Source organism: Apus apus, chromosome 4 (assembly GCF_020740795.1).
Source record: "Apus apus isolate bApuApu2 chromosome 4, bApuApu2.pri.cur, whole genome shotgun sequence".
Taxonomy (NCBI): domain Eukaryota; kingdom Metazoa; phylum Chordata; class Aves; order Apodiformes; family Apodidae; genus Apus; species Apus apus.
In genome coordinates, this window is record NC_067285.1 from 98,591,764 (window position 1) to 98,835,556 (window position 243,793).

Sequence of the window (243,793 nt, forward strand, 5' to 3'; positions counted from 1 at the left end):
CTATGGCTATAAAGTCTAAAGGCACCAAAGATGCAGATTAGTTTCAGCTTTGGGGGAAGGCAGCAGAGGAGGGAACATACACATTTCAGAGGAAAATGTGGCCACTTCAAAGCCTAGAGTCAGGAAAAATGAAGATCCACACCTTTTTTTTCATACAGCACTTGAAAAAAGAAAAAGACCAACAAAACCTGGAGGTATTTTTAGATGCTACAAGTGAGCTTTGAAGACCCTGAAAATACCCAGGTTATCTATTTAACCCTTGGTTTGCATCCCTATGGTAGTACCACAATCAATGAGGAGCAGTTTCACTTGATGTGATCATGAAAGACTTAGAGGACACCTCATCTAAACATCATGAGAGAATAACTGGTTAAGGTCATGCGGGTGCTGGGATGCCTCATGCAGTAGTGCCCCCCCATGTTCTTCAGAGCACCTGGCCTCAAGGGAGACCAGAAAGTGATCAGAGAGGCCCTGCAGCCACATCAGATCTACTTAGGACCTACCGCCTCTCACAGGGGCTCCTAATTTGAGCATACTATCAACATGGTTAAACAGCTTCCAAGACCAAAATGGGCTGTGTTGAAGGCCAAGTAAATACATTACTACTATCTGCACCATCAAGACCTATATAGATTTTATTATGTAAAGATTAATGCATAGATGTTTTAGCCTTTCCCAGTACGTGAACAATCCTCTAATAACGTTTACTGAAATGTGGGTCTCTATTTTGCTGAAAATCTTCCTTTCTCTTCCTAATTAACAGCACAGTGAAATACACATTTATAGAAGAGATTGCCAGCAATCTAGACTGAGGAGTCCACTCTAGGTTCTGTGTGGGTATATGCATATAAACAGACACAGCTCAGATGGCACCTAGGTAACAGATCAAGATGACCTTCTTTTTACAGCTTGAATTGTTCCAGGCACCAATTTAATTTAACCTTTATACATTCTTCCCACAAGCATCCTTACTTTGAACTCTCTATTCCCTTTTTCAGTTTTTCTTTAACAAGTAAATAAAAATCACCAAAAAAATTATAAAGAAATAGAGTATTTTTTGTCCAAAAGATTTTTTTTCATACAAAGAGAATTTAATTAAATCAGTTTCTAATCCAGTTAATTAGCATTGCAACTGTGCTCAGACAGCCCTAAAAAGTATTTTTTCCATAGTCTGGATATCCTTTTAACAGCATATTATAAATCATTTCATTTTGCTTGTCTTCTAACAGTAATAATTACAAAACCAGAGCACATTTTTCTAGTAGCTATTAATACTGTTCAGGATAAGTAAGAATTATTATCCCCATTTTACAGGTGGGGAAATCTATTTCCCATTTCGTTAATGATCCCCTCTTTCTTTGCACTTCATTAAGTCACTCACAGGATTATAAAGGGAATCTAAAATAGTGCCATAGTAGTATCTGTAGCATGTGCTGTTTTTAACCATTTTGCCCTGGAATTACTAGCTTCAGTGCAGTGTTGGATCAGCTGTGACAACTGAAATACTGAGGTTTATTAACGATATTAACATCTACATGTGACTAAAAACTACACAAGCAGAAACCCTCCACTGAGTAAAGCTATAGGGAGAAGTCCTTACTAACTGAAGTTTCATGAATGGCAAGGAATGGAATGCTAGCTATTTAATTCATGAAACACCAAAAAGTGAATGAATGAGAAAAGCAACATATCTTTTTCCTCAGAATACTTCATACTTTAAAATCTACTACTTGAAAAATTCCAAACTCCTAAATTAGAGTCTAAGATAACAGATGAGGTAGAGGAAGTACAGTGCTTAGCTGATTGCTCTCTTAGAAAAAGTGATGAAAGGTCTCTCCTGGATTCAGCACATACGCAGACATGCGTCAATTCCAGGAAACATTATCTTCAAATTATGTCTGAATCACAAGAGAAATAGGCTGTTCACCAATTGAACTTTCTGGTTATTTTAGCTCTTTTAAACAACTGAAATTGCTACCATGCCTATTGTAACTGCAGCTAGTTTCTGCGTTATTTCTTTGAGTGACAGCTGTAAAAATGTCATAGTGACCTTGAAAACAAAAGTAGTGTGGGAGCACTGTGGAAAAGACACTGAAACAGGGACTGGTTTGGGTGGCTCCATGGCAGATGCATTCTTGTTTCCATGCTGCCATTTACAGCTGGGGGGGGCGGGATACTAGATTTTCCTTCAAGCTTCTCTCACTCAGCTGACAAGATGTAGCAGAAGAGTCAAGTGTTGTGCAGAAAATGAGTGACCTCAGTTTCAGGGCAGTGTGTTAAGGAATACACTCCAGCCTGAAGATAAAGATGGCAGCACAAACATCTCTGGAGTACCTGGACATAAATACTCCTGACAAACTTCTTTAGTAGCTTTGTCCACCGTCCAGTCTGCTTCCACATCTGACATTCTCAAAATCTGCTTCTCATACCTCTTCAGCAAGTATCTCATGTATACCAAAAGTTTTTAAGAAACAAGATGAGAAAAAAAGAAAAAAACTTACAGTTTTCTGCTTTAGAATTACATTCTGTATCATCTTTCCCTCTTTTAGGTATCCTGTGTCGTGTTTAGAAGGTAAACCCTTTGGGGCAGAGACTGTGTTTATGTTCTTTTTCATACAGTATTTTGTACACCAAGAGCACTTTATAGAAAACTCACAAAAGGTTTGCTGTTAACATAGACCACTGATGTGATATGCAGGAAGGATAGCTGCTTATGAAATAAACATCTACTTGGTAGGGGGTTTTACTTAATAAAGCTCTAGTTTTGAGATGTCACAATTCATTTTTTCAGCATGAAGGTGGTGTGCTTATTCTCAAAAGGGAGCAATTTGGCAATAGAAGTATACATTTAATTTTATAAGTTTTAATGCCATGATATGGAAACCCATATTTAATTATATATTTTTTTAAATAATATTTTTTGCAGTTATTTCCCATTCTAAACATTCTGAAATTGTGTACATGTAGACATTTCTGGTTTTGGCAACACTTTTTGTTCTTAGACGCTTCTCAGTTCTTACCAGAAAGGATTACCCCATAGTCAACGTAACAAAGCCTTTGTAGTGGGAAAAGAATAATTACCTTGAACTCAGATCATACAGTGACAACAAACTCCTCGTGGAAAAAGAAATGTCTTCTATTAAGTCAATGTAAGGCAAAGAGTGCATTGGCAGAAGGAGTGAAAACATCTACTTGTGTGTATAGTTTCTTGCTGCTGTTTCTATGATTATGTGGTACAAGTACAGCTGCAAATGCATAGATTGATGAGCATCATTAGTAAAAATCAGCATAGATAGTAAAAATCTCAGGCAAAAACTGACAATTTAAATCCAGTTGATATAGTACAAATTACCTTTCTAGAGCACTTGTCTGGCTACATTTAAAATCTATTATAATTGTAATTATAATATTAGCATTTATTATATACTTAGTTCTAGTTCTGAACTGTAATTTTTGTCATTTCTTAGGAATTAGCATGATTAACTGATTAACGTCTTACAGAAGATAAAGAATACATATATTGGACAGCATTTTATTACTCTGCCACATCACTGGTGAAGATTTTAATGCTTCTCTAAGCAGCACAAGAAAAATTTCCACGGATTCCACACAAGGCCTCATGAATGGAAGTGAGAGAGCTCACTCATATGTGCCATCTGTTCTGCAAGTAGAAATCCTCTTAGAGGGCTGAGATGCCACCTTCTCTCTTAGTATGTAAGTATCTCACAGTGTAAAATTAGTCTGTCTGGAATTGCCCAGAAGAAATGTCAGTTGCTAAGGTCAGTCCTGGTTCAGATACTCACCATTACCTCTCCACATAAGAATATTTTGGAGTCACAGCAAAACTTTTTTTCTGCATGAGTAAAGTGGGAAGGCATAGGAAGGAAAAATAAAAAAGAGAAAGAAAGGTAACTTCAGACTGGGAGTGAGATGAGTAAGGGTTGTGTGAGCACCAGCAAGCAAAAGAATGGGTTGCGACAGAAAAAGAGGAGGGCATACATTGAAAAAGAGGAAAAAGAAGAAAGGAGGGGAAGATGGCATTTTGAAAAGGAAGAAAATGCAGACAGTTGGAAAATTACATTTTTAAAAAAGTTGATAGGAAAGAGGGGAAAACATGCTTTTTTTTTTTTTGTCATTTTCCATCTGTCTCGTATCCTCTCTTCTATTCTACTAGTCAAGCATTTAGCCAAAGTTCTCATTGCTGCAAGTAATTGCTTTCCAGTCTCAGTTAATTCAGTTTTAATTCTTTTTTATATTTGGTGAAATTGTCATCTTCAAATTGGAAGCTGACGAAAAGAAAAGTGCATCAGCAATCATCCAAAAAACACTATTACTGTTCTGCTTTGAAAAAATTTCCTTCAGATGCTGAGCATTTTTCTGCAAAATACTTCAAAAATATTCAGCAAAATATTATTCAGTTTTCTAGCTAGTAAGGAAATGCAAGGGGCTTTATAGTTAAATTAGTTCTTAATATTAGTATAAAGTACTTAGCATTAGTATTCAATACGTGATCCGAGCATTCAGTACTTCAGTAAATTCTTGTCAAAGGAACTAAAGTCTCTGAGGATTTGCATTTGGACTTCACCTTTTTACCATTCCATGCTGCTTCAACTCCTACCCACTCTTTCTGCAACTCAAAAGTAAACAGAATTAAACATTTCCTTGCTTTCCATAGTTTTTCACCAGTCATTTTAGCTTTTTGTTACTGTTAAGAATGAAGATTAAAAGATCTAAAAGTACATTTTGGATATATTTTTTTTCAAATTTGGGAATGTCTCTTTCTAAGGTACTTAGTGCTCATACGAGTTGCAATCATTCAGTAGTACAAGATATCATGACAATTTATACACTTCCTTTTGAATTACACTGTGGTTTGAAGCCCCATTTTAACCAAGGTCACCTAGTTCCAGTTAGTTATTTATTCATATAAATCATAATCATGTTCAAATTGTACTAAGCAAAATGTCTTAATTAAACTTAAGACAATGAGTTCCATGGGCTAATTTTATACCATACAAATCACTATTTTCTGTCAGGCTTCTTTTTATAGTTTTTTTTTATTGTCACTGAATATATTTTTTTTTGCTCTATAGCAATGCTAAGCTCTGCATAGGAATGCTAATCTATACTGTTACATAAATCCAATAATTTGTGGGTTCTAAATGGGATATTTATATAACTATGGACAGCTTTATATATAAGTGCTTCATCATCTGTAATGTATTTTCTCTTAAGCTCCTGAAAGTGTAATATGTGGAAGTACTTTTATCTTTGTATACAGAACAAGAACCAAGACACAAAGTTTATGTCTACACCATATACTCCATGTTAGGAAACTGAATCCATTTGCAGCCATTCTCTGGCACTGCAGTCACGTAGACCAGTACAGTTTGTGCTCATATTTTTAAAGAGGGGTCCCACAACAGCTAATTTTTAGAAATTGTCATCTGCCTGCACTCGCTCTCAAACCAACTCCCAGAGCTGTTTAGGAAAATGCTGGTTAGCACAGACTAAAAGCATGACAGGGAACAAATTTTGAAAAGCAGCTTGTTGCTGTTGTTCAGAAAAATCCTGGTTTTCCCTTGAGAAGAGGGGCATGATCACTGAAAGAAACACTGAAGGGCAGCTGGATTCAATTGCTGAAATGGGTGCGAGCAAGAAAATTGGCTGTGAAACAAGGAAAAGGCAGGGTGTTACTCCCTTCTCCCTGGTTTAAAAGCCTTCCAGTACAGGAAGGGTGAGTTGTTGAAGTGAGCAGGCAGCTACTTCCTTTAGAAGCTTAAGTGCTTTGGCTGCAGGCACATCAATTCCTTGCTTTTGCTGAGGTTGACACAGAAATACTGAGTTTCTGCATTCCTCTTTTTTTGCTGGAATAAGACGTTTTTGGATTGTAAACATCAAAAGCTGTAGTATTTGGTGAGCTAGCTAGCAGGAAGCAAGAGCAGCCTATACCACAAAGTTTTAACTGCTATAAGAACTACAAACTCTCTTGGTTTTATTCAAAACTTGACCAAAAGCAAATTCAATTTAAAGGTAGAGTTATCCTGTTTTCTTAAAAGCAAAGACTTTAGCTGTCAACAAGCCGCCATGTCGTGACCACAGGACTACTCTAGGTAGAAAGGTAACCTCAAAGTTATTTGGTCAATGGAAAGGCACCTACTAAATTCAGTCATTTTTTGGATCACAACTTTAAGTAATTGACCCTTTGTATCTCATTTTAAAATGTCCTCATTCCCATTAAATTTGATACATTGAAAACTTGGAATCTAGACAAAGATCATCTACACAGAGTCAGATTAACCACAACTCCAGTGAAAAATAAAATAGATATTTCTGTTTTATAGAGAAGCAAGGACCAGAAGGATAGCTATGGATTTCATCTAAAAACCGTATCTTATAAAAAGTTTTGATACAGATATAGGCCATATTCATTCCCGTTCTGCTATTGAGGTTTACTCTGAAACAAGTAATAAAAAGAAATAAACTGAAGTAACTTGTCTAGAACATATAGATAATTTCAATAAACTAATCAACCATTCAAAAAGGACACTTCTACTCTGGGGGTAAACAGGCAATACACAGTCATGCAAAGTCACAAAGAATGTAATTACATTCAAAATCCTTTTTCTTAAGGTCTATTAGTTTGAGATACATTTTATTTGGGCTTTCAAAACTAGTAAGGCTGTATACTCTGTGCAACACAAGTGGGACTTGGCAATATGCTATATTGCCATCTGGTTTTGTTTATTGTGGATTTTAACTATTAAACATTTATTGAAGACCTTCTTGGTTAAGCCATTCCTCAATAATTGCAGTTATTATTTATTAATCATAATACATCTGCATAATTAGTTAGGGCCTCCTTCTGGTATCCTTACTCACACTGAGTAATAATTTACTCCATGATCTCCAGGAAAAAAAAAAATTAAAAAAAATCTGGCTAATGCTCATCCCAAATTTGGGAAGAGAACTTGGTTTCCTGTGGCATTTGCACAGTGTGTATTAAGTCAAATGTTCACAGGCATACACATGTGTCTGTGTGTGTTCCAGTTATCTGTAGAGTTGTGTGAGATTCTGCTTAAGAAGTTCGGTTAAGAGGTGTGTGTACTGCTCATTTTTCTGAGATAGTAAATTGGCAGGAAGGGCAGGTCAAGATTTATCCCAGATCTTATCTGTGTTAGTAACTCAAATTCTAAAACAGAGGTGATATTCTCTTTATTAAGGTGCTTTATCTGGTATCTTGTTAAAAACTTACTGCTGCCTTTCTTTATTCTGTCAAGCAGACTAAGATTCACAGCATTTTTTTCAGACAGAAAGGTACAAATTTGTATAATTTGGAGATCTGAACATTGGATGGTCCCCTTGATTTAATCATTCCAAGCTGAAGAGCACAACCTGACATCGAGATACCTCTTAACTACTTTTAAGAAAATTGTTATTGGGTCCCTCAATAAGGAAATAGGTATGTCACCCAAAAACTGTACCAAACAGTTTGACTCAATATAATCAGAAGCTGAGTAGCCTTCAAAGATGCTATTTCACAGTACACATGAGGAAGTAAAAGTAAAGATAACAATATATATTAGGAGGCAGGGAGCCTGTCATTGCACAGATAATCAAGGAAGAGATTATTTTGAGAAAACAGCATGTAACACAATTAAGAGCCCTTGAGAAACCAGACATCAGATCTCTGCTTGCTATTTGTGAATGAGGAAGACATGCCACAGTCCAAATGAGTCTGATCCAGACAACAGATTAAATAACTCACTTTTTTACCTCAGGCTGTAAAGGCCAGAACATTTCAACATGTTTATGGCATATTGGGTTTGTGTTGTCAAATATAGATGAGAACTTGGGACATTAGAAAAAAAGGCAAAAGTAAGTTTGTTTTCCTACTTTCTTTCCATTCTCAGTGATGAAAATTATGCCAAAGGTCTTTTTTTACTATTAACAGATTTTGTTAACTTCAGCATGGGCTCAGCAATTTCTATCTCAACAGAGCTTATAAAATCCACCAACAAAATATTTTAAAGGGATAAATATATAATTGAGCTAGATTAATTCAATTTGTATATATTATTAATAAGTATGTAGCCAGAGACTTAAGAAGAGGTGAACACAACATCAAGCTTGGAGTGGATTTTCAGTACTCTAGGAAGTGCAGTACGTAGAACTTTGTCTATATGTAGAACTATGACCCTTGATCCGAGGGTTTCTTAGGTGGAAATGAATTTAGCAGAAGCATTCTGGAATTAGAACAAGTAGATGCTGAGAAGAACAGCTTGCGCTTTAAAATGTCCTTTTGTTTCTAGAGGTAAAATTCGTTTTCCTTTTTTGTCATATTTCACCTGGTCATTATTCAAAGACATTCTATGTGCTGTATTAAGATTAGAAGCTAGGCTTTCCTGTTGCAAAAGCAAAAATAAACAGAACACTCAAGGGCTGGAAGCACACTTTTGGTATATCTTAATTCATTTTTACCAGACAAAGAATTCTTAATCACAAGCACAAGCATTTTTTGCCTCAACAGAGCAGAATTCCCCATGACACAAATTACATCCATTTATGGCTGCAGATTAAATAATATAAAAATATTGCAGTACAACAGAATGAAAACAATCTCTCTTCACTCTCCATCAATTCTGATGCTTTTCTATGGTATGCATGTCTCTAACAAGATTGTTCTTTTTATTAAGCCATCTAACTCTGTAAATACCATCGGTCCTTAAAGAAAAGGAGGATTTTTTGGTAGGAAAAATTCTGCAGGAACAATGTACACAGCTTCATACTGTTTTTTCAAGCTTTACCTAAGCATTCTTTTGTTAGTCTTTTAGTTTCTACTGGGCATAACAAAGAACCATTCATTTACAGGACAGCTAATAAGGAATCCAAATTCGAAATTCCAGTGTAGCCTCTAAAATAGTATCTCATACTTTAATGACTTCCTGCAAGTTTAGTAGCTGCTCAGCATCTCTATGGGCAAAATTTATGCAGTCCTATTGTCTCAATAATCTCTCAGGCTTGGACAATGCACTGTAACTTGCAGTCAAGCATGCTGGCTAGCATTATTGGTAATACAGTTGCATTTCATTAAATTGCATTTTATTTAGTTGAAATGGGCATAAGAATTTAACTGATTGCAGTTCATGGGGTTTTTAGCAAGCCACAGGGGATTAGGCTGTTTCTTTAACTTTTAATGCCCAGTGTTTCAGTTTTACAGCACATGCAAGAAGAGTGTCCCATTGCTCAGGGTAACCCTCTGAATTAGACTGTACTGGTCTTGCATCCTGATCATCCATAGGCTCACAACTTAACTTTGGACAAAACTTTTTGAACCAGGCTGATCTCGTTTGACTTCAGATGATGCAAAGTATTCAATCTACATCAGATGTCAGAGTTTCTTCCCAGCAGTGGAAAGAAAAAGATGTGCATCTCCAGAGAGATTTATTTCATCCTAAAAGAGATTCTAGGAGAGATGGTAGTTGTACTACATGACCTTGTACTCCTGATGCCTGTAGTGGTACTGACTGCAGACGGAGCTTAGCATTTAGGATTTTGCTGAGCTTTGGATAGATAGCATAAGGCAAAATGGATTTATCTGTATTAAGCAGTCATGCCAGTAGACAAGATGAATACTGATAGTGGAGAAAGCAGCCTGGGCTGTGCAAGTTACCAGAGAAGAAAGTGTGGACCACTTAGCATGGACCCAGCGCCACGGACTTCAGTATGGCCTAGCACCTGAGAGAGGATTCCTCTCTGATAATCTGCAGAGGCCAGGCTGCTTTCTCCACTTGCAGTGTCCAACTTGTCTAGTTTCTAAAGGCAACCTGTATATGTTGTCTTGAGCTCCAACAACGCCAGTGACAGCAGTTCAGAAGGCAGTGCGATTGCTAAAATCATTTAGGGACCTATCTCTGTACACTTTAACTCTCCACCTCAGAAATGCAGAGTAACACTCCTTTTTTAATGCTTGTTCTGAATAGTAAAATGTAAATAATTTAGATATTAGGAGATGCATTAATTACAGTGATAACATAGCAGTAATAATGTTCAAAAAATCCAATTTCTGTAGCAAAATTTTGATAGATAGACATTTCCAGAAAACAAGATTTTGTCCCAAAGTATGTTTGTCAAAAATGTAATGAAACTGCCCAAGATAGAAATTTTAAAAGGAGTATTTACTCTGACAAGATGTTTTTTTCACATATGTAGGTGTTACTTGCTACAAGTATTTATTTCAATCATACTTTTTCTTTTCCACTGAAGCTTTTTTGACACCTTATTTTAAGCAGACTCTGAAATGTCATGACCATTTAATTTGTAGCAGAACAGAAGTGCAGAAAAGGAGTACTACAGTAAGCTTTTGTTTATAGTGAAAATTTGAAACAATGGGATGTTTTTGCACTCTGTTACATGAGAAATTGTTGAAATAATGCAATTAAAGGCAGTATTGTAATAAATATACTCCAGGGGACAAAGTAAAGGCCACTTTTAACTTCAGTATTTCCTGGCTTTGAATGCACAACGCAACAACGGAACAGTTAAACAGTGAACATAAGGTTTTTGCATTTAATAGAGTATTTATAATTCAAGTCAGCAGTAGCATCTTCCTAATTGCCTTATTGCCAGTTGTCATCAGATGTTAAGCTAAAGACAGAATGATGTGTAACAGGAATGTGCTGCTGCAGTAAGAAGGAACAGAAATTGCCCCTACCATAAATCGGTAAGTCAGCAGCCAATCAGAAAGTACTTGGTTGTGCAATGCTCTATCCAGGCCTGTCTCACCAGAGTAAGAACATGTAAGGATTGCAAGAGTCTTCCCAAAAACATACTTTTGTTTTTTGGGTTTTTTTTGTTTGTTTCTTAGTTTTGTTTGTTGTTGTTGTTTTGGGTTTGGTTTGATTTGGTTTTGGTGGGTTTTTTTCTTTTGTGGTTTGTTTGTGGTTTTTTTAAGGAGAAGGATACAGAGAAAATCCAGGCTATCCTAGCTTGCTTCCAGCTCGGAGCAGTTCTTAAAACTTGGAGTTCCAGCCAAAGCACCTCAGCTGATAGAGGATCAATAAGGTAAAATGACTGCAGATATCAAGACAAATAATCTAAAAATCCGCATTTCATAACAGTCCTGGAACAGCCTCGTGTTCAAATCAATTCACCTTTTGGCATTTATTTTTAAAATTATGACCTTCCTTAGAGAAAAATGTAAGTCAATTTATCTTTCCTCTGCTGAACATTTTATTTCTGGAAAATTAATTAGTTATTTAGGAAAAGAAATAGGAATCTGACTCAAAAGGACTAGCAGAAAACAAAGAAACAATTCCTTATGCTATTATTTAAAATTTACATTAAGTGTCTGCCTACAACTTTAAAAATAATATTTAGAAATTAGTAATTCTGCTAATAAAAATCTCTCTTTCAAAAATGGCTGCCTTAAGTACTGTGGAACTGCTTTTCAGAAGAGAAGCTGAGCTATGATCTGAAAGTCCCAGTTATATCCTGTCTGCATAGTTGACTAAAGCAAAATCTTACATCTGAATGCACTTTATTTTACAACTAGCTTTTTAGTACTCATAGCTCTTTAGAAATATTAGTACATGCTCTTTCATTCTTCTCCTGGATAATGTAAAACTGAATATGAACAATTAAAGGTGTTTGTTTTAATATCATCACTTTTTTTTTTTTTCTGTTACCTTGGATGTTTCTAAGCCTTTGCTAACACAAACTGAATGTTCTTGACATGACATTTTCCGTGGTGTATACCTGTTTGTTAGAGGCACCTGGTCAATTATTTAATTGACATAAGTGGTATTTTACTTAATATGGAAGAACACCTCTGCTGTCTCCTGTCATGATACATCAGGTATCGTGTGAGAACTACAAGCGATTCTCTCAGTTCTGCAAATAATTTGCCATGTTTCATTCAGCTTTCAAAAAGCATTATAAATTCTATAGGAAACACTAAAAAGGGAAGAAAATCTTTGCAATGTTTTGTGCATGTGTGCATACATACATGCATATACAGAAACTTAGTCCGAATTTGAAATACTAAGTCTGGGGTGAAACCCAGTAAAATTAATGGTAGGGTATGCATTTTTTTGTAATTTCCTTGTAACCGGTCGTATGTAAATTATTCTGCTACAAAATTGTTAGGTTCACAGAAAGAACAATCTTTTGTTTCTGTGATGACAATTTGTTTAAGACTGGCAATTTCTATCACAAGTTTTAAAAGAATTGCATCAGAACCTCCCAAACAGTGTAAACTACTATCCTGCTGTTCAGACTTCATAATAAATACTGCTGGCTCTCCACTGACAGTGTAAGCTAAGCTGAATAGGGTCCCTGTGGGGCACAATTTAGAACAGTAGGGATGTCTGACTCAATAAATGGCTGGTTGATTTTACAAAAGGGTGCATGAGATCAGAATGACAAATTAATTTTGGCTCGGTGAAAAGCTATGCTTTTCTTTTTTTCAGTCCCTTTACTTAAAATGTAGAGCACTCTTACATGGATTTTGCCTTTTGAAACTTTAAAAACTTTCATAGGTTTCAGATAAAAGGTCACGATTTCATTATAGACAAGTCTGCACCACCAGTGACTACAGAACTATGAAAATTTAAACTGTCTGCATGTCAGAATTTTTCTTTCAATGCAATTTCATAGAAAACAAATACAGCATCAGGAGGCAGAAGGAAAACTCTGTCCTAAAATTCGTTGGTTTGTTCTGGCAACTTTTGCCTGACAGTTTTGTATAGAAATATGAAAGATGTTGAGCTTCCATATGCTTAAATCAAAAAATGGATCTTCAAGCAAAAAAAAATGCATGTGGGAGAGCTCTCTCCATCTGTAACCAATTCTCTAGTCCATTTAAGGAACAGAATTAAAACAGAGTTTGGGGATGAGGGGAAGAAGAATCTATTTCCAGCTCTCATGTATACTTTTGAATGCACCTTAGGCCTACTGAGCACAATCCTTTCTCCTTCTGCAGCCCTGCTGCCCAGTTCTGTTTTGCAGGGAAGGAATATCAAAAGGAGAAAAGACTCAAATAGCAGCTTCTATAGCTATCTCTCCCCGATGTCCCACCAACAAAAAGAAAAAGCCTGTGGATGGCTACATGGTTCTGCTCCAATCTACAATACACTCTGAAACGGCAATTCACAGCCAGCCAGTATGGTAGGAGGCCCTGAGTTAGCAACAGAGGCAAAGGGCCACCCAAATTAATGTTTAATTCTTCCTCTAGCTTTTCTGATATCCAAATGAGCCACAAAGAATCTGCAATCACAGTTGTGTTCAACTTCGAGACAAATTAAATAATTTTCCCACTGAAAAAATAATCAAAATTGTAAACACTCATGAAGCAAAGAATCACTGATGTTTTTTCAGAAAGACTTATGGAATAACATCAATATCTTTCTCAGCCTTAAGGACCCCCTGCATTCCTCCCTCAGAAACATTAGCAAGATTAGAAAAAACAATGATTTTTAGAGACAAGAGCCAGAATATTCTTGGCAATTACAGTAAAAGTGGGCAAATTTATTTCAAGTGCACAGTGTAATTGTATTATTTCATTGATGATAAATGTACATGCATTATTTTGTCTTTAATGTATAATCAGTTTGTATTTAGGCTGTTGGTAGGGAGAAAATGCAACATTTTTTTAACATTGTTAATTGAAAACATGCATTGAAAAACAAATTCTGGCAGTGCCCAGCTCAGATTCTGGCAACCCTCTTAAAGGTCAGCACAATTTTTTTAAATCAGTCACAATATTTATTATTAACACCACCAAACCAAGAATCAGACTGACTGTTTCAGTATCTCAGACCACGTGTCCTCAAAGGAAAAAAAGAGACAAGTTTTGCACATGCCTGAAAGATCAACGAGTGAGGGAGTCAAGTCTGAAACCTTGTCCTATAGTCCAAGAGGTTTCAGGATTAAGGCTGCCTTCCCTCTGCCAAATAAGAATGGCAGCCCATTTGAATGTAGTCATAGCCTGAAGGCTATTGCCATGAGCAGCATATATCAAATACAGATTTCAAAGTTCTTTACAAAGGACTACCATTATCTGCATTTTACATACAGGAAACAAAAATATTTGGGAGGGAGATATTCCCTAAGGATTAAAACAGAAGAAACATCACCTCCTTAGTTATCATCTAATATATTTTCTGCTAGGCTAGCAACTTGAAAGCCACTGGAAGCCCAGAAAAAATCAAAAAAACAAACAATTTTATTTTTTTTAAATAACACCAAACAATGATTGCATGTTTTTTGTTTTGTTTGCTTGTTTTGTTTTGTTTTATTTTTTAGCAAACAGGCAGTTCCCAGCATACTCTTTATATATAGTTTCTCTATGAAAGAGAAAAATTCTGCCCAAAAATCTACCATTTCTACAGATGGACTTTTGTTCAGGTTTAGTTGCTGAAAGTAGTAAATCATCTTTATAGTAAGTATCTAGGATAAATCTTAGCTTTGGAGAGATAATGTCCCCTGTAGCAACTTCCAAAAAATTAACACCTTTCCAGAGATTAACTATAGGTCTAACCTGAGGAAGAAAGCTAGTCATGAACATGACTTCCCCTTGAAAAAAATCTTGACACCGAACTTTTTTGTCTTGGCAAGGTAATGCTACAAGAGAGTTTGTAAGTCTTTTCCACCTCTGTCATCTGTGCTTTTTGAAAGTCTTTTCCACCTCTATTATCTGTGCTTTTTGAAAGTCTTTTCCACCTCTATCTTCTGTGCTTTTTGAGAGCTTCCAGCATTACCAATACACCAAATAGTCCACAGGAGCCAAGAAGAAGCTGAGCATTTTCTTAGTTTCTTTCTTTTTTTTGGGTGGAGTGAGCAAGATATCTAGTTCCTCACTAATGTTTCAATTTTTCCACCTATTGAAATGTTTTTGTATGTATAGAGTGGCTTTAGAGTCTCATGACAAAGTTAAGCCAAAATTAAGGTGTGATGCGTATTTTCTGCACACCCATTTAGCACCAAAGCATATGAACAGTAATGCTTTTTCTTCCACTCTCTTTCCTCTTTCTGTTTTGCTCTCAACATACAAGTATTTGTGTGACATTATAGCTACCATAATGGAATATGACAGCACAGAGTCAGGAATGTCATTGTATTGCCATAGCAACAGACAAACAGTTTATTACTGGTAGTTTTAGGCTTTCACTCAAGCATTGAAAGCACTTTTTTTAGTTCTTTCATCTTATGCAAACATATTTTCATGATTTTGGCTGCCCTCATCCTTGCTTGCTCAATGAGGTGCAAATTGAATGGCAGTTCTGTGGGCCAGGAAGGTCTCCTGCTCCACTGAGAAATAAATCACCTGGTGATGACATTGCTTTTCCACTGCCACTCTTCCCCTAAATAATGGCAGGGGATGGTACCTTTGTATTTAATCCAGGAAGTGTACAATCATACACACTTATGGTTCCCCCACTCCGGAGTCATTCAGGTTTAGGAAAGGTGAAAGCAGAGTAGAACTTAGTCCCTGTACTTAGCCTGTCTGACTGCAGCATTGAAACCAGTGCTGTAACTTCAGCTAAGTATCACTGGCTAAGGCTTAATTGAACTGTTGTCCAAATCAAAACAGATGCTTATTTAACATAGTCACATCTTAAGTCATCATTTGAACTTCTGAATTGCTTATTCTTATATTAATCTCACTTAAATTATTTTCCTAAGAGAAATATATGATATTATTTATAATATTATGTATTAATATATATATTTTATATAATAATATATACTATTTCTATATTGTATATAAATTATATATATATAACTCCAAGTGTCAGAATTTATCATAAGAATCAGCATAGATGGAAGAGTCTTGGAAAAAAAGAATTACTGTTTTAAGGTCTGTGCAAACTTTCAAGAATGCATTTGAAGGATACACTCAAAAGTAATAGCAGCTGTACCTTGTTGAGAGTTTGGTCTTTTTCACAGGTCCTTTGTTCTTGATTATTCCTGTCTTTCACTCCCACACTTTGGGAAACCTTGTGGCCATGCAGCCTTTGCCTACTAGTGGAAAAGACTTACCCTCTTTTAGCTTCAAGTATCATAGAATCATAGAATCATAGAATCATAAAGGTTGGAAGGGACCTCAAAAGATCATCTAGTCCAACCCCCCTGCCAGAGCAGGGTCATCTAGAGCACATCACACAGGAATGCGTCCAGGCGGGTTTTGAATGTCTCCAGTGAAGGAGACTCCACAACCTCTCTGGGCAGCCTGTTCCAGTGCTCTGTCACTCTCACATTAAAAAAAAATTTTCTGATATTCACCTTAAACCTCCTATGCTCCAATTTGTATCCATTACTCCTTGTCCTATCACTGGTCATCACTGAGAAAAGCTTAACTCCATCTTCTTGACACCCTTCTACGTATTTGTAAACATTGATGAGGTCACCCCTCAGTCTCCTTTTCTCCAAACTAAAGAGACCCAGCTCCCTCAGCCTTTCCTCATAAGGGAGATGTTCCACTCCCTTAATCATCTTTGTGGCTCTGCACTGGACTCTTTCAAGCACTTCCCTGTCCTTCTTGAACTGAGGGGCCCAGAACTGGACACAATACTCCAGATGCGGCCTCACCAATGCAGAATAGAGGGGGAGGAGAACCTCTCTTGACCTACTAATGACACCCTTTCTAATACACCCCAGGATGCCATTGGCCTTCTTAGCCACAAGGGCACACTGCTGTCTCATGGTCATCCTCCTGTCTACCAGGACCCCTAGGTCCCTTTCTCCTACACTGCTCTCCAGCAGGTCAGCCCCCAACCTGTACTGGTACATGGGGTTGTTCTTCCCCAAATGCAGAACTCTACACTTGCCCTTGTTGAACTTCATCAGGTTTTTCCCCATTTTTACCAGATGCATGTTCCCTCTGTAAATGTTCCCCTCTGGGAATATTTTAAGGCAACTGCTGTAATAAGTTCTGTCCTTCATCAGCTGCTAGAAGTTTTCCACTCTGCCCTCTTCAGCATACTTAACTCTACAGAAAGGGCTCACTAGAGTTAGTGTTAAGTGCAGGTTTGTCTCTAGACTTCCAAACTGGGAGAGTTGTACATGGGACCGTGAGGACCTTTGGGAATCCTGCTTCCAAAGCTTGGTGATAACATGGGTGACTGCCTGCCCTACATGGGGGACTTCAGACAAATTTATTAGTTTGGTCAGGATGGAAGTGAGTATTCAGATGTCAAATGAGTGCTGAAGATAACCTGGTCTGCCCTGAGCACTCCTCAACTTATCCACTCAGCAGCACAAGTATTATAGGGAAACAGATGAGGCATCCACTGCAGGGTGAGGCAGTGCATTATATTGACATCTCAGATCTTGATCATGACCCCTAGTAACTAGTGGTCATGCTCAGCTGCAGCTCCTAGCCCTCTGATAAGAGTTAGAGATTAATCGCTGAATAAATTAGAACTCAGTAATTTGACACAATGCCAGGAATGATGGATCCTATCTCTGGCTTTGATGCAGTGCTTTTGCCCTGCCCAGTTGCTGCTTCAGGCACTGAAGCTGCTTTCATTGGCTAATAATTTGCCAAGAGCAAGACACTCTAAGGTGTAAAAGGGCTTAAAATTATACTTATCTGACCCTTGAAGGACTACAAGGCAGAAATAGCAAACCCTTCTCCCTCTCTCTCCCTTGGAACTTGCACTCCCCATTTTGATTATTAAGACCAAAGTTTTTGTTTGGTTGTTTTTTTGTGATTTGGTTTGGTTTGGTTTTTTGTTGTTGTTGTTGGTTTTTTTTAGCCAGAGAGAGCTCACTGACTTCATAGACACCTAACACTGTTGGCATTTTGGAGGTTGTCACTGGTGGAGGTATCAGAAAAAGGTTGGAGAGAACTGACGACTGGAAGGATATCACAAAGCTTAGAAACAATATTTATTTGCTCTCAGCAGCATATTTTATTCAGGGCTAGGAGAGTGAAAAGCCTCTCTAATTACTACCTAAAAATGTTTACATTATCCAGGGACTTGCAAATTCCCTTTAATTGCTGATAGCAGCTCAGATACTTGAGGTACAACAGTATACTGCATTTTACACACAGCAAAACAATACTGAAGCGCCTCTGAGCTGAGTCTTGTGCGAAAGTAGGATTTAACATCAGTCACCAAAAGCAGGCTATAAATGTAGTTATGCTTATTAGTAGTACTGGGAATTTTATTATAATATTCATTAATCATTGTGTTTATCAAAGAATATATCTTTACTTAACTCGTGGCACCCTGGAAAAGATTTCCTGAAGATAATTAAAACCTGAAATCCCAGGGAGGGGATTAACATCAGCAAATCCCAGCCCTCTGGGTCTAAGTGATTGGTCTGAGGGTTCATAGATGCCCTTTACATACTCTTTAGTGTTCCAGGCTGCCAGTTCCATGTACTAACTAAAATGGCCAGTACAGCCTTTTGTCAAAGGGAACAAAAGCAAAGTTCATTAGGAGGGTGGTCAGGCCAGGTAGTGAAGCTTTTGACCTTACACCTTAATTTTGCGTCTGAAATGGCTTTGTTTTCCTCAGCATCCAGTCATTGCCTAGGCCATCAGGGCAAGTTTTAGAGTATTTAATTTCTGTAGGCTCTTTCACTCACACACACCTATATTATCTATAGAGATATAAAGAAAGGGAGGGTTTGAGAAAATTCCAGATAGTAGAAAACATGCATGACAAATATTTTGAGAGGAAGCAGGAATAAATTTTGGCAATGGCATACGAGGGATGTGCTAAAAGCCAGGGGATTAACAGGCGTTTTGGTCTAAGAAAACAGGGAAGCACATCTAGGATATATATGCATTTTTCATTTAAAAGAATCATGTGCCAATCATCTTTTTCCACTAACAGCAACTACAGGTATGGGGTAGGGTGGGCAACATAAGGGGACTGAGGGGGAGCATTACTGCTCTCTACTTCATGGGTGATCATTGGGAAGATAGAGCCAAATTCTCCTTGGAGAGGCAGGGTGCAAAGCAATGGACACAAGTCACAGGAAGGACAATTCTAGGAGGAAAAAAGTGTCTCCCAGTGAACAAAGTTGAAGCCTGGAGCAGATTGTCCAAGGAGGTGGTCTCTGTCCTTGGAGACATCTAAAATTCTCCTGGATATGGCTCCAGGAAATCTGCTTAACTGTAAACCTTCTTTGAGCATGGGATTGGACCAGATGACCTCAGAGGTAATTTTCTGCAATGCTTTGACAACTATGCAGCCTAGAAAGGTACAGAGTCATTTGTATAAAAACAGCAGTTTTATAGGAGGCCACTGAAGTGGGAATATATAAGAGTAAATGATTGAGTTTAAAAGACACTAAAAATATCCTTTTTCATCTCTCTTAAAGTATTTAAAAACAAAATAGATACTGAAATTATGATTTACAAATTAATTGCATTTCTGAAGAAGAATATATAAAGTAAGAAAATAGTTCAAATACTGGTAACCCCTGATTTATCTGGAACATCAAGTACAAGCAGAATTCCCAGCTGGTTAAGGTAGAAAAAATGGGGGTGGAGAGAAACACTAATTATACATTAGCTTACTTAAACTAATTCATGTGAGACTGTAGCACGTGAATCAATGAAATAAGAGTTAGTGTATGAAATAATGGAAGAACTAATAAACATGTAATCATTGTAAACCCATCTCTGTGATTGTTAGCCTGGATTTGTATATGTTACAATAAAAATTAGACTTCCAAAAGAGATTAGACCTGTCCTACCTGCATATGTCTTACAATTTGTTTTCAACAGCAATTAAACTGACAGTAATACCAGCTGGAAAAGAGTGTAAACATCAACTGCAAAAAGAAAGCAAATCCTAGGAGCTTCCTTAAAAAGTTAAGTAATGATAACTCTGGGGGACAAAACATTGTTTAATTATATAGAAAGACAAATTAAGTCAACAGAATCAAGGTGTTTGATTACACCAAAAGGAAAATAGCTTGGATGTTAAAACAAAAGATAAAGATATTCTGCTCCAAATCTTTATTTGGTGTAAATCCTGCAGCTCTGATGAAGTCAAGAGTAGATCATGGCTATGTAGACTATGACTAAGAATACAAACTTCAAGATGTTTATTTTGGAAGAAAGTAAGGTATAGTTCATAACCCTCTTTTCACATTGGGCAGTGTTTTGTTCTTCACGGTCCTCATAATTCAAAAAAATTGCTTGCAAAATAAAATAATATTCAAAGAGCTGAAACTTCAAGGTTTAGAAGGAATTAGCAAAAGTGAGAAAGTCTTGATAGCAAAACATCAGTTTTTATGCCCATAAACAAAGCTGCTACTCCTCTGTATCCCTGAAGTCTGAAGAATGTGCTATATACACCGCATATAACTCAAAACCTGTTAGCACATCTCTTTGACCTGAAAGACACACATTTCTGCAACTCTGATAAATGCCCTTTTTTAGTCAATTAAATCAGAGCATATTGTAATGAACAGGTACTTTTATGACATTTTCATAAACAGGATAAGCAAGATGCATTACTATGAATAAGTACTTGTGTACATTACCTATGGTAATACACTTAACTTACAGAGCTCACCCTTTGAGGGTGGTTTTAGTTATTTATTTCAGAGTGTACTTACATAAAACACAAGTGATCCATCAGGATCTGCAGGCTAGCACCTAGGTTATCATCAAGCCTTGCAATTCAATCTGAAGGTTATTCTCCCCTCCACAAGTTCACTTTTGTGACGCTGAATAAATAATAGACCTCTCATTTTTGAGGGCCCAACACAGAGGTTTTGTGATAAACTTCTGAATCCAGTAGTGGATTCTATGTTTGGTTGTGCAATCTAGCTAGAACATCTTTTAGAAAGATGCCACATACTGATTTTGACATTTCAGATAATGGAGAATACATTACTGTTTTATTAGGTCCAACAGTCACTTAGCTTCAGCTTAAGAAAAGTAAATCTACATTTGAACAGGAACTGTATTTCAGCTTTTGAAGTAAAGTTACTCCATTGCTCTGGTCTTCCTTTGCCACCTGCTGCATTTTGTTCAGTTAGCCCAGATCAAACCAACATGTTGCCTGCAAGCAAAATTCTTCCATCTCACCCACGATGACTTTTCCCAAGAAAATACCTCTTGTACAGGTCCTTCTGTGGGTCCTTGTGCAGTCCAAAGCAAAGGCAAGGCAGGGAGCAGATATTTGCCCACATAAGATTCAGAGTATCTGTTGTGTCTCAGGAGTGGGGAAAAGCATCTCAAGCCACCTGCCTCCACCTTCCTGAGTGAAAGCACAGAGGCATGTGGCATTCAGAGCAGTGATATGCCATTGCCTGTCAAGCACCTGCAGGGATGTGAAGAGGTGCATTCCAGCATGAAGGGTTATCACCATGTCCAAGCATATTTTAGAGGCAGGGGAAAGAGTATCTCCTGCACAGGCAGTATGCATGTGAGACCTAGAGGAGGAGGCAGGTGTGCTTCCTCCACAACATCATCCTTGACTGTGCCACATGGCTGATGCTGCTGCTGCCACTACAGTGATCAGCAGAGAAGGTCCCAGACTCACACTGGGACTGTCATGTTTATATCACAGCCCTTCTGGGAAGGAAGCCTTCCTTTACCACTGCTGCACAGTGTCTGTTACAGTGTCTATTACTGATAACATAGCACAGAGTCACCCAAAGAGGATAAAAAGCACTGGTGCTGACTTGCAAGTGGAATAAATTGTTACATTTCTTCTCATAGCCTGCTGCAAATGAAATTCCTACTCAATGTTTGTTATGCTAATTTGTAATTTGTGTTAATTTAGGGGAAAACTTTTAGATGGCTTAGATAGGTAGGTTTCCTCCCACTCTTTGGACAATACTTTTAAATTATTTACTTTCCTAGATAGATCTTTTTCCCTCTGTTACTCAGGTAAATGTCAAACAGCATTCCTGGCCTGCACACAGCAGATAATGCATGTTGACTCCACTTCTGACGAATTCATGATATATCTTTGTCAAGATAACACTTGCTGAATATTGGTTTTCTCAGAGGGATTGGATTCTTTCTGCTGATTTCATCAGCCTTCATTCTTAACCACCAACCACCACTATTTTAATGTAGTAAATATAACATCCTGAAGCAAGGGTTCAACCACTTCTAACAGAGTTCTGGCAACACTCAATAGACTAAAAGAAGGTCAGGGAGATACTTGGGATGACAAAACATTTTAAATCTTAGTAAACTAGGACCTTAGCACAGCCACTGATGATGGAAAAAAGCAGCATGTCTAAATAGTTGTAGAAAAAATTACAGGAGGGAGGACAAATAGCTTTACAACTCATAATTAACTTAGTGGACTATATCACAAACAGTATTGTAATAGATCTGAAGTGGAGAAAAAGATAACATGAAAAATCTTCTCATTGAGCATTTAAACCCAAAATACTGAAAGCAAGGACTGAATCAACAGGGGCAAGTCTCCCTGAGCCAAATCTTACTGACACCTTGCTACCCCCTAAACTGAGGTGACAAGCTGTCTGCCCCAGGGAGCAGGGCAAGCCATGAGCTGATGAAATGGGGGAGATGTATTTAGATATGAGTATAGCCATCAAATTCTAACCGCTTCCATCAAGTATCTCAGCTGTGTAACCCTTGGACTTGCACAGGATGCCCTAATTCACAGATTCTTCAAATGCTGCACTTAATTATTCTTTTGCTTTTTTAGATAAATGCTTTAAATAGTCTTCCAAAACACTAGCTCAGGTAACTGCCTTATCTAACAAAAAGCATGGAGCTTTTCAGTATCTTGAGACCAATTTCTTTTAAAATCTGGACTATATACTTGATGAGGTCATTTAACACCACTCATGGTGAGCTGTGTTTGAGGAATTAAGCCTCATATGGGCTGTATTTTTTTTGGAGCTGCAACAATACTAGGGATCTGGGCGTAATATTGAAAGAGAGATGCTAATGAACCTCCTGGTGATAAATCTTTTAGGCCAGCTGATCACTCATTTTGAATTGCTCTGCATATTCAGTACCCTCTCCAAAATAATACAGAGAGGACATGTTTTAAAAATAAAGACATATACTACCATAAGAAAACTTTATCACACCCTACTATAACACTGGGCCCCAGAGCAATTGTAAACAGAAACCTCACCTGGGCATAAGTAAACCTGAATCCTCTTCAGAGAATAAGTCTAAAACTCAGTTCATGCCTATTCCCCAGGGATTGATGCTGCAAATAACTGTCTCCTACTATAAGGAAAAGTCTAGTAAACCTAAATGATAGTGAAATAGTTCTGGGAATTGGCCCCATTAGTTACTAGATCACTGACTCAAACTCCTCTGAAGATTCAGAAGAATGAAACAACTAATAACTTTGTCTCAAAAGTTGTTTTTGACCACAGCTGTTCACAAAAGCAAACCTTCAAAGGTAAATATCTGAGTATTTTATGTTTTTTAAATTCCTTATAGGCACAATTTGTAATTTTTATTTCTATTTCAAATGCTTAAGAGCACTCATTACGAAAAGAAATACAGCTCTGCAGGATCCTCACACAACATGTTGATTACAATTCTATGATATTTATTGAAGACTGAGAAAAATGTCCATGGCATAATGCCAGTATCTTTTACTACTGTCTACAGTCTGCACAGAGTCTGTGTAACTCCAGAGGTTAAAAAGGTTAAACTTTGGGTACATTTTCTTGCTTCTTTAATTAAGAGAAGAACACGCTAGAGGCTGATAACATTCCTACTGTTAAAGGCATTTTTATCTCCAAGTGTAATGAGAGATTTTATTTTTTATATAAATAATTACCTATAATTCTAGGGGGTTTACATATGTCAGATTTTGTATTAATTTTAATTTTACAAAGTAATTATAACACCAATATATGGTGAACATACAAAGATGATAAATTACAAATTATTGGTAATTAAATGTTACATATGAAAATACTTAGAAATATTCATATTTATAATGAACAATAATCCAAAATAAAAATAAGCATATAAAAACCATGACATATTACTGTATTGTCTTCCCATATGATTCTGGTTTCTCTTATGAAATTATTCATATAAAAGCTTATAATTAAATATTACAATTACATTTTTTAGCATATGATCAGTAAACTACGGGCTTTATTTTTGGTACTTTCTTACACTCCTGTCCTGACTGATAAAATACATATCATGTGGCAAGTAACTGAAGTTTTTCAACATTGGGATTCGCAGGCCTCTGTTCTTTTGGTAATCTGGTAATCGAATAGTTTGTGCATGGCTAAGCTGCTGTGGCAGTTCATAACCTCTGTAATTTATTTATTTTTTTAAATTGATCTCAGATGTGGAGAAATCTGTTGAGTTCTATGGGGAAAATTAATTAAATATTTGCAAATCTGTTTTTGTATGGAAAGTATCTTTTGACAATATTTTACTTTTAATATTCTTAAAATAGTGTCTGAGTTTACTTGAGTTAGATCTAAGAGATATTCCTGGTTTCAGATGTCATGCTCTAAGTTAAAGTGTAATGAATTATGGTAGATTGATGTGAATCTGATTTTCAGAAATGTTGAGTCCCCAGTCATACCAGTTCAAGCTAATAAGAGCAAACAAGCCTTTGCTTCTCTAAAAAAATCAGTCTGTTATGCAGACGTGCATTTTTAAATGAACATCCCTAACTACCTCATAAAAGCTCAAGAAAAAAAAAAAGAACATTAAAAACCGGGACTAATTCTGATAGTTAGTGTGCAGCAGGGATTTGCATTGATACTAAAGCAGAAAAAAAAAAAAAAAATAAAAAGCATCAAACAGCACCAAGGGTTTTTTAATGTATTTTAAATAACAACATTGTTAATAACTATCATGTCGCAAGTGAAATGAGTGTGTGTGCATGCATCTCTGCAAAAATGCAATAATAAAGATGTAATAACTCTGTATGTGCTCACATACACAAGGCAAATCTCACTAACTTTGTTTGAAAAGCAGCTTAGCTCAAAACATTTTTGCTTTTGAACCCTTATATATTCGTTCCCTTTCTTCATTCCTCACTCTCTCCCTCTAGGGTGAAGGACATGAGGGCATGTATATTGCTGACAGGAAATCTTTGCTTACTGAAAATAAGCTGAGCTAAAGATTGTAGAAGAAGGATTCCTCAACATTGAAATTATATGTGTTTGCTTTCTGTGCATTTTAGCACCAAATGGATGAAACACTGGTGCCAGCAACTGGAGTGTAGATAAGGAACAGATCAAGAGCTTTTCGTGTGGAAAGATTGCATTAGCCTAGGGAACAATAGTCTCCACATACTGCTGAGCCACAGTTTAAAGAGGAAATATAATTTAAACAAGTGAGAGCAGGTATATATTACCCACTGACCTATTGCCATGGTTCTAATTTCTTAACCTTTACAGAGAAACATCTATTTGTTGGAGGACAAAAGAATGGTCCTGGTGTAGAAGAGAATGTGACAGATCTCAACCCACAGAAAAAATGGCTTACATTTATAGAGCATTCTTCACATGAATTAATACATGGACATACAAAGTCTGCCATTATTGATTTTGTTTTCTTCCCTGTAAATAATAAAAAGCAAAGCAAAGCCCAAATGTTTCTATGCAAAGGCATTAAACTAATGTTTCACACAAGAGAAGCAATCTTTCCAATTTTGTAAGTCAGATTACATGACTGCATAAAAGATGAATGCAGACACCTTTTTTTCAGCATTACATTTTATCATCATTATTGGAGCTTTGCCTTTCACTGCAATGGTTAGGGTTCATTCCACTTCTAAGCAGACTAGAAGGGCACAATCATCTCCACAGCCCAGTCCCACATTGCTGCAGAGGTCCCTCCATCACAGGCTAATGACGTGCAGGGACAGAAACTGTGAAATGGGTAAGCTCAGCTCAGCAGCATTCAGTTAGGGGAATCCCTAAAAATTTTCCATAGCAGTTCAGATAACTCCAACATTTTTGCATGCTGAGATTATTTTTTTATATATATATAAATATATATATATATTCAGGAGTTATGGGAGTCCTTTTACAGGAAAACCCCATGGGCAGACATAGCTGAAGGAGGGGCTGCTCCCCCAAAAAAAGCAGCCAGGGCCTCCAAAATTACCACAGTCTGAGCAGAAATGCAGAAGTCAGATGGATCTGCTAAGCTTGGTGTCAGAACAGATGAAAGCCTTGAAAAGAATCCCAGACAAAGTTTATGACACTATTTTATTGGGGTTTTAGAGATAAGCTCTTATGGATATCTCTGCAGAAAATGGGTGATTGTGCCTCAGTTTTCTCTTTTCATTAGGTTCAGTTTTAAAAGCACTATCACTAGCTCATCTTATAAGGAATTTTAAGGAAATGGCTGTTATAAAAATAACATACAAACAAAGGGCATTAACCTGGAAACTTCTTACTTGCATGCGTAAGTACTGGATACTGCAGAAAATTTTCAGTTCATTTTTAAGCTATCAGCAATGTATCACTTTAAAATAAAAGTATTGTTACTGATTATTAATTAAGACATAAATGTGTTTGTTTGATGTCCATATTATCCTGTAATGACCTGTTGGAGACAATCTTCTTTCAGCACCACCTGCTACCAGAAAAGGCTAGTACATACATGTATACTTTTTCACATTTTCATATGCAGTTAATACTTTTCCTTGGTACAGTACCATCGTCCACAGATAGGACTGTTCATGTTTGGAAAGGAGAAAATGCATAGCCTGATGAATTTAATAGTACATAATATACAACCACTAACTGAGTTTTATACAATATTTAAAGTAAAAAATTTAACCATATACTATTCTAGAATACTATCCAATAAACTATATCCATCCTCCTAAGAATATAAGCAGTCCTAATCCTCATAAGACTAAAAATATCATATAAATAACATTTGCCTGTATAGTAACCTATCAGTTTGTTCACCTCTATAATTAATGATTTCACAACCTGGAAATTATTGACTTCCTAGTGAGAGGTATTATTCAATACAAGCAAAGACAGGAGAGCATGACCTGAGCAACATGCTTACCTAAAAGTTCATCTTGCTCCCAATGAATGGCTTCACAAACTTCCAGGGAAGCAGGACTACCTCTGGCTTCATGTGCACCTTTCAAAGATGCAGGCAGAAACTAGTAATTCCTTTCAGATATATCTGCCTTTCGTAAGCCAGCTTTTTGTTTCACTGTGTATCACTGCTACCTCATACACCATGGAAATTACAGAGCCTTTATATGTGATAGGGAATCAAATATTATTAAGAACAAAAGCTGTTTTCAAATTGACATGTTTAAAAACTAATACTTTCAGTGTAATTAATGGAACCGTGAATTAACATCAAGTTATTTTCCTCCTCTGATGAAATTATAGCCTGAGATAAATATACACCATTTCTAGCAAATTCCATTAGTACATTTACGAATGTGCATGCCCTATTTAGAGTTTTAGTAGAACAGCAGTTCACTATGTCAGAGCCTAATCTTGCACCTGAATTCCAAGAGACAGAGTTTCTGACAGATTATTCTATCTTTTCAAGACATTTAGGAGAAGACTAATAGTAAAATCAACAACTCAGCTTTTCTCTTTGTTCTGTTAATCCAGGTATTCCAATATCAACATGAAGGGGGGAAAACTAAAAAAAAAAAAAAAAAAAAAACTCGAAGCAGTGGAAAACAGCCAGCTAAAGCAGACAAGGGGAAATTGTGGATGAAAGGAAAAAGGTTTAAAACCACCATGTCTTATTTTATTCCTTTCTTTCTTACTTTAATATTCATCCTCAGGTGTATGTGTGGTCTCTGTAGACCACAGAACAGTTTCTTTCATGCACCCATGTTTATGCATTTTAAATGTGGAAAATACAAGTTGTTTTGTTTCTTTTTTTTACAACTCTTTGCTGTTTTAATGAAACTTTAGAATCTCATTACTGTGAGGCACATTGCATCTACAAATACCAAAGCACTATGTGCAGGAAAGAAAAGAGTACCACTATCTCCACAAGGAAATCTGAAGGGACAACTTTGTGTTACATCTCTATGGAGCCCATCTGATCTGGTACTCCTGGAGTGGGCAGCCCCACAAACAAAACACCAGCCCTACCTGCAGGGGTACATTCCTAAAATTGTCTTGAATCTGTCCCAGATTCTGTGCAGTTGCAGGTGATGGAGCCAAGAAAATAAAGTATGATTTTTCAGGGTGGTTTTCAGCTGTATGAGCCAGTTGAACCAGGTTGACCCTGCAGCTGAAAAACTTCAATTTCCAATCAAGAGGAATGGACCAAAATGGACAGGGGCAGAGGGATGGCTGTTTTCAAAGCTACATGTGAAACCCCTGCTGAGATGTAAGGGCTACCAGGGTATGACAGTACCCAAAGCTGGTGCAGGTCTAGTTCTCCAGCCTTATGACCAAAGTGCTGGGAGATGAAACTACAACAAATACAGTTGTGAGACATTGAGAAGACTAGATCAAGTCAGCTGTACTTTAGACAGCTGGGTCATTTGCTGCGTGGAGATGTGCTTAATGTTTAAATGCTTCCCTGAGCTGCAAACTTAATGAACTAGAATGCTGTAAGGTTATGATGGGAAGTTGAGGGGGGAAGATGCAGAAAGAAATTAACATTGGGAGAACATTGTTGGGAGAAACAAAAAAAGCGTTTCTACCCATGATCTTCCTCCACAGTGGAAGGGAGGGGATAAACAATCCACATTTCCCTATCTATTGTCAGTCATTGATTTGGCTATCGTGTTTATCACTCTTTTAATCTGCCACAAATTCTTCTTTTGGCCCCACAGCATAAGTATATAATCAGCCAGCAAAAGTTTCTTCTTCCTCCCTTTAGGGACCAGAGCACACAAAGGAACAGTCACACCATGCCACGCCTCTGACCCTCTGTAAATGCCCCATGAGGTGGTGTGGCACAAGCTTGTGACCTTCCTTTCTGCCGTTCACTTTCAAGCCATTTGCAACTACGTGCTGGGATGGCTGTTGTGTCTTGGACCTTTTGGAACTAAAAATGGAGGGTTTGGACCAACAGAAGTATAGTTTTATCTATTATTTTCCTCTATCCCCTAACAGTAGAACACACACCAAAGACAATTGAACCTGTGTTGTTCATAGAATTAGCATATTCACTAAATTATGCTGCTCTAATTATCTTTGTTTTCCTCTGCCTCTGATTCCCCTTCTCACCAGATCAAGCATATTGTCATGTACCATTTGAAATTGGTAGAATACAAAACACTAGCACACATTTCACAAAATTATACATTTACAGTATATGTTCCAGCTTTTTAGCATGGCTGACAATTATGTACTTCAGTTGCAATCGAGAACATCAACAGATTGTATTACAATCTGTCACACATTCTCAGGAGGGAGAAACTGGCAACTCGATACACCGCAAAGCAGTAATCAAGCATCTGGAATATTACAGTACAAGTAGATTTTATATGATCTGACTAGTTGAAACAATTTATAATAATGACTTTTTTTTAAATGAGCTTGCCAACAAGACGTCTCTGTAGCCAGCTTGTGTTCATATTGACACAAGAATACTTGATGTCTGTGTGTCTCTGATCAATAGTATCTCTCATCTTTTTTACAAGTGACATTATTCTAAATTATTTGAACCTAAAATAGATGCATCTCAGAGGCAAAAAAAAAAAATATCTCTTGGTGCTAATCAATAGTAATACACTATTTTTACAGATGCTTAATTCTCAGGAAGAACTTTAAGAATGCTCAGTAAGCAGAACATTTGTGTCATTTTCTGCACCGTTGGCAAGTAAAACATAGTAACTGCTTTCTCTCATGTTATGAAAATGAAATATTGAACAATCTGACAAAAATAGGAAGCCTGTCAAAAAACAGTCCAAAGAGGAAAAAAATCCTGTCCTCTGGTCTCTATCACTGTGAGCTTGGATCGCTACAATAGTTCCTTTTGTTCAAAGAAAAACAGTAAGAAAAGAATCTAAGAAACAGTCAATATGATGTTTAATTCCTGGAAGCACAAGTTATAAGTGTTCTGACAGAGGTGCAAAGCTCAATATAGCAGCCTACAGTGACCGGGATCACAGGCCAAAAAAAAGCTAATCTGCTCCTAAGGTTACATCTGTCAATCACCATCACAAAACACAGAATGGAGAAAGCTTAAGAGAATGTTCTTTCAAGACACTCCCTCAAAAAGGAGGCTAAACAAACTACAAAAGCACCCTATACAATTATTTTTAAATATAGTTATGCAGCATTATATTTATTCAAACAAACTTCAATTATTCCTGTCTTCCAATTCTGAAAATATGTATCTGAAATGAAGACTTGAAACAGAAATTTTAGGGCAGTCTTTAAGAAGGACACAGTTTATGATTAAGGTATATGGTTAAGAATTAAGGTTTAAGACACTTCAAACCTGGGTTTCTTATTAAATCTGTTAAGATTATTTAAATAGCTTTGATTTATTTCTAGACTTAAAACTAGAATAGCTAAAAAGCATAGAATCATGGAATGGTTTATGTTGGAAGGGACCTGAAAGACCATCTAGTTCCAAACCCCCTGCATAGGCAGGGGCATCTTCCACTAGACCAGGTTGCTCAAAGCCCCGCTATGAAGTCCCCCCAGAGCCTCTCTTCTCCAGGCTGAGTAGCCCAAACTCTTTCAGCCTGTCTGCATAGCAGAGGTGCTCCGGGATTTGGATCATCTTCATGGCCCTCTTTTGGACTTGCTCCAAGAGCTCTGTGTCCTTCCTGTGTTGAGGGCTCCAGTACTGGACACAGTACTCCAGGTGGGGTCTCACAAGTGCAGAGCAGAGGGGCAGAATCACCTCCCTAGACATGCTAGCCTGCCACTGCTCTGGCTTAAAGCCATGTCTAACCCAGTTCTCACAACCAATGACACCTGTGCAGCCAAAGGACTGGGAACAACAAAGGATATGAGATAAATAAAGGAATCACACTAGTTGTACATTGTTCTTGCTCCTGGTCCTCCTGCTTCATCTTCTTGACCCCAAAACAACTTCTCCCAGCAGTCAAGCTAGTCCTGATCATGAAGACCCATGCTGGGCCACATTAGGCACAGGAGAGACCTACTATACCTCTTATTCCTCTCTGGTCCCACGAGGTAAGTGAAGTTTCCCATCACTTCTGTTAGTCATACAAGGCTGAAGAAGAAAAATTACTCAGGGATACCAATTTTCTTGTGCACACACTTGGGAGTGGCAAGCTTGGAAACAGGCATACACATATATACACACTACCGGATTACAGACCCTTGGGTGTCACAAGGTCAAGGAAAACACCATCTACAAGGAAATCTTCATGTGACTGACAGCTCCAACCCATTCACAAATCAGTATTGTGGGAGACATAGGACAGCAGTTCCTCTAATCGAAGGCCCACATTACAACCAGTGCTTCCTGTCTACTGTTATGTCCTGAATCCTGTAGACCCTTTCACACTCATGCCACAGCATGTATCTGTTGATCCCTCTTATAAAATCACTGGAGCAGTATCATCAAGAGTTAGAGCAATAGGAACACTTCTGCATTGTTCTGGCCTCTCTTGGAGTTCTTAGTCCTGATAAGGGGCTGTTGGAGCTAGATGAAGCTTAAGAAGCCACCACTGTCTCCCTTGAGTTTGGCCTAGCTCAACCTTCTTACTTAACTTAGCTTTATTAGATCCTCTCTTATTGGCAGATGAGCCGAAAGAGGCAATGGAAATCCTAAGTGCTTTATGAGTTAAGAGGCTGAAACTGGGAAAACTTCAGTCAAAACAGAGTGTAAAGGAAGAACAGCAGAGCCTGAAAGGTCCTACCATGATTCTGAGGAATGAAGACATACAAGCTCCTTTGCGTTCACACACAGCCTGAAGAGCAGAGAAGGAGGTTTCCAGAGTACTTGGATTTATCCAGAGTAGGTTCCTGTAAAAAAAGGGTTAAAATCAGCTCTTAGGACTTGTTTTGAACAAGAATAGTGTCCTTGAGCTAGACACTTGTACCTTTCAGTTTATAACTAGTTTTCATATGTTACAGTTAGCAGACAGCCTGACTAAGCTGCATGTGCCTTTCTTCTGAACTTTCCTCCTAGTGGTTGCTAGTTTACCTGCTATTCTGCTTAAAAATACTGCACAGTTCAAACTCAGAGCACTGACCACCAATCCTGACTCACTGCCTGCAGAACACCTTCGGGGTTCTTTGTAGAAGATGAGGGAAGGAGAAAAAAGTAAGCAGCAGCACATGGATTAAGTCTGGGGAGACACAGAAGCGCTATGCTGAATCACAGAATCTTACAGCTTGGAAGGAATCTCAAAAGATCATCTAGTCCAACCCCCCTGACAGAGCAGGATCACCTTAGAGTACATCACACAGGAATTTGTCCAGGTGGGTTTTGAATGTCTCCAGTGAAGGAGACTCCACAACCTCTCTGGGCAGCCTGTTCCAGTGCTCTGTCACCCTCACAGTAAAGAAGTTTTTACTGGTGTTTACATGGAACCTCCTATGTTCCAGTTTGCACCCATTGCCCCTTGTTCTATCACTAGACATCACTGAAAAAAGCCTGGCTCTGTCCTCCAGACACTCCCCCTTTACATATTTGTAAACATGGATGAGGTCACCCTTCAGTCTCCTCTTCTCCAAGCTAAAGAGACCCAGCTCCCTCAGCATTTCCTCATAAGGGAGATGTTCCACTCCCTTAATCACCTCTGTGGCTCTGCGCTGGACTCTCTCAAGCAGTTCCCTGTCCTTCTTGAACTGAGGGGCCCAGAACTGGACACAATGCTCCAGATGCGGCCTCACCAAGGCAGAATAGAGGGGGAGGAGAACCTCCCTTGACCGACTAACCACACCCTTTCTAATGCACCCCAGGATGCCATTGGCCTTCTTGGCCACAAGGGCACACTGCTGGCTCCTGGTCATCCTCCTGTCCACCAGGACCCCCAGGTCCCTTTCTCCTACACTGTTCTTCAGCAGGTCAGCCCCCAACCTGTACTGGTTCATAGGGTTGTTCTTCCCCAGATGCAAGACTCTACGCTTGCCCCTATTGAATTTCATCAAATTTCTCCCCACCCAACTCTCCAGCCTGTCCAGGTCTTGCTAAATGGCAGCACAGCTTTCAGGTGTGTCAGCCACTCCTCCCAATTTTGTGTCATCAGCAAACTTGCTGAGGGCACACTCTGTTCCCTCATCCAGGTCATTGATGAAAACATTGAATAATACCAGTCCCAGTACTGACCCCTGAGGGTAGTCACAATGAGAATGAGAGATGTGTCCTCACAGCTCATTTGGGGAGAGCAAGCTGTGCCTAAGGGCTTAAAAATGGCAGAGTATGACTCCTCATATGAACACGGACAGTGCGGGTGATTCAGCAAATGCCAAGGAGAGAAGTGAGGGGGATCAGGCAGTGCCTGATCAGGGCATCAGCATCTGATACCAGTGCTACAGAGGAGATTAGCCCCAGGAAGAGGAAGAAGGTGTTGAAGTCCTGGCAGGGAAAGGTTGTTTTAACATCAAAAGATTGAGTGCTACAGTAGCTCATTTGTTTGTTTTTACAGTCTGGAAGGATCCATAGTGGTGATTCCTGCTCTACTGGCTTGCCAAGCTTAGCACATATGACCTCTGATAGATGTTTCTCCCCCACTGCTAGGAAACTGTAGAAGGACCCATGTCAGATGGAGACATCTGCAGTCATACACGTGTAAAGGAGCCTGGTAGCTCCCTAAAATAAATAATTTTGATTATGGAGGAAGCCTGAACAGCTGCTCAAAGAGCAGGAAGTCATAGAATACATTAAGATGCCACCTCTCTAGGGAACAGCTTAAGCATGACCAATAGGGCTGTGTCAATAAGGATGTATACAGGCAAAGCTGCTGTTTATCTGCTGCTGTTCTGCTTTTGAAGGATGAGGAACCAAAACCAGCTATTTGTATTTATTCAAAGGGGACTAAGATCAAGGACCACAGCTAAAGAACTGAAAGATCAAACAGGCATCAAAAAATGAGTGGAAATTTTATGCTAAGAGGCAGAAAGACAATATGCAGAGGTCTGCCAGTACTGAGAGCAGTGTTAGAAGAGTTGTATCAGTCCTCTTGTTTTGAGACTGATTGCAGAAAGAAGACAGAAAGACAGAAAGGCTGCTGAAATGTGATGGAGCAGTATGAGGGTCTTGGCATTTAAGAAGGGACAAGCAGATAGGGTACTCCTCTTTGGGAGTAATTGTAAAATCCAAACCATCTGAAAATAAAAGCTAGCATTGTTTAATTTGAAGATCTCACTGCTATTAATTTAAATCTGTTGCTCATTTTACTGGAACGAAATTAAAACATGATATTATACCTCAAAATTTACACAAATATTTCTCAAAATATTTCATTAGAGTTTAGACAAAAAACCACAATACTTAAAAGTAAATTCATTTTATTTCATGGTTAGTTTCTTAATACTCTTTCTGTAAATGTCCTCTAAAGTATTTTCTTTATATAATGAATTCTTCACAAAATAAGATTTGTCTGCAGCACAGTGTTTGTTAGTACATACTCACAAAGAAGGGGGAAGCTACTTTTTTAGCTTATATGTATAGGTTGGTCAAGTGTGAATATTAAAGACTCAGCTCTGAATACGCTTATTGTATGAGCATTATAGGAGGAACAGGAAAACCTTCTGACAGAATATTGCTTAAGAAATTGACCAAGGCATTCTATCTTTTGGTCATTTTATGATATATTACTTCATAGAGCAGCAAAGCTAAAAGCAGATTTGTTAACATCTGTCACATAATTTTTCAAAGTTTAGAAATGTGAGCTCAGTGTTGGATATTGTAACAGTTTTTTTCCATCATGTGTGAGAGTATAATAAAATAGTAATAAAAGCTCTTTATTTACACAGTAGCTCAACAGTCCTGCTTACACAGGACATTTTCATCCTATTCCATTTTTAACAGTTGCAAACATAATGCTGATTTTGCAGGTGATATAGCAAAGGACGAATCATGTTCAGCAACATGTCAGCTAACTGTACTTAAACTCATTGAGAGTACAGCTTCAGTTTGAGTGTATGAAATTATTACTACCAGAACTTGTCCTTTTCTACACCACTTGCAAAATCTGTCAGCTAACTTGTGTATTAACAATTACATGTAAGGAGGATAATATTTGCACTCTCTCAATCTACATTTCTTTTACTCAAACAGAACTTCCCCCCTAAGAATGACTCACTGGGTTTCAAAAATTATGCATTTTCTCATCTTTTATGAAGGACTTTCAAGTACAGCAAGGTACCATCACAGCTCTGTGAGATGTGAACTTGTGTTTTCTTCATTTAAAATCAGTTCTTTAATTTCGCTACATTAATTCTCTGCATTAATTGAGAATCTAAAAAATAGAGCTACCTCATTGTTTCTGTTGTATTTCATTGCCAGTTCTTCCCTCTCCTCTAAACACATATTCCCACTGACATAGCTGAATGTGCAGTGAGGCTCCTGGGTCTAAAGCTTAGTGCTCTGCAAGTCTTCATGGTCTTTTGCATTTGCTCTGTCTTCATCTGTTGTCCTAATACATCATTCTGGAGAGTTTGAGCCAAAATCTATTCTGAGGGATAGGTGGGTAAACTTGAAGCCACCGTGCTGTGTGTGCTGGCTCACACTCTTGTTGTCCCCAGCTGCCCTGTCTCAGCTGAGCATCGCCCTCACAGCAGACAGGGGCTGGGGGCCTGTGGGGCAGGAACCGGCAATGACTTGCAGGGACAGTTGCTCATCAGCTGTGCTCCCAGATAACTTCATTAGTACCTCTGTGAGTCACAGCAGAACTGCTTCAGGATGCCAGAACAGCCGTAGGATCCATTTAGCTGCTGTAATGCCTACAACACTTATACAATTGAACAATTTACCCTTGATCTTTCGGAAACTAAGCTGTGGCTCCTCCCTAAGGATAAAAGCATACAGCAAGTGTTTGGAGCAGTGGCTCCCGAACACTTAAACAACAGATCACTGCCTAAATATTTTTAAGGACTTTTACATACACTTGTCAATATAGACAGTAAGGTCGTCATGGTCAGTGTTTGCATTAGGGGTCTGCAGAGGACACTGATAACCTATACTAAATCCTACTGGAAACATGACAATTAAATGAAGCTTTCCAAGAAACAAAAGATATTCTTTTGGACATCCCAAAATTTAGCTGATAATGAAAACATTCTGCACTCATTACAAATACTAGAATACATGGAATATAGGTATCAAATACTAATAGCTTTGTCCTTGTTGTAAAAAGAGCCTGTAAAAACAGCAATGGAATCCTTGCTTTATATATATTTAACCAGAAAATGAGTATTCATTTGAATACTCATACTGACCTTGGCAAATCTGAAAAATCACATTAAAAAGTTCAGAAAACATCAAAACATCTCATCCTGGTGCTTTAAAATTTTGAAATTCCTATTCCTGAACTAAATATAAGTTTAGAATATAATTATAATAAAATAAAATTCTCAAAAACCCACAGTCAAATAGAGGAGAAATAGTCAAAGCTATTAAATAAAGCATTTCAATTAATTTGAGCTGACTATTTTTCTCATTTTTAGTTGTGAAGACTTTTTAAGATTTTTGTATTGCATTTCGTGAATAGAACACACTTCAGGCTCCAAAAATTGCACAGGAAATAAGCAATAAGAAAAAAAACCTTCCTTTCCTAAACAAAAATCCATAGTTTAAGGAAAAATGTTATAGCTGTGTCTCCTTGACCTGATGAAGGACTACCAAAACGTTCTGTGAAGCTCCATTGTACTGCAGTGTTCAGAACAGTCCAGCTTTCCCTGACACTCATTGTTCTACTTTCAGAGGATAAAGCTCTCCATTTTCTTTGTTTAAGACTGCCTTACAAAAGCTATTATAAAGAATAACATCTTTGTGCTTCGAGTATTGTTCAGTCAATGAAGGTTACCATAACATTTTATTTTTAACATGGATGCTCAGCAAAAGGCCTAATCTTGCTGCTTCACAGCTCTGGAAACAATTGATTTGCTACTTCTTTCTGAAAGGATGAAGCCAGCTGAAGTGAACAGAGCATCACGTGGCTTACAGGTACAATCGACCCATACATACAGTATCTATGCAAGTACTTCAGTGGTCTCCAGCCTTGTGATGTTAATGTATTTATCTTGTGAACGTTCTCGTGAAGGTGGCTAAATAAGGATGACAAAAAAAATTTCAAGATGCTGAAGAATAGATCAAAAGAGTTCAAAATGCAGATGGACATTCAAGGCCTCTAGGAAGGGGAGGTTCCTAGTCTGGTTGATTTGAATGGGAATTAGGTGCCTGAAATTTAGTATCTATCAGCAGCTAGATCCACAAAAGTTTACTTTTAATTTAGATACTTAGTTCTCACATATTTCAAAGGGAGTTAAAGATTGTGTAAACTATGCTGAGCTGCAGGTTTTAAGTAAACACTAAAACAGGTCCAAGAAATTTGCCCAAGATCCACACCTAAATGCTACATTGATCCCATAAATCCCACATGGGAGTTCCCAGCATTGGCTCGCTCCTCAAGTTTCTTTCTAACAGTTCTATGGCACGTTGAGTTAAGCTAAATTATTTGAAAGGGTTCACAAGAACATAGTCTTAGAATATCACTGTATTTGGTATGTGATTGCCTGCCTGCTTTACATGAAAGGAACACTAAGAGCTGCAGGCCAGGGCAGCATTTGCAACAAGAAAAATCAGTCTAAATTGACAGTAAGACTTGAATGATACACCTACAATATTCACCTGTGTGCTTGTTGCATTTAGTATAAGATAGTATGGCTGATACTAGGCAGATAATTTACCTTTTTCATTTATTTTTATTTTCATTGATTCAGATGAGATCAGTCTATTTTATTACAGAAAAAGAAGGGAGGTGGATGTTATGTTTGGCCAGCATATAACTTCTATATTTAACAAACTAAAGCAAAATCTCATTTACATGTAGACACTGTAAGAGTTCTGTATTCAAGGATTTTCTACATCCACCAAACCATATGTAAAGCTGGAAGTTGTCATGAATTCACTTTGTGAAGTTAATCCTAAATAATTAAAAACTTTTACAGTAATTATTACTCTTAAAAAGACGACTAGAACTGGGACTGAGAAGGGGTTTTCTTGTCTAAGAGTCAAGAGCCACTAGAATTTTTGTTCAAATAGAGTGTTTTTTTTCTGGGATCATCTAGAAAGCATCTCTCTGGAAGTGCCAGGTCGGATGGGGCTTTAAGCAACCTGGTCTAGTGGAAGTTGGAACTAGATGATCTTTAAAGTCCCTTCCAACCCAAACCATTCTATGATTCTATAATACAGAGAATTCGACCTGATTATGCTAGTGACCATTTCCAGCACTATGTATCTGTGTATTTCTCTTTTTTCATGTCTGATCTGTATCTTCTTCTATCTCTTACTTTTTTGGAAAATATGGCTCCTCATACAGCATTTTGCTCAATTTCAGGGCTAAAGAACTTACTAATGGAAAAGGTCTTCATTACAACTCCTAGAGCTGCTTTTTTTCCTTTCTTTTTCCATCCTTTTTCTCCCCACAGTCCACAGGGACAGATTAAATCAGTCACAGTTGATTCAGGACATTTGAATTTGATTCTCCAACGTGCTAAACAGACTAGCCCTTATCCAGCAATTTATAAAAACACCTGCTTAACCTCAAACATATTAATAATCACAGACTTCAAAGAAAGCTTTACATATGAATATAAACTATGATTTTAATTTACTTTAGTGAGGGCTGCATGGTCAAGGGAGAGTACTCTTGTAGCATGATAAAAGCCTATAAGAAATCCTTTAAGAACAGATTTATAAATCTTTTGGTGATCATGCCAAGCCAATCCCTAATCTAGTGGTTTAATGGAAAAAAAATAATTAAAAAAAAAATCACTTACCTAAACCAGTGAATTTCAGCCTTGTAGTTCAAGTTGGTTTCCTGTATCCTGAACTCTGTTAAATTATGTACTCTGCATTTTTCAGATTTTCTTCCTTCTGTGAATGAAAAAAAAATAAATCAATTTAAAATGGCGATAAAAAATAAATGTAAAATGTCATTGTGTGAGCCATATTTACCTCCCACGTCTGCAGGTGTTCCACTTATTTCCTGGCAAACAGACAACTACTGGTCAAAATGTATTTCAACAATTCAGTTATTAATTTTACCCTGAGAAGCACTTTGTAACGTGTTTTCCCTAAATACAGATGGGAACTAATAGTGTGCTGTCCAGTACAGTATAACTTGGTAAGGTTTTTCTCTAGCATATATAAGGAAAAATATGCTGACATTCTAGGAAAGCCTTTGGTGATGTAGCACTTCTCCCAGGGCACACATAATCTCTTCCATCCATCAGATTGAAAAAAATGTGCTAGCTATACACAAAGAAAGCTTCCTCTGCATCCTAGAGAAAGCTCTGCCAGAGAAGCTTTATCTTTTTTGACCCTTTAACCCAGATCTGTGTGAACTTCATGCTACACAATCTGTTTGAAAGTGTAGGAAATGTGTCTGGTGTCTGGTGTGTTCCCAAAGATTTGTTTCACTCTATTAAGTCTAAACTGTATTATTACCAATGAAATATCTTTGCAAGTAATTCATGTTATCCTCAAGAGAACTACTTTTGACAGAAATATGTGGAATTTGTAACTGCAAGTTTCACATACAGCTCAATTATAACATAAAACATCTAAGGAAGAAATAAGTGTAAGCATATGTCATAAAAATGAAAATGCATTTAAAGGGGAAAGTCCTCTGCATACATTTATGTAACCCTTGAGAATAAAGCAATCCACCTTTTCTAAGTGAAATGGCAGCAATAACTGTATAGCTCCAAAAGTCTCTAATTGTAAATTATTTTTGGTGAAGATGTCTCATAATATGGACATTCAATAACTTGGTATTACATGTTCCATAAAATGCAGCTGTAAAAATACCTAATGTAATACACTTACTTACTCCTTTTTAAATCATAAGCTAAATCCTTCAAAAGCACTGAAGTCAGTATCTTAAGAGTCCTTCACACAAAGCCTTAAAACGTTTAGAGAACCAATTTCCAAAGAATCCTGAAACAGTCCTATTATTAGTCAATTGTGCAAAAAGACCAATATTTTTGCAGATATGACTAAATAATAATAAATTAAAAAAAACAACTAATTGTCCTGTGTCAGGTGAAAAATTTCTTCCTGTGATTTTTTTAACAAGTATAAAAGCTTTGAATAAACTTACTAGCCTCAAAAACCACTGCAGTCTTTAGTGATTTTCTCTTAGCTTCTCTGTTAAGCTTTATATAATTTTTTTCTTTGTTCTCCTCCCACTTGGTTTTTACAGAAATTACATATCTCTTCACACCTTTGCCTACCCATTTTTCCCACAAGCAGTTTTTAGAAAAATTTGCCATTAAGTTTTACATTACTGACCCAAAGTAGTTATTAGCTTTACCATTCATCAAGAGCCACTCATATGCTGGTCTTTGGTAGTTGTACCCACTTTCACCTGATTCTTTTTAAATTTTTCCATTGTATTTATAAACTCTGTAAGTAAACTTATGTTCATCAGATGTAAGACTCCTGTTAACACAAATATATACAAAAAATTGTTTAGCTTCACAGGAGCCCAAGGCACAAGAAAGATGCAATTTTAAATAAATATTTGAGCAATGATTCATCATTGTCTGTGATCCATGTTGGCTTGCAATTGTATCACAAACCAGGTCTTTGTATTTGGAGCTGAAAAACTTTATCTCCTTCTTATGAATCTGAAATTGTCAGAAACCATTTATTTTATAAATCTCAGAGAATAAATTACTGCTTTTTAACTTGTCACAAGCCGATGCTGACACAGAGGCCAGACGCTACCGGCTGTCAGGATGTTTCCGTGACTTCCCCCCAAAGTGAGGAGGGCTTTCTGGATAAGACCAAGGGCTCACACGTGGCAATGGCCTCTCACAGAGGAACAGCCACTGCGGAACCATATTTTAGGGTGGACTTTAGAATACTGCCCTCACCACCCTCACAAATTGATACTGAGACCAATGTTTATTTTACGAATTAACCAGTTTTGTAAGGGTTAAGACAAACTGAGGGTTGAAGTTTAGGGAAAATGTAAAAATGGCAGATGGCTACCAGGGATATATCAGGGAAGTAATGTGTCCTTTAGGGAGGTGATGCAAAAGTACTGTGCCCTTAAGATGTTCTCAACGAGAGAGGGTTGTGGATCAAAGGCGAGGGAGGAGGGAGCAAGCCTGGCACAATCCTCCTTAAAGAGGTGGCGCTAGGTGTGCAAGACTGGGGAGAGGAAGAAGAGGTTGTATGGAGCTGTCACCCTCCCGCGGCGAGGCGGCTTCTTCTCCAGCGGCAGAGGCGGCGGCGATAGCGGGAGCCCCCTCCCAACGGGCAGCAGCGGCTCCTCTCCTTGGCTGGCAGCTACGGCAGGGTCCCCCGGCCCGCGGTTTCGGGGGGCAGCCCCTCGCAGCCTGGCAGTGGCGGCTGCAGCGACTCGGTTTCCCCGGCAACCGGCAGCAAAACGGGGTGGGGGCTCCGGCCCGACCCTGACAGCTGCGGGAAGGACCCGGTGCTCCAGGGGTCAGAACCCCGGCACACTCAGCATTAAGGCTCGGGCTCGGTCCCCGGGGCAGGCAGGCAGGCAGGTTCGCGGGCAGGCAGAGTCCCGTACCAGGGAAGTCCGAGGAACAGCAAGGGGGTGTCCCACACAAGAAGGGTCCAAGCAGGTCGCCCCTTTTCTCCTGCTGAACTCACTGCCTTTTAAACCCGTTACCCCCCTGTCCAGTCAGTGCCACTGTCCAGAGCCAATTAGCACCCATGAGCCCCAAGTTAGGGCGGGAACTAGCAGGAGCAATGCATAACTTGTTACCCATCCTTCCTACCTTGCATCACACCTGTTGTTTTGCTTTGGTTCGTCCTTGAGCAGCAGGCCTGGTTTTGGTCCGTTAGCTGGGTATAATCAGCAGAAGGCCTTTGCTGGCTTAAAAGGCATTTTGTTTAGACTGATGTGGAGAAGAAGAACCGTTTCTCACATCACTCTTCCATCCCCTGATCATACAGAAACATGACGTAACATCCTCCTTCACTCAGAGTTCTCCAGCAACTATTTCTTAAAATCTATTGGTCAATGTCCTCAATATTAAGTCTTTGAATTTTTTTCACAGCTTCTATGCTAGGCTGCAGGACCTGCATCAGGTTTTTCAGGTCAGGTCTTTTTACAGATATTAATTGATTCTTTCCATTTTTTACCTCCATCTCTTCATGTATGGAACATCATCTCCATAAGCGCTCACTGAAGCAATAAGGCCACTAATTAAAGAGTCTGACATACAGTTTGCATTCCCATTTGAGCCTTAGGCAACATCCCAATTACTGTGAACTCAGAGCCAAACCTGGCAGTATTTTGAGGTGGAACCCACAAGATTGTCTGTACTGGATCTCCAGAGACTGAAAGACTAGTAAGAGTGGCTTTATATAAACTGCAGCAGAATAATGTCTTATTTTTCAGTCATATTAAAAATCATAGAAGCTAAAAGTCACCCTACTGGTTCTCTTTTTTTTCATGGTTGCTATCCCTTGCTGGAAATTATCAGGGCCTTAGGGCCATGTGGGGAATATCTCAGGGCCTCATGCTCACACCATCCACCCCTCCTTGTAGCAAGAAGGGGAGCCATCAAGAGTCCAGCACCCTACCTTACCCTACCCTGTAACATCCATTTATCTCTCAGGACCTGCACAATGTTTCACTGCCACCACCTGCCAAAATAACTTCAAACTTGCAAATGTTATAAAAAGCCAGTATGGAGGATGCAGTCACTTAAAATGAGGAAAGGATGTATCTGCTATTATATCTATTGATATAGTTGGAAAAAAAAACAAAACACAAACAAGAAGCTTTCAGGCACACAGACTGTTTTTCAATTCAAACTGAGATTGTGTTTAATATAAATCCATGCAAACCTTGTTTGCTGCAACCTGACAAAGAGCTTGTGTTTATGAGGAAGGATACCATATGAATTTACTCCTAACTTTCAATATTTTGAAAGATTGATTCATTCACATTTCAACGCTTTAACTGTCCTCTATTTTTTTTATTTGCCTACACTTGCACATTCATGATTCTTACAAATGTAAAAGCTACAGTTAGCTTGGCATAGCTCATATTTTCTCCCACAGAATTGCAAGCAAATAATCTCAATTACATTCTGATTATATCTTAAACTAACATTGTCTTTTCCTAAAACTTCCTGTAATATTAGATAGTCATCAGCTAAAAGGAATAATCTGGAGCAACTGTAATTTGATAAGCAATTATTTTAATCTACTTGTTGTTAATAGATTTCAGTTAATTTAGCAATGAAATTGTTATTTTGAAATGTGAAAAGTTTTGCATTGTGACATTAAAAATAAAACACAATCTATATGTTCTATCTAACAGTTCAAAGAAGGATGGCACTACTTTCAATTATACGAAAAGCTAATATTGCAAGTGTGAGAGGAGTAAAAATACTGTCCAGTTTAACAAACAATGTGAATTTAATCTGAAAATAAATAAACTGGAAAAGGTGGAATTTGCAGTACTACTTCAGGGGAAGGTATCTATCAGCATATTTTTAACTGAATGGGTATATCTGCTGAAGGACATAGGGGCTAAAACAACTGAGGGAGAGCTTAAGGCAACTTTGTGTGTGGATATTTTTCTCATCAGAGTATAGAATATAGGCAATGGAGTCCCAACTTTCACTTTTTCCCAATGGAAATTATGCATATCAGAAGAGGTTTATCACTCTGGGAATCAAAGAGCTCATGAAAGAGTAAGTAAAGCTGTTGCACATACTGACCACTGCTAGAGAAAAAAAGAAAAAAAACAAACCAAAACAAAACACACACACAAAAAAATCACCACAACAAAAATAAACCCACAAATAAACAAAAAAACAAACAACACCACAAGACAATGCATTATTTGAGTTAAATAGTAGAACACAGAGATACTTTCCAGTACTTCAGAAATATTTTATGAGAGAATCACAGAATGTCTTGGGTTGGAAGAGACCTCTAAAAGTCATCTAGTCCAACTGCCCTATAATATGCAGGGATATCTCAAACTAGAACAGATTACTCATTAAGCCTGACCATGAATGTCTCCAGGGATGGGCCTCCCTGCACCTCTCTAGGCAATCTGTTCCAGTGATCCACCACCCTCATAACGAAGAACTTTTTCCTAATGTCTACCTGTCCTAATCTACCCTTCTCTAGCTTGAAACCATTACCCCTTATCCTATTGTTACATGCCCCAGTGAACAGGTCTTCCCCAGCCTTCTTATAGGCTCCTTTCAGGTATTGGAAAGTCTCTATAAGGTCCCCCTGGAGTCTTCTTCAGGCTGAACAACCCCAACTCCCTCAGCCTGTCTTCATAAGAGAGATGCTCCAGTCCTCTGATCATTTTCATTGCCCTCCTCTGGACATGCTCCAGCAGGTCCACATCCTTCTTGTGCTGGGGCCTCCAGAGCTGGATGCAGTATTCCGGGTGAGATCTCACCAGGGCAGAGTAGAGGGGCAGAATCATCTCTCTTGATCTGCTGGCCACACTTCTCTTGATGCAGCCCAGGATGGAGTTGGCCCTCTGGGCTGCAATTGCACATTCATGGCTCATGTCCAGCTTTTGATCCACTAGTACCCCCAGGTCTTTTTCCAAAGGGCTGCTCTCTAGCATGTCTTCCCCCAGCATGTATTGACATCTCTGGTTGCAGGTCAGCAAACCAGATTCCTCTGAATGATTGCCAAATCTTCAGCATTATTTACATCTCCATCTGCACATTTTATCATCACTGATTTCATATTTAATTCCTCATATCATTTTTTAAATGTTGAAAGAACATTGAGCCAATTACCAATGTCAGTAGTACCTGGCTATGAAATCCACCATTTGATGAAGATTCACCATTGGCAAGCACTTGAAATCTGTCATATACCTAATCCTTAGTCCATTTATCAAGTGTTTATTTGCTGTGTTATAAATTTAATTTTTCACCAGAATATTATAACTATATTTATTACAAAAAAACTTTAGATACTTTCTATATATGGGAATTTTTATGTACCAAGCTTCATGTCCAATGCAATAAAAGAAAATGAAGCCTGTTTGAAATGATCTGTTTCCTTAAAGGCACATTAACTACTGTAAATTGCATTCTTATTCTTTAATATTTTATCAGATAACACTTTTCACATTATTTCACTTGGTTTGGATTTCAGGATAAACAGAATATATTTACATAGATATCTCTTTTACCCTTTTGAATTACTGGCACAAATGGGGTTATTTTTCAACTGTATGGAACTTCCTTGGTATTCAAATTTTTATTAAAATTACCACTAGCAGACTAGATATTTTAGCCAAGTCTTTTCAAACTCTAGACTCCAGTTACTGACGTCAGCAGCTGTATCAACTCTACTTCTGTGAGCTGGCTAGAAGGTTCTTCCTTGTTCTTATGTAACTCCTGTACATCAGCCTTTCCAAATAGGGAGTAGGAACAGTTGTTGAACATTTCCGGAGTAATTACCTTCACTTTAGCCATGTCCAATTTCATAATGGCCTATTCCATTAGTAGGATCTCCATTGTTCCCAATATAATTGAAAAAAAAAAAAAATCTATTATCCTTTTTACTGGCAGCCATGACTTTTTTGCAATTCCTATTTTATTACCAATTTTCTATGCTCTAGATTGAAGCTCGTTTATCTCTCTTTTGCTTTTCTTCAATTTCATAGACTGTTTTTCTGTTTCTGTTATCTTCATTGCATCACCGAATTAGGGGGAGCTTTAAAGAAAATTCTTTTTCCTGATACGGAATCATAATTTTCTGATAATACTCCAGATTTAAACAGAATGCCTTTCTAGATACTTTCTAACAACCCTTTCTAAAGGAACCAAATTTAATAAACTTCCAGTTCAGAGAAAATTATCCATTATAAGGACGTTCAAAATATTCTTGCGTCATGGTGAATTCATGTATTATAAAATTCCTGCATTTGATTCTAAGATCTCTAACAGTGATTAGAGATTCTTGCTCCATAAATTCTCCTACACTTGCTTTTAAAAGTAATTATACTTTTTCCTCTGCACACTTTATTGTCCTATGTTTTCTATTTTTATTAAATGATCTGTAGTAGATTCCCTCTTGTACCTGTCAGTATCTGCTAGCCCTTACATCGAGTTCTCAATACCATGCTACAGATACATCAAAATGTGCTTATTTGAATTCAAATAGCAGTTGAAGTGGAAAGAAGATAAAAGGGGTTGTGTGTAGAACTTAGTAGACACTTTCAAAAGTGTTTATTACTGAAAGCTGTGTTACCACATCACAATTTTCAGACACAGATGCCTGAAGTTAGGCACAAGAATAAAGGATGTAAAATGAGCTAAGCATAAGTGATATGATTTTCTTTGAGGCAGTGATCATAACAGGTATTTTATTTTTTCATGTGCCTAAATATAGTTTTCAATGCTTGTTTTTTAAAGTATTAGATTCAAAATTGTAAGCAATCACTCTTAAACTGTTCAGTAGTAAAATTCAACAAGTGCTTGTAAACATTGCATGTTGTTTTCTGAGGGAAAATGAAATCTTATGTCAATGGACTGGAAATCCCACATCATACCATGTGTTGTCCCATATCCTTCTCAAAAGCATTGCATTTGTCAGGTTTTGACCTCAACTCTAACTATTCTGGTTTCTCAGTGAAGGGGGAACTTAGTTCTATGGAGTGTACAGAAGGGAATTTTAAGGGAAAAAATATCTGTATTCAGAAAGGGATAAATATTGTTTGAATTGGGCAATGCCCATTCTGCTCATCTTGGGAATGGGGACGATGGTTCCCTACTTTTAAATACATCTTTAGTACTGTTGAGGAAGCTTTGTCATAGTTTGTGTCTATCTAATGGCTATTTGTCATTAATTTTAAATACAACTTAAATTATAAATCTTGTACAAAATAGCAACTCACAAGAACTCTGTTCTTTCTTAGACAGAGAAAAGCAAGCAAAAAAATGAGAATAACTTCACTGACTGTAAAACTGATGTAAAACAGGTATAAGGAGAATCGAATACCCCATTACCTGATCTTGTACAAAAATAGAATATACTGATATCCATTACACTTTGATTTCTGGTTTGCATTATTGAGAAATCTTTCTCAGAGCTCACACTGAGTTAACAGTTTGTTCATAATTTGCAGGAGAGTACAGAGTTTTTATTATTTCTTCACCTTTCGGCCTTTTCAAAAAAATTATGATCTTACAGAAGACCAGGACTTCCATTTGTTTTTAATAAAAGCAGATATTCTGCAGTTTTCTTTTTACTTCTTTATTAAAAACCGAACACTGATAAAAGGCATGATGAAGGCCCCACACGTTCTTGTTTACACCTACCTGATTTCAATTATTAATTTGATCTCAATGAAATAGCATATCTTTGGCAAACAACACACGATTAAACTCTGTGATCTGGTTCTAATGCTTCTCTGCTCTTGCATGCTCACATTTTAGATATTCAGGTTTATAAATAAATGGCATGTCCTCTCATCTCCCCCCAGGCAATCGGGTAAACAAAATCTAAGCTTAATTATGCTGCACTTTCCTCCCTCTGCAAACTCTCTTAATCATTCCCATTCCAAGCTCTGGTGTTATGAGAACCTTGGTAATAAGAAAATTTGGTCTGTTGTAATATTCTCTGGACATTTCATCAGCTTTTGATTACAGATTATTGTAAGAATATTACAGGTTGCAGCTAATTGGAAAAAAAAAATATAAAAGCTAACTTTGTACTGAAAGGTATCAAAAAACATAAACTTCCATTCTTCACTTTTTAAACATGATTATACAAATTCTACATATAGTATTTGATGTAAAAGAAGGGCAGTATTATGCGGTGGCTTAGTATAATAGAGTATAAAAGTCAACTATTATTGCAAACCAGACTTCATTAATTCCACAGTTCATGGAACTACTTATTTAAACACACAGTCAATGACATTTACCAATATGGTGGATTATTGCTAAGGATGCAGAAGATGCTGGATCTGACACAGCTTGCTGCCTTAACCTCAAAAGTGACAAAACAGGGGTACATTAATCACAGGCCAACTCTTGCCCAGAAATAGTTCAGCTTCTTTCATGTGATGCAAAGGCTGAGGTTGTAAACTCTGCAGCCCTTATTTTGCTAATGGAGAATCATCTCAATGCCTCAGGTTTGCACTTCTCAGCATCCTAATTCCAAGAGACCTTCCTAGATGGGAACACAGCAGCATGTGAACAGCAGAATGTGAGCAGGCTTAAGCCCAGCACCCAAGTTACCCAGGGATATAATCAAAAGACACCCAGTGAACAAAGTCAACATGTACCCAGAAAAGCCAGGGTTGAGCTTTGGAACTAAACACATTTTATTGAGTCCATAGTAAGTTCCAAATAGCTGCAAAAACATTTTGCTTTTCATCATAATATTCATAACATCCAGATTTTTCCACTAGCCTAAAGCTTCCGAGTCCCTTTTTTCCTGCATAAACCAGAGTTGACTATGGCTAAAGCACCACATACAAAAAAAAACACCTAAGACCATTACTAAGTTTGTTGCTAGATGTAGATATTAGTCAAAGCAGCAATGTATATTTGACAGAGCTATCCCCTATTTAATTGTCCTCTGCATTTGTAATGAAGCAAGAGATGCTATATCCCATAAAATAGTAAAGACACAATAAAAGTTTACCATCTGTTGACACAGAAGATGTGAAGGAGCATTTGCTAAAATTAATTATTTCACTGAAAGCTGAGTATCTTATATCCAAGATCTCTACAGTAACTAGACACAGAGCTCACTGGAACAGCCTAAGGCTATTCAGAAAGACTGGAGGACTCCTGGTGTACTTCCAATGACAGACAGGGGCAAGCTGGAGGGTCAATCAGGAACTCCAGGCCAGCAGTCACCCTCTGCAGCACAGAAGGACTCCCATGCCCAGCAGCACAATGGCTCACATTGCCAGTGATGTGTCAACAGGGTTTGCAAGTACAGACTGCCCATTTCCTCTGTGAGTGGTACCGATGCCTCTGCTGGGATGCTGTAGTCACTTCTCACACACTTCAGCAGCTCTTACCAGCAAGAGAGCAACAGCAGGCACATTCCTCCACAAAGTCCTAGGAGATGGAAAAAAGCCAAAACAGCATGCATGGATTGGTGATGGGAACAACCAGGAGGGAGAGTGATCTTAATGATGGCTTGGGGTCACTTCAGCCTCTGGTAAATCCTCATTTCCAATTTTAAAAAGAACTGGAGAACACCAATGCTGGTATGGCATTCATGTAGTATTTTATTTATCAAAACTCATGCTTCAAGGGATTCAGTCAGTCCTTTAATTAAATTAGGAAGATTTTCTTTCCTACTTAGAGACACATTCAGAGGGAGACAAAGCTTTTTGTTTGTTTGTGTTTTGTTCTACTTTAAGACTTGGTCAACAATGGAAGGTCAATCTGCTTTCTTTCCTTTCTTTGCTGCAGTTTACTTTCTTAGCATGTCTGGCTGAAGTATTCAGCTCACATGATCATATCTCCATCACTAGATTTGAAAAGTGTGAACTGCTGCTGCTTGTAACAGATCATCCAGGACAACAACTGTTTAACGTCCTGACAGAAATCTTTGGGGGAAATCAGTATGTAATGTCACAGCCTTTGACACATAGGAGGTCACACTTGGTCACTGAATGGTACACTTGGCAAGCTGATCTGGTGAAAAATCTGATTTGCATATTCCCTGCTTAAAGAAACAGCCAAGAACTTTAACACACAATAAAAAATAAATATAGACCCAGCTGTGATGGATTGATGGGTTCAGAGGTAGAATGAGTGTTCCATAGAATGAATTTCATGGACCACTGGATCAGTAACAGTAGATATTCAATAGAAAAACTAACTCAACAGGCAAGCTTTATTATGTACAGTAGGTAGACTGGGAAGGATTCAGTTGTCTAAACATACAAGAAAATTTTAGATGCTCCAGAAACTGGAGTTGTCCACACTAGACTGGCTGTTAGACTAGACACCTTTTGTAGTTGTAGTCAGAAACAATAGTGAATATAAAATGAAAAACTTCAACTATTTCCCTTCAAGCCTCTATTCTTCACATGTCTCGTTCCACAGATTTCCTGAGCAGCAAAGTAGGTTTCCTTCCTCTTTGGAACTCTCAAGAGATTTCCCTTATTCTTTGGTACATCTGGATTCTGGACAAGAGAAACGTTACAGCTTTTAATTTGCTTTCTCTACTTTCTGCTCCCTGTCTTTAACGTTTCTCCCATCAAGACCCATGGGGTCCCTGGGGAAGATGATTTTGTCAGGTTTTTGTAGTGTTTCCAGCACAAAAACTGAGCAACACATCCTTTGTAATCTGTGCTCTACAGGTGCATAAGCAAGAGTTTTGACCTTCAAATGCAAACAGGGAGTGACACTGTTGATTCAAATGGTCCATATTAGCAAATCACATGTAGTACAAATGGACCTAGCACAAAATTATTTGTTCTAGCCAAATATGCATTAGCTTTCTTTTTTTTCCTCCAGTCAAAGTATTTGTCAAAGAAAGAATAACATTCATCTAAATTGTGATTATGGAAAATAGTTATCTATATGATATGGTCAACCCTTCCATTGAAATATTAATTAGCAAATGATAGCAGTAAAAACTCAGATATGTTTTTAATACACATTTCATGTCCTCTGAACTGTAGTTTACTTTGTAAATATTTGCTAATCTAACAAAATATGTACTGCCAACTTTGGGTTATGATTCGTGCAGATAGTAAAGAAGAATTCATGTCATTTTATAGTGTGACTCTCTCATTTAATTAACTCATTTAATCTGTTGGTGTTAGACTTCTCTTTTTTCCTAGGTCTGTGATTTTGCTTTTGTGACTAAAAAGCTGTGCACCATTCAGCATAGGTCAGCTTCCTTCCTCTCTCATAGCAACAAAATCCTGGCTACCTCTGAAGTGGATATGCTAAATGGGAAGGATTTCACATTATCTCTTGTCCCTCTAGCTTAAATGCATAAAATGCCACAGTTCTGCTCGGAGTGTTTCTTTTCAGTAAAAACCATTTTGTGTGTGATGATAATCAGTTTGCTACTGATGACCATATCTACACAGTAACAAAAACACATAACTAGGCTGTTTCATGTTCTTTTCTAATTCAGAAATGTATGGTAAATACAGACATTTTTTTATCATTTTTTTTACTTTCACAGAATCACAGAATTGTCATGGTTAGAAAAGATCGCTAAGATCATCTAGTCCAACCGTCCACCCAAAGGTGGGTGGGGAAGGGAGCACAACCCACCCGAACAACAACAACAACAACAAAGAAAAGCCCCACAACTGCACACCCCACAAAACCAACAACAACCTACAAAAACCCCACTATGCCCACAAGAGCAAGCCCTGAAGTGCCACATCTACACATTTCTTGAATACCTTCAGGATGGTGACTCCACTCCCCCAGGCAGCCTGTTCCAGTGCCCAGTAAAGAAATTCTTCTTAATATCTAATCTAGACTCACCCTGGAGCAACTTCAGGACATTTCCTCTGGTCCTATTGTTACTCACTTGGGAGAAAAGGCCAATGCCCACCTCATTACAACCTCCATTCAAGGTAGCTGTAGAGGGCAAAATTTCCAGAAATTTTTCCAGAAGCAATGCTTAAAGAGCTTATCTACGTGATATTCTTGCTTAAGTAAAAAAGCCACATTCTTCTGTGGAGGCTTCACTTAGAAAAAAACTTGATGCTAGCAATTTCTTGCACCAATACATAGTAGCCAATTTTTTTTCTGACAGAACTTAACACTTTTTGTTAACACAGGGTCCTGTCCTGTAAGCTTCATTCAAATGACCTCATGGGTGCTGTTTAACATTCCCCTGCAACTTGCTGAATCAGACCATTAGCAAAGATATACAAATGTATTCAGCCATAGGCAACTTGTTATTTCCTTGTTTCTAAATGAATGACCTTATTTTGAAGCATAAAAAGCTCTTCTCTTCCAGAAAGCTTTAAAGGAATGAACATGATCAACATTAAACTCTTCCTATATTATGGCATCTGTTATTTTTTCATTATCCATTACTAAATTTTGTTGAGTGGCCTGCAAGCAGAGAATGTTTTGTTGCTGAGTTCTGTGGTAAGAGGATTGTTTCTACAAGGCACAACTGAAATACCACCTGACCAGTCTGATGAGCTTCTGAGCTCCTTTCACTCCTAATGAAGCACCATTACTTAGTAATGATAGGACATTTATTAGCTCTCAACAGCTTTCATTCAGTGAGACTATTTATGACAGCAGAACTAAATGTGAGCATAAACATACGCAGGCTGACAGCTTTGACAAGAGGTTCTGCAAAGAGTATTGCTAACACAATACCTTACTCCTCAGAGCAAAGGCAGGCAATGCGATGTGTTGCTGACCAAGCTGCTATGGTATTGCTAGAAGAATAATTGAAGGTAGAGGGATTTTTGACCTATGGTAAAAGGAAAAATTCAATACATTTACTAGTTTGATCTAGTAATACTGTCCAAATCCATTTACACCCATCTACATTACTGCAGTGATGCTTCTCTCCTTTTATTTGTGTCAAAACACCAGTTTGATAGCTTTGGAAGGGAAATATGAGAAACAGAATGTCTGGTGCAGCTGAAGGGAAAAGGAAAGATCAGGACCTTCAGTGTGACTGCAATGTGCATTGCCTGAATTTTCCTTTCCATCTCCTTGGACAAATAAGAGTGCTTCTAGTCTAGGTTACCATAGTTTCTGGTTTCCTTAGTAACCCCTTTGAGAGCATTTGTGTGTTTGTGTCAATACGAAAGGGTGTGAGGGGGTCTAAAATGGAATACAAACCTCTCAAACTTGGAGCAAAAAATCCCAAATTTCCCACTCAGCAACAAAACAAATCTAAACTTAAAACAAGCAGTCTCAGTGGAAATCAAGTGAAGTAATTATGACTGGGTATTATTTAAATCATGATGTGGCAAAAGAACAAGTTTGTTCTCAAGTCAGAACTATGTAGGGTCTCAAGGGTAATTCTCAAAGTCAAACAGAAGAAAAGCATGCTTATTATCCTCTGGATGGGAATTTGGAGTTATGAACTCTGACTTGCAAGGATGCTTTCTTTCTGGAGTTTTGTTGCATGGTAGTTGGAAAGAAAGTAGTTACCCACTTGAAGTGTAATAGTAGCAAATGAAAACAAGGTCAGTAAGAATGATGTGTTTTCTAGTAGCTTTATGTAAGTATAGTGGAAATGCTGCCATAATAAGACACCTGGTACTACATACCAAAATAATGTGTTTTATGAGTTAATGGCTTGATCTTGCTTTTTAATATTTCTTTTTTAATCTGAAATAATGGATATGTTCCTTAACTACTTGAGAATTTAAATGTATATTTAAATTTAGAAATTTCTTTCTGCTTTATGCAGACTGTTTTTTTCTAGTAGCCCTCCCTGACCCTTATTATTGTGCATCTGCCTTGCCTTAGAAAGAAACTTGTCTCTAGATTTGCTCTTCCACTCTTCTTGAAGAACCCTTCTGTTTTTGGAAGCTACACAGATGCTTAACTGAAGCACATCTTAGCTAAATAGCATAAAAAATGAATATGAGAAAATTTTGTAAGTGTGGTTGAACACCAAACAGGTTGCACAGAGATGTTGCAGTTTCCATCTTTGGAGATATTCAAAGCAAAACTGGACACAGGGCTGGGCAATCTGCTCTGAGCAAAGGGGCTGCCCTAGATCTCCACAGGCCCCTTCTGGGATTCTCTGAAGTATGGACTAGCTGGTAAACTGGCTACATGAGAGAACTAGAAAAAGTCTACGATTCATCTAAGGAGGCATCAGCACGTGTAAAAATACTGTTTCACAAATGTAACATTTTTTGCGATTTATAGTATTTGGGACTTCAAGTGCTTTTGAGGCTATTTCCGTATTAAAAAAAAACAGTAAGAAGAATAGTCACTAAGGCATTGGTATTAAAAGGGTTCAATATCCTAACAACAATTTTGATAAATAGACAATTTGAAAATATAGGCATTTAGATAATTCAAGATAGTTAGAAATTACAGTTGGAAGAGTTTCACTTTTATATGGGAAAAGTTACAGCCCTTGTCACACACAAATGGAAGAAAGATGGAATATAGGTGAACAGACAACGAGAGTAATATGACAGGTGAAATGCTGTTAAAAAGACAACAACATACACATTAACCTTTTCTGTTGTTGTTCATGTTTCCCATTCTTGTACTGAAGCTGTCAGTCTCCTGTACTGTGTATGGCTAGCTGTGTTTTTGAAGGCAGTAATAGCAAGCCTGCTGATACCAGTTTTCTAGTTTTTGGGTCCTGCACCAATGTTTTTAACTCATAGTAACTGACTGCAAAATATATTTGTTGATCTTTGTGTAACTTATTTTCTAAATTCAAAATAAATATGAATTACAGAGGTCAGAAATTAATGGTTTAGTTTGTTTCTATGAGTTTCTCCTCAGAAGTGGTTTAAAAAGAAATTGAAGGTTTAATTTACTGTACATGAATAGAGCATTAGTAATGGCCTCATTCTACATACAACACATTATACGTACATCTTTAAGCAGGAAAGCAGCTTCAGTAGGTGGCTTCTAATGAGCTATTTTGTACATTTCAGAGTTGATTTATTGATTGGGTTTCCATTAATTATCAGTAGGAGTTCTGACCTTCAGTAGATATGTCTCCATTGGACAGTTTATTGTCCTTAAACTAATCTTCAATCCTACCTTTGTTTGACATTAAGTTACCTTGAATTTTGTAAAACATTTACTTCAGTACAAAGAAGAGAATCAGAACAGTAACATTTTGCTTCTGTTTTGCTGAGATGAAAGTATTACCTATTGTCCACATTAAAAAAAAAAACAAAACAGTCAGAACCTTTTGCGTCAGACAAATGCCAGTAAAAACATACAGGATCACAGTGCACCACTTAAAAGTCTGACTCAAACCTCAGTAAAATCAGTGGGAATCTTTCTATTTGATTGCGTAAACTTCAGATTGGATCCTAAATAACCCTGGCTTGTATTATAGTCAAAGAAATCTCTTTCCTCTGTGAGGCAGAAGTGACTCCCTTATGACTTCTTATGCTGTTTTTTAAAAGTAAAAAACATGAGACTGCAGAATAACAAAGAAATAATTGAAAATACTATTACCACAGTTTACTTCTTAGTTGCTGACCACAAAATTCTAGATGCAGCTCAGCTAAAAAAAAGAAACAAACAAGAACACTACACTACAATGAGGACTGTAGTTTGTGTCTGTCCACTCTTGGGAGAATTTTCCTCCTCACACTTAAAAGTCTGGACTGTAGGGGCTACTTATAATTTGGGCACCATTCTGGGTTTGCAAATTGAAAATACTCATATATTAAGTAGAATGCTTTTAACATAAAATGCATACTAGTAAAACATGCTAATGCTCTAGCTAAGACTAGTATTTTTATAAAGATATATTATTGCATATTAATAAATTTTCTTCTTAGTAAAGTGGATTCTTCCAAGATCTTGATGTTTACTATTGAATAAGATGAAATAAATAAGTGTTGCTATTTTCTTTTCTTTCCTCATTCCTTCTTTCACTACTGACTTTCAGGTTTCATGCAAATAAAATAAGGAGCATTCTTATATGAAGTATCCAGTACAGTATGTTACCAAAATGCTTTTCGTATACAGATAAGGCTATACTTTAAACATCTTTCTTAAAATACATTTCCATAGAAATTGCTACCAGATGGATCATAGGATTAGCAAACTGATGCCTACACTTTCAGTTTCAGGTACATGATTCAAGTGTCAAAACGTTGTGGTTATCAGAACTTGTTACCATAGTATTTAGTATTTAGATAGTATTTAATAGATCATGTAATCCAGACTGCACACTACTTTCTTGCAGCAAGTAACGTTTCCCTCACAACAAGAAGACATACAAGCTGACACACTGGGTGACAACTTCAAGGTATGGATAACAGAGGCTTAAATGATCTCTCAATATTAGAGGTGGTACCCCAAACCAGGGTTGAGGTAAATGATAACGGGAATTGTTGATTACCACTGTCTGGTATTGAAAACTGATCACAAAACCACTACACTGCCACAAAAAAGTGCACAGAGCATAGTCTTTTTTCATAAATTATGGATATTTATTCTTATTCTTGAGCAGTAGGTACCAGTACAGGGATAAGCTTCAGTGAAATCAAAACAGCAATGCAGTATGATACTGATTTCAGCAGAAGTTATTTTGTAAAGTTGTTGGGAGAACCAGTCAGAAAAGTGTCTCATTCTGATAAGACTACTTGTTTCTAGTAACTTTGTAATTTGTTCAGGTTCAGAGGTTAAGAAAGAAATTGATGTTCGTTATTTTCACCCCCCATTTCACCCTCTGGCTTTGTGTCCTTTTCTTTTAGAATAGGAAGCACTGAATTTCCAAGGTAGTATTAAATACAAGCATTGTCAGTAATGCTAAGAAAATCCCTACTCTTATACAGTTAATTAGTCTTGCTACATTAATTGAAGACTATTCAGAACTCAGATCTGAATGGAGAGCGATCTGGGAAAGCAGCCAAGCAGGGCTTCAGAGCATGATGCACAATGTGCCTCACCACAGCCTGCTGGAGGCAATGGACACAGCCTTCACAGGGCCATGGATCAGGCTACACTCCAATTCAAAATTGTTGCTGAGGAGCCATGTATTTGTTTTAGATAATCCCATTTAGCAGCGGTGGAAAGGGAAAGCCTTTTAAAGGGCTTTCAGCAATTAAGAAGCAAGGAAGGTATCTTATTCCAATGACCGCAAGGGTGCATAGAGGGCAGGTTGAAAATGGCTAAATGCGCTTCAGGAAATGGCTGTGCCCTCTTGCAGGTGTTTGTAATGCTCAGAATACATTCTTGGCTCTTTTGGGTTTTGTTCCCAGTTAGGTTCTTTGAATTTTAAAATGTTAATAGAATAATGATAGATCCTCAATTAAAAAGTACATAAAATGCTTTGTTGCCACACAGAAAATTACCTCTGTAGTGAAGCAATTAGGAAAAATGGGACTAGGATGAAAATATTTTTAAGAACTGGATCACTGATTGTGGAGACATGTTTTTTTAGTTCTTTCTGAGCTTCTACTCTAGAAGAAAAGATAAAATACAGTAACGAAGCACTATATGATGGCTTTCTCTTAGCAGAAAGTAAAAAATATAAAAATACGGACTCTGAAATTATATGTACATTTTAATTCCAGTTTATGGAAAATTGAAGTACAACGTACTTGTCTTAGAGAAAATAAATGTGTTTGTAGTGAGTTAACCTTGACTAAGGACCAAACTCCCACGCAGGCATTCTCTCACTCCCCTTCTTCAACAGAACAGGGGCAGAAAAAAAAGCATGGAAATACTTACGGGTTGGGATAAAGATAAGAAAATTGCTTACCAGTTACTCTCACGGGCAAAACAGACTCAGGAAAAATTAATTTCACTGAGTACCAATTAAAATATATTTGGGTAATGAAAAACAAAGACAAAAACTGAAACAATACTTTCCCTCTCTTTTTCCCAGGCTCAACTTCAGTCCTTCACTCCTGCCTGTTTTTATCTTCCCCCAGCCACAAGTGCTGCGGAAAAGGGAGGGAAAGGAGCAGTTTTGATCCATCCATAATGGTTCTTCTCTGCTATTCCTTCCTCCTCACACCTTTCCCCTGCTCCAGCATGGCTCCTCCACAGGCCACACAGTTCCTTCAAGAAATAGTCACCTGCTTCAGCACGGCACCGTCCATGGACTGCATGGAAATACTCGCTTCAGTCCTTGCAGCACCTCTCCCCTCCTTCTCAGGTCTTGGTGTCAGCAGGGCTGTTCTTCTACTTCTACTACTAGTTTGTCTACTACCCTCAATTTGCCCAGTGTTTTCTTATCTTTCTTAACCAAGTTTATCTAGAGGCTCCCCACACATGGCTGAGGGGCTATGCGCTGTGGTGGGTTGGCTGGAACCGGCTGGAGGTGGCTGTGCTCAGCACCAGGCAGCCCCGGCCTCTCCTCACAGGGGCCCCTTCAGCCCCCTCACTGCCAACATCCCGCTGAGTAAAGCAAATATGGCGTTTGATTCAGAAATTTGATTCAGTTTAAATATGAGTGAACACTAAATATATTATCCAAAGCTCTTGGTAAGGAAAGCCTCCTTTGTTACCTTTGGAGGTAATAATAAAATACGCCTGAAGAGTTGTAGCATATGTTTAATATTCTTGTGATACAAGCTGATCCAAATTAAATCCAGTTGTACATTGAAAGTCAGAAGTAGCACCTGATTTTCTGGTAAATATATCATTCTTCAAAGAGACAGATCATTTGTTTTCCAGAATGTGTTGACAAACAGCTGGAAAATATTGACCTCTTTGGGGAAATAACACACTGAAACAGAGGATAGTGTTGAAAGTCTGTGTGGAAAATAAAGATATGTAGCTGAAGGTTCTTCCTCTTTTTCTCATACTGTGACTGGACTACTAAAGTATCTTTCCTTTAATACATTGTCTTTTTAGGCTACTGAGTTCATTCTGATGTTTGGAATACCATTAGATTTGTCAGATGCTTTAGTGATCAAGACTGTCATTAAACACTGTAATTAAATGTTATGGTGTATTTGCTCTGTTTTCTCCTCCTTTTTCCTCCCATATGTACATATTAAGTTATTCTAATCCAGTTATCTTATTATAACCATCCTTATTCATTCATGTGCATTGTCTCTGACTTTTTGCTACTGTGACTTTTTTTCATTTTTAACTACAGATAATTTTGTGACCCCAGCTCTTTTTGTAATAACGGAAAAAACTTGAGATCAGAGCATGCATTTTGCAAAGACTGATGTTTGAATTATTGAATACACCTCTGTTCCCATGTGCAGTGAGAGACAAGTAGAAAATGGAAACTGTCTATAATTTAATTATAGTGCATACAATAATAATCAGTTGTCATTAGGACCCTGTTTTCCACTATGATGTGCAAATAGAGAAATGCCCAGTTCACACTGGTGAGGTGTTGCATGGCTTGGACTTGTGGGTTCTTTTTTGTGCAAAACTGGACTCTTTATTAATTTATTAATTTATTTCTGGTGACAGTACATCACTCTAAACTTTTAATTCCACACAGTGAATATGTGACACTAACAGGTATTATAACTTAAAGAATCCCTAGCTTAGAAATCTTTTTTTTAAGGCAAATCACAATAGATGGGCATAGCAAAAAAAAAAAATTAACACCCCTCCCCCAAACTAGAAACATTATTCCAAATTCTGTTTAAATTGTGAGCTCGCGTTATTTTGAAATTAAATGCCAGAGTGTCAACTTGCTAATGATAGAAATTTGTTGATTATTACAGATCTTTAAACAGCACTCAGACACATAGCGAAACTGACTGACGATGTCAACTCGATACAAACTGGAAGTGTTAGATTCTGCTGCCAGTTTCAGATGCTTTAAAACACTTCAAGAGCAGACTTCTGGTGTCTTCATCTTGAGAACTGTGCTGAGCACTGTACACATTTGTAACAAAGGTCCCTATCTCTGACAGCTTACATCCCAAGTGTAAAAATATCCTGTTGACCAGATGAATGCCCTAGTGACACTGGGGAAAGGTCACTAACAAAATTATATGAAGATATGAAAAATTCAAATTCTAATTATCATAGCAGTGCAATTGCAATGGAAGGAAAGATGTCCATAATCCATTGGAGGACAAGTAAAAGTCTACTTTTGTCACTGTGTGGGGACAGACATGCAGCCTGGAAAATACCAGAAATAGCTTTCAAATGTATACAGCTTGTACTGAATAAGTGGTGTTACTAATGACTGGTTCTTCTGTACATGTTTTGCATATTAATAAATTAATTAACCAATTAAAAAGGCACATGATGGAAATTATAGTCTATAGGATTTTCTCTAAGGAACCGATTAGACATCTATGAAGGAGATGTTTAAGTTTCGTTCAAGTTGCTAGACAGCTGACACTATGGTGCTGGTGATGATTAAGCAGCAAAACATTCTCTTTCAATGTTTTTCAGTTGCTGTACAGCCTTAACAAAGAAACCCAAGAGGTGAACCAAGCCAGTCTTGAGACACTTTGGTCAATCTTTCTGGCTGGGCAAGAGTGAGCAAATCTGATCCCTAGGAGAGTTGGGATCAGAAGTGGACCCTGGAGCAGCAAGCAGTAGTCTCTGGCAGACCTTGTAAGCCTCTGGCAGGTTAACCACTTGTAGAGACTTTTCTAATGGCAGCTGTGGACATACTCAGCCTATCTTTTCTACCCTCCATCAAATACAATTAATTTCTAAAAGAAACATCTTAATGTTCTGCATTACATGGTTTTGGTTCAGGTTTTTTGCTGTTGTTTTTTTTTTTTTGTCTAGTTTTGGTGGGGTTTTTTTACATGATTTTTACACTCAACAGTGCCCAAACCTGTGCACTGAAAACGGCTGCTAGCTTCTGCTGAAATTAAGAAATGCTACTTTTCAGACCAGCTGAGTTGTGTCATTCAGTTAAGAACCCTATTCAAGACTATCTGAAAAACATACATAAAACAAATGCCATCATCTTTAGTAAGTTGTGAGGAACGGTAGAAGTGCCTGAGGACTGGGGGAAAGTAAATGTCATTCCAGTCTTCAGAAAGGGTAAGGAGGACCTGGGTAACTATAGACCAGTCAGCCTCACCTCCATTCCTGGAAAGGTAATGGAACAACTTCTCCTCGGCATTGCCTCTAGGCATATTAAGGATAAGAGGGTATTTAGGAGCAGTCAACATGAATTTATCGAAGGGAAGTCATGTTTAACCAACCTGACAGGCTTTTATGAGTACATAACCAGGTGCAGAGATAATGGTAGAGCAGTAGATATGGTTTATCTTGATTTCAGATCAGGTAGTGGGGTGGACTGTGAACTGGTTGCAGGAAAGAGGTCAGAGAGTTGTGGTCAGTGGGCTAGAGTCTAGTTGAAGGCCTGTATCTAGTGGAGTCCTTCAGGGGTTGGTACTAGGACCAGTACTATTAAATATATTAATCAATTACCTAGATGAAGGAACAGAGTGCACTGTCAGCAAGTTTGCTGATCACACAAAATTGGGAGGAGTGGCTGACACACCTGAAGGCTGTGCTGCCATTCAGCGAGACCTAGACAGGCTGGGGAGTTGGGCCAGGAGAACTTTAACGAAATACAAGGGCAAGTGTAGAGTCTTGCATCTGGGGAAGAACAACCCTATGAACCAGTACAGGTTGGGGGCTGTCCTGTTGGAGAGCAGTGTAGGGGAAAGGGACCTGGGGGTCCTGGTGGACAGGAGGATGACCATGAGCCAGCAATGTGCCCTTGTAGCCAAGAAGGCTAATGGCATCCTGGGGTGTATTAGAAAGGGTGTGGTTAGTAGGTCAAGAGAGGTTCTCCTCCCCCTCTATTCTGTCTTGGTGAGGCTGCATCTGGAATACTATGTCCAGTTCTGGGCCTCTCAGTTCAAGAAGGACAGGGAAGTGCTTGAAAGAGTCCAGCGCAGAGCCACAAAGATGATTAAGGGAGTGGAACATCTCCCTTATGAGGAAAGGCTGAGGGAGCTGGGTCTCTTTCGCTTGGAGAAGAAGAGATTGAGGGGCAATCTCATCAATGTTTACAAATATGTAAAGGGCGAGTGTCTGGAGAACAGAGCCAGGCTCTTCTCAGTGATTCCAATGATAGGACATGGGGCAACAGGTGCAAGCTGGAGCACAGGAGGTTCCATGTAAACATGAGGAAAAACTTTTTCACTGTGAGGGTGACAGAGCACTCAAACAGGCTGCCCAGAGAGGTTGTGGAGTCTCCCTTGGAGACATTCAAAACCTGCCTGGATGCATTCCTTTCTAACTTTCTCTAGGGGATCCTGCTCTGGCAGGTGGGTTGGACTAGATGATCTTTTGAGGTCCCTTTCAAACCCTAACATTCTGAGTTTATGTGATTCAATACTGCACCCCACTACTTACATACAATGAAAATCCAAATACACTGCTTGCACAAGAGCTTGATTGCTGACAATTTCACAGCCACTTTTACCATAAGTCATAGAACTTTCAGTTAAAAAAGGGTTTTTTTAAGGCCTTAGCTCTCAAATTGATACCATGAAATGAGACTTGCAGCTTTCATGTAATAGAAATAATTATTTCAGGCAGGCATAGTTGTGGGCACATTCTTGAACGCATGACTCAGGTACACTGTGGGCTTTGAAACCAAAATGTAGACCAGTTCTGTGCAGATCTGCTCTGCAGCTGCATAATGCTTGGAACTGACTACCCCAATGGCAATGTCATATACTCAGATGCCTTTTGCTCTCCCTTACTAGATAAAACTGCAGTCTGAATTCTTTAGAGTGCCTTAATCCAGGACTAACAAAAGCAATTGAATACTGGTCAGATTAAACCCACTGAGCCCAGTGTATATCAGCACACTCCACTGAAGTCTGCTATGAGGAAGGGTTTCACCCTAAGTAACCAAAGAAATTATTCCATGCCTACTCACTCATTTTTTATGTAACAGGTGTTCCACAGTATTTGCAGACAGATTTAAACATTTAAGCCATGCTACCACAAATTTTTTAGAAGTTACAATTTTTTTTCTATTTGCCTACTTCTTTCCATTATAACTATAAGGGCCATTTAACGTGTTTGGTAATGTGGAAGTTTTGCACTTCAAACTCTACATCACCACAAAATTTCTCCACTTATAAAGAAGAAAATATTCACTAGCCAAAAGACAAATCTGCAAGCATTTCAGTTCTGGAAAAATACATGTTTTAAGATGTGTATACACAAAAAAGCTCATCCTCTTTTATCAAAACATTTGTTTTCACACTTGTCATACCTGACTAAATATAGCCTTGATTCTGTGCTCTGCCACCATATGTTGCCTGTTTCTGAGTGCAGCAAAAGTGGGTTTAGTTTTAAAAGGATCTATGTAAATTCCAGCTACTAATGGCACTCATTTTTATGTTCAAAAGGGGTTTAACTGCTTTGTGTAGATGTTTAATTTCCACTTGCAGTTACTTAGAGTACATTCAGACATCAGATGGCACTTGTCTAAAATGTGTATGGTATCTTCATCCTGTACACCTGTAAAATATTCTTAAAAATAAGATACAGCCAACTACTTACAGAAAATGTTAGTTCACGTTAATCAGCACATTATGAAAACATGTAAGTCACTGCTTAAACTCATAGCCTCCATATAGTCAGTCCTTACGATTACATCTTCTCGAATCGCACTAGAATTATGGTCTTGTTATTTCCGCAAGCAAAACAGGCTGTTCTGGAAGCAGATTAAGGGAAGAATGCCTCCCAGTGTTTGGGACAAGACTCTTGCTCATAATCATTACATGCAAACACCTTCAGATCAGACACAAAGTAAATCCATAAGCAAACAACACTCCACACATAATGATAAATTTTACAGTGTAACTAGCAACTGAACTTGCTGTAATAAGTTCATCAGATCAAGCTTCAAATGAGTCGCACAGAGTGGCAGCAACAGAAGAGAGGATCTGTGGAAAATCAGATATTCCAAACTCCAGCAAAAGAGCACTAATACAATGTTTAAGTCACCTAACCTCACTGTTGCCTGCAGGCGAAGAATCAGCTCTCTCATACACTTAAGTTCTACTCCAGGAACATGACAAACTCATGAAAAGGTTGAATCCTTAGTTCAACTGTTCAGATGACTTATTTTCGTCCAGATGTTGTCCTATCACAGCTTTTCAGATCTGGCCTGCATCACTTCACAGACGTTCCTCAGCATCAGTTCCATATTTTTTTCCTAGAAATTTTAGGCCAGGCAAAAAAGTCTGGCTGTTGTATTGTTCATAGAAAAAGAGGGTAGAAAAAAGTTGGCACTACTGCTTCCTATAATACTATATTTTTCTGCTTCCAGTTGTCTCTAGTAAGTCTTTACAACACTTTTAACACTTCAAGACCTCTCCAAGAATTATCATTTGGTACTCTGTGGTCTCTGAACCAGAAACATTTTTATATGCAGTCCAAGTTCAATTTTACTTTAAAGACCTTTCTCACACCCTTCTGAAGCACAGTGCTTTCTCCAAAACTGTTCAGACTAGAGAAGAAGATTTGGAAAACCAGTTTGACTGTAGCTTATAATTTATGTTCTCTATACACTGATGAGCAACACCTGAAATATATGGTAATTCAAAGTAAAAATATTACTCAATATTTTAAAATACTGATTAATAATTTTCTTCAGCAATGTGGAAGTCTCTAGGTGCAAAACTGCAGCTATGACACCTTTTACTTTATCTTCAGGTGCCATACCTGAAATGTATCAAGTCCTTTTGATTTTCAGAAAGCCCCAAAATGCACTGCCTGAAGACCAGATCCTGTAGAACAAGGCACACTGGAAATTCCTTGTCCATTCAAAGCCTTCTCAAAAGTATCAGTCAAAGCTGGCTTGAGTTTTCTTGGCTTTTCAACTAAGTTGACAAGTTGTCAGAGGTACATTGCAGGATGATTTAAGAGTCACTTTTCTTGAATCTCAAATCAGGCTCCAGCAAAGAATTATATAAAACTTTTAATCCAGAGGTTGTATAACTAGTGTGTAACTATTAACGTGTGTAACTTGTGTAACAGTTACATCATCCTATTTTGCACCCACGTTTTTCTATTTTATGTAATCAAGACAGTGCCATGAAAAGACCATCAAATAGGTACAGGACAAATGATAAAAGCTTTTATAGCCATAATTCTGGGAAGAGTACATTCCTCACACAGAAGTTACACAACTCTTTCTTAGAAGTGCCAATAAAATCTGTATTCCTCCTCTTCCCCACCCTTTCACAATGACACACATGCTAGCACAAAATTTTATGCCAAATTTTGGAAAAAAAAAATATATTATTACATTTTCAGAGTTTGAGCCTGTTTGACATTCACCTAGTTTATTCGCTATTCTGTATGTGTGTAATATATGAAGCTTTCAACAGCTTCATATACATACCATATATACACAAACGTGTCAATTCCTTCTTTATCCTTTCCTGTCATTAGGTATCAAAAAAAGATTTTTAAATATTTTAGGTCTGCAAATATTTCCTGCTAGGTCATGCTTTTCTGAACACACTGTCCTGTAAAAGATCTTAACTGGAAACTTGCAGATTATAGCTTTGCACTACTGGGATTCCAGTCTCTCCAGAAACTTTTAAAACATTTGCAATAAACCTCCTAGTTAGAGTCATCAGTCATACAGTCAAAACATGTATTTTTAGAGACAGTTTTTTAATCCATTTTTGAGTTTTGCATTTCACAACAGATTGCACAGGAAGACCTCTTCAGGCAGAGCACAAGTAGCCAAACTGTACTGCAGATTTTGCTAGGGATTTCTTGGGTCAGAGCAGGCAATCAGATTCCTAACTGTCACACAGTGTGTCTTCCTCTGAAGTAATGAATTGTGGTTCCTTTCTTTCCCAAAGGACTTCAGACTTACAGGCTAAGTGATTTTTTTCTTTCTCCCTGTCTCCCAAAGAGGAAATAGAAGTCACAAAATAAAAGGGACTTTCTTGATCAGATCAGTGACAAAACCAAAACTAGTAAAATAAAGTCAGACATTTCTGTGGAGCTTTTTAGGAACAGCAGGTACAACTTAACAAAGCCAAGAAATTATTAGATATTTGGTAGTAGAGTTTCTAATACATATTAATTAAAGATATTCTAAAAGTTTTAACTGAAAGACCTAGGAAAAAAAATACTCATGCTTTAAACCAATTACTGTGTATTAGAAGTCAGGATGGGATTTAACATACGGGAAGGTTTTTTCTGTAGCTGCTTCTTGGAGTTTTTGGTGTTGTCCTCTTCAATCTATACCCCTGGTCACCGACTATTGGAAAAGTCAGACTATGGGTTTGATCTGCTGTGTCAATTCCAGGATTTGTATTCTGTTGCTCATTACATTGATAAAGTACCACATCTTCCCAGACTGAAAAGACAAAAGTGCTACCTAAACAAACTAGCAAAGCCGGAAAAATCTTAAACAGTATTTCTTAGTTACACCATCAGATTATGTGCAGCACAGGTGAATTCCTCTGAGGTGGCTCATAAATCTGAGACAAAGACTTTGCCTTCTATAAAGCAGGTGTAGGTGCCGCCTTCTGTAAATATTAATAATGGCACCAGAGCCAGTGCCACAAGCAAAGGGCACTGGGCCACTCAGAGCCTTCCCAAAAAAACCCTCACTACCACACAGACTCCATATCACTTGTTCTTGAAGCTTCCTGTAAAATTGCAAATGTAAAGGAATTTTTCTATATGTACCACAACAACACATGGATTAAAGACTGCAGTTATTCCTTCATTGCCACTTGTATTCTGGACATAGTGTTTAAATATTCAATATAGTCAGGAAACCTTTGGTGTGTTTTCAAGCACTTGCAGTGACTGACCCAACCCAAACCACATCCGTCGTCCAGCCAGTCTTCTCTAACTGCACTCCAAAATGTACTCTTCAACTGCAAACTACTTTAACACAACACGTTTAATCTTGCTTCCAGATTAAAACAAAAATAATTATGGAACTTTTCAGCCATCATAAAAGACACCAGCCTAAATTGTGTCAACAACATGACAGCCCGAGTGGGTGTCCAGCAGAGATGCCTTGTGCCTTGGTTCCCTAGGTAACAAGGACACAGGCTCAGGAATAGAACACAAACCTGCTAGGAACAACACAGGAGCCATTCAAATTTTTTGCTCGTCTGTCATTTTAAAATACCTCACAAACATTCACTGTGTCAAAAGCTGGCTTGAAAGAGGCAGAAATTGCCTTGTGTGCATTTTCCTTTTGAATACAGGACAAGTCAATGATTGTTTATTTATCCTGACTGAAGCAAGTGATGTTTTTTCTCCAAATTCTAGCAGACAATGCACCCATCACTGAACCTGGCATGACACGTGTCACACAGAGCTGGGAAGGGGCACAGGACAAGAACGGCTTAGAACTGGCTGCCTTGGTCACACAGGGAGCACAATTACTTAATGACAGTAATTTACCAGTTTTACAGTTTGCAGTGCCAAGGAAATACCGCTTGTGACAGTGAAAACAAATCAAGCCTGAAGTGGTTATTTACCACAGAAAATCAGAGCTAGTTATAACACCCAAAATCATGGATTTTATTTCAGTGCTTAAATTAATGCTTTGGATACCCAGGTCTAAGTATATTTGCTGAAAAGCTTGGGACACAGGTCTTTTCTAATAACTCGAAGTTGTGGATTTAACTGTCTTTGCTTCTTCCAGCTATTAACTTGACACTAATTTTTTTCTAATGATTGTTCACTGTATGACATTAGTCCTCCAACTGTGAGAGTTATTTATTTGTGCTGTTTTCCTAAGCAACCCTGCTAATTCCCTACTGAAAGATCATGTATACAAATAGGGCTACTGAAGCTGGCTGAAGTCTTTAATTTCACAAGGAGAGGACATTAAGGAAGAAAACGCTTGTTGAAACCTCTCAAGGCTAGATTAATATCTTCACCTTTCCACATTAAATGAGTGCTTTTCAAATTTGTATTATTATCAGTTGTAACAGGAGTTCACAGACGGAAAATGTATTACTTTAGATATTTAAAATCACTTAAAGAGAAAAGACAGAAAGGGATTTGGTTTAACAAATAATGAACTCACAACAGTCTCTCAGGAATAACGTCATCAGTGCACAGAAGGGGAAATCCCAACTATATGTATTTTTCCCTGTTATTTATATACAGCTGCACTGATGATTTCTTAGATTTACAGGAAATGAATCAGAGTAAAAATGTGAAAGAACTGGCAATTAAAATAAGGGGTCGATTTTTTACTAAAAATTAATTAGCAAAAAACCTAGTATGCAAAGGTTTTACAGTCAAATACCTTCCAGACTGTAAAACACTAGAAATCTACCACTGCTTTCTGACCTACTTTCCATGGTCATAGCTAATTCGATCTTCTTGCCTTTCATATCTCTCTGTCTCTGCCAACAGACAGATGAACAGTGGAAGGACAGAAGAGGCAGGTTGGGTTAAGAGGCCAGATCAAGACAAATCATAGCAAACAAGAAACTGGAAGATTTCAGAGACTTACTCCCTAAATGAGCAGACAATTACTCTTATTAGAATGAAGTCAAAGGACATTATTATCACAAATACAGTACGTCTCATAAATCACCAAGAAGTGTCCAAGTGAATGATCTATGCATGGATAACGTAATGTCTGAAACAATTATTATACCCCTTACAGTAGCAAATCTAAATGTTACAAAAATTTAATCAAGGAAATTGAATAAATTGTAGATCTATTGAAATGTGAAACAAGGAAACTGGGAGGGGAATTGAGTACGTCAGGCATTTCTAAAAGAATTGTTACTATTTTTGTTTTAAGAACTATGTATTTGTTCTGAAACAGAAGCCATTTATAAGATGTGAAACAACCCAGAAATCATTTCAGCTATTTTACCTGAACAACATAAAATAATGTTTTTCAGCCTAATATATTTTTTCTTTTTTTTCCCCCTAAGAAACTTTTCATGTGTCCCAATTTTTATCCTGAGCCCTCCCACATCAATTTTATTCCAGTTTCCTAGGTAAATGAGGTTTATGCAACAGCCTTGTCAATTGCCATCTCTACTATAAAATATAGCTCATATGAAGATACAAATTTATAAATACAAAGATATAAATGTGCCTGAGAATTGTCAGCTGTTTGAAGACGATAGATCCAAACTGATGCCCCTGTTTGAAGCACGACAATGCTACTCCTCCAGTTTCCTGTTAACCAGGCAGAATATACATGGACCATGCCAGCCTCTGCATGAGCTATTACATGGCCAGCCAAACAGGGAAGTGATTTAGGAGCTAGAAAAAAAGGGGAAGTGAGAACATTAGAACACCAGGATATTCTGTGAGATGAGTCAGAGATTTAAGACAGAGATCAACTGAAAGCTAGTCTCTACTAGTTTTGCTGTTCACATGACTTCTTTTCCCCCCCTTGGATTTTTCAATTTAGCCCCCAAACTTAAGTAATCACTATTTGCACACTTTTAACTAAATATCAAGAAACTCTCAGGTACAAGCTTCATGAAAGAGATCCAGAATCTAAACTTCAAATTATTAGGAGGGTTTGAAAAGAGATACCTGACATCTGATTACACTGCCTTGGTTCTGAGGATCTGCATCCTCTGAACTCAGCCCAAGCGTAAAACAAACCCCACTGATCCTGCACTGTCTACGGTTCCTAAAGACACCTATCAAGTCTTTCCATGTTTGCTTGTAGTAAACACAAAACACATAGGGACTATGCTTATAGGGATTAATTGTCTTTCTGACATGAACAGTTTATTCCTCATTGAAAATTTTACTGGGAGTGAGACTGATGTAAAATGGTAGGAGTGTCAAGTGTGTCAGAGCACATGCAGATGTCTTCCCAAGCCCATGTTGTTTATGCACCTTTGTAATCCAGTTTTAAGGAATGTGTTGATTTTCTTCAGCCTTTAAAAGAGATAAATGGATTTTATGTGTTTCAGTTATGAACATAGGAAACTATCTGACATGTTTCAACCAATTGTTCTAAGCTCTACCCTCTTATGTTGAGATTTCTAGGGGAGTTATATGCTACCCAGCACTTTGAAATAATAGCATCTGCACTATTGCCCTCAGCACCTGCACTATTGTTCTTTATAGTTTTACATAAATTAATTTTTGTTTGTTCTTGTGTGCAAATTTCCCTTTCAGAAAGCTGTTGATATTGGAAATAACAGATATTCCCAAAATGCTGTTCTCTCATTTGCTATATTCCTTTTGCAATCCCTTGGCAAAACAAAAACAAACAAAAAAATTCCCAATCATTTGGAAAACCTGGTAAGTTCTTTTTTTTCATTTTTATTCTTTTAATAAAGCTGAGGAATAAAAGTTTTAATTTCAAGGAAATATTTTTAATTGGAACATACTATGATCACAAATTTTCAGCCAGGTTAGTGAAAAAAAAAATATTAGAAATACAAAGGTATTATTCATCTCCATGGTTAATGTTATATGAACTGTTAGTCCTTGACCTAGATTAAACATGCTTGTTTCCACAATTTAATTATCACAAATTTGAAAAAAAAAAAACTTGTTTAGAAGATGACAGAATTAGATATTAATCTTTTTATTTCATCTATAATTTTAAAATACAGATGCTGCATTCTGGACTGTTCTGGCCACAAAGGAAAAAAAAAACAAAACCCAAACCAAACAAAACAAAACAAACAAACAAAAAAAAAACACACGAAAAGGAGGATTTCACTGAAACTTTCAGTTTCAAGATTGCTAATAAAATTTAGTTCTCTGAATTCAAGAACTGGAGCCACCATTTTTATTTTCTAATACTGCTATAATTTTTCTTTTTAATAAATATTTTGGCTGAAAGTGAAGTAAAAATACCTGAAAATAAGTTTAGGAATTTATACTAAATAATTAACTAGAAGTGAATATTTTACTAGAAAACCTTTTAGCTTGTTGGAGGTTTTTTAATATTATGTCTTTATACTACAGAAGATTAATACACCTAAAAAGACAGTAAAGTACCAATCATTTGGGTAGTAAAACTCCCTAGGGCTTGTACTAAATCTAATTTAATGTTTGTGGCCACTTTTTACTTTATAGCCACCTCAACTGAGAGGTAAAAATATGTGGGATATTGATAAAATACTATTTTATCCTAATGGCTATCATTTTATCTAAACTGAGTAACCCACGTGATACTGAGAGGGGTTTAGTTCCTGTGAGTAAAGTCATTCATACACATTTGCAGAACACCAGCTTGCAGCATGGTGTTCTACTTCAAATGTGGGTTTAGAAAAGCAGGTCCAACTAGGGAAAAATGCAGAACAAATTTAAAGGAAAGTTCATTTTTTAAAAACCAAAGCTCTTCATAACATTTCTTATACCAAAAAAGCTAAAATTCTTTACCGTTACTCAGAAACAATAATTATTTTATAGTTTTCTGCTTTCATACTTAAAAAAACACAACCAAAACAAACAAACAAAAAAACACACAAAAAAAGAAACCAAAAAAATCCCATACCCAACTTTAAAGCCATGTTTTTGTAAAGAAAAGACAACACTTTTCTTCCCTCAGGACAACAGGAAGAATTTAACACAGCAACATGGTAAATATTTATTTATATTTTACCTTCTACCTTATATGAACTGAAAACATCCTCAGAGTTCTTTCAACAATAGAAACTGTTCACGTATTATGATATTGCTTCAATAGTCTTCTAAAAATTGTTTTAGAACTTCTTGTCTAACAAGTAGTGTCATTTTTAACTATAAGAATGTAATAAAACATTTAGTACAAAATTCTATAGTTCTCCACTGAAAGGAATTATGAATTTTCAAAGGTCAGCTATAAATACCTTTTCTAATGCCTTTGGGACTGAAAAGAGCTTTATAATAATGAGTATAATTTTTGTCTGTCCTGATTTTCTTTTTCAAGGAAATCACAAATTGGTAATTTCTACCTGTTAAATTGGTTTCTTTAACTCTCTTCTTTCAGGTGTTCTGCAAGATTCAACCTTTCATAGCAAAGGAGAAAGAAGTCTGTTCAAAAGGAGTAGCTGCACCATTGCAAAGTAGACTGAAAGACTATCTGCAGCAGGAAAACAAAGACAACTTCAGAAGGACAGACTTCAGGAGGGAAAAAAATCAGTTCTTCTTCAGTGTGTGAAACAAATTGAAACACCTCTTGTTTGATACAGAGAAACAAGGGCAAACCAGATTAACAGGCAAGATTGCTGTTTTCATTGCTTCCTTAGGTGGGCCTCATCCATAGTTGTTCCCAAGACTGGAAAAGATCCAAAATAAGTCCTGAAGGGCAAAAGAAGCTACTGATGTACATTTCAAAATTACAACCTTCAGCAGTTTTTAGATTAAATCTATCATAATGTGAACAGTTAGTAAAATCAAAGACATTGCGAAATTCTCATGCAAGTTCATTTTCTCTGCCATTTAAAGAAATCTCATGGAGCATGCCTTCCCTGTTTAGTTAGTGCTCTCCTTAATGCAAAAACCAAACAAGACATTGAAATATGTAGCTTAGAACACCAGAGTAAAGTCCATGCTAAATGCAAGAATTCCCAACATCTAGGGTTTGGAGTCGTTTAGGGTATTTTTAATTATAATCCCTTTCTTAATCTGGAGTATAAAAATATTATTTATTTGATGGCAACCAGTGGAGAAAGAACTATATTGACTTTTCTAGAATAAGGTGAACTGGGATGGAACTAGCCAGTAGTCTCACTGGCTATGTCACTCTACTAACCTGGCTTTCCTGTGAAGCAAAAATTCCTTCACATATATATATAAAAACATGTCTAAGTATGTTATCTATGTATATCTCCCATGTCCTTACTTAAGATAACTATCACCAAAAGCCAAACTACTCCTAGACCTTTCTTGATGACTCAACAAGAACAGTCTGGAAGATGTTTATATCCAAAAAAAAAAAAAAAAAAAAAGGGAATACAGATAAAAGTGACAGAATTAGCAGCCACAGCTTTATTTGAGCTGACACACTGAAAACAGGTCATTTACTCTGTATGCGAAGACATGGAAGAACATAATTTGTTATGCCTCAACTACTTAGTCTTTAGACCCCCAGGGGAGTGGAGTCTCTTTCAGGGCACTGGGTCAGACTTCAGTGAGAATGGGAATCACCCTTCAGGTAGGTGTGGTATGTACACTTATCTAACTGCAACCAAATGAGGAAAGACTAAATTTCAATCTATTCTGACTCAAAACTAGACAGAAGCAGGGGGGAAGGAGGGATGGAGGTCGAGAAGTAGTATCACGTGTGATCAGTTGGCCTAAAAACCTTGCTTTTGAAGGCCTGCTAGGAACAAGTAGTGCTCAAAGGCTGCGTAAGGACCTGAATACCAGCTCTCAACAACCTGCCCAAAGAATGACATGAATATAGACACAGAAGCAAAACAACACACCTCAAAATAACACACAACGCTAGGGATCTAACAGCCCAGTTATTGCTGACCACCACATGATGCCAGACACAAAAAGGAAACTCAGCTGCAAATGGATCATTCCCAACTACAGCTAAAAGTCTGGATATGTAAAAAACAATCAAAGAGGTGAAAAATACTAGTTACATTTTTAAGTACAAGCAACGGGGGCTATAAAAAACAGATTACCTTACGCTTCCTCCTGAGATGGATTTAAGGCATTCCGTGCATGCAGCTCTGCTAAAGAAATCTGAGGATTATTTCACATCAAGGAAATGCAAAAGTGTATGAATTTTTGAAGAGAGCTAAATACTGACCTTTCATGTGTTCAGGTCAGTCCATCAACAATCCATTCTGTCTGAACTGTTGCAGTCAGGTATGCAACATGATTCTTTATGTCATGATTCCCCTGTAAATTAAATTCAGTGTAGATCCACACTACTGCTGAAGGTGTTAAGATTGTCTCCTTCCACCCATCCCAATTACTTTCCCCTCTCATGTGCTAGCACTAGCACTCAGAAAGACATGGGTTGCACCAGAAATCTCATCCCCATGAAAATTGCATTTGAGGGGTTAGTTTCTAAACAGATCAAAGCCAGATCCAGTTCCCCTTGCAGCTGCATGAATGTTCCTGCGTGCTTAAGGGAAGGGTCAAGAAAAAAAAAAAGACTGTACTCTTCAGTAGAAATTATGATTTATGCCAGTTAAATTGCTGCTGGATCCCTGGGTAATGGCTGCCACAGAAAACCTTAATGTGGAACAGACTGTTGCCTGCTATAGCTTTGCATAGGATAGGTAACAGTGACTCCTCAGCCACCTCTTGCAGTTTCTTTTTCTGCCTGACACATCATAATTTTTTCTGCTATTTAAGCTAGTCAGTTGTGGTAATAATAGTTATTTCAGCTTCATTAATGAATTAGGATAATCATCTGTTTTAATCTTTCTTAAATCCCTCCATTTTTTATATATATATTTTTTATTTTTTTTTAATAGTCATGTTTCTTACAGTATTTCTTTCCCCCAAATTGAATAGGATGAGTTGATTTCCATAGCATCAGCTAGAATAGGATGTTGGCCTAATAATTATGGATTAAATCCCTGTACAAATTAAATCAAACGCATCTCTCTCTTACTGCATTGCTGGTTCAATTAACTCACTGCCATTCAGAAGCAAAAATTCTGCTAGAAGAACCCCAAGCCTCTATTGTTTTCTGTCTAGGAATCTTGTGCTGTAACTTCCCTGAGTCACTACAGATTTTACGGTGCCTCTGACTACTGTAGAGAGTTGAATTTTCCACCTTGCAAGAGCACAGATCTTCCCTGGCGACCCTTAGACTAATTTAAGGACACGTGGAGAATTTGGCAGAGACTATTACAGGGCAATGAATGGAACTACTGTAGTTAGTAAGGTCTTCATGAGCAAGCCCATATTACAATGCCATAATACAAACATATAACTAATGAACAAAATAATGAAGAGGAAACATAAAACTGTTTCTTATGCCTGGGGAATTACAGAGCCCAAGGCTAATATGGCAGTTTTAAATAAGTAATTTATTTGCTTTTGTTAAGGCAGGTTGATTTATTTCAATGTACATTTTATATTTTTATTAAAACTATTATATATATTGGATTCTCTGGTTCTAATTTGTATTTTCTGCTTTATATGTCACTGTCTCATTAGTTTCCTAAATAACAGAGAACACACTTAGCCAGTTGGCATTTTCCAGTGTTTTAATTGCCTGCTGTGATATAATTATTGTGACATTTTGGGATGTTTTTAACATCCTGAATTAAATATTCTGACATCCCACAGAGCACTTCATGAAAACAGCCAAACTGTATTCAAGTCATTAGGAGTCTACAGTTGTCCTTTAACATTAAAAATATTTTTACACCAAAAATGCAGATAAAATTTAAGCATTTAACAAATTACATCTTATGTCAGTTTTCCTCTTTAAATTTGTAAAAAGTTATTAGAATATAATGAGTAACTATGCATTTCAAAATACTGCATAGGTTTGTGGGGGGGTTATTTTCTTTCTTTTTTTTTTCCTTTTTTAAGTAGCCAGCAAAAATGGTACTATGAAATCCCATCTTCAAAGCTTAGGTTTTGGTGAATTGTCACAGTAAAATAGGCTAAATTTATTTCTAAAAATAAAATTAATAATTTGTTATTTCACAACTATAGTTGTGAAACAATAGTTGTGAAATACAGTACATCTTTAAAAACTGTTTTAGTTGCCACAAAAATAGTTCATGGCACAATATAAAATGCTTTGACTCCCAGTTTAGACTTTTTTCTGCAATCATTAATTGTTTAATAGATTAAACAATGAGAATTACATATGTCAAATACAATGTTGTGAGTTAGCTCCTTACAAGGTACAAGAAACCAAAGAATGAGACCATAAACAGCCATGACAGTGTCATGGTCTTTCCAGCTCTGTTTGCAGATGGATTAAAAGTTTCCTGCTAAATGCTAGGAGAGCATGGAAGAGTTTTGGAAACCACAGAGCAAACAAGGTCAGCTCCTTTCAGACAGACCTCCAGTCCAGCCCCTTCTGTCTCTGCCACCACTGATGCAGAAATGTGTAGGTCTTGTCAGGGATAGAAAGTCAAGTCAGGAAACTGCTGGAAAGTGGTATTGTACAGGGACAATCTCCAATTAATACCTGGTCCCTAAAGACTCACATGCTGGCTTGTGCACAGCACTGTATTAAATTGCTCTATAGTCAAGCCAAAAGACAAGACAGACATATCCTGACACTTAACTTCCCCATGTGAGAGTGTGGCTCTAAGGCACAAATGGTGCCTGTTTATTAAATATACTGTTAAAGAGCGAGTCAATGGTTTAATATACACCTAATGTTTCATTTATACCTAGCACTGATGCCCATGAGACTCAAACAAAATCCTCAATTCATATTCTTATATTTCAAGGTATAAATAATTATTTCTTAACTGCAAATTTAGTCCACAATATCAATCAAAAAAATTTTTAAAGATTGCCTGAATTTTTCTATAATAAAAATTAGAAACAAATGCAACACAAATTTTAAATGTAATAATGTATGCCTATGAAAAAAAATAAATATATATTCAACTATGGAGTGTCCAAGACAAGTGATAGAATCAAGACTTTACAGCCTGTATGGAAAGACAGTTGTTGCTAGTTATTAGAACAGAAACTATAAGCTGGGAAACAACAGTAAACAGTCCTATACTATGTTGGCATCAGTCTGACAGCAAGAATATAGAAAGTGAAGTTCTTCCCATTTCTTAGGGAAAATATAGCAAAAATCTTTAAAATCAAATCATTTATCTGATACAAGTGAAGACAATGACAGCATTACTGAGCATAGTGTGTGCAAATTTAATGTCCATCATAACATCAGTGAGGACCTGGAGAGAGAAATAATGGAGTTACAGCTAGGGGACAAATGCAGCAAGGATGTTGTTACTTTCCTGTATGCAGTCACCTGTCTCTTATATGAGTTACAGCTTTACTTACACAAGTACTTACTTACTTTATATCTTTCTGATAGTACACTGATGATTCATATTGACTTGAGCATGCCCTTGTGTGTTTCCTACAATAAAAAGTACTGAAACAATCCCAATTATATGATCAAAATCTTCAGTAATCCAGCTGACATTTAATGCTGACACTCCATCTTCACGACAAATTTCTATACAGACTTGAGAGTCTGCTTTTGTTGAAATCATATCTCCACTGTTTTGTGTCTGTAAAACACTTCAAATTAGTTAATTGCCATTCCAAAAAGCAGGTCTGAATTTTAACAGCCACAGGGTTTGCACTAACAGGATATTTGCTCAAATACCCTGTGACCTTAACTGAAACTAGCTCTCGTACCTACTCGAAAAAAAAGTATTTTTGTGTTTGTGTGTTGAAATATGCTAAAATACTATCTCTTGATTTTGGTAGAAAATAAGCACTCATCTAACAAAAAATTGAAATGTTCTAGTTGTTTTGTTGATTACTTGCTCTGAGATAGTATGGATTTACCATCATATATTTACTTACATAGCTCTTCCAGATATAACAAAGGGACACCAGAGGTCATGAGTAAAATTGCACTCATATTTCAACATGGTCAGACAAGGTATTTCACTATTAATAAACTGGAAATGGATAGTTATCTCTCCTGAAGAAAAAGGATATTAGGACCACCTACATTAGCATTTTAGTTCAATCAAAAGTTACTGTTTCCAAGCATGTCTCCCACTCATTGCTATGTACTATGCTCCACACTACAGAGCTGTTTTAGAGTGCAAAAGCTGTATTTTTCCAGATGAAACTAAGCTAGAAAGTATGTTCCAGAAGCACATCTAATAGTGTCCACTCCTGGCCAGAGAACTAGTCCATTAGGCCAGATTATAGCAGGTCCAGAGTAAACATCCAAAAATATAAAAAATGGGGATGTAAGACCTGCTCACCTGCATAATTCACCTGCTTCACCTGATCACCTGCATAATTCTGCAGGTTCAATGGGCAAAGCCAATTGCTGATATGACATAGCCGTTCTGTCCAGGAAAGTGCCATGGCAAGTTTGATGTTTATACATACAAACTACTGAAAACCAAGATTTTTAAGAGAAATCATAAATGTTATGGTGACTGAAATGGATGGCAGCAAAATTTTTTCCTCTTATGAAGTATATAATAATTCAGTGCAGTATCATGTAGCATGGGATTTCCCAAAATATCCAGTGCTAAGCCATCCCTGAGACTTAAGCTTCCAGGTTATCTCTGATAAATCCTTTTTGTGAATGCATCTTCATGTCTTAAATAACAAACCAAACAAGGTGATCCAAACTCTGTTCCTGCCTCTATATGCAGGGATTTAAACCTGTCCCTTTCAATAAACAGGTATAACCACAAACCTGTGCGTAATTCAGGGGAGAAGTTGCTCTCTATCCAACCTACTGACACTGTGACATCATGCAGAAAGGAATTTGGAATAAATTAGATAGGAGAGAGTTCAACTCTAACTTATTGAACAGGAACGTTCTGTTAAAGAGGGGATTACTTTTTGATTTGGATTTGGTAGATAAAAAGTTCCCAGATCTCTTCCAAACTGAGATAGAACACAGGCAAGACCCCAGCACCCCTGGACATGCACAAAAATAAAAGTTTCAGCACATTTGCACCTTTAAAGGTAAATAAAAAAGACATTCAAGTGCATCTATAATGAAATCGCTAGTGAACAAGGTCTTTCTAGGTCATATTTTAGGGTTCACAATCATGAGCCCTTTATTTGAGCTACTGTGACTCCTCCAATTTTGAGGCCTATTACTACTATCCCTGCAAAAGGAATAGCAGGACCTTGGGAAAAGAACACGAGGCAACTGCTCAGCAGAAACTAGAGCAGACTAACAGAAGGAGGTGCATGCAGCAAGCTGCATAGCTTAACAGGCTTTGCCAGCACTGGAAGCAAGTCAGTGAAATCACCCTGAGTGCCAGGCAGCTGTGGTTATAGACTGTTCCCAGCCCCTGAGCAAGCTGCTTTCACACCAGTTCAGATAGTCTGTCCTCTGCTGAAGTCAACAGGCAGAACATACAACCAACCCAGGAAAGAACTTTTGGTATGTGCTTCAGTTCATTTCTAATTATGAAAGGGGGTAAGTGGATGCTTGAAGTTAATCACCTACTTAAGTGCTTTCCTGAATCACAGCCATACACTGGTATAACTGATAACTGTATCTTTATGTAGACTCCATTTTATGAGAGAAGGAAAGTATTCAGATTAAAGGAAGGGAATGAAGCTGAGTAAATTCTATGCATGCTAGTTTTGTTGGCTTTCTTAATGCTGTCACACCAGTTTGACCTTTATTTAGAAATCTGATTTTTGTAATTTGAGATTAATGTTTCTAAGCAATAGACTATTTCTGGAAGAAAAAACATTTCTTCCTTTCCCCTTTGCTTTTTATTTTTCCTCATACATAAAAATTTATACAATTTCTTTCTTCTATTGCTAAACAGATACAGTTGTTAGGTTTGCAGTAATTCCAGCCGTAACTGCTCAGTGTATATGGTATAAAGCTGTTTCCTGTCCCTCACCCTGGTGAAGCAGCTTTCTGAGTAAACATCTACAAAGAATTAATTTCAGTACAGTTTAATTAAAATGTTATTTTTTAAAGAATGAGTAATACATAAAGATGACATTATTAAATCATAGAATCATAGAATGCCAGGATGAATGGGACCTCAAGGATCATCTGGTCCAACCTTTCTAGGTACTACTATAGTTTATATGAGATGGCTCAGCACCCTGTCAAGCTGAGACTTAAAACTGCCCAATGCAAGGGAATCTACCACTTCCCTTGGGAGACTATTCCAATGTTTGACTGTCCTCATGGTGAAAAATTTATCTCATGTCCAATTGGAATTTCTCCAGAAGCAACTTTTGCCCATTACCCCTTGTCTTTTCCATGTGACTCCTTGCAAATAGGGAATGTCCATCTTCTTGGTAGCCACCCTTTAAGTACTGGAACATTAGAATAAGGTCTCCCCAAAGCCTTCTTTTCTCAAGGTTGAACAAACCCAGTTTTTTCAGCCTCTCTTCATATGGCAGGTCCTCCAGTCCTCTGATCATCCTTGTGGCCCTTCTCTAAAACCTCTCCAGCCTTTCCCACCTGTTATTTTAGAAATTACTTCATGCTCTACTTAATCATCATTTTCTCTAAATTAAACTACATATAAAGTTATTTACTGTTGAAATAATGAGGGAACAATTTATAGATTGTGAGATTGTATATTTTGACATGGTTCTATTATATGTATAGCCCAATGTTTTTAATCCTCATGTGAAAATGTATAAACTATAGAATAGGGCTTGCTTTATGACTGCAGTGCAGAAATAATTCTGTGCTTCCTCTTTCAATTATTAGAGGCTTAGTATATACTCAAAATATTTCTGAGGCATCATATCAAACCTGTTTTTTTTCATCATCCACTTAATAAACATGACTACAAAATATAATTCAATATATTTCATGGTGAAGCATACTTCTTAACAGAAAGTTGTCATTGTTTGCTTGCTAAAAAAATACAATTTTGAGGACTATCTGAAAAATCTCACAAATATTGATCATACCCATCGAGGATTTTAGGCCTGAGAGTGACGATTTCCTGAAATTATGCCTTTGAGTACTTATAACTAAGGCTGGTGCAGGAGGGTAGCAGGGGAAAGCGCAGCTCTGTCATTTTGTCATGTTTTCCTTCCCAAATAGTTTATGATGTTCCCCCAGATCATGGGAGACACAAAGGACATTATCCTCTGCCCCTAAGAAGTACTGAGAAGAGCCTGATAGCTAACATACCACTGAGGGCTTACAGCAAGGGCTGCTTGTCTGCTGGCTCACATGCTCCTTTTTACAGCTGCCCACTCTGTATGGATTAGGTAAGTCATATTGCCTATCTGGTAACTAGCTGCATATCCATGTGGGGTCCTATCATGAGGGCTCATCTTTGTTCAAGCATCTGCTTCATTCATTTCTCCAGCTTGGTTTTGTTTCATACCTTCCCCTCACCTTTTTGTCTTCTGCTGTGTATATGCTTATCACCATATCCCAGACATGGTTTTTGTATCATTTATGACATCACTAGTAGCAGCATTGTTTTATTAGCAAACTCCAAGGTTTCACTTCTGTGAAACAAATAAAATGCATACCGAGTCATATTCACAGAAGTTGAATAATAATATTTAAAACCTAATGTTGGACTCTTTTTCATAACAAGACATCCATGAGCAACACTGATTTGCCACTGGGTCATATGCTATATAAGATTTGAGTACTTCTGAACAAAAACATCATAAACAAATTTAACAATCAGGCCACAGATGGCAGTTAATCTAGTCTTTGGCTAAATTAATTGCTTTCATAATTGGGTACACATTGAGCTGTTTAAACAAGAAGCTCTTAGTGCTCTTAGGTATCTTCAACAAGAGAAGGTACAGCTGTTTTAAGTAAATGCTTTGAGCAGCTGAGAACAGGTAAGTATGTGTCACAGAATTCTGTTACCACATTCAGCTTTGCAGAGACAAGAAAGAGCAAGATTAGATTTGGCATGTTTGGCTAAATTTGAGAACTGTTTTGTAATTGCATATAAGTAGGAAACTGATTACTGTTATCCCTCACTGAGCACAGAATTAGTTTAAATGTATAGGAGAAAACGTATTTTATCAGTTCCCCTACATTTAACCAACTGATTACCCACATATGAAAATAAGGGGAGAGGAGTTTCGTTACTACTTGCACAACCTTTCCAGTGCTGGAGTGTGAAAACCTTGTTGAAGTTCTGACATATCTAGCCAGGGACCCTTTGTCGGTGATGGTGAATAACCAGGGTGAAAACATGATAGCTGTGGGAAGGGAAACCTGATAAGCACTACAATACCAGGGAGCAGGGATTTTGAGCTGGCAAATTTGTACACTTAAATAGTAATCTACATGTGAAGTTGCTTATGTGTCATGGCAAGATGTGCTGACCTTGACTGGTTTCTACCTGAAAGGCCAAGTTCTGTCTTAGCTCATCAAGCTCCTGTCTAGCAACTGACTGATCTATACAGAGCTACACACAAAGCAGTGTGTAGCAGCAGATCAAGTTTGTCTTGCAGGCCACACCCAGTAAGGCTACACCAAAGGGAAAAGCAGCTCTGCTAAAAGTCCTAATATCCCTGAAAACACAGTGAAAGTTCTGTCACTTACACTGTCTATATTCCAGTTAGTTGTTCTTCCTATCCTTTTCTATTCTACAAAGGAAATACAAGATGTTTTAAAATATAGTATTTTAACTGATAAGAAATATTGATCCTAGCTGTGAAAAGATGTTACTTCCAATAATGTGTTGCCAATAATCATGCAAAACAGTTGTCCGAGGTCAATATAGAAATGGAGCTGAGATTTATTTCAGAAGTACCACTCCATGTATAAAAGGATGACTCACAGGGGACAAGGCCACTGCTGAGGAGCTTAATGAGTTCTTTGCGTCAGTGTTGGAGGTGGGAGAAGCTAGGGCACATCCAGATGCTGAACTCTTTATTTCTAGAAGGAGGGAACTTAGCACTGAAGTTGCCTCAAATCCAAGTGGCTATGCAAGAGCTATGGAACAAGTTGCTAAAATAAACACAAAAAATAAATCACCAAGACCTGAGTAATCATTTCAGTTCTAAAAGAATTCCAGATTGAAACAGCTGAATTACTACTGAAAGAGTACAACTACAGCTTTTTTGAATCTGAGGACTGAAGACAGCAATGCTAGAAATTTGCTATCTTCAAAACAAATAAAATTTTTAAAAGACCAAAATTAAGATAAAAATTGCTTTGAATTTTAAAAGCTTAAGTGCTTTCTACAATGAATTTGTAACTAAATCTATTCCAGTTTCATAGTCCTGTAGGTGTAACAATAAAAGATTAGAGACTACTTTAATCACCCGCAGCCATTATTATTGGTTTTCACTCTCCTTTCTGAATGACTAGTTGAATTACACTGGAATCTATTTTATGGCAGCAACACCTGGTTGATAAATGTTGAGAAAAGCTGATTGTGAGAATGCCTAAAAGCCCAAGAATATGAAAAATAATCTAAATGAGGAAAGCTTTTTACAAGGGTATGAAAAGTATTCAGTATTAAATCTTGACAACCAAATCTGATGAAGTAGTAGCCTTGGTTTGTAACAGTATTTGTGTAATTTTTAAGTCTATGGTTATTTTTTTTTTATTTTTAATAGTAAAACACTACATTTAAGTCAGAGTACCTACCTTAAAGAATAAAATATTTCCAGTTCTTACACTCACATTTTAAATTCTGTTATTTTTTTTTAAAACCAAGACTATAGAATTAGTGAAGACAGGGGAGCCACTTGTCTTTCCTTTGAACGAATTTACATATATAATAGTGCAGAAAAGGTTGAAAATCTCAATTATTATGTTGATTCAACCCCAAGCAGAAAGGAAAAAAACATTGCACAAGGGAAAGTAATACAACAGAGAGACTGGATAGAGAAGGAATGTATCTGAATCATTGTAGCTCTGTGCCCAAACTTGATGCAGCAGGATGCAGGCTTTGCTCTGAAGGGGTCATAACACTTTCAGATCCACACCAGTTTCTCAGTCATCTTGCTCTGCCCTGCGGGGAAACATTGCCAGGGAATAAGAAGGAATACAGAGCCCTGGGAGTGGCAGCAAAGGACTCTGGAGCACAGTCTTTTCATCGATCCTCCCAGTCAAAGAGAATGGGCTTGAAAGGGCAAATCGCATTGGGACCATCAATAAATAGTTACAGGAGAGGTGCCACAGCCAGGGCTTTGGCTTCCTAGACCATGGGAAACCTTGGGGAGACCTGGTCTCCTAAAGGCTGACGGGGTTCATCTTTCAGGGAAAGGGGTGAGCATCTTTGGCAATAGGAGGGCTTTAAACTAGAGTTGCCGAGGGGGGATCTGCAATCCATCCCACTTCTACCCCTTTGAAGCCAATTCAAGTAAGAGTTACCCTGGGCCTGAAGAGGGACCACAGTCCAGCAGGAGAATACCTGAAATGAAAGATAATGGAATCCCAGGCAATGAGGCAGCATCAATGGGGGCCCAGCTTAAATGCTTTCATGCAAATGCCTACAGCATGGGAAATAAACAGGAGGAGCTGCAAATGTGTGCAAGCCTGCAGGGCTGTGATGTTATTGGTGTCACTGAGACATGGTGGGAGGATTCCTATGACTGGAGCATGGGAATGGATGGGTATAAACTCTGTAGGAGGGACAGGCAGGGGAGAAGAGGAGGGGGTGTCACCCTCTACATCAACAATCAGCTGGAGTCCATGGAGCCTCACCTGGACATGGATGAGGAACTGACAGAGAGCTTCTGGGTCAGGGTTAAAGGGAAGACAGAGGCTGATGATCTCGCAATGGGAGACCACCTGACCAGGATGACCGAGCGGGTGAGGCCCTCTACAGGCTGATAGGTGCAGCTTCCTATTCACAGGCCATGATGCTCATGGGGGATTTCAATCACCTTGACATCTGCTGGAAGGACAACAGAGCAAGGCACCAGCAATCCAGGAAGTTCCTGGAATGCATTGATGGCAACTTCCTTTTCCAAGCAGTAGAGGAGCCAAGGAGAAAAGGTGCGAGGCTGGACCTTGTTTTCACCAACAAGGATGAGCTGGTGGACAACGTGAAGCTTAAGGGCAGCCTTGGCAGACCGTGAAATGGTGGCATTCAGGATCTGTAGGGCTACAAGGAGGGTGCACAGCAAGCTCGCTAGCCTGCACTTCTAGAGAGCAGATTTCAGCCTCTGTGTCTGGCAATGTGGAAGTTGTTGGTGGCAACCAACATGGCTTCAGCAAGGGCAAATGGTGCTGACAAATTTCGTGGCCTTTTATGATGGGGTCACAGCACATTGGTAGGGAAGAGCAACTGATGTCATCAGCCTGGACTTGTGCAAAGCATTTGACACTGTCCTGCATGACATCCTGGTCTCAAAATTGAAAGGATATGGATTTGACGGATGGACCACCCAGTCTATAACGAATTGGCTGGATGGTCACACTCAGACAGTAGTGATCAATGGCTCTATGTCCAGATGGAGATGAGGGGCAAGTGGTGTTCCTCAGGGTTCAACTGGGACCAGTGCTGTTTAACATCTTTGTCAACAATAGTTTTTAGAGGAAGTGAATTTGCTTAAGATAGAAAAGATTTATTCTGTTTGTATTGGAACTCATGAATACTCGCAATAAAAAAGACCTTTCTGGGGATTATCAAGTTATGGGAAACGACAACCCAAGATTACTCTTTTTCTTATGATGATCTGCAGTTGATCTGCTCTGCCATCTGCTTTTCTCAGCAGGAATCCAACAAGGAACTATTCAGTCAGAAATACTCAGACTACTGTGACTTCATTTCTCTATTAGCTGAGGGGATTACTTCATATAGTCCCAAAAAGGAACACTGAAGGTGGATCTATAATTGTTCTTTTAATTTTTTTTTAATTAACCTAATAAAATAATAGTTTTTTAAAATTAATGTGAAAATGGTCAGACAATGTAAGAAAATCATAAGGTCAAGTGTAAAAAACTACTTGAGAAAAAACACAAACAAAAAAATAATTCCATGTGTTTGATTTTAAAATCATACCATCGCAGAATCATTAAGGCTGGAAAAAAAACTTCAAGATCATCAAGTCCAACCATCAGACCTACACCCCTGTGACCACTAAACCATCTCCCAAAGCACAACGTCTACCTGTTTTTTGAACACTTCCAGGGACAGTGCCTCCACCACCTCCTTGGGTAGCATGTTCCAATGCCTCACCATTCCTTCTGTGAATAAATTCTTCCTAATATCCAATCTGAACCTCCCCTAGCACAGCTTGACCCCATGTCCTCTTGTCCTATCACTAGTCACTAGGGAGAAGAGGCCAACACCCACCTCACCACAACCTCCTGTCAGGTACTTGTTGAAAGCAATGAGGTCTCCTTTCAGCCTCCTCTTCTCCAGACTGAACAGCCCCAGCTCCCTCAGCCTCTCCTTGTAAGACCTGTCCTCCAGAGCCCTAATCAGGCTAGTTGCCCTCCTCTGCACCCTGTCCAGCATCTCAATGTCCCTCCTATACTGCAGTGCCCAAAACTGCACACAGTACTCGAGGTGCAGCTTCACCAAGGCCAAGTAGAGGGGCAGGATCACCCCCCTGGTCCTGCTGGTCACACGATTCCTGATGCACACCAGGATGCTGTTGGCCTTCCTGGCCACTTGGGCACACTGCTGGCTCATGTTCAGCCGGCTGTCAATCAACACCCCCAGGTCCCTCTCTGCTGGGCAGCTCTCCAGCCATCCCTCCCCAAGCCTGTAGCACTGCTGGGGGTTTTGTGGCCAAAGTGCAGGACCTGAAACTTGGCCTTATTGAAACTCATGCCATTGACCTTGGCCCATCAGTCAAGCCTGTCCAGATCCCTTTGCAGAGCCTCCCTGCCCTAAGCTGATTGACACTGCCACCCAGCTTACTGTCATCTCCAAACTTTCTGATGATGCACTTTATCCCCTCATCCAGATCATCAATAAAGGCGTTAAACAGGAGCAGCCCCACCTCTGAGCCTTGGGGAACACCACTCATGATTGTTTACCAACTGGATTTAACTCCATTCAACACAAATCTTAGGACCCAGCCATCCAATCAGTTTTTTATCCAGCAGAGTAAGCGCATGCAAGCCAAATCTAAGTATGAAGAGAGGTACAAGAAAATATCTTGGTTATGTTGAATAAACTGCCTTTGCAGAATAGAAATGTTATTTTCAGTCTTTTTGCAGCACTACTGAGACTGATTATAACCACATGAAAAAGTACCTATTGAGAACCAGCAGAAAAACACCCAAACATGTCAAGAATGCGGTTATGTGGAGTAATATAAGCCCACAGCAAACTAAATCCCACAGCACTGATTTAAATAGTGAAATAGTTGCATTTCAATAACCAGGTCCTTATTTTCAAATTATTTTGGGTCTGAAAAATCATGTTGCTTTCCATTTGTTTTGCTAGATACATGATGAATTTCATGCACAATACTCCTCCTTCCTTTTTCTTCTACTTTTTTCAATTCATGATGTTTAGCTTGAAAATGGAAACGATTGAATTGGTGGGAAAGGAGGGAGAAGGAAGTTGAATGGGGGATTCAGAAGATAACATTACCTAAACCACAGACAATTAAGCTAAAAGAAAGATTAAACGTAAAATTTATAAGATGAAGCTTATAGATGTAATAAAAATAGTTGTTCTAAATCAAACCATGAAGGGCTCTACTTCAAGACGTGATAACTCTGCAAGTGATGGTACAGGAAATAAACTGCTTTACTCAAGTGACCAATGAGCCATTCAGTTTCATTTTCTACCACCTCTTATGGGGGATGCTAGTTAGGCTGACTATAAAATTCCAACTTAAGCTGGAAACCAGAGCTGGAAACAGTTGCAAAGGACTCCAAAAGATTAATTTCTGCCATAAAAACAAAAGCCAAAAACCTGTTACAGGCATAGACTTCCCTCCTCTCAGGCTCACATACACATCTACTCCTGGGGAGATGCTGGAAACCTAGGATCTGGTACCCTACACTATGCTTCCTGGGCAATGACTCTATTGGAGCAGCCAGCTTGTGAACCAGGTGTTCCTTATGTGATCCTCTCCCACTCTTTAGATTGCAGTATTTCTGGGAGAAGGAACCACATCCTCTGATGCTCCACATGTGCTGTATCTTGTTGCATGCTCTATTGGTGCTACTGTCATACAGGGAAACCCATCCAGTGTGACGTTCCACACAAGGAAGAGCAGTACTGGGGGAAAATTTCCTCCTTAGCTGAAACAGTAATTAATCTGGGATCTGCAACAGAACTAGCAGCCCTTGTATTTACTTAGCATCAGCAAGTACTTAGCTAGTGTAATTGTAAAAGTCATTCTTGAAGGCAGTGAATAGTTCTTTGTCTTTTCAATAACAGTGTAAGTTTGGATTAGCAGCTCTGATGGCTGGCTCAGTATTTCATGTCTATCTCTAATATTAAGTTGCAATTAGTGATCTATTCCCTCTGGGTTTAATAGAAGTATATTTTCAGCTGCAGAGTTGCTCTGGTGATGGCATACTTAAATTACTTGGCCACGTGGGAAACTTTAGAGAGTGACATTACTCAGCTGTATGGAACATAGGATAACAGTTTAAATGGAAGGAAAAACAGCCATATTTGATAGATAGTGCTATGGAGACATCACTTAGGAGTATATATTGGATTTTACCTTCCCTCTAAATTTAATTTTAATAGCCAAATAATGACATGTTAAAATAGCAGTCTCATCTGTAGGAGACTAATTTGTTATTTTTTTGGCATTTCAAGCTGGCTCCTTTCACTTATACACCTTTTTCTGCCAGGCTACTACTGAAACATAGGACCTATCGTCCTTGTAAGAACACTTAAAGAATAATAAATGTTTTAAATTAGTATTGAACAAAAATTGCTACATTTCTAGTTGCAAAGTATTCTAATCATTTTTATAAGGTAAAACAATAGATTCTTTTGTGCATTTTGCATACTAGCATTTGATTTCAATTTACATGCCTGTATTGTTTAAAGGCCTGTTTTTTCTACCTCACTGTGCACTGATACGTATTTCTGCTTTGAGGAGTGCTTCTGTAAAGTAACATTTTGGCTTCCACTCTGATCAAATATGCTCAACTCACAACAAAAGTTGTGTGATCCTCTTCGAGGTCTAGGGATTTATCCAGATGTATTGCAGCCTTCATACACATGTGCTTTTACATACCAGAAGGTGTGTGTTTTGAGACCATGGCCCTTTGGCTACAGTATCACCCAACCACTAGCCTCTAACAGTAGTTGTAAACAAAGATCTGAAAATAACATATGAAAATTTCACTGTGTGGTCAAAAATGGCATAACCCAAAAGCTCTATTCATGTTTCAGTTACCCATGCAAAATCGCTATTGTAGAGTTCTATTATAATGCTTGCTTGCTACAAACAAGGGCAGTTTGATACATGGAAGTGACATTTCTATTAAATTAGCTAGTATAGTTAATGTAGACAGGACATGAAGAATACTGGTGTTCTTAAAAGCCTGGCTGCTTTTCACTAAGTTAATTAGATGGTCTTATAAGAAAACATCCATTCAGATACAAACTTTGTTTTACCTATTTAGATCCTCACAGCTTTAAGAGCACTACTGCTAGACCATACGATAAGAAGCATTTTCCCATTTTTTACCTTCCTATACAAGGGATAAAGTTGTTTCTGGAAAACGGTCATCTGCCTGCAATAATCATGTTTCCTGTACGTAGAATTAGGTCAATAGCAAGGATGCAAATATAGCACTGACTTGACTGGCTTACTGCCGCTTTTCCGCTTGAGGAAAGCTTCACTTCATGAACATCCGGGTAGTTTTCACTTGGTAGAGATTTGAGGAGCAAGTTTAGGCTAAAACGTGTTATTGTGCACTTATAAATTCACTTTGGCTAACTTTCTATTAACCTATGCATATATACAGTTGTGCATGTGTTGAAAGATAGCGATATCAACTAATGCTGATGAGATTCACAAAAGCAGATGGTAATTAAGTGACAGCAGTGCTTTTCACTCTATACTGCTGAAATATGCAGTCACTGAACACCAAATATGATACCCCAAGATTTCATATGCAAACAACAGCCATTTCTTTCTTTACCTGTAAGATTTTTTATATTAAATTACAGCCTCTTCAGCCATTACCAATTGTAAACTATTTTGAATTTTACACGAGCACAGGGAGATAAAAGGCCTAAAACTCTGGAGACTTGCAAATCTTATTTTATCCTGGTGATCCAAAAGCCGATGTGTAGACCTGAAGTTGCCTGACTTTTCTGCCCTATTAAAAAGAGAATTCTTTCACCTGTGTGTGAAATAGAAACTTCTCCAATTGTTCTTGTTTGGGTTTGAGCTTTCGTTTTCCTACATCAGTTCCTAGAACTGATGACAACGCAAGGAAATATTTTGGGTTTAAGTTTCAAGGCTCACAGTGCCCCTCACCCAGATGTCTGCACATAACTGTGAACTGACTGAGGTTGTTACAAAAATTTGAAGTCTAAGCTGTTTGATTAGTGTAGTAGGATCTTCTATTCAGAACAATTAGACATAATCTTTTCAGCTGGGCTGCATTTCTTGCCACCACAGGCAGGGAAGAGATAAATAATGGACGTCCCCTCTCTCACAGCATTCTTGCTATACTGCACAACAGCTGCTGGTCCTGCTTCTGCTGAAGGTTGCCTTCCTCCTCCACTGGAGAAAAAAGAATAGGCTGCATATCGAACTTGGAATAGTCAAACTACCTGCTGGCAGTTAATGAAATAGTAGGTGGAACAGTAATGCTTCAAACCATACAAAACCAGCTGCAGGAGCAAAATTATTTTCATTGCCTAGCTGTCTGCACTTACCTCTCTTTTGGAGGTTTTCAACCTATTCAGTCACAGCATTTTACAGCACAGTGCATCAGGTTAAATCTCTGAAATTCATGGCCATTTTAGCTGATGACGCTATGCTCTTTTGCATCTTGGCAGACTCGCACAAAACCACTATCTGTGCTGACTGTCCACTCATCCAGCCTGAATCTGAAGATGAGATTCTGCCTGAAAAATCCTGTTGCTTTTGAATAGGTGTACTTTTCCAGCTTCTGACTTTGAACTCCACTTCATGCAGGCAGCTCTAGAGCTACTTGACTACTTGGTGTGACTGTGCCCTTAGGAGTGACCACAGGGATTCTCCCTTCAAAGCATGAACAAAAGCATATGCAGATCATTGAACAGAACTGGAGGGTTTGCTTCTCAGAGCTTCTTCTATTGAAGCCATGTGCTGAGTTCCCTAGCATTTTTTAAGATTAAGTCCTCAATGATCAGTGAGGAAAAATATTTTTTAAAGGATCTATATAATTGCTTAAAATCTGACTCTGCAAAAGAAAGTGCTATATCTTATGAGCATCTCTGAATTCTTTATAATGTGCTAAATTGTTAGAAAATGGATATTGCAAATAGGTTTAAGCAGTCATGTATTGGCAATCTAATATTCACACTGATTACCAAATAACCTTAATTCAGTTTTGGCTAAATTCTGTGTCTAAATGATCATGTTAGTGGTTTGTGTGAAATCTCCTCTAATGTTATTTTTTTTACCCTTTTATTTTATGTTCTGTTATATCTTTCAAGTACGAATGAATCTCTGCAATACTCATTGATCAAGCTATCACACAATTCATCGTTTAATTCTTTATGTTTTACCAAGAACACTATTTCCTGGTTTACAAATTGGTTTCAAGTGAGACATGGAGCTCACCATTCAGGATGCATTCACTTCAAGACAGAATCTGCAAAAGGCTTACTACAGGGTTTTGACTGTTCAAGTTAGACTATTCTAATTACACTTCATCTTTACCCCCAGTTTCAGCAAAGAAGTACTTATGTGACAAAGAGCCATGCAAAGCTGTCTATAGAGAAGTGAGTTTCACCTTTGGGGATTAATTATAAAGACGTTTTGGTGAGGAACAATTTTGCAACATTTCAATATGATAGTTAAATCTCCCCGATGTGTGTTCAATAAAAAATAATTTAAAATGTCATATTTTTATGGGGTTGTGGTATCAAACCGGACAGCATCTGTGACTATTTAATTTATCTTTACCTTAAAATTAATATGAGATGAAACATACAGAAAGAACAGCAGTAATAATTCCTGTTGCTTCAAACAAAATTGTACTGGACTTTGCCTCCAAAGCCATTTCTAAGTAACTGACTTTCTGATCCCATAAAAATTAGCCAGGATAGGCAGCTAAAATTAACTAAATCAAGGTTATCCTTCACTGCTCCAGCTTCTGCCCTTGATCAGCCTTGGAGTTTTGATCCAACACTCATTCAGAGAAGTGGAATTGTTTCTGTAAAATCAACTACAAATCTACATCAGAAATGACCTCTTTGCCAGAAAGACATTCTCATACAAAATAAAATCAGCACGGTAAAGTAAAAATGCCTGATGGTTTGATGAAGCAGGATCCTTGCATTGTCTGGTTCAGTTTTAAGTTTGGAAGAATTAAAAATCTCAGAAGGTGGGAGTGGTTCAAAACCTAGTCTCTACAGCACATCTGATGTCTAGGCAGTATTTTCAGAAGGCTTAGAAGTTAAAAATCTAGGCAACTATAAAAATTCAGTTTTAAATTCTTCCTTTCCTCTTTCTTTGTCCTGCTCCCTGAAATCTGCCCACCAACTTTGTTATCCAGGTTTACTTGTTTTTTCTTTCATTCATGAAGTCTTTCAAATGGGAGGAACCTTGAAACTACAACAAGAAGTGTGTTAAATTGACAAAACTTGGAGGTAGCAGTGTAGTTTCTTTTCTGTTCTTTATTTACTCATGAATATCTCAAAATAAAACTCTTCAGATGTGTGGCATTTGTGTCATTACAAAACTGATTCATGTCAGATAACATTAGGGATTCATTTAAATTAATAGTGTTTAAAATACCTATGTGTTGAATTTGTTAAGCTCAATTAAGTGACAGTGTTATTTTTTTTCTGAAAATGCTTTACAAAAAAGGTGGGACCTGTCATCAAAGTTACCAAAGTTTTGTTAATTCCAGTGGAAGCAGAACTCATCTTCAGAGCTGTGCTTGATAGGCAATCCCTGAATATGTTCTTCTCCCACAAAAAAAGAACACCTGGAAGAAGTTCAGAATATCCACCATGGAAGGTTTGCAGGATAAGTTAATGTATGACAGATTTTTTTAAAGCCTATTTTGGGGGGGGGGATAAAATAATGGAGGCCATTGCTATGTCAAAACAGATGGACCCAAATAAGGTGTCATTTTAGTTTGTGCAGGCTTTGGCAACATCTTTCTGGACTTGCCTTGGTTTTTAATGTTTCCCTGAGACAAGACTGGTAATTTTTGTTGCTGTTTGGAAGTCCCATGCAAATAAGCAAGCCAAAGTACTCACAACAGATCTGAGGAGAAGGAGGAAGTTAGGAGACTGCAAAGCTGCCACTTGCTATGTAGTGCTGGCTGCTGTGATGAAAAGCTAAGGGAAACAACGGACTGCCTTTTCACCTGCACTTCCAGGCTTGCCATTCTCCTGAAATGCTTTACTGAAAGGTGGTAAGGGCCCGATTCCCAAACAGCCCTGCTTCTGGTTGCACTGGCGCTCTACACACACACAGAGGGATGAATAAGTAAGGAACAGGTTCCCCTGCTTTGTTTCAAGTTGAAACCCCTATGCAGCTTTGATGCAGTATTCTTGTTTTAGTACTGTTCATCCTCACCCACAAGAAATAAAATTGTGTTGAGATAGGGGTGACATGATTCTTTCCATGATTACTCCTTCAACCCTTATTGGCCAGGGAGGGGAGAAAAAAGGTGTCTTTCTATGGCCTTACTAAATGTTGTTTTCTATCACAACCTGCAAACAGGCACAGAAAATGCTATTTCTTGCTGAAGTAATGCTGCATACAAAAGGTGTTCAGACGAGGGGAGCGTGGGGGAGGAGGAGGCACTCAAAGATGCACCAGGACCTGAGAAAACAAGGAGATCTTGATTTTTCTGTCTGGAGAATTTAGAACGGCTAATTGATCTCTTGCAATCAGCAATTGTCACGTTAGACTGGTGCTGAGGGAGGTCTGTCTTATGCTGGAGTCTGGAGGTACAGCATGGGGGTGACTATGTGTGCAGAGCAGCGAAAGCGGCTGTCCCAGTGGCTGTCAAATGCTCCAAGTAATCCAATCTGATGTTTATGTCTTAAATTTCCATGCAGTTATCTTAATCTGACTTTTGTTCTGAAAGAATTTGTAGGTTGATAGCAAGAGTTCTCAGGCGTGCTCTCAGATACTGAACTAAACTGACTTGCTTCTAGTTTCCATGCTTGTCTTTTCCACAGGGTGGTGGGAGATAATGCTGTGTTCTGTGCAACGCTGGTTCCCGGCTCACCTTCCTGTCGACTCTGATCCAAAAACTAGGCTGAAGGCAAAGCCGCTAGAAACAATCTGGTGAATTGAGCAGTAGTTTAGAGAACTTTTCAAATCTCTCAATTGAGTGAGTTCGGCGAGGTAAGCAGGAAGATACAGGACCGTGCGTTCCCTTGTATGACAGACTCGTCCATGCCGGCGGCAGGACAAGGACGGAAGGGGGAACGTGCTGCCAGGATGGGCAGCGGCCCCGGGGGCTCGGGGGTGGGCGCGAAGGTGGAAGAGGCTGCGGCGGGGCCCGTGGGCCATGAAGGAGCCCTGCTCCAAGCAGCACCCGGACAGACCCCTGGATGAGAGATCTGCCCCCTTTTGGAATCCTGGTGACCCACAGCTGCCTCAGGCCGCGCTGCGGTGCTGCGAGCTGTGGCGCGAGGGTCGCCCTGCGGTGTCTGGGCTGAAGCGGCGCGGAGCTCTTGGAAGGGGTGTCCGGGATGTCTTCCGGGTGGGGAAAGCTCCGGGGGCGGCTGCCGTCCCTCTGCCCGCAGCGAACTACACCTCCCGGCGTGCGTTGCTGCTGCCTGCCCTGGCGCGGCTGGAGCGGGCGGCGCGCTGCCCTGCGGGAGTTGTAGGCCGGGGAGGGACATGGATGGGACAGGGGCGGCGGCGGGGATGGGGGGGGTGTCCGCTTTCATCCCGGTTACCGGCCGGGCCCGCCGCCCGCAGGCCCTGCTGGGGCGCGGAAGGGCCGGGAGCGGGAGCACGTGTCAATCACCCCGCCAGGCGGCGCGCGCTCCCCGCCCCGGATGCTGATGGGGGGGAAGGGGGGGGGGGGGGGGGGGGAAGGCGAGCGCGCGCTCGAGGAGGAAAGGGGGGATGGAGGGGGAGGGAGAGGAGCCCGGGGAGCGCGCGGCTCTTCTGGGTGGCGCGCGCGCTCGTATGTAAATGAGCGGGCGTGAGGTCAGAGGCAGATGGAAAAGGGAACAGACAGAATGGCCGCCGCGGCTCCCGCTCCTCCTGCCGCCGCCTCCCAGTGCCGGAGCCCCCGCTGCACGGCGGAGCGCAGGGGAGTCCGCCGAGAACTCGACTCCTGGCGGCACCGGCTCATGCACTGTGTGGGTAAGAGAGGGGGCGACGGCGGGGTATCCCGGCCGTAGTGGGGGGACCGAGAGGCTGGAGAGGGGGTAGCGGGGTCCTTGAGGGGACCGGGATGGCGAGTCGGGGAGCGGGGTCTCCGCAGCGGGAGCAGGCGAGGCGCCGAGCCCGGGTTTTCTGGCCCCCCTACCCCTGGATGGGGGCGAGCGGGGATGCAGGAGCGGCTACCGCGGCTTTCTTGGAGGGCGGAAGCAGAGACGGGGTCTGTGGGGGAAAGCGAAGGTCCTCAGCCGCCCCCGGGCAGCGGAGGGGGGTGTTAGGGCTTCGGTTGGCGCCGCTCGGTCCCTGCCTTCGCCGCCGACTGAGACCCTTTCTGGACTCGGGTCCTTTTGTCTCGGCTTCTTGCCGTCGGCGCGGTGAGTGCCGGTGGCTGCCCCCTCCTCTCCTCCTCCATCGCCAGTGCCTGGGGGGTGGAGGGGGGAGGGAGCCCGCCTGTGTGTGCGTGCGCCTTTAAGAGGCAGCCGCTCCTGCACTGACGGTTGGGATTTGAAGTTTTCCCTCCCCCTGGAAGTTGTCATGGCGACGGCAGTTCTCCCCTCGCGCTCCCCCCCCCCCCCCACCAGGCTCCCGGGGCTGCCCCGGTGGCTCTCGTGCCGTGAGGTTCCCCCGGCTCACGTGACTCCCCCGCGTCCCTGGGCGGGGGCGCGCGGGCCCGGGCGGCCGCTTCGGCGCTGTTAGCGCGCTGGGCGAGCCTCGACCGGGGAGCGGCGGCAGGGGCAGCCCGGCGGCCCGCCGGGGTAACGGCCGCCGCTGCCCTCCCTGCCCGGCGGCCCGCCGGGGTAACGGCCGCCGCCGCCGCTGCCCTCCCTGCCCTGCCCCTTCCCGGCGAGCAGGCTGCCCGCCCTGAGTGCTGGCATTCGTTCCGTGTGCCGCCGCGGCGCTGCCACCTCAACGCTTCGGTGTGGGAGCTTTGTTGGGGTGGATGGGGGGAGTGAACAGAGAGATGCCAGGAACTGTTTATTTGTATCGTTTCTCTTCGTAGAGAAGTAGGTAAAATCCTTGATCCTCAGGTAGTAGGCTGGTGTCAGTACTGATCCTCCCTGATGGCTGCGCGATGGAAGCCCTCTCTAGGCGTAACTGGGAGGGTAACCAGCAATTCATTCAGTGTTTCTCCCTCCGCTTGAGGCGAGATCAAAGTAAGAAGCGAATACCGAACAGTTAGGTACACTTGTAATTACAGGCGACTAGATTTGCCAGAGTTTGTGGGGGATTTTTTACGTATTTTCAGTAACCTGTTATCTTATTCACACACACTTCTTGCTGTGTTGCCTCAATAGCCTTTTTAAACATCCGTTCTAACACCTGTCTATACTATGATACCTGTGTATGCTTGCACTGTCTTTTTAATCCTTCAAGTTATAGTATTGTTTAGGAAAACAATATTTATGTATTCTCATACACTAATACATTACCTAATGCTGCTTGTGGATGGAATGCCGTTTAATTACATAGAGGGAGAGCTAGTTCATTACCATAGGGGCTGTCACAAACTTAAATCTGGACTGGTAACTGACAATATTAAAGTGGCTGTACCTCTGGTTAGCTGTTATTTAATGGCATTTCAGTTTTAAACTTAAACTAAAATCCTAAAAGTCTGCTTAACAATTAACCACTGAAGAGACTTCCAGGTGGTGATGGTGTGCTGTCGAGATGTATTTCAGCAACATGATGGCACAGCATGACCCACAGACAAGGGCTGCAAAGAAATGTAATGAGTGCTCTGTAAGACACAATTTTGCCAAACGCTGGGTCCTCTCCTGAGCAGATCTGTTGTATTTAGGGGACTTCTTCAAAGTTGGGTTTTTTTTTTTGAGTTGTTTTTTCACTGAGCATTGCAAAGTGTAAAACCATAACATAATGACATATTTTACACTGATTGCACTGTGGCGTTGCTTCATGCTCTGTTTTCTTTTCCTTGGGCTAAAAGTTATTTAGGATATGATTTCTTTATATATTCATGATGCAAAATTCAGTTAATATAAAGGAGGTCTGAAATGATAAGCAACTGCTAAGGAGGAAGGACATTGGTTGTGGTTTAATAGCTAGCAAAGAGCTATCTTGGTTAAGAACTGTTCCTTGGCATGCCTCTTGAGCAGCCCTTATCCAAAGAAAGTGTAAACAAAGTGGCAAGAAAGTGAGTAGGTTATTGGTAACAGGTAACAGGTCTGGGTTGTGGTTTTTTTCATTACTCCTTTTGAAATTCAGTAGCATTTACTTTTGTAAAATAACCTCCTACACTAGCTCAAATTAACTTCCAAAGTAAAAACAGTTAGTTGTTCTTGGCAAAGTATTCCTCAGGTTTTGGAGTCTAATATAAAGTTAGTATTAACTGCAAGGTCTGAACAATTGCTGGGTTGATGGCTGAAGTGGCAACACTGTGGGGGGAGGAGTGGTGAATATGAGGGTTTTGGAGTACTGTTTTTTTCTTTCTCTACCCTCTTCAATAATCATGCATTTGTAGCAAAGTGAGGAAAACAACATGAAGTAGTAGTCCCAATTCTTGAACTAGCTTACTTTCAATCCTAAACCACAAAAAAGCACCACTAACAAAAACTTAGATGATTCTGCCTACCCTTAGCATTTTTTTAATTCAAAAAATGTTGAAATGTGATATGGTTCTGTGGACTATAATTTGTCAAGCATGATGTTCAGAATGTGAAGCAAGCAAGTACAGACTCCTTGAACATGTCATTTGTTTCTGCTAAAACCTTTGAAGGAATAACTTTGTCTTGATGTCTTGTATCACTTACCATATTGATACTAGATTTTATATTTGCATTTCTGTAGTATAATCACTTGAGCAGTTTGTAATCCTTTATCTGTAAAGGATTCCTCATTCACTCACTTCATGGAAATGGTAAACTGAGCCACAGATAATACCTCCAAGACAGGTGATTGCCCATCTTGAGATTAATAGTCAACAGATCATTTGTATGTGCAACAGGGAGACAGAAATAATACTCAGTTGCCTGCCATGTAGTGTTTGCTTGAGGATCAGTGATGGTTAGGCACCTTGGCTGGATTGCCAGATTCTTTGTTTGTCAGATCCTGGTTGTGGACTTGAACGTTTGTGTGGGCTTTAGAGTTAAAAGCTTGGGTTTTGCCAGTCTGTGATGTTAATTTCTGACATGAGGAGCATGATCTAAAGTTTTAGGTCAAAATGTTCAAGCATTTAAAGAATTTGAGAAGAAAAAGTGACATTACTGAGAATTCTCTTGATGTCTAAACATTTTGAAAGTAAAAACAGACTTCACCTTGTAAATTATTGGATATATTAACAGAAATTCTAAACAGGTGTTCAGTACAAAATGGCTGTCCAAATGGTAAAACACCATGCATTATGTTGAGCACTAAGATTCCTAGACTTGTGCTTATGGATGTACCTAACTCCTGCATGACTTGATCAGAGGTCAAAACTAGATGCTTTTAGAAGGCACCTGAAGATCTTGATTCTGTCAGTGTTTTTACAGCATGTGTAATATATGCTAACAAGTACTGTGTACAGCAGCACTTGCTGGTATGTTTTGTCCTTGCTACAGTCTTTGTGACATAACTAGCAAACCAAATAACCTAATTCTAACTTCTGAGTTTATGGCAAAGTGCCAGTAAGTTCAGAGTTGAAGTATCTAACTTAGCCAGCAACTGAGTTCCCTGGGAGCTTAAATGGCAAGATATTTAATAGAGGTGAATATTAATAGACTAGTTAAATACATTAAAATGGCTAAAAATTGCTCTTTGGTGCTCTCTGATTACAACTTCGCAATGTGAATTGGTTAAATGCATTCCATTGGCTTGAGAGGCTTTGGTAGTATGGAGCTACAGAAGTCTAGATTCATACTGTGGTAAGCCTTAAGAAACTTGAGTTTTTCCAAGCAGTCATTGATCACACTGACCGATTTAATTTGAACTTTACAAGTAGAGTGTTATCAAGTACATTTAGTCCAAATAACTTTCATGAATAGGTGCAGAGGAGAAACTAGTAATTACTGCAGCTCAATTCAGCATGAAACAGTGCTTTTTACTGTATTATCGTGGTGTCCTGTGGGTGAAGTTTTGAGCAGTAACTTCAGGCTTTTTAATGGGAAGTACCAGGTAACTCCAATCATGGGAGTTGAAATCTTGCTAGGGCCTTGCATTATATTGTGAAAACATAAGACTGTGAATAATCTTTTGTTGTGAAAATTAAAGTTTAAAATATTAAGTAATTTAAAAAAAAATGCATTGCTATTTTTTGGGGAGCAGAAGGGTGGAAGTTTTACTGCTGCAGCTCAAGGGCATGCATTTGACAGGAAATAGCCTTGGTATTGCTTTGTTATGAAAGTTGAAATTTTATCAAAGTGTAAAACCATTTCTATGTGCTTGTGGAATATAGCATACAAATACTCCTCTGCTATTGTTATATTTTTTCAGACTTTTTCCCCTCTGAGATACACTGATGCATCTAATTGTGTTTTGATGGATCTAGACTGGTTTTTTGAAAAATTTTGAACTTCTGCTCCAACTTAAATGTTTTTGAACATGCTGTCCTTCCAAGTGCATACATCCATAGTGTTCTTGTCTGTCTGCTAGTGATTTTTTTTTTTTTGATGGCTAGATGCTCTCTTGCCTATCAAGCCACTGTCAGACTGTACACAAGAATTATTTCAGAAAGAGAGCTCCTTTAAACTCTTGCTTCCTTGGCACTCTAGCTCCTGTACACAGCAAACAAACTTGCTGTGGCTGCGATGGGCAGTGACACTGGTGTAAGGTGTTCCCGTCGGTCTGTTGTGCTTTGAGCTGTGATGTGAAACTCTTGGTGTGATTCTAGTATAAAACAGATCAGGGAAGTAATCTCAGTGTTACTGCAGTTGTTGGAAGAAGAACAGGAATTAAATCAAGATCAGAATCACAGCGCAGATTCAAGGGCAGTTTTTGATGCAATGACGGAAGATGGTATAATGTAAGAGAAAGCTCCAACTAGTATTACAGAGGCAGGTGTTCAAGTCAGCATTGGTGTTTAACACTTACTGTGAAACTACAATCTAAGAATACAGTGAAGTGCCATCATCAAACCTCACAGAACCAGAATGGAGAAATGTTAATTCTGGCTGCTTGTTCCTCCTGCTTGTATCGGCATCCATTGGACCCCTGTCTGATCTGCCTTAGCTGTTGAGAGGAGTTAGTGGCTTGCAAGTAAATTAAAATCTGATGAATGCTGGTGCAAAGACAAGGAATGGGGGTGGGACTGCATGACAGAAGCAATATGGGTAATAAAACTAAGCCATTGGATTGTTTTAGCTGCTGATAGCACCGTCAGCTGCCAGGAGTGTGACAAAGACCCAAACATAGCATCCTGATTTCCCCTGAACTAAGCACATAAACAAAAGAGGGGGAAATGGTCGGGGTGAGTGTTTGTGTATGTCATTGCAAGTTGCTGCTGTGTATGTATTGCATTAACTGACTAGGTTGAAATAAGAGAAGACACATGGGGCTTGTTTTGCTTGTGTTGGACTATCTTTGTTTCACATATGTAGTGTTAAATCAGTTTCTTTTCCATGTCTTCTCACAATCCATTTCACTCACCAGCTTTTCTTTCAGAAAGTAATTGCATACTGCTGTCATGATATGTTTTTGAAGGGATACCTTTTGTTTGACTCTTGAGAAATTTTTACTTGGGAAAACTGTGCAAGAAAAATTGAAGTAATGCATCCAGAGACTTAACTTTCACCCTTGCCTTTTAAATTCTGTGTCTAGCAGTAGATGCAATACTAGTTCACTGCTCTCTTGTGAACCTGCAGTTGTAAGGATGTATGGAGCACAATGTTATGAAAGACAAAACTGTACCTGCTACATAGGTTAATCCATGGACTGTGTGGGATGCAAGCAATGCTTCGATTTTTTTTTTGCAGTCAGAACACAAATGTGTTGCAGTTTGCAAGTGGATATACCTGTCTCCAGTAGTGTTGATTAAACCTTTGATTATGTTTTGGTGCTCCTTATGTCTAGATACTGAGATGTGGAAGCAGTTCAGTTTTTAAGTGTTCCATGAACTACCATGATCTTTATCAAAGTTTTTAGGCATAACTTGAACTTCCTTATTGTATGTTCTTATATGGTTGCTGTTTACTTTTTGTGGCTGATAGTGAGCTGAGAAATTTAAACTCTGATAGTCGTTGTACATTGTAGGCACTGAGTTACTTAAGCTGGAACTTGTGTAAAACAAAAATATAAAGTACAGATATTGTCATTGCAACTCAGTCTCAGTTCTTTCCTTGAATTCAGTAACTATTAATGTTTCAGGTTGACAGCCTTTGGGGGAGGTTATGATGCAGAAGACAATCATACTGTTTTTCTTTCTGAACTCGCTGTACATAGTATCTTCATGACCCATGTCAACTGGTATAAGCATTTATTAAACAGTTAAACTAGACTGTAAAACTAATATAGCTTAATACTAACCTAGAAAACAGGAGGGAAATGTGGCAGGAGGAAGAATAGGAAAGAAAATGTCAGATCTAGTGTAACTTGGATTAGTTTCCTAATCAGGTTGACTACATAACTGCTTTCTCTCCTGAGTAAAGTGTAAGTGGCTTTACTGAAGAGAAGATTGAGGCTTTTTATTTTAATAACTGCCTATTTTAACAAGTTTTTGGAAGGGTTGAAGTGAGCTAGAAATTAAGTTGGCTGAATGGCATTCTAATTAACAAAATTGTTGACAGGAGCAAGAATAAAATGCCACTAACAATAGCATCTTTCCAATTGTTCTCACTTTGTAGTGGAACTTGTCATAACAGTGAACTGCCCTTTTTGAGTTAAGTTAGTCTTTGGGGGGCCTATTTTTTTTGTTGTTGTTGTTGTTGGTCTAGGCTTGTTTTCTGTTAGTTGAATCTCCTGAACCGTCTTGATACGGTAATAAATACTAGTAGTTTTGTAAGGGAGACTGGGAGGATCAGCTGATTGACTGGAAGGCTGAGCGGTCATTCTGCAAGATTTGGACAGACTGGAGAGCTGGGCAAAGAGGAACCTAGTAAGGTTCAACAAGAACAAGTGTAGAGTCCTGCACCTGGGAAAGAACAACATGTACCAGTATAGGTTAGGAGCCAACCTGCTAGACAGCTGCTCTGTGAAGAAGGACGTTGGACTCCTAGTGGACAAGTTATCCAGGGGGCAGCAACGTTCCCTTGTGGCCAAGAAGGCCAATAGCATCCTGGGGTGGATTAAGAAAACTGTGTCCAGCAGGCCGAGGAAGGTTCTCCTTCCCCTCTACTTTTCCCTAGTGAGAAACCACTTGGAGTGTTGTGTCCAGTTCTGGGCTTCCCAGTTCAAGAGTACAGGGACTTACTGGAGAGAGTCTAGCAGAAGGCTGTGAGGATGATTAATGGACTGGAACACCTGTCCTATGAAGAAAGGCTGAGAGACCTAGGGCTGTTCAGTCTAGAGAAGACTGAGAGGCATTTTTTATTAATGTATATAAATGTATGAAGGGTGGGTGTCAAGAAGGAAGGGCCAGTCTTTTTCAGTCATGCCCTATGATGGGACGAGGGACAGTGGATTCAAGCTGGAACACAAGAAGTTCCACCTCAACGTGAGAAAAAACTTTTTTACTTTAAGGGTTACGGAGCACTGGAAGAGGCTGCCCAGAGAGGCTGTGGAGTCTCCTTCTCTGGAGACTTTCAAGACCTGTCTGGATGCTTTTCTGAGTGACCTGCCCTAGATACTGTGGTGGTCCTGTACTGGCATTGGGGTTGAACTCTATGATCTCCAGAGGTCCCCTTCAACCCCTAATATTCTGTGATTGTGTTATGCTGATTAATATATCAGATTAATATATCTGTATGTTGTTGAAGAGCTGTATTCCAGCTACTGGCAAGTACCCAGGGCTTGTACTGCCTACAGCTACAATGGGAAAAATTAGTACCTCTTTCCTTTATCCGCCCTCGCCTTTATTTTTCACCCATTGTATGGGTTACAATGGGTCCCTTCATCTTGAATATGACTCAAGTATCAGGGGTTCAAATAAGGTTGTTATTCTAACCTTTAGAGTTCAGTGTATTTATGTAAATTGTAGAGGTCAGCCAGAGCTTTATAGACTTGCCTACCGTAAAACTCTAAGTTAGGACCACTGTCTTATGTTATTCTTGAACCTTGCTCTCTTCCATGTGCTTAGAAGGAACTTTGATAAGATAGGTTGGAACAGAACTGAATTTGTGTGATTTATGTCTAATATCAACCTCTGAAAAATAGAATGGCATACGTTTAACTACCATACATCAAAGAAGAACCCAAAAATAACTACCCTGATTTGAGGACTTAAAGTTATTATGTCGTTTATCTATTTTTCCCTCACTGATAAGATATCACTTTATCCTTCTATCTACTAGAGGCATAGAGAAGCCAGAAGAAGGGAGGAGAGTGCAGGGAAGGGAAGATAGATGGTAGTGGCTCATCTGTTTGGGCCTATAAGAGTATTACAAAGAGTAGGAGACTCTGAATACGCAGACATGCATTGAGCAGTAGAAGTTGGATTCTTTTTTACAGGGTATGGTCAGCAGCATGTGAGTCTGTAGATCAAAGATCCATATGTCAGGTTGTCATCTTTTTGCTTCCACTTCTAGCACAGACCAGGTTCATAGAATCATACAAAGGTTAGAATTGGAAGGAAACTTAAATATCATCTAGTTCTAACCCCCCTGGCTGGGCAAGGACACCTACTACTAGTCCAGGTTGCTTAGAGCCCCATCCAGCCTGTTGTTCAATACTTCCAGGGATTGGACATGCACAACTTCCCTGGGCAACCTGTTCCAGTGTCTCACCACCCTTATAATGAATAACTTTCTCCTAATTTCTAATCTAAATCTTCCTTCTTCCACTTTTAATCCATTACCTCTTGCTACAGGCCCTTAAAAGTCCGTCCCCATCTTTCCTGTAGGCCCCCTTCAGGTACTGGAAGGCTGCTGTGAGGTCTCCCTGGAGCCTTCTCCAGGCTGAACAACCCCAACTGTCTCAGCCTGTCTTCATAGCAGAGGTGCTCCAGTCCTCTGATCATCACTGTGACCCTCCTCTGGACTTGCTCCAAGAGCTCCATGTCCTTCTTGTTTTGGGGGCTTCAGAATCAGACACAGTACTCCAGGTGGGGTCTCACGAGAGCAGAGTAGAGAAGGAGAATCTCCTCCCTCAATCTGCTGGCCACACTTCTCTTGATGCAGCCCAGAACATGGTTGGCTTTCTGGGCTGCAAGTGCCTGTGTAGTATCTTTGGAAGCTGGATTAACTTTGTTTTAGATAAATGTTTGTACTTTGTGATGTTCTTCTGGAGTCTCAGCTGCCACTTTAATTTTATTTTGTTCTTGACATCCATTGAGCCTTGCATCTCCATAGCAGTATGTGTTGTATTGTAGGAGTAACAGTAGGATACATGTCACTAGATGTGATTTTTCTATTTTTTTTAAAGTCTGTTGGTTGAAACTCACTGAATTTGTGGCACTGTATGTTCCTTAGCTTTCAGTTTCTGTCAAATTTAGTAGAGACCTGCTTTCTGATTAGGAGACATCCTAATTTTTGTGGCACCTAGGTATTGAATATTTGTGTTTAAAGAGCTGTTCAGTGGAAAAAAAACAACTGTTGTTTTGCAATGTGTTTTATTCTAAAATGCTACCAACTGGTTTTAAAAATGCTTAATTTTCAGATAAGGGTTAAATAATTATCTTCCTCCTTCCACAGTTCCCAGCTTCTTCAGATCACTTTAATTAAAGGCTAGCTAAAATCTTATGTATGAGTAATAGTTCTCACCATCGTAATTCCACTGCTTTATAAACTAGCTTTAGTGTATTTCTAGTCTAATAGGTCAGAGGGCAGTGCAATTAATCTAGGGTTGAATATGCTGCTGTTCTTCATAACTTCTGTCAAAAAGCTTTGTACATCTAATTTAGAAGTCTTATTTTCCATTCTAAAAGCAGTGCACCATTTTATAATGCCAGGTTAAAATACCACTGGAGTAAAACTGCTGGACATCTTTTGATTACGGTGAACTAACACTGCTGCTGTATATGATGTAGATTATAGTACAGAATACTCCTTTAAAGGACCCCAGCTAGTGATTGCAGCTGTCAGTTTGGCTCACAGAGCTGAGAGTTAAATGTGAACATTCGGCTTTGCTTAAGTGTAACTATTAAGCCTCCTAATCTGAATATGAGAATTATTATCATATAGCTACTGCTTCATTACCTGTGGTTCAGGTGCAGGTCATTCTGATTTTAGCTATCTGATGTGGGGGAAGAAAAATCAAACCTACTTAGGATCTACTGCTGCGTTAGACTGTTGTGTATAAGGACTCCTGTGCTAACTGTGCCAAACTCTCAGAAGCTTGCTGTGCTACCAGCTGAATAATACAGTGACTGTGGACTTACCTGTTATTCTGGTTTATACTCCTTAAATTTTCTTATTCTTCCTGGACCACCCTATGTCTCCATCCTTCAGCTTTCGTAAGCATTCATTTCCTATCTTTGACTTCCTACCTTAAAACCATCTAGTTTTGCTTCTAAACCTTTCATTTATTGTCAGTGACATTAAAGCAAACTTCAGAACTTTTTCTGTCTCCACCAATAGTTTTCTCTTAGCTTTTGTTTTTTTTTACATTTCTATGTGGAGTGGCCTCACAATTTACTTGCCTTACACCACAAACATGATCATCAAGATAAATTATACTTTCCACTTTTCAGTCCAGGAGACTTGCGTGATGTCTTTCTCTGAGCGTCTGGTCTCACCTATTTATTTCTATGTGTACTGCTGTCAAGTGTCCGATCTCACGATACTTGAGGAAAAGGGGTGTGTACTTCTTCCTACCACCTTATTCAGGTAATGTTATTCTCTGGCAATCTTGCCAGGTCAGGAAATATGTTACCTTGTTATCAGACTTTCACATGCTAATCAGTAGCAGTTTGGAAGGACTTAATTGTCCAAAATTTGCTGTCTGCACTGTGGTACGATCCCAGTTGCAGTGTAGAGGCTATAATAAGCTCTCTGTTCTTGTCATCTGTTTGAGTATTTTCCTTTCTTCCTGTTCCAATTTGAATGGGTTCTACAGAGTCACACTAAACAGTATTTCAAAGTGTAGTCCAGACAGTGTTGAATCGGGGTCATAATAATCTGTCTCTGCATCATCAGATAAGAACAGCTCTACTAGATCAGAGCAAGTCTGTATAGTCTGGGATCTGTTTTCTGCAGCCAGTGGTGGGTTAGGGAAAATATTAATAATATATAATATTATTTTCAAAATATCTTGCAGCTTTCAGTGACACTTGTCTTAATCCTTGGGGGGGGGGGGGGGAAGTTTTCTTGGTTTTCAAATCTGATTTACTGAATTATTCCACCATAAGTTATTGTTGTTTTTGTGTGGGTGTGTGATTTCAAAGCAATGTAAAACTTCAGTGGTTCTCTGGTGTCCCCTGGTTATACTATGTTTATATGACTCTTCTGCTTGTCCTAAAACAAGAAGTAGAAACATCATATGAAACCATTACTTTTAAAAGTTGAAGGATGGAAAAGGTGTTTCCTATTCATGTGTTTTTTTCCAGTTTTATTTTTTCTGAAGATTTAACCTGTGTTCCCTTGGCCATCTTTTCCATCCCCCAAGCTGAAGCATTCTTACATGTTCCTTGTAGAGAAGCTGTTTAATTTTATTTTTCTTCCCTACTTTATTGTGTATTTTTAGTTCTGCTCCCTTATTGAGATGGGGAAACTAGAACTATATTGTTCAAGATCACATCAGTTTGAATTTATGTGGTGACAAACCAGGGAACAATGCAGATCTTCCTTTGAGAAGTTAAAGCAGTTAACATGCTCTTTATGGAGCTCATCCTTTCATAGAATTGGTTGAACCTGAAGATAAAACTTGAGTGATAAATCAGTTCAGAGCCCATTACTATGTAATGTGAAGATTTGCTTTCTCCACTGAGAAAATCATATTAAATTGTCATTTTTTGGCCACGTATTTTGAAGTTCCCTCGTGTTCTTTTGATTTTTCTTTGCTGCTAATACTAGACTGTACTGGACAGTGGATTGTCACCTTATTAGATTATCTTTTTGGTTAGAAGAGCAAAGGCAACTGGGGGTCGCTCTTGTTTGTGACCTTTTGTTAGGAAAGCTAACAATTTACTTCTCTCTTTTAACCTGTTACTTATCTATGTGAGGTCTTCACCTCTGTTGCTTGGGAAGGTTTAAAGCTTTTGCAGATGGATGTCAGTAGATGTCTTTTTGAAATCCTGATTTAATCTTAGTGTCCCATGTCTACTGACGTCTTCAAATGACTTGGTCATGTTTGAAATACAACATCCCTTCACAGAAGTTGTTGGGTCTTCAGTAATACATTATAATTCTGTATGCATCTGGTAATTCTGTTCTTTGGATTTTATTTGCCCAGTTATAAACATTTGACTTGCTTATTTATGAAGTGGCCTCAGGTTGTGCCAGGGGAGGTTTAGATTGGATATTAGAAAACAATTTCTTCATCAGAAGGGTTATCAAGCACTGGAACAGACTGTCCAAGGAAGTGGTTTATTCAACATCCCTGGAGGTACTTAAAACATTGGTGACACAGGTTTGCAGTGGACTTGGTACTGTTAGACATACAGTTGGACTCAGTGTTCTCTAAGGGCCTTTCCCAACCTAAATGATTCTATGATTTGATGTATGCCTTTACCAGCATATACTCTAAGCAGGTGTCTGCCTGGTAGGAGTATACATGCCAGTACAAGATAGGCATACACGGTTGCTGCCTGTTGTGTTGATTGCTGTTAAGTTTTGTCCCTTCCTGTCCTCTGGTGTTGAGGTTATTAGCTGTTTATTTCTTCGTAAGCATTACAAAGAATGCTTACGTATTGTGTTGTCTTCAAGTTCCTGTCAGTTTTTCTTGTTGCTACTTTTTTTTGTTCCCATCAAGAAGAGGCTGTTAATATGGGAAGCATGGTTTATTTACTCCTCAGACAAACTGATCATAGTATGACTGGGTCAGGTAGGCCCTCTAAGGAGCAGAAGAGGCTACTCCTTCCCTAGCACTAACTGAATTTACTTGGCAGAAGGAAGGTCCTAGAGACTATAGGATATAGGACTCTGTCAAAGCAACAAGCTTAGAGCTTGCAGCTTAAATTGAAAGGTGAGTTGAGTGGGGAGATGGGGGGAAAAAAGGGATAAAGATACGAGAGTTAGTTGCTTGGCCTGAGGAGCTGAAAATGAAGACTTCTGTAGATCAGGCTGTACAGATCTCACAGGTAATATTTAGGTGACTAAAAACAAGCTTGGAACTGATGCAGTGCAATGGCTGTTGGGGAAACAGGAATTATAAACTCACTTTTACAGTCTTACCTTTTACTTTGGACATCTGCCACGTGTTATGCGTTCCACTCTGTCTTCTTCCTTTTTTGTCAGTTCCGTGCCTGTTTTATATGCAGTGTGCTAATTCCCTTCAGGCTTGACAAAGTCTTGTCTTGAGATGCCAGTACATATATCCATCCTAAATCTAACTGATGTATGTGCTATAGTGACTTTATACAAGTCTGCTATAGTGGTGTCCAAAAACATCCACTACTCTTCTACATCTTCAGATCCTCTCAGCTCTCTAATGTGGAGCTGAGAAATGTGAGGTGACTGTTGATTTTGCCTTTCCCTTTTTCCTTAGGTGCTCTACCATAGTTTATTGAATCCCTTACTGCTTTTCAAACAGCCACAACAAAACCTCCCCAAACTGATACTGGATTTCTGTGTTAGAATGCCAAACATTATGCCTTCTTGGAGAGAATTTCTTCAGGAACGCAGTCAGACTGGCTAGGGTGTATTGGAAAGGAGTTCTATTTCCTGTCTTTGCCGTTGTCTAAATCTACTGATTCCTGAACTAGTGTGTTCTGCCCTGAGGAAATGGGGTTTAATAAGAAATGCTCTGTTTATAACTTGTCATGTCAGGAGTTCTTACCTTGAAACGTTGGAGGTGTTTAGAGCACTCTGAGCTTAGTGCTGATGTGAAAAACTGCAATTTGGCACTGACTGTAGATCACCTTTTGTGCACAGTTCTCAGGAACAATGGTAGATTAGTTGAGTCCTAGGTATTTATGCATTTAGTACCTTACTACACTTGCACAGAGCAGAGTCTTTTCTTAAAACTGAAACTTAACATAACATGAGGTTTTCACTGGAGAAACCATGTTAGAGAGAAACTGTTTAATAAATCCTACAAATACCAGAAGTTTTGAGGAAGTATTTGTCTGAAATCAGTCACATCTGAATTATTATTGTAATCTCTGGCAGGCTCTCTGTCCCACAAAGCTTTAAGGAGTAAACTGAAAATTCAATGGATTAGGGATTACTTGTTTAACTAATTAGTGCTTTCTGCAATGACACTGCAGGAGAAGAAGCTGTGAGAGAAACCCAGTAGTGTGTCCTGAGGAACTTGTTTAGTGTGATTATTTGCAGATCGGTTTGCTTCCCTCAATGGTTGCTGTTGTCTTTCTGAAAGTCTTAAGTGGCGAAAGTAGAGATCACCTGGAAAGTTTCTTGTTTTGCCTCGCTGGACATGTGGGAAGCAGTAGAATATGTCTGTCTTGGGTCAGAGAAACTCACTAGATTATGAATGGAGTAGTAAGATCTGATAAAGTTTCTACCAATTTTATTTATCCTAAAATTCATTCTCCTTCTGGGAAAAAACCACCAAACACAAACAGCAATCCCCCACCCAAAAAAAAAGTTATTTTGCTTATGTTTCTGATTCGAATGTTTGGGTTTTTTTAGCTGCTTAAACTTAGCACAGAATTTATGGTTTTGTTTGGAGCAAAATAGAGACATAGTTCCTTTCTTTGCACAATGTAAAATAAAGAGGTATCTTTTCTTTTTAAAGCAGACTAACACATTTAGGACTTAAAATCAATGTCTGTCTGGAAATAATGACTATTGCTTCTGTGAAGGAAGAATCAGTGTTGGAATACAGAAGGAAGAGAGTGTTTCTAAGGCACGATAGTCAGCTGTTTAAACCCATCTGCCTTGTGCAAGAACTCTTCTTTGTGCTCCACATGATTGAAGAATTTAGAATCTTGCCACTAGGTACTTGAAATATGTATTTTATTTTATTTTTTTTGCTTTGCAGTGTTCTGTCCCACTAGGTCTCTTTGGACAATAATTAGTAATGTGAATTTTATAGAATGTAATCAGAAATTAGTTATAGAATTGTTACAAAATCTTTCAGTTAACTATCAGAGCTGGTATATGACTTTATTTAGTACTATATGACTTGTGTTCCACAGTAGATGAGAGTCTAAGTCCCACAGTTTAACCATTTCATGCTCTGTCTTGTGCGGTGCATTGTGCACGTTTAAGAACTGATTTGAAATAGCAGTTTAGCTAAATTTAGAGTTCTTTCAATCTAACTGGAGTATCTGAAGCACTTGTAATTCTGACCTTGAATTCCAGGAAATTTTTTAGAGAAAGGAAGTATGGGTAGTACTTTTTTCAAGTGAATTTTTTACATAGATAAGAGCACTCAATTCTTCTTGACCTATTTGGTATGTTGCCAGCTCTAAATTTTGTCTAATTTGCCAAGTTGAATTATGGCTGGATATAAAAAGGCTATTTAGGGTTTTTTGGTTTTGTTGGTTTATTTTTTAAAAACTAGCTATTCATAAAAATAGGCTGTAAGTTAAACATGAGGATACATGGCATAGATATAACATGCAGAAAAGTCAACTGACAAAATTGAATCAACTTCTTGCTTAGGGGTATGTTGCACTAATTTCTTTGTATAATTGTGGTATGTCTAGGATTATTAAAAATTGTTATTAAGCTGGTTTCAGCATTTGTGTTAATGTGTTTGGAAATAATACTTTGAAGAGCACAGCACTGAGATTTACAGGTTGTTATTCACTTACTGTGTTAAAATTTGGCTTTTAGATACAAAGTGTTTTTCATTCTGTAGCTTCAGCAGATGAGAGAAGTGGTAGTTGATTTTAGGGACTCACCATATTACTGTAGTCTAGTTGCAGGATTTTGATCAATTTCAAACTTTTAAATAATAGAAACCAACAAATAGTTACTGAATATGAGGGATGTGGATCTATTGAGAGATAGGAATTACTTTTCTCCTGTTCCTCATTTCAAAAAGATTTGCAGTTTGCGAGGAATAGGTTGTTCGAATGACACAGAAATTATAATTAAAATCTCCTGAAAATTCCCATGAAATTCAGAATCCCTTAAGGAATTCCACTTGTTAAACTTAGTGTCAGACATCATTTTCTTGGAATACTCCTGAGGGCTTGCAATTTTGTTAGCTTGCAGTAGACCCATGGTGTAGTACAGAACCTTAAGCTTTAGTTTCTCAAAAGCCTATCAGTCTACAAGTGATTGGAATTTATTTATTTTTTGGCTCAGTGAACTATCTTTTTCTGATAACTGTTTTTCTCTGACAGCTTTCAGCTAGCCCTCCCTTCTTAGCAGAAAGCTGCATGTTCTCTGATTTTGATCATCCAGGAGGTGTGCCAGACCTATAATTAGTTGACTGCTATACTTTCTCCCACATACAAGAAAGGTGTCTGATACTGCATAGCAGTAATGTGGCCATTGTTACAGATTTGCTGTGGACTTCACTTTTCTGTGATGATTTAGCAAATATCTGTCTAGGCCTCCATGTAGAAAAAGAAGCCTTTGTCTGGCAATCCTAAACTTTTTAGGTAGAACAGCCAAACTTTTCAGTCCTCTTGTATGTCATAAAACTGTGGTTGAGAAACAAGAACATGCTTCAAGCACATGGTCTTCTGAGAGTGACAATTGTTTCTGTGTTTTAGTCTTGGTTGTTATTCTCATGTTGTAAAACAGCTGAATTGATACCAAATGAGGAAATTGTGAGCATTTTTCAAGCAGGATGTTATCTTTTACAGTGACTTACTCCTGAATTTTCTTCTCAAAGGTCGCAAGCTTATAGCTTGTAACTCGAATTATTGTCACACAGTTCTGAGTAACACTTGGTATTTAGATAGCTTTTTGATGTAGCATCTTGAACAAAGAAAGGCAGTAGGGCAAGTTTTAGTGTCTGAAGAACACCAACATTCACACCAGCTCCATGTATGCTTTCTGTATGACAGCTGGGATTACATCACTGCTCAAAGAAAAAAGTTTAGAGAAAACAAACCAAGTTCTAGTATCTGCCACTTAGAAGCATTTTTCTCTCCCCCTATCCACAGAGCAGCAAAGTCACTTCTGAAGGGTTTTCCCTATGGCTTTTGAATTATGAATAACACATCTTTCATAATATCTTGCTACTATGTTAGAAATTTAATTCTTGCAGTGTCTAGAAGCTACAGTAAAAGGTATCATGGGCTTTTTCCTATTTACATGTCTACTGGCATAGATTACTTTGGAGTGTGGAGAGGCTTCCTTTTTTAGTGAACTCATGTTTTTTACTGTGGCTTTTAAGCAGCTGGAAAATAGACCTGAACTCAGAATTGAGGAAAATCTCAGTCTTTAATTTTTTTCCTGTTGACTGCCACCCTTTTCTTAAAAATTTTTGAACAATTGGGAGAGGAGGTAGGATGTTTCCTGGTTTTGTTTATTTTGCTTCTGAGGTTTGGCCAGTGTTGGTTTCCCTAGCACTGGAATATTACTCCCTCTTTGTATTCTGCTTAATGTTTATAACTGTTTAATTTTATAGCTAGCTCTTTTGATGTAGATGTTCGTTTTGGAAACTGTTTCATCACTGTCTGCATCCATTCAATAAAGTTGAGAGTTGAAAGCAAGAATTTCTTCTCCTAAGGGAAAACCAGGTAGTTAGAAGTGAAGCTGTTCTGTAGTCTCCTTTCAGTTTTTGGTCACCCTGTGTCTTAGTGGCAGCAGCAGTGTCCTCAAATAAGTCAATTCTTGGAGTCAAGATTGTATTACAGAAGGAAAAGTACCTTTTTTAACTCTGATTTGGAAGTTGTATTGGAGTCTAAATAGAGGATTTCCTCCCTTTGACATTGGAATCTTTGGTATGTTGGTTTCTGTTTTCTTGGGGATCTGAATCAATATGGTAAAGAAAATTAATGTATTAAGTTAAATGTTCAGAACTTTGTATTATAAGAATACTTTCTTTGGTGTTGTCAGCAAGAAGTGGATTCAAGCTAGACAAGATAATCAACAGAAGCCCATGTTCTACTCCCCCCCCGATGTCAGATCTGTCCTAAATTGTCTCAAGAATTTTTCAGCAAGAAAAATTAGCTGTGAATCTGGCCAGCATTTTATTAAATAATTAATTTTACTTTATCTGTTCCATAGTGACATTACAAACAGGAAAAAAGATTGCACAGAATCATCATGGTTGGAAAGGACCTCTGATATCACAGAGTCCAACCATCAACACAAAAAAAAACCAACCTGCAAACAAACTACCACACATGCTCCACCAAAAAAACACCCACAAAAAACACCCACCTTGGCCAATAGAGCATGCCCTGGAATGCCACATCTACATATTTCTTTAATACCTCTCAAGGATGATGACTTAACTACCTCACTGGGCAGGCTGATCCAGTGCCTGACCACTCTTTCAGTATAGAAATTCTTCCAAATATCCAACCTAAACCTCCCCTGCTAAGACTTCAGGTTACTTCCTCTGGTCCTATTATTACCCACTTGGGAGAAGAGGCCAACACCCACCTCCCTCCAACATCCTTTCAGGTAGTTGTAGAGGGCAGTGAGATCTCCCCTCATCCTCCCCTTCTCTGAACTAAACATCCCCAGTTCTCTTAGCCACTCTTTTTGTGACTTGTTCTCTAGACCCTTCACCAGCTTGGTAGCTCTCCTCTATTTATGCTGCAGCATCTCAGTGTCCTTCTTATAGTGGGAGGCCCAGAACTGAACACATACTCCGCAGTATGGTGGAACGCCAAGTGCAAGCAGCACCTGTAAAATGGGGGCATGTACTTCAGAAGGCTGTACATTTATATGGTTAGAAACTAAAAGATGGCTGAGCTCCAAGTCACCTTCCTGTGAAAGGGATAACTTGTAAGAAAGGCAACTGATTTATTTTTAAGCCAGAACAAAATGCTGCATCCTACTCTTGCACTTGTATTTTAAAATAAATATTGAAACACTACTGAGAGAGCATTTTAAGAGAAGCAGAAGTTTTTCTTTTGGAGAAATGGAGAGATTTGATGCTCTATCTGCCTATGTTAGGTGTTAAAAAAATCAGTTTAAAATGGCTCTAATGCTGGACAAACCTAACAAAGCTGAATTTTGTCTGTGGTACGATTGTTTAAATCCAAGATAGATGACTTAGCAATGCAAACCACAAAACTTCCTTCAGATGTATTCCTGTACTGAGTCAAGCTAAACAATGCAGTTGTAAAACTGTATATAATGAGGAGAGTAGAACTGAAATTTGTCACTTACATGTAATACTTTCTTGAATTACCTGTAGTTTTCAGAAGGGATCACTTTTTAGTTGACTGAAAGAGGGGAAAGCGCCAAGGAGAAGAAAATTAATCTTTTAAGATACCGCTGTGGTGTGTATGGAAAAACTAAGCTTTGTTTTTAACTGCATATATATTTTTACATATGATGAGAAATTTTCATTTCTCATGGTAATGTCAATGAGTTTTAGCCAAGAACTGCATGTTATACCTTGCTTGTTGTACCATGAAGTTACTGCTACTTAAATAACTGCTAGCCTCCTTTGCCCCATACACTTAAGGAGGTTAGCCTCTTGATTACAACAATAAACTTCAGTGTGCAGGATCTGTGTCTTGGTCCTTACCTGGCCCCATAATTTCTCTTCAATGTCTTTACAACTTTACAACATTCAGTTTCTTTGCAATTTATATAACATCCTTAATATATTAAGAAACACCACCTCAGAGTAGGGATTGTGTGACTTCAGGATGATAAAAGAATTCATATGACAGCTAGATAACAATATTCCTGTGGTCAAAGGAAAATGCAGGAGCAGAAGTTGAACTCTCAGTTGTAGTAGTCTCTTTACCTAGTTGTTAAAGTAATACTTAACTAGTGTTGCAGAACTCCAAAAAATTAAGAAGTTTCCTTTTAATGCTGTGTCTGGTGGTACTGTGCCCAATCTCATTAAATGTAATCCTATTCTTTGGATTTTCCTAATTGTGTTTTAAAGATAACTGTTAAAACTTAGAATCCTCTAAGAACTGAAATCAGCCATTCTGATCCTACTGTCACTCAGTTTTGAGTTTTGCAATTAATTAGCATTAATTGGCTAAACTCCATATTCCTTAGCATGTACAATTTTTTTTTTTCTACTTTAACATTTCATTCCACATGTAAATGAAAAAAAAATGTGAAGGAAGAGTCAAGGGTGAATGGAAGTATATCTGCTTTTATGAAATAGACTTTCTTTTGGAAAGGAAGATGAAAAGACTGGAGTTACTATGACCATAAGACAAGAAGAATCAAGAAATCAGTAGATGGAGAGTGTACCAAATCTATCAAAAACATTTTAACTTTCCCAACTGTATAGTAATTACCTCTCCCCTCTTCAGACCTGCCAAGTGGTGCATTTGAAAGCAGTACTTAAATGTCAACTTACATTTATTACATTATATTTATTGGGCTTTGGCATTTCTCCTAGCACATGGTCCCAGTCATTCAAATAAATCTGTTGAAAACATACTTGCAGTCTAAATCGTAATAATGTAAGATATAGAAAAGGAAGGAGGAGAAGGGCCATTTGAGAAGGTATTGAATTGGGATTTACTTGGACATGTGCAAAGCATTTGGTACTGTCCCACGTGACATCCTTTTCTCTAAATTGGAGGTACATCGTCTCAATGGATGGACCACTTGGTGGGTAAGGAATCTGGGTGGTCACATCCAGCAGAGTTGCAGTTAAGGGCTCGATGCCCAAATGAAGATCAGTGATGAATGGTGGTCCTCAGGGGTTGATACTGGGCCTGGAGCTGTTTAACATCTTTGTTGGCAACACGTATGATGGGGATCAAGTGCACCGTTACCAAGGTTGCTGATCAAACAAAGGTGTGTGGTGTGGTCAACACACTAGAGGGAAGGGATGCCATCCAGAGGGACCTTGACAGGCTTGAGAAGTAGGCCTGTTCAAAAAACAGTAAGTTCAATAAGGCCAAGTGCAAGATCTTTCACATGTCCAGGCTATCTCAAGCACAAATACAGGCTGGGTGGAGAATGGATTGAGAACAGCCTTGAGGAGAAGGGCCTGGAGGTGTTGATTGATGAGCTGACAGTGTGCACTTTTAGCCCAGAAAGCCAAACATGTCCTGTGCTGCATCACAAGAAGTGTGGCCAGCAGGTCAAGGCAAGTGATTCTTTCCCTCTATTCTGTTAGGGTGGGACCCTGCCTGGAGTACTGTGTTGAGCTCTGTGGGTCCCCAGCATAGAGAACAACATGGAGCTGTTGGAGCAAGTCCAGAGGAGGGCCACAAAGTGGTTAGAGGGCTGGAGCACCTCTCCTATGAAGACAGGCTGAGAGAGTTGGGGTTTGGCCTGGAGAAGAGAAGGTTCCAGGGAGACCTTATTGCAGCCTTCCTGAACCTGAAGGGCCTTGCAAGAAAGCTGGGGAGGGCCTTTTTACAAGGGCCTGTAGAATAGGGCAAGGGGTAATGTCTTTAAACCAAAATAGGGTAATTTGGATTAAATATGAGAGAAATTATTTCCTGTAGGGATGGTGAGACATTGGAACAGATTGCCCAGGGAAGTTGTGGATGCCCCCTGCTTGGAAGTGTTGAAAGCCAGGTTGGACCTTGAGCAACCTGGTCTAGTGGGAGGTGTCCCTGCCCAGGCAGGGTGGTTGGAACTAAATGATCTTGAAGGTCCCTTCCAACCCTAACCTATGATTCTATGAAATGTGACACTAAAATAACTATTTTCTCTCAGAAATATGGAGAGGTGGCTTTTAGAAAAACAATAGCCATTGCAGAACTAAACCTGTTTGACCTCAATTTGTGTTGTGTAGTTGTTCAGTTATGTCTGTCTGAAGTTAACCTAGGCCAACCTTGTATTAAAAATGCTAAGTCTGCATCTTGTGATTTCCTCAAAACTTGATGCAACATAGCACCTCCTCTATAGATAGCTTCCATAGTGACAGGTGCAGCTTAGATATTTCCTAGGCGCTGGATTTAAGAGACTTTTGTAGTAAATAGCCACACTACTGCACAAGAGTAGATGAAAATGGCTGTATTTGTTCATTCAGTGAGGAGAAGTTCTTGAATACCTCTGGAAGTCTGTATAAGGTGCACAACTCATGAATGTTCCATGGAATGCATCCATTAAATAATCCTGTTTTATTCATAACAAAGAATTTTACAGTCTGTACTGTCCATACTTTGCAACATACACTTTCTAATGTAGATAGGCCTTTAACATGTAACAAACAATAAGTAGCTTATAGTGATAAAATGTTACAGAAAACTTAAGTCATTAAGTTCTATGAGCACTTGAAGGGTAATTTTTTTTTTGAGAGTTTCTCTGTGGAAACTTTTAACTGGGGTGTTGAGAAACTGTGGCTTTATGGGTAAGTTATTGGAGGATTGTTTTGGATGAGCGGTGTGGAGCTAAGTTTGGTGAACTAGCAGAGGAAGTGGATTGGTGTGTCCTTTGTTCAAGGGAAAAAAACAAACAACAAAAACCAGTGTGCTAATGATCATCTTTAATACAAGCTGTATGGAAGGTGCTGGAGTGGGTCCAGAGAAGAGCAACGAGCCTGGTGAAGGGACTAGAGGGAAAGTCTTACAGGGATAGGCTGAGAGAACTGGGGTTGTTTAGCCTGGAGAAGAGGAGACTCAGGGGGGACCTTCTTACTCTCTGCAACTACCTGAATGGAAGTCGTTGTCAGGTGGGGGTTGGGCTCTTCTTCCAAGCAAATAGAGACAAGACAAGAGGGCATGGTCTCAAGCTGCTCCAGGGGAGGTTTAGGTTGGATATTAGGAAGTACTTCCTCATGGAGAGGGTGATTAGGCACTGGAATGGACTTCCCAGGGAACTGGTGCAGGCACTGTCCTTGGATGTGTTCAAGGAAAGGCTAGATGTGGCACTTAGTGCCATGGTCTAGCTAATGTGGTGGTGTTGGGTCATAGGCTGGACTCGATCTTAAAGGTCTTTTCCAGCCTTGGTGATTCTGTGAAGTCTGTCTGGAAATTACATTCTTTCTTAAACTGCTGTTTCACAGAGCTGGGTTTTCTGTGCTCGTGTTTTTGCATCTGTAGGATCAGGCAGTAGGGCAAGCAAATATTTTTAAATACTAAAATAAAGGCAGAAATAAGTAACATCTTCCACACTGGGGTTGGAGTGAGGGAAGTAGGTAGGTGTCCAGAAAAACAAGGAGGTTTTGAGTGCTAGATGGCATGGTAGACAAACTTCCTCGTTAACAGAGTGCTAAGAAATGGGAGTGTTTGGTTTATTTAGAATAAGTACAGTTGTCTCCAAAAGATACTACATTTATGTCTTTACCCACTGACTTGCAAGAACCTAAGTATTAGCTAGCTGCTGAGCTAGGATAGTTCATAACATAAATGTTCATAATAATACACATAGTGTGTTTTATATTTCCAGGCTGTTGTGTTTGGGGAATTGCTATCTTAACTACAGACTTCATCTGTCTTGTTTTTTTAATCTGTAACTCTTTGAAGTTGGAAGAACTGGGAATTTGTGCAATGCTAATACAATGTGAATTTGTATTACATTGAATCTAAGAGTCGGTGAATAATGCTTTAAGGTAATTTTTACTGTCTGCTTAGGCCTTGGATTTTTTTCTTTCTAGTTTTGTAGGTTGTGTTTAAAGACTGTATATATTGCATATATAGAGGACAGTGTTTTTGTCACTTAATTTGTGTTCTTGCGTAGGACTATGTTATAAAGAGAAGTGGCAAATTAAAATAGAAATAAATACATATATAGCTCAAATCACAGATCTATAGCAAGTGTAATTATAATCAATTTGATTTAATATAAATATATTTTGCATAATAAATAATACAAAATTGTAAAATAAATTCTTAGTGTGACCTGTCTAACTGAACAGATCCTGTGTTAAGGTGATTTATCTTGTCTATGCTAGGATTTTATTTTATTATTTAACCTGCTACTTAAGATACGGTACATATTTAATCTTCCTTATACTAGCATGCATACACTCTAAACCAAAAAAAAAGTCATTTTTTATGAGAGAGTGATATGCCATGTTGTCTTAGGGGGCATCACAGCTGATGAGCAAATTGATGGTAGTTACTTGTTTCCTGAAGATACTGTTATCTTTTTTGTGGTGTGATAAAATAGTCTTGCAAAGTACTGTAAAATAGCTACATCTCTAGTATAGGCAGGTCTTGAGTATGAAGAATGAGAACCTTCAGTTGCTGTTTCGAGTTATCCTCTTAGTTGAAAATAAGCTTATTATTTGGAAGGAGACAAGAAGGGGCACTTGGAAACTGTTTCTATATTTAACAAAATTTCTGTTACATTGGTGACTATGTAAGTTCTCATGAGATTTTATCAGTTGTCATGCAACTCCTGTTTTTTTTGTTATTTGGGTTTTGGGGTTTTTTAATAATTTGACTGTTCTCTGTCTCTTCTCCTTTGCTGCAGTATATGATTTTATCAAATATCTTAACAGACTAGCTGGTAAACATAAAAAATCATTGGATTTATCTAATCCTTAATTTTAAAATGTTTTTGTATGTATTCAGAGGACTAGAGAGAGCTGCTACATCAGAACCAAAATAAGCTTCCTTTTTTGTATTTGTAGAAATATTAGCCTATTCAGATCATGTAATTTCAAGTGTGCATAAAGTTTCAGGGTAAAGGTTTCCTCTTCCCCCCCCCCCCCTCGCTTTTTTTTCCTCCCTCCATACATGATTGTAATTCTCAGTGTGAGACTGCTTCACTTGTGTAGAACTATGAGGCTAATCCTCCCACCTTTAAGATTCTATGGTAGTTATTTTAAGACTAATGAGGTTGTTGGGACATGACTTAATAGGGAGGCTTTGTGCAGATGGCAGTTGCCTTATTTTTGTCTTGTAATTCTGTTAGTACTGGAGTGGAAGGAGTAAATATTTGTGTGATAAATGTAACGATTTTTGAAATTGTTCTCAGATTTGGAGAGTACTTGTTGCCAGTCTTCTCAAATTTGCATTCTTTGAAGAAACTTTATTTACTGTTTTAAATGTTTCTTTTGTCTCTAGGTTTTGAAAGTATTTTAGAAGGGCTTTATGGACCAAGGCTACGAAGAGACCTCAGTTTATTTGAAGGTAAATGAGCCAGTTTTTAGTGCAATGATCTTAATTTATTAGTGTTGGTTTTAGTTATAGGTAGTTTAAAGTATATATTGAATTCTGAAAGGGCAATTGTTGATTGTTTTTCTTTCTAATGTTTATTTCATCATGTTCTTGTCAATATTGTATATAGTCAAACACTAGGTAAAATGGTACCTAGGTTTTGTTCCTGTACAGGCAAATCTTGGATTAGCTAAGCTCTGCCAAGAAGCTCTCATAAGAGAGATTACTTTTCTGAAATACTGCATCTCCTACTTCATTTTTTGAACAGCTTTTAGAAAGGGAAGAAAAGCTGCTCAGCCACCTGTCGACATAAATTGGGAAAAGGAAGGTAATTAATGCTAGTTTAGTTTTCTTGTAATGGTCAAGAAAATTTAAGCTCTTTTTTCCCCCATATTTGTATTTCTAAATATTTTTTAATTTTATATCTATATAAAAGATCTATCTATATTTAAGTGTGAATATATATATATTTGAAATATAAATGAATTTCCCTTACCCTTATAAGACCTACCTGTATTCCAGATGGGTTTTAAGTTTTCATTAAATTAAACTGATGAAGGATCTTAATAAACACCACATTCTTATGTACTTATTCAGAAGCAGTAGTGCCATATAAAAAGGAAGGAAATTACTTCAGAATTGTGACAAATAGCTGGAAAATTTATTGGGACATTATTAAAATGCAGAAAATACTGGAAACTACAAGTTCAAATATTTAAGCTGTCTCATACACAGATTTACTAGACAGTTATTTCACATTTTAAGTGGTAAACATGGAATCTGTTCGAGAATACAAATGTCGGTATTCATTTGTTTAATTTGGCATGACTCCTTCAGAAAAATGCTTTGGGAAAACATTTGAATGGCTTAAGAATCAAAAAACGGTGGTAGTTTTTGTCAAAGTTCATTGTATTATTCTTAGAAAATGGAAATGGGTTTAACAGCTTTGTGCAAAGAGTATTTAATGCTAAGTATGGTACAGACTACTGCTTGAAACCGAAGTCATTTAGTAGAGTCTTAACTTTTCTCTTGGGATGGCTAGTGCTGTATTTTGTCAGCAAATCTTTCATCAGCTGACCCCAAGCAAGATAAAATGGGGAGGGGAGATAATCATGATCCTAAATTGAATGCAGCTAAGAGAATGCTTGTTCTGCTTTAAGTGTCATCTGTGCCTCTGATCTTTCTGAGAGTATGGTTGTCTTATCAGTAGTTCAAAACTCAATACTGGTATCAGTATACTTCCCAAGGTGGTGACCCAAGATAGAGCATTTGAGATACCTGCTCTCTGATGGCAGTTTTGTTTAGCTCATTGGCATACTCCATGTGTTATGTTGTACATGGGTTATACTTCCTTGAATAAATTTAGTGTGAAGGAGAGCTGATGTTTCTCAAGGTTTGCTTTTTTGGCAACACACGATTTTGCTCTCTAGTTAGATTTTTAACAGTGGAACTTCAGGATTCCAGGCAGAGCAAAAGAATTTCTCTGAGAATATAAAACCTGTCTTGGAGTTATGCACAGAATCCTGACATTCATAAGAAGATTTACTGTGGTTGCGAGGAAAAGTATGAAAACATGAACTTGTTACGAAAGAATAGTGAGAGGGGTTTTGTGTTTGTTGTTTTTTTTTTTCTTCTCATTTGTGGACATCTTAAAGCAATAGCTGTAATAGGCTGGGGCAGCTACATTAATTCAGCAAAAATAACTCTCTTGTTACTGTCCAGTGAAGAAAAATACCATGTCTGGTTTTGATCATGAGCTGTCCAGCCTGTCAAAACTGCTGGTTTGCATCCCTGGAAGCAATAATATAGAATTCTGTTCTAAATGAGCATTTTAGAGCTGAGTAAGCTAGATTTAGATAATTCTTCTTAATCCTTAAATATTTCAGTTATTTGTGAATTCTTAAACAATTTGGTTACTTGTGTTATGTTCACATTCAACTTAAGAAACTAATATTTTTCAGATTAATTTAGTTTTTGATGAGTCCCTCTGTGAGAATATATTTAGGAGTAAAACTTCAGCAATGGGGTCAGGCAGAGTGGGAAACAAATCTGCAGACAGCAACATCAGAGAAGGAAGAGGGAAGAGAAGGTGCTTCAGGCACCAGAGCAGAGATTCCCCTGCAGCCCATGGTCTAGACCGTGGTGAAGCAGGTAGAATCTGCAGTTCATGGAAGACTGTGTTGGAACAAGTATCCACACTGCAGCCCATGGAGGACCCCACAGTAGAGCAGGTGGAGATGCTCTGAAGGAAGCTACTGCCCATGGAGAACTCATTCTGGAGCAAGCTCTTGACAGGAATTGCAGGCTGTATAGAGGAGCCCACATAGGAGCAGTTTTCTGGCAGGAAATGTGAGCCTGTGGAGCAATCTCTTCCGGAAGGACGTGCCCTGTGGAAAAGACGTGCTAGAGCGCTTTGTGAAGAACTGCATCTGTGGGAAGGACCCACACTGGAGCAGTTCATGAAAGCCTGTAGCGAGTGGGAACGACTCCATGCTGGATGAGGGGGAAAATATGAGGAGGAAGGAGTGTCGGGGAGGAGCTCTTACGAACTGAGGACATCTTCCTTGCGCTATTTAGGGGAGGAGGGTTATGAGGTAGAAGAGTAAGGAATGAAGTAGAAGCTTGAGATGAAGGGGTGATGAGGTGGTTATAGTTTTGCCTTTCTCATTATGCAAATATATTTTTGTTGGCAATAAATGAAATTAATTTTCCCTGAGTTGAGTCTGCCTTGCCTGTGACAGTAAATGGTAAGTGATGTCCCTGTCTCTACCTTGATCCACAGGTTTTTCATCTTATTTTCTCTCCCTGCCCTGTTGAGGAGGGGAAGTTGAGAGTGGCTGGGTGAGCATTGGGCGTGAGCCAAGGTCAGCCTACCATAGTCTGTGTAATTGAAAGCAGGTAGTCTCAAGAGCCTCCCAATCAGAACTGTGATTGTAGTTCAGTGGTACAGAGAAAAGGAGGAAACATTTTATTATTAATAAGAGGGGGAGAAAAAGTTGTTTAAGTTCTGCGTGCATTAACTGGAAATGAATGGGATGGAAGGGACCTTGGTGTTGTAGTTAATCACGTTCATATTCACCTGCCAAAATCCTGCAGCAGTGATAAAGACTCATGCCTAGCTGCAATAATGTAGGAAAAGTACTGACTAGTTTGGAGGAGTCTAAGCAATCTGTTCTGGTTGGAGATGTCCCTGCTTATTGTAGGGGGGTTGGACTAGATGACCTTTAAGGTCCCTTCCAACCCAAGACATTCTATCCTTCTATGGAAATATAGAAGGCACAATTTTGAGATCCTGGTCACTTACATTCAGGGAACAGATGTTCAAGTGAGAATGGTGCAGAGAAGATCAGACTGAATGTAATGAGGGAAAACAATGGGTGGACTAAGCTAGCCTAGCAAAATGAGGTATAAAGGGGGAATAATGATATTTGTTGTAAATATACCAAGGTGCTAAATATCAATGAAAAATAACTGTTTAGGTGTAAGGCCAACGTTGCAACAAAAGCAAACTGAAATAAGTTGCCATGAGTAAACTTAAACAAGAAATTAGAAGGTTAATTGTAAAGAATGGCACAGTTGCCTTGGGAAAAGCTTTAAAGCAATTGGTGGTTCAAGAAGGGAATAGTATGTGGTACAAATCAGCTTTGAAATGGAGCTTAGTAACTTGTTTACAGAATAGACGTGGCATGTCTCCCTTCAGCAGGAGAGGACTGGACTTCGATATAGGCAATCTGTTTAAGTCATGTATTTCCTCAAGACAAAAGTACATCTTCTGATAAAACGTGGTTATTTTGAAGCTTTCTGAGTAAATCAAGAGCTAGAAGAGAGTACAGGGTTTACCTGTAATGATGGTGTAAAGTAAGTTAGTCTTATAAGGAGTCCATAGCTTAGTTTGCTACAACTTTGCATGCTTTTATTAAAAGGAATGATGACTGGAATTCACAGCCTTATTTACAGTATTCAGATACCTCTGGTAATTGTTAGATAATCAACTGAAATATGTGAGTTTACCTTTCAAATAGCAAAAGGTACCTTTCTTGAAAGAAAAGTTGAGCTGTGTGACCAAGACAAGAGTTTGGGAATACCTGAAGAATAAAATGCTGACTATGTTGTACCAACAAATGCATGTTAAACTGGGATGGAATTTATTTAAGAGAATTGTGGGATATGTGTATTGTTCTCAAAATATATTTTTTTCTTGTTTAAAACATCTAGCTTTTTTTCTTCTTTTAAGACTGTGAGCCAGAAGAGCTAACTGACTGGTCTATGGATGAGAAATGTTCTTTTTGTAATTTACACAAAGAAACAGTCAGTGTAAGTATGAACACGATGCCAAGCATGACTACTAAACACCTAGTTTTTTGTATGAAAGTAAGAATCTGAGAATTGCTTTCTGCAATTATATTTTAATACTGCATTTTAACTCATGATAGTTTGGCTGTGAGAGGGGAGTGAGGTGGTTTGCTTTTGTCATCTTCGTGGTTCTTTTTCACTCTGTAGCTCAATTTTATTGTGTATTGTACTATCAGTAGACTAACTGGTAAAAGACACAATCTTCATGTGTCTTCTAGGATCGTGCATCAGTTATCGGTTCTTCACAGTCAACGCCTACAGAGGAACTGTCATCTCAGGGCCAGTCCAACACTGATAAGATTGAATGCCAAGCAGAAAACTATCTAAATGCACTCTTTCGAAAGAAAGGTAATAAAAGCATGTCTTTTATATTGAGAGATTACACAAATCTGGGAAAAATCAAATTATTTCAGTTTGATTTTGATTAAGTATTTTTAATTTATCTACTGAATGCTGTTTTTCTATTTTCCTTTTGTTTTCTTTAATCTTTTTCATTGCTTGCTTGAATCACTGAATGAAGCACTATGCTTATTTGCCATAGCTGTAAGTCTTACAGCATTTTGTGTTATTGTCCTAAGACCCCTGTTCAGTGTATATATATGTTTTGGTTTTTTTTAATGTTACTTTGTTTTCATGCTGACTTCAGCTGCCATTCTCTGGAATGTTAGGCATTTAAGCATTTTCTGTTTCTAAACTTCTGGTTTTCAGCAACCAAACACCATTTTAGATGAGAAAACTTACTTTACAGATTACAAAATGTGATTTGGGATCTTCTCAAGCAAAAGCTGCTACTTCAAGTACTTCCAAGTCAGAGGTTGAAACTTCTTGTCAAAATATAGTATTTCAGAAGTAACTCATTAATTATTTTACTACCCTTGTTCTTTGGCACTCAGCAAGTTATAGCAGCACGAGTGACTGACAAGTCAGCTTGGTCCATGTAAGTTACTTAGTCACTCTCAACAGTGACTCTCAACTCTTTTTGTCTTAAACTTCTTTGTAAGCAATATGGATGCAGCTCTACTTAGTAACTTCAACCTTCACTCATTTTTCTTGGGCTTAGTACACGTACTTACGTCAAAATACCTAAGTATGACTAGGATGACAACCCTCTCTTGTCCTAGCAAAGAATTAGAGAGTCAGGCACATTCTCTGTCTTCACCTAGATGGGGAAAAAAACCCAAAATTAATATTCTCACCTTTACTTTGCTGTAGGACATAAGAGATTATTATGCCATTGAATCTGGTGTGGGTGGAATCTTTTTCTGTACAGGTAATCTCTCAGTTTAGCCTACATTTTGCTTAGGGCTTTAAAGAACTTTGAATGGAGTGCAACAGCATTTTGAGTCTGTCTTTGTTCCTTAGCTTTCTGTAAAACCAACTGTTTTCCATTCAAAATACAATGTCTGGCCATCTCATTACTTCTGAAATTCCTAATATATTTCCATCACAGGCCCAGTTGCATGCTGTTCTCCCTAGGCAGGTATTTTAATTCCTTCACATTTCTTCAAATATCTTCTTTCTCGGATCTTTTCTTTGTCTTGATGTACAGTGTTTTTCAACGTTCACCTGCTTTATGCTTTTGTTGAAGATCCTGTCTCTTGATTCTTCTTGCAAGGAACTTCTATTGTGGGGGAAGTACAGCATGATGTGACCTCATTTTACCAGAATGAGCAGCTTCTGTGAATTTTTTCACAAAGAGCTTTTGGCTTTTAGCATCTTCCTTAGTTATTTGTTTGTTTTGTGTTTTTTTTTTTTAATCTGCCAGATCAGTAATGCTGGATTAAACAGGTTTTGTCCGTTGAAAAACAAAACCAAAATATTTTCTGATTTGTTTTTGTGATTCTCTGAAGGACTTGTGTATTCTTGTGTAAGTGGCACTTTGCTGAAGAGTTTTTCTAAGAATATTGCTATGGTTCAGGTTCCAGCAAAGCTGAAGTTCTTCAAACTATGAGAAGTGAAAAGGAAAAAAAATCTTGTAGCTGCAAAGGGCATGTCAAACCAATTTATGATGTATTCTATTAGTCTTGCCTTTGTAGGAGGAAGATTAAGACTTTTACTAGTAAGATTCTAAGTCTGCTTTCTGAATGCTTGCAGTTTTTTGAGATGAGTTACTGTCCTTTTTTGAGCCAGAATATCACTGCATTCCTTTTTGTGATTTTACTTTTCAGTTATCAACCTAGGAAAAAAGGAATAAAAAAATTTCAAGTAATTCTTAAGGAACAGTTCTTACACCTGGTACTAAAACAGTTGCCCTTTCATTTTTTTTAAAAAAACAGTAATAAAATGTAGAGTTCTTGGTTGGCTGTCTTTAAATTGGAAGTAACACTTGTTTCAGTTGTTTGGATTGCAGACTTACCAAGATCATATACTGTCTCTTACTATCATTGCTAGCAGTTTCATTTAGGGCCTCTGAACAGCTTCTAAGACTAGTGAGCAAATCTGAGAGTTGCATTTATCATTTATTGGTCTAATTACCCATCTATTTTAGAAAAATTAGTAATATGGTGTTGTTTTTTTTTAATTTACAAACTGCTTGTTGGCTTTTTTGGTTTGTTTGGAGTTTTTTGATACCAGGAAACTAGTGCAGAAGGTCTTGAAACATGCAGCCATCTTATACCATTCTCCACAGCATATGATGTTCAGGCATTCATAGATGAGGATTTATGTGTAGATTCTAAAGATGATTCCTTTTCCCTTTTAAGAGGACAATAGAATTACTGTGAAAATGGGTAAACTCTTTAGAAGCTAAAAGTAACTTTAAAGTCTTACTATTGGAAACCCATCTTCACTATGTGTTAAAGATCAGTTGGGTAGGTAGTTGCCTGTAGGAAAATCCTATACTTGGTAGACACCTCAGTAAAGCCAAAGTAATTTTTGTCTTCAAACATGGATTGTTTCCATTTAATAACATACCTGAAAGCCAGATGCTTTCTTCCTAGGTATGAGATCTGTCTTTACAAGTCTTTTTTCTGTTTGGTGTTCTAAGCAGAGTAGACTGTCTTAGTTTTCCACTTAGAGAACATTAAAATACATCAATTTTCTTTTGTTACAAGGAAAAGCCATTATATACTTTAAAAAATACTCTTTTTTTTAACTCAGAATATTATAAAATGTGTCATCATCACTACATGGCAGAGCCATAGTTGTTCAAGAAATTTTGATCATTGATTATTAATTATCTGGGTTGCTAGTGATCCACATGGTATGTTCTTGGTAGGTTTTTTCCCCATGCAATATTAATGTAACCTCTAAACAAAAACAAGAAAAAAATCATTTTAATATATTTGTGATTGTGAATCAGACTCTTATCTGCAGGACATGATCCACCAAGAGAAGATAAAAATCTGAAAAGCTTTTGTAGAAATTAAGGAATTGAGACACAAAATTAGAGGGAATAAAATGGCCAGAATTACTTGAATCTTTATTGATTCTCTGGGTGTCCCTGTCAAGTATTTTCAGTGCCATGTTTTTCATACCAAAATAATTTCTCTAAAATTTTGAAGTTCTTCCTCCACCTGTTGCAAGGTATCTGTCTTGTATTCTAAAATATTACCCTCGTGGCTTTCTTACACCATACCAGATACCTGCATTTAACTCTTGAGTTCTCCTGTTTGTTTAGTTGTATCTTGGAGACACATAGATGTCACAATATGCTTCTTGCACTGTGTATATACAATTTGGCAAACCTATGAAAATGTAATCCTGCACACATGATCGCAGACTATAAAAAAGTGTTACTCTCTGAGCAGTAGTTTTGAGGTGTATGCACTACTTGATCCAATACTTGCAGTCCCTTTTTATTAATGTTCTGGTTTGGTTTGATGGGGTTTTTTGGTAGCGGGGGAGGGACCACAGAAGTGGTTCCAGTAAGAAGCTGAGAAGCTTCCCCTGCTCCAAAACCATCCAAGGAGCCATTAGAGGGACAGTAGATGCGCCTCAGCGATTAACATACGAAACAACTGAGAACACCTGAGCGGAGAAGCACTTAGTAGGTAGAAGAGCTGTGCTGGAGGAGGAGAGCGGTGCTAGTGGTTGGTGAGGAAGAAGGTGCCCAAGCAGAAGTTTCCCTGCAACCCATGGCGAGATGGCAGCTGTCCCCCTGCATTCATGGAGGAACATGGTGGAACATTCCCTGAAGGCACCAGGAGGGGTGAACTTGGCCACTGGACTTGGATTTTGTGGCCAGAGGATTTGCTGCCTGTGGGCTCTGATTGCACAGCTTTGGAAGACCCCGGTGCCAGGGGAGTTTGTTCCCGAAGCAGCCCGTGACTCTGTGGGAAGCCCAGGCTGGAGCAGCTCCGGATCTCGTGGGAAGGACTCATGAAGGAGAGGTTCGGGGAGGACTCTCACCCATGGGAGGGACCCTGTGGGGAAACAGGAAAGGAATGTAAGGAATCCTTCTTCCTGAGGAGGAACAGCGGCAAGAACCACGAGCCTGTGAACTGACTCTAAACCCCATCCCCTGTCCCCCTGTGCTGCTGGGGGGAAGGAGGGAGAGAAACCGGGAACAAAGTGATTTGGGCCCGGGAAAGAAGGGAGGGGTGGGGTAACATATGCGAGCCCTGCTCTGTGTGTTGTCTGTGTCCTGTGTGTGTTTGATTAGTGTGAATTTTTTTTTTTTTTCCCCAAGTTGAGTCTGTTTTGCCCAGGACCTTAATCGGTGAAGAACCCTCCTTGTCCTTGTCTCGACCCAGGAGCTTTGTGCTCCTAATCCTCGAGTGTGTGTGGGGGTGGAGCTGAGTGAGCGGCCATGAGGCCGTTCCTTTTGTTGTCGTGTTGTCCCAAACCATGACAATTAATAATTTCAGGAAACCCATTTTGTCCTTTTAAAACCTGAAAGGTTTTGTGTAAGAACTGAGAACTCTGTCACAGCTTGTGCAGTGAACTTCTGTTGCATCCTTGCTATTCCTCTTTCTCAAATTCATAAGGAGAGAATGTTTAGCAGGATTTCAGCTGCTTTCTTAGGGAAGTAACACATGCTTTCTGTGTTTACTGCCTGCCAGCATTACTGTCTTCACTTCTGAATATCTTGGTAATTTTCAACTATGTTTAATAAAATCCTTAGAGATACGACTGTATATAAAGTAATGAAAACTACCATCTGAGTAGAAAAAAAAAATGATGAATGTTTACAAGAACACAACTTGGAGTGAACTTGGCCCTTATTCCTTCTGTTTGTTGATAAGTCAGTCAATTGAACAAAACTAGTCATGATACATGGGTCAGAATAAATTGCTGTATTCTGTTTTTAACTTGCTGGTGATCTGACAGTGAGCTGGATGAGTTTACAAGGTAGAACTAAGAATTGTATTAGGACAGTTTGATGGCTGTTTAGGTGGGGTAGTTATAGAAAAGGTGGCATCGTTCTGAAAAGGGAAGAGCTGAAGTGAATACAGGAAACGTGCAATAAGCAACCAAGTTTTCTTAGTTTTGCTACTCACCCAGAAGGATTGGAAGATACAATAAAAAGGGCTGCGATATTGTATCAGAGGAAAAATTAAGTCACTATTTTGACACTTTAGTGACTCTTTTTTTTCTTCAAGAAAATGGAATACTATTGCGGGACACTGTTTTGGCAACTTCTAACTTCTGATCCGTTGTCCTGCCAAATTTGAATAGTTACAAGGTGTTAGAGTATGTAACCTGAGGAAGTCTTAATCCTAAATGTTAGCTTTGAATTAAATAAGTCATTGCAATTTGTAATAATTACACATCACCTTTATTACTGCCTTATCTTGCATTCTGTCTGTAATCTTCACAATCACAGCAGATAATACCAGGTTATGTGATTCAAATGTCATTTAGCCTTAAGTTTTTTATTTCAAGATGTTTTATTAGGTCATACAAAGTATATCTGGTGCCATCTGCTGATAATAATAAAGAAATATTTTCTAGAAATACTAAGCTCTGAAACCTAATACCCCAAAATACATTAAATTACATCTAAAAATTTAATATGACTAATTACAAATTTCCCATGTGTAGTGAAACTTTACCACTGTGAACTTAAAATTACAGGTCTCTGAATTGCATACTTGTATAATAATACAGATTTACAGCCACTGAAAGTAAGTAATTAGACTTTATTATACTTGAAGTACTGCCTTTATGCTTTTATAGCGAGTATTTGGAAATTATTAGAAAAAAATGAGTATTTGCTTTAGTATAAGTTTTATGAGCAAAAAATGAATCCTTTGTTATTCCACATAGGTCAAAAGGTTACTTTGCTCCTACTGGAAAAGTAAGCTTCTCCTGCAAGTGTCTAAAGGTAGTTCATGCTTGGATATTAGCAGTGTGAAGAGTTCAAAATGGAATAGAAAGGCAATAACAACTTGGCAGTTCTGAAAGAGGGTTGTCTTGCAGTTGTATAATAGAGTGGTGATTAATGAGCAGAAATTTGAGGCTATTGTGTTTTCCAGCTAACGGGAGGAGTCTCTTGTGCTCTATGATCTTTTGTTTTTTAAAGGCATGGATCATGCCTGGATGTAAAATATCTTTCCTGTTTTCACTGATGATCACCTGTTCTCCAAAAGTCTTCTAAGTTTTTCTTAGGTGCATGCAACAAACTGATTTCTCTATATAAGCAGGGTCATTCCAGACCAAATATCTGGTACGCTATTCACAGCTGACAATGTTTCTTGTATTTAATTTTTCATTATTTTCTTGATTTACTGATTGTCAGGTTTTTGTTTGCCTGTGTTTGGGTTTGGTTGTGTTGGTTCGTGGGTTGGTTTTACAAGCTAAGCTATTTGTCAGTAGTTTTTCATGTCTACAAGTGCTATTCCCCTGCCATGCATGCACTTGCTTCTCTTCCTAAATAACTATTCCATCTTGTTCTCTTGTTATTTTTGCAAATGCATTACCATTTTTACACTTATTGCCTTACTGCTTCAATATCTTTTTCTTGAATTTTTCTTTCCCTGTGTGTCTCTAAGATGATAAAATTCCAGTTGAAGAGGTATTGGTTTCATTATTCAGGAATTGGGAAATACCGATAAACAAAGAATACCTGTTCCTGGGTGTTCTATGATGGGGATAGAAACTTTGCTTTGTGGACATCCTCCATCATTTAGAATTTCTTTGCATACCTCTCATCTTGAAACTCCTGTCAATTTTAGAAGTTTTGGCAGAGATCTGGCTGAAAGATTCTCAGAAGATAGAGCTTCAAGCATAAGCAGACTTGTTTTGCCACTCGTTGCATAAGGTGTCTTGAAGCCAAGATGTCTAGCATATACTTAGTTGTTGAAAAGGTTGGAGCTTCACCTTTTCTCAAAGCAATACTGAAATGCCAACCAAAAGATATAAACAAGAAGCATCTGCACAATCAACTCTCCTTGCTTGTGCTTTAGACAGCAGATTGCATGCATGCCTGTTTGTAATTCCTTGCAATACTTTGGTATTGCAAGGAATAGGTTTTCCTATTCCAATTTGGTATTGGAATAGGTTTTCAATAAAACTGAAATGACCAAAAAAAAAAAAATCTTCTGTGCATTGATCTTAAGCTTGAGCAGCACTCTTTTGTCTGTCTTGGTGATCATTCACTTTCCAGTAGATGGTTACGGCTTGATTGCCATAAAATGCTTGAGCAAATATGCGGTGTGATCCTCCAGGCTACCTATTAGGAAATTTACACTTTGCATGCAAACATCTACCCTATCCAGTTCTTTGAGTTTCTGTGCTTCTATGAAAACAGTCTATTCTGTTTCAGACTAATTTAAGTATCCCAGTAACTACTACTATGTCCATTGGCATTTATTTCTGGGAATCAAGACTAACATACTAATTCTTTTGTGTCACATTAACGTTTACGTTAAATCTTGAAATCCCTGTTCCTTCTTGATGATGTCTCTTCCACTCATTACCTATCAACTCAAGGGTGGACAGTAGTTAAAACATGGAAAAGGATAGTTTTGTTTTACGTGTGTAAAGTTGAAGGAAAGAAGGGCTAGTGAAATGAGTACTAGTACTGCCCAAGAACATAGGGTTTTGGGTATGGATAATTGTGGTTGTCTTGTGAAGCAAAGTTGCACTGATGTGTAGCAACTTAAGGCAGTTTCTTAATTACATTGCTTTTTATGCAAAGTTACATGTTTATTTTGTTGATCTTTCTGGTACTTTATACTAGGTTTCTTAGTGATTCACAAATGTAATCTCAGCTACTCTTGTTTAGTAACAGGTTTAACTTTTTTCTAGCTGACAGATAACATTAACATAAAGCCATAGGTGTCATGGTTGATCCATTTTTATTTTTGTGTTTTTAAAATTAAACACTTCATTCCATGGAAGAAAATCTACTGTTGCATACACAAAAAATAGGGTGCATGCAGTTTAGAATAAGAAGGAAAGCTTTTCTCCCAAATGTTTTCATTGGTAGTACTTTGAGAGTGTAGTGAAAATGTTCTGAAAATCCTGTAAGATTTTACAATGAAAAAATTTAAACTTAGTAATAAAATTCAATTGCTTGTGTTGCTAGTTGTATGGGACATTTCAAGTAGCATCATACCAGTTTTGAAATTGCAAGCCTGAATCTACAATGGAGTTATAATTCATATGGAAATGAACTATTTTTTTCTGATCAAAAGTCCATTCTCTGTTAGGAAAATGACTAAACTATAGAACTCCACTTTAAAATTAATTATTTGTGTTATAGTTGTTATTTTAAAGTGACTGATTTGTGTATTAATTTATAGCTTTATTTAACTTTCACTGGTTTTACTCCAAATTCTTTTTCAAAAGTGAGAATGAACAGCCTGCAAATGAAGGCTCAACTTATTTACCAACAATAAATACATATTTTGTCTCACATACTTGCATTATTTATCTAGTCATATAGTTTGACTTGCATGTTAAGACAGAGAGGAATAAGGTAAAAATCAGTCGTGTGCTAAACATATTTTTCCAGGTGACCTCCAGTCAGGAATGCTCATAAGAAAAACTTACTAGACATCTAAATTAATGTTTTCCTTATATGTATACTTAGTACATACTTTTACTGTGCTTATACGAAGTACTTACTTAAAGAAAAGTAAGGGGTTTTTTTTAATATGTGTTGCCTGTTTGTTGTTTTTTATTCCTAGATCTTCCTCAGAACTGTGATCCTAACATTCCCCTAGTTGCTCAGGAATTAATGAAAAAAATGATCCGTCAGTTTGCAATTGAATATATTTCAAAAAGTAGCAAAATTCAAGAGAACAGAAATGGTTCATCATTTGAACCAAGTCTGATATGTAAAAGTATCCAAATGAACCAAACGGAAAACTCCCTTCAGGAAGAACAGGATAGCCCTCTAGACCTCACTGTGAATCGAACTCAAGAACAGAATACTCAGCAAGGTAAATTTCTATATTTCTTTGTGGGTTTTTGTTTGTTTGTTTTAATTAAATATATTGGTATGTTTTGTTTTTCCGAAGTAGTTGTCAGTGTATTGGAAAACAAAGTTAATCCTGTGTGATTAGAATAAGGTGGAAGGAAAATTTGCACTGCATCAACTGAACACTTAAAGAAAATGCACACACTTTCCTTTAAACACTAGGAAAAATGGTAAGAGAACTGTAACATTAAAAAAACCCACCACCCCCTAAAAATAACACCCTACAAACAGAAAACCCACTCCAACTAAAATAATTTTTTCATATTACATGTTAGTAGATAAATATTCTCATTTCTGAGTGCCTGTGTCAAATTTTAAGCAGCATCAAAATTTCTCACCTTTAGAATACTGAAACTAAGTAATCTCATTTGTGGCTGTCACAGGTAATAGTGATTCAAGGTTTTGTAAAGGAAATGGCTGTTATGAAGCCTTCGGAGAAAAGAAAGATATTGGAATTTCAGAGAGCAAAGGTCATACTGTCTGTGTCAGGCCCTTGGACCCTTTGATTCTTGAAACACAGATGTATTAGAACAGTGGAAAGAGAAGATTAATTTGGAAGGAAGTTGCCATACTTCATGTCTTGATCATTATAAATCAGAGCAGCTGTCTTAATTGAGAGTAAAGCTAGAAAAAGAAAAATAGTCTGTCTCACTATCCTTTACTAGAAGGAAATAATTTCTTTGCCTTGAGGAATATTGCTATCCAAAACTGATAACAGTATATTATAAAGAGTTCTGGACTTTGAACTTGATTTGGATTAGCTGCAGTTTTCAGGAGGGACTCATGCAACTGAAAGCAGCAGGGAAAGCAGCTTTTGTCTTTTAGAAACACGTGGGTCATTTCTTACTGCTTGCTATCATGGGCAAAACAGCCTCTGCTTGGGGAAGATTAACTTAAATTATTACCTATTAAAATTAATATTTAACTATTAATTCAGGTAATGGAAACAAAAAGACACATTACAACATTGCCTTTCCTCCTCCTTTTCCCAGACCCAGCTTCGTTCCAGGTTCCTTTGTGGCCACCACCATGCCTGTGGGATGTCCAGACTCTGTACCTATTGGCTTCTCTCTGCCATTTGGCTTCCCTCTGCTGTTTACTCATTATTTTCTCCCCTTTTTCCATCTGGTAATTTTTGCCCTTTTTAAAGTATTTTCCCAGAGGTTCTGTCCAGATACCTGATGGGCTGAGTCACGCACTGCGGCAGGTCTGTTGGAACCAGCCAAACCGGTCAGGCACAGGGCAGTCTTGCCATGGACACCCCATATATAGTCATACAGTTTTCATCTTTCAGTTTTTCATTTTACAGAATAGCATGAGGCCTGTAAAAAGGGACAGTCAGAGCAATAGTTAAGAATTAATAAAAAGTGTTCTTACTGGCAGTTCTCTGAAAACATTGTTTCCACGTGCAGCAGCAGTGAAAATAGCCAGCAAAAGGCAAGGCATCATCAGGAAGGTTATTGAAGATAAAACAGTGTCATTTTGTGGCTATGCAAAACCTTGTCAAGGTTTACCACAATATGATGGATACAGTAAAGGAAGAGTTACTTACTAAATCTCACTGTATTAAAACTAGGCAGAGATTGCTGAAACTTCTTAGAAGAGAAAAACAGATATGGGGCAGCTTTTGCACAGCAGTTTTTGAACATCAGGAGCTGCTGTGACAGGAGAATGTGGAGATGGATAATGCCATTGGATTCAAAAAGACAACTTCCCAGCTAAAAGGGAAGTTGGTGGAAAGGAAAAGTCTAAGGAAACTAATGCTAGTGTAGGCAGCGAGGTATCTCTGAGGTCCTCAATCCAATGATAGCATGTACTGGGAGAGCAAGAGAGGCATAAAATGCAGATAGTGGCCAGGCTGATGTGCACACTAGGAGAGGAGTTTTTTCTCACACCTGGAGGCTGAGGATTGGTCAGAATAGGCTGTCTGACCTACTGAGGCTGTTGATAATAGTGAGAGGTTTCCTGAAACCCAGAAAAAAAAGTTTGCTGCAATCAATGCAGAAATACCAACTGTAGGATCTCAAGGGTGACCCATGCAGTTTCTTTTCCTTCCTGTTCTTCCTGTTTCTTTAGCATCACTGGTCTGGAGGAGTTTCAAGTGATTGTGATCCTGATTATTTTGAAGATTGTCTCTGATCACACTTAGTTGTAGCTTGGTATTGCTGCTTTGATCTGGTGCTGAATGGCAAAGGCCAGAGGTTGAGCTATTTGTTTGGAGATCAAAATAATTTAATTTGCACAGAAATAACTTTATTAGAAGGCTGTGAGCAGCAGACCTGCAAAACTTCTAATAATTTTTTCTGTATTTCCCAGTGTTGCTTAGTATTGTTCGTGAAGACTGTCATCATGTAGTCATGGCTTCAGTTAAAGAATGGAAGTAATTCCATGTCTTGTTAAAACCATATTCCAAAATGGGGTTTTTTGTTTGTTTCTGATGTCATTTAGTTCTCGTCCAGAATTCTTGTCTCAATACCTATTTTGAGTGCTATGACAGAAGTAATACCAAGTTCTGCCTTGGTTTAAGAAGAAATATTTCTACCTTGCAGGTAGCTGGTTTTCAAGGTTTGTTGGTCATCTCTAGGATGCCTCTTTACAAACTTTTTAGTCTTGTATCTCATGAACCAAAGTGAATGTCTCTACAATGTATGCATACATACATACATTCATTTCACGAGGTAGCATTTCATTATGTGTTAAAGCTTTCTAACCAATGTTGTCATTTTCCTACCAGTTATAGAGGCTTCTTTCTTATAATAATAACTGATACTATTACAAAGCAGGAATATCTACCAAAATCAGGAGATACTGGGTATTCTTAATGAATCTTTATGACTTGTCAGCTCTTTCTGCATCAGTTTTGGGCATTTTGTGTTGTTTGGTTTCTTGGGTTTTTTTGTTTGTTTGGTCTTTTTTGTTTAGTTTGAGTGAAATCAGTGAATAAAGTAATTTCACGCACCGCACTGGTGTGTGGTGACTTTATCTGTTATTTTGTATGTATCTCAAATTTTTTGCATGGCTCTCTTTTTATTGAGGATCATAGTCCTGTAAAGTGTTGTCTCCAGGGACGTGTCATATACTTAAATTTCCTGTGTTGGAGGAACCAACTCTCTTGAACCTGAAAGGACTCTTCAGTTCTGCTTACCCTTTAGAAGCCCAAAATGTATCTAATTTTTTTATTCAAGAGTCTGCATTTTCAGTATTGTGTTCTTTCTAGTTATTTTTCAACTTACTGGTGGCCTCGTGAAAGACTGGAAATGAAAATTATTTTGGTTAGATTTCATTATGGAATCTTGTGAGAATCTTTGAGTTTTGTTTGTTGGGTTGTTTTGTTTTTTTTAAAAAAAAAATCTAGTTAGCTTCCTTTTATCTTTTTTTTGTAGTTTGGTTAGGGAGATTATTAGCTCTTCATAACGTGAGTTGTGAACTTTGAAGTAGTTTTTTCCTCAGTGACTTTGTCCAGTGATCTCTTCTAAACTTTTTTTATCATAGTGCCTATGACTATCAACTGAAGATGGAGAAACTGTTGTGAAAGGGAACACACAAACATTTAGAGACATGTACTCTGTATGACTGGCAGAAAACAACAGATGAAACCTGTGTGTTGCACAGGACTCAGGGACATTGCGAGCTTAGATATTTGGAGTACTTTACAGATGGGTAGGCCAGATAACCCCTGCAGGCTATTTCTGTATTGATTTTTCCTTCTGGAATATCACTTAATTAGAAAGGTTAATTAACCTTAATCAGTCCTTCCTTTAACTTTCTTAGGGTTAAGGAAGACTTTGAGAGGAACCTGTTCAGGGGAAAAGGAGCATCTTTCACAAGTGGCATATGTATAAGTGTTTTTTCCCCTTATGCTGACCTATGATGCTACTTTTTCTCTCTTTACCTTTCTTCAAATAATACAGAATAGTTGGGGAAAAACAGTAAGAAGTTGTTAAAACTATGATACTATTTTTTTCCCTTTACCTTTTTTGAAATAATACAGAACAGTTGGGGTAAAACAGTCAAAAACTGTTGAAACAGTCCAAAATAAATAGCTGGATGTGACTTTTACACAAAGCTCTATTTCTTTACAGTACTGGTATAAAGGAGAGTTACCCTAATGCTTTTTCTGACTTGTTATTTGAGTGTTGGCATTTGGGCTATCCAGCCAATTCTTCATGTCTGCATCTGAGGGTGTGGGAAAATATAGACAGATAATTGATGATTTAGCAGTAAAATCCAGTAACGTGAAAATAACACTAATGTAAAAGGGCTAGCATAAGGTTTCTTGTGGAGTTAAATGTTGAGCTGCATGTTGAAGCTCAATATTGGATTCACAGAGCTCAGGCACACTAAACAGCTCAAGATTGAAACAGAGAGCCAAGGAGGAAAGGTATGAAATTAAATATATATATAGGGGATTTTATCTATAATAGTGTTATTAAAAAAAATAAAAACTTAAACTAGAAAATATTTTGGGTGCTAATTACTTTCCTTAATTTTCCATGTTATTAAATACTTTAAGTGTGGTTTTCTATTTCAATACTTCATAGACTTCAACAGCTGACTATAAGTCTTGAATCAAACATTTGTCAGTGGCTTAACAGAGCGGACCCTTGCCCCAGTTTAGGTCTCTTAATTTCTTCAGTTTCATTATTATATATATGTGGGGGTGGCAGAGAGAATATAAATAAACTGTTAAAACCTTTAATTACATAGGTCTCCTGTGCTTAAACCTGTACTGGGCTCAAGCTGTATTCCCAGTTACTGGGGTACTACTTTGTCATCTGGTAACATGATCTGGTCGCATAGGTGACCCTGCTCTGAGGAGGAGGTTGGACTAGAGACCTCCTGACATCCCTAGTAGCCTGAATTATCCTGTAAACCTATTTAGTTAAGTCAATTTTAACTTCAGTATCAGGCTTGTTTAACAGTACGTAAATATGGATTTACAAATAGTAATGTCAGGTGCATTTATTTGGTTGCCTTGAAAGTAAACAGTAAAATATGTATGGATAAGGGATTTTTAGGAAAGCAGTCACATGTTCTTGTTTAAGGCAGATTCTTTTATTATTTCTGAATTAGTTTATTTTTTCTTCAAGAAGTTCTGCTCCAGATCAAATATATAACCCATTTGCAGACAGCTGACATTGTTTAAAGAATGAGATGTCAGAAACTTGACAAAATAAAGTAACTGCTTAAAAATTGTGCCATGTGTACACGATGTTTATAATTACATTTCTGAGATGAGCTGCTATCATCACTGCTTGTTCTTTGCAGGGGATGGAGTGCTAGATCTCTCTACAAAGAAAAGCGCACGGTTGGAAGAACCAAGACATGATCCATTGTGTTCTGAAAACTCAGTGTCTGGGTAAGCAATGTTTAGGACTCTCTATGCCTTATTTAAAAGACAACCCAGGTTTCTCTGAAGTCAGGTTTTATGTTCATAACATATTTGTATATACTGACACACACGTGTGCTTCCTATTTTGCTTTCAGATGAATTTTTGTTACTCATGAGTGTGTGTCTATGTATATATCATATGTTTCATTTGTCTTTTTTCCTTTTTTTTCTGTTTAAAGAAAAGTTATCAGAACAATCACCAAACTTTAGTTCATGTTACTAAAAATGAACTTAAAATTGATTACATAACACATTAAAAGTAGTAGGATAGTAGAAGGAAATGTAAATATATTCTTTCAGACTTATCTAGGAAGCTTCAATTTTGGACAAAAATGAGTATGTTAATATTTAGATTTAAAATATTCTTCAACTAACATGAACAAGTTAAATGACTATGATGTATAATCCTTAACGCGAGAGAGAGCAAGCGTGCGCGAGAGAGCTCTTAATCACTGTACTTATACTTACATCATGGTTCTGACTATGGTGTGTGGTGGCAAATGGTTAAATTTTTTTGTTCAGCAAGAAAAGCGTTACTTTATCTGCTGAAAGCTGCCACAAAACTAGTGAAATGCATTGTTTTGTTGGATTTTGTTATGCCCTTGGCATCTTCCCATCCACTAGCCATAGCAGGACCCTTTTTGTCACCTGTATGTCTTACCAAATAACTTACTGCAAATAGGGCTACTGCAGCAGTATTTGAATGATGTAAAATTGCATTTTATTAACTTGCTGATATGAAGAAGCTTTAAAAAGAATACGACTTTGTAATTAGAGAGCTGTAAGTAGTAGTGGCTAGAAGTTTTTAAAACTGTGCTTTATTTTGCCAAAATGGACTTGATTGTTACCTAGAGCACTTTATCTTACTGTTGTAGAAAGTCTAGTTTCGTGTAAGTCTGGGATGTTTGTGCGTAGTTATGTACTTATTGCTGCAAATTTTCTATGAGGGGGTTGACTCTTTTATTACTTGTTTAGCGGTAACGTCACGTTTCTACTAACAAAAACTCCTTCAGGATTTGGGTATTTAACGGAACTTTAATTGTATAATTAAAATTTATAACAGTGTTGCTCTGCAAGCATGTGAACAAGGGAATATAGCAAGCACATGAGAGTATTATCAAATACTGAGCTAGGATATAAAGTTCTTGGAAGGGCTGCTGTAGAAGCCACCGTTTGATTTCTGACACACTGTCCTACCAGAACTGTAACATTTTGCTAGGAAAATAATTTAACTACCACATCTCAAAGGCTTAAAAGTATCAGAAGCAGTGATGTTACCGAAGCAAGGAGTATAATAAAGGAGTGGACCCTTCCCTTCCATAGCTGTGTGAGAGTCTCTCATACATCAGTTTACCATCGTTTCATTCCATCCATCCAGGAGACTACACAGACACAGAGAGGACTATGTGGAAAGAAGTGCTGAGTTTGCAGATGGTTTGCTCTCAAAAGCTTTGAAAGACATTCAGTCTGGAGCACTGGACATAAATAAAGCAGGCATACTTTATGGCATACCTCAAAAAACTTTACTTCTCCACTTAGAAGCCTTACCAGCAGGAAAGCCTGCACCTTTTAAAAACAAAACTCGAGATTTCAATGATAGTTATTCATTTAAAGACAGTAAAGAAACTTGTGCAGTCCTACAAAAAGTAGCCTTGTGGGCAAGAGCTCAAGCAGAGCGCACAGAAAAAAGTAAACTCAGTCTACTTGAAACCTCAGAATTAAAATTCCCAACAGCTTCCAGTTACCTCCACCAGTTAACTCTACAGAGAATGGTCACTCAATTTAAAGAAAAAAGTGAAAATCTACAATATGAAACTTCAAGTCCTACTGTACAATTAAAAATTCCTCAGCTAAGAGTAAGTTCTGTGTCCAAACCACAGTCTGATACTGCTGGTCTTCTGGATGTTATGTACCACGTTTCTAAAACCTCCTCAGTCTTAGAAGGATCAGCTCTTCAAAAATTGAAAAATATCCTCCCTAAACAGAACAAAATTGAATGTTCTGGACCCGTAACTCACTCAAGTGTTGACTCCTACTTTCTGCATGGGGACCTCTCTCCTTTGTGTCTTAATGCTAAGAATGGGACAATAGATGGAACCTCAGAAAATACAGAAGATAGTTTGGATCGTAAAGATAATAAGCAACCAAGAAAAAAACGTGGCCGCTATCGGCAGTATGATCATGAAATAATGGAAGAAGCAATTGCAATGGTAATGAGTGGGAAAATGAGTGTTTCCAAAGCACAAGGAATTTATGGGGTACCTCACAGCACTTTAGAATATAAAGTAAAAGAGAGATCTGGAACATTGAAGACTCCGCCGAAGAAGAAGCTCCGATTACCAGATACTGGCTTATTAAATATGACAGATTCAGGGACTGGCAGCTGCAAAAACAGTAGCAAGCCTGTGTAGAATAATTGTTAGAAAGTTGTTTTGTGTGTGTGTGTGTATGTCTGTATACACACACCGTGTGAGAAGTACATACGCTCACTCTGACAGAAGACGTGAAATTATACAGTTCAAAAACCACACACATGCCTTTTGAAAAATAGTTTTATTCAGGGTTTTCACTGTGGACAGAATTATAGAGTTGCTCACTTAATTCTGATAGTGTGTATTTAATATAATCCTTGTATAAATAGGTGAAAAGATTCAGGTTTTATTTAGTAGTCAATAGCATAACGATGTTTTGGGAAAACAAGTATTTGTCATGTGAAGCATAATTTTTAATTGGTGAAGAACCACTCTACCCATTCAATAATCCATCTTATTATGGAAATATACAACCAAGGGTTGGCAGACTTTTGTACTTCACAGAATACTTGCAATAAATTGTAAGTTACTCAGATTATACAAATCAAGGGATGTTTTCTAAAAAGCTAGTTCCTTACAAGGAGGTGGATTTGTGAAGTATTAGTAGGATATAGTACATTCTGTGAAAGGAAAAAAAGTTCATCGTTACTTAAATATCCAATACAAGTAAGAAAAACATTTCATTACTAAAAATGTGTGTTTAGCAGGCATAAACTGCATTTTTTATAATTTTAAGAAAATTTTGTTGTTGGTTTAGAAAGAAATTGGTGTTTACAAAGTGTACACTTATGAAACCTGAGAAATTACTGTAGTTATAGAATTATTAAATATTTAATAAGATGGAATACTAAGAGCATAAAATAATTTAAACTTTTAACATAATTTTCCTTTTTAGTTTGACAAATAAGGTAACTTGTAAGGTTAAAAAAGAAAGTTGGAATGCAACTTAGAGCATGTTCATAATGTGCACAGAATGAGCTTGAGAATAGTTTGGGTTTGAGTTTTTTGTTGAAACGTGCTGGTTAGTTGGTGTTATGACTACTTAAAGTTTATTTAAGGATTGTTTCACACTCCTATTGAAGAACCTCACTGTAACTGTAACGTATTTGCTGCTGTGACATTTCAAAACATTTTCAGTTGATCAAAATGAATACCAAGTTACATTATCATTTTGCTAATAACCAAATTTGCAGTTCAGGGTCTTGATAGAAATACAAATATTAAACAGTGATGCTGTTTTGAACTTTCAATAATAAATTCTTTATAAATTTGGTAGTTAGAAGTTAGGCAGCTCACTTTAAATACGTAACTTTTAATAGAATTTAAAGGAGACCAATTACCCTCACTTTGCAGTTTTTACATGAATTTCAAAGTATTCATATTGGATTTTATATCATACTCAAATTTTTTTGGTGTAATATCGCAAACTACATGTCTACATATGAAGAATGGGGGCTTGCTTCATAATTCAATACTGGACATCAGTGCCCTTTTCCTCTGTTTTTTTCTGTATGCATCTCATTTGGCATAGAAAATATACTTTTCTCCAATTTTTATACATTTGATGCACACACTTTTTTTTCCCCAGTTAAATTTGCATATGTATTGCTTTGTTATAAAAACATAACAGGACATTAGATACATATGGGCTACATGAGATAATTTGATTTTTAGATCAACTTGCCCTTAAATTCAGTGCAAAGCGTACTGCAATACTGATGGCCAAATCCAGCCCATATTAGCACTCCTAAAAATAACAACTTCCATCTTAAAGCAGTATAATCCTGTGAAACTGCACAACCAGTGTCTCAGTTCTTTGGTCTCTCAGATCTATACTGAATCTTCTTCAGTGACTAAGGTTTACTTGCATATTAACAGAATGAATCCTTTTTTTAGGCAGGACTGTACCTGATAACAGGGAGATCGCAAAACAGCAGATGTCAGTGTCATCTTTCATTTTTAAAAAATTAAGCCATATTTTGTGAGGGCCAGAAGGATTAATTTCTGAATATATCCCCACTGAAAGATGAAGTTGAAAAACTCTTAAAATGTTTCAAGATCTGTCTTTGTACAGTTTTACTTGCAGAAATTTTTGGCTCCAGTACATTGCCTAATATTTGTACCATACTGATGTTTTCTACTCCTCAGACAATGTAATAAATTTGAGTCAGAAGTTTATATTGAAGGCAACCTACAGTACACTTTTTATATCATTTAAAAGATGACCTGACCAAAAAATTAACAGGATTCATAAAATCAGGGATCATTTTACTATTGACTTAACAGTACTCAGTAGTTTTGTATGTAATATTATAATTAATTTTCAACATTTTAGTACTTGTATTTATTTTTTGGTCAGAAATAGTAAAATATTTTTTGATAGTTTATAGATGATACTCAACCTGTAAGTGTTTAAAGGAACAGAATTATTTGTTTCTAATTATTAGGCTAACCTTTTGATTACACAACTAAGGAAAGGCAGGGAAATGTGTAGATTCTTCTTCCCCAACCCCTATGTATTCCATTAAATGTCATTTAAATTACACATTTTGAACTGTTTTATAAATTCAGTTACCAGTCACTACTTAGTAATTGACAATTTCTGAAAATTCCTGTTTCAGCAGAATTTTAAATGAAGGTGAAAGCAAGCCCTACATGCTTTCTACTTATTTGAATGTTTCTCAAGTATTTTATATTAAAAAACAGTGCCTCTGTTTTTAGAACTACTGCTCAGTAAAGCTGTTTAAACCCTTTCTGGTAGCTAATGACAATTTTATATTAAATTGTATATTAACTTTAGTGAGACTGATTTTTTTAGTTGTTTACAGTACAAATACTTGTATTTGTTTTTTAATTGCAGTATTTCCATTGTCGCAGTAATTTAGTAAAACTCTGTGGCTGCCTTGATTTTTGACAGATTTTTGTTAACAACTGATTTTTAGGCAATTAGTTATATTTATGCATAAATCAATTGCACTATAATTCATGAATTATTTATTACGATATTTTCTAATGAATTCCATGTATTTGTCTTGTGTTGTAAATGTACTGTAATTCTGTTTCTTCTTTGTGTTGTTATATTCCTAAATCTGATTGTATGAATTTAATTGTTTAGTTAACGTGTTTCTACGTTGTAATTTGTAGTAAAGCACTTCAATGCTTTTGCACATAAATTTACAACACTGATGTGTGATTGATTTGCTCATTCAGTAAAAAAAAGAAAGAAACAAAAACCTGTACACTGACTCATTTGACTTACTCCTGAGGCACAAGTTCATTAGCAATGGCATCAGATCAAGAACTGTATAAATTAAGCACATAATTAAGACTAATTATCTGAGACTTGTATACATCAGAAATAGTAGCTTTAAGGAGCCATGATTTCTCAGAATATATGCATTACTTATAAATGAGAAATGCAGAAAACTAATTTTATAGCAGTTACATCCTTTGGTTTGCAGCTAAAATTATCTATTACATATGACAGGTAATATATAGCTTTTTTGAGGGGTTTATTAGTAAAGTCAAAGCTAACATTTCTGTAAGTCACATTTCTATTTCTATAGTAGTTCTGTGCTGTTCACATGAGTACTTGAAAGCATGTTCTGTTCCCAGTTCTGTTCCTGTTTCCAGTCTGCAAATAAGTTGCTAGATTGATCTGTCTTGTCTGTGGCTGAGATGACAGGGGATAGGATGCTTGGGAAGGAGAGTTTTTGGGGAGCTCTTCGTTTTTCAACTTGCGAAGGAGGCAAAGTTGTACTTCTTAATACATACAATAACATGCTGAAAGACTAGTACTTAGTGTTGTCAAATCTCTGCATTTTGCCAGTTTTGGCCTCCAGTCAATCCCCATTTCATGCTATTAACTGCCCCTGCCCTCCAGTAGGGAAGTAACATCATTCCATGCTTAACTTCTGTCTTCAGAGATATTATGCATAAAAGGTACTGGGGGAGCAGCGAGTATTGATCCTCTCACCTCTTTTCCTCTCACCCTCAATTTCCTACCCACTCTTGTCCTCTTTCTGTGTGCAATTTGTAGGAAGTGTAAGACTGTTCCATGAGGAAAGTATGCAATTGTGAAAGTGATAGCTCTTCCTTCTATGAAATTACTATTTAAGCCTTTTGTCCTGGGGATAGTCTAAACTACTGCCAGACAACACAAATTTAAGGGCTATAAGAAGGAATGACAGAAAACAGAAATATAATTCCATAATTGTATTGAAAAGCTACTTAACATTAGTTTGCTTACGTATATGGACATCTCTACAGAGAGACACATTAAAGAAAATGTGTTGCTTTAATGCTTTAATTTGTTTGCATAATAAGCTCTGTTCTCAGATGGTGACCAAATAAGAGACTGATGAAGTTTCATAAACTTGTAAGGCCATTTGGAGTGTGGTGCTATTACAGTAACGTAGAGGAAGTTAAGTTTTCTGTCAGCTTTAGAAGCTAACACTTAAAAGCTAAGGGAAGACAGACTCTAGATGTTACACAAGGGTAGATGGCCAGGAAAAAAATCTGATTAGGAGAATGTCCGATATGTCTGTGATAACCAGGGTATTACTTTATGGAACACTTGATCTCTACATAGCAAAGTCAAAGCAGTTTTGAGGCCTTTGGAAATTTTGGTTACAGACCTTGAGAAAGCTTTAGGGCTCTGGACATTTTCCTCCAGAGCGTCTTTTAAATAGCAGTTACGGATACAGGTTCTCTACAATTAAAGTTCTCCAGAGAAACTCTATTAATATAAACATATATCTATCTAGAGATTTGGTCTAAATAAGATTGTACTATAGCCATCTTTTTAGCACTTAACAAGTTTACTGTGATTTTCAAACAAAATATTGAAGACTTAGTGCTGTGTTCATTTTATTCTTACCTAGCCTTTCAAAACATTAGACAAAGAAACGGTGGTGAGGAGGCCAATTAGTTTTTACCCAGCATTTTATTACTAGAATAAGCTTTGTTTTCACAAGTGTAGCATCTCAGCACCTCATAACTTCTGAACTTGTTGGACTAACACTCAGACTCTTCTCAGTGTAGCAGCATTTCAAAAACAGACCCTGGCAATGAGATGGCCTTGAATAATAATGGTTTTACTTTAGATTGCAAATGCAAAGTAGGTTTTTCTTTATAAGACTTCAGTTTAAACATAATTGCAATTTCAACTAGTACCTTCACAATTATCTTGCACTTCTATGAGTTAGTATCATCTGGATGCTTAATTTTGAATATATATTGTTTAATACTAAGATTACAAAAGAAGGAAAAAAATGAGGAATTAAGAATAGTTGACTGGTCTTAAGATCTAAATTTTAAAAGCCACATAGGACAAGAAAAACAGAAATGTGTATGTATAGCTTTCAGTAAGAAACTTGAGATTATTGTTGCTAATAACATTGGGCGTGAGCTAATCAATGAATAGCTAACTTTATATAAATATAGCACATTCATTTTTAAATGTTTGTTCCTTGAGCAATATAGTTATAAACCAAATCAAAATGAAATTTCAAAAAATATACAGGAGATAGTAGTAGGGCAAAAAGTTAGTGTCATGTTCAGAGTTTGGTGATATGTTTAAACAATACATACTTTTCTAAAACAGAATTCTTTTAATATTTTCTGCTCTTGCAATTGGTTTCAGTAAAACATTTGAATTGGGTGTTAACTATCTGTTGATAGTTGCTATCCAGTATATGAGTTTTGTATTTAGTTGAAGAAATACCTGTATTAATTTTTACCATGGAAAATTTTCAGCTTTTCAGTATAAATGATTGATTAGGTAAGTAGTAACATTAGTTTTAATAATTAATAAGAAATTAAATAGTTAAGGTAGTTTCTTTTCAGTTACTTGATTTTGAGTTATCATCTTTGAGAAAAACTGTTCAGCAGTCCTATTTAGATATGGGCCTACCCAATATTTGAGATTTAAAGGATATTAACCTTTGTCACAGAGTTATTTATTTCAGTGGTGAATATCTCTATTTCTGCTTACTGAAGGAATCCATCTGTGTTGCACGCACCTGTGTGTGTATGTGTGTGTAATATATTGCAATGAAGGAATTGTGATGCACCACTGCAATTTATTTAAAACTAGAAGAGAAACTTTTATCAGCAAAGAACAGTAACTGTAGCAACTGGCCTTTTTTTTTTCCATTTCCTGTTAGCCTAGTTAAGTGTAAGAAGTTTAGTTTCTAAGTAAGAAATGTATAAATTAAAATTTCTTTAGAAGGATCTTTAAAAGTATCCTGAAAGGCATTCAATACACTGTGGTATACGAAGATCTTAGGGTGGGATTCAGGAGAGATGGATCCATTCTTGCCTCTGCAGCAACCTTGAATTGTGACCTTAGGCAAGTCTTTTATCCTCTTAGTGCCTCCATTTGTGAACGGGGAGTAGTACTAAGCGCCCCAGGTTCATGGCAAGGTTTTCTTCCTGTTTATTTTTCCCATGGCAGGATTATCACTGCTGTAGAAAATATGCACATCATTGCTAGTGACATTGCTAGTATGTTCGAATAGTGCAAGTATTAAGGTTTTTAGGCTTGAGTTTAACCATTATAACAAACATTAGACATGGTGTTTTACTGTAATTTATATTTTGTTTTGATTTGTTTTCATTTTCAGTTCAAGCTCAACAGCTGATGCAAATTCAGAGGAAACAGCTAATTTGGAAAAAGAAAAATCAACATTAAACAAAGTTTTGGAGTCTCTTTGTTCATATCACTGGCAACAGGCTTTGGCTATGTTAAAATTTTTAATACAAGATGAAAATGTTCCTATTATTTGCAGTTGCAAGCAAACACATTTTGTCCACTCTGAAACTTCCAGTTCCCTTACTGAAGAGGACGTTCACATTTCATGTTGCAATTGCAATGGACATATGCTGACAAAAAGGTGCTGTTTACAGAATCAAAGACCAAACACTTTACCACCTCTGTCTGTCTGTGTTAAAGATTTCCATTCTCTGTCATGCCAAGCTGTAGCAATTGGATGTATTACAACAATGGTGAACAAAGCATGTAGTTCTCATAAGTACTGTGCTGAACAGTTGCAGAATTATAACAGGCATTCCATGAAAGCAGCAGCATGTACATACTCAACTAAGGACTGTGATCTCTTGAACACCATTAAAAATTCAAGCAGATCTCGTAGCCCATCACCACCTCCACTGTCACCTGTACAGAGTGAAGAATTTGAATCATCTGAAGGATCAGTTACAGATTTTCCAACTTTAGACAATAACAAGTCTGAAATATCCATCAACCAGCCTCCATCCCTCCTGCCAGCTGAAGGAAGCAAAGGAGAATTTGAATATGATGGTAAAACATGCAGAGGGAAAGAGACCAAATATTCAGATGAAGCATTGCTATCAACAGACGAAGAAAGCAACAGTTGCTATATAAATTCTGAGAAGGGTGAACATTCTGCCATTTTTCAAGACTTAATGGACCGCATTAATGAAAAGTTAAAATCAATAGACACTACAGATATAACAACAAATCTTGTAAAACTGTCTAGCAGTGACAGGGCACCAGAAAATGATGTCAAATTAGGAGACTTCATAACCTCTATTTTGCATAATGCTAAGGCAAGTGATTACAGTTTTATGGAATTACTTCACCAGCATGATAAACAAATGGAAAGTAAAACTATCCAAACAAGATTTCGCAAGCGTCAGGAAACTTTGTTTGCAATGTATAATTCTCCTGATTCACCCTTCATTCGCCGGCAGTCTTTGCAAATCAAGAGGGAGCTCGCAAGTCTTGATGAAACTCTTGTAAGAAAAAAGCCAATTTCTGAGAGAAATGCAAAGAAATCTACAAAAAAAATTGATAAAATATATCCAAATAAAAGGCACGGTTTCACTGTAATAGAAGATGAGGCTTTGCAACATCTTGAAAGTAATCCATGCATGAATTGCCAAACCAAACCAATGTGCTTACCAGTACGCCAAGCGGAGTCTTTCAAACTACCTCTTACTAATTTTCAAACCAGCTCTGGCTTTCTGGTTCTTTCAGAAAACAGTGCTATTGCAGCCAGCCAGGTGAAACTCACAAAAACACAAAGAGATTGTGCAACCTTCAAAGACACTGATCAGATTCCTCTAAAGGATGAGAGTAATGGAATCTTAGGCAGAACTAAACGTAACATTGTGCCTCCTGGATGGTACTCAGTGTATGTAACGAACAATATTGTGTTTAGAAAGTCATCTAGTGCAAAGAGGTCCTTAGAAAATTTGGAAAAAATGAAAATAAATAAAGATGTTCTTGCTGAAAGATGCAGTGACATAAATATAAGCAAAATTGTGAGGGACACAAATCTGCAAGTTGTTGTAGAGCGTTTAGAAGATACAATAAACTTAGCCAGAAAGACTAACAACTCATTTCTGGATAGTTACAAGATAAGTCAAAAATTAAAAGATAATGCTTATGAACAGGTTATGAACCCATCTGCTAGAAGAAGCCTACCTTCCACTCTGAGTGAAACGGGATGTGCAGGACAAAGTTTCTTTCCACAGTCTCATGTGCCAGGCAGCAGTAAAACCAAAACTGTGTGTGTGACAACAAACAAACAAGAAATGGTTGCAGATCAAGAAATTAATGATAGCTTTCTGAAGTCTCTGGCCTTTCCTTCATCCAGTTCAAATTCCATCAATGGCGACTTGCATACAACTTCTGAAGCTGGGGACATCTCATCTCCCTTAAACTACTCTAGTCCTATTAAGCTTATGTTTGTCTCGGAGGTTAATAGTAGTGAAGGGGTCAAATATACTTTAACATCTGCAGCTGCATCTTCTAAAGGAAGCACAGATATTTGTTTGTTTCAGGGCCACACAAACACACTGTTAGACAAACAGGCCACAGGAGATCTTTCCCATGCCGTATGTGTCAAGGACTGTGATTACAATGAAAATAATACCAAGGAGGAGTCAGGTTGTGTTTATGCGGAAGCAATTACAAGCTCTTGTCCAGTTAGTCAAACTAACTTTAGCGACTCGAAACAGAATGATGAAGTTGTGGAGAAATCAAGCAGTGAATTAGTTTTTAAAAGAAAACCCGGTAGACCAAAGAAAATAGGTCCTCAAGTTATAAAACAGGTTAAGAGACCTATTGGACGGCCTCCAAAACCAAAAATAGACATGACTGAAAGCACAGAACCAAGACCTGAACTTAGCAATGGTGGTAAATGTACCAGCTCTGGTGCAGCAGTACTGGAAGAAGTTAGCAGCAGCAAAAACATTACTGTGACGGTTGTTTTTGGAAGGTCAAGAAGAACTAAGAGGCATGTTTCTGAAGGTAATCTAAATGTCATCAGCATTCTGCCTACACAACACATTGATTCTAATTTTACTAATGACCACAGCAAAGCAAGGCACAATGCAGAAACTGAAAATGTTTTGACTGAAATAGTGAAAGCCTTGCAGAATTCTTCCACTGAAAATGTGGTCTCTGGTTATGACTATGTGAGACCTATCAAAAGTAAGCCAGCATCACCCCATCCTTGCAGCAATATCATACGGCCAATTAAGAAACCATTAACCACCATTCGAAAACCTGGCAGGCCAGCAAAAGTAAAAATCTCTGGTATATCAGTGACTTTTAGTAGAGTTTCACCTCAGGAAAGAAAAGTGAGTATTAGCAACTGTTTGCCTCCTTTACAACAGCAGAATGCATTAGAAAAAAACATACTGCTGGAGAGAAAAAATCAACTGTGCAATAACATGAGTCAAGTCAAGAGCATGCAGAAAGATTCTGGAGAGGATGGATCACACAGTGTTATTACAACAGTGTCAAGAAAACGTGAAATTCCATTGAGACATTCTGCTAGAGACAAAAAACCCTCACTGCATTTCTTGCATTCATTAGCATCTTCTAGTGCATTTACTTGTAGAAGTGCCTTACTACAGAAATCTTACAAACTCCATTTAAAAAAAGCTAAAGATCGAAAGGGAAAACATAGGCAATTGAATCAGAGCACAGCATCTAAAGATACCTCAGAACTGAGAAATTCAGGAAATGCAAAAAAGGATCTTAAGGATGGTGAATTTGGACCCATTAACGAAGTATCATCGGATCCCATTTTTTCATTGAATCCCTCTCTCAGGTGGTGGGCTACCTCCACTTCAAGTGATACTTTGTTGGAAGAACTAAATAATAGATTTGAACAGATAACTAATACCTGGTTGCGAGTGGGGGGAAGTGAGTTTGATAAATGTGTATGTGAAAAAAGGGATCCCCTTGAAGAAGACTGTAGTACTGAAATGTCAAACCCTTTAGACTCCTGCCTTGTAGAATTTGAAACATCACCTATAAAAATGCTTTTTCAGAAAAAGTGTAACATGAATGAACTCTGCACCTGGTTTATGCAAACTACAGAAACACAGTCTCTCTCTCTAGTGAGAAAGGCAAATGCTCGCAATCCTTTAGAAGTAGTTAGCACTAGAGAGATAAAGATGGAAACTAAACAGTCTGATCTTAGTACTTGCCCTTTCAGAAAGCACTTTAAAAAGTTTGCACTATCCTCTCCTTCAAAACCAGCAGGGAAGTTACAAATACTGCGTAACATGGTGAGGTCTCCGGTCTTAAGCATGAAAAGTAATTTCACGTTAGCCAGGTTAAAAAGAAATGAATTTAAGAAGTTACAGCGTGATAGGTGGGGACAAGTGAAAAAGCTCTATAGTCAGGTTCCTGGAGGCTGGAGATCAAAAAAGAAAAATTTACAGTTCTTTTGCCAAAGTCAGTTGTTTAAAAGTACGAGTGTGGAAGCCAGTGATGGAATGCCCAAGCTCCAGGAAAAAAATACAATAGAAATCCAGCCCACTCAGACTTTGGTAGAATCTCAGAGTAGCCTCTTGCCAGCTGAAAATGAAGCCAGATCTGTTCAACAGATGATGGAATCTTCTGACTTTAACCCACATCCTGGTTTAGCAAATACACTTAAGTCATACTCAGAGACAAATGGAACAATTTTTTGCCAACAAAACATTAGAAAAGAACAAAGCCAAGATAAACTGTTTCAAAGTACTGGGAAAGCCAAAACCTTTAAAGATTGTAGAATATTTCTGAGAAAAATCAACCATATTGAGCAGCACAATTCATTTAAGTTAAATAATGTCATTTATTCTCCTGAAGCCGTTGAAAGTAAAAGCAATCAGACCTATATGGAAGAAAAAAGACATCCTCTTTTAAGGTCCCATTCTACTAAGCAAAATGCAGTGCAGAAACAAGAAAATGAAATGGAAGCATCTGAAGGATCTAATTCTTCTAAAGTGACTGAAAGACTGGATGACCAGTTTCACAGCAGGAAATTAAGTAGTGGTGTAAACCATGAGGATAATCCTGTTGGTAGTTCTGAAGTTCTTATCAGAATAAACAAAAGAAAAAGTCCACAATGGGAGACCACTGATACAAATATAAGAAAAAGGCTTAAGAGACAATCATGCAGTAGTGGACAAATGGCAACTTATTACCCAAAGTACCAAGTAGGTAAGTTCCTGTTCCCCCCTTCATCTTAAAATTGCAATCTTGGAAGTCGAACAACTAGGCACTTTGGATTTATTTTTTTTTAATTGCATGATATTCATGTTAATTTCAGATAAGTCATTAAATTAAACATTGTATCTCATCAGAATAATGCAGATGTTGAAGTGTGTGTAATATTGTAGTATTTCAGCTATAATAGGTGGGTTACATTCTATTACTGCTATAGCACCTAGATAAATAAAAAAAGCTAGCTTACATAGTTCAGACAAACGACAAATGAAGTTCTGATGCATCTGAAGTCAGTCGCAGCTGGTTATTGATTTCAAAAGGAAGAGAATTTTATTCCACTGGGTAGTTTCTCATGTCGTGAGAAAGAGTAAATTATAAAGCAGAAGTTCAGTATATTAATATATAGTTAACATACAGGGTTGTTTGTTTTTTTTAAAAAAAAAAAATAATAATTTATTTGTAAAGTAAATCTGTAATGGTTTTATAATTAGATAGTAAAAAATAGTACTATGTGCTTCTGAGAAGTATTAATTCAGAGATCCAGTTTAGTATCCATTCAATGGCAAAGACATCTGCTGACCCCAGAGGGTTTGCGTGTTGAATCCTTACAGAGCAGTTTAAAATACAGAATTATTCTAGACAAGAAAAATATACAGTTACTATCCTAAATGCCTTGGCTTGGAATCTCTTCATGCTAGTGTGAAATTAAATACATTTTTAAAGCTAGATACTTTGAATATGTTGTAATATAACTGTGATCTCAGGCCATTATATTGCTTACAAAACAGGCTTTCTTCCATTGGGCATAGAGATCTCCTTAAATAGAAGTCTTAACTCCTTTCAGTAAAATAACTAAGGTGTGAAATACTCACCAAGTTAAGAAAAAAAGTTCTACAATTAGGAATTAAATTGCTGCAGACATATTCATTTGTAGAAACAAGATTGTATTAGCTAATCTGATTATATTGCCCAAAAAATTATTTTTAAAAAACCTCTTTGAAATATCAGAGCAAAATCTTAGGTCCCCTTTTTATTCTGTGTTGTAGAAAACTATAAACTGAGGAGTTAATTTAAGTTGTAATATAAACAATATTATGTCTCTTGTATACTTTTATTTATTTTATGCTTTAAGCAATATATAAAATTATTTATATTAAGCTCATTCAGTGTAACCCTGCTTTTCTAAAGTTCAGCATTTTTTTTAATCTTTAGACTACTATTTTGTACTTTGCTTCGCTGATTTGGGGCCGAACTTAACATAAGAACTTTGTTTTTAAGAAGCTCAAACCTTGACATAAGATTACTGTAAAATAGCCAGAACTAGAAAAGGAAAGGGTAATATCTGTCCATTTATTTTTTGCAAACAAAGAAAGAGCTCTCTCATACTTTTATTTCATAATTTTGACTGTAGTTGAGAAAACATTGCATTCAAATTATATTTGTCTTTAAGCTTTTTCTTGTTATGGCAATGCAAGACCTATTACGGCCATATGGGCTCATGTTAGTTTTAATTGGGACTGTATTTACCTGATAACTTTCCTCCTTTAGTTTTGGATCTTTAGGAAGTCTGATAACTATTTTGCTATTTTACATTATTTCATTTACAATTTTTGTTATTTTCCCTTTTACTCATAGTTTCTCATATCAATTGTTGTCTTCAGCAAGGATATGACAGAAAGTTCAGGAAATGTTAAAAGACAATTACAATTCTGGATTCTTCTCCAGACTTGTAACCCCAAATCTTTTTAGGGGTACTGTTGCAGTATCAGGGCATTGTCTGATATAGAAAAGGATGTCTTGTTTTGGCACATTGATTCAACATTGTGTACTGTCTTCACTAGTCGAGAAAATAATATAAACATTTTTAGTCTAATGTATATAGCTACTGGCTAAAAAGAAGGGACATGATTTCTAGCTGTGCATGCATGTGTTTTCAAACATAATTCCTGCATCTGAACATTTAATGCACCTTAAAGCATCATCATTCATTCATATGTTCCTTGGGCTGTGTTTGTCTTGATGTGGTATCGTATCATTGTTCTGTTGTCGTGCTTGAAGTGTTCTTATATACACATTTATGGTCAATATTTGAAGTTTTTCTTCAAGTTTTACTGATCTTGGTGTCTTACCGAATATTCTTGAAAGAGAGAGGTGTTGTGATGCTGTATTGTTGTGAAGCATTGTGGCAGGTAGGCAGAACGTTGTTACCAACTTTTCATGTACACCCCATTTTTGTTGGAATGACCAAGTGGGAATAAAGCAGTTGAGTTCTTACAGCTCAAGGTAGTCTCAAGCAACCAGAGCTTGCCATGTGCTCGTAACAGCAACAGAAGGAAGCTCATCACTTTTTCGCACTGCTTTTATTCAAGATAAGGTGGATGGTAGATATGTTGGTCCATATGCTGTTTGTTACTATTGAGTTCTGAACTATTGTTTCAACAATGCATTTGATGGGGGCAGTTCCCTTTTACTGTAAGTCTATGTTCCGACCATTTTAATTTCTTCAGCAACACTGAAACATTATGACTGTCTGTGGTGGCAAGGAGTATTATGTAAGCATGCTTTTAGGAGAGTGTTTGTTTCCTTTCCATGAGAGTGGCTCAGTGTGTTTCCTTTTAACACTGAAGACCACATTGACGTGCTTTGGACTTGGCCAGACTAGAGCCAAAAAGGCTTCAGGAGAGCCAAGATAAAATAAGAGAAACTGGTATCCAGCAATAGAATGGGACACTATAAAAGACTCCCTTTTAGGAGCTTTTAGTGTCCTGAATATTTTAAAAACCTACTTCAGAGGGTGTGGATTTATTACAGAGCAAAGGAGGCTGTGGACCTACTAGAGCAGCAGGCAGGACTGTGCGCTGTGATGACATGACATATGTCTTTACCTACCCTTCGTATCAGGGTGAGAGTTCACATAGAAAAGCTTTTAAAAAACATTTCTAATCATTTGAAACTAGGATATTTTCTTCATCTAATATGGACTTTTGCATTACCTCCCTTCTGTTTTGTCTATTCTTCAAGTAGTCTGGAGTTTTAGAAGAAAGCCCATTGTATTTGTTGGCAGAGAATGTAACTTTTCAATTTTAATTTTTAATTATCTTTGAATGCTGTTTTTAAATGCTGTCTTGATGAGATCAAGGTTAGTGCAGTACTTAAAATGAGAACTTGATAATCTTCAATCATTTCAAAGTTAACTAGAAGAATTAGGAATCTAACTCTGAACACTTGATATTTTTGAGTCTAATTTATCTCTTGATTGCTCACATAAAATAATATCTATTTTACTATGAAAACAGACAAAATTCTTCTTAAACTTGACTTCTGATACCATACATTTTCTTAAAATTACGATGGAAAATTTTGTTAACACATCTATATTATTACGGCATTAATATTCCAGCATTGTTGTTTATTTGTCTTGTGGCTGTGCAGTCCAGGAGCATAGGGCTGCACAAGGTGAATTGCTGTCCTGCTAGTGTGGGAGCCAGTAGTCTCACCAGTGATCTACTGACAAAAGGGCTGCTTTGAGCAAGTCTTTTAAGCTTTCTCTTTCATGAAGGAGTGGTTTCTACACTCCTGATGTAGAACAAATGTACAATATTAGGTTAGGTATAGTGCAAGAGACATAGTGTGTCATTAAATCTATTGATTTTGAGAAATCCTTTTCAACAGCCATGTCTTAGCTTTTTTTCACTTTTTCACTTGGACCAGATAACTTTCAATTTTTTTCCTAGAGTGTAAAGATACATTTCTTTTCCAAAATCAGGATGTATAAACAGACTTTGTCATCCTAGCTCCACACTTTTGGGCCGACAGCTCTATACACTTCATAATTCTACAAGTTACTCCTTCCACTCCCACTCTCATGGCAAATGGCACATTCTGTTCTTGTGGAACAGGTCTAATTATTTATGTTGCCCTTCATTTTTTCATTACCAAAGGAAGGGGACCTTTTTCTGATGCTGATTTCTCTCATGTTCTAGACATCAGTAAAGGCTTCCTAGATTATGCTTCAGTGTTCTTTAGAGTACAAATAATGGTATCTATTTCTTTATTAAGAGGATATGTATCTTTAATGAGGAACTTTATGGAGACCTAGGCCCATTTTTCTGTATTCTTTTGTTTGGTTTTGTCAATATGACAGACCTTACTTGTCAGATTTGTTCTTTCAGCAGCACATGACATGTCAGCATTCACCCTTATCTATTCCTTACCACATATTAAATTTAGTAGTTTCACAAAATTTTCTTTTAATGGCTGTGCCAGCTCACCTACTCATCCTCAACTGCCACATGCTTCTTTCTGTCTCCACTTTCAGGCATACATGAAAAGAAGCTGTGCTTCTGTCTTTTATCATGGTTGATCTGTATGTGGAGCAGGTAGCTTAATGTGACTGTGGCTCTTTCTTCAGTGATGATTGACTTCAGACCTGTTTTTCTTACTGCTCACCTACCAATAGAAATGATATTAATTTAACATTAGCTTAGGACTTCAAATTTTTTCAGAAGTATAAACCTGTGCCCCTCTCTACTTGTTCTTGAATGTTTTGTATCAGTTGTCAAGCCATTAGTGAGTAGTGTGACTATGTTCTTCATGTTTTACCCAATAGCTCTTATGTAGGTGTTCTTATTCTTGGTTTTCACTTTGCAGCTCAGGGTAGAATATTTAAATTGGTGGTCTTGCTAGGAACTAGAATCATAACACTTTCACATTTCATATTAAAATGCATGCATATGTAAAAATTCAGATGCTTAGGGAAATCAGTCTTTTCAGATGGATCTTGTCACAGGTTCCTCTTATCTAAGGTGTGGATTCACAAATATGGAGAGATTATACTCGATATTTTACTGACACAGGCTTGTCCTCAAAGTTGTCTATTGCAAACTATTGAAATCTTCACTATCTGCTTCAGGTGATGGATTATTTTCCTGTACAGGAAATGGAAGCCTTGCTGAAATTTTTTTGTCTAAAAGATGTAAGTTAGCATATGGTATTTTTCTTTATCCAAAAAATATTGTCTTAGCCTCACTTGGATGGTTATTTTTTTTATCATGTCATGATTCCCATTTGGAATGGAGGCCAAATATTGGGGGGGGGGGGGGGGGGGGAAGTTACTCAAAGTTAGGTTTCAGTGTTCTTATTGGGACACCGCATAAATTTCAAAATATTAACAATAATTTATTTTTAAAATTTAAGAAGCTTATTTACAATAGAAATGTAAGTTTAAGAGCTATACTTAAGGTATCCACTTTTAACATTGTGGTGGTGTTTCTCACCTGTCTTTCTAGTTTGAAGTTCTAGAGATCTGTGTTTGAAGAAATTCTTTTATGTATCGTTTGTTCCTGAGATATTTCTTATTTTTCAGATAACTACTCACAGCTGTTTTTAAATTCTATTTAAGTAATAGAAAGCTCAGAAATTACATCTTTGCAAATTATTGTTTGACCTTTAATTCAGAAGTCTGGTGGCGTATAAACCACCCAGGCATTGTCTCATCATATTTCAGAGATGATCTCCCTCCATAATGTAGTTGCATTTGTAATGTCGAAATACTACTATGAATTTGAGATTAATCCAGCTGGAATGACAAGATGTCCGTATCTGCAGTCATCACAGCACTGTGATGGTGGCACTCGGTTCCCTCTGAGAGCTCCCTGAACCAGCAGACTTAGTTCTGAGCCTCCAGGCCTTAGTCTTATTTTACCTCATTCAACAACATTTTAAATTATGAATAAGTAGAACAAATAGGGCAAGAATTTTTTTTTTCAGCTATAGGATGTTTCTAAGGGAATTGCAGCAATACTCATCTGCACAGCAGGTGTTCAGGGTGTTTGTAGTTTATTTGCATGCTGCTAGCTTCTAATAATGTGTAGAAATCAGGTAGTTTTCTGTCTTGAAACTGATGATCAGGGGCAGACTTGTTCCACAGCAGTGCATAATGCCAAGAATTAAATCTGTTCATCATAAAATTAATGATGCTTCCTTTCAACTGTTAGATCCCCAGCTGATCGTTGTTTGCAGGACCTTTGCAGGCAGTATGCTATGAATGATTTGCCATCAGATGACTGTTTTCTTTAAAAGGTTTATTAGTAGCCCTAAAATTTTATAATTTCTTCTTACCCTTTCAATGACAGCTTACATTAATATTTTGCTTCATCCTTTTAGAGCCCTGTACCTTCTATGGTCTGCTAAATAATCTGTATTGCCGCAAACCTTAGTGATTCTTGTCAGAAAGATCACTGTGCTAAATAACTTTTTAAGGCAGGTTACTTTAAATAATTATAACTTTAAAAGGAGGCAGGAATGTCATCTCTACTGAACTTGTCAGCCTATGTTCAAAGCTGTTCTGTATTTTGGAGAGCCATTAGGACTGAACTCTGTACTTCCCTGGCTGCAAAAGCCTGATCACTGTATTGGGTGGGGTTTTTTTTAATACTTGTTTCAGTTTCTGCAATGAAGTTGCAATGTAAACCTTTTATGTTGCCTATGATCTGTTAGGTTTTAGGGAGTAAGAACATTTTTTATAGTTGAGTGGCTTCGGAGAGAAAGTCATGCTCCTTCTGTGACTGCACTGTCTTCATCTATTCCCCTTCCAGACTTTTACCTGCCAATGCACACAATATGCTGTTTGCTTTTACTGCTCTGCTGTTCTTTGAAGATGAATTAGTGACGTAAAAGGTGCAACAAACATCCACTGCTGTATGAACTTGTTTCTCTGCAAGTTAAACTTAAAGCTTGAACAGTGTGTGGATGTTTCAATATACTGAAGTGCCACAAGTATTCCTCAAATTCCTACTAGCCTTTTTTAGTTATAGATATTTCATATGTATTTCATCCCTGTTTCTTTTCTTCATCCCACTCTTTTTTTCCTCTCAATACAAGAAAACATTTCTGAGTTAGTATGAACAGCAAAAGAAATTTTCCCACCATAATTTCAGTCTGGTGCTGAGGCTGATTCTGTCTTCTCAATCTGCCTTCCTGTGTCAATTCAGTTTACTTCCTGTCTTGGTTCTAGCTTGTGTACAGTGTGATTTTTCTTAGTACTCCAGCTGAGTTAAACTCAGCTCTCATGTCTAATTTTTAAGACACTCCCTGCGTATTGCTTATCTCCCCAGCTTGCTTTGAGCCAGTTGAGTATGCAGTCTATTTCCAGGGCATTTCTCTCAGAATTCCCAAATGGAATTCCATCCACTCAGCTGAAAAATATTATTTCCTGTAACAATGAGAATCAATTTGATAAATTGAAACAAGACATTTCTTGGTAGATTTATTTCTTGTTGCATTTTGGCATTGTGGAAATATGAGTTTACATTTTAGAGACAATAGATCTGACTCTGGGTGCTTGGTTTATTTTAATTTCAGTGTATGTTGCATTATCAAGTCAGTCTCTGTTTGAAAGCATGCTGAGGCTGTTTAGTCACTGTAGATTTTATCCCAATATTTCCCACTATTTCCTTTTCTGGGAAATATTTGAGTAGTTTGTACAGAGGAAATTTTTCTATGCTGCTGAAGTTTTACTATTTCTACTCAATGTTTTTGAAACCTCTGTAAAAGTCTCAGATCAGTGCAATATGTCATGAGTGCTCTTAGGCTTTTCAAGCAATAAATTTGCACATCTTTGTTGTTGATGTTTAACAAGTTCTGTTTGTGGAACTTATTATGTCAGACAGAAGTGTATAAAACCAGTTTTATTTCTCAGCTTGTTAGGAGTGAGACACTTACGTAAGTGTTGCAAAGATTTAGAGAGTCATAACCTTACAGTGATACTTTCATAGTGATTTTAAAGCATATAAATGCACATTTGATTGCTTTGATAGGAGATGCTGAGAAGTCACCTAACAGGAAACTTTTATCCCTATTCCTGCTTTCTCTGTGTGGCTTTGACACGTCATAGACACAGATTAACTCAGCAAATGGATGAACTTGAGCTAGCCAGATTTTTTTTAACTTTGTCATTTTCTTGCAACAGATGTCAAATTCCTGTTTTTCCTGAAGCATGCAGTTCCAAACTGCATAGAAAATAAAAAGCTCAAAGAGCCTTAATTTCTTTTTGTGCTTGGCAGCCTATCAGTTTATATAGTAAGCTGATACAGCTCTTGCATCCTCCTGTTACAAATCAGTATTTCTGTCATAATCATTATTTGGGTAACACTAAAGACAGAAAGGCAAAATTTTGAAATAAGTGTGTTCAAGTCATTTTAACTGAAAGTGTGGAAGAGAACAGGGAAGGCTGTCTTGCTTGCTTTAGCAGAAAATTGAATTCAAAGACCTTTCTATTTAACGCCATTTGCTTTGATGATAGGAGGGAAATATTTTTGGAGAGAGAGGATGCTTTTGTGTCCTAACAGGCCTGGAGATGTTACCCTTACACACGGTTAAGGGGAGCAGGGTTAAGCAGGGCTCTCTGCTTAGCCAGGGGAGACTAGGTAGGACTTAAGAGTCCATCAGTGTTATTCCAGTCTGGCTATTCTGATTTATTAGAATAACACAGGCAATTGACTGCTTTTATCCAATGCTCTTGAAAGATGGTGAATTCAGAGATGAGTCAATAATGGTGATTTGGGAACTGGCAGTTAGAGTACCTGGCAAAAAAAATATCTAGGAGTCATCACTGACGTTTTTCTAGACCTGTTGGGTTTGTGTGCAGCAGCTGCACGTGAGGGCAGCCTCAGCTGGTGCTGGCAAAACAGTGTGTCCTCTCACTGTGCATGACCTTAGTGTGTCCACTCCAGGCAGTGCCCGATCCCTCCTCACAGAGAAGAGTCAAAAGCCTTTATGAGACTGAACTTGCTCCTTACACAGAGCAGTGATCCAGCACTTGCTAAGGGACTGCAGAAACACACAACTTACCTTGAGATACATTTTTTTAAAATCGCTTTCATTTCAGATCGAAAAGGTATAGTCTCATTTCCATATTTTATTTTATTATTTTGACATTCTAAGAAGATAAAAGAATGATCAGGATCCAGTTATTGTACACTCTGAAATATGAAATCTTTTCAATTAAGCAGTAAGTTAGAGGACAAGAGCTGGTAGAGGGTTAGTGTAATTAAAAATGAAGAAAAGCAGCTGAATTTTCAAGAAGTATCGCTAATTTATCATACAAAGAATGTTTAAAAAAATACTTTTTTTCTTCTTTTTCACTGGGCTTTTAGCTTCAAATTCACCAGTGAAAGCAGAACTATTGATTATGCCATGGCTGGAATTCCCTGTTGCAGAAGCACCTGTATCTGACTTCCAAAAAGCTCACACACGTAGCTGATTAACTTAGTCAATCCCAAATGAATAAAAACAAAACAGGTGTTTGGAATAATAAACAGATGGTTTCAGGATTGGAATTTTTTGCCTTTTTAGAGATCATTATGTAAGATCAGTAAATGTCTGTTGTCTAGAAAGGTAAAGGGAACTCCATCCTCTTACTGGTTGGTACTGGAGAACTCCAGGAGGATGTAGAGATACTCTACAGCCTGATTCCAGGTTCTACCAAAAGAGGCTTCATGGCTTCTCATAGTATCAGTCTGTAACCTGCAGTTCCTCTTGACAAGAGGGCTGCTGTATGAAACATCTTTCTTTTGCTAGGAATGCACTTTCTGTAAGTAGAGCAGAATAAAATTTAGAGTAGAATGTGTTGATGGATCTGGCTGGAAAAATTCATGGAATAATAGAATCATAAAATAGTTAAAGTTGGAAGGGACCTTAAAGATCATCAGATTCCAACCTCATGCTAGACCAGGCTGCACAAGCAGCCTTAAACACGTCCAGGGAGGGGGCTTCCACAACCTCCCTGAGCAACCTATTCCAGGACCTTACTACCCTGATGATGAAGAATTTCTTCCTGGTGTCTAACCTAAATCTCTCCTCTTTCAGTTTGAAACCATTACCCCTTGTCCATCACTGCCCTCTCTGGTGAAAAGTCTCTCCCCAGCTTTCCTGTAGCCCTTCAGGTACTGGAAGGCCACTAAAAGGCCTTCTCTTCTTCAGGCTGAATAGCACTAACTGCCTCAGCCTGTCTTCATAGCAGAGGTGCTCCAGCCCTCAGATCATCTCCGTGGCACTTCTCTGGATCCTTTCCAATAGGTCTATGTCTTTCTTGTGCTGAGGGCTCCAGAACTGTACACAGCACTCCAGGTGGGGTCTGACCAGGGCAGAGCAGAGGGGCAGAATCCCCTGCCTGGCCCTGCTGACCACACTTCTTTTGATGCAGCCCAGGATGCAGTTGGCTCTCTGGGCTCCAGCACACACTGGCAGCTCATGTTGAGCTTCTCATCAACTACCACCCCCAAGTCCTTCTCCTCTGGACTGCTCTCCAGCCATTCTTCCCCCAGCCTGTATTTGTGCCTGGGGTTGTGCCGACCCAGGTGCAGGACCCTGTACTTGCCTTGTTGAACTTCATGAGGTTGGCACTGGCCCACCTCTCCAGCCTGTCAAGGTCCCTCTGGATGGCATCCCTTCCCTCTTGGGTGTCAACCACACCACACAGCTTGGTATTGTCAGCAGCCTTGCTGAGGATACATTCAATCCTACTGACCATGTCTCCAACAAAGATGTTAAACAGCTTCTATTTAAACTATTAAGCTGCTTCTATTTAATTTTACATGTTAATTAAATTCCCTGTTTAAAAATACTATTTGAAGACACCATTTTTATATTTTGTTATAGCAACAGCTAGGAAATAAATCACTACAGGTAAAAACATGAAGAGCAAGATGGAAGACTAACTTCTTGTTTGCTAGTGAATATATGTAGGTCTCTACCTGTATTATTTTCCACTTTATTTTTACCAAGGTAAAATTTCCTAAAGTACTTCAGCATTTTATATTGATGTTACCCATACCGGGGAATTGAAAAAAAAATATTAATTTTTCTATTTCTGTTTTTGTGCATTCTCTTAAAAATGTCAAACTCTTAAAGTTTCCTACAGGTATTTTGTAAGAGGTAAATTACTGCATGATAATTACCAGCATATACTTCAGTTCTAGTTTTGCAAATTCAGTCCTGCCTTTTCCACTTTGTAGAGAAACCTGTAGAAAAACTGAAAGATAAATGATAGGACTCAGAGGGGGAAACCAGTATAGGCAACTGCTCAGAAAGTGCTGTTTGGTGGTATCATAGCGCTCTGCATTTGGACTTGTAGGCCAAAAAAATGGGAAGGAATTATGGTCACAATTACATCAAATCCTAGTCTGTACTCTGCTGGCAGTGTTGGTTGGAAAATGGGCCATACCTATTTATTACTGAACCTAGTTCATATACAGAAGGAACACGCCACATCATTTTGAGAAGCTTGAACCTTTAGTTTTTTCTGCCTGGCACTTGCCCAGCATTAAATAGGTTTTATATATCTACTGTTTTAAAGACAGTAGGAATGTTGTTCTTTAAAGCATTTTGCAGGTATATACTACTTCTACTTGTAATTTTTTAATTCCTAAGGCATTTATGTCACTCTCAGATAACAACTGCAGTCACCTAAACAAAACAAAACAAACCTGAAACATTCCAGCCCTGTCTCTTCCTTTAGTTGTTGATTGTTTTTGTTAGGAGTTTGTCTTGCTTTACCTGGCCATGCCTGGAAACCACATCATCAGTAGCGAAGGCGTGAAGAAAACTACAGGACTTCAGAAGTCAGCCCTACACCAGTCTCATGTACACTTAATCTCATGGTCTAACAAAAGGCTTTGACTAACCTCACAGCAGGTGAGGACAAAGGTTTAGGTCTGAAGAAAGTAACCTTGCTGACTAGTGTCTTCTTCCTCACCTACACTTGCACTGTGTTTCCTGTGGGAAGAAAAAGATCAGAGTAACACGAATGTGTGCAAAGCAGAAAAGAATGAAGGAAAAGGGTACAAGGGTTAGTAAATTAGAAACACCTGTTTTGCTACCCTGTCAGAAAGGCATGCAGCCTTCTAGAGAGCATGCACGAAAATGTAAAAGAATAAAAACTCTGTTTCGGATGACCTGTGAACAATAACAATGAATTGTCACTTCAGCTGTTACACAAGCTGTCTTTCCCTCTTGTTGTGACAGGCAAAAGTCATTATAGTAATATTTGAGTAATGCAAGCTAATATGTTTAGGTTGTAGTCCTGTAATCACTAAATGTCCTCAGCTAGACTGGTCACCCAGGTGACCAATACACTTCAGCAGATTAAGTCCTTCATAATTTGCACCTGAGTCCTGTGATGGAACTGGTTTCCTGAAACGGAGCAAGTAAGAGCCATTAAAAGCTATTCTTGCTGCTTGAACACCTCTTTGACAGGAGAAACTGCAGGCAGTGTATAGCAGTATTGTTGTCTTCTATGCTTAATTAGAATGCCTAGAACTTTAGTATGCCAGTAATGAGAAATATTTCCAGTTTTGTATCATTCTTGCAGTTCTTGAAGTCTTTGAGAAGGATGGTGAGGAACACATCGGAGCATTCCTCCTCACTGCAGGAGGTAGGCAGTAAGAAAAATAAATAGTAGGGATGGAAAGGTTGGAAATTAGGATTTCCAAAATGTACCTTCTTGTCTTCTGAGTGTGCACAATTAGAGTGCTTTATATATTAAGAAAAGGTTTTTACAATGAGAGTGGTGAAACAGTGGCACAGGTTGCCCAGAGAGGTGGTAAATGCCCCATCCCTGGAAACATTCAAGGTCAGGTTGGATGGGGCTGAGCAACCTGACTTAGTCAATGAAGTCCCTACTCACTGAAGACTGTTGGACTAGATGACCTTTAAAGGTCCCTTCCAACCCAAACCATTCTGTGATTCTATTCTACGCTTCTCTATGGCAGCAATGAGAGTATAGATTCATACAGTCATAGTTTCTATATACTATAGATTCAGTCCACACTTATATCTTGATCTGTTCAGTGACCCCCACAAAGGGGGTCCACATCCACAAAGGATGTTATTTATTAGGCTGTATTCTAGCTCCAGGGTTTTTCAGTAGTCAGCTAGACATGATTTGAGGAGGGGCAGCTGCAGAGCAGACCACAGCTCTCCCTGTGCTGGCAGGAGCCTGGCCTGGCGCAGCCTCTGCGCATTAACAGCACAAACCAGCCAGACCTACTTTTGCAACGTGGAGAGCACAGAACAGTGAGGTTCTTAGCTGGGTGTTTCTGGAACATAGTGCAGTAAAACGAGAAGACCTCCCCAAACAGTATATGCAATCTGCCACCACCTCATCTTGCCTCTTATCAGTTTGCTTGTTTGCAAGGGAAGAGGAAAGTTTACTAAACTTGCTCTCCTTTCTTTCCCTCTCCCACCCCTTCTTTCGCAGCACGCTACAAGTGAAAGTCTCGGAGCCGCAGAATTCAATAGACGTGAACACAGAAAATGAACATTTGAAGTCCATAAAGATGTGCCTTAATCAGCCCACTGAGTGGAATCTGAGTTTTTCAGCAGCATCTCTCACCAGCTGTAAAGTTTTTAACCAAAATCTCAAAACTGATGAGAACAAATAGATTGCAGCTGTTCTTGCACTATTATTTTGTACATTGTTCCTGATATTTTTTTTCTGCTGAAGAATAAGCATTTATTACATTGATCTTGAAATGATCTTGTGTGATTTGGCTTTATATTACTATTAGCATTATTCATTTTGATGTACTTTTTCTTATTTTAAAGTTTCACATCTGACCATTATTAAATTGCAGTACAAATTTATATCAGAAGCAGATGTTCCCCTTTAATAGTATTGTGATTTTTCTATGTTCTTTAATTATTATTTCCCAATATTATTTTTTTTTGTGCACGAAAGTTAATATATTATGTAATTTGTGGCATAGGTCACCATGTAAAGATTTACAGTAATAACAATTCAAACAAATCTGTAACAGGTGGAGACCAACTACCTCGAAGCAAAGCAGTAAAAAAAAAAAAAGGTGAATTATCTGAGATCTCCTTTGCAAACAGATTGAAATGTATCAAACAACCAGTTTGTTTCTGCAGAATGCTTTCATTTTCCTTTCTCTAGAGAACTTCTTTCTGACAGTGTTTAAAAGAAAGGCCAACCCTGCAGGAGAATCTCTTGAAAGATTGTCATTCATCAAATCTGTATCTGCACTTTTTGAGGTTTCTGCTAAGTGGTCTTTCTTCCCCCTTTTTGTTTCTGAGTTTATGCCTGCCACCAATTAAAATGGATGTAAATGCTCTTCCTATTTCATTTTTTTCGGTGTACTTTGGAAATTCAATGTAAACATCAAAATTTTAAGCTCTACTCAAAGAAGTAGTAAATGGTTGTAGCTGACTACGTTGTAGACATTCCATGCTTTAATCAGCTTTAGCAAGGTTCATGTACTTCATTCATCAGAACTTTATTAATAGAGCTATAACAAAAGTGTTAGAATAAAACCGTATCATATATTTCTCTTTTCTGGAGTCCTACATTCAATAGCCAGAGTAGAAGTTTCTTAATTCAACTCATTAAGAAGTTGTCTGTCCTTTACTTGCCAAGAACTAATCTTCCAGAAGGAAATTTCCTTGGAAGACACTATTTTATAAAACAAAGGTTTTACGGATTCACTTAAAATTATCAATTAAAAGTGAAGATGCAGTTGTTCTGTACACAAGTTGATTGGTTTGCAGGTGCAATCCAGTAACCGAAATAAAAAGATTGTTGTGAACTCCAGTGAGGCTCAAGATATTGCAGCATCTTGAGTCGCTGAAGTGTCAGACAGTGCAGAACATGATTAAAAGATTGAATATTCATCATCGCACCACACTGCCTAGAGGATCTTTTTTGTATCTCAGCTATTTAATGCACTTGGATTCTATGGGGCAAGAAGGCCAAAAAGAATGAAACTTCCGGGGGGGAAGGGGAGGGAGGCGGGGGCTTGGGCAGGGAGAGAAGGCACTGGAGCTGACTTCAGTGGAGCCCCACCAAAGCACAAGGAACAGTATAGAGTTAGGGCTGTCCAAAGATGGACATAAAAACAGCATTACAAGCTGTGAAACTAATACAGCTGGTATCTTGTCCAGGTGCCTGAAGGAGGAGATGCCACATGGATTTTTCTCATTTCAAAGACTGAATAAAAAACAGAACCTTTCTGTTGTGGGCAGGTCTTATTCACCTCCAAGCAGCTACTTTCATTAACCTTTAACAATTATGATCCCTTACTTCATGTCAATATTGAGTTTCAATTGGCTGATGAGTTTTCAGATGGGAGTCATACAAGCATGACCCAAACTCACCACTTCCTTAAGTCACACACTAAACAGCAACACTACAACAGGAAATGTTCTTGGTACAGCAGTCACCCTTCCTCTTGTGATACTGACCAGCCAAAGGAGACTAGAGAGAAATTTAGTCTGTAGTCTGAAGAGTCTGTTTAGGCAAGCAAACAAGTCATCACAAAACTAGTGTAGGAGAAAACACAGGATCATTTTAAGTTTGACAACACATGACCACTGTTATTTTATCCTTATTTAATATGGAGTCAAGTCCAGACCTAGTGTGGCTCATGTTTGACAATCTGTTGTGTTTAGCCAAAAAAAAAAAAATAGACATTGGATGCACCGTAGTTTTCTCAGCACAACCAATAGGCTGTTTTTAAGTCAGTATATTTTAGGCATTAAGATTTTAATCCTTAATTAAGCAGCCAGAAAGTTTGGTGCTTTCCACCCATACAATTAAAGTAAATAAAAATCAGAAACATTATTTTAGCTAGAAAGAATAATGCAGACTAAGTGAAGGTTCTTTCATTGCAAATAGTAAGATACATCTAGACTTGGCTCCTTGTCACCTTTGGATGTTCTCTACTGCTACCTCAGATGTGGTTTCCTCAGGTCAGCTGCATACATTTAAACCTTGATTATTGCCAATAGCTTTGAAAAATACAACACACATCTGACCATCCTACCCTGCAGTTAAGCAGCCATCCCTCCTCAAAAGAGGATGGAATTTTGCAATATCATACCAAAAATTTTATTGCACAGAAAACCCTTTCTTTGACAAGGCACAGGGCAGGGGAAGAGCCCAGAGGCGCTGGAAATTACATACCAGTTACTCATCAAGTTTCTAGCTTGAGGAGGATCACAGCACAATTCAGGCATAGAGGGACCTCAGGAGGTCAACAGTTCTGCAGGCCAGATGTAAGGTCAGAGCAGGTTCTTCAGGACTTAAAAACCTCCTGGGACAGAGCCTGCACAGCCCCTCCAGCCAACCTCTTCCAACTATTGTCAACCTGCTCCACTGCCTTTTTCTCCTTATATTCTAGTCCAAGTTTCAACTTCTGCCTATTGTTGTCCTCCCATCTTATGCAACAAAGAGCCTGGTCCATCCCTCAACAAAAACTCCTTGTAGGTAACTAGCCATCCTCCCAACAGCAGGCTGAACAAGCCCAGCTGCCTCAGCCTCTCCTTGTAGGACAAGCACTCCAGACTCCTGACCAGCCTGGGCACCTCCACTGAACTCCAGTTTATCAATGTCAGTTTTCTATTAGTACACACCGGTGAAGCCATATCCACAGCAGAGACATCCACTGATGGGAGAGGCGACTCAGGGAAACCTGATCTTTTCAGTGCAGCAGCCCTAAGAGGTGCCAGAGACAGAACCTGCATGTGTGGCAAGGCACAACAGAACTGCAAGAAGGTGAAACTGAAGGTCTTCAATTTATACACAGAGGCATTACCAAAAAAGCCTTTACAAATTTATATTGCTCCTTTTTCCTAGAAACTAATTTTAACCAGAAATAAGTATGGACTAGCAGCAGTTGTTGAAAGTTGTTAGTGGCAGAAAAGCAAATCACTCACAAGGGTGAAAAAGAACTTGTAACTGAAAAAAAAAAAAACAAACCACGACCCTCAACTTTAAAGCACAAGGGAAGGTGTGAGTGACAGTTACCTGAGAAGAACTGAAATACTATGAACTATGTTCAGGCAGCATTCAAGGGGACAAACACTCTGATCCCAAGTGGTTGCATGTACACAAACTCACACTAGAACACAAGTTGGGGATTTGAAGAAAAGAATTATCAAAAGAGGAAGCTCAGGAGTTCAAAATTCTGTTTAAAATTATGAATAAATATAATTCACAGTTACATAAGCTTCTGAATAGCAAATAACCAGCAGAAAACTGTGTCATGGCATTTTGTGGTTTCAGAGGTTTCCAACAAAAACTGAAAGAGAGGAAAAGCCACACAATCCTGTCTGCTTTCTATATGCAAGCTTGAAAATACCATAACAGTTTGGCCACTACACTTTGGGAATGCTACTTTTCACTTGAGTCCCTAAGCCGTTTCTGAAAGAAAAATATTATTTACAGCATATTTTCCCATTTTAAATGCAAGTTCCTTAGAAAGCTAGATTCGGTATCAGAAGCAGGGATGTGCATGTCAAGCCATCAGTATGAGTTCTCTCCAGCTGCCTTGGAAATCATCTATATTGTAACAGACAGGACTAACAGAGTGTTTCAAAACCGGAAAAGTAGCGTTTCCAGAGTTGATCTGCTCAGCGCCCCAGTGACTGCTAAACACAGGCTAAAGTTAACCTCCTATTGTATCCAAACTCATGACTATTCCTAGATATGTCATTAGAAAAAGGTCTGGGAACTTCAAAGCTACAAAGAAATCACAGTTGTAAGCCACTTCCAAAAGACAGTACATAGAACTTTTAAAGCATTTCATTATTTGCCCCTTCTGTACTTCCTTTCCTTATTGGATCTTATTTTGTACACAAATATTTTTATGCTTTCCTCAAAGTGCATTACTGATTTTATGTAACAAGAACAAGACCAGTAGCAGACTTCCAGGCTTAGGGTTATAAAATTAGTAACTCAGTTTTACCATTTTGACATTATTTGTCCACAAAGTAGACATGCACCTGCAAGATGCAGAACTCACAGTTAAGATTGATTCTATTTTACATTAGCATGAACAATTAAAACCTGGTCAGCAGACACACAGGCTAATAAATGAAGGACCATTCAAGTTAGGTACACATTCAAAATTGCTGACATCACAAGCAACCACTGCAGGTCAAACATTCTCTCTGAATAGTGTTAGATGTCAAAGAAACTTTAATTATTAAGTACTTACCAATAACAGCAATTTTTATTTGCAGATAAAAAGTAGTATTCTCTATAAAGTAAAAAAAACACCAAATAATCCAAGTTTTGTTTAGGTAACATTTTAATATGTTTTTATTATGTGAATGATGGAATTCATATCAGAAGAATATTAAAAGCATCTATTAAAAAAATTCAAAGTTCCTAGAAAAATCTAGACTTATACATGATGATAATATAAAAAGAGTTAAATATGACAAACAATTAAACAAATCTTTTTTTTCAAGTCTGATGTTAACTACCAGTATTAAGCAAAAGACACTTCCTCTCCTTTTGTCTTCAATGATCTTCTTCACTACTTAGAAGTCTTGAAAGATTCATTCTTGTTTTTTCAAGTGCCACTGTTTTTGCTCGTCTTGAAGGCCTTGAACTTGACATTGGGACTGACTCTGGAATTTCATCACCACTGAAATGTAAAATATTTTAAAGTAAGGCAAAAGAGACTAAGCAAACTGGAGACTGTATCTTAAACTCAAAACATGGTCCTAGAGAGCAAAATTACTTCTCACGATTTTTATTTTTTGAGAAGAAGAAATAGATTCAAAGTCTAGCACTATCAATAAAATTAACCAAGTGTTAACAGTTGCAAAATAAGCAAAACTCCCAAAAGATTACGTGGTATCAAAGTAAACACACTAAATAGGCACACATGAATGATTGACCCTGGTCACCCTGAAGTCCATGGATTACTTGGTTGATAAAGTGAAAGTTAGGATATTTATTTTAATGCTTAGATCCTACAAGATGATAAAGGAATGCATAGTGTCATTTCTGTAAGCTTATCAACTACAAGTTCAAAGACAAGCAACAAAAATGTGGTAATAGGGAAAGAATTTAGATAAATTATATTCCTCTACAGAACAGTTATTAAAAAAAGTGCTTTGAAGAAGAGTTATAATAGAAGCCAAAAAATCCAACTTTTGTCAGCTAGAATGTATGTTATCTCTACATGCAAGGTATGTTAAAAAAGTTCCAGGCTATTAAGCCACGATAGTAAAATGTGAAGCTGTCAAACCTGCTATCATCTCAAGATTACCAGTTCAAGTAATTTTTTTTTCTTACATATTTATGTGTATTAGAAATAGAGAATATTAAAAATATGTAGGTTTTGGGAAAGAAAAACATTTGAATTACATTTCCTCGCTAGAACAGACATCCTGGTTCTGATGGTGGAAAGAAAAGATATACCTTTCACTACTGCATTTCGCAGTTGTGCGAGTTTTCTTTCTGCTCACAGACCTCTCTCCTGCTGCTGCTCTCCGTTGTCCTAAGGATAAGCAAAAGTCTCTTTTCACATGATACCATTTCTCTTCTTACACTAGTTTTGTATCTTTATCCAGTGTTGGATATTGCATTGAAAAATATAAATATGCAGTCACCACAAATAGAATGTGGTGACAAAATGAAACCAACAAAACAACATAACACCTGTATTTTGCTGTAAATGACTTTGACCAAATTATCTTGAAATCCAGTAGCAGGATGTTGGTTTTTTTTTTTTCTTTAAGTCTCTGTTGTTGGGAGAAGCTAACAGCACAAACACATCCACAAAAGTGATTTTAATCTTTAAACTACTAAAACTCCAAATTCTACAAAGTATGAAGACTGAATGTTTTTTTTAATCTATATGTTCAAGAATAAGTTAGTACGAAATTACTTTATTCAAAACAACTAGTCCTGTAGCCAGAAAAGGCTAGTGCATACCTTTGCCAGCTTTGTTTCTTGTGGATTTCAATTTTGAAGTTGCCTTACTTTTAGTCTCATCAACTGGAGTATGAAGAGCATCTTTACAGTTTTCTGTTAAACAGAATAGCACATGCAGAAGTCACAGATAATCAACCTTTAATTTATCCAGAGTACCAGTATTTTAAGTCTTGGCTGCTATATAAAAAAGCCACACTATTTTAACATCACTTTTCCCTTTAACTAGAAATTAGAAGCTCGAAGGAAGCTTAAAATGTCACTCAGCAATAATCCTGCCCCAGCATAGATCTATCACATGAAAACTATTCCTGACAATTGTTTAGCCCTTTCCATCATGTCATAAATCAAGCAAATGGGGTAGAAGGCCACCTTGGCTGAAAAAGGAACTCCTCAGGGAGCTCAAGAGGAAAAAGCTTCTACGATCCAGGGAAGCAAGGTCAGGCTTTGCTGGAAGGCTACAGAGCTGTAGTTCACATGTGTGAAGACACGAAAGGCCAGAGCTCTGGTAAGAGTTTAAACTGGCCAGTGCTGTGTGAGATAACAAGGGTTTTTTTTGAAGTATGTTGAAAGCAATAGGAGGTCTAAAGAAAACACTGGGCTGGTATGTTTTGAAGATGGTCACCAGACTAACAGGAATTAAGAAAAAGCATATAGTCAAAGCTTTTTTTGCCTTAGTCTTTAATTATACTGATAGACCTTGGGCTGCCCAGACCTCCAGATCAGTTGGGATCTAAAACTGATTTTCATACACATCTTAACAAATCTGTTGCACACCTAATACTAAGCCACACCTCTCCTGAATTACCTTCTTCATTTTGAAGAGTATTTTCAGATAATGTGATGTCAGTTTCCTGTGTCCTTTCACAACCCCCTGTTTCCTCTGTCCTCTCAAAGTGGTCTTTGTCCACATTAGGACCTTTGGTCAAGTTCATCTTGATCTTCTCAATAGCTCTTTGACACAGTTTATCTTTGACTCTCTGGAGATTAGACATTTAATGTGAAATGCTACTTAATTGTACAACCATGTATTTTATCCATTAAATTTACACACTAGTAGAATTAGTTAAATTTACTGTACGAAGGATACAACATGTGACATGAAGATGATCCGTCAAGTCAGAAAAAGAAACACTTTCTCCATCAACATGAGGAACTGAAACCCCAAAATACTTTTATTTAAAAGAAACTTAAAGATCATTTAAGTAACTGGACTTTTTCAGCTGAGTCCTGGAGCATAGCTACCTCTGGATAATATGCCCATAGTGGATCAGCATTCTTTTCAATATTTCTATACACCATAGTCTTCCTCTGTCACAGACCCAAATTTTACTTTATGTTTTCAAGAATTATAAAAATTATCATGTAAAAACTTCCATAACACTCAATTATATCAGCTTAGATTTTTGGAAATTACTCAATTATTTTGAAAGACTGGTTAAAAGAGAAATTCCAGTCACATTGTCATACTAAACAAAAGATACTTCATTTTTAAGCATATCAGTGTATTAGATTGCTAATGGTTAGAAAAGTAAGAACCATGTTATTTTTATACTACCTCTAGAATCTCATTGAGCAGAACAAGAAGATTCTCTGTGGATGAACTACTAAGTTCTAGTGAATTTAAAGCTTTTGCATAAATACGAACATCTGGTGCAGTTGGATCCATCAAGATTTCATTGCATATTTTCATTGCTAAACTATCATGCACTGTTAAGTCCTGTAAAGGAAAGAAATTAAGATATCAGAATTTCACTGGGAACTATTTACAAAAGACAATAACAAGATCACTGTGATTTAAGAAGCTAATAACTAATTATACGGAGTAAACATTTTCCTAAGATGCAGTATTTTGAGCACATACACATACTGGTTTTCCTAAGTGCTTCTCCCAATACAGACAATTAGTCAGGGTGCAAGTTCCTACCAGCATTTTTTAATTGTAAGAAGGAGGGGAAATTGGGGAAGGAGGCAGGCAAAGCTAAAAGATTTCATTACCTGAACAGTTACTAATTTCATCCAGCTTCTGATACTAGGAATTCTCAGAGGTCCACAAAGATAGAAGTTAGTGAAGAGAATCAGTTTTTAATCTCTAGACACAAACATTCTTTTCCTCCAGTTTACTGTACCTGATAGTCCTGAGACTTCTTAGACTGAGGTTTCAGTCCACTTGGTCTGGTCAGGTCCACTAACAGTTCAGAAACATTACTGACATCTATTTCAGCCAAAGGTGAAGTCACAGGAGCATTTAACAGTGTCTGAAGAGTTGGGAGATAAGCTTCTTCAAAGCACTCCTGATTAGACCTGTTTCAATTGAGTCAAACGTTAATAGCATAATGAGACAAAATTAAACCTTAATTCACCTCTAAACTCTCTCTTCTGTGATGAAAGTTCACAGAGCTATTACAATACAACAAAGTGAAGTGGGAGCAACCAGCCCTGGTAGATAGAGCCAGCAGGACCAAGATATCAAGACTGCTTCACAGAACAAATTTCTTTTAAGTGTTAGCACCTGATATTTCAAGTAAGTTTTAATACTTCCTGTCTCTGAACGGTTTGAAAGTTCATCCTTATTACTGAAAACCTAACTTTTCTATATACACATACTCCCTCTTAAGGGACAGAAATACATTTCTCTCAATCTTATATTTAGATTAATCTGTCTCCTGCTCATTCCTCCTTCCAGCTATCATTTTCCTTCGGGGATACTTTTTGTTGTGTAAGAAAGCAAGGAAGCCTGGGAAAAACACACAAGGAAGCCTGGCAAAGAAACACAGTGGTTAACAAGATTTTTGGAAGAAATACTTGTGCTTTCTTTTCTCAGAAGAGTTAATAACTCTTGCCAAGAAAGCCTAAAAATAATGTTGCACTTGATTCTGCAGCAAGTTTTCTAAAAGTGGTGTTCCACAAAACAGGTCAAAACAATTTTAAAAGGTAAGATGTCAAAAGTACAAGGTACTAGTTGGTGAAGTGAAGCCTTTTTTGTTTCTGATACTTATCAACCTCCAGTTTGTACACAACTAACTACAGGAGAAAACTAAATAAATCATTTCAAAAAAGGAGATTGTTTGCTGCTGGATTATTGAGCCAAATGAGCTGACCAAATACCTTTGGAGCATGAAAACTGGGGCAAGAAAGAACAGAAGCAAGAACTCTTCCTTTCAGGAGCTTTAAGACTTTAGATTGGTAAAGCACAACTGAAGTATCATTCAGATTATTTCCTGTAACTTAAAAAAAAGTATGCTAGCATATAGGCAGAACTTTCTCCTCTTAGGCTGCCAGAGAGTTTGCTACTATTTAGAAAACATTTCACTAACAAGAATTGTTCACTGGTCACATGATCCTGTCCCTATTATTAGCATGCTATGCCACTCTACTGACATGACAGAATATTTAGAGAAGTCAGCATATTTTTTTTCCTCAGAGTTAAAATATTTAATTTTTAAAAGCCTCTTGATTATATCTGTGACCAGATGGAGAGGTTAACAGAGCAACAATCAGAACACAAATGGAATTTTAAAGTTTGGTGAGAGATCAGTACCAAAATCAGGTATGAACCTCAGCCAAATCCCATTCATTAACTGAGTTGGTATTTTTTTGTTTGTGACTGGCAACTTTGCAGACAGTTCTGAATTACAGATGTTAATCATAGAATTATAGACTGGTTTGGGTTGGAAGGGACTTTAAAGTTTCAGCTTTAAGGGATCTAGTTCCAACCCTCTTACCATGGGCAGGGATGCAAATAATAGTACTCTTCTGAAAATACGATATTGGTAAATCAAGACACTACACAATTCATCTTAAAATTAACTGCTTGTGATCCAGAATAATATTGTGAGAGAGAAAATTAACTAAATTAACTAAACAGATTCCAAATCAATAAGCCAAAGATTTAGGGCTTTTTTCTACACTGATTATTCCAGATTTTACTTTAAGCACACACCATGTATTTCCTTTCAAGAAAAGGATAGTCTATGAGATGCCTCATTTGCAAATGACTTTAAAATATACAGAATTACTCAGGTGGGCAATCATTAGCACTCATGATAAATAAAATATAAATATATAAAAGGAAATCAACAGGGTCAGAAAAAGACATTCACAGGCAAAAGATTATCAGTGTTAAAAGCTTAAATTAATTTTTTTCTTCTGACAAGAGCAAAAATACATTTGGGGATTTTTCCTCTCCAGACCAACTCCCCTTTATGTGACAAATTATAGGCCACAAGAAATACAATTCAATTTGGTTAGGAAAAATAGATAAGGTAATAAATAATGTGCCTAAAGTAAATCTTAACTATAAGAATAAAAAGCAGATAACTCTGCTAGTTCAGACTGGCCAAAACAACTAGCAGCAACTCAAAAGCAAGTTACTTTTTTTTTTATTTTGAGCAAGTGAAAAGAGGTAAGAATTATTATTAAAGTTCCTATCCTCTTACATAAGCTCTCTACCTCCTGTGTCCACTACCAAAATAACAGGAGATTTTTAATCTGCTGTGAATTTAAACGGGAGTATTCTTTCATTAAAAAAACCTACAAACAACCAGCCTGCTGCTTTGGTATCTGCTTGGCACCAAGTATTTTCTTTTTAAGCATTCTTGCTAGCTACTTTTTAGTGACACTTGAAAGTCTACTTGTACTCAACAGCATAAATAAGTGAAGCACATCTTTTAAAATTCATCTTTTATTCAGTATCTTGAAGAAGTTTCAATTATAGCCTTAGGAAAGAAAAAAGTGGAAGGCCAGAGGGGTAAGAGGAAATTAATGGGAAGTCTTCAGAAAAGTCATAGATTGAGATTATGTACATCCAGAAGTAATACACACAGGAGGCTGAAACCAGAGCTCTACATCTAATTTGCATTTGTGCAACTTCTGCATGTGCAAAATCTAAACTGGTTCCTAAAGGTGCTAGATCAACGTATATTTTCACATAATAATTTCCAAAGGCCATACCTATTTGCATAAGCAAATAAAGGGAAGAAAACACCCAGACAGTGTCTAAGCCGTGTATCATCTTCAGTCACCGGGTTATACCACAACAGAACAAGACGAGAAAGCAGCTTGGCGCTGATCAACCTCCCAGAGAACATCAGTTTGGCTATACCTTCTGCAGCTTCTGTCCTAAGTTCTGGAAACTGAAGAAAACACAGATCATATACACAACATACGAACCACAGCAGTTTTCACTAATAGTTTTATAGTAATAGTCTACGTCCCGTTTTGCCAGTCAACCCTCTACATTTATGTGTTTGTACCTGCACAAAATTCAAAGCTAGCTCAAGAGTAACATTAGTCTATCAGTGCCACAGTTGTAGTCAGTTTTCTAGGACAACTATTTTAACATTAAACCATTAATATCAATTACACATCATGTAATGTTCACATGCAACCTAACAGAATGCAAAAAAAACGTTTTAAAACAAAATTAATGCAAATGTTATAGTGCTTCTTACCTCACTGTCTAAGAAACCAGAAAGAAGCTGCAGGAGGCTGTGAACCGTGGCAGTCTCTTCTTCCTCCTCTACTGTTTTACTTTCTTCCTCACAGTTTTCAGTTCTAATGTGTGCATCTTCACTCTGAGAGTCACTGCCTCTTCCGGCTTTAAACGGCTCAATCCCAAACAGCATTAATTGATCAAAGATTGCCTTTAAAGCACTGAGTTTTACCTTTATATTATCTATTTGTAAAACCTAGGTTTAATAAGGAAAATACATCATCTTACAGTAGACCACCAATGTTAACATCAAGAATACTAAGGTTTTTTCCTTTCATAAGATCAGTTTTCCAAATTAAAACTTCTATAATACTTGGGACAAATTTCAGACTTGAGGAAGGTCTAATACAAGTTTAAACCCGAATTTATAATACAGTCTGGGAAAGAATTTATCAAGTCATCTGTGCAATTTCCATTACATAAAATCAACTAAATTTCTCTCACAGTGAGATTAAATGTTATTGTTCAACTTCTAAATAGACAAACAAACAGAAAGTCTACTTGCCTATAGTAGCTTCATAGTGCTAGGCACTTCAGAAAAAATACATAAGATAATCCCTGCTCTAATACTGTGTAGTTTAATTAAAATAAACAGACGGTAAAGACAGCAGGGAGCCAAACAGTAATAAAAGTCAAACTTGCTCTTGTTACTACATATATTATAGTCAAAATTAACATTCAAATAAAACCATACATAGTGACTTAGCCTAGAGACCCTAGATGTGTTTAGCCCAACACCCTGCTTTTGATAGCAGCCTACTCCAAGAACATGGGTTTTAGTACCTACAGAAATTAATTACTTAAGTCTAAACTCTAAGCTGCTAAAACAACTTAAATCCTCCCTAAGCAAACAAACATTTCTATTGAAACATACTCATAGGCAGATTAAAAACAATAGGATTTGTTAACTTTAGGAACCCAAAGTTCTCCTGTTACAACTGACAGCTCTATCATCTTGTCTGAGCCAAGCAGATGATTTCAACACCTGATGTCAGCTCTTGAGTGTGTACACAAACACTCTTAATAAAGTATGATGGCCATCTACAGTTCTCTCAGAGTCTGAGAAGTTTACAATAGTGTCATCTTTATAATAATTAGCTCAGCATCAGAACATTTACCACAAACGTGGGAAATGTGGGTATTATGGCACCCAACATATTCCATATTCATAGATGTTTGGCCATGCTATTGTTTGCTTGTTCGAATATTGCTTTATTCTCTAACAACTAACTCTTACTTAATCCATACAAAATTCATAATTCAGAAATTAGATCACATACTCAAGACCACAGGTAAGAATTTAACAGAAATGTAAAAACATTCACAGTTACATTTTTAATTTGGTTTCCCAAGAAAGGAAGGCTTACAGAATACAACAGCTCCTCTTCTCTACATTAATAACAAATACGTGACCGATTTAATTCAGATTTGGGAAGAAAAGGTGAGACCTTTTAGATAAAGAATTTCTACAGATTTTCAAGACAACAGGCAACCTTACAAAGGAAAGAAGAGCTACTACCAAGATAGAATATAAGCTTGAATATTATTAGACATAAAAAAATGTACAGGAAACCATGCTCTCCAGATCTTTAAGAAATCAGGAATCACTGGTTCTCAAACAACATAACTAAGTAGAATAGCTTGTTAAAGATAGGAGACTAGCTTTAGCTTAGTCAGACAGGCCATCTCTTTCTATTTCCCATCAGACATTTTACCTGTAACAGCAATGCAAGCTGCTGCCGGGCAAATTCTTTGCTCTGAAGGGCACAGCAACCCAAACACAGAACTGCCATATTTCTCACAGCTGGATGGACATTAGTTATGCCAGGAAGTATCTGGAAACAATAATATCAGATTTTATAGTTTAAATACAGATATTGAAAATATAAAACTGACTACTGAAATGTGTCTACTCTGAAATGAAAAATAATCTAGTTTGATATAGGACTAGAAAGTGGAAACGACTATATTCTCCGCTTATCTAGATATAAACAGAAGCAGGTTGAGTATGCTTTTTGATATCAGCAATAAAATAGTGGCAAAAATCACAAGTGTTTTGCTTTGTGTTCAGGAAATCCTTTTCAAACAAAACTGAGTTGACCACTCATTGTGAAATTAAAAAAAACTAAATACACAACAAAAATACACATTGCTTCAAAAAAAGACATTAGCAGTCTTGCAGAGAAATGACACCGAGTTCCAAGTTGCAAAATACAGATGCCACTTTCATATACTTGGAATAGCTTTGAGAAGACAATGTTAGAACTCCACACAAAAGGAAAGCCAGACTAGATACAGGGTAAACACAACAAGGACATCATTTTATATTTTTGCATTTACTAACAAGTTTAAATAACAACAAAAATATTTCAGATTGTTTAATATGTGAAAACCCAGCAGGAACAAAAACAGGAAAGCAGGATCTTGGAGAAAGAAAAGTGAAATAAACAAGAAATGTGAAAATTAAAGACAGACCTAATTAAAAAAAAAAGTTTCTGGGGGGACAAATCACTAATTAGGTTTTCTAAAAATGCTTCTATACATTTGAAAGAAATCAGTTATGGTTCTCCTACATTGAGACTAATCTAAACTGATGTTGCAATTTTCTTTGCAGTTTGAATTTTAAGAATGCCCATACTGAGTCAAGTGACCTAGACCATTGTCTTGTTACAAAAAAAAGATCAAAATCCAGTTCCTATCAAGTATTACATAAACAGACTAAGCAGATTCTTTCAAGAATTCTTGTCAAGGTCCCAACAATTTGCAGCCGAGACACACCAGCTGGGAGGTTATTCCTATCTACCTAATCATTCTCTAATATTTACTTCTCTTAAACTTTCTAATTGTCCTTTGAAACGTAAGTGTTCAGCATGCACACAATCTGCAACAAGGAATTCCATGGACTATATATTACATTAAGAATCAACTGATTTAATTAGTTCTGAGCTTGCTAGTCTCTAGCTTTATGGGGTGATCAACCAATTGTTATTAACTTTCTGCATAACATTCACATCCTAGGACTTTGCGCCCACTTAGACTCTACCCCCAACTCCTCTCTTCTCTAGATCACAAAGAGGAAATCTACTTAGTAATTCTTCATAGAGAAGCCATCCCATACTTCTTGCTGCCCTTGCCTCAACCACTTCCAATTCAAATATAAACTTTCTAGACAGATGGTAATAATATGCAATTCTTATTCCATGTGGGTGCACCATGTATTCATGCACAGGCATTAGTACCTTTTTCCATTTTGTTGCACACTCAGTAACAGGTAGAAGTCTGTGTTATTTAGGAATGTTAATCTTAAAATGCATGCTGTCCTCAGTGAAAACTAGGAAGTATATCTTGCAATTATAAGAGGTCTATAATGTCACTGCCTTATATTTCAATACAGAAATATTTCTCTCTTCAAAGACGCTAAAAAACAGGAGTCGGGGGGGAGGGGAAACCCCCCCAACATCTTTCCTTGTACATGGAAGGGATGAAAACAAGGTCTATATAGGTTCCAGTCTCCCCTAGATGAAAAGCTTTTGACTTGCTTAAAAAAAAAATTTTAAAAGTTAAAATCCCTTTTCTCTATCAGAGAACTCATAACTTTGGCCAATAGAAAATCCAAGTAAATAAAGTACAAGCAAGGGTAGCAAGAAAATGCCTAAGCACAATATAATTCAGCACTGTCCAACGATGTCAAATATTTATCATATTCCTGTTTTATTTTAGTATTTGTCTGCCACAACCAGTTTTAGCATAGAAGCTGAGAACTCTGAACAGTATATCTGGCCTGCACCTTCAAGACACTAGTTTCTGGGATAGCTTAAAAGCACCAGACACAGCACTGCAAATAGAGCTAAGTGACTGTGAAACAATCACAAACCAACTTGCCAGCACCTAAGGGCCAGTTACAATGTATCCATTTTTATTATAATGTAAACTCTATTTATACCTACATACCAGAGATTCAATTATTTCATTGATGGTTGAATCAATTCCTTTAGAAAGGGACATGATCTTCAGAAGCTCATAACACATCATCAGACACTTCAATAATGTTTCAGGATCACTCTTCAAGCGGGTCAGGGAGAAGAGATAAAAGTTATTAACACAAATGGTGTCTGTGATAAGAAGAATGAGGACATTAATAATTTTTCCCAATCCAAATAAACATTTCCTGTCCACTACATATCTGCTGTGCAAGAATATTAATCAAGAATATTAATCAAGAACTGTCTATAAATTTTTATGAAAAGAGATTGAGGTTCATGTTTTCAGTTAGTTAAGAGTAAAAGCAGTAAAACCAAGACCCATTTAAAATTCTTTAGTTGCTCAAAGCCAAAGAGCAGTTTGCAATCTATTTTTGCTAGAGCTTCTATATGTGCAGAAGGAAAATACTAATACCCTAAATGTTCATTTTTTTATTTTAAAAATTTAGATGATACAAAGCCAAGCTACACTTTCTTAAAACTATGAATAAATGCCAAAACATAACCAGCACTTAGGAACACAGAAAGAGAAAAGAGACCTTCTCCACACGCATTTCTTTAATTTCAGGTTGCTCTGCTTCTTTTATAAGATCATTTTTTGTGTCTTCCAACTCAGTTATTTTCTCTTTTAACACTGATGCTTTATTAAAATCCTGCAGAGTAATGCATTTTTCCAAAGCTTCTTTTGCTTCAAAAAGTTTCACTTTTATTTCAGCCAACTGAAATGAAGTAAGGAAAGAAAATTAATATAATACCATAACCTTCATGGTATTAGCCAACAACACACTATTGACACAAGCTAATAACACACTAACATGTAAAACTTTTTTTAGATAGATATACTTAAATATTTTACTTATTAGGTAAAATCTGCTTACCTTAAGCTCCCGCTTTCTTAATTCAGCAGCATCAACAGGTTGGTCAACTGTAACAATTGGCTCACGAACTTCTGATATAATTTCTGCAATCTGTTGTTACAAAGTGTATTAGTGCCATTAATTTCAGCTCAGACATCATAAGGTAAGCACCTAACTTTTCCAAATTTAATCTGAAAAAGTATGGAACATCTGCACGATTTTCCTTAACAGATCATTCACTGCAAATAAATCTTCCACTTGACAATACAGTCTAACCATTGGAAGTCCAGTATTTGCTACCATTTACCAAGGTAAGCAAGAAAATAAAGACTGCATATGCATGAATAAGTTTAGCAGTTTCCATGCCAACAGTTCACATGCAACATCTCATCTAGATCTGAACACATGCTTTAAAAAGAATTATCAGTAATGACACTAAGGATTTTCATCTGTTACTTCAGTCAAAATACAGCTAAGAACACTATCATTTAAAGGTCTGTAAACCACCATATGTAGTATTAGAAGCCACATAAATAATATAATTTTAAGCCAAATTAACAGAACCAGAAGCAGAACTAGCTGTTTTTCAGTTGGTATGGGAGTTTCTTTAAAGTCAGACCCATTAAGTTAATAAAAAATTAGATGAAATATGAAGAAAACTAATGACTGAGATGGGATAGTCTTAATTTTATCTAGTATCATATCATTTCAGTTTAATTTTAACTTTCTCTCAAGATGTATCCAAATCAACAGAATGTATTGAATCAGTGTATTTCACCAGAATACTAGAAATACAAACATTGACTGTTACTATTACACTATAATGCAAAGATTACCATAGTTCTTTCATCATAATCATTTAACAAACCTATATATTAGCTTTACACACTGTATTGACGTTTTCAGAAGGTCATCGCTTTCCTTAAGCCCAGGGTTCATTTGAAATACTTGAGTAAAACCCAGGGTACATTTTACAGGAGTCAAGTTTAAATAATTATGCTGTATATAAAGACTGTACTATATAGAATACTTATAAAGGATTTTAGTACCCATCTCAGCTAAAAGGAGAGAAATCTGAAACTGCGAAATGTATGTTATCCTAATTTTGAATCTTCTAGTCAAAACTATTTTGATGTAATATGGCAAAGGAATTTGAAACAGCCTGTCAAACTTTCCTAATTGGACAATTACATTTAGAGCACCAGCCAAATACCCTAAAGATCTTTAGAAAACCACAGCAGCTATGCTAAAAAAAAAAAAATAAAGGGGGAGAAGGGAGGCAGAATACAAATGCTTTTTGAAACAAAATAAATTTTAATTCATATTTCTGTTACAAAGCTTTGTAAAGGCTGTTTGATAGATGGTGAAGGCAGAGCCTATAAAATAATGAGCCCTTAGAATTACTTACAATTTGAATCCTTCTGTCATCATCCTTAACAATACTGAGTAATCTTTCTGCAAGCAGAGGTACAAGGGCTGGTGAAGTTGCAGGTAAAATGAGAATCTTTTGTAAAGTAACTAACACATGCTTTCTGCATTAAAGAGAAAAAAAACGTTTGCTTATTCAAGAAAACAGAAGCCCTAAGTTAATATTTCACCCATTTTAAGTTAGTGTGACAAAGATCTTGTAATACGTTATAAAAGAAAAACTTCTCTATAGCTCCATTAACTGCTGAATACATTTTCTTTCTTAGCAATGTTTGTAATTGCCTGATTTTGCCTCATTTCTTCCAACTAGAAAGTGCAGAATTTTTTACTCAGGTGTCACTAATGTCCAATGGCAGGCCATACCATTAGAAAACAGAGTATCAATACCATAGAATTATCTGGCTGGAAACTGAAAAAAAATATGACAAGCTAAACAATCCTGCCAGTCTAGCATTACATACGATGTATCCCAGTGAGGGTTTGAAATTATTGCTGGTTTTGCGCTATCCTAACTGCAGTTTTACATAAAATATCTGTGATGGGATTAAATTCCAAATTTATTTGTGCTTATTACTTCACATCAAAAGGCTGTTCAAATTACAGAAATCACTCAGTTAACAGAGTCCAGTTCAGCCTGGCATCTAAAACATCTGTAACCTTTTAGGCCTCAGCAGACTGGGCTCACAATTGTAAGAAACACACAGGCTACTTACTACAAGTCATCTGCTAAGAAGCAATCCATTTATCTCCTTTAACTTTTATATACAGTATTCCAAATGAAAAATCTTGTAACTTCATAAGATCAAGAATACATTAACAATTTTATTTCTTTTCCCCAAAATATATTGTATCTGCATTAAAACACATGTCGCTATAAAAATAAGCAGACGATATTTAACGCACTTTTAGGAACAATGCCAATAAAAGCAACCTTGCCTTTTTTTTCCTCTATCTAGCACTAGAACTGTATTTTGTCTGTTTGATCAGCTTATTTTTCAACAGACACTCTATGCCTGTCCACAGGCATGAATGAAATAAGCTTAGTAACACAGATTTTATATTTAAGCTTACCTTCCCCCCTCTTCCATGGTATCCATGCAGCTTATTATAAGAATCAATTGCTGCCCTATAAATTCTTTTGTCATCAGGTTTTCAAAACAAGCAAAGTCTTCTTTTTGTTCTTCACTAAGAACAGGCATATTTTGAAGGTAACTGAATGCAAACAGAACAGATACAATTACATTCAGAATCATCATTGGAAAATTTAAAAAAAAAAAGCAAACCACCAAAACAACAAAAACCCTACCTCTTTTCTGGCCTGTATAAACAAGTAATTTACTTTAGTTACAAACCTTAAAAATTAAGGCTTATGTTCTCCTTTTTATAGATTAAGAGTTCCAGAAAGTTATTTATAACAAATAACGGAGTTTAACAATATTGCAACTTAATTGAAAAAAATAATAATTCACTCGTTTCTGATTGCAAAACAGTAAGAAAAAGAAAATGGCAAGTATGCTTGAACATGTGATTTCAGTTGTATCCCTGCATAAAGGCATGATCTTACAAATAAATGTATACATGTACTATTTCTCATATATACAACTAGCATCTTTCTGCATATTTAAGTACTGTCTATTCTTCTACATGTTCAAAAGTGTTATATTGCTTACAAGACAAAACACAAGAAAATCACTGGAGTCTGCAATGAATTTTGAATTCTTTATCTGATTAAGTATGCCATCATAGAACAACAATCTGTTGTCATATACATTCAGCCACATCGCATGGAAAATGTAATCAGTTTGTTCAATTTATTTTTGTAGAGTCGTTCTTTTATCAAAATTTTATCCATACATGAGAGCATGCATGTTCAGAAAATCTGGAGTGAAACGTATTGTGTACAGAATTGAAAAATGAATGTAATGTAATATATAAAATGCAAATACAGATACAAGCTGTGTAAAAGATGCTTATTTTTACCACAGATTTGCAGATGCTTTTTGGCAACAGCTCATTAGATTTAGTAAACTTGAAACATCTCTTTGAACAAAACTTTGCATGTAGCTACTATTCTAGACCATCTGAAATCACAACAATGTAGGCAGCTGTTTCTGGTCATTTAACAGTGTTACCTGTACCAGATAATAGGAAAATATCTAAATGAAACTTAAAATACTGCATTTTTTCCTAAGTATTAAGGACTTGCAGTTTCTTGCTCCTCCCTAACTGACTGTCTCACAGTGCAAATAAAGACCTGGATTGTACAATTGCAAATCTTACCTGAAACAACAGGTGGCACAGGTCATCAATTAATAATTTAACAGTTGATACTACAAACAAGAACCAGTAAACCTAATTAATCTTAACCAGCCTCTTCCTGAAGGGGGAGATAACTAAAGGCATTCTGAGTAACATCAGATGGAAGAAAGAAAACCTTTTTTTGGATAACACATTTTTAATAGACTCATACATTAATAATTTTACACCCACCAGACTGGATCCACACTTCAAAAATCAAGGAAACAGAGACATTTTATTTATTAAGTGTTTATGAAACATGTTAGTACATTCCACATTGAAAAGTAGCCATGATTTGCATGAGTATTACCAGTATACTACACCCACTTCAGTGAGAAAAGAAGATGCGTATTTTCAATTAAAAAAAAAATAAATGTGTTTTTCAGAAAGTCTATTTTATAATAATTCCAGGAAGATTTAATCAACAGTTTACAACTACAATACCTCAGTTATGATTTCTCAGCACTCTCCATGTTCACAAAGATAAATTATTACCAAATTCCATGTTAAAACTAAACAAAAAAAAAAATTACCTTTCCTCACTCTGGCAAAAAGATTGACTTAACAGAATATTCACTATATAAATTCTGTATTCAGCTCATTTAGCAGCTCTGTCACTGCCTTCAAACAAATTTTTGGGAAGCATGCCTGCATGAGCAGGGGAAAGAAAGGGATGAACTTTCTGTTTCAAAAACACTTCTCTTGGGGACAGCAGCCAAAGTTCACTTCATTTTCACAATTTACAGCAATGAAAAAAGTGTCAGGTTCTGCAAGCTCAAAAAAAACTCTCCCTGCAAGCTCTCTGCAATCACACAGAGACCTAAATATAAACAAATAGGGACAGGACAGCTACATATTACAGAATAATTATTCTAGTACCTTAAATGGCAAAGAATGATCTAGCAGTCCATCTTGCTGGTAATACATAAGAAAGGATATTGCAAAAACTGTTTTCAAGATACAAATTTCTTTTTTAGTTTTTAAATAAATACTCTCAAAAATCTTAAAAAAAATTTTAAAAACCCAAAAAGCACTTTTGAAGCACAGCTTTAGCTTTGGAGCAAAAATGAATAGTTGAATAAAATAATTATTCTCTACTTTAAAAGCAAAAATAATGTATTTTAGTGGTAAGAGATTTCTTTTTAAATTCAATATACCTTAGTAAATAATCTGCATATATAGCTGGTTCTGGCAATATCTGTTCTAGTAAGTCTTCCCCTTCTTCATCTTTTGATTTTAGATATTCACAAAGACACCTCCAATATAAAACATTCTCAGCTGTTAAGTCTTCCAGTGGAATCAGTTTTCTAAAAGAAACCAAATAAATAAATACAAAAAGATAAATAAAATAAGATCAAATAAAACAAACACAGACATAGATTATTTCTGTAAAAGTCTGGAAAACTGAAGTGCATTAATCTGCAGAAACACAAAAACTGCATTATTTTTCAGCTTCTGTTTATGAATTTCTTCTGTACTTAATACAAGACCTTCACACAATATTCAAGTAATAATCATAGTATGTCAAATGCATAAAGTAACAGAACTGCTTCTCAGCATCTCTGTAAGCTCATCTTCAGTTTACCAGACCCTCACTCATTTTTGTAATCCTAGTCTTTTCCACACTAAGCATAGCATAGTCTTTGTTTTCAGAAGCAGAACATCAAATTGTGCATTAATTCTTAACTCAAAACAGAAACAACAGAGTATCACTGTCAGTGGCACTTTTCAATCCCTTGAACCCCATTTTACTTGCAAAGTAGCAATAACAATTTTGGTTTTCTTTTAGGTCCCTTACACAATATAAAAAGAAAATAAACAAAACAGCAACATGCAGATGAAAACTGATAATTTGATGGCTTTCCACTAATCTGACAAATCTTTATTTAAAAGTAAATGTAACAAACAGAAATCGTAGACTTCAAAATTCTAGGCATTTATCATACCATACTGTACTGATTTATCATATCATACTGTACCACTCATTTTCCAGAAATTAAACCTCTTTACAAGCTGAATATTTTCACTCTCTTCTTAAGTGAAACACTCATTAGTCTAACAGACATACTTAAAAGAAAAAAATAAATCTCAGTTAACCCACTCTTTCAGAACCAAAACTTTATTTTGTGCAGCATCTAAGTTAGACTGACCAGTCCATAACTATATAAATTTTTCCTTTAAACGTCTTAAGATACTGGCACATTTCCAAAGGCCATAAGGAAGTTCTTTCAACTTAATTGATGCTTTTTTAAAACCACACAGGCCCACATCTGTAGCTTTGGAGCACAATGCATGTATCATCTACTTACTGATTTCAAAATACCCATCATAAACTACCACTAGAATACAAGACACTTCAAATGCTGTCATCACACATTTTCCCCCAAAACACAGAATAAGATTTTGTTACTACTTTTTAATCTGTGACAATCTGTCATGTAAGCTTATCATCCAAGATTAGAGACTCCTGCTACTGTTAATAGTCACTACTCTAGTTGCCCCAACTGGGGCTGTTTCTTCTCACACCTTTTCATATTCATGAGCAATTTCCTACAAGTTCTAATTTCCTGTTTTCTTCCCCAATTCATTTTTACTTTATGGATCTTAATATTCATCATGTCTTCTTCCTAGCTTAGGAACTCGGTCAAATTCCTTTCCTGTCTTAATGTTTGGTAGAAGCCCCTAAGATACCAACTTTTGTTAAGCTCTGTTAGTAAGAGTAAAGTACCTCCTAAAGAAGGCTGCAACATGAATCAAATAATCCCATTCTGGTTGCTTTTCCAGTTCATGGATAACTGAACCAATCCCAAATTGTGCTGCCTCTAGCTCATAAAAAAAGGATAGAGGGAAACCAAAGAATACTAGAAAAATTGTGATAAAGACCAGAAGCACTACTGAGAGGGAAGAGGAATGGGAGAGCAGGAGCTTTTTTGTACCACAGGTTAAAATAATGGGAAAATTTTAGTTAAACTAGAGCATCGCCTTTATTGTAAACTGTACAGAAAGTACAGGAAATAAATGAAATTAGACTATAAGTTATTACTCATAGAAAAGCTTGTTCAGTTTATTACTTTACTGCCTCCTCTTAAACTGCAAAAGTGTGATTTTGAGGGGTGTTCAGGAAACGAGGAGTCAAAAGACACTTTTCATTTTTTCCCATAGTTTATCTGGCACAATCATTTTCAGCTGATGAACACATCTTTTAAAAAAGAAAAGCACATATCCTAAACATTTAAGTTCACAAACATCAGGGAGACATTATGGCTTACACCACAATATCACGTCTTCTATCACAGGTAATAGTTACCCTGCTCCCATTTTGGTATAATCTTTAATGATATAAAATACTAATCTTTTGGAAATGAAAAGTGATCTGCATACCTGCTGTCAAGGCTTTTACAGTTCTGAACAGAGTCATGAAGTGGAGACAATGAAAACATAGCATTTAGTACAGAGATGGCCACTTCTGGGCAGTCTTCCACATCCAGTCGATGAAGCAATTCTATAACATCCCCTTCCGTGAATCTTAACCAGGCTTGAAGCAGCTTCTTCTTCATTACCTCCTTAACAGCATCTAATAATAGAGGAATTTGAACAATTTAAAATATTACAGGTCAAAAAATACCAAATTTTCAACATCCTTTCACAAATTTTCCCAACGTTAAACAAGAACTAGATGGAACACTACTACATTTTTGAGGCAACATATTTTCCCCCTCCCACAGAGAACAAAAACCCCCCTACAAAAAATTGTTACAGTCAAAGACAGCAGCTCAACCCTGAAAATCTACAAACCATGAACTCTTGCAAGACAAGGAAATATTCCGAGGAAGCATTGTTATATACTTGCTTTGTTTCAGACATTTAGGTATTGACCACTTTTGGAGACAGGATACTACTGTAAAGACCTTTAGTCTTGATCGCCTCACAGAATTCTTGTGTTAATTCAGTTATTCAACTGGATTATGAAATTTATATAATGATACTTTAAGCCCCTCTTCCCCATTGCCACAATGAACAAACAGTTTCTGGATCAGCAGAGTACTATTTAATCAAGAAAAAAAGTATTTATGAGACCATCTGGCACACATACATCATTAATACATACACACAGATTTAAGTAAGGAAGTAGAAAGGCTAAGGTCTTTCTGGTGGAAGTAAAAGCATAATAACTAGCAACTGACACAAGAACGCTCCTTTTAGAAAACAACATTCAATGTAAGGAAAACAAAGTCCACACACTGTGACAACTTTCATCTTTTATCTTATGTAACTTACAGTAAAAACAGCACAAAACACTTAAATATAGTTAAGAGTTCAAGACGAAAAATGCCTATAAAGAATGAGAAGTCCGAAGAATAAGTAAACTCTTGAAGAAGGTGAAAAGCATGAACTAATAGAATGTAGTAGAATGAAAAAGAATGAGAGTGGAGAATTGACGGCTGAATGCATCCTGAACTAAGCAGAATACGTATTTTGTCTTCTAGGTCTTGTTTAACTACAAGCCCTTGTTCTGCAGTAGATAAGGAGAAACATCCAAAATTTCCACCTAGGAGCCTTGTATCAGTAGGTCGTTCTCTTGCTAGCTTGGGAGTTACTCAGATAAGCAAATTCAATAAAATTATACATTATCAAGGTTATAGAATTTGAAAAACAGATCATAATGAGGGAATACTAGCCAATGTCAATGCAGCTGATTTGCAATATAAACTTCTTCCACCTGGCAAAGAGCATTTGATATCAACAATATCAGTGAGGCTATGTATATACCCCAATAGATGTTTTCCTGTGTGATCCTAGTGCCAATAAAAAGAGCCAGTCCTCAATAGTTGGGATGAAGAATCATCCTAAAGAAGAGATATAGACACCACATCCATAGTAGAACGTATCTACTCTGGATCATAAAGGAAGGCAATTCTTTCATGTTGAACACCTCTACTTCACTGAAGTACAGGCCATGTAGAAAGGCTGTTCCTTCTCAGTGATGGAATACAAAAATCCTTGTTCCTGACAAATGAAGGATCACAGGAAATAGTAGTGGAGGTAGTTTTTGAAAGATAACTAAAACAAACACATTCACCTTAAGATGACAGAATTATCTGTGAAGACCAAGTATTACTGCAGGATGAGAGAGAAGGCAGCCAACAAAGAAGTGGCCTGTTAGGTCAAACAGTATACTGTTAATACTAATTCAGAATATGGGTGCTGGACTACAAAAACAAAACCTGACAAACTTCATTAGACTACTAAAGAACAATTCCGAGTGGGTGGCATAAAATGTTAATTAAAATATACAGAAAGAAGACTTATTTTTAAGTATAGCTCTATACAGTGTAAGAAAGCTCTGAGCTGATCCTCTTCCTTCACTGTCAAGAACATATTAACATGATCTCCAACTGGCCAAAAAGAAAGGTAGACCAAAAAATTACACATGCTTATACAACACACTTTTAAGAGCTCCAGTTACCAATGAACACAGTACTTTTGACTTGTTCTCAAAGAGAATACCCATGTAAGTCATATTTCTCACAGTTCACGAACAGCACACCACTAAGCAAGAGAAATTCTTGGAGTAAAATTCAACAGGGCTTTGTATAGACTTCCCAAAACCAGTATGTGGATAACACAGTAACAGTTAGTAAAACTGGCAGCTTTTATTGTGAAATTTGTGTGTATATTGATATCATTAAAAAAAAGCAATGTTCTATGTAGGAAGGCCAAAATTTTCTCACTCACATGCATGTGACCTTTTGATCTTTTAGCAACTCCACCACACACAATTATAGGTACATTCTGAATGGCTCCTTAGATAAAAAATATACAACACAGAAGACATCAAAAAGCATAAAGCTGCTTTGTTATTAAATTAATAAGGGCCAGTCAGAATTTAATTAAAAATCAAGCTAATTAAAAACTAATGAGCTGAAAAGATTTCTCTCTGAAAGTACATATGAAACATTTTAAAACAATTATCAAATGGATATTGTTTACATTTCAATTCTTTAATATATTTGTTAGCTACACAAATATCTGTAATGAAAAATGTTTCAAAATACAAGGAATCAAATTTTTCCTACTTCTGTGTTTAATTACTTTTTTTTTTCATTTTAATTTGGTCCTATTTTAGAGCCTAATATCTCAAGCTTTTTGAAAGTGCAATACTTTTCTGGTTTGTACAATACAAGGGGACAGGAAAACCAAAGCACCAAGTAGAATTTCTTGTGCTTAAACATTTCCTGGTACCTTGTAACTTCCTTTGAGCTCATTATTATTGCCATTGTAGCATCCACATAGATCACCCCCAAAACATTAGGAAGTGTTCTCTACAACATTTGTATTAAGATCTTGAGAAAGATGCTGTCTTACCAGATCTGTCATTAAGTCCTTGTTGCAACAATTTCACTCTCTGTGCTATTGACAGAGCTCTCATGTGAACTTTTTCAGCCAAAACCTTAAACAGAATTAAGAGATTAAAATATATTTCTACAAATGATAACAACTGAATTAACTATCTGTGGTTTTAAATTATCAGTTTTATCCATCCACAGAAATCATAAGGCAACAAAAGCCCTTAATATCTATACCATCAGCTTTCTACCACTACCTTAACAAGCAGATTCTTATGGGGGGGAAGAAAATGTAAAATACAATAAAGAATAAATTTTCTTAAATAGCTTAGAAGCTGGGCAGCTGTGCTTGAATGCATATACCTAAATATGAAAATTATTCTCTTTTTAAAGCTCCAAGAGCAAGGAAATGACTGAAGTCTGTATTTCTCTTAAAGCCTATTAACAAAGAGATTCAGTTAAAAAACAGAATTTACATCAAGAAATAATGGCAGAGGGTTCTGTGTGGAAAGAATAGAACATTTTGTTTTAAGATCTTGCCTAAGATGCCTGCACAAGAAATATACCTGGTAGCACACTTTCTTGCCCTTACCCCTATACATTAACAGAAGTAACAGTTAATTCTGCTCAAAATTGGAGTACCAAAACCCCACAATTTCTTTACATGAATACTGCTGTGATCCTAACTTGACTTAATTATCTATTATGTATTAGCAGAGAAGAAAAATTGCTTCACAAACATCACAGAATGCGTACACAGAAAACAGATTGTATACATAATGTATATACTTCTCCTCTCTGATCCTGAAAAGCAGAATTCTATCACACATGCCATTTCTATCAGGCAAGTTCTGCAGGCAAGTTCAGGAGTTTTAACTTGAGAACTTGTATTCAAATCACTCCCTCTCAAACTTACGGTAAGTGAAAAAAAATTCTTTGACCATTTTTAGTGTTTAACCAGTGAAATACAATAAAACATTTAAAGCTTTTTCCTTAAGTCAGTCTTTGAAATTAATATTAAAGTGATCCAATTTACCTCATATGCCAGCTTCCTGACAGCTTCCTTTACATCCATAGTGCGGCCCACAATTTTTGGCAAAGTCCTTGCTGATGGAGCAATACATGACAATACTGCACGCCTCACTTCTGAATTTGAATCATTTTCAAGCAATGTATTGTAAACTGAAAGTAAAATAGTCATAATAACGTTTTCAGAAGTGTTTGAAATATTATAAAAAAAAAGGAAATACTAAAAGAAAAAACCTCGGCAACTATTAAAACCCCTCACCTACCCCTGCATAGCTCATACAAATTAGGGAACAGTCACAACCCAAAGATTTTATGGCAAGTACACACTGAGCTATGATTTCAAAAGAAATTCAACTACAAAAATATCTGCAATCATAAGCAGGATCTTCGGTTAACTCTGAAAATTACTACTCTAGATCCCACCTTTAAATAACCACTGTCATTTACTGGACAAAAAAAAAAATGCTTCCAAACGTTGGCTCCTTAAGACCTCTATTCGGTGGCTTTAGACCCTCATTACTTTTGAGGTGGATCCTCAAATTATCCTATAATTGGAAAACTACAATCTCCATTAAGCTTACCAAAACTCAGATAGCAAATTTCTCACATAACGCTTTTTGTAACATTCTTGACCCTACTTCAAAATTAAAAGCAACAACAAAAAGAATTTAATAAGAGAATACTTGAATTCATCTTACTCCGTGACACTATGGTTGACTATGAAATTTATCTGCCCCCTAAATAAGCAACGTATAAACAATTAGAAAATACAACTTCAGAGAAGGTATCTTCACAACAACAAAAAAACCAAACAGCTAACTAAGTCTCTTCACAAAAGGCAGTATGTAAAGTTTAATCACAGGGCAATTTACACAACAGTTGTGCTGCTATAAACCTACAGTGCCGTTTGCCTCGAGGCAATGGAAGTAAAGGCTTAGTCAAGTCATACCATACACAAAGAAACACAATCGGCACAAAAACAGCATCAAGAAGCCTGGGTGCCAGAGGTGCTGATCTCCTAAAGGAACTGATCGGTGAACAAGACGAGTCGAAAAAAACAAAAAAAGTCCAGAAAAACCATAGGTCAACAACCAGTTTGCGTCTCATGGGGCTGCCAGCCACAATTTGAGACAAAATTATTTTTTCTATTATCATCTCTACTCCCCTAAGTGGTTTTATACAAATTCAATTCAATTATTAGCACAAAACGGTTCTTAGAGGGTGAGAATGTATCTTTTCTCCTTCGCAGCTTGCAACACACCACACCATTATTCTCACCATCCTTCATCTACATTAGTTCACAGAGCAGCCGTAGCCCAGTTCAGATTTGCCTTTTAATCCCCAGTGGGTCTCTCCTTCAAGCAGTTCTTTCTCCCTTGAAAAGCACAACTCTTGAATCTACAGTTTCCTCTAGCAAAGAGCTCCACAGTTTAGAAATTAATACAAGAATACTCCCCAGGATTTGTTTACTCACTGCTTAAAAAGAGTTTAAAATATTTTAAAGTAATGTAGACCAAAAAAATTTTGTTCTTAAACAAAAGAAAAAATATTACTTACTATTAACAACAGGACAGTTTTCATCCTTAGGATCTTGAAGTCTCGACAGAGCCAAGACAGCTTGAATTCTCACATTCGAAAATTTATCTTTAAGTCTAATCAGCATAGCTTCATTAATTTTATCAAACAAATCATCATCAATCTGGGCATTTTCTGGCATATTTCCCAAAATCTTACTAACAAGCTGGCATGTTCGAAATCTAACTGCATGGCTGTTTGCACTGTGGGACTTAGGGAAAGAAAAAAAATATTTTGTAATCACACTTTTCTCATTTCCAACACGAGGCTATTAATACGCACATGTAAGTAGTTAATATTCTATACAGCACATGAAATATGCACTTGTGTATTTCAAAGGCTTTTCCTATTTCAGTTTCTTTTTAATAAAATTTAAGTCACAAAACTGGAAAACAATTATGGCCCATCACATAGATCAGTTGCACTTTACATAATTAATAATGACTTCACAAAGGAACATGCTTACCACACAACTGTAAGACTACAACACATTACCTAACATACCCGTCTCCATAAAACATTAAAAAAAATATATTGGCAATGATGACTAGTGATCTTGGCCTGATTAATATTTTTATCCATGTCAAAACACTAGTTTAAGCAAATGTAATTGTACTTGTGATTTCATGCTGCTGGAACTGTTGATCTTCTTTCCATAACACTTGCAATAAGCAGAAAGGAATAATACATATGAGACCTGTATGAATAATCTTTTAATATTTTTACTTATCAAAAAACAGTATAAATTAATTTCCAGAACACTTCTAGTTTCATGCTTATAAATATGTCTACAGTAAAGCCTATCATGAACGTCTTACAACATAAGAAAACACTTCATGTTTTCTCATGGGCCTAACTTTTGACATCCAGTTGTCAGGTTACTCGTGGGGAGTGAAGAAGAGAAAGGGGTGTTACAAACCACTAGCTTTGCCTTGCTTTCACTTTTTAAGTTCTAGTTTGTAAAGTGGCAGCAAGTTTTCCCCCTGCATGAAGTTTACGTTTGTTATGTTGAAGATTTAATAATGTGTTACTGTACCTCAAGTAGAAAGTTAAACACATAATTCAGAAGCAAATTATCTTGTTCTCCTTCCTCATGACCATCCTCTTTCTCCATTTCATAAAATGAAGTAACAAATTTAGCCACAAAATTGACCACTTGCTCCACTGCTGGTTCCCGTCTGTAGATTATCATAGCATACTTAAGGAAATGAATGAACTTTTCATGAAAATCTTCCTTATCTTCTAACTGAAAACGTAAAAATCACACCATAACAAAAGGTGAGTACGTGGTTAATCTTTCAAAAGCAGTAACACAGAAAAATAAAATAAATTAATCTATAATTGACAGCTGCCGTTTAACATTTTCAAAGCGCTAAAACTCAGCAGGTAGGGCACACCCCCTGTTGTGCCCTCTTCACTTAGTCTTTTGCTTTAATGCCACATCAGATACATGCCTTGGCCGCTGGACTTCATTCTGGAGTTTCACATTTACCTGCTAGCAGGTTTCAGAAAGGCAATCGACACCCTCCTCCATTATTGTTCTGCGTCACAGCTACCTCTGGGGTATCCAAAAAACACCATTACGACCTGCCGTGGACTGTTCTCACACCCATGCTTGCAGAAAAAAACCGTGTACGATAGTTTAGCGTGTGGCTTGGTTTGTGGGTTTTAAGCTGTAGGGCTATTAGCGTATCGGCCACAATGCTCGTTTTAGGAGAAGCAAGGCCGAAGAAGGCCCCCGCCCTCCGAAGGAAAGGACGAGCAGTTGCTGAGGGGCCTCCCTCTCCCCTCAGCCCGGCCGGTCACCGCACCTCCCAGCCACCGGCACGCCCCAAGGGCAGGCGTACCTGACTATAGGTGCTCTTCAACGCCACAGCAAGCTTGGCGAGGTTCTGGTGAGGCTTCTGGGCCAGCTGAAAGGCTTCTTTGATTTGCAGGAACTTTTTTGCTCCCATGGCTGCAAAGAAAAGGGACCGTCACGTAACGCGTTCCCTGCTCCGGTAGCGCAGAGTCGCCCCTGGAAAGGCGGAGAGATGCTGTTCCCAGACGGGGCCCTGCTGCGTTCCTAGACCGGGGCTCCTGCCCAGCCCAGCCCGGCCCGGCCGCCCCAGCCCGGCCCCGCTCCCCGCCGCGCGCGCCGCCAACGGCCGCGGAGCTCGCGCCTCCAGCTTCAAACTCGGCGCGAGAACCCTTCTCGGTCTCGCGAGAAGCCGGGTGGGCGGGGGAAGGGAGAGAGGGAGGGAGGGCGCTGGGGGCGCGTGCTCGCCCCCGCGCGCGGGGGGCGGGGCCATGGCGGCAGGGCGGGCCTTGGCGGGCGGCCTCGCGCCGCGGCCGTTAGCCGGGGGGTGGGCGGGGGGCGCCGCGCGCCGCCATCTTGTCGTGGGGCGGCGGGGGCGGCGGGAGCGGCGGTTTCAAAGCCGGGGGCGGTGTCGGGCCCGGGCCCGCTGTGCGGCTGGGGAGAGGCCGCGGGCGGGCGGGCGTCATGCCAGGTTGCGTGTCGGGGCAACATAGTTGAATAGGCTTGAGAAGCCGTGGTACTGCTCTCAGCCCAAGTCCTCTCCGGAGTTGATCTTCTGGAAAAATGAGGAGAGTGGCGTTTTGTGAACGAGAGGCTTGCACCGAAGCAGGTGGGGTAGCAAACCCAAGAAAGCTCAGCCGATGTCTAAAATAAAAACCCTTTGGAGAATAGTCACCCACTGAGACAAAAAAATGCTGAACTGTAAATAGGGTGAGATATGTTTGCTTATTTTACTTTTGCCTAAAGTCCACTAGGTAACGAGTTAAGTAACTGGTTACTTCGTTCCCTGAGTAAACTACCTAAACTGAATCCATCTTGCAGACCCTGTTACTGAAAAATCGTTCTCTTTTGTATTACTGTAAGGGAGGTTTAAAAGATGGTTTGGGTATTTGTAACTGATTTGCTGGAATGTATATTTGTACTTCCTAATAATGGAAATTTCCTCCAAATTTTCAATTATTTGTCATGAACCAAAGGTTTTCCCAGAAGTCCTTTACCTTCAGAATAGAAATAAATTCTGTATCTTGTTAAAAAGAGGAAAGACAGTTAAGCACAATCCCCAGAGACTTCACAGGTCAGATACTTTGGGACAGGGATGGATATTTAATTAAAAGTAAGGCAGGGGATGATTAGCTGAGATAAAACATTCTAAGCATATATTAATCAGACAGTTGTAAACAGCATTCAGAAATGCGAAAAGAAGTAGTTAATTGCGGACATTAGGAACTTTAAAGTATTTGAAGTCTGTATGTGTTTGGGCTTTAAAAAAAAAGTTTCCGATTACCTCAGGTGATTACCTCATTATTTAGTAAGGACAGATGACACACGACCAAATGACAGTAGGTCAAATAGGTAGAACCCATGCTAAAGAAAGGTCATTTGTGGCTTTCTAAGGGGAAAACAAAACAACAAAGCAAACAAACGAACAAAAAAACCCCACTCACACACCAAAAAAAAACCAAACAGCAAATCAAATAGGTAAGCACTAGGGGTCAGTCTTACTCCAGATCTGAATCTTCCCAGTGATTAAAAAGCAGCTGTTTATTAACAAAATAATGGATTGTCTTTGTCTTTACAATTGTGTCAAAGATTATGGGATATATGAGCTGTATCTGAAGACTAGATTGCAGCAGAAGGAGAAAATTTAAAATCATTTATGCAGGTGGCAGACTTTTTTTCCTAACATATTGTACATATACATTTGTGTATATTTAAAACAGATACCAGCTTTTTAAATGGGAGTAGCTTGTATTTTGTATTAACTTTTAAAACATAGGATCTGGCCTAATCCCTCTTCTACTCCTAGAGAGCAGGAAAATTATTCTATATGGTGAAGTACAATAGTAATATAGAATCTTAGATGTTAACTTTTTTCAAAAAGGTTTTATTTTATGTTGGAGAAATAGTCACTGTGCAAAAACACTTTAACCAACAGCAAATCCCCAGTGAATTGGCTTTCTCGTAAGATTGTGTTTTCTAAGGAAATGCAATTTGAAATCATCTTTCTATTTAAGATGTCTTTGCTGGACAATTAACTTCATCTAACTTTTTTCCATTATAGGAGTCTGTAGAGAAGAGAATGGGAACAGGAAGAGAAGGGCAGGTAAAGCTTTGTGGTTCTTGTAATTCTTAAACCCCAGGGCTTTTACTTTAAGTTAAACTAATAATGCTAACAATTATTTTTTATTCACATATGTTTGGCATTTGTGCCTACCTGCGTCTCCGATCTACAGATGAGTGTTTTCCCTGGCAAATACTTTGCAGTCCTTTAGGATGGATTTCATCCAGGTTGTGAGATTTATTTCTTCCAGTCTGCTAAAACATTTCTGTTAGGCTTTGTATTTCTGGGTAGAAATAGATGTCAGGCTTCTGTTACAACAAATTGAAGTCTGACCCGGTTAGACATTTCAGGGTAAATATGCCACAGGGATCCAGATTCCCAGTATCATAATTGGTATTTCATGTGTAGGGGTAGAACACACTAAAGTAGGATCACAAATGTTGGCCGTTTAGACTTTGCTCCACATAGAGTATAACAGGCTCCCTGTGATACTTGTTCAACTGGTTAAGGTGTTTGCTGACAGCTTTTACAGAGCCTTAGCTGCACTAATAAGCCTTAGTGGTCCCTGACCAGCTTCACCTGGGACCTCTAGCCTCACCCCTTGCTGATGGACCCAGGAGCACCATTTCAGCTTAGCCCTAGGCCTTCAGTCCTTTTCTGAGTTAACTCTCCAGGCTTAGCAAGGGCCAGCTTCTTCCTGTGGAACAGATGCAACAACTGACTGGAAGGGTAAGGATCTCACCAGCAGCACAGGGCCCGGAGGTCATGGCCAGTGGGTTTTACAGTTCTATCTGAAAAGGAAAGATGAAACTCAGAACCTTGGATGATGCTCTAGGCTCTGGGAGGGAAGTGTGCTCTAGTAATTCAAGATTTTTTCCTTGTCCTTTGAAATAGTAACCTAATCTGGTATGCTATGGTCTATGTTTGGTTATCTCTCTCTACTTATGTCCTACTGTTCTAGATCCTTTCCTTTGTCAGCCCTATTGTGTGAGCAAATACACATTTCCACAGGGTAAGCCAAACCTGTCTGCATGCCAGTTACTAGATGGTAAGTTTTAGATGCAGGTCACTGGGTAAAAAAATGGGTGAAAAAGGGAAGTTGTTGCTATCCTATTTAGTAGGTGTTCAAAGGCTTTTATAACCGATGCATCTTGTTGGTTCCAGTTTCCATATAATATTTCATCCATATTTGAGCCATCATTATGAAGTAGTAATTAGAGGTTTATAATATGTTAAACAAAGGCTCAGACTTGCATATTAAACATTTGTGACAGAAATGTCTTCTGTATGTCTCGGAATTTGTGGTGTGTGGATCTTTTAATAGTAGGTAGTCTGAAAATTTCAGAAGCTATCTCATCTGCATATATAACAAGCAGGAGGTACTAGAAGTGGAAGACTTACAGTCTCATATATGGAGGACTTTCATCAGAAGTGGAAGACTTACTCGTATATGACCTGGTTTTTATAGTAAAATTACATTAATTAATGCATCTGAGCAGTAAAACAAAAAACCTGTGAACAGTTACTCATAGACTTATAAAGACTGTAGTGACATGACCATCTTCTTTCATAATTTACTTAGAATTAATGCAGCAATTCAAGCAGAAGTGTATGTGTGTTTTCTGTTTAGGTTTTCCATTTCTGTTTTAAACTGTCTTTCCATTTATTGCCCCAAGTTCACAAACATTCTCTAATCTACTTACATGTTCCATATGGTTCTCACAAGCCCCACATTTGTATAATACACACTTAAATTATGGTTTGTGACAGCCTTTCTTTGTCTTCTTTTCTGCAGGTGATCTCTAGATCAATTAGAAGAAAGAAAGAAAGAAAGAAAGAAAGAAAGAAAGAAAGAAAGAAAGAAAGAAAGAAAGAAAGAAAGAAAGAAAGAAAGAAAGAAAGAAAGAAAGAAAGAAAGAAAGAAAGAAAGAAAGAAAGAAAGAAAGAAAGAAAGAAAGAAAGAAAGAAAGAAAGAAAGAAAGAAAGAAAGGAAGGAAGGAAGGAAGGAAGGAAGGAAGGAAGGAAGGAAGGAAGGAAGGAAGGAAGGAAGGAAGGAAGGAAGGAAGGAAGGAAGGAAGGAAGGAAGGAAGGAAGGAAGGAAGGAAGGAAGGAAGGAAGGAAGGAAGGAAGGAAGGAAGGAAGGAAGGAAGGAAGGAAGGAAGGAGACATAACTGAAAAGTTCTGGCATTATCTGCTGAAATTCTGTTTTTGTAACCAGTTGGGTTTTTTGAGTAGAGGAACTAGTGAACTTGAGTCACCTATGACTTTATGTTCTGTGGTTGCATTTTCTTGTACATGAGATCTGATTGAAGCTTTTACAGTGTTTGAAGTATTGTCTGACAAGCTCTGTTGGGGCTCAGAATACTTCACCAGTGATAAATTATATCCTGCTAAAACACCATCTAGTTCCAAAGCCTCAAATTGTTTTTTTTCTTCTAACCCCCCAAAATAAATAGCTACTTGGAAATATCTCATTGGTTTATTACTCTCCCAAGTGTACCTGAAGATCTGTGCTCCTCTGCTCTGACTGTCTCAAGTGTGTCCAACTGTGCATTCAGATCTCATGTGTCCTCTGCTGTTAAGCAGAAAAAATGTTACCATCCATTTTGTAGAGAGATAACACAGGTAAGATATTACCTATAAAAGTACCTTTTAAACCTTTTGTGTTTTACTTAATTTTCTTTCTATTTTCACTCAGGTTTTTTATTTCTCTGAGGAACAAGGTGCTAGGAAATTGTTCTAACCCTTTGTATTCTCTGATTGTCCTAGTAAGCTTGTAAATGTTATTAAAAAGTCCCTAAGTCCCTACACTTTTTTTATCAAACTGATGACCATGCAGAGAAGATAGAACTATATTAACTGAATTAAACTAAGTGTGAGTATGTATTATCAGATACCAGACAATTGACCATTGAAAGTCTTTATGCCCTAGTTATAAAAAATAATTCAGTCACAGGCAGCAGCATCTCGGATACTAATGCCAGTGAAGGAAGAAGCATACTTAGTCATTCCTGTGCACAAGGCCCTGTTTTTGAGCTTTTCTTATTAATGTTCTGTCTGGGCGAAACTTCTCTGCGTGCCCTGCTTAGCATGTCCCAGTAACTGTTACCATCGTTTTCCTTCGTGGTCTTTCCCATCTCCTACACCTTATTTCTTAGTCGGTCTTCATTTCCTCTCCTGGAGAGAAAAATCTTTCTGCCTCCAGAGACTTAGAGTCCCCCCTTTTCTTCCAGTGATTAAAGGGTTTAGTTTCTCTATCCCAAGATCTTCTCTTTTTACGGCTTCTCACTCCTCCCTACTGCCTGCAGGCATTCTTCTTTGCCCGGATCTTTCTCCTCTTGGAGTGTATTTTTACCAGTGATTTATCTCTTTTTGCGCTCACCAAGGACTTCCCTTTTTCCTTTTGCCCTGCCCTTACCTGACACCAGCCAGGAGGTGAGATGGGAAAGCTGCCTTATCTGCATGGTGTAAAAGGCAACTTTATGTCCCTCTGACAGGCTGCAAACCAGTGTGAGCTGAGGTGGGGCCCTCGGCCTGCTCCATGGGGTCTGTTGTACTGGCTGCAGTGACACATCAGAGGGGTGTTGAGCAGCTTTCAGCTTCTCTTACCTGTTCTTTCTCCCTTTTCCTCTTCTCCACCTCTCTGACTTCACCCTATTTTGCCTTCTCCTTCCGTTTTCTCTGCTAGACTTGTTTAAACGTGTCCACTAACCATTTTCTTATGTAACACTTTACTGAAGCATTCTTCTTTAAACATCCCATTATCTTAATAGCTTGCCTTCTTTGTGTCCTGTTTTATGCCATTTCTGTGCTTTTATTTATTTTTACATGTCTTGAAGGGAGGGAGAGGCTTGCAGATGAAAAACAAACAAACAACAACAAAAACAAACAAAACCCCCTAACCTGTAACAATATATTTTTTCTGCTGACACCTTTCCAATGCCTATGGTGCACCTGAAAGGAACTGACCAGTCTCTTTGGACAAGGCAGGTGGACCGGACCCTGAGCACCTCTTCCCGGGCTTGGCTGTGCTCAGGGGTGCCTCTTAGCTGAAATAACTGCTCTATTTCAGCAGAGCAGCAAAACTTGATCAAGGTTTTCTTCATCACTTCATTGGTCTATCTGGACTTAGAGAGGATTGCCAAAATTACATAGCTCGTGAAAGGTGCCAACAGCGTCCTCTCTGATGACCTCTGCTGTCCTTTGGCCGCCCAAGAAGGCAACATGATTTAATCTGCAGACGATCTCTGTAAGCAGATCCTCAGCAACGTCTGTGCTTCCGCCTGTACGGCTGGCCCCGGGAATTTGTAGCATCCAGCTGCTGGCATCTTCTGGCGGAAGCTCAACCACTTGAAGAGAAGGGGAGGGAAAAAAATAATCCCGATCAGGATATTCGCACATGCTGTTCTCTGCCTCCTCGCCTGGGTGTTCTGCTGAAGGATTGGGACATCTGCACAGAAGGCAGAGCGGCGGCGGCTGGATCTTACCCTGCCCGGGGCTGAAGGTCCCCCAGCGCTATGAGAGTTTGAGTGCATGCAGGAACAGGATCGCACTACTCGAAGCGTACACAGCCTTGATTGAAATTCAAGCCTGATGGCCTCTGGCATAAACAAGGTTCATCAGCCCGGGTCTCACAGTGGATCTAAAGCCGCTCGCAGCGGCTCGGCAGAGGAATGCAGCCTGGAAATGCACGTGAAAATGTGCAAGAAGATTGCACAGCTCACTAAGGTAAGTCTCTCTGTTGCAGCCTTCCACGGAGGTGAAGCTGCCCTGGCCGGGGGCGGCGGGGCTGGCTCGGAGCTGCCTCTGATGGCCCCGATCTGAGAGGAGAGAAGGGAAAGCGGTCCCCTCTTGTAAGGCAGCTCCTGAAAACGTCGATGTGCACAAACTTCCTTTCAAACAGTTCTCCCGCGGGTGCTACAGACCAGCCTTAGACATTTGGTTGCCTTTGTGGCTGACGATCGACGTCTCGCACGTAACTGCTCTAATTAGCGTCCAACAATAGCGAGAACAGCTCGAGCTCTGCGAAGACACAGGGTGGTTTGTCTGTGTGCTGCTCGGAGGGATTGACGGGTCTGCTTTTTTCCCGAATTACGAAGGCGGCAATTCGTTTGAGCTTTAGAGTTTTTCGAGTAATATTGTTGCAAAGATGCAGCTGAACTGTGGTACAATATTACTTGTGCGTAAGTAGAAATACCTTAAATGACCTTCGCGAAAGATAGGAGCTGGAAGAGACAGTAAAAGTAAAAAGTGGCTTCATCCTGGCTCAAACTAGGACACTGAGCTACACTACAAGATGTTTTTATCATTTTCCACACCATGTTAAGAGAAAAACTTTAGGAGGTGACAGTTATCCTTTAAGCTAATTTTATGCTGCATCTTTGTCAGTGAGAAAAAGCTGTTTCTTAGTCCTGTTTACTAATCCAGCTTTTACATATTCTGTAACCACTCCAATTGGTAAAGACATTTTAGCAATAGAAAAACACTGACAATTTAAAAATACTGACGAAAAAATACAGGTCAAGCAATAGGAAATCAGTAAGAAGTTCAGGTTAGAATGGCTTACTAGTTACAGTGCCATTATTTTCATTTAATGATGATTGTATGTAATAATGTAGATTGTGTATGAATACATACACAAGTGCTACCTATATTTACATAAATACTTGCTATATTATACTTACTGTGCTATATCAATACTTACTTTACCAGTGTTTTGATTGTATGTTTGTATAGTAGTATTTGCACACAAACTGATCCTTACTTTTTGCCCTTGATTGCACACATTGCTCTTCGAGGTATGTTTTCATTCTGTAGTAATTTGAAGGAAAACTATCCGAATAAACGTCTTTTTTTTATTATTATTCTTTTGAACACGAATATGTTTGAGCAATGGAGTCTGTGAAAATTTTAGAGGAAAGCACTTTCTTTTTATTTATAGCATTCCTGTTGCCTCAACCACAGTGAAATGTCATGAAAGATTATAATAAATTAGATTAAGATGTCTGAAGTTGTTCCCTTTTTTGGTTCTCACTTGCTATCTTTGATCAATTTTGCACACTAAGTAAAATTTATTTATAAGTATCACAGTATTACCTTTTATAATAGAAAAACAATAGCTGGGTCTCTGTTAGTTGATGGCTGATACTTACAGGAGTTGAGGAATCACTAGCTTCATCTTTCTGGATGATCCATTTCTCAACAGCACACTTAGAGCTTATGCAGAGAAACACTTGTTCAAAATGTTCAACTCTCAAGCTAAACTTGTTTTCTGTAGAGATCTCTGTGCCTTCCTTTTTATATGAAGTGTTTTGTTTTGGTTTTTTTAAGTCTCTCTCTAATGTCAAATTTTAAGAAAAAATATCTCATTCCTTTCTGAAGACCGTCAAGTTACTTTTTAAAGCTTCTCTTTGCATTGGGGAAGAAAATTCTGCTATTTTAAGCAGCAAAAGGGGGAAAAATCAGCTCTGCAAAGGATCATGGCAAAATTTTATTGCAGTGTTTTTTTAGGTGCTTTTGCTAAATTTCTGCTGTTAAAATGTGGGTGGGGTTGTTGCATTAAGGGGAAAAGTAATTTGGCAGAAAATAAACCGCCTTGCATTCTGACTTGTCCTGAGTTATCAGAAGAGCAGGGGGCAGCTGGGCTGAGATTCTGAGTGATGCCCAACTTGGCATTAATAGTCTGGTCACACCCAATGCCTTTCAGGATTACAGATGCACTACTAAGAATACACTGTCCGTCCAGCAGTGTCCTGTGAACTCTCACAGCCACACTCAGGAATTTGGTCACGTTCAAGAACTCTCAGGGCCAGATTAATGAGCAGTGTAATTTATTGAAGCAACAGATGCACAAATTCTTTTCATTTGCTGATGATAAATTCACTGTCTGCAAAGCACGTGCCAATTTATTAATACAGCTGGGTTACACACATGGGGAACTAAAATGATTCTGTAGAGATTCCGGAGTTCCGTGAGGATGCACTCGGGATAACCGAGCGTTCAAATCTTACCCAAAGATGTCCTTATGGGAAAGAAGAGATCTTCAGCCCATTGATGGGTCCCAGAGGTCAGGGGAATGGGGTCATCCCTGCGATGGTGTCTTCCCTAGCATCTGTACCCTCTCAGACGATTTTATAGTATTTTACCTTACAGGTGGAGCTTGAGTGACTCTAGTTGTGCAGACCTTTATTGTGTCTGGTGCACAATTCTCTCACTTCATGTTTAAAGGTTTAGACTAGAGAAAACTCAGTGCACAAGCTTGGTGAGGGGTGGTTGCACCTTAGGATGCTGGTAACTTTGGGATGGAAGTGTGTTTTGGTATTACAATGATATTATAATGAGCAAAGTTCACTCTGTGGACAGCATTTTTGTCAAAAGGTGACAGGTTGTTGGCCCATGGTATTAAACATGCAGCTGATTTGTTCCACAGTACCTTTGAATCCTGTTGTTGCCACAGAGTGTGGCCACAGTATCTCCACTCTGTTCCACCCTACATGCAATTTCTCTTAGAGTTAGCAAACCAAGTTTCCCTGATGTTGCCAACATCTAGGATTGCCTAGGGAATTGCCATGGTACAAACTCATTGTACATTAGCTGCATTCCACCTTGCCTCAATGCTGTACCTTTAAAGTGTGAATGTAAGTTTCATTTCTGTTACCTCCAGCAATTCTTCCACAGGAGTGCTGTCTTTACTTTTAATGGAATTTCCCCTCTGGATACTTTTCAGTATCTGAAATAAAGATGATTTATACCTGAAGTTCAAAAATGTACTTCTGAAAAGCAAATATTTGTCTTGGAATATAGCCTATAAGAACATTTTTTTCTCTTTAATAGCATATTTGTAAGCCCAGTCAGTCTCCCTGTTCTGGTGAGCCTTCCCTGTTTCCCCAATATTAAGGTGGCCTTTGCATTTCAAGGCAGAAGTGGCCACAGATCTTTGATTACTATTAGTCATCTGCCTGCTCACATTTGAAGTACACTAATGAAAGTATGGCAGGGTTTTATTGTTAATTGTACAGTTTAGGTTTTTATTTTAAAGCTTCAGCTTACAGTTCTAAGATATTATGTGGGACAAGCAGGTTTTGTTTGAGATGTGTGTGTGTATATATGGGTATAGTAAAAAGTACAAATTAAAATTTTTTGTTCCCAGGGATGTAAGTTAAAAGTTTAAAAGCCCTGGTGAGTTTGGATGAGTGCTGTCCAGGCGTTCTGAATTTTGACCTTAAAATCAGATAACATTGCAGTTATTTCCAGATGGGCTATGCTTTGGTTTGTGAACTTACAGAAATTAAAACAAACATTCTGCTTAGAAATTGAATTTTCTGGTTGTAGTTGTAATTCCCATATACAAATCACACATTTAGTTGATAGGTACCTTTCTTGAATACTAGTGCATTCAAATTAACAGATGCTTGAAGATAGTGTATTTTTATGATTCTGGTAGAATGCATGACTTTGAACCAGTAATTAAGTTTAGGCTTCTCCATCAGACATTGGACACTTGACAGGATTTTTTGTCTTTTCCAGTTCTTTGTACTTCTGATCTCTTTAGCAGTAACATGGAGTTTAAAATGCATGGTGACTTTCATAAACCACTTCAGGTGCCTTGCAGCCTCAAGCACTTTTCTGACATTGGCTGTTACAGGATTTTCCTGTGCTAATGGTTTCTCAGGACAGACCTTTTAACTTGAGATAGGATGAGGAATGCAAATGAACTCTTGAAGAGTAGTGCTGATGAGAATAGATCAACTTTCACCAAAGAGGCAGTTCAGACAGGGCTGGCATGAACTTGATACACTGCAAGATATCCAGGTTATTCTGGCTTCTTTTCAGACCTCTGCCAGTGAAGCTCCAACCAAGCCTGCTGTACTGGACTGCAGTTCTGGAACTAAACCTAATATGAATAACTAGGATAGTGACATTACCTGGTGATTAGAGAGCTACTGAGGCCACAAAATGGTTCTGTTTCCTTAAGAGTAAAAATCCTGGATACCAGTGGAGGAATGAAAATAGGAACATTATTTAATAAGCTAAAGAGGTAAATCAGCCAGATAAGCAAAACCCACTTTCAATAGTTATTTAAGGAAAGATGTCTGAATTTTGCACAGAAGTGTATGAGATACGGGCTCATATTTAGTTCTACTAGCTTCACTATGGCTGATGAAATTTAGAGAAGAATTAGCAAGGGGCACTATATGTGTGTGAGGGCATAGAATGTTAACACCACTCCGATGTTCTGTAGCATGGCCACATATTAGATCTTGTAAACTTTCCTGGTTTATTTGCCATTAAAAAAAAAAAAAAAAAAAAAAAGGCTGATAGGTTTAGGAATAAAATATTAACAAATTTGAATGGCTTACTGTGGAAGCATTTATCAGCTGTGAAACTGTAATACACACTTGTCTCCTTATTTTTCTAGTTTAAATATGTTGCCTTTTTCACACAGTTTAAGCTCAGTTTATTGACCTTATTTACTGTGATGTGTTAACAGTTCTCAGTAACCAGTGCTTACAGTGGCTTAGCTGATGTGCAGTTAGTCATTATGCTACCAGAGCTCTCCTGAGTGCTTGAGGCTTTTTGATCTCAGTTCTCTAGAGAGGTATTCAGTATTCTACAGAAATGAAACAAAAAGGAACAGCATAAAAACTAGGATCATGCTTTTGAAGCAACAATGTTTTTCCTTTGGGCAAGGAATATAAAAACTGCTTTCTGTGTGGGCAAAGAGAGAGAACCTTTTTGTTATGCGTGTTAACCTTTCAGCTATGCATATCCCCATGTACTTTACTTGCTGATGTATTTGTTTTCATTATTTTAATGTATAATTTTCTGTTAGGATTTCAAAGCTAGCATTGGTTTTGCCTACCAGCTGACAAAAATGCACAGACTAAGATTTCTTAACTTGTCATCACTACGTTTTTCCTCACAGAACTAAAAGGGAACTCCTGGATCATAAAATCCATGTGCATCCACATCATATAATTGTCTTGATTACCTAGCCAAAAGCAGTATTAAAGCCACTCTTTCTGTTAGGAAGTAATCCAGAGACTTATTATTTGGAGGGCTAGAAACTGTAATTTAAATTAGTTTGAGGTATAAGAACTATATCTATGTATCGTAATTACCTTCTTACCATACAGATTTGTCACCAACTATACAAAGTTTGCAGAAAAAACTGACAGCCTTAGCAACTGACAACTCAAAGCTACTTTATAAGGGAAACTACATGCTAAATTCAAGTTACCTTTTCAAGGAACTCTAGTTAATGTTTATGTACAAAATGTTATGCATTTTATTAACATGCTTGTTACATTCAATAGGTAGTAAGATATGTAGTGTTCTATTAATTGCACAAAAGAAAATTGCCAGGCTATAATATTTTCGTGTTCTGTAATTTCATTATGGGTAATGTAAAAAAGTACCCTTTTCAGGGACACTATAACTATACTTCTAATATTTTCTTTAACCAGTACATAGATGCCAATGTTTTACAATTTAGAAATTATACCCAAGTTAGAAGTCAGTGCCAGTTCTGCCAACAAGACATTCTCATGTAAATATTCTAAACCTGTGTGTTTAGGCTTGTGAGCACTTCAGTGTTGTGTACTGTGTATAAAATACTTTTTCCGTAAAGTATCCTGTTGTATTTTCACCAAAGTCACATCTTCCTTAGGTAAATGAGTGTTTATGTTTTATTCAAACAGCTATTACACTGAGAACTACCTCTGTTGCCAGCTCTACAGTCAGATCTTAAATACATTAGCTGTCACACTGTAGCAATTCCCTTGTTTTTCCTGCTTGTGCACAACCAGACTGTCTGCATGTGTTGCTGAAGACCACTTAAGCTGTGATTTAGTAGGAACAAATAGGCATGTGAGTTTTTCTTCCTTGTGCTTTAAGTCATATGAATGTAGTTAGTCCAGTACCAAGCCTCAGTTAATTAATCCTGCCTCCCAGTGGGGTACAGTAGCTCAAGCTCAGCAGTTGCTGATTCAGACTTGGCATTTTACTGTATGTATATTCACTTGTTTTCCAAAGGGCTTGGAGGCAAAAGAACGCGTAACCCTGCTACTAAGGAAGTATTGCCTTTATTTAATTATAGGGATTTTTCAATTAGAAGTGTTTTGTTTTTTTTTCTTAAATTAATTACTTCAGTGAAGTTAATCTGAAGTAAGATTGTACTTCTTTTATGTAGTTGTCATTCAGAACTTTGTACGACTTGGCCTTTAGGCACTTAAACACAGTTTTAGCTAGAAAAGGACTTCAGAGAAGTCTTCTGTTTTAATTATCTTTGAAAGCTACAGCGTTTGGTTGTGACTATGCACTGATATTTAGAGGTTATATAAGAGCTACTTTTTAGGTGTAAATTTGAGAATACAGTTGAATATTTTGGGGTTTTTTAATTTAGGAATAGACAACTATTAGAATTTTATAACAGGGCTGTTATCTGATGATAAACAGTGGTTAAATTTTTTTGGTTTTTTGATCACCGGTGCAATCTCAGGAGGTGTTCAGCATATGCTCAATATACATAAAAAGAATGTCTTCCTGAAATGGGAACATGAATAGTGGTTGTATTCAGTCTAGCTCCATTTTACTGTTATGAGTATTTGGTAAAAATTGCATGGATACATGAGTAATAGTATAGTAGTATGATGTGTGTGCCCTTTTACTATATAATACTATGTTGATTCTGGTTTCTGTAATACTAATTTGAAAGGGAGGAGAGAAACTGAACAAAAATTTACTTTTAAAAAACACTGTATGCTGAGGTTCATCTAAGCCAGTAACTCTGATGATGCCCAGAGTTACAGGAACATGGCATGCCTCTAGTGCACTTACATAAAGTATTGTCCCTGCTTCCAGTGATTGGTGTCAGTTCCAGTCATGGCCAAAGTATCATAGTACTTACTAGCCCTGATTGACTTTTTCTTCAATAAATTTTTCCAATCACTTCTTGAATGTATGTGACCTTTTAGCAGTACACACACCTGTGACAGGACATCTGTATTTAGTGGAATAAGACATTATATACTCTTTGTTGTTTGTTTTAACCTGTCATCTCCTAGATGTTTTGTAGCTCATATATATAAAAAGGTGATGAGTGATCATTTGATATTTACTTTCTCCATTATACTTTTGAATGGAGGGGTGGCATGGATGAGGTTCAGTTTGAGATACTTCAATTTAGCATTCTTCATATGTACTGGATGTCCAAGCTGGAGTGTAATCCATAGAGCCTAGAGAGTAATTTAGTAGACAAACCACTAGGGATCGAACTCAGCTTTATGAAATATCTAAAATTAATGTAATCTGACATTTGGGCATAATCTGTCTAGTTCCAGAAGAGCATCATTATCTTGCAAAACCTGTGGCATACTTGTCGACTCCTGCGTGGATATTGCAGGTGCCTATGGCATCTTAAATGGCACCAGATCTCTGAGATTAGGCAAGTGAGTTAGGACCTCAGTGTCTACTTTAGTGAGCTAAATGGCTCTGGTTTTTGTCACCTTTACTGACTGGTTTTCTGTTGAGGGACTGTAATGGGAGTCTACAGAAATGGCACACCAGTGAACACCTGAATCCCAGTATTTTAATCTCTTACAAAGTTACCTCATGTTTCCTTCTTATCTGTGTCTCTTTCAGAGCTGAAAGTCATCCTTTATTGTGTTACTACTTGGATGGAAGCTTTATCATGATTGGTTATTCATGTTGCTTTTCCATACACCTTTTTTCAGTTCACCCTGCTTAAGGGGAGGCGAATCATAACCTCATGCTGTATACAGGGTTTGGTTAAATCTTACAGTTATGGATGTGATACAGAGAGTTTTTTCATTTGTTCTGCATTTGTTGCTTAGGAGTCACATTATCTAGTTGTCTGACTGCTGTCTTCATAATACGTTTTATAGCTCCAAGATTTCTTTCCAGACCAATTCAGATTCTGTCAATGCAAGTAGAAAATTTAGATTTGCTCCTTTAAAGTACGTTAGAGTACATTATCTCATCTTTGTTTACACTGAACTTTATCTGTCTTTTTACCACTGTTTTTGAGGTTCTTCTGCAACTCCTATAATCAAATATCACTTTTGATACTAATTTATTATTCAAAATTGTAATGGATTTATCCAGTAGGATAGCTTCTAGTACAACATTCTAGAGACTTTTAGTTACCTCTATTCTGAAAACTGACTATTCTCTCTGAGTAGAAAATATATTTAGTCATAACAAGTAAAAATATGAACTGCATATTGTTAGGATGAGAAAATTGTAAAGCAAGTGATATCTCTGCAGCTTCTAGAATACTGCGCTTTTCTTTTTTAAAAGTATATATATAGTAAGCTGGGAACAAAAAACAACTCTTTTGTTGAGATAGTAGATGCAGAGTAGATGCATGTGAAACTTTCACATGTATTCCCACTTGAATTTGCTTACAGCAGGAAAGAAATTAAATTTTGTTGCCTGCAGTAGTAGAAACTAGTATTATTAATTCATGGGTACCTGAGGGGCTTGATGTCTTCTTAATTAGCAACGTATGTAGAACATATAAATAAATCTTTTACATTTTAAAAATTCCTCTATCACAATTTAACCTGAAAACTACAGGAGAGTAAGAATTGGATCCAAATGCTTTAGTTTAGAATAGGAAGAAACAGACCTCATTTTATCTGTACTTATCACAAATCTACATCAAAGGCAAAACTTGTAATCAACATTGTGTTTTAAATAAGTTATGATATTTGTCTCCACAAAAAGATGTATTTGGTTGTGCAAAATCTCTTTCACCCTGGGCTGTAGTTAAATGAATGATTTTACAGTTTATATTTGCGAGATTTCAAAATTCTACTGTATTTAAAAAAAAAAGTCCAGGTAGTGCTCACTGTATAAATGTTTGTTTACTGCATTTTAAAATTGGACAATGTTACTTTATCATCAGCTGTAACTGGACTTTAAAAGATATTTTGGAACAATAAAGTTTCAGATAAATACCCAGAATCATGATTTTAAAGAAAACAACCCTTTGAAAGCACTGAACATATGTCTGCAATTTTAGACTCCTTAAAGACCTTTGAAAATCTGGGGTGTAATGAAACATTTTTTTAAAAATTGACTGTTAATTGTTTGTTCTGGTTAATGTGATGTATTAGCTCATATTTTTGAAGCATATTAGAGATAAAACTTCTGGGATATAAACCTACCAAGCTCTCCTGTAAGTTTTAGACATGTAACAAAAATCAGACAGCTAAATTATCTGTGAATTACATGGAAATCTGGCTCTTTTTATTTCTTCTGTTGACACAGAATTGTTGACTTAACTTCTGTACTAAAAATTCACCTGGACTACAATGACCTTAGAACAGACAGGGCATAGATATAAATGTGGGTTGTGTCAAACAAATCTTCTGTTTCTTGTAGGTTACGTATTTAAAACAGCCTCATAAGATGGAGTTGAACTCTGTAAAAGCCTAAGATTTGTGGGGATATGTGAGATCTTAAGGAGTTATGAGAGCATTTCACTGAGACAGAGATTGTAGAAGATGAACAGAAATGACTGTGAAATTTAAAAAAAAAGGCCTTTCTACTTGTTTACGTATGTGTGTGTGTTGATTTACATTGATTTATCAAAGAATAAGCATAATTCCTTTAAAGTGTTTTCATCTAGTTCTCAGTTTTTTAATAAGCAGAAATTTCACCTAATTTAACTTCCAGTGAAAAATAGTAATCTCTGACAGTGTTTGAATACAGCTTAACCTGATAAATACCTTAAGGATGAATTTGATTCACCTCAGGGAAAAGAAAGAAATAAAAATGTATTTCACAAAAATGTCATGCTGGCTGAAAAGAGCTTGTTTCTCCAAAATCCTGCCATTTTCCAGGTACTGTAATTTCCTATTATTTTCCTTGTTCTATAGGTGATACATGCCCTGAACACCAAGAACGATGAACAGGAGGCTAGTATACAGGCTCTGAGAGAGGCTCATGAAGAAGAAATTCAGCACATTCTTGCTGAGACAAGGGAAACAATTCTCCAGTGTAAAAGCAAAGTTGAAGAAGAGCAATTGCTGAGAAAACGTATTCAGGTCCTTGAATTTGCAGTAGAACAACACAAGAGACTAAAAGAAGAAGCCTTGGCAGAGTTAATATTGTGCAAGAAGCAGGTGGAAGAGAGAGAGCCAAGAACAGAAATGAAACAAGCACAGACGGTCCTTTCTACAGACACGGTAGATACCAATGCAGACTTTGAAAACAAGCTTCTACATTTAAATCAGCAGTCTGATGGACTGCTAAATGAATGCAAGGCATCTAGAAGAGAACATTTAGATAAAAAAGATGCAAAATACAGCATGGAAGGGCAAGCTCTAATAAATGAGATGGAAAACCTGAAGAGTGAGAACCAGAGAGCAACTGAAGAATATACTCACAGAACAAGCAAACTGCAAACCTCTTACGAGAGCGGAAAAGAGACTTTGAGAAAGGCTATGCAGCAATCTGTGATAGAGACAAAGAAGAATTGTCAGGAAAGAGAAACGGAGCAAAGGAAGAGTTCAGAAGCTGAGGAAAGTTTTTTGCTGCAGCAGGTAAAGAAACTGGAGGCAGACTTAGAGGAGAAAAGCCAGAAGATAAATGAAAGGAAGAAGCATTCCCAGAAGCTGAAGGAGAGAATACAGGTAGAGTATGAGACTGTGATCCCTGTCTGTACCTATAAAAAGATAAATTATAAATTATTCAAAATTCAGGGGAGGAAGGCTCTTTTACATATTCAGATATTCAGATATTTAGATATTGGTCATATGCTTTTTAAGCACTAAAGCAGTTTTAGAGGCTTAGAAGGGAAATAGGAGATACAGTGCTGAGAGTTTTAAAGAGTTAAGATTATTAGTAACTCATTAGGATAACTCTTTGAACTCTAGACTTTGTATTCCCTGGAGGATGAGTGAGGTAAAATTTGTCTGTTGACTGAACAGAGCTTTACCTTTCCTCCCTCGAAATGTAAAGAGAACATCAAGCAGGCATTAATGCTTGAGTATTTACAGAGTACATTCTCCTTTTCCCTTGTGGTTTCCAACAGCTCAGTGCATGGATAGGAGCAAGGTTAGAAAAGAGACCTGAGCTGGCATGTTAGGAATCAAGTGCTTTGTGTTATGTGACTCTTCCAACAGGGGCTTGTACCAAGTGACATTTAATGAAATATCCTTTACACCTGTGAAGTTTTGTGTGCTGAGACATGAGACTTTCACCAGTAGTTCTCACCTCACACTTTACCTATCTAACCTAGCTGGTGTGTATCTCATACATTTGCAGCACAGCTCTGTAGCCCCTTTCTCCTTAATTGCATCATGTGTCAGATGCAGCTTCAGATGTTGGCACATCATGGGCAATGTGACAACCAGCTGGTTTTGATACGTAAGGTCAGGATGTGGGAGAGACTCTGAACTGCACTGAAGCCAAAGCACCTAGCCATGCTCTGTGCTAAACTGTTAAACTTCTTTTTAATACGTTGTCCTTTCAATGACATAAACTCACCTACCAGACCTGTCCCCAGCCCTATGACAGCAATCTTATGTATTAGATAAGAAAACATCTTGAAGGTCATGAAATTGTCAGAGTTGGAAGGTACCTCTAGAGATCATCCAGTCCAACTCCCCTGCTAAAGTAGGATCCCCTGGAGCACATTACTCAGGACTGCTTCCAGGCATGTCTTGAATATCTCCAGAGAAGGGGACTCCTCACCCTCTCTGGGCAGCCTGTTCCAGTGCTCTCTCACCCTCACAAATAAATAAAAAAGTTTTTCTTCATGTTTAAATGGAACTTCCTATGTTCTAGTCATAGAAATTTCAGAATAACAACAACTGTTTCCTGATGGGAAAGATTTATTTCCTTTAGAATCAGAAAACCCCAGAATCCTGTAGAGAGCAGAAGGTCATTGCATTCAGCTGTTTTCCTCCAAGAAGAATATCTGCCCTCACATCTTGTCTATCAGTACCATTTTGCTGATGGCGCAGCATTCTGCACTCTCTGCCTTGAGGATATTCTTTGAGGGAGTTCAGCCTTCAATACATCACTGCCTTTTTGTTTCACAACATCAGAGGGTGAATTGAATACACTTTCCCCAACATTACTCAGATTTCATTCTGTCAGTGTATAGATATGTAGCAGAACAACCTCTAACTTCTGCAGAAAAGTGGAGAAGATATAATGAATTGGAAAGATAAGCCATTTCTTTTACATTGAGTCAGGGAAATCTATAATACCTGTTTCGATAAGAAAACATGTCTTGGCTCTGTAGAAGTTGGAAGCTATAGAGGGGAAGAAGGAAAATTAAGATCCAAATTTCTTGTGGGTACTTGAAGTAAAATTCAGGACGAATGAAGAATGGAGACATGAAAATTTATGCACATGGTTTACTGTTCTGATTTATTGTGTAAGAAATGAAGTACTTTAGAAATAAATAATGTATAACACTATAGGAACTAGAAATAAGAAGGTGGTGTCATTAGCAATTAGATTTCTAGTTCACTATCATCTGCATAAAACAAATACTTTCTGAGGGACATATGTTCAACTTATACATTTCAGATCCTCTAAGTCTATGGAATGAGGCTGATTTACACACCACTGAAGCACATTACCTTGAATCTTTAAAAAGAGTGCATCAGACTAGGATAAATCTGAAAGAAAAATAGTTAGGCACAATGTTAATTTGTTCCTCTCCAGTTCAAATTTAAACAGAAGTTTCTCCTTTCTGAACTGGCTATTTCTTATGCCACCATTTTTTTGAGAATGCTGTGGAAAATGGCAGACTGCAAAACAGAAACGTTTATTTAGTCAGCAATAGCTCTGATCATTGGTAAAAACTAGCAAGCAAATATTTTCTAAGTCTTGAAAGATAAAAGGACTGATGTTAAAACATAGTGAGTTTTCTGTTTTCTCCTTGCTGTATGCCAAGAGATTTGAGATCTTTAGATGAAAAGCATCACATTAGTGCACATTTATTAATATTACTGTGGAAGAGAGAACACAAAGGGTGACAAGTGATTAGGTCTGACCTGTTCAGTCTAGTTTTGGAATAATTTTGTCATACACCGGAGCTAAAAGGAACAAGCTTACCTTTAAGTTTTCAATTCCAGAGAGTGTTAAATACAAATTGGGTTTAACCCATGAAGTTTTACTCAAGATTCGTAATGAACAAATGACAATTTTGTGTAAATGAATATTTCAGTATTATGTTAGACATCTAGAAACTGGCACTAGAACCTCCAGAAATAGAGCATTAACTGTAGTTCAAAATTTGCCTTTCGTTATGGACAGACAATTCTCAGCAAAGTCTGTAGGAGCTGATTTTTCTGGTTTTAGGCATCTGTATTATGGATTACGTTACAAACTATTGTACTTCAGCAACTAGGAAAAGAACCAAACTAATATTCCTTAGCTTTTAGCATAAGTTGTCATGAAATTAATGGAAGTATATCCTGTTCCAAGTTTAGGATAGTCTCAGACATCTTTTAGATAGCAACACTTGTGGCTCCACATTACAAATATTCTGGCACAGAGGCAGTTTAAGGGTATAGAAAAGCAAAAATGCATTTAAACCAGCTCTGTGGATGAAAGATTTATATTATGGAACTGCACCAAGAGTGAAAATGACCATTTATTTCAGATGATGAAAAAAGAACATATGTAATAATTGTAGAAGTAATGCATATTTTAGTATTTGGAAGCGTATCTTAAAGAAACATAACAAGAAATTCTGGTATCAAAAGATGTAGTTCAAAAAAAGAAAAAAAGATGTAAGTATAGTCAAAGAGAAATGCACTTCAAGAGAATGAAATCCTGCAAAAAGCAGATAAGATGCTCATTAATGTAATTCTGAAGATTTCCCTTGTTAGGAGTCACTAATATTGGAAATTCCACAAGTTATTTATGCTATTTGAAATGTAAAGTTTTTATACCACAGAACATGTGGAAACTATATTGAATTCCTAAAGCAAAGTTGTTAATATAGTAGGTGAACTGAAACATTAGATAGTACAGCTGCAGCAAATGGTTTCTATCAAACAGCCAGTACAAGAGCAGGTCTAAAAACGTCCAGGAGCTTCAAGGGATGGTTTGCTTTCAAATATTCAAAGACATAGAATCATTAAGGTTGGAAGGGACCATCATCAAGTTCCATTGAAGACCATCAAGTTCCAGCCCCCCTACCATGAGCAGGGAACCTTACCACTAGATCAGCTTGCTCAAAACCTCATCCAACCTGGCCTTAAACACGTCCAGGGAGGGGGCTTCCACAACCTCCCTGGGCAACCTATTACAGCACCTTATTACCCTGATGAGGAAGAATTTCTTCCTAATGTCTAACCTAAATCTCTCCTCTTTCAGTTTAAAACCATTACCCCTTGTCCTATCACTACCTTCTCTGATGAAAAGCTCCTCCCTGGCTTTCCTGTAGGTCCCCTTCAAATACTGGAAGGCTGCTCTAAGGTCTCTGGAGCCTTCTCTTCTCTAGGCTGAACAGCCCCAACTCTCTCAGCCTGTCTTCCTAGCAGAGGTGGTCCAGGCCTTTGATCATCTTGATGGCCCTTCTCTGGACCCTCTCCAACAGGTCTGTATCTTTCTTGTGCTGAGGGCCCCAGAACTGTACACAGTATTCCAGGTGGGGTCTGACCAGAGCAGAGTAGAGGGGCAGAATCACCTCCCTGGCCCTGCTGGCCACACTCCTTTTGATGCAGCCCAGGATGCAGTTGGCTCTCTGGGCTGCAAGCACACACAATGTATGGCACATATGGTATGCCAGAAGCGCTGAGATCAGTGTAATTCTTCTTTTAAGATTAATAGCTTTTGGGTTGTTCTACACCAGTCAATCCTGTAAGATTCCCAGATCTCTGACCTCATCCCATGGAACACTAATGTTCATAACCTGAAGTACATGAGTTGCTGCAATGACAGCGAAGAAACTATTGGCATCCTTGAGCTACATCAGGGCAGAGTGTTCAACCACTTCCATAACCAAAACCTTAATGAGAACAAGGTCCAAGGCAAATTTTCTCTGTTGAGGTCAAGTTGGAATACTGTTTGTTTGGGTTTTGTTTTGGTTGTTTTTTTTCATCTACTAAAAAAAAAATAATTTAAAAAATGCCACCACAAAAAAACCCAACCCAAACCAAAAAACACCAAAAACCCACAAAAAAAACCCCACCAAAATGAAAAAAGCTATGCAGAAGTAATACCAGGAATATACCCAGTACAGTGAGGAATGTATGCATCCTGTCAGTTCCTCTGCACAGTGTCTCCACTTAAACAATTGTCCAGCCCTGAATCTTTTTTGTGTTTTTAGTTCTCCTAAAATACTGTTACACTAACATTCTGGAAAATCAGACCTGGCATCAGACACATAACAAAAACCCATTGTCCTATGTACTTTTTCACCAAACTAAGTTTGTCTTTGAGGAAGCTAGCATGGCTGGAAGTGAGTCACACACCCAAGCTCAAACCAGAACAGCAAAAAGTCCCCATCCGTTGACCTCAGAAGAGGCATGCAACCCTGAACTACAGTTCTACATTATTACTTAAAATGAAGCCAGTATTTTTCAGTGGAATATATCCACCTAAATAGTATATTCACTATGAAATAGACTACTGTGACCCCAGAATTCTGTCTTGGTTTTGTCCTATTATATAGCTAATGTGTTTTATAGACTATGGAAACTAGCTATTTAAAAAGAGAGTATGAATAAAAGACCTAGGGAACTTGCTTTGTAAAGGCAAGCATCAGACCCATAAGGAAAAGATATGTCTGAAGGAGTAGCTGTTAAATGGGCTGGAAGATCTTGTAATGAAGCATACAAAGGAAATCAAGCCAGTCTAAAACTTCATGGAAGCAGAAAGAAAAAATAGAGAAGGTAGGAATGTTCTTCTATTTATAGACACTCTTAATTCATCTGGGTTTAATCTTATTGGTCACAGTGACATCATTTGAATTATCCTCACTGAAGGTACTTTGAATTAACATAAAATGTAAGGATTTTCTTGCTATGATCTTACAAAGAAAAAAAAAAGTAAAACTGATGTATTTCTGTGAAAAGCTCCACATGCAGGAAGATTAATTTATCCTTGATGTGATAAATTGCCTTCTTAGCAGCACTTATCCTTGCGTGCTTTGCATGTGGCTGTTGGAGTTATTAATATAAGGTCCTTCCTGGAGAAAAGTGTTTTGTGGGTGTATTCCAAATTCTGACTTAAATTTCCATGGATTGCTACTGGGAAATACTCAAATGCATTTATTTAATCAAAATTTTGCAATTTTTAGGTAGAGGATCTAGTTCTGCAGGGTGTTGGTACATGGATTAAGAGTGCAGGTTTTACCAATGAAATGACAACTAGTTACAAACAAATAGATGCATATATATGTCCTTATTTAACTTTAGTCAGAAAGAATTCTTATCTACTTGTGGATCCAGACAGATTACCTGAGCAATACCTTCTCTCAATGTGTTTTAAACAGCCAAGCTGAAATTTTTGCTGTCAGTATGCATGAGCAATGACTTACTTAAGAGATTATTCACAGAATTTCATTTTTGTGAGAACAGCTCTCTGTGGCTGAATCCTTGGCTTCAGGAAATCTGTGATCTGTAATGTTTCTGTGCAGTAAGAACCTAAATGTGAGCTGAAATCTATTCAAATGGAGGAAAACCTTGAAACAAGTGTTTTGTTTTATGCACATGCTTTAATGCTTAGTGAAGCTTATAACTCAGTGCATGCCCAAGTGGTTTGCCAAATTTGGGCATAAACTAAGGAGGAATTTAGTTTCTGTCTCCTAATGCATTTATGTGTTTGTCAGAAATCTTCTAGACCAAAAAAAAATGATTAGAGCATTTTGTAGAATTGAACAATCAGACTACTGGTCAAGTATTCTTTAGACTCTTTGTGGTGCTAAGAATGTACTTTATCCATTTTTCCATGTTTTAATCCTGCTATACCTTTCCAAGTTCAACATTTACATGGGAATAATCAAACTGCTTGCTGAGTAGTTGTGAGGTCATAAAAAGCTTGCAGCTCCTATCACTCAATGTTGAGCTTTACAGTATCTTCTAGATTTTTGAGACTAGGAATTGTGTTAAGTGCTCATCAGAGGAATTAATTTCTGCCTATGAAACTACTGGAGCTTATACATTTATGCAAGTGCATTTCTCAAAAAGGAGCCTGTGTGAGTAAATTATTTTATCTGATTGTGAAAGTGCTCATATTTGATCAGGATGTGGAGATGCAATGCTTCAAGGTACACTGTTACGCTATTGAGTATAAACCTTATGAAGAGGACTTTGCCTTTTGTATAGTGTATTCTTTTATGTGAATAAGTTTGTACAGACATACTTAAAACGATGCCAGGCTGAAGCTCTTCAGGTGAGGCAGATCAAACATAAATACAAAACACTTCAGTAAAAAAAAGGCATACTAGTAGTCATTAATGGCTTATAGGCAATAAATATTATTGCTTATAACCATCTCTTCATAGAGGTTCCTATTAATTAAAAAAAAAACCAACTTGAGTTAGTAAAACTTAAATAAAATTACAATATTTGTCATTACCAATGCTATTTATATCCTCTGATGCAATTAAGGCCTATAACAGCTGCTTGACAAGTATCATATTACTTTTCCAGATAGAAAAATTAAGATATAGAAAATTAAGTCAGTTGGTAGAGATGCAGTGGGAATGGCACAAACATCTGTTCTTCAGGTTTTAATAAAAGAAATCATTATATCCTCTCCTTTTCTTACAGGAAAAAGTAAAGCTAATTTTGTCCATGCAATATTAATATCTCTGTGCTTGATTCCATCATTTCATCGCAAACTAACATTTATTCTGTTTTTAAACTGAAATGCTAATGTATTCTTCTTTATTTAACAATGAGTTGCAAGGAATACATTACTTTTGCCTGTGCTAATATCATGCCATTCTCCCTGTGATTATCACTTTCTTAGTTTTTAGGTACTTTTTCCATTATCTTGAATTCTTAAGTCATTGTGCCACAAAAATGAGGGCAGGGAGAGCTGTGAGAATGGACTGTACATGATGCGGAGGCGTTAAATTGCTATTTTTCCTGTTTCCTCTGTAGTGGCTGAAAATATGGTAGGATATTTTTTTGACTCAGCAAATTGGCATAAATAAGAGCAAGCACACTAATAGGCTTGTAACATATATCACTACAGGGCGTTTCTAGAAGTTGCACATTCAGTCTTTTTACAGGAAATTATTGCTCACATATGCTACAAATCATTGCTACAGGCATTTGATCACTGTCTTGCAACTGGCATTATCATTGATTTTTCAAAAGCTATTTCTAGCAATAAGGTGATTATATTGTCTTCAAGTTTGGGTTTTGTTGTTGTTTGTTTGGGTTTTTTACTTCCTCATTGGGATTTTCTTTATGGATGCTATAAGATAGTGTTTCTGTTGATTCCCTTTTCTCCTAATTGTCCAGTAATTAGTCATCTGATTATTTATGGTCAATGTATATTTATGTTTTTTCAGATCTTGTGGGTGACTCTTGCATACTTAATTATTTTTGAACACTAACACCACTTAAGGCAAAACAGCCTGACTCTTCATGCTGTACAGTTTTCCACCTCAGGGAAGCTTTCAGTAGGAGATTAGGATTATGTGAGCTGTATTATCAAACACTAGTATTAGAAAGAACCAAACCAAACTATTAACATTTCTTTGGTTGAATAATGCATTAGTGACATTAAAAGACAATAGCATGTATTCCTGTGCAAAATGCTCTATTATCTAGGTTAATGTAGAAGAAATGTTTTCTTTCTTTCTTTCTTTCTTTCTTTCTTTCTTTCTTTCTTTCTTTCTTTCTTTCTTTCTTTCTTTCTTTCTTTCTTTCTTTCTTTCTTTCTTTCTTTCTTTCTTTCTTTCTTTCTTTCTTTCTTTCTTTCTTTCTTTCTTTCTTTCTTTCTTTCTTTCTTTCTTTCTTTCTTTCTTTCTTTCTTTCTTTCTTTCTTTCTTCTCTTTCTCTCTCTCTTTCTCTCTTTCTTTCTCTCTCTTTCTCTCTTTCTCTCTTTCTCTCTTTCTTTCTTTCTTTCTTTCTTTCTTTCTTTCTTTCTTTCTTTCTTTCTTTCTTTCTTTCTTTCTTTCTTTCTTTCTTTCTTTCTTTCTTTCTTCTCTTTCTCTCTTTCTTCTCTTTCTCTCTCTCTTTCTCTCTCTCTCTCTTTCTCTCTTTCTCTCTTTCTCTCTTTCTTTCTCTCTTTCTTTCTCTCTTTCTTTCTCTCTTTCTTTCTCTCTCTCTTTCTGTCTTATGCCGTATGTTTTGTCCCAGCTACTGTTTTTTGTTTCTTTTACTTTAGGAGCTCCAGATACAGCTAGAGGAGTTTAAAAGAAAATCTCAGTGTGAACTAAGAGAACTAGAGAAAGAGAAAGAAGTCCTAACTGGGAAACTTCAGAACTCTTCGCTTGAGGTAAAGTGGGCATAAATGGAACCTAGTAATGAAAGGACTCTTAATTTTCCCTCTTGTCTGAGAGATTCTTGATTAGATTTTAATTGTATTTTCTGTGACTATCATTCAAAAAAATATGCAAGGACTCTAGACAGAAATAACAGAAATTACTGCTCCTGAATATGTGAAGATTTTGACAAGCCTATCTATTCTGGTGAATTTCATATATCACTCTTTTAAGATATGCTGATGAAGAGTTTTTTGATGATTTTTGATGAAGAGTTTAGCTATAGCAGGTTTGGAAAATGACTCTCACTGTTTGTGAGATACAGATACAGAGCTAAGTGAGATTAGAAGATTATTTACAGCTCTTGTTGATTTTCTGATTAATTGTGTGTGTGTGTACACATGTAAAAGTACTTGCTTCTTTGCTTCCTTGAGTAGGAAAATTGAATGGTAAAAGGTCAATAGATCATTGTTTCTGTTCTGCCTGCTTGATAATAAGGGAGAAGACTGGAATATGCAATAATTTATATAAGTAGTTAGATATCCCTCCCTCTATGTTCTCAAGATAAGAATGAAATAGAGAATGCATTGTGGCCCCAAAGTAGCTTTGAGGATGTCATAGCTTATGTACTGTTGCTCATGCTGATTACACCTAAGTCATAATGCAAATCTGCAGGTGTATTAATCTGGAAAGAAATTCCTGAGACAGGCTGAAGTAGCTGGGGTCATTCAGCCTGAAGAAGAGAAGACTCCAGGGAGACCTTACAGCAACCTTCCAATACCTGAAAGGAGCCTGTAAGAAGGCTGGAGACCTGTTCACAAGGGCATGTAACGATAGGAGAAGGGGTAAGGGTTTCAAGCTAGGGAAGGGTAGATTTAGGTTGGACATCAGGAAAAAGTTCTGTAATATGAGGGTAGTGTGTCACTGGAACAGGTTACCTAGAGAGGTGGTGGAGGCCCCTTCCCTGGAGAAATTCAAGGTCAGGCTTGATGGGGCTCTAAGCAATCTGTTCTAGTGTGAGATGTCCCTACTTAGCATAGGGGGTTGAACTAGATGACCTTTAGAGGTCCCTTCCAAACCAAGACATTCTATGATTCTATTAGATTGTCCACACATAACAGCTATTATGTCAGCTGCAGGCCAAGTGACACAAATTTTCCGGATTTCCATCTTCCAAAACATTTATACAAGAATGTGTCATTATTTGAAAAGCCGTAACATGTTGGAAAATAATTTTCTGCCAAAGCAAAAGCAGAACTCCTACAAGGCAATTATTTACTGAAGTAAACCATTCACCTTGATATTTTCTGGCAACTGTGAATACACCTTTTCTCCCTCTCACATGTTCCCATTTTGAGTTGTTCAGTTCTTTTCAGCAAATGCTCTCTGCTTTCAAATGTTATGTACAGGGCATATCCTTTTCTCCAGTGTGATCATGTGAAGTTTTTGCCTGTGAACATTTTAATACTTTAACCTCACAGATAAGCTTTAAAGCTTTAACTCTTCTTTTATCATGAGATCATGGTAAATGCAAGAGGTGGGAAATTATTGTCAGTATAAACATATATAAATAATATAAATAATAAATATCATGCTGTATGTTATGTCCACAACACCATGGTGAGTATGAAAAGCTACACTAAGAAAAGTTTGAATGTATCTTAGAATTTAATTATCTCCCCAAAAGGGTGGAAATGCTCCCTCTGAAGAGAAAAATTACATTTTTATTGGTACTCGGTAAGTTACTTTCTGAACCAATTACTTGGCAATATTGCCAGGGAAGTGAAGATGTTTCAATTTGTAATACTACTCTTTTATAAATCTGTAAATAATCACAGCCAAGAAGTCACCATTTACTATACAACATTATGTTTCACTGAGGGCATGATTCCCAGCTGGGAACCTTTGCAATGGCTCAGCCCAGAGCTTCCGCCTCAGAGGTTAGGCAATGTGCTGTTACTAATCCAATTCTAACCTGGATACAATTTCAGATCTAAAATTAGCTTCCTCAACAGCATAAGGTACATTTTTAATTGGGCTGACATAGCTACAGTAATATGCAGAGTAGACAGAATCATTACAGTTTAATCTCTTTGGGGATGTACTTCAAAATGGCCGTGTTTTTGTATTACTGAGATTTTTCTGGATAAAGAAATCAGATTCACTCTTCTTTGGTCCTCTGGAAGGAAGGATGTGAGATCCTGCGTGGATTGAATTGTAATTGGTAGGAGTCCTCCAGTTTCTTGCTGTTGCACCACAGGGTCTATTCAACACATGTTAAAGGAGCTATTCTGTTGTTAGAAGGTACGTGAAATGGAAGCACAGGCATCACCTTGTCATAGATATATCTTTGAACAATGCTAGCAGAGCAATGACCAGAGCCTTGAGAAAGATCTTGTAAGTACCACCAAACAGCAGCAGTTGAGGTGTACCTAGTGTGTTCACCTGTCTCTCCAGTCAGGAATTGCTATAAGTTTAGGAAGGCAGTTAACTGTGAACTTAATAAAAATGACTGTGAAATAACCCTAAACACAACAGTAAAATGTGTAATTTCATTATTTTGTTGTTACTTCTTATATCATGTTACTATTTTGATGTAATAGCATCATAGTATGAGCAAAACCCTGTAGCATGTGGGTGTCTTATTTTGACTCTGAACTAATTCTCATTTGTGGTGGCTCTTCTATAATACATCAAAAGGTAGCTTTAGGTCTTTTACATAAATTCATCCCCTAGCAATGCACTGAGAAACTTGGATCTATCTACTTAAAAGATACAGGAAGTCAAAATACTCTCTCTGATTCCAACTTTAGATCTTGCCTTTGAGATTTCACACTTCTTACATACAATAAATAAAAGAAGGGGAGAGCAGACGTAAGATAGACTTCAAGTATTCGTAGTGCTTGCAAGCACAGTGAACTGAAAATTATCAAAGCAGAAGTCAAACGGGGGAGCCAACTGTGATGGCATGTACAGCCTTACACTTGCCCAGTACTTTTGCCCATGGGCTATCAAAGCCTGAGAGGAACTTCTTCAAAAGAATCAAGCCATTTTCCCCAAGAGGATGATAGTATTTATGGTTAGAGAAGAACAAAACATGAAAGGCCTTTGAAATATTTCAAAACTTATCTGTTCTCTTTTAGTAATAGTTGTTCATTTTTCTGTACTTGGAAGACAGTGGGAGGCAAAATCAACTGTCATAAGAAAGGGCAAGTGCAAACATAACCCTGAAGTTTGAAAGGAATGCAGCAAAGCCTAGAAGAATACTGTTGCCTGTAATTTATATTGTTGACAGGTATTAGTTGTATCTTGATTTAATTATGTTGGGAAAAAATGATTGAATAATGTTATTAGAGGTACAGTTTTTTTTCAAGAGGGCAGGTTGGGTGTTTTTTTTTTTGCAGCAGGAAGATGTTATAAAGCACAACATCACACAGTGTTGCTGGTTTGTAAAATGAGCCAAATAAGATTCTGGAATGATGTGAATTGGCATAGTTTTATTGGCTTAAATGTTGCTTTAACAATTTAAACAAATTTAGGGTCTTAATACCTGTTTTGAAGTAATGCAACACAACAAAATGCCACAACATGTTCCAGAGAGGGATTTGCGCTGGTGGATCTGAAAGCCCTTGTAATTTTAAGACTGGAGAAGGAAACCTGATCGTTGGAAATGTTTCTCAACTTCTAATATGTTACAAGTAGCAGGCTTCATGAAAAAGAGCCTGTTTGTCTGCCTGATACATTTCTGTAGGTCTTTTTCCCTAGGTCACTAAAAAATAATGTATTTAGATATACTCTTCTATCTGATTTATTACTACTTTATCTTCTCTGTTGATACCAATTTACTGCTTAGCCTATTTCTAGTTAGGATGATTTTATGTTTCATGTTAAAAGTGCTTGGAACCAATAATTGTCTTTGAAGACAGCGTGGAAGGTTAATAATGTGACCACAGCTCAAGTTTATAAATGCCTCTTTTCATCTTCCCCACCTACAGGAATATTTAATTTGCAAAAGAAATATTCCAAGCCACATTTTTCCTGTTTCAAATTTTTCTGTTAGAAAATATGTAGCCTACTCTTCTGACACATCCTTCTTACTCACTTACTTACTTTCAGGAAGCCCAGAAAATAAATGCATGCTTGAGTGTAGTAATGTTAATGCATATTACATCAACTGATATAGGGGACTGTTCAACATTAAGTGTTTCATGTCAAAGCTTAGTTTTACAAGTAACTGCAGTACCTAAAGACTTCCATGTTGCCTTTCTTTATACAGGCAAACATTGGCTGGAGTTCAATAGATACTGTGACAAAGTAAATGTTTTACCTGTAATCAGAAGCGAAAGTACTCCTTTGATTACATCTTATGATTTATCACTGATTTTTCAAAAAATAATAATAAACAATAAATAATAATAAACAAAAAATGCAGCAGCTCTGGAAACAAAAGTATGCTTGGCAAGTGTCTCTGGCATCTGCCTGTTCCTGGAGTGTATCCAGGCCTCAGATAGATCCCATCACACATACACATAAAAGACAATTAATGTTTTTAATTAAGAATAAGATGTAGCAATTACTCTTCACTAGTTTGTTCACAGAATATTAGGGGTTGGAAGGGATCTCTGAAGATCATAGAGTATCTGTTCAGACAGATAGTTTTATTTGTGTTTAATTGGATGACACAAAGGAAAAAGCCAAGAAAAGACTGGATGATTAGTTAATTTTAACTCACAGTTTGTGGATGATGAAGCTAGGTGCTCTTTCAAATTTGCTAACTCAGATCAGTTTAATTGTATAACTTCAGTGAAATTCAAATGCACAGTGTTAGTTTGAAATGGTTTAAGAAATGGTAAAACTAGTATTTCCTTTCCTGGCACTTAGAACAATACAAAAATATATATTCACAAAACACTAGGTGAAAGAATGTCTGTTTTCTTCTTATCTACTAACCCAGCTTTCCCATGATGTGTGGGAGGCCTTGGCTTGTTTTTCGGTTTTGGGATTTTTTTTTCCTTCTGTCACCTTTCTTACCATTTAAAGAGTTCCCTTGCCACTGGGTTACAGGATAGAACAGAGCTACGGTGTTGTCATCTGTTGCCACTTCTTTACTTGTATATTAAGTTGTCACTTAAGGACAACCTAGGCCTTCATCACTTGGGTAAGCATCTCAGTTACCTTCATATGCACATACACATACTGTCTTCCTCTCTCACTTTTTCTGTGCCTCCCTGCTTCCTTTCTCTCTCAAAAACAAAGAACTACCACTGTTGCCATCTCTTCTTCCTCTGTGTTCTGTGAATAAAGCCATTTGTCTTCTTACAGATGATGAAATAATTTAAGTTTTTAAAATATTTAATTCTGTCTGGAGGAAATATTTTAACTTTTCTTTTTGATTAGTACATTAAAAAATGTTTCCTTTGGATTGATTTGAGCAGAAGTTTTATTGATTGCTTGGTTTGGCCACCAAATAGGAAGAAGTCAGCTGCCCAAGCTGGAAGCTTTGCTAAAGAATTTTTTAACAAGGTGCATCTCTTCTTCCAGATATCTCTCATGTCTAAACTGCAATACTCTTCTAGATCTCAGAGTATATGAAACATCAGATCAAATCACAGAATCACAGACTCACAGAATGTTAGGGATTGGAAGGGACCTCCAAACATGATCTAGTCCAACCCCTCTGCCAGAGCAGGATACCGTAGAGAAGGTTACACAGGAACACAACCAGGCGGGTTTTGAATGTCTCCAGAGGAGACTCCACAACCTCTCTGGGCAGCCTGTTACAGTGCTCTGTCTCCCTCACAGTGAAAAAGGTTTTCCTCATATTTACGTGGAACCTCCTATGTTCCAGTTTGCACCTGTTGCCTCTTATCCTATCATTGGTCATCACTGAAAAAAAGCCTGGCTCTGTCCTCCAGACACTCCCCCTTTACATATTTGTAAACATGGTTGCCCCTCAGTCTCCTCTTCTCCAAGCTAAAGAGACCCAGCTCCCTCAGCCTTTTCTCATAAGGGAGATGTTCCACTCCCTTAATCATCTTTGTGGCTCTGCACTGGACTCTTTCAAGCAGCTCCCTGTCTTTCTTGAACTGAGAGGCCCAGAACTGGACACAATATTCCAGATGCAGCCTCACCAAGGCAGAATAGAGGGGGAGGAGAACCTCTCTTGACCTACTAACCACACCCTTTCTAATACACCCCAGGATGCCATTGGCCTTCTTAGCCACAAGGGCACATTGCTGGCTCATGGTCATCCTTCTGTCCACCAGGACCCCCAGGTCCCTTTCACCTACACTGCTCTCCAGCAGGTCAGCCCCCAACCTGTACTGGTACATGGAGTTGTTCTTCCCCAGATGCAAGACTCCACACTTGTCCTTGTTGAATTTCATTAATTTCTCCCCGCCACACTCCCCAGCCTGTCTAGGTCTTGCTGAATGGCAGCACAGCCTTCTGGTGTGTCAGCCACTCCTCCCAGTTTAGTGTCATCAGCAAACTTGCTGACAGTGCACTCTGTTCCTTCATCTAAGTTGCTGATTAATATATATTGAATAGTACTGGTCCCAGTACCAACCCCTGAGGAACTCCCCTAGATGCATGCCTCCAACTAGACTCTAGCCCACTAACCAGAACTCTCTGGCTTCTTTCCTACAACAAGTACACAATGCACCTCACTACCCTGAGGAACTTTGAAGTTCAAACATAACACAATACACCATCTGGTAAAGGAAGTCACATTAATTATGATAGCACTGTGGCCCTTTGTGAGCAAGTAATTGGAAGAGGGTCAGAGGGAAAGTGAAGTAAGTACAAGATCATTGATAATCAGTAATGGCCATCACCAATTAATTGGAGAAAAGGAACCTGACTCGTTGATTTGAAGAGAAGGACAAACTCTATAGAAGTGGAAGGGAGACGGTATACTGCCTTCCGTATAGGAACAGCAGTTTTGCAGCCATAAATGTACTAAAAAATGGAGCAGTAATTATTTCTTGTGGCTGCTTACACAGGTTGCAAAAGGACCCCAAGTGTGCAGTTGCAGTTACAAGCAACTATTTAGGTAGTTAAAGCTACAGTGCTGCTTCAGCTAATAGTCTGTCTAGAGTATGCATGGTAAAAAATGGAGGCAACACTGAAGAGGAACAGACCACGTATTAGTGCAGAAGGAATAACAGGATGGAGTCACAGGTTATAATCTGTATTGTATTGAATGTGCACTTGTGTGTAACTCCATTTGAATAATTTAAAGTCACCTGAAAACATGAGGATGCAAACTTCTTCCTTTCCCCACTTAGATATTCTTATGAACAGGTATTTTTTTGGTACTTCTGTGTCAACTATTAGACAGGTCTGCTGTGTACTAACAGCAGTAGACATGTAGTCTGGTGTCCACAATGCTTGTTTCCATTGGTTCTAGTCTACTGCTTTACATAAATGGACTCTGCAGTGTTATATCTCCAGGATGACAAGAAGCACAGCCTTAGGCCTGCCTTCTGGTTTGTGCCATAATTACTGTGCAAGTTGAACTATGGATTGTAGATATGAGATGGAGGCAACTTGAAAAGATATAATTTAAGAAAAGTACTTGATGGGCAAAAGACAGTATATGCAAAAGGGATGTCATTCTTCACTGAAAAAGGGCTTCTTGCACAAAACAAGCATCTTGCTGTTTTTCAGATGGCAGCACAAGTTCATAAAGAGTACTAAAATTTACATTAATTCCTCTCCATTGTGAATGCAGCCATTAATCTTATTCTGCTGACTTACTTTTCTGGAAGGTGGCTCAGCTGAAGCAAATATTAGACCAGCAAGCAAATAATTTCAAGGAGTCACTGAAGAAACATAATCTACAGTCCAACAAAGAAAAAGAGAAGCTTTTGCAGGATCTTCAAAACACCATTAAAGAAAACCAGAATGTTAAACTGCAGCTGGAGGCATCACATCAAAAAGTCTTAAAAATGTTGGAGAAAAGTAAAAATCAGGAACTCAAGGTCAGTTTATGACATACTAGTATATATATAAAAAATATGTATTTATGAAATAAGCCATATTAACTAGATCTGATTATCAAAACTCAGTTATCTGCTTTTATCTTAATGATGGGTTGCCATTGTTGCACATAATGAATTCTGTGATTTTGAACCCTCACCATCTTTAGAATAAAGGGGGTTTTGGGTTGTTTTTGTTTGTTTTGTTTTCTTTTGTTTGGGGTTTTTGTTTTGGGTGGTTTTTTGTTTGTTGGGGTTTTTTTAATATTTGAACTTAGACCACAGTGTGAATGAAATAGTATCATAAAACAATATAGTCTGCCCTCTACAGTTAGGCTGCAATGCATGCAAACTCCTCTAGCTGTGCCCTTGCTTCAGAAATACAAGGGAACTCCTAGGTATATTATTAACAGGACTCAGTTTTATTCTTGTTCATCCATTATTCATTTACACATAAATAGTTAAAATAAGTATAGTAGACATGTATAACGATGTGTATTGCCCTACATATCTTCGAGAAATCAATTCTGTAAGTGCATAACCAAAGCTTTTAAAGGTTCAAGTGGCTTTATTTCAGTGACAAATTATTAATGCAATATATTGAGGTTTTAAAGAATGTTGCTGTTTGAGGACAAAAAAAATCAACTCAAAAAACCTACATGTGATTGTGACATGGACTTCAGGTGTCCCTGTCTATATCACACACCTTCGGGAAAACCTCCTTACTAAATTTATGTAGTAAAACCATCCTAAGTAGAATTTACTGTCTTGATTACATATTGAAAATAAAATCCCAGCTTTAACAAAACCAAGCTGAAGGTAGTAAACTGGTATAAATGAAACTGAGGATAGGAGTTTGCTTTCAGAGTCACAACAGAGCAACAGTGTATCAGCAGTGCTTCTAACAACAGTGGAAGTTTTAGCCAAGAACTGGACAAGGAAAGGTGAAAGTCTTTGTCTGATACACTGCTAAGTCATGACATACGGATCAAATCGGGGGGGATTTGCATGTTGATTCTAATGGCAAATAGTGCAAAGATGCCAGTGTTATTATTTCATAATGTACAACAAATCTAATAGCTGACACCTTGATAATTTCTCTTGTCCCTATTAAATTTTATTTTCTAACTTCAGCTCATTTTTATTCTTGTGTTGATGAAGTGTCATGTGAAGTGTGATAAAAATAAAAGTTCTACAATGAAAGACCAGATTCACCCTAGCATTAAAAGTAAAACAACAAAGTGCTAAATAGGCTCCAACTACTTTGTTTGCTTTTTTGGTGTTTTTTTTTTTTTGGCGGGGCTTTTGCTTACAGGAGGCAGAAGAACGTTTGAAAAAGGAATTTAATGAGACTTTCAAGATCCAACATCAGTCTCATAAGCTGGAAATACAAACCTTGGAAGAGAAAGCAAAAAAAGAATTGCATGATGAACTCGAACAGATACAGAAGCAGCAAACCCTGTTGCTAGGTATAATGTCTCATGTCTCACACAGCTCCTACTGGTTGATTACATGCTGAAAAGCACTGAATTTCTTAGCATTCAATTTCTTTCCCATCTTCTGGGAACTCAGGTCTTTGTGAATCTCCTTTTCCATACCTTGTAATTTCAGCAATACAGACCTAATATTCTTTGTTAATATAGCTCTCGACTGTCAGCAGCAGAATGGTGCTGGGAGGGTGTTCTGGTGTACAACATTTAGGTATGCATTATCAGCTATATTACATTGGAATATTGTAGTTTATTTATATGACTTTCCTTTTTTTTTCTGTAATGTGAAGAATTATTTGTGATTCAAGTTTGTTCGGTTGAGTTCAGCAGTGTAGATCACTATGTTTTGTTTAGTCAGTTTAGAAAGTTCTCTAAACTGTTCAGAACAAAGAAGAACACTGCTTTAGGGACCTGTAATATCTCTGGGCTTGAACTCAGTTTATTAAAGCCCATCTATAAAAGGTTTTTTAATTAAAGAAAGAATAATTTGAAAGTATTTTAGGTACAAACTAGATTACCTTCTTGGGATTTTGTTCAGTATATAAAATTCACTAGAAAGATTTGTCGCTCTCTGAAGGTTTTATGTTCAAGAGATAAATTCTGTTCTTTTTCAAGAAAAATTGTATGGAGACAATAGAGAGAGAGGAAAAAAAACCCCACCGTCTTTCTCCTTGTACTTGATCCATCCCAAAACTTGTATCCAATATACACAAAAGTTGCAGTATATGACGGATCTGCTTATGGAAGTCTTGTGCTTCTCTAACACAACTAGAGCTCTCCTCAGTCTGCCTTATGGCGCTCTATAGAACTCCACTGCACCTAACAGGGAAGCTCAGGGGTGCTCCAGTAAAGTTGAAGGTTAGAAGGAGCAATTCTAGTGCTTTAGTTTGCAAAACAACTGCGTCAGAATTACCTCTCTTACTATAATGTTAACCCATTGCTATTGTAGCTCTGTATCTTCTTGCCATTGCTCAACTGAGTTAGTTCTCTAGTAATAGAAGGCCATTATATCTAATGGCAAAGGAGAGGAGGAGCAAAGCAAAATCCAGTGTATGAACATTTTCATCTACATTGTCTATATCTGCCTTCTCCATCCAGCTGGCCTCTGACTGCCTTAATGATTGTCTCATTGTTACTAGGATCTCTACGGTTGGAACTCTCTGAGCAACAGACGTCATGCACTAATCTCAAGAAACAAATAGAAGAACTCCAAACAGAGCTGAGGAGTGTGAGGACACTGAAGAAGCAACAGGCAAGAATCCAGTTTTTAGTTGGTTGCCACGTTGTGTTTTGCAAAAGCAACAGTATCGCATTCTTCTCTCTGGAGGTAACAGAAGTGTACAGAATCTCTTGCAGAAATTGAATGGGTTTCCCTCTTACGTCACACTTAAAATGTTAGAATTGTTTATCATCCTTTTTTCCATTTACAGAACAAAATCTACAACTCAATTAAATAAATGAATGTTATAATAAAATAAACCTTATGAGGGCTATAAAATATGTTCAGGAAGTTTTGATCACAGATTTTGTGTTGCACATCGCATTACACATATAACTGAAAAAGCAGTGCACAAAAATTCAGTGCACACAATTCCAGTGAGCTCTTTGCTTTAAATAATTAAAGGCTGTGAATAACTAAATTTGGCCTTTTTCTTAGGAAGGAAGTAGCCAGAGCCAGATCAGATCTCTTCATGATGACCTGGAAAAATGTCAGAGTGAAATTACCGAACTCAAGAAAGAGAATTTACTTTTGAAGGATACAATGGAGCTACTCAGTGCTGAGCTGGAGTTGCAGAAGCAAGAAGCTGCCCAGCTCCAGGATAGGGAGAAACAGTACAGAAGGTTTGCCTTGAATTCACACTTCACAATGCTATCTAGAGAGTCAATAATAATGCCAAAATCAGAGGTTTCCTAAATGTAATGAGTATCAGAATCTTTCTTTTCTAAAGTACTAATTTTATAAGTTCTATGTTTTGCAAAAGTAGTAGTTCATTTCACATTTCTCCCAGCATAATAAAAGCATGTGAACTAACTGTTCACTGTATGTACAAAGAAGTATGTCCAGTGTAGCCCGATAGGAGTGACCTGAGAAAATCTGCATAGTATCAGATTTTTGAAAAGCGCTGAAAGACAGAAACACACCCCACCCCAAACTCACCCAAGAGCTATTGAAAAAACATGGAAGTTTCTGAGAATAAATGTCAGTTTTTCATACGTACTCTGTAGGTAAAACCAATGGGTTGTTAACTCTAAAGGGATACCTGAGGATGCTGTATGTAGTCTGTGAGATTCTGCTTTGGCTGTAACAGCCAGCTTTGACCTGGGGGAGGAGGGGCAGTGATAGCAGATCCTGGCAGTGCCTCTGGGTGGATGGAAGCCTGGAGCTACTGTAATGTGCTGTCAGAGCACAGGAAGGGTAAGCTGACTTCTAGTCTTGGCTGTCTTTGTAGAAGGTAACCCACATCCTCTTAGTGTAGCCACAGGCTACACAGGCTCAGAGCACGTGTTACACTGCAGTAATAGCAGTCTCCCCATCTGCCTACAGACAAAGCGCAGGGCTTGCCTTTTACATGGGAGAAAAGACTGAGGTTCACTGCCCAGTGCATTTGTACGGCTGTTGAATCCTTTGAAATGTCTGGATTATCATATTTAACACATTCTCTTTGCAGAGAGATTGAGGGATCTGGTGCATGGGTACCTTTCAATTCATTTCTGCAGTGGTGTAGAATGTATGCCCCTAGCTACTCAAGCTGTATATAAAAAAGGATTTCTGAAGAGTATACCCTTAAAGAAATCTTTAAAATTATGTCCTACATAGTCTAGACAAAAGCACTCAAGGGATTCACTGTCTCTCAGCATTGTTAGAGTGGCCAGAATAAATCTGTTGCTCTTTACCAGTTTAGATATTTAAAGAATGAAAAATAAACTTTTTAAATTTTTTTCCCTTTGCACTCTTTGGAGAGTTATTTGAAGTTACTTTAATTTCAAGCTTTTGAAGATAAACAGAAAGAATTACAAACCAGAGAGTTTGATTAGTGCCCTCCAACTATCCTGAAGGAATTTACAGGCTCTGTTCATTAAGAGAAGGATTATTCACATGTCAGTGATGAGGTCTAAAAGGCCTCAAATGCTAAAGCTGCTGAGCGGGAGAAGAATATTTACAGGGGATGGATGACGTAGTTCTACTACAGTAAGGATTTGAGAAGGAAGCATTAATGAAAATTATGTAAGTAGAATTCCTTCAAATTACAGGAGGTAGGACCAAAGAGCTCAAATGGTCCTAGGCACCTGATACAGGCTGCTCTGAAATTAACCCATGAAGATCTGGAACATTAACTTGCAGCTCTTGTTTTGCTTTTGCAGGACCAATAATTTGGGTAGAGAAATAGTTAAATTGGTGAGTGCATACAAATAACAGCTTTTTGTGACCTCACCCTATGCAGTTGTTTCTGTTTTGAAAGCTGAAAGTGACTTGTTGTTTACATGTGCCAAATTTTTATAACCAGTTATTTTAAACTACTATTCCTACTGTTGCAAAGTAAGTGAAACTTACTCAAGTAATCTCTGTTGAATTAATCATTCCCATTTCCGTTCTCTTGAATTACGTCCTTTTGAAAGGACTAGGATGAAAGCAGACAGAGGTTTGGGGTTTTTTTTTATGGGAAGAGAGGACAAGTCCCAAAACAGCTACTCTGAAGGAGAGCTTTTATTCTGCCCCTGAAGGTCCATTTCAGGTATTCTGCTCCCATTTTCCCTCCTATTCTTCTGCTTTTTTTTTTGTGCCAAGGGCCAATCAATCACTCCCATGGCTGTGATCTGATTTCAAGGGCGGAGACTTTTCATGGACCTTTTGGTCTTTCCTGAAGCATTTCAGAAACAAGTGACAGGGGATTAGTAGTACATTAAAAATAAGGGGAGGAGGGGGTTGTGTGGAAAGGTAAACTGAGTATCTTTTGTGAAAATTACAATTCTTAACAACCTCCTGAGTTTGACATGTCAGTTTTAATGAGTAAGCAACAGAACATGGGCTCTGCATTGAGTTAATGACAAAAATTTCTCCAAGCTTCAGTGAAACATCAGCCAACAAAAGGCAACAAACTAACAATGACTCTTCAATAGATCTCTGTTTATTTTGGGATTGGTATCAGAAAGCAGTGTTAGTAATTGGAAAATGTTAGGCACTTTTTTAGTTTTCAGTTGACAGTGTTGATCAAATAGCAGTATCTTTGAAAATACATTGTCTGTTAAAGACAAATATAGTTAAAGGCACTGTTACAATGTTTCATACCTTGACATTTTGAAAAAATATATTTAGGATGGTGGTAGGCAGTATTAAACATTTGTAGTGCCATAATGTGATTAAATACAGAATCAGAACCTCATATTGAAATCTGAGAGATTTCAAAATAAATTTGCTTAATACAAGTGAGTTCCTGTGGTACTTAATTGTCATGTTTGACCATTAAGATTGATGCACAAACTAGCCATAGACAAAATGTCAATAGCATAATTTTATAGAATAGAACCTCCACTTCCTGAGGGCTGAAATTCTCCAAATAATTTTACTCTTCCTCAGTGTTTGTGTAGTTCTGCTTCAGATTGCATCTAAAGTGTCAAAAGTCAAATCAGTGAGCAGAAGCTCAGAGCTGTGCCCAATTAACTACCTATATAGTCAATAGAAAACCTCAAAACCACATACTTTGATCAATGATAGTAAACTAGTATTGAAACATGAGAATTCAGACATATTTTAATACCAATGAAAGCCTACTGGTAGAAGACCTCAATATCAACCATAAAAAAGAACTGGGCATACTGAAATAAGATCACCAGAAGGAAATTGAAAACATACCTGATTTCAGCAGCACTTGGGCACATCTCCAGACAAAGATTTTCTCCTTAGAAACTAAGTAAGTAATTTAAATAAACTCTGGTTCATACTTGCAAAGGTCTATTTGAAATTCTTATTCTTAGAATGTTGTGGGTTTTTTTATTACTCACAGGTAGAATATTAAAAGCACTGACCTAGAATTGTATATGTATTTTCTTTGCAAACACAAAAAGACCCATATATATATATTGTAATAAACTTTGAATATAATTTAATGTAAAGCATTATACATACAGTTTTACAATGCTAAATTAAAACCTGCATTTAGTATCTTGAAATTTAATGAAGTGTAAAATCATCTTTGTCACAGATGATACCAGAGGTCTTGATCCATGATCTTGTACTGAATTTTGCTCAGCAGAGCACCATCTTTGAGGTTATGCCCTTGCTCGTTCTCACTCCCTTGCGAGTTTCCCAGGACAGTCCCCATTCACTCATGTAAATAAATGCATTTTGCAGTCCCCTGTGGAGCTAAGTAGTTCTGTGGTGCTTCAAACTACAGGAGAGGCCCCTCAGAAATAATCCCTGTAATTATCTGTTGTCCTTTGTTCTTATCCCAGTTGTGTGGCATAGATCCAGAAGAGAGACCTACTTGTATGTAGGCAGGTCTCAAACCATTCAGATGTGAAGATTTATCTTTTTATCTAAACTCTGAGATACGCTAAATTAAGAGTATAAGATTTGGGGGGGTCCTCTCAAAAATGTTTACCCTTACCTAAAAAACCCCACAAAATGATGCTTTGTGTTCTGTAATATATTTCTCAGTATGGCAGGTGAACTTCATAGCACTCAGTTTCTCAAGCAGCAAAATTTATTAACTTGGCTGGTGAAATAATGACTTGTTTTCTCGTGGGTCAATCAATTGTATGTTTCCACACCATCTCTAAGAAGGTGTAAGTTCTCATTTGAATCTTTTGCTGAGATCAAGACATTTAAAGAGCTGAACTCACACTACAGGTTGTAACTTAGAAGGCCCCTCTTTTCATTAATGTTAGAGGAATTTACTATTTCTAAGGCCTGTATCAAATATGGTTGGAATTCACCTGTGGATTCTAAAGCTATTGGGTCAGAAAAGAGAACCAATAGATGAATACTGACACGCATAGATACTCTGACAGGATTTTTTCTTTAGGAAACTAGTCTAGCAAGGTAATGTGCAAGCTTGTTACACCAGGGGCTCAATTTTACACTGGACAGGTGTTGTGGGTTAACCCTGGTGGCAGTTTCATTTGGAACTCCACAATATTCTATACTTATATGTAATCCATGTACAGATGCCCATTTTAAAAAAAATGCTGTTTTGTCAGAAAGGCCTGACTATGTCCCTGTATTTTAGGCTTGGAATTTAGGGCAGTGTACAGCCTGGATATCTCTTGAACCTGGTCTGAGGAAGTTTTTTCCAGTCTGCATTTTCTTTGGTACAGACTTAAAGAATTAGAAGAAAAGTCAAGAAAGTGGGAGTCCAGAGCAGAAGATGCACACCTTATAAGCTGTCTGCAAGACAAATTAAGTGAGAGAGAAGAGATTATCAAGAAGTTGGTGGTAAGATTTCCTTTTATATGTACACATGTATTTTGGAATCTGCTGGTATTCACTGCTTCTGGCTGATACTTTCTGTTCTGGAATACTTTTAAAAATATGTTTACATACCAATTTCAAACAAATAGATGTTTCCATACACATAACTTTCTTTCCCCTCAGGAAGGAAGAAAATGTCAGCATTCACTTCTAGCCAACACTGAATCTTACAGGAATCGATCATTTTCTTTCAACCCTAATACAGGATGCTTGTCTTCTTCCATGAAGGTAAGATGGGCAATGCAATTAAAATGACAAATTGTGATTTTTTATTGCTACTTGAATCATACAGATGGTCAGGACAATAAAGATCCCATTAATTTTTATGGTTATGTTTTTCAGTAGAATTCTTTCCAGTAAGCCAACCTACAGTCAGGTACTGAGTATAACATAAATTCAGGAGAAGTATGTATGCACATAGATACAGGTGTTTAAGCAAATGCAATATACTGGCACTCCAAAGGCATCAGTCTTCCACTTGGGTAAGCACAGGCATTGCTTGCAGATTTGGGACTTGTTATTTGGCATATTGCGTGCATCAAAGAAAATTATTAACTTGGTCTGCTCAGGAACTGTCCTTTGTCATTCCAGCCCCTCTGTATGATACTCTCTATAGTCTTGGAAAGATGGGAGGTCGATTTGGTGGAAATCACCTAACTGAGCTCTGCAGAGCTATCAGCTTCGATGTGTCTAAAACCTCAAGGTCAAATACACCAATTATTTTAATTGGTCTCCCTAATCCTTGGATATTCATAGCATACACTGAAAATTTATTTTATATGCCTATAGAAAAATATAGGAATCTTCATTTTCCAGTGCTCCTTACAAAGATATCTAGGAATGAGCTATTGTTGAAGGTTTATAGTATGAAGTGTAAAAAAAATAATGCATGTGTAATGAAGTTTTCTGTTCCAACAAAAAGCAGCAAAAGAGAACAGTTGAGGTGCCCAGTCGTGTTGTCAGTGTTCCGGATTTAGCTTCCTATGCAAAGAGCTTCTTGAGCTGTGACTTGAGATCAAGAAGAAGTGCTCCTCAAATAAAAAAGTCTACAAGCTTAGACCGGAGTCCTGGCAGCCTCAGGGTGGGCTCTCCATCAACACAGTCTTCAGAGAGCAGTGCTGCCACAAGGTATTTGTCCATTTTGTAGTGACTTGTAAGATGATACATGAATTGGTACTTGGAATCATGTCAGCATTCAAACACATTAGGCATTTGGAAATATTGATGTAAGGTTCCTGCTGGGCAGTGAACTCTGTGTGTTCAGTTCTCTGCAGACAGACCCAGAAGTTTATTGCAGAAGTAGGCTATGATCACTGCCCAGCACAGCTTATGATTGCAAACCCTCCCAATACAGAAAAAAAGAGAATTGCAAGTATCTAAGTAAGAATGTAGTTAATAGTGAACATGGCTGTTTAAAACTTCAGGCCTGTATCAGTGGTTCTGTTAAGGATGTGTTTTCCTTCTTGCTTTTGTTTCCTCATGTTGCACTTGGCAAATGTAAATGGAATATTTTTATTTGAATTAGTCTAATCTGTTTTTTCTCTAAAAAGCTTGAATTTTTCTTAACATTTGTGAGTTAATATTTAAGTAACGTTTAGCATTTTATAAACAAGACTGAACTATCTCTTCAAGAAATAGTTAAAAAAATACGTAGTTAGCATTATGCAGTTATGATACAATTTTTTTAAAAAACAACCAATAAACAACAACCTACCACTATTCTTCAGAACAAAAGCCAGCCTTCTCACCTATCTCCTAGTGCAAATTAATTATCCTATAAATTGTGTGCTACTGAGTTCTTTCCAGGAAGGCAGATGGTGCTGACTGCTGCCAAAGACAATAACCTGGGTTATTGAATCCAGTTTGGCAATTCCTACATCTTAAAGATAAAAGCATTCGGTGTCATGCCAGATGTCTGCCAAGGCAAATCAGATTTATATTTCAAAGGGAAACATAGAGAGACTGAGGACAGCTTGGCTGCTACTTACTTTAAATCAATCAATCAATCATAAATGAAGTCATATTGACTACTATAAGCTAAGCATCCTGAATGCTGAAAAAACAGAGGTTATGTAATAGGATTTATTATTAAAAACAGTTAATATTGAAATAAATATTTGTTCCAAATAAAACTTTTACCCAAGTGCATAAATTACTTTTAGTGCATAAATTGTTTCATTTTTTAAAGAGTAAATTGCAACTGTCATTATCTGATTTTCAAGACTTCTATTCTCAAAGCATCTTTTTAATTATTTTTTGATATGTCAAGGATTGTGTTCAAACATTTCTCCATAGCTGTTCAGCTCTCCTGAATGCTCTCCTTTGTGTTGCCACCAGTGCTGTTAGCCCAGATATTAACCCAGCAAGCACAGATCCCACTAGAAATCATAGCTGGCACCTTTTGGCCTCATCCAGTTCATCTGAGCACAGATCCATTTGTAGGATCATGAGTTTTTCCAGGAAAAAAAAAAGTATTATACCTGTGAGTAAATACATATGTACATTTTAAGTGATGCTAATGTTTATTTGTTTCCACAGCACACATAGCAATGAACCACCACAAACCAAAGATGACCAAAAGCAAGAACCACAGCCTCAAGAATGGTTTACTAAATATTTTTCATTTTAAAGAAAACGATTACCATACTTCTCAGAATTACTAGAAAAGGTCTTCCTGCTTTCCTTTAGGAAATGATAATCCAATGTATGATTTAGAAAAAAATAAGAAACATGTAATTTCCATGTAAATAATTAGGAGCAACTGCACTCTCTTGCATCTAATTGCTATGGAGTTAGAGGCATGGAATTCATTATTTTTTTTAACAACTTCTAAAAATGAAGGAAAAGCAAAATTCTGGATACTCTTATGTGAAGACTTTTCAATCAAGAAATCATCCCACTCCACAATTACAGTCAATATGCAGTTTGGTTTTGGTATGTCCTGTCAATCTGTCCTCAGCTGAAAAAAAGATCATACTTCAGTAAGTGATTTCTGTAGGTTTATACATTTACTTAACCAGCTGTTTAAAATTATTTCTGCATATAGTAATGCAACTTTTTATATTTTAAGAGGTTTTTGTTAAAATTGTTTTCAGCTGTACAGCATGCAGTATACCTTCAACAACAGCATGTTTATAGCAGGTTGGTTTAGAAATACTTCCCGGTTTGCTTAATAAACTGTTTTGTATAGTCAACATTGCAATATAATATTCCTGTTGCACTTCAATACTTGTAACAATCAGCCTTTTAAATTAGGATAATATATAAGTATGACCAATAAACTTGTTTGTAAATAATCCATTTCCATGTTTTGCAAAATAGTGCTATGTATGCTGAAGTGTGAGTCAGGCTGATACGAGTTCCAGCTTTATGGGAACTGCATCCTTGTACATTTTGTCTCAATATTGCTCTTATGCCTGCCAAAATGCCATGTGTGGGAATGACTGCATTTATCAGATCACGCTAGCTAACTCATTACTGGGAGAAGAGACACCCATGGAGAAATTAACCCACAGGTAATTCATCAACAAATGTATAAGCAACCTAGAGTTTCAGACAAGATAGTTCATCTTCAACTGCCGTATGATTTGAAACTCCATTTAATTTCAGCAAGCAGGGCCCAGCTACATAGGAAGTTTTAGGGGTGTGATCAGAAGTGCCTCCAGCCTCACCTCTTCTGATGTCTGAGAGCCAGCAAGCGCTGCACCAACACAGCAAGCACTTACTGCAGAA

At 37.6% G+C, this 243,793-nt stretch overlaps 3 protein-coding genes across 7 annotated transcripts; 2 read left to right on the forward strand and 1 right to left on the reverse strand.

The window, feature by feature from the left end:
- Positions 1–94,474: 94,474 nt before the first annotated feature.
- On the forward strand, positions 94,475–214,708 carry LCORL (ligand dependent nuclear receptor corepressor like). Of its 5 annotated transcripts, XM_051619992.1 has the most exons (9): positions 94,475–94,641; positions 119,834–119,899; positions 124,161–124,240; positions 124,498–124,627; positions 133,357–133,611; positions 138,918–139,008; positions 147,980–152,841; positions 199,679–199,720; positions 214,585–214,708. In XM_051619992.1, exons 1-9 carry the CDS (start codon positions 94,494–94,496, stop codon positions 214,614–214,616), a joined length of 5,706 nt encoding a protein of 1,901 aa, XP_051475952.1. In that variant the 5' UTR covers positions 94,475–94,493; the 3' UTR covers positions 214,617–214,708. The 5 variants fall into 5 exon arrangements, with proteins under 5 accessions (XP_051475952.1, XP_051475956.1, XP_051475955.1 ...); XM_051619993.1 differs by lacking the exons at positions 199,679–199,720; positions 214,585–214,708 and adding an exon at positions 166,106–167,190 and having other exon boundaries at positions 94,484–94,641; XM_051619996.1 differs by lacking the exons at positions 147,980–152,841; positions 199,679–199,720; positions 214,585–214,708 and adding an exon at positions 166,106–167,190.
- On the reverse strand, positions 171,015–197,642 carry NCAPG (non-SMC condensin I complex subunit G). Its single transcript, XM_051619998.1, has 21 exons — positions 197,447–197,642; positions 196,636–196,845; positions 195,582–195,810; positions 194,032–194,177; positions 193,015–193,099; positions 190,030–190,222; positions 187,806–187,955; positions 185,422–185,562; positions 184,331–184,454; positions 182,944–183,033; positions 182,605–182,784; positions 182,037–182,147; positions 179,801–179,920; positions 178,045–178,281; positions 177,545–177,726; positions 174,721–174,895; positions 174,150–174,311; positions 173,400–173,571; positions 172,595–172,687; positions 172,079–172,157; positions 171,015–171,296 (listed from the first exon to the last, which is right to left on the reverse strand). The coding sequence occupies exons 1-21, from the start codon at positions 197,552–197,554 to the stop codon at positions 171,170–171,172; spliced, it is 3,114 nt and encodes a 1,037-aa protein (XP_051475958.1). The 5' UTR covers positions 197,555–197,642; the 3' UTR covers positions 171,015–171,169.
- Positions 214,709–233,555: 18,847 nt separating the features above from the next.
- Positions 233,556–243,255, forward strand: FAM184B (family with sequence similarity 184 member B). Its single transcript, XM_051619999.1, has 8 exons — positions 233,556–233,571; positions 233,746–233,803; positions 234,732–234,844; positions 235,250–235,434; positions 239,908–240,025; positions 240,185–240,289; positions 240,984–241,189; positions 242,600–243,255. The coding sequence occupies exons 2-8, from the start codon at positions 233,767–233,769 to the stop codon at positions 242,688–242,690; spliced, it is 855 nt and encodes a 284-aa protein (XP_051475959.1). The 5' UTR covers positions 233,556–233,571; positions 233,746–233,766; the 3' UTR covers positions 242,691–243,255.
- The last annotated feature ends 538 nt before the right edge of the window (positions 243,256–243,793 follow it).

Bases quoted from the DNA above. Each gene is read 5' to 3' on its own strand.
- LCORL (XM_051619992.1), top strand. From the start codon at position 94,494: ATGGAAAAGGGAACAGACAGAATGGCCGCCGCGGCTCCCGCTCCTCCT. The intron at 119,900-124,160 runs GTAAATGAGCCA...TCTTCTTTTAAG, and splicing joins AGACCTCAGTTTATTTGAAG to ACTGTGAGCCAGAAGAGCTA. The intron at 124,628-133,356 runs GTAATAAAAGCA...TTTTATTCCTAG, and splicing joins TGCACTCTTTCGAAAGAAAG to ATCTTCCTCAGAACTGTGAT.
- NCAPG (XM_051619998.1), bottom strand. From the start codon at position 197,554: ATGGGAGCAAAAAAGTTCCTGCAAATCAAAGAAGCCTTTCAGCTGGCC. The intron at 179,921-182,036 runs GTATGTAGGTAT...TATTGTTTCCAG, and splicing joins ATGAAATAATTGAATCTCTG to ATACTTCCTGGCATAACTAA. The intron at 174,312-174,720 runs GTACAGTAAACT...TTTCCTTTACAG, and splicing joins AGAAGTCTCAGGACTATCAG to GACTTAACAGTGCATGATAG.
- FAM184B (XM_051619999.1), top strand. From the start codon at position 233,767: ATGGTGCTGGGAGGGTGTTCTGGTGTACAACATTTAG. The intron at 240,290-240,983 runs GTAAGATGGGCA...TCCAACAAAAAG, and splicing joins GCTTGTCTTCTTCCATGAAG to CAGCAAAAGAGAACAGTTGA. The intron at 241,190-242,599 runs GTATTTGTCCAT...TTGTTTCCACAG, and splicing joins GAGAGCAGTGCTGCCACAAG to CACACATAGCAATGAACCAC.